At 53.1% G+C, this 285,316-nt stretch overlaps 4 protein-coding genes and 2 pseudogenes across 4 annotated transcripts; 2 read left to right on the forward strand and 4 right to left on the reverse strand.

Moving 5' to 3' along the window:
* Positions 1-7,646: 7,646 nt before the first annotated feature.
* Positions 7,647-10,113, forward strand: LOC128945529 (class II histocompatibility antigen, B-L beta chain-like; the record flags this gene model as incomplete). Its single annotated transcript, XM_054289288.1, has 5 exons — positions 7,647-7,746; positions 8,101-8,370; positions 8,978-9,262; positions 9,866-9,972; positions 10,075-10,113. Coding segments are annotated over exons 1-5 (786 nt in total), but the record flags the coding sequence as incomplete, so codon positions are not given.
* Positions 10,114-14,657: 4,544 nt separating this feature from the next.
* LOC128945552 (zinc finger protein ZFP2-like) lies at positions 14,658-66,377 on the reverse strand (the record flags this gene model as incomplete). The annotated part of the gene is made up of 7 exons (XM_054289299.1): positions 66,345-66,377; positions 48,891-49,048; positions 48,744-48,806; positions 48,544-48,668; positions 42,929-42,936; positions 14,872-15,158; positions 14,658-14,787 (listed from the first exon to the last, which is right to left on the reverse strand). Coding segments are annotated over exons 1-7 (804 nt in total), but the record flags the coding sequence as incomplete, so codon positions are not given.
* LOC128945503 (class I histocompatibility antigen, F10 alpha chain-like) lies at positions 32,964-37,733 on the forward strand (annotated as a pseudogene).
* A 3,811-nt stretch (positions 66,378-70,188) lies between the features above and the next one.
* Positions 70,189-222,227, reverse strand: LOC128945473 (zinc finger protein 208-like; the record flags this gene model as incomplete). Its single annotated transcript, XM_054289244.1, is given in 5 exon segments — positions 70,189-70,898; positions 70,901-71,283; positions 80,953-81,802; positions 129,750-130,423; positions 221,620-222,227. Coding segments are annotated over 5 exon segments (3,066 nt in total), but the record flags the coding sequence as incomplete, so codon positions are not given.
* Positions 222,228-237,229: 15,002 nt separating this feature from the next.
* LOC128945553 (class II histocompatibility antigen, B-L beta chain-like) lies at positions 237,230-241,248 on the reverse strand. Its single transcript, XM_054289300.1, has 5 exons — positions 241,164-241,248; positions 240,439-240,708; positions 239,451-239,735; positions 238,745-238,845; positions 237,230-237,313 (listed from the first exon to the last, which is right to left on the reverse strand). The coding sequence occupies exons 1-5, from the start codon at positions 241,246-241,248 to the stop codon at positions 237,230-237,232; spliced, it is 825 nt and encodes a 274-aa protein (XP_054145275.1).
* Positions 241,249-279,929: 38,681 nt separating this feature from the next.
* LOC128945554 (uncharacterized) overlaps positions 279,930-285,316 on the reverse strand; it is a 25,581-nt pseudogene continuing 20,194 nt past the window's right edge.

Here is a 285,316-nt window from a genome sequence, read left to right on the forward strand (position 1 = left end):
CCGCCGCGTCGCCGCTTTCGCCGCGAGCAGGCCCCCCCCCCGATCCCTTATCTTCCTGCTCCCCCCCTTCTGCTCCTGACTCCTCCACACTCTCTGGAGTTTCAGGACGCCCTTGGGGTTTGTTGCATTTTTTGATCGGGGGTTTTAATATTTTTTCCTGCTCTCTTTTTTCGAGAGCCCTTTCCCCCTGGCCTTTTAAAGCCAGAGCTAATTTTTTCCCGGAGCTCTGCCGCTCCGCCCCCTGCTCTGAGGGTGCCGCAGCTTCTCGCTGCTTTTCCAGCCTTTTAGACTGCACTAAAATACCTTGTAACATGATTCTTGCCGGCGAAAGTAGCTTTAACGCTGTCTCATCTTTTTTTGTTGCTAAAATATATAAATGCCTATTAATCTCTTGCCAAAACCCGACTTCGAACAACAGACAAGTCTCTGCAAGTGGGTAATTGAGCCTTGCCCATAATAACAGTTGTTTTAATTCTTTCTTTGGGATCCCTTCTGTATATAATTCTGCTACACTTTGTAAGGTGGATAAGATTTCCCGTTGTTCTTGGGAGAGTGTTGCCCCCATAATATTATTTTGGCCTTCTTACCGAATCTGTCGCCAGCGTGGTCTGGAGGCCCTTGTTCTCCGTCCAGCAGATTACGAGGGATGGATCAGAGGCGCCTTTCTGGTCCCAGTCCAGGCCGCTCTGCTACGAGCTGTCTTCAGCAGAAGCTGAGAGATGGGATTTCTCAGTGACTGCTGATTTTTGCAGCTTCTCCCGGCCGGTTTTTTCTTTTTCTTCTTTCTTTCTTCAGGCTTCCCTCCTCTGGAGTTATCAGTGCTGTTCTCTTGGCTCTTCAGCTCTTCAGGGCTTTCCCCCCCCCGAAAGGTTTGGTGGGAGATTGCCCACCCAGGGACGCCAGTTGTGGGATTTCTGGGCTGTTCAGATGGTCTGGGGAAAAGCCCAAAGATGGCCTTGGGCCCCCGGGTTCGAAAGGACGATAGGAAGCTTCAGATTTGTTCTTGGTCTTGGTGTTTATTAATTGCTTATCTAAAAGATTTTCTCTTGGCCTGACAGAGTTCTGCTCAGCAGTCAGCCATGGGCACACACTGAAAGCCCCTGGGGCGGTCACCTATCTTTATACCCGGAGTTACGTATACCATATTTATCATTTTTCTCCAATACCCTCTACCCTTCTTAACCAGTGTTCCCCTAGTAAGGTCCAATCCCGGAGTGCCAACATCACCACAGAAGATGGAGGTCTAGAGGAAGAAGAAGAAGGAGAAGGGCACGCCCCAATTCCTCCATCTTACTTCTCTAGACCCCCCTGTACAGAAATCTTAAGCCCTGTATCTCACACTCCAATTAACTTGTCCCTTCACCATTCACCCCAGTGAAATCCTCCCGTCCTCATACTGATGTCATCTCCCATGTGGGATCAAAGTCCAGCCACCAGACATTTCTGGCAGCATTCCAGGACTCCCGAGCCCCCCAGGGGGGGTCTTGTTCACCCTGCACCCCAGTTCTGAGAGACTGAGATCCCACACCTACAGTCTTCTCAAACGGCCTCAACCCTCTTATTATTAGTCAAACATATTTTGCAAGCAGGAGGTAATTCTGGTTCTGTGAAAGCAGAGCAAAACAGCCAGGAACCCTTTAGCAATTCTATGGGATTTCAGATCCAACTGGTGATTGGATGATTTCATGATTTCAGATCCAACTGCTCTGTTTGGGATTGCACAACAAAGCAAACACACACACACCCATTACTCAGGTGATCCCTGTCACAGGCTGTCACTGACACCAGACCCAAACACAACTGCAGGATTTAGGAGAGAGCTTTGCTCTGGACATCCATCTTCTCATTTCTCTCCCTGTGTGAACAGCTGAAGTTGGACTAAAACCCCAAACTGAGCCCAAGCAGGATTTCTCCCTAATTAGGGCTTGAGGTTCCCTTTGAAGATGAAAGGCGGGATGGAAAAACTGCTAAATAATGTTCCTGTCTGAGGCTGGGATGAAGATTAATGGGGCCTCAGTCTCCAGCAGCTGATGCATTCACACTTTTAGATATGAAGACCAAGCCAGGGCGTCCTGCACTGACAGACACCGCTGCCCTCCTTGCATTCCTTTGGCACTTGAGAAGGACCAAGTCTGTCCCCGCTGTGCTCTGCAGGCTGACACTGCTCTGCCTTCAGAGGAGCAGCCTGGACAGGAAAGCTCTGCTGGCCCCCAGAGCTGCAGCCACAGCTCCCAGCAGAGGGGAAAGCCCTGCAGAGCTGCCAGCCGTGCTGGGCGTGTTGGCACTGACCTCTCCTCCAGTGGCCCTGTCGAGTCCTTTAGAAACGGCTCCGAAAACAAAACAGCAGAGAAGAAAGAAGCAGCGCTTTAGGCCCTGGCAGTGAAAGCCAGCCCAGACAGGAGATCTCTGCTGCCTGCAGCGTTCACAAACACCTGGGTGCATTGACCCTTCCATCACCAGCACAGCAGCCACCAGCCCTCTGCCATGCGAGGTGTGCAAGAGAAAACTGAGACCCAACACGAAGGAATTGGGCTGGAGCAAATCCCAAATGTCCACCCTGAATTGCTTTAGTTCAAAACCTGAGGTGAGAAATGGGTGTCTAAAGAACTGGAAAAGAATGCATTTCATCCTTTTCCATTTCCTGCCTAAGACCTGCAGGATCCACAAGGGCCCTGCCATCAGGCAGGTGATGCATTTTCCCCCAGAGTGCATCAGCTCTGTGTCTGTTACTGAATGTATGGGGTCTGCTACCTGTGCTAGAGTAGAGCACTTATTGGTTCATCTCTGGTTTCTGTTTCTAAACCATTAGGTTGATAATCCTGACCAGTGGATATTTTTTGAAGGAAAATATTTGAAAGAAATCTTCTTGAGAACTGTTGTCTGACAGTCACCAGATGGTGAGTTGCTCTTTTAGTCACTCCAGTTCCAGGGACAGAAGATCTTCCAGGTCCTGCTCCTTGCTGCAGGCAGGACACTGCCAGCCTCAGGGGCCTTTGATGGCACCTTCTGACCACAGTTATCAATTCTGATCAGGACTGAGACAGCAGGATGGTAGCCCAGTGTCTGAAGGTGCTTTGGGCTCTACTGACCTCTCACTTGATCCTGCACGCGCACAACCCCCAGCCCTGCTTGTGCAGAAGCAGCTGCCATGCACTTACCCTTGGCCAATCTGCTCCACTTCCAGGTATTTCTGGGCAGGCTCCGCCTCGCTCACGGTGTTCCCTGAAAGAAAAAACGTGGAAGACGCTCCCTCCCAGAGTGAGAGCGCACCTTGCAGCAGAGCCAGAACCAGCCCCACTCCCTGGGGCCGTGAGCCCCTTGGTGTCAGCTGGGGAAGGACAATAAATGGCTCTGTGACATTCAGCTGCAGAGCAACCCTGGGTGCAGCTGATGCCCAGACACACACACAGCACCTGCTCGGGCACCCAGGAACAGAGCAGACGTACTCAGCTGCATCAGGCACCACTCCCCTCTCCCCTCTGGCTGCAGGGCTGTGCTGCTGTCAGAATGTTCAGCCCAGGATCCCGCAGTGGAGGGAGCTTCATTGTCCTCTTCCCAAGCAGAGGGAGCTTCTCCATCCTCTTCCCAAAATGCTGCAGTTTCTCCATCCTCTTCCCAAAATGCTGCAGGTTCGCCATCATCTTTCCAATTCAGGGGATGTTCCCTGTCCATTTCCCATGCTGGGAGATGTTCACTCTCCTCTTCCCAAGACACAGGATGTCCTCCATCCTGTGCAAGGAGGATGGGAGATGTCCTCCATCCTCATCCCACACTGGGTGATGTCCTCCATCCTCATCCCACTCCATGGGAGCTTGGCCATTCTGGTCCCACACCAGGGCACATCCACCGTCCTCGTCCCATGCCGGGAGATGTCCCCTGTCCTTGTCCCACCCCGTGGGAGCCTTGCTGTTGCATTCCCACACCGCGGGATGTTCGCCCTCGTCTCCCAGAGCAGCGGGAAATTCACTGTCATCTCCCAGCACTGAGGGAAGTTCACCATCAGCCCCCAGCGCAGCGGGAAGCTCACTGCTGTCTTCCTCCTCTTTGGCCTCCTCTTTGGAAGCAGAGGGAGCCCCAGGAGGTGCTGGTGCTGCTTTTGTGCCCTGTGGACAGACGGCAGCGTGAGGGACGGGAAGTTCTATCTCAGTTATCGCCTTATTTATCCTCAGCTGCACATCCAGCTGCACTAAGCAGAAATTGGGTTCAGAGCTGTTCCAATTAACAATGGGCTAAAGTCGACATTGCCACTTATTGTTGGGAATTCGATATTCCACCATGGCTAAAGCCAGCAAGCAATCCTCTGCCTGCAAAACCAGACCCGCAGCTCTTCAAAAGCTCTTCGGCAGAAAAGGAAAAAACTGCCGGGGATCCATTTGCTGCTGCTGCTGCTGCTGCAGGCACTGACAGGAACTTTCCTTCAGCCTCCCAGGCTGGCACTGGGCTGCCACATGCCGAGCTCACAACTTGCTGCACAATTCCAAACACCAAAGGTTCCTTTCCCACTCACCGAAGGAGGAGCTGCTCGGAATCCAGACATGAGGTGCCCTGAAACGGGAGAGGGAACATGAACCAGATGCTGTTAGGAATAAAACTGCCTGTGGTGGGAAATGCCACGGAGCAAGGTAACCCCGAGAGAGCATTTTGCTTTCACAGCATCCCTCCAAGAGCCACAGTCCCTTCCCACAGCAAGCAAGAGAAAAGCACAAAATACTGGGCTGGGTCAGTTCTTGGCTGGAGCAGCAAAGGGAGGGAGTTCCAGGCTCTGCTGGCACAGACTCCCTGCTTGAGGGAACAGAACCCCCCAGGGCTCATTGCAGATGCTGTGTACCCCCCGTTGGCTGCAGACACCCCCTTTTTCAGCTGCAGCTGCTGGCAGGAGCTCTCCCAAAGCAATGGTATCTTCATGGCAATTTGGTTCCAAAGTCAACTCAGCTCCAGAAGAAGAACAGAAAGCACACAGCAAGCCCAAAGCCACAGATGCTGCACCGAGGGAAAACGTCGACTTACGTGCCAAGTGGGTTAAAAAATACCCTGAATAAGCCACAGAGTACAGAGTGCAAACTGCAGCAGCCACGTGCTGGAGCATTTTGGCTGCGCTGCACACGTCTGCAGCCTGTAGCCCTGCAAGCACAGAAGGACACCCGTCAGGGCTGGGCTGGCTGCTGAGAATGCCTCGGGCAGGAGGATCCTCCAGCAACGAGCCCAGAGCCACTCTGGGCACTGAGGCCTCCGTGTCCCACAGCAACGGGAACACCACAGGGACGTGGCGCTGTTCCTGTGACATCCCAGCAGCAGCTCACGCAGAAACTGCCTGGAAGGTTCTCCCGTGTCACAAAGGAGCACAAAGAACCCTCCCAGAGCACAGCCCATGGCCCAAAGGGTGCAAGAGGAACTCGGAAAATGCATCAAACAAGAACACCCCACAGCCCAGCCTGAACACTGAGGAGGAACAAGGACGGCACCAAACCAAAGGAAACATGACCTTTAGTCACTGATGCTTCTGACTAAAAGCAGCAAGCCTTGTTCCATCTGGGATCTTTGTTCTAGTTCTAAATGCAAGCAAGTTTCTCCACTCTAAATACACAGAAGGCAGGAACTGGGGAGGAGGTGGGATTAGGAAGGAGAAGGAGGAGGAGGAGGAGGAGGAGGAGGGAGAGAGGAAAAGGAGGAGGAGGAAGAGGAGGAGCAGGAGCAGGAACAGGAGGAACAGGAGGTTCCAGTGCCCCCTGTGGCCGCAGCCGCGGGACCTTCGCCCCCAGCTCGTCCTGCAGGTGAGCAGGGAGGGGGAGCTCGTCCCAAATCCATCGGGGGGTCCCTGAGAGGGTTTTTTATTGGGGTGTGTTTGGAGCTTGCAGGTTGTGGATTTGAGCCCCAAATATCATCTGGTGTCTCTGGGAGGTTTTTTTCTCTGTGTGTGTAGGTTTGGATCTCGCAGGACCCCAAAGCTGAGCCCCTTGGGGGATCTTTGGGGGCCCACGTGGCCATTGCCCAGTATGGGCAGGGGAGGATATTGGTCCTGGGGACCCCCGGGAGAGCAGAGGAGGGGAACCCCTGGGACCCCCAGAGTGGGGAGAGCAGAGAGGGGTGATCCCAGAGCTGGGGGACCCTGGCAGACTGGAAAGGGGGGGAGCCTGGAGAGGAGGGACCCCTGGGATCCCTGGGATCTCAAAGCAGAGCATCAGGGGTGAAGGGCCCCCATGGACTCCCAAAAGCCCCTGGATCATCCCTAAGCAGGACGCTGGGGAATGGAGAACCCCTGGAACCATTGGACCCCCGTGGTCCCAAGGAAAGGAAACCTGTGGAACCCCAAAAGTGGAGAGATGAGCAATAGGGAACTCCTGGGAGAGTTTTTTTGGGCTAAATCCTGATGTGTGGAGATTTTCATGGACACAAGAATCCTGCTGAGTTCCAGAGACGGACCTGGCCAGGAGGAGCCTCTACTCCAAGGCTCTCCCACCTTGGTTTCCCCCAAACCAGGGTTTGTCATTCCCAAGCTGTGGCCAGATGGAGGAGGAGGAAAAGCCCCAGAGATCCCTCACAAGGAGGGGCTGCAAACCCAGCCCAGGGAGCTGAGAGGGTGAAAGAGCCGCCCTGAGCCAGGAAGGTGGCTGGAGATGCAGCCAGAGCTCAGAGCTGGTGGAGAAGCCTCATGGCAGGGAGAAGCCCCACAAGTGCTTGGAATGTGGGAAGGATTTCAGCTCCAGCTCCACCCTGATGGAACACCTGAACATCCACATTGGGGAGAGGCCCTGGGAGTGGGGGGAATGTGGGAAGAGCTTCAGTGGGACCTCTGACCTCAGCAAGCACCACAAGATCCACACTGGGGAATAGCCCTAGGAGTGCTTGGAATGTCAGAAGAGCTTCAGGTGGGATTCAGAGGTCTTCACTCACCAGCACTTCCACACCAGGGAGAGGCCCTGCAAGTGTCCCGAATGTGGGAAGAGCTTCGTGCGCTGCTCCAGCTCCATCCCCCATGGGAGGATCCGCGCTGGATGATCCCCAGTGACCCCCGTTGGGCAGAGCCCTGGTGACCCCTGTTCTGGCTGATCCGTGTTGGGCAGGGGGAAGGTGTTGGAGAGATTTCCTTCCCTTCTCCTTCTGCTGCTGTGATTTGGTTGGTAATAAATTCCCGCCGGGAGCCCAGGCCGGGTCCGTTGTGCCCGTGCGGGATTTGCTGAGGGATCTCTCCCGGTCCTTGTCCCCACGCAGGAACCCTCGGTTCCATTTTCTGTCCCTGTGCGGCTGCGGGGGGCAGGGACAGAGCGGCTCTGGGGGTGCCCGGCATCGGGCCAGCGTCACCGCTCACAACGGGCAGCCCTGAGATGCCGCGCACCTGGGCACGCATTGCTCGGCTGACCTGAGCTCCCACCTGCCCAGCGCCCCAAGGTTCCCCCTCCCCAAAAAACCCCCAGCCGGGGGCTGCAGCGTCCCGGAAAGGCCTCAGCCAATGGCAGCGCAGGCAGGAGGCGTCTTAGCCAATGAGCAGTCGGGGCGCTGGATTTCCTCATCGGTTGCCGGGCAGAGCCCGTGGCCGATCGCTGCCCAGAAGCGGCGGCAGCCAATGAGAACGCGCGGCGCTGCCGAGCCCGCCCTGCTCCGGACTGGCGCTCCCAGCGCAGCGCGGCTGCTTTGGGGCTGCTGCTCCCTGCCCGGCCCCGGCCATGGGGCGAGGGGCGGCAGCTGGGGCCCTGCTGGTGGCACTGGTGGTGCTGGGAGCCCACCCGGCTGCGGGCGCGAAGCTCTCGGGTGAGCGGGGCGGAGGGAGGCGCTGGGACGGGGGGGTGGGAGGGGGAAAAGTGGAGGGGAGACCCCAAAATTGAGCGGGAGAATGCTGGGGATTGGGGGATTTTTGGGAAAATGGGGAAATGGGGACCCCAAAAGTGATTTGGGGGGCGGCCGGAGGTGGGGGGGGAGAGGATGTGGAAGGGGAAATGGGGGAACGGTGGCAAGGAGGAAGCGGCAGCGCGGGCAGGAGGGTCCCATGGCGGCCGTGCGGCACAGGTGGGGCGGAGTGGGGATCCGGTGTGGCTCCCGGAGCTCTGGGGGTGCTGCTGGGAGGTGCTGGGTGGGCACCCCCTGAGCTGTGTCCTGCTCTCACAGGCGTGTTCCAGTTCTGGGCAGTGTCAGAGTGTCACTTCATTAATGGCACGCAGAAGATGAGGTTCGTGCAGAGGTACATCTACAATCGGGAGCAGTTCGTGATGTTCGACAGCGACGTGGGGCACTACGTGGGGTTCACCCCCTATGGAGAGGGGTGGGCCAGTGACTGGAACAGCAACCCGGCCACACTGGCGTACGCACGGTCTGTGGTGAACATGGTCTGTCCGTACAACTACGAGGGGGTTCGCCCGTTCAGCGCCGAGCGCCGAGGTGAGCGCGGAGCAGAGCGTGTCCCCTCGGGCCCTGCCCGGCCAAATCCCTGGAGCCCCTCAAAACCTCCCTGGGAATCAGCCCAGAGCCCTCAGCCTTCCTTGTGCCCATCCCCGGGGCCTCCTGTCCCTGCCACTGACCACCATGGCTCCCCCAGTCCATCCCAGTCCCTCTCAGTGACCCCCGCGCGTCCATTTCAGCGACGCGTAAAGGTGACGCTGCTCATCCAATCAGAACGCGTCGCTCTGATTAGTCATCTGTTGCCAGGCAGACCTGCAGTGCCGAGTGCACCGCGCTGGACTCGGCTTCCCAGTGCCGCGCACTTCATTCCCAGTTCATCCCAGCGCCACCGGGTTCCCTCCAAGCCCGTGTCCAATTCCTGCCCAGTCCCTCCCAGTCCATTTCCATTCTTTTCCCAGTTCATTCCCACTTCACTCCCAGACCTCCACCCTCTCTCCCAGTGCCCCCCAGCGTGTCCATCTCGCTGGTGCCCCCGTCGAGCTCCCAGCCCAGTCCTTCCCAGTCCCTCTCCAGCCCAACCCAGCCCTCCCCTATCTCTCCCAGTGCCCCCCAGCTGATCCCAGTGTGTCCCCGCTCTCTCTCCCAGCGCCCCCCAGCGTGTCCACCTCGCTGGTGCCCCCCTCGAGCTCCCAGCCCGGCCCCGGCCGCCTGCTCTGCTCCGTGATGGATTTCTACCCTGCTGCCATCCAGGTGAGGTGGTTCCAGGGCCAGCAGGAGCTCTCGGAGCACGTGGTGGCCACCGACGTGGTCCCCAACGGGGACTGGACCCACCAGCTGCTGGTGCTGCTGGAAACGCCCCCCCGGCGCGGGCTCAGCTACAGCTGCCAGGTGGAGCACGTCAGCCTGGAGCAGCCCCTGAGGCGGCACTGGGGTACGGGGGAGCCCCTGGGGGCGCTGGCAGAGCCACTGGGCTGTGCTGGGAGCCACTGGGAGGGAGCTGGAGAGAGCCGGGCTGGAAGTGGGAGAGGGGCTGGGGGCTGGGCAAGGGCTGGGCAGGGGTTTGGGGAATGCTGGGAAGGGTGGGATGGGGATGGGGGGTCCTGGTGGGCACTGGGATGGAGTTTGGGGGCTCTGGGTCTGACTGGGAGGGAGTTTAGGGGTGCTGGGTGTGACTGGGAGGGATCGCAGTGAGCCCCGAGGGGCTGGAAGGAGATCGGCGATGGCAAAGAGGGGCTCGCCATGAGCTCGGTTGTGCTGGGCACAGTCTGGGAGGGCTCTGGCTGAGTCCTACTGGGGCTGCCAAGGGACTGCGAGAGGCTTTGGGGGTCCTGGGGCGCTGGGGGCAACTGGGAGGGGGCTGTGGGATGCTGAAAGGGACGGGAGGGGCTTTGGTGGCTCCTGGCGAGGACAAAAATGGATCGGAGGGAGGTTTCAGGGGCCCCTGGCTGGGCTGGGGGCCACAGGGAGGGCGCTGGGAGGGGCTCGGGGTGTCGGTGAGAGGTTTTGGGGGTGCTGAGCCCTGCGGATCCCCCAGAGATGCCGCCGGACGCCGCCCGCAGCAAGATGCTGACGGGCATCGGGGGCTTCGTCTTGGGCTTGGTCTTCCTGGCGCTGGGGCTCGGCTTCTCCCTGCGCAAGAAGGTCAGGGCGGGTGCCGGGGGTGGCGTCCCCGCCGTGGCGGAGCGTGTGCGCTCCCGCCGGGGCCCCCAGCCCGGTGTCACCCCCTTTTCTCTGCCCACAGAGCTCCTGAGCCGGCGGCGGCCGCAGCCCCTCCCCGTGGGCTCGGGCCCGGCCGGGACCCCCCGCTCCGTCCCCGCTCCGCTGATTTTGGGGGGTCCCGTGTCCCCCCCAGCCCCGCTGGCGCTCTGCCCCCGCCCAGTGCCTGCTCCCAGTGCTCCTAGTAAAGCTTCCCAGTTGGGCCCGGGGCCGTTTATTGGGGGGCGATGGGGAGGGGTTTGGGGGGGGGGCGATGGGGAGGGATCTGGAAAGAGGGAGAGGGACAAAGGGTGGGGGCTGGGCCCGGGGGGAGCGGGAAGAGGAGGTGGAGGAGGAGGAGGAGGAAGAGGAAGAGGAAGAGGAAGAGGAAGAGGAAGAGGAAGAGGAAGAGGAAGGATCAGGAGAAAGGCCGGAGAGAGGAGGAGAAAAGGGCAGGATAAGAAATGAGGAGGAGGTGAGGGAAGGAGGAACTGGAAAGAAGAAGAAGAGGAGGAAGAAGAGCAGCAGCACCAGAACCTCGCCGTTTTTCCACGCCCCCAGAGCTGCAGCCCCCCCGGCCCCGTCAGCATCGCCCCCTCCCCACATCCTGCACTGAGCAGGGAGGGAGAGCTCAACCCTTGTTAAGAATATCTAATTAATTTAAAATAACTAATACTTTTTAATTTCAATAAAATGTTATTTTAATTTATGAAAACACCATACCACTTAAATTTATATGATTTAAAAAATGATTTTATATTGGTGTAAGAGTTGGTCCTGAATTTTCCCTCGTCTGCCTCAGGATCGTCATTTGGGGACCACTAAGAAAAGACCGCCCCTGTCTTAAATCTCTGGCTCCAAAGGAGAAAGTCACATGCCAACAACGCCCTAGATCTGAGAGCGGTGCTAAGCCATTGTTCTCACAGGTGTTGTTTGCTGTATGCTACACTGAGCCCAAGGAGAAGAAGAAGGGGCACCGTGCCCTTTGTGCAACAACAGCCTTGGAAGCTGTCCCACCTCTTGGCCTGGCTGGACTTCTCCTGAGTTTCAGGTGGTCTCCCACAGAAGACCCTCACCTGTTTTACAACCACCGTGACAGACAGACTGAGATGTAAGGAGCCTCTCCATCAAGGACTGAGACATGGAACCCCCATGTGAAAAGGCCCCTCTGCTCCTTCCAAGGACTGGGACTGAAACCCCCAGCCCGGGGCAGGTGTGTGGGGGAGGCAAGCTGACCAAAGCGAGATGTTTGCCTGCAGGTTGTGACCGCTGGACCAAGAAGACAATGGCTCTCGTTTACTGCTGAGAGCATGGACTACCTGTTACTTCTATTCCTTATTGTATCTGTTTCCCCTCCCTCACAATTTCCAATAGAGTTATCATAATAAAAACCTCTGAGTTAGCGAGAGACTTTGAGATCTCCCCGACGTAACAGGCAGATCCTTGACTGGACTGGACCAAAGGACTTTGTCTCTACGTTTGGCAGCCCTATTCCCTCTCTCTTCCTTTATCTTTTCTCTCCCTTAATCCCTCTATCGCATTTTGCTGTGGTCATTCAATAAAGGTGCATTTGTTTCCATTATCATTGCAAAACCCCACTGTACCGTGTCGGTTCTTTTTGCACCCTGAGATCAAATCCATGAACCATCACGAAACCCGTCCGTGAGGACGGATCGTGACACCCCCCGAGGACCCCTCCCCAAATCCCCCCCCCAGCACCCCCAGACCCTGCTAAAACCCCCTTAAGTTCCCCCCAGACCCTCCCCAAATCCCCCCCCCAAACATCCTCAAGACCCCTCCCCAAATTCCCCTCACGACCCCTCCAGGACCCCTCACCTGTCCCTGCGCCTCCTCAGCAGCTCCCAGAGCCCCCCGTCCTCTCCCAGCGCCTCCCCCGCTCTCTCTAGCGCCTCCCGCAGGACCCGCCCGAGCCCGGGGCGGCTCCCGGGGGTCCTTAAGGGGGTCCCGGGGTGGGGGGGAATAGGGGGCGCCCGCTCCATGCCCGGCCCGTGGTCAGGGGGCGCTGCTTTGGGCTCGGCACCGATTGGTTGAGGAGGCGCGGGGAGGGCGGGAGTTGCTGAGGGGAGACGTCCGGTGAGTGGTTGGTTTGATAGAAAACGCGGTGATTGACAGGAGAGGGGCGAGGGAAGCGGGCTTTGCCGAGAGGAGGCGCGCGGTGATTGGTTGGTTCAGCTCGAGAGAGGCGGGAGTAGCTTAGGGGAGACCTGCGGTGATTGGTTGATTCGGCGCGCGAGAGGCGGGCGGTGGGGAGGCATTGGTCGGATCCGCGCACGGTAAGACCGGTGTTCCTGAGGGAATACCCGCGGTGATTGGTTGGTTTGGGGTGGGGTGCGCTGCTATTGGCTGGGAAAAGTCTGGGATTTTTTTAAAGGACTTTCCCGGGTTTTTGGGGAAAAACTCTCAGATTTTTCACGAAAAATTCCCATTTTTTTACAGGAGAAACATTCCCGGGTTTTTTGACCCCATATGACCCCAAATAACCTAAATAACCCCAAAACACTCGAAATAAACCCCAAAGAACACCCAAAAAACCCCAAATACCTGAAACTGCCCCAAATAACCCCAAAAAATTCCAAATAACCCCCCAAAAAACCAAAAAAAAAAAAACAAATTAAACTCAAAGACCCCCAAATGATTTCCAGTACACCTAAAAAAACCCCATGTACACCAACATAACTTCCAAGAACCCCAAATAATTCCAAATAAGCCCAAATAAACCCAAACAAACCAAAATACTTCCGAATAAACTCAAATGATTCCAAATAACATCAAATAAACAGAAATAAATCAAGTAAAACCCAAGAGAAACCCCAATTTGTCCATAAATAGCCCCAAATAAACCCCAAACAAACCCTAAATTAACCCAAAGAAACCCCAAGAAACCCCAGTTCGCCCGGTCCCCACCCATAAACAGATCCGGAACAATCAGAACGCGCGACACTGATGACGTTCCACTTGCTGGGCACAAACTCAGAGCACTGGCCCCGCTCAGCGATTTTCAGCCAATCAGCGCCCGGCCCGGCTCTGACTCATCACTTGCCCGGCACAGACCAAGGCCTCTCACTGCGGTAAATACTCAGAAATCGCGGGGGGGGGGGGGGGGGGGGGAAGGGGAAGGGTGTAATTTCCAGCCAATCAGAGCGTGTCTCGCTGATGACTCATCAGTTGCCAGGAGCGGAATTTAGTGGCGGGGGAAGGTGATCCTGGGGATGGGCTGGGGACCCCAAATTAATCCAAAATGGGGTCGGGACCCTAAAACGGAGCATGAAGGGCCTGGAGCCCCCAAAATCAAACACGGGGGAGGGGATTGCGGGAACGATCGGAAAGGGGAGGGAGAGCAGGGAAAAGAGGGGGGTGGGACCCCAAAATTGAGCTGGGAGGGGGATGGGTCCCCCAAACAGGATGAAGCCAATTTTGTTCCTGGAATATGTAAAGTAGTTCATGGATACGCGAAAAGCCTATTAATATGTAACAGGCTGATGTAACGGGAGAAAAGGACCATAAAGCAAAGGTTGTTATGGCCACCAAGACCCCCCAGTTATTTTCAGGGACACCCCTTAATTAATCTGGTTTAACTACATCAGCCTGTTGCATATTCATAGACCCTCATGCATATCCATAAACTAATCTACATATTTCAGGAACTATTTTACATGGCCCAGCCTTGGGGGTGTCTCCCTATTTCAGGAGTCTCCACTGAAATACAAAATGTAAACCCCCTCCCTTTGATGATAATGATGATAATGATTACATTAATTATTTTGAAATTAAGGGGTTCTCAGGCAAAGATATGGGAGTAGAAATAACAGTTCTTTATTAGGAAAAATTAAAAATACAAATGCAGTAGTACAAACAAAAAAAGTGACAGAGTCAGAATCCTCTGGGAATCCAGTGAAAAAGGCTGATCCTCCGGGAATCCAGTGGGCAAATATTTATCCTCAGAGAATCCAGAGGGAAAAGCTGAAATTTTTGGAATCTGGTCAGAAAAAGGCTAATCCTCTAAGAATCCAGTGGGGAAAGGGCTGATCCTCTGGGAATCCACTGGGAAAAGCTTTGTCCTCTAGGAATCCAGTGGAGAATGAGGCTGATCCTTTGGAATCCAGTAGGAATAGGGCTGATTCTTTGGGAATCCATTTCTTAACCCCCAAAGACAGGGCACAGGAAGGGCCATGGAGTTTTTATAGGGTATCCCAAGGGTGGAGTTGGGGTTGGGGTCAGGGGAGGAGTTCTTAGCAACACAAGAAGGGTGAGATCAAATTCCTGCCTCTTAGCAACAGCAGCACTCCACACAAAACGTGTCCCCAAATCCTAAATTCCCTCTAAAACAACTGAGAAATTATGCAACATCAGATACATTCAATGAATTTCCTTCATTTAACCCAGTTTTCGGTGTTCTTAAAGGATGAAGGTGAAGCAGAGGCCAAACCAAAAGGCGAAGCAGCCAGGTGTGTTCCCAACACGGATCACAGGGAATGTGGTTCACCTGGGCTGTGCCCAAAGTGCCTCCTCCAGTGGGGGATGGAGTTGGAGCAGTGCACGAAGCTCTGCCCGCACTCGGGGCACTCACAGGGCTTCCCTTAGTGGTGCCTCCGTTGGTGTTGGGTCAAGTTAGAGCTCTGTGAGAAGCTCTTCCCACACTGGGGACACTCGTAGGGCCTCTCCCCTGTGTGGATGCGCCGGTGGGTGACGAGGGTGGAGTTGCGCTTGAATCCCTTCCCACAGTCGGGGCATTGGAAGGGCCTCTCCTCCCTGTGACTCAGATAGTGCCGGAGGAGATCAGAGCTGGTCAGAAACCCCTTCCCACACTTGGAACACTCATGGGGCCTCTCCCCAGTGTGGGTCCTGTGGTGTGTGATCAGGCTGGAGCTCTCTCTGAAGCACATCCCACACTCGGAACACTTGTACGGCCTTTCTCCAGTGTGGATCCTCTGGTGGCTGGTAAGGTGGGAGCTCAGGTTGAAGCTCTTCCCACACTCCCCACACTCGTAGGGCTTCTCCCCAGTGTGGATCCTCTGGTGCACAATCAGGTCGCAGTTCCACCTGAAGCTCTTCCCACACTCCACGCATGTGTGCGGCTTCTCCCCATCATGGAGCTGCTCATGGAGCACCAGCTCTGACCTCTGGCTCCGTCTCCGGCCGCCTTCCCAGCCCAGGCTGGCTCTTTCCCCCTCAGATCCCCGCCAGCTGTGTTTGCAGCCCCTCCTCGTGTGGCATCTCCGGGGCTTTTCCTCCCCGTTGGCTTCCTGCGCCGTGGAGCCGCTCAAAACGGCCTCTGCCACCAGGTTCTGCCACGGGCATTTGTCCTCCCTGCTCTCCATGCTCAGCTCCTGCTCTGGGGAAGGAAGGACAAGGACAGGATGGGATTTGCCTCCGTGCCATAGGCAAGGGCAAGGAGATCCCCCCAGGGCTGAGCTGCAGCCGGGGCCGTGCTGGGCTGGGAGATGGAGCAGCACAGAGGGGAAAGGGGCACTCATCGTCAGTTTGGGGCTGTGCACAAATCACAAACAGGACTGGACTGCTGGGAATGCATCCCGAGCTGTGTGATTTTCCAACCATCTGTCTCATTACTTGGTTATGACAATGGGAAGATGCCAGTAGCTCACTTTATAGGTAGCAGACAAAGGAGTTCATGTTAAAACTTACTTTAAAAGGTTTTTGGCCAATCACGCAAAGCAAAAGCATATTGACTGTAGTTCCATCCAAGCACTATAAGCACATTGATGGTTAAAACAACGCTTGCTTATTTCAAGTACAATACCTGCTTGTAAGCCTTAAAAAACAATGCACAGAGCTCCAGTATTAAGCTTGAAACTTCTAATATCTTGCTAGATACACTTTTCCGCAGCTTAGGGAGTTATTCTAGATAAGTGTTAATGCACAGACCATTGTTCTATTTCTCCTTACTTTCTACTTCTTATACAATTTTTCTGCTGATCAATCTATTGGCTGCTGCCAAGCCCAAATCAGTTCTAATGTCTCTGAGGCTTGTCTTTTGCAGCTTTCCCAAAACCATCTGATTTTAAGCATTCCAGAGACACTGACTTCCTCCTCACCTGCCTCATTGTCCTGGGGCATGTCCTACTTCCTCGCAGCCTCCCAGGAGCTGGCAATGGGAAATCCTGGTTTGGGGAAAACAAGGGATGAGCACGGTGAGTTTGAAGGTCCCTCTGCCCAAGTCCATCTCTACAAGTCACTGGCACTCTGGGCTCCAGAAAAACGTCCCAAACACCCAGATTCAGCCCTGAAAAAGCCTCCCAGGGGTTCCCCATCCCTGGTCCCTCCCCTCTGGTGTTCGGGGGTTCCCCCTGTCCCAGCTGCGGGGGTCACGCTTGGATTGGGGGTCCCCCTTCTCCTCGGTGCCCGCCCTGCCCAGGCAGCTGGCAGTCCCAGCAATTCCAAAAGCTCCCCTCGCTTCGCTCTCCCCATTTCGGGATGCCGGGGCTTTTTGGGCTCCCGGGCTCCCTTCTCCCCTCATTCTCTGCTCTGGGCTCCAGCGGCTCCAAGGAGTCCCCCCTGCCCCTCTCCAGGCTCTTGAGGCTCCCGCAATGGCGCCGCTCCCCCCTCTCTGGGCTCCCCACTTTGGGCTCCTGGGGGACACCGGGCTCTGCTCCTCCAGGCTGCCTCTGCCAGCAGCCACCACCACCACCCCCCGATGTCCCACCAAGGGGCCTTTTCCGCTCAGCCTTGGACTTCTTCATTCTCCAAACATCCCCCAAAAACCCCAACCCAGGGACCCCCCAGGATATCTGGGCCGAGCTCCCCCTCCCCGCTCATACATGTGATGGGGGGGCGATGATCCCACAGGTGGGGGCTGCGAATTCAGGCAGGGATCGACTGCATGGTTCCCTACCTCGGCTCAGCCTCGATCTGCCTTTGTCCCTCCTCTTCCTCTTCCTCCCACTCCTCCCCTTCCATCCCCGGCACTCCTCCTTCCCCTCTGCCTTATTCCCACCTCCTTTGCCTCTTTCATCACTGCTCTCTCTCCGCCTTCATCCCTTCTCTTCCATCCCTCCCCCTGCTCCTCCTCCCAAACCCCACCTCCTCCTCCCCCTCCATCCCGGCCCTTCCCTCCCTTCTCCTCCTCCCCCAGCAGCAGCCACACCCTCGCTGCCCCATTCCCGCAGCCCTCGCAGCCGCGGCAGGAGCGGGGATGGAGCCGGGACATGTCGGGATGGGCAGCGCGGGGCTCTCGGCTGCTCCAGCCGCTGCGGGCGGGGGGAACCCGGCCTGGGCCAAAGGAGACACAAACTGGGCAAACTGGGGGCTGCACATCCAAACTGGGCCTTGCTGGGGACCCTGCCTGGGCACTGCCAGCCCTTGGGGCTCGTCTCGGCACATCCGCCAGGGGGGAACGCACACAGGGCTGGGGGATCCCAGCAGTGGCAGCACTGCCAGGAACTGGGCTGGACTGGGATCCTACTGGGAGTGACTGGGAAGGTACTGGGCTTGTACAGATATCATACTGGGATTGTACTGGGAGTGACTGGGACTGTACTGGGTTGATACTGACATCATACTGGGATTGTACTGGGATCATGTTGGGACTGTACTGGGTTTGTACTGACATTATTCCGGGATCATATTGCCATGCCAGGGCAGACTGTGATCGCACTGATGGACAGTGGGATCATTCTGGGATCATACTGGGAGTGACTGGGACTGGCTTTCTATTGACATCCTATTGGCATCATACTGGGATTGTACTGAGTTTGTACTGACTCCATGCTGCCATCATACTGGGATCATGCTGAGATCAAACTGGGAGTGAGTAGGAGCCTGGAGGGGGCAATTGAGACCATGTTAGGGGTAAATGGGACATACTGGGATGAACTGGGATGGTGCTGAGGATGGCTAGGATCATACTGGCAGTGAGTGCCACTACTCTGAGGCTGACTGGGAGTGCTTGGGAGCAAATGGGATCATACTGGAAGGAACGGGAAAGATGGTGGAGGGAACTGGGGTACCCTGGGATATACTGGGAGTGACTGGAAGGAAAGTGAGGGTGAAAGAGAGGAACTGGAACCATGTGGAGCAAAACTGGTTTATTCTGGCAGAGACTGGGAGCACACTGGGGCCAAATCTGAGACTGGGATCATACTGGGACAGACTGGAATAATACTGGGAGGAACTGAGTGTCACAGTGAGCACACCCTGCACATCATCCCCCATACTGGGCCTGACTGGGAGCAACTGGGAGCAAATGGCATCATACTGGGACTCACTGAAGTGATTGAGGAAGCAACTGGAACCATGCTGGAGACAGCTGGGACCATACTGGGAGAGACTGGAAGTAAGTGGGAATATACTTTTGAAAAGTGCATATTTTGTGATTGGGTTTTCACAATTATTAATATGAATATTATATGTCTTGTGTTAGAAAGTAACGCTGTATTAATTCTCTTAAGTAGTGGGTTAAATATAGTTTTAGGTTATTAAAAAAATGTTAAAATAGAAACTATGCTTGGTATGAGACTTTTTTAAAGAAAGGACTTGCAGCGAGAGAGCAGCCACAGGACACCTAAATCTTTCAAGGAAAAAGAATTTATTGGTCTCTTGTCAGAAGAAATAACTTCTTCCTGCCTCGAAGCTGCTGTTAGGTTTCAGAGGAAGAAGTTGACAATGACCAGACAGAATCCTGTGTTTGAATGGAATTTATGCATCATGTATGAAGTGTATGAATATGCAACAGGCTATTGTTTTAAATGGTTAATCCTGTGTTAACCGGTGTCCTTTCTCAGGCTTGTGCTGCCCAGAAAAAGGTACCCAGACATGCGTAACTTTGTAATTGTTGTCTCATATTGTCCTAATTCGATTTGTCGCAATTGTTATTACTCTAATATTATTACTATTTTTTATAACCATTTTATTACCATTAAACTTTGCAAATTTTAAAAGCAAGTGATTGGCATTTTTCACGATTTGGTAGCAGAGGATGGTTACTAACACCTCGCTGCCGGTGCTTTAGGAGAGTCAGAGTGGGGAAGGCGCACCCTGCCCCGTTGGCAGCCTCGCTCTGTCTCCCCTGGGGTGACCGACAGACGCAGGTTATGGTGGACAAAAGGAGACAATAAAACAAAGAGAAGGGAAAAAGGCTCCCTACAACCGTGGTAACTCGTCCCCTAAGAGTAGTAATGTGCACGAAGAACCCGGGAAGGAAAAGGGATTGGTAAGTATTTCTCAGGGGGGCAGGTACAGGGGGATGAATGTGTGTGAATGAGAGGAGGGCTGGTTGTCCCAGACCTGCCAAGTGAGTGCTCGAGTCTCCCACGCTGCGTTTCGGACTTTCCGTGGTAAGTGGCCAGGAGAGAGACGAAGTGAATGTTAACAGGAGTGAGAGAATCCCCCGGGGTAACTGGGACTGGGTCCCAGAGAGGGGCTGGACCCCTCGGAGAAAGGGAGCAGAGGAGTTTCCGAACCCAATCCACTAGGAAACGGGACAAACGAGGCCCCTAAAAACCTGCTGGATTGAGGGATAAGAGTGCCCAAGAGCATCCAGAATTAAAACCTGCTGGGTTGAGGGACTAACATTCCAAGAGCATTCAGGGTTAAGCAAAATTCTGCCAGAGTGAAGATATCCTCAAGAGCATCTGGGATTGGAGCACACAGCTGGGCTGAGGGATAAAAAAATGCCAAAGTGTTGGGGAAGATGAAACAGGAAAGCCTTATAAATATGATTGTCTGGCAAAAGATTTTGACAATATAGAAACTATGAGCGAGATTGAAATGAAAGCAAGATTTGAGATATCTCAGTTTCTGAACAACTGGAAAACAATGGTATGGCTGACTGAAGGTAATCCCCTTTTGATGAAAAAATTCCCTCTGCTTACAGACAGGTCCAAGGGTCAGAGCAGACTCTACTAGCTCAGCAGAAGGGGTCCAAAAAGGAGTTTTAAGGGTTTAAAATGTAACACATATGGTAATGTAATGATTCTTATAGGCTGTATGTAAATGCTCTAGGATTTGTATCTTGTACTAGATTGGTTAGTGAGAAATAGAATATTCAACAGAGAAGAAAATTTATTGTATTGTAACGGGAACCTCGCTCTCTTACGCTTTTACTCTCTCACTCTCTCACCCTCTCTACCCCTCTCTTCTCTTGGGCCTGCTCCGAGCTGTGCCTGGCAGCTCCAAGCAGGGCCCTGCACCCAGACCCTTTGCAATAAACCGCAAGTTCCACGACCTGGCTGCAGAGATCTCTCGTCTCCGTCCGTCCCGACCGTCCTACCCCCGACTCTCCGACACCCAAGAGCATCTGGGGTTGCACAACACAGCTGGGTTGAGGGATATCCAAGAGCACCAGGACTGGCCAGAAACACCTAAAGTTTTAATAGGTGATGTGAAAGTAAAAGGTACCTTATTGTTGCCTTGCTGTGTGTGAGAGTGAGTCACACACAAAATCAGCCTCAGCTTCCCGGGCAGGTGGGAAGGGGGGCTGTGGAAAGAGGAGTGTGTGACCCACAAATAAGCCATTGTTCTCCTGGGTGTGGGGGCTGTGGCATAAGGTACAGGTGACCTGCAAACGAGCCATTGTCCCCAGAGTGTGTGAGGGGGCCATGGCTAAAGAGTGTGAGTGACACACAAATCAGCCTCACAGGTGAACGGCACCGGAGGCAGCAGAGTCAGGGCCCTCCCAGGAGGCCCGGAGATACTGAGACCCAGAGGCCACCCCAAGGTGAGGGGGGGCCACAGGGACCCGCGATTCTCTGTCAACAGGGATCCACTCTGTGTCCTGAGGGTGGGAAAGAATGGGTGGAAGAGAATGGGAAATAAAAGTGAGTGAATGTAGATGAATGAAAGTATAGGTAATGTGGATTGTGTATTTTAAGCTTCAATATATTTCCTTGGAGGGAGGTGTATTGTATTGAAAGTAGTGTGAGAAAAACATTTTTTATTTTCATGACTGTATTTGAAAGAAAAGTGGTATTTAGGTTGTTAGTGAATGTGAAAAACAGAGGAAGACGATGAATAGATAAGATCTTGAAAAATGAGACAGAAAACCCGTAAGTTGGACACAGGGGGAAAAAAAATGAAAAAAAAAATTCCTTTGGGAGTTATGTTAGCTAACAGAGATACAACTCCGTGCAAAAGGAGAAAATATAGGGTATGTAGTAGTTGATGGGAAAAACATGCAAACTATGGAAAAAGGGAAATTACTGTTAAACTAGTAAGCTCAAACTTGTGAATTATATAATTTAAAAAGAGCACTAGAATATTTAAATAAAGGAACTATATATACTGATTCAAGGTATGCCTTTAGAGTAGTACATATCTGTAAAAAATTTGGAAAGGAAGAAGATTACTTAATTCAAGAAGAAAAGGACTGGTACATGAGGAACTTATTTTAGAGGCATTACAATCAACTGAAAGAGATAGCTATAGTACATATTAGGGAACTCCAAAAGGGAAAGACCCCAGAAAGAGGAGGAAATAATTTGGCAGATCACGAAGCTAAGGATGCAGCAGAAAATGGAGCTGAAATAGTTATGTTAATATTAACTCCAAACGAGGAAAAACTGGAAATTCTAAAGTTTAGGAAAGTCAAGAAAAAAGAATTAAACAAGACAGGAATTGAACAAGATAAATCAGGGAAATGGAAACTTCTTGATGGAAGACAATTACTTAATAAATTACTTTACTTCTAGGAAAATATTAAAAGACAGGCATCAGAAAACGCACTGGGGTACTCAAGCTTTGTGTGATCATTTTTTAAGGAACGATACGTGCACTGGGATTTTTGGATTTAGGATGTATCCTTAATTTGCCAAAGGATAAATAAAAAGGTGATGAGAAAAACAACATTAGGAGGTCCTGAGTCAGCTCGTTGGCCATTTCAAAGTATCCAAGCAGAAGTTTAGATTTGTTAGGTTGTGGGTTTATTTGTAAAAAAACCCCATTTAATATAGAAGAAAGAGAATATGCCATATGTTAGACAGGAGATTTCAGGAGAATAAAAATCTTTGAAGTATCAGAATGCCCCGAGAAAAAACAAGAAAAGAAAAAGGGAAATGAAAGGGAAGGGAACAAGAGGAAAAATCAGAAAGAGAGTGGGATCCTCTGCAGGTCTTGCCCCCTCTGTTCGCGGCCCAGGCGCCTGTCCCGGGTCCCGGCTCGCTGCCCGCCTCAGCTCCACCTGCCCCGGTTTCTATCCCAGGTGCGGCCTCACTGCCCAGGGCAGCTCCACCTGCCCCGCCGCTGTCACTGAATTTGTGTGCCCTGCTCCCACTGCCTGGCCCGCGGCCGCTCTGCCGCCCATGCTGGGGAAGATGGGGGTTGCTCTGTCCTGCCGCCTGCTCCGAGGTCACCGCGCCCACCGCACCCAGGGCGGGTCCCAGCCATCCCATCCCCGGCTGCCCTGCCCGTGCCACCTGCGCTGGGCACCGCCGCTGCTGCCGGGCTCTCCCACCTGCCTTTGCTCTGCCGGCAGCTGCCGGATCAGCCGCCATCAGCCATGTGGGGGCTGCCCACGCTCCGCCTCGGGCTCCATGGGAAGATCCCCCTCTGCCGATTCCGGCAGCAGACCCTGCCCACACTCCGACCCAGCCTCGGCGGGATATCCTCCCCTGACCCGGTCCTGCTCTGAGTTATGGCCCCTTGGTAACCACAGCTCCGGCTGTTCAGGGAAACTCTCTCTCTCTACAGGAAGTACCTTATGGAAACACTAAGAGCTCAGTTAAAAGGCAGCCCTCTCCAAATTCTTTCCCAAAACACGGGAGAAAAGCTAGAGAAGGTAAAAAAGTGAAAGAGTTAGATGAAGGGATTGCTCTATTTCCGTTCCGAGAGGCTCCCATGGGAGGGATGCGCTGCCCCGCCCCAAGGGAGCCACCAGCGCCCCTGCCGGCCGTGCCCGGAACTGCACCCAAGGGCAAAGCGCCGCAGCCCAAAGGCCGGGACTGGGTCCGGGCTCTGTTTGCTGTCAGTGCCGCAGCTGTTGGTGGTTGTTTGCTTTATTATACACACTAGTAAAGACCTGGTATTCCTATTTCCATATCTTTGCCTCAGAGTCCTTTGATTTCACTAGTCTAAACATTAAGAGGGAGGGGGTTTGCATTCTCCATTCCAAGAGAGGCTTTTTCTGCCTTCCCGGGCAGACACCTCTCTTGTAAAGCAAGACAAGCACCCACAGGCACTGAGGGGGGCTGCTGAAGGGGCAGAAGAAGGCCCTGCAGCACTTGGGCACAAAGGCACAGCAGGTGAATGCAAGAAGGGAGCAGCAAAAGGCCAAGCTGAAGGCAAAGGCCAGGGCACAGTTCCTACAGCCCCTGAGGGATCAAGCCCAGGGCCCAAGGGGGCCCCAGCACCCAGGGCACAGCTTGGCCACAAGCACCTGGCAGAGGCATTGCCCTCCTCACCAGGGGAGAGCCCACCCAAACAGCCCCTGGCAAGGAACCAGGCCTCCAGCTGCAGGGCACAAGGACACTGCAAGCACAGACAGCAGCACCCTCAGGACCAGCAAGTCCACCCCTTGATGGACATGGATTGGCAGGGCTGTCACAGCTCCCATCACACCAGGGACCCTCCACACTGCAGCCCTTGAGAACATTCAGGGTGGGTGTGCATTGAGAGGAGGCATTTTCTGATGGACACAGGGGCCTCTCAATCCACTCTGAATCTTAGACCTAATGGGGGGGGAAATGCCAAAAATGTCTCTGATTATTCAGGGGATAAGTGGGAAGGATGTGTGGTTTTATTCAACCACTGTTGGCAGAAGTGGGAGATGGGTCTGAAATGCATGAATTTTTACTTGGTCCTAAATGTTATCATGATTTACTGGGAAGGCATTTGATCGCTAAACTCATAATGCAAATTAATATTATAAAAAGTGATACAGAGGCCAGTTCTGTTGTACCTCTGTGCCAAATGTCAGGCAAGGCCTATGCTGAAGTGAACCCAGAAGTGTGGGCAGCCCCAGGGAAAGAGGGAAAATTAGATATGGAGCCTCTACAAATTACTTTAAAGCAACCAGGACAAGCAATACCCTGTTCCAAGAGAGGGAAGGAAGGGCTCACAGCCTGGGATTGAGTCCCTGTTAAAGGCAGGGCTTTTGGAGCCAGGGATGTCTCCCTACAACACTCCTATCCTGCCAGTCAACAAACTGGATAGATGGACAGGAGGAGGAAACAGAATTTTCAAGTGTTAAAATGAAGATTAACTGAGGCGGCTGGCCTGGGCCTTCCAGACACGGAAAAAGAATTTGAATTATAGGTGTATATTAAAGAGGGTCTAGTCAAAGGAATTCTTGTGCTAAAATGTTCAACCCAGTGGCCAGAGAGTGGCCTCGCCTGAAAAGTGATGACAACAGGAGGATCTCCTATAGTTCAAGTCTGGCATCAAGGTAAAGCTTTGACAACCTAAACAGCCTCTAAATAGATGAGCAGGGCTTGGTTATTACAGTATGAAACTTGTTCAATGGCACAGGAGGATTTAGAATTGAGGACAGGGCAAGGGTTTAACCCAGCCTCCTGTTTGAACAGCCTGGAGAGGGGCTGGCAAGGAACCCAGGACTGCACTCAAGGGACAGAGCTCCACACCCAGGCTGGGACAGATTGATGGGACATTCCATGGCCTGAGGGAGAAAATGTGTTTGTGGCTGGCTCTGCAAGGGCAGCAGAAGGGAAAAGAGCTACAAGACAGGCTGTTACTAAGGAAGGGCAATCAGACACAGCGCAGGTCACCGCCCCATGCTCAGCTCAACCCGCCCAGCTGTGGGTGCTTGTGAGAGCCTGGCACTGAAATGCCCTGAGCAGGAAGGCTTCAATATCTTCTGCTGACACCATGGCACCTAACAGGGGGGCAAAAGCAATTCTCACTGCTTCAGCAACCACTGGAGCAGATATCAAGGCACATTCTCCCACAGCAAGCTGGGCTGGCACAGAGCCTGCCCTGGCACTTTGCTGCTGCCAACACCCAGCCAGGACATCGGCTCCTGCCTAAGGAGTGCAAAGCAGCACCACTGGTGGCCAAGGGGCCCATGCCAAGTGTCCCTGAGGCCACAAACAGCCGCCAGCACAGCTCAACACGGGGGACCCCTCAGCCTGGCCTCAAGGGCTCTGAAGCCCCGCAGATTTGCACTTCCCGCCTGCAGCAGGAGGATGGGAGGCCGCCCCTGAGCCTGCCCTGAAGGCAACGCAGCAGCAGCCAGGGCTCCACAGCGGGCCAAGCCCCTGCGCCTGCCCACAGATCCTCGCCTGGAATCCTCTGCAATCCTGGCCACCCTCCTCTGCCATCTCCAGCCACTGGGGCCAAGCCTTGCTGCCACTGCTGCAGCTTCAGCGCTGCCTGGGCCTGCACTGCCACAGCTGCTGGGGAACACCACGGCACAATTCCACTCTGGGCCTCACGGACACCCACACTCTGGGCTGCCGGCCATTGCACTGCTGTAAATGTACCGATTTTGGTTCTTTTAAATCTTATTTCTCTACTCAGGCTTGGTTTGTCTTTGCCTTGGGGAAAGGAATTTTAAAGGTTTTATTTAAGGGGTGTTACCCTGCTCAATGGAGATGAGTTTAACATCTGAACACACTGGGAACAGCACAAAAGATACCCACAGAGATTATGACCATCAGCAAAACATCAACATTGCCCAGCAGCAGGAAGGAAAGCTTCATTCCAGGCAGCCTGCAGAGGAGCTTTAGAAATGCACATTAACACTGCTGGGCAAAGTGTGGACAATGCACCTGGGTCTCTTGCCTGGGGCAGGAATTGGGCTGATTCCCTCTGCCCCTCACCCCAAGCTCTGCCTGCTGGCACTGATGGAATTTGCACAGCTCAAGGCAGAGCCCAGGGGGAGGATATCTGACCCTGCAACACAAACGGGTGAAGCTGCAAAGGGAAACAGCAAATGAAGAATGTTGGGAAAACTTCACTAAAATAAATGGGGGAAAGAATCATCCCTCTGCCCACTCCAACATGTGCTGTAAATGTCTGTGTTATATAGGGTGCATTAGAGCACTGAGATATTCTTGCTGCCACAAGTTCAGGGAAATCAGTTGGGAATCCAAGTATTTCATGATTCAGTTAGAGAAAAGTGGTGAATTGATGAAGTCTTGGCTGAAGAGAGCGCCCAAAATGGGGAAAAGATGAACGGCCACCAGAACAAATCCTACAACACCATGGACCAGCCTCTGGGAACCCAAACCAATTCATATCAGGAGCCACAGAACCCATTTCTCATTTCAATGGCATCATTAGATTACAAACTGCCCTCACAATAACCAACCAGACAGCTCCAGCTCCTGACCTTCCTGCTGACCAATCCACTGAAATGAGGAACACAACCCTTAACCATGGGATGGGATCAGATCATCTGTTAGCAGAAAAAGGAAGAGTTTGTGGAAAATTAAATTACTCAAACTTGTCTTGGCAAATAGATGACAAAGGAAAAGGGGAGAAAAAAAAAAAAAAACAACGGAAAAAACCCCCAGACCATGTACCAGTCCAAACGTGAAAAGGATGGGAATGGCACACGGTTTTGTGGCTCCCTGGCAGACCATGGGTTAAACGAATGCTGTTTCTCCTCTGATGTGCTACAGCAACTCTCTTCCTTTTACCAGGCTCCACACCTTGAGAGTGCAGCTCATTCAGCAGCTGAGTGAGGGGTCAGGGACTCATAGATAAGGAAGTAACGGATGAAACCACCAGCTTCAATAAACCTTACTAATTAACATGGATTGCTGCTCACAGAAAGTCCCGCTAAATTCCTGAACTTCCAGAAGAACAAACCCTTTACAGAGCCGTGAATATCGGCTGTTATACAAAAGTGGGGATGCACATTAACGACGACATGCGGTTGCCGGATCGGGAGGTCTGAACCTTCCAAGTACCTCAGCCAGTGGGCAAAGGGAGAGGGAGATGAGGCCGGGAAAATGAGGATAAAAAGGCGGCTGCGAACTACAACAATGGCAGAGAGCGCACGCCAAATGCCCCACGGCCTCTCCCTCTGCTCAGCAATAAAGTCACTTTTACAGGACTCCTCTGTCTCCTCTGCGCACAGAAACCTCCGGCCACGGAATTTCCCCGCGCAGCCCCGGGCACGGGGCAGCCCCCTCTGTCCCAGCCACAGCAACCGGCCCGAGCCAGCGCTGCTCCGGCAGCGGCTCCTGCCGAGGCAGCGGCCGCAAGGAGACCGCGGGCAGCCGCTCCCGCAGCGCCCTCACGCCAGCGACAACACGGGCCGGACACGGCACAACGAACCCGCCCGAGCCCCCTGCCGCCCCCGAGGCCCGCAGCCAGCCCTGAGCCCCCGCACAACCCAGCGCGGCTCCCACCTGCGCTGCGGCCGCCTCCGAGCTCCGCCGCCGCCTCACCGCGCTCCGGCCGCTGCCGCCGCTCACGGGACCGCACACACGCTCCCACAAGGGCGCCGCTGCCCAGCCACGGCCGCCCTCAGCCCGCCACCGGGGCCCTGCTCCGCCCCGCTCCCACCAATCAGCGCGCCACAGCCACGACTGACGCCACCATCGCCCAATCCCAGACAGGGGTGGGCTCTGCGCACGGCACAGCCCCGCCCCGCGCGCTCAGGGCCCCCCGGGCTGCGTGAGGGCAGAGCCGGAGCTGAGCAACAGCCCTGGAACGGGTCCGGGCCCGAGGGGGATTGAGCTGAAAACACAAACAAACTTCTCCGCACCTCCCGCCACGGCTTTCCCGGCACTGCGGCTCCGGTGGCTCCGGCTCAGCGGGAAGCCGTCAGTTTTCCTACCCCTAATTAGGAGCATTAGTGCACCGCTTTAATTTACCGCAAGAATAGGAAAACTGCCCAAGCTCTGTGGATGAGTGGGGGAAGGGAGAGATTTCTGACAGAAAACTCCAAAATCGCAGAGCAGGCTAATGAGAACTAAGTGAAGACCCTTAAATCCACTTTTCCTCCCATGCCTCCATTGTGAAAAACGCCCATCACTTTAAAAAAAAAAAAAAGTTTAATAGTAATAAAATTGTCATAGAAATAGTAATATAATTAGCGTAATAATAATTTGAACAATTAAAGTAGGACAATACGAGACAATAAGAAGTAAGTTAGGGAGGACCGGGTACCTTTTCTGGGCAAAATAAGCCCGAAAAAGGACACCGGTTAACAGAGGATTAACCTTTAAAAACAACAGCCTGTTGCATATTCATACACTTCATACATGATGCATAAATTCCTTTCAAACAAAGGATTCTGTCTGGTCAGTGTCAACTTCTGCCTCCTAATCCTCAGCGGCGTCTTCGTGGCTGAGCAAGGCGGGAAGAAGTTCGTTCCTTCTAATAACAGAGCAGTAAATTCTCTTTCTCTGAAAGATTTAGGTGTCCTGTGGCTGCTATCTGGTGCAAGTACTTCATCCATTTCTTAAAAAAGTATCCCACATACATAGTTCCTACTTTAACTACAAAACTACATTTACCATACTCTTAAAATGTTGATACTGCCCTCATAATCACTACCACAAAATACATTATAGTATTTTATATCTGCATGGAGGCATATAATAGGTACTTTTCACACTGGCAAGGGAAAGGGATTCCTTTAATCTGTCTAACCACAAATAAAATAAATAAAAAGGCTGTCCCTCTTACAGCAAAAAATCTGATATGCCCACAAACACCACAAATGGGGGCGGGGGGGGGGATTTCCTGGAATTCTTTTAATTTGCTTTAATGCACATAAATCACCACACAAGTTTTTCCACATAAAATGCTGCACTTGTTGCAAACAAAATCTTAAAATCTCACATACAGAACTATACAGTCCCAAGAATCAAATTACCACAATGCAGGGGAAAAAACCCACACAGCTCTCCTGTACCTCAAGTCTTGGGAATCAACTTATAACAAGCTGTCTCTATTTCAGCTCTGACAGCCCACAAACACCAGTTTAAGTTAAAACCCTTCTAAAAGGGTGGCTTAACCCTTTTGACTCAGGCTCAAGCTTAATACATAGCTTAACCTAGATGACACACAACAAAAATTACCAGCTTGTTACAATTATTACTTTTGCACAATAGTCAGCAAAATCGCACACTACACCAGATGAATCCAAAGTCGCAACTTTGCAAACTCCACAAGGAGAGGGACCACAAAGGCACCGTGTTACAGCATTTGATCCTCGCCTCCCAGGTCCCACAGGCAAAGGATTGGTTAACACCTGAACACAAAGCCTTATAAAGACTGGTTATACTCAAACACCAGGTGTCACAGCGAATGCTGCTCCCCAAAACTAGAAAGTTCACACACACAGACTCACTGTGAAAGGGGTATTTCTTTCCACACACACAAACTCACTGTGAAAGGGGTATTTCTTTCCACACACACCAACTCAGTTATAACAACCTTAGACCAGCATTTGCCCTTACGACTGCTAGCCCCAGTTGGTGGCAAACTGAGCTCTCTATGCTGAAACAAATGGCAGCACCAAAAGCCCGAGCTCAGTACAACAGTTCAACAACTCTTTCTGCTGGCAACCAGATTTCAACTGCAACTTCAGCCTGCAAGCACACTACAGAGGCACAAATTGCACGTGGGACATCTCCCACGACTTACCAAAGGGCCTCTCCTGACCACGCCTTACCGGTCACTGTTTAAAACTGTTTCAATTTTTAAACATACCGTTTTATCTGGAGTTTTAGTAGTCAGGGGTCCTTGTCTGCTGCTGGATGAACAGTCTGTGCAGCAGAGCCCACTCCTCCAGGAATATCCTGGGGGTGCTGTTGCAGAATGCGGCCTTTGTCGGGGATGAGCCATTTGTCAGGTGCAGGGAAAACTCGGGGCTCAATATGAGTCAACAGCAAGTTCCGTTTATTGAAGAGAGCATCAGACACTTATACAGCAAGTAATAAGCTTATGAATATTCTGTAAGCCAAGCAATCTATTGGTTAAACGATACCATCAACTCTTCCTCATTCCTTTGGGCCTACATTCTCTATTTCCCACGTCTCTCTGTCCACTTGTTATCATACCCAGCTAGGCCCAAGGACACGCTATCTTGCAGGTGCAAAAACTCCAACTAGCTGTGTTCGGTACTTTCCCAGCTCCTGGTCGGCTAACAAGCGAATGTCTACGTGACCTCTGTCATGTAGCCATTTCTCCACAGGGTGCACCAAGGGAGTCCATGACCTGAGCTGGTCTCACAGCCCAGCAGAGCCTCCTCCTGGCTGGCTTGCTAACTGAATCATTAAAACTGAAGATCATGGACAAAGTCTCTCTAACTAGTCAAAAGTTAGAAAGTTGTATGTTTATTACACTGGTTGGCAGCACAGGGGAGTCATTCTCAAAATGCATGACCGCACTGCATAAGGATTTTTGCCTTCTGTTTATTTCCCAAAATAATACATATACATAACCCCAGCACCTCCCATCCCCGCGTTGTATTAAAATGAGATTATTAGTCTTTCACGCGTGTGCAATTCTTCTCTTGAATTAGGTCGGTGGTCTCAAATTGGGCCAGTGGTCCCAGGGATGAAGTCAGGAAGGTCTTCATCAGGTGCTGGGCATTGTTCTACTGGTTTCAATATGTTCCTATAATGGTTCACTTGCTCCACTTCTTTCTACAAATGAGCTCATAATATAACAATTAGCTTTAGCTTAAGCATCCAATAATCATTAACCTAACATTGGTGTATCTAACTTCAATATGAATTGGTTCTAACACTCAGCTAAAATCCTAACCCTTTAAAATCATGATTCAGTAGGACTTAGCTGTCGTAGGAAGGGGACCAGGACACCAGGTGGTTCATCACAGGTCCAGTTTATTAAAGAAAGCATCAAACACTTATACAGCAAATAAGAAGCTCATGAATATTCTGTAAGCCAAGCAATCTATTGGTTAAACTATACCATGAACTCTTCTTCATTCCTCAGGGGTTACATCTCTCTTTTCTCATGTCTCTTTCACTATTAGTCATCATACTGCAGCTAGGCCCAAGGACACACCATCTAGCAGGTGCAGAACTTGGAATTAGCCACGGCTTTGTACTTTTCCAGTCTGTAGTCAGGTAAATTTCCCAACACTTAGCAAAACATAAGATGTGAAAAAGGCTTTTGTGTAACTAAAAACAGTGTAAGGCCATCCACTGACCAGTCTGTCCAAGTAATAAGATAACCGTGACACAAAGCAGAGCACCAGAGGACAATTAGACAATACCATGTTAAAATTAGGGAGGCCATACTGAATCCTTATCAGAGGATGTGAAACAGCAGGATGGAGACACAAAAAGAAATAAAATATATTGACATGACACACAGGATGTTGTGCAGATAAGCTGGAGTGTGAAGAAGTCAAAGAAAGAACTTCCCAAAACATCAGAAAGTTCACAAGATTTTTTGAATAATGCATGAAACACATGAATGTGCATATATCTCAGCAATGTAACAGTATAAAGATAACATTGTCTGTGTACACCCCTGTGTTCTTTGGCTGTTGGCCAAGAGCACTCCAGCGCATGGGAGGGGGGGGAAATATCGTCCTTTTCTGGATTATTATTATTATTGTTATTGTTATTATTATTATTATTATTACTACTATTACTATTACTCTTACTTTTACTCTTACTATTATTATTAAACTTTTAAAAACTCTAAGCAGTGAATTTTGTTTTTCACACCCTGAACAGGATCAGGACCCCCCTGAGTCCCCCATTCCAGTGAACGAGGACCCCCTGCACTGGATCCCAGCCAGGCCCTTATCTAGCACTGGGACTCCCCCAAACCCTGATTCCCAGGAAGGGACTCCCCCTGAACCCCCATTCCAGGGTACCAGGACCCCATTGCATGCCCTTATTCAACACCAGGACCCCTGTTCACCCCCACATCCGGGACTGGAACCCTCCCAAAGCCTCCATTCTCAGGCACAGGGACCCCCCTGCACCCCCTTATCTGTGGATATATCTTATCTGTGAATATATGTATTGTTATAACAGCAATAAGAATACAACAACTGAAATGTAGTGAGAGTCCTATGTGTCAGATAAGTGGGTCCTAGCTATTCTAAATGAGTCACAGCTGCGAAGTCCTTAGTTGGGCAGCAGCTGTGGCTCGTAAAGACAGCTGGGATAAAAGGGGTGAGTCCAGAGCCCAGGAGGAGCCCCTGAGAAGACACATGAAGAGCTGTGCTGCAGAGAAAACAGCTTGCTACAGTATGGGACTTGAGAAATATGAATAACAACAAGAATGAAACACTTATCCAGCAGAGGGCCCTCCTGCACCCCCTTATCCATCACCGGGATCCCCCTGCTTCCCCTCATCCAGCCCGGGGATCCCCCTGCACCCCCTTATCCAGCCCCAATGCCCCCCCGCACCCCCTTTTCCTGGACCCCCCCTCCTGCCTTCCCCAGCCCCCACCCATCACCTTCCTCAACACCGGGGGCCCTGCACCCCCTTTCCTGGGCACAGGGACGCCCTGGAACCCCCATTGCCCTCACTCCCCATTCCTGGGCACAAGGACCCCCCGAACCTCCGTTCCTGGGCAGGGGGACGCCCCTGCACCCCCTTATCCGGGACTGGGACCCCTCCTGGATCCCCTTCACGTGTTCTGGGACCCCCTACACCCCTGCCCGGCCCTCCCGCCCTTCCCAGACCCCAGACCCGCCCTTTTCCTTCACCTTTGCACCCCCAGATCTCCCAAATTTCCGAATCCCCCCAGTTCTCCATTCCCGGCACTTTCTTAAAGGGGTCCCAGGGGTTCCCAGGTGGTTCTCAGAGGGCTCCAGGGCGGTCGCAGCGGGATCCAGAGGGATTCTCTGCAATTCCCCCGTCCCCGCCCCGCCCCGCCCTCCTCGGTCCCTTTCGCTTCCGCGTCCCAACCTGCGAGACCGTGATCAGCCCAGCGACCGGTGACGTCACTGACAGATCGGACTGCCATTGGGGGGTACTAACTAGCGGGGCCAATGGCGGGGCCGGAGGCGCCTGTGGGGGCGGGGCCAAGACTGGGGTGGGGCCAGGGCTGTGGGCGGGGCCATAGCAGAGCAGCGCCATGGCTGCAGCGCTGGGTCTGGGGCTGCTCTGGGGGCTCCTGGGGGACCTGGGGGGCGCGACCAAAGGTGAGTGGGAACCCCGAAACCGGGAACCCTCCGAACGTCCATTTCCGGGCACCGAGACCCTCCTGAACTTCTGTTACCGGGCACAGGAATCCCCATAGCCCCATTTTGGGTCCTGTGACCCCCTCCATCCCCTCCTTCAGCACCGGGACCCCCTGTTCCCCTTATCTGGTACCGGGACCCCCCTGAACCCCATTCCTGGGCTCGGGGATCCCCGTGAACGTTCACTTCTTGGCAGCGGGACCCCCTGCGCCCCCTTATCTGCCCCAAGACCCACCGGATCTCCCATTCCTGGGGATCAGGATTCCTTTGAACCCCAAATCGCGGCACGGGAACTCCCCTGAACCCCCATTCCTGGGCACTGGGTCAGCCCTGAATCTCCGTTTCTGGGCACCAGGACCCCCCTTCACCCCCTTATCCGGGACTAGGATCCCCCCCACACCCCCGTCAGTGCTCTGGGATCCCCCTGCCCCCCTTTTCGGGCATCCCGCCCTTCCCAGACCCCAGACCCTTTGGACCATTTCCTTGACCTTTGGATTCCCCCGATCTCTCAACTTTCCGTGTCCCCCCCGTTTTCCACTCCCACCGCTTCCCGAAAGGGGGTCCCAGAGGATCCCAGGGGTCCCAGGGCGTCGCAGGGGGCATCCAGAGGAATCCAGATGAACTCCCTGGAATTCCCCGTTTCCCCCGTCCCCTCCCCCGGCGTTCCCTCCGTCTTTTCTCTTTCCCGTCTCCCAAGCTGCGTCCCCGGGATCCGCCCGCCTCTCCCAGCCCCAGACCCCCCTTTCCGTGACCAGGGACCCCCTGAACCCCCATTCCTGCCTTTCCCAGCTCCCAGACCCCATTTCCCTCAACACCGGGGACCCCTGGACCCCCTTTGGTGGGCACAGGGACCCCCTGGATCCCCCATCCCGCCTCTCCCAGTCCCTTCATTGGACCTTGGACCCTTCCAGGCTCTCCTGGTTCCTCTTCCTGATCCTTGGACGTCCCCACGGGGTCCAGGAAGGTCCCTGGGTGGTTGTGGAGGTTCCAGGGGGCATTCTGGGCTCTGGGACACCTCCTGAATTTTCAGTCCTGGGCACTGCCCCCACCCTGCACCCCCTCATCCAGTACCAACAACCCCCTGCACCCCCTTTCTCCTTTGTCCTGCTTTCCCCAGTCCCCCCCTTTTCCTTGTCCCTGAGACCCCCTGGACCCCCATTCCTGCTTTTCTCACGCCCCAGCCCCCCCTTTCCTCTCCATCAAGGACCCCTGAGCCTCCCATTCCCAGCTCTCGCCACCTTGTGGCCCTTTTCCTTGGCACTGGGGACCCCTGGACCCCCTTTCCTGGGCACAGGAATCCCCTGGAACCCCCATCCCACTTTTCCCAGTCCCTGCACCTCCCCTCCCATAACCCTGGAACCCCCTGAGCCCCCATTCCTGGACACCAGGACCCCCTGTAGGCCCTTTCCTGTCCATCCCACCTCTCCCACCCTGCATACCCTTTCCTTGGCCCCAGGATCCCCAAACCCCTTTCCAGCTCTCCCAGTTCCCCTTTCATTGATCCGTGATCCCCTCAACCCCCCAAATCTCCGTGTCCCCCCAGTTCTCCACTCCCTGCGTTTCCTGCACGTGGCAGTGTCAGAGCCCAGCCCAGGGATCCCCCAGTACATGATCACTGGGTTCATGGATGGGATGCCCTTCGTGTGCTACGACAACGAGCGGGGCCGGCTGGAGCCACTGACACAGTGGATAAAGGATGGAGCCGAGCCGGGATATTGGGAGTGGGGGACCTGGCGCGGTGTGAGGTCCCAGCATGAGACTGTCAGGGACCTGGAGACACTGCAGGAGCGATACAACCAGAGCGGGGGTGAGTGGGAGGAGCTGTGGGGCTGGGATGGGATCTGTGGGGCTGGGACAGGATCTGTAGGTCTCAGGTGTGGATTCACAGGGTTCCAAGGGGCTGAAAATGGAGATCCATTAGGTTGGGGTGAGATATTTTGTGATCCACGGGTTGGGATATGGATCCATAGGGTTGAGATGGGATTTGTGGGGCTAGGATAAGAACTGTAGGGCTGAGATGGGGATCCAGGGAATTGGGATGGGATCCATGGGGCTGGAATGGGATCTCTAAAGCTGGAATGAGATCTGTGGGGCTGGGATGGGATCCCTTCAGCTGGGATGGGAACTGTGGGGCTGGGATAGGAACTGTAGGGCTAAGATGGGGATCCATGGGCTTAGAATGGGGATCTGTGGGGCTGGAATGGGATTTGTGGGGTTGGGAGGGGATCTGTGGAGCTGGAGTGAGGATCCATAGGGCTAGGATGGGATCTGTAAGTTTCAGGTGTGCATTCACAGGGCTCCAAGGGGCTGAAACAGGGATCCATTAGACTGGAATAGGATAGCTTGTGATCCATAGGGCTGGAATGGGATCTGTGGGGACTGGTTGGGATATGGATCCATGAGGCTCCAAGGAGCTGGAATGGGGCCCTGTGGGGCTGGGACACAATTCCATGGGTCTCTATGGGTACAATCCCCCCAGGTGTCCACACACTGCTGTGGGTTTGCGGCTGTGACCTCCTGTCCGATGGGAGTGTCCGTGGATTTAGTCGGTACAGCTACGATGGGCGGGATTTAATCTCCTTTGACCTGGGATCCGGGAGATTCGTGCCAGCTGACACCGCTGCTGAGATCATCAGGAGGCGCTGGGAACAGGAGGAGGTGGCTGAGAGGCGGACGAATTACCTGCAGCACGAATGCTAAGGATGGCTCCGGAAATACATCGTATATGGGCAGAAGGAGCTGGAGCGCAAAGGTGGGAGCAGAATTCCTGTGAGGATTTGGGATCTGGGAATGGAGGACTTAGGAACACAGTAATTCCTGTGGGAATTCTATGGGTAGATCTCATCTCCAGTGAGAATTCTATGGTGAGATCTCAACCCAGTCCCATTCCTGTGGGAATTCTGTGGGTAGATCTCACTCTCACCCCATTCCTGTGGGAATTCCATAGGTAGAACTCACCCCAGTCCCATTCCCCTGGGATTCTGTGGATGTCCCTCATCATTATCCCATTCCAGAGCCCCCTGATGTCCACGTGTCCGGAAGAGAGGAACACGGGATGCTGATCCTGTCCTGCCACGCGTACGGATTCTACCCCAACACCATCGCAGTCAGCTGGATGAAGGGGGGTGAAACCTTGGATCAGGAGACGGAGTGGGGCGGGGTCGTTCCCAACAGCGACGGCACCTTCCACACCTGGGCCAGGATCGAGGCGCTGCCGGAGGAGCGGGAGCAGTACCGGTGCAGGGTGGAGCATCCCGGAATGCCGGAGCCCGGGATCTTCGCTTGGGGTGAGGCTGGGAATGTGGGGATTGGGAATTTGGAATTCCCAAATGGGGATTCCCCTTCCCCTTCTCACTATCCCGCGTTTCCCAGAGCCGACATCTGGCGGGAATCTCACCGTGGTGGTCGCTGTATCCATCATCACTGCCATCCTCATCCTCATTGTCCTCATCGGATTCGGCGTCTGGAAGCTCCAATCTGGTAACACACGGGATGGGGGTCAGGAAGGGACATGGATCCACCCGGCACTGTTCTGGGAATCCTGTGCCACCAATGCTGTTCCCACTTTGTTTCCACAGGAAGGAGAGACAGGAATGGATACAACCCGGCAGCTGGTGAGTTCCAATGGTGGATCCAGCTCTGGATCCCCTCTGTGCAGATCCCAGGATGGATCCTGGGGCTAATCCCAGTGGGTGATCCGTGCTGGAATCTCATGGATCTTCTCTTTCTGCAGGAAGGGACACGGGAACCAACAGCTCGAGCACAGGTACAGAGCAGGATCAGGGTGGGATTCCAGAGGGGGATTGGGGCAGGATGGATGGACTGGGATCAGGGAGGGGTTAAGGAACGGGGCAGGGGTCCGTCCAGAGTGGGATCAAGTGGAACTTGAACTGTAGAGTGGGATTGGGGCTGGATTCTGGAGCAGGATTAGGTGGGATGGATGGAGCAGGATTGGTCCAGGATGGATAGAGTGGGATCAGGGAAGGATTCCAATTCTGCATCGGGTGGGATAGATGGAGCAGGACTGGGGCAAGATTGGGGTGGGATCACGTGGGATTCTGCAGCAGGTCCTGCTCTCCATGGGCTCCAGCCAGGCCAGCCTGTGGAATGGGGACAGGGACAGGGTGACACCATGACTCTCTCTTATCCTGGCAGGAATCACTGCCTGAGTGATCCATGGAGCTGGATCCGGCCCCTTCCCTCTTCCCAGGAAAGCTGAGAGCTGCCACCAGAGCTGATCCTGCTGCTCCCACCCACCCCACAGGTCTTTCTAATGGATCAATTTCCAGTTTTCCATTTCCCAGTGTTGTAAAGCCAAGAACCACAAATACTCACAATGCTTTAGTTCTGGTGTGAAATTGTCCTGCTTGGGGCAATAAATCTACTTGAGGCAATATCCTGCATTGTCAAGCAATTTGTATTCTATTTGCTGTCTGTATGGAAGTTGTTTTCTGTTAAGTAGGCAGTTTTCCTTATCTCTTCCACAACCTGGGAGATATCTGCTGATAACAGACTATTGAATGTGACTGCCTGACTGATAAGAACTACAGCATCCCAGTGTGAGATGCTCCGCCCAGAGGGGAGAGCCAAGCATTCCTACCTGGATATAATCTTGAGGTTCTGGAACACCAGCACAGTGAGACAGAGTGAATCCAGAAACAGAGTAATCCATTTTGAATTAGGTGAAATGTCTAAAAAGGGTGAAAAGTCTGTAAGGCCAAAGCTGAAGGGAAAACTGCAGAACTGAGATAATGAGGAGACAGGGGGAGACAGATAAAGAAAAACAGAAACTACTGCAAGTGTTGCCCGATTGATAAATGACACAGAACTCGGATAAGTTTTGTGGGTGCTTTATTACGGGCCCAGGGTGCTGGGGGACTCACGTCCCAAAAACCCAAGCCCCCGATTTCACATATGGGTGCTTCCCTCTTATACATGCGATTCACAACAAAGTCTCCAAGAAACAGTTCCCTTGTGATACATTCCTTAGTTCACAGGCAAGATCATAAATCTTCTGCTTATCTTATTTTAAGAGCATTGTATGCTGCCTCTAGACAGGTTAGCATTCTTACTCTCCTGCACTAGTTTAATTATTTACTAAATTCCTAAGACTACCTGCTAGGTTACACACAAACCCAACACACACACTATCAACGGCTGCAAAACTGCTTTTAACAAACCAATTCACACACAACTCATAACTAAACTATAATTACACATTTTGCTAAATTTCATTTCTTTTCCAACATTTCCCCCCTTTTGAGCATCCTTCAGTCCTGCTGCAAGGATGCTCAATCAACAGTATTGACATTAACATCTTCATAACGAGGTGGGGAGTGTTCTCCATTCTGCCGCCCGCAGGTCATCGCCTTCAGCAACCAGAGAGATCGCTTCTTTTCCTTTTCGATCACACCTGGTGGGGTCCGCTCCATGATTCCCGTAGCGGATCCGTGATCCACTTCTTGACGTACACCTGGTCCCCAGGCTGGATGTCGTGGACAGAATTCTCCAGCGTGAGCGGTCTATTCCACTGTAAGGTATTTCTTAAAGAATTCAAGATCTTATTAAGTGACATAACATACTCTGCAATCGCCTGGTCCCCACTCACATGTACCTCCCCTTTTAATACAGTTGCATGATATGGTTTGCCATATAGTATCTCATATGGACTTACGCCTACCTTTTCCCTTGGCTTAATTCGAATCCTGAGTAGGGCCAAAGGCAAAGCTTGAGGCCAGTGCAGTTTAGCTTCCTGGCAAATCTTTTTGATTTGTACTTTCAGGGTTTGATTCATCCTTTCCACCTGCCCACTAGACTGAGGTCTCCAGGGGGTATGCAAATTCCAGGTTATATCTAACAGTCGTGCTAATTCCTGCACTACCCCAGCTATAAAATGTGGACCCCTATCTGATGACAATCCTAAAGGTACTCCAAATCTTGGTATTATTTCTTTTAACAAGGTTTTTACCACCTCCTTAGCCTGATTAGTTCTACATGGAAAAGCTTCCGGCCACCCTGAGAACGTACATACGTACACTAACAAGTATCTGTATCCCTGTGCCCTAGGCAATTCAGAAAAATCAACCTGCCAGTAATCTCCCGGTTGTGGCCCGACTTGCAGCTTTCCCATTTGTATTTGTCTCCTAACTACTAGATTATTTTTCAAACATACTGGGCACATTGCATTAACTCTTTTTGCCATTGTTAACATCTGATTAGAGATTATCTCATTTTTCAAAAATTTTACCAATACTTCTGCCCCCCAATGACATTTGTTATGTTCTGATTCCAAAATAAATTTCATTATGCGAGTGGGTACTACTATTTGTCCCATTGGTGTAACATACCACCCAAGTTGATTTCTCTGTGCCCCTAGCAAGTTTATTAGTTTTCCATCTTCTATTGAATATTTGGGCTCCTGATTCAGGTAAGGGGTAGCCGGATTCGTTCTTACCGGTACCAATGCCATTTGAGTCCATATTTCCCGTGCCACTTGCCGTGCTGTAGCATCAGCAAATCGGTTTCCTCTGTAAACGTCTCCTTCCGCAGTCTGATGTCCTCTAACATGCATTACTGCAACTGCTTTGGGACTATGTACCGCATCCAGGAGCTGTAGCACTTCTTCCCGGTGCTTGATGTTGGTTCCCTGTGAATTCAAAAGCCCCCTTTCCTTCCATAATGCCCCATGTACATGAACCACACCAAAGGCATATTTAGAATCCGTCCAGATATTAACCCTTTTGTCCTTGCTCAAATACAGGGCTCTGGTGAGTCCAACACCTCTGCCTTCTGGGCCGAAGTTCCAGGTAACAAAGCCTTTGCCTCTATTACCTGATCCAATGTTACCACTGCATACCCGGCATAACGAGTCCCATTCTCGACAAAACTGGATCCATCAGTGTATAGTTCCCATTCAGGGTCTTCCAATGGTTCATCCTTTAGGTCAGGTCTGCTGGCATATACTTGTTCAATTACCTCTACGCAATCGTGCACCAGTCCCCCAGCCTCCTGGTCACTGCGTAAAAACTCTGCTGGATTAACATGATTAGTAGTCCTTATTTCAATATCATCCTGTTCTCTCAGGATGGCCTGGTATTGCAACATTCGACTGGATGATAGCCAGTGACTCCCCTTTTGCTCCAAAACGGCCATGACCATATGGGGAACAAACACTTTCATTTTTTTGCCCCCAAAGTCAATTTCCGGGCCTCTTGAATAAGAATTATTGTTGCTGCCACGGCTCATAAACACGAGGGCCACCCGGCACTTACCGAATCCAGTTGTTTAGAGAAGTATCCCACTGGCCTCTTCTAGGATCCCACCTTCTGGGTGAGGACCCCCAATGCCAGTTTTTGCCTCTCATTCACGTACAACTGGAATTCTTTGGTCAGGTCAGGGAGTCCTAGGGCTGGGGCCTCCTTTAGTGCCTGCTTCAATTCCTGGAAAGCCTTCTTTTGCTGTGTTGTCCACTCCAGCCGATGCTGCTTCAAGGCCTCATACAGTGGCTTGGCTAGGAGACCGAAATTCATGATCCACAGTCGACACCATCCCACCATTCCTAGAAAAGATCTCAATTCCTGATGGTTACGAGGCAAAGGAATAGCACATATTGCCTCTATTCGGTTTACTCCCAAATGTCTCTGCCCTTGTGTGATCTCACAACCGAGATAAATAACGCTATTTTTGACCAATTGAGCTTTTTCCTTAGAAACCCGATACTCTGCTTGGCCCAGCATGTTGAGTAATTTAATTGTTAATTCCACACACATTTCCCTTTCCTTAGTAGCCAGAAAAATGTCGTCCACGTACTGCAGGACTACATACAAGGATGGGGATATTGTTACCTGGGTTATCTTCCATTCCTCCAGCTCCTTGGCCAGTTGATTTCCAAGAATAGTAGGGGAGCATTTAAATCCTTGTGGGAGTCTCGTCCACGTAAGCTGCTTCTTTCTCCCAAAATCAGGACTCTCCCACTCGAAGGCAAAATATTTCCTACTCTCTACTGCCAGTGGGATGCAGAAGAAGGCATCTTTAAGGTCAATCACTGAGAACCATTTAAACTCCTCCGATACAGATGTTAACAAGGTATAAGGATTAGCAACAACTGGATGTATGTCTTTCACTATTTCATTAATAGCCCTTAAGTCCTGTACCAAACGGTACTTACCATTAGGTTTCTTTACTGGAAAAATTGGAGTATTATACTCCGATTCACATTCCTGTAATATTCCTTGAGCCAAAAATTGTTTAATTAACGGGGCTACTCCCCTCCTTGCCTCAAGCTTCAAGGGGTATTGCTTTACCCTCACTGGTTGGGCCCCTTCCTTTAGTTCCACCTTTACTGGCTGTGCAGCTTTAGATTTTCCGGGGACCCCTGACTCCCATACCCAGGGTACTACAGCCTGCTCAATTTCTTCTGGAATAGGAGAGGCATCCACTTCCTTGATCACAAAAATGCCTGCTATTTGTTCCTCAGGTATTTCCAATTTCACCCTTCCCCCTTCAAATATTATTTTCACATTAAGTCGGGACAACAGGTCTCTGCCAAGAAGGGGTGTGGGGCAATTTGGCATATACAAAAATTGGTGATCTAATTCCTTCCCCCCAATACTAAGATTTAAAGGTTGTAAAAATGCTTGTTCCTCTAGCTTCCCTGTTGCCCCCACCACCTGTACCGTTGTGTCACTCAAAGGTCCCAATCGTCTATTAAGTACAGAATATGTTGCTCCAGTGTCTACCATAAATTCTTGATCCTTTCCATCTATCTCTAAAACTACCCTAAGATCCTTTTCTAGTCAGCTTTGATTCTGATAGTTTCCCAAAACTAGTGCTTGAGCGACTTCTGCTGGTCCTCCCATGAATCCTCCCACAGGAGCATTCCCCATTGGACCTGTCCTTAATCCTATGTTTCCCATGCCCATACCTCCTCTAACCGGGCATTCATTTTTCCAGTGTCCCAACGGTCGGCAAAACGCACACTGGTTTGGATCCAACCTCCCCATGTTAGGTGCAAACCCAAATCCTCCCCGACCTCTCGCCATCCCCCTCTGTCCGCGATTAGCTCCTCCCCGACCTCGACCCCTAATGGGTCTTCCTCCTGCCCCTGTCTGTTGCATTACAGCCAGAATACTAGCTTGTTGTCTTTTTGCAGTTTCTTTTTCCCTGTTGTTGTATACCTTCCACGCTACCTCCAACATTTTATCCAAACTCCGGGTGTCCTCTCCTTCCAGCTTTTGTAACTTTTTCCTAATATCCTCTTGTGATTGCCCCATAAACAACAATGCCAATTGAAGTTTTCCTGATTGATCCTCTACATCTAAATTAGTAAACTTCCGAGCCATGTCTTTTAATCGTTCTAAAAAGGCAGACGGTGACTCATTCTTGTCCTGCTTGACCGAATACAGCTTAGACCAATTCATAGTCTTAGGTATTCCTGTCCTAATTCCTTCCACCAACAATTCCTGATATCGTTTTACAGCCCTTATTCCCCCGTAGAATTTGGGTCCCACCTTGGTTCCTCACTAGGTACCAATTCATCAACTGTCTCATTTAGTTGTCTCAACCGAATTTCCTCACGAGCCTTTTCTCTAGTGGCTTTAATAACCATTTCCTTTTCCGTGGAATCCATTATAGTATCTAATAATACCTGTAAATCATTCCAGTCTGGATTCTGAGTCTTTATTACCATTTTAACCACCCTTGCCACCCTTTCAGGATCCTCCCGATAACTCCCCGCTGATTGCTTCCATATTACCAAATCCCCTGGGGAGAAAGGCACCTTTATAAGTATCCTTTCTCCCTGTGGTCCCACAGCTTCCCTTAACGGCGCAATTAACTGTGGCCCCTTCTGCCCCTTCCTCCCCTTGCGAGTCCACCCTGCTAACGGAGTTCTTTTAACACTCTCATTCTTTTCACCATCATCACCATCACTATCACTCTCACTAGATCCCATTTTTATAGCTATATCTGCAGGGGGAGCAGGGGGCACATTAGGAGCAACCGGAGCCCTCGGAAGTGCTATACAGTAAGACAAATCTTCCTCAACTGAAGGATACAAATTACGCTCCTTTCTTTTTTTACATCCCACACACTCCCTTTCATCATTCACTTCTAAAACCAAAATACCACACTCCTTTTGCCATTCATCTTTGCGGTACAAAATGAAAAACAAATCCAAATATGGTATTTCATCCCATTTCTCATTTCTCCTTAAAAATTGCATCAAAGACTCCATTATCCCCAATTCCAGTGTACCGTTCACCGGCCATCCCGCTTGCCCAATCTCATATTCAGGCCACCAATGATTACAATAATCTATCATTTTACTTTTATCCAATTCTTGATAATACCCCTCACTTTTCCACCGTTTCAATATACAACCTAATGGTGTATTTCCAGGTATTTTACCATTGGCTTGCACTAAAGTTTTGAAAGTTTTAAAAGACATCATATTACAGCCTTTAATTCCACCTTTAGTCCCAGTAAACCAATACACCTTAAACCAATATACCTTCTCGCCGTCCTTCCCCAAAAAAAAACCAGGAGGCGAGTTCCAGTCCCGCGTCCTTAGACGTCTTATGGCCGGAGCCTAGGCTTTTTACCAACCACCAAATCCAAATCCAATTATCACCTTTTTCCAATATAAAGCACCTTCGGGCTTACCTTGGCAGTTGTCCAACAGGCACAGGGTCGGGCACGAACGATGTCTCCCCGAGAAGTGCTTGGTGCCGCCTTGGAGTGGATCGGGATGCGGAACCGCCCCAGCTGCCTTTGGAGTCCTGCCGCGGTCGCCAGAAAAACTGTTGCCCGATTGATAAATGACACAAAACTCGGATAAGTTTTGTGGGTGCTTTATTACGGGCCCAGGGTGCTGGGGGACTCACGTCCCAAAAACCCAAGCCCCCGATTTCACATATGGGTGCTTCCCTCTTATACATGCGATTCACAACAAAGTCTCCAAGAAACAGTTCCCTTGTGATACATTCCTTAGTTCACAGGCAAGATCATAAATCTTCTGCTTATCTTATTCTAAGAGCATTGTATGCTGCCTCCAGACAGGTTAGCATTCTTACTCTCTTGCACTAGTTTAATTATTTACTAAATTCCTAAGACTACCTGCTAGGTTACACACAAACCCAACACACACACTATCAACGGCTACAAAACTGCAAAACTGCTTTTAACAAACCAATTCACACACAACTCATAACTAAACTATAATTACACATTTTGCTAAATTTCATTTCTTTTCCAACAGCCTTGTGTGCTTCTGGCTCCTTTTCTTCCTCTCTGGATAAAAACATCAGCCCAGCGTCTGATGGCCAATGCTGCGGGTGCTGCCCGTCTGGCTGTGGCCAGCAGCGCGTGCCCAAACACAAGCGGGTGCCTTCTGGACAAGGGGATGGACTGGCACGAGCAGCCATTTTCCCTGGTGAACCTGGGAGGAACCTGGGCAAGTGCAGAAGATTGGGATGACCCTGGCATGAGAGAATGTGTGGTGTGTCTCTGATGATGCTGCCAGCACTGCAAAGGAACAGCCAAGACAAGCACTGGAAGCAGACACATCCTGCCAGTTTCTGCTTGTGAGTGTCTGTCCGAATTTTCCGTCATCTCCCTCATGATCGTCATTGGGGGACCACTGAAGAGAAGACGCCCCTGTCTTGAATCTCTGGCTCCAAGGGAGAAAGTCATATGCCTGAGACCTGAGAGCGTTGCTAAGCCATTGTTTTCACAGGTGTTGTTTGCTGTGTGCTACACTGAGACCAATGAGAAGAAGAACAGGGCACTGCGCCCTTTGTGCAACAACAGCCTTGGGAGCTCTCTCACCTCTCGGCCTGGCTGGACTTCTCCTGAGTTTCAGGTGGTCTCCCACAGAAGACCCTCACCTGTTTTACAACCACCGTGACAGACAGACTGGGATGTAAGGAGCCTCTCCATCAAGGACTGAGACATGGAACCCCCATGTGAAAAGGCCCCTCTGCTCCTTCCAAGGACTGGGACTGAAACCCCCAGCCCGGGGCAGGTGTGTGGGGGAGGCAAGCTGACCAAAGCGAGATGTTTGCCTGCAGGATGTGACCGCTGGACCAAGAAGACAATGGCTCTCGCTTACTGCTGAGAGCATGGACTACCTGTTACATCTATTCCTTATTGTATCTGTTTCCCCCCCTCACAATTTCCAATAGAGTTATCATAATAAAAACCTATGAGTTAGCGAGAGACTTCGAGATCTCCCCGATGTAACAGGCGGATCCTTGACTGGACTGGACCAAAGGACTTCGTCTCTACGTTTGGTAGCTCTATCCCCCTCTTTCTCTCTCTCTCTCTCTCTTTTGTCTCTCTCTTCCCCCATCTTTTTCTCTCCCTTAATCCCTCTATCACATTTTGCTGTGGTCATTCAATAAAAGTGCATTTGTTTTGATTATCATTGCAAATCCCCTTGTACCGTGTCAGTTATTTTTGCACCCTGAGATCAAATCCATGAACCATCACAAAACCCATCCGTGAGGATGGATCGTGACAGCCCCGAGGACCCCTCCCCAAATTCCCCCCCAGCACCCCCAGACCCTGCTAAAACCCCCTCAAGTTCCCCCCAGACCCTCCCCAAATCCCCCCCCCAAACATCCTCAAGACCCCTCCCCAAATTCCCCTCACGACCCCTCCAGGACCCCTCACCTGTCCCTGCGCCTCCTCAGCAGCTCCCGGAGCCCCCCGTCCTCTCCCAGCGCCTCCCCCGCTCTCTCCAGCGCCTCCCGCAGGACCCGCCCGAGCCCGGGGCGGCTCCCGGGGGTCCCTGAGGGGGTCCCGGGGGGCGAGGGGGGGAGGGGGCGCCCGCTCCATGCCCGGCCCCGGGGTCAGGGGGCGCCACTTTGGGCTCGGTTCTGATTGGCTGGAGTGGCGCGGGGAGGGTGGGAGTTGCTGCGGGGAGACGCCCGGTGATTGGTTGATTTCGTAGAGGGCACAGCGATTGACAGAAGAGGGGCGGGGGAGGTGGGCTTTGCCGAAGGAAGGTGCCCAGTGATTGGTTAGATTGACAAAAGAGAGGCAGGCGCTGCTGAGCGCAGATCACCGGTGATTGGTTGGTTCAGCTCGAGAGAGGCAGGAGTAGCTGATGGGACACCTGCGGTGATTGGTTGGATCGGGTGCACGGAGAGGCCGGTGTTCATGAGGGGAGACCCGCGGTGATTGGATGGTTTGGAGCAGGGCGCGCCGCTATTGGCTGGGAATAGTCCGGGATTTTTAAGGGACCTTTCCTGGTTTTTTGGGAAAAACTCTCGGATTTTTAACGGAAAAATTCTCATGTTTTGCAGGAGAAACATTCCTGCATTTTTTGACCCCACATGACCCCAAATAACTTCAAAACACTCGAAATAAACCCCAAATAACCCCCAAAACCCCCAAACAATACCTAACAGTCCCCCAAATAACCCCAAACAAACCCAAATAACCCCAAAAATCCAAAAAACACCCCAAATTAAACCAAAAAATCACAAGATGATTTCAAGCACAGCTAAAAAAAACCCATATGCACTAACATTAACTGCAAGAACCTAAATAAACAAATAAGCCCCAAAAAACCCAAATAAGCCTAAACAAACCCAAATACTTCCAAATAAACCAAAATAATTCCAAATAACCACAAAAAAACAGAAATAAACCAAGTAAAACCCAAGATAAACCCAAAATAGTCCATAAATAACCCCAAACAAACCTTAAATAAACCCAAGTAAACCCCAAGTAACCTCAGTTCTTCCCGTTCCCCCCCAAAACAGATCGCGACCAATCACAACGCGCAGCACTGACGAAGACCCTCTTGCTGGGCGCAAACCCAGAGCACTGGCCCCGCCCAGCGATCTTCAGCCAATCAGCGCCCGGCCAACCTCCGACTCATCACTTGCCGGGCACACACCAAGGCCTCTCACTGCGGTAAATAATCAGAGACTGTGCGGGGTAATTTCCAGCCAATCAGAGCGTGTCTCGCTGATGACTCATCAGTTGCGAGGAGCGGAATTTGGGGAGGGGTGGAAGGTGACGCTGGGGATGGGCTGGAACCCCAAATTAATCCAAAACGGGGTCGGGAGCCCAAAACGGAGCAGGAGGGGCCTGGAGCCCCCAAAACCAAACACGGGGGAGGGAATTGGGGGAATGATTGGAAAGGGGAGGGAGAGCGGGGAAAAGAGGGTCGGGACCCCAAAATTCAGCTGGGAGGGAGATGGGACCCCCAAACAGGATGAAGCCAATTTTGTTCCTGGAATATGTAAAGTACTTTATGGATATGCAAAAAGTCTATGAATATGCAACAGGCTGATGTCATGGGAGACAAGGACCGTCGAGCACAGGTTGTTATGGCCAGCAAGACTCCCCAGTTATTTTTGGGGACAACCCTTAATTTATCTGGCTTTAATTACATCACCCTGTTGAATATTCATTGATCCTCATGCATGTCAAAAAACTAATTTACATATTTCAGGAATTATTTTACAGGGCCCAGCCTTGGCGGTGTCTCCTCATTTCAGGAGCCTCCACTGAAATGGAAAATGTAAACCCCCTCCTCTTGATTAGTAGTAGTAATAGAAATAGTAATAGTAATAATAATTATAATTTAAAAATAATAATTAATTTTGAAATTAAGGGGCTCTCAGGCAAAGATATGGGAGTAGAAATAACAGTTCTTTATTAGGAAAAATTAAAAATACAAATACAGTAGTACAAACAAAATACAACACTGACAGAGTCAGAATCCTCTGGGAATCCAGTGAAAAAGGTTGATTCTCTCAGAATCCAATGGGAAAAGGGCTGATCCTTTGGGAATCTAGTGGGAAAAGATTTACCCTCTGGAAATCCAGGGGAAAAAAGCTGAAATTATGGGAATCCAGTGGGAAAACGTCTGATCCTCTGGGAATCCAGCGGGAAAAGCTGAAATTTTGGGAATTCAGTGGGAAAAGGGCTGATCCTTTGCGAATCCATTTCTTATGCCCCAAAGACAGGGCACAGGAAGGGACATGGAGTTTTTACAGGATATCCCAGGGGTGGAGTTGCGGTTGGGGTCAGGGGAGGAGTTCTTAGCAACACAAGAAGGGTGAGATCAAATTCCTGCCTCTTAGCAACAGCAGAACTCCACACAGAACGTGTCCCCAAATCCTAAATTCCCTCTAAAACTGAGAAATTACGGAACTGCAGATATATTCGATCAATTTCCTTCATTTAACCCAGTTTTGGTGTCCTTAAAGGATGAAGGTGAAGCAGAGGAAAATTAAGGCCAAACAAAAAGTAGAAGCAGCCAGGTGTGTTTCCAACATGGATGACAGGGAATGGGAGTGACCAGGGCTGTGCCCAAAGTGCCTCCTCCAGTGGGGGATGGAGCTGGAGCAGCGCACGAAGCTCTGCCCGCACTCGGGGCACTCGCAGGGCTTCCCTTACCAGTGCCTCCGTAGGTGTTTGGTCAAGTGAGAGCTCTGTGAGAAGCTCTTGCCACACTGGGGACACTCGTAGGGCCTCTCCCCAGTGTGGATGCGCTGGTGAGTGATGAGATGGGAGTTCTGCTTGAATCCCTTCCCACAGTCGGGGCAGCGGAAGGGCCTCTCCTCTCTGTGAATCCAATAGTGCCGGAGGAGAATGGAGCTGGTCTTAAACCCCTTCCTGCATTTATCACACTCGTAGGGCCTCTCCCCAGTGTGGATGCGCCGGTGGGTGATGAGGTGGGAGTTGTGCCTGAATCTCTTCCCGCAGTCGGGGCACTGGAAGGGCCTCTCCTCCCTGTGACTCTGATAGTGCTGGAGGAGACGGGACCTGCTCGTAAACCTCTTCCCACACTTGGAACACTCGTAGGGCCTCTCCCCAGTGTGGCTCCTCTGGTGCACAATCAGGCTGGAGCTCCGGCTGAAGCACATCCCACACTCGGAGCACTTGTACGGCCTCTGCCCAGTGTGGATTCTCCGGTGCACGATCAGGCTGGAGTTCTGTGTGAACCTCTTCCCACACTCCCCACACTCGTAGGGCCGTTCCCCAGTGTGGATCTTCTGGTGCCTGATCAGGAGGCAGCTCAACCTGAAGCTCTTCCCACACTCCTCGCACGTGTGAGGCTTCTCCCCATCATGGAGCTGCTCATGGAGCACCAGCTCCAAGCTCTGGCTCCGTCTCCGGCCGCCTTCCCGGCCCAGGCTGGCTCTTTCCCCCTCAGATCCCCGCCAGTTGCGTTTGCAGCCCCTCCTCGTGCGGCATCTCCGGGCCTTTTCCTCCCCGTTGGCTTCCTGCGCCGTGGAGCCACTCAAAACGGCCTCTTCCACCAGGTTCTGCCGCGGGCATTTGTCCTCCCTGCTCTCCATGCTCACCTCCTGCTCTGGGGGAGGAAGGACAAGGACAGGATGGGATTTGCCTCCGTGCCACAGGCAAGGAAAAGGAGATCACCCCAGGGCGTCCCCAGGAGGATGGCACCGGCACCCACTGATGACCACCCAAGGGGCCTTTTCTGATGTGCCTTGGACTTCTTCATTCTCCAAACATCCCCAAAATCCCCAACCCAGGGACCCCCTGGGATATCCAGGCCAAGCTCCCCCTCCCGCTCACCGGCGCAATGGGGGGCCGATGATCCCACAGGTGGGGACTGCGAATTCAGGCAGGGATCAACCGCGTGGTTCCCTCAGCTCAGCCTCGATCTGCCTTTGTCCCTCCTCTTGCTCTTCCTCCCACTCCTCCCCTTCCTTCCCCCCTCCTCCTCCCCCTCTGTCTTATCCCCACCTCCTTCTCCTCATCCATCCCTCCCCTTCCATCCCTTCTCGTCCTCCTCCATAACACCACCTCCTTCTCCTCCTTCCATTGCTGCTCTCTCTCCGCCTTCATCCCTCCTCTTCAATCTGCCCGTCCCCCTGCTCCTCCTCCCAAACCCCACCTCCTCCTCCCCCTTCATCCCTGCCCTTCCCTCCCTCCTCCTCCTCCCCCAGCAGCAGCCACACCCTCGGTGCCCCATTCCGCGGCAGGAGCGTGGATGGAGCCAGGACAGGTCGGGATGGGCAGCGCGGGGCTCTCGGCTGCTCCAGCCGCTGCGGGCGGGGGGAACCCGGCCTGGGCCAAAGGAGAGGCAAACTGGGCAAACTGGGGGCTGCACATCCAAACTGGGCCTTGCTGGGGACCTTGCCTGGGCACTGCCAGCCCTTGGGGCTCCTCCTGGCACATCCGCCAGGGGGGAACGCACACAGGGCTGGGGGATCCCAGCAGTGGCAGCACTGCCAGGGACTGGGCTGCACTGGGATCGTACTGGGGGTGACTGGGACTGTACTGGGCTTGTACAGATATCATACTGGGATCGTACTGGGATCGTACTGGCTTTGTATTCACATCATACTGGGATTGTACTAGGATCATGATGGGACTGTACTGGGTTTGTACTGACATTATTCTGGGATCATATTGCCATGCCAGGGCAGACTGTGATCTCACTGACACTGGGATCATTCTGGGATCATTCTGGGATCATACTGGGAGCAACTGGGACTTTACTGGCTTTCTATTGACATCCTATTGGCATCATACTGGGATTGTACTGAGTTTGTACTGACTCCATGCTGCCATCATACTGGGATCATGCTGAGATCACACTGGGAGTGAGTAGGAGCCTGGGGGGGGGCAATTGAGACCATGTTAGGGGTAAATGGGATATACTGGGATGAACTGGGATGGTGCTGAGGATGGCTAGGATCATACTGGCAGTGAGTGCGACTACACTGAGGCTGACTGGGAGTGCTTGGGAGCAAATGGGATCATACTGGAAGGAACGGGAAAGATGGTGGAGGGAACTGGGGTACCCTGGGATACACTGGGAGTGACTAGAAGGAAAATGAGGGTGAAAGAGAGCAACTGGAATCACGTGCAGCACAACTGGTTTATTCTGGCAGAGACTGGGAGCACACTGGGCTCATATTTGGATCATACTGGGAGTGACTGGACTAATACTGGGAGGAACTGAGTGTCACAGTGAGCCCTCCCTGCACATCATCCCCCATATTGGGCCTGACTGGGAGCAACTGGGAGCAAATGGCATCATACTGGGACTCACTGAGTTGATTGAGGAACCATGAACCACTGAGGAACCATGAACCAGTTCCATTGAACTGGAACCATGCCGGCGGCAGCTGGGACCAAACTGGGAGAGATTTGAAGTAAGTGGGACTATACTTGTAAAAAATGCATATTTTCTGATTGGATTTTCGCAAATATAAAAATGAATATTATATGTCTTGTGTTAGAAAGTACTGCTGTATTAATTCTCTTAAGTAGTGGGTTAAATATAGTTTTAGGTTATTAAAAAAATGTTAAAATAGAAACTATGCTTAGTAAGAGGCTTTTTTTAAAGAAATGACTTGCAGCGAGATAGCAGCCACAGGACACCTAAATCTTTCAGAGAAAAAGAATTTATTGCTCTCTTATCAGAAGAAATAAACTTCTTCCCGCCTCAAAGGCGCTGTTAGGATTCAGAGGAAGAAGTTGGCACGGACCAGACAGAATCCTGTGTTTGAATGGAATTTATGCATCATGTATGAAGTGCATGAATATGCAACAGGCTATTGTTTTTAATGGTTAATCCTGTGTTAACCGGTGTCCTTTTTCAGGCTCGGGTGTCCTTTTTCAGGCTCGTGCTGCCCAGAAAAAGGTACCCAGACATCCCTAACTCTTGGTATTTATTGTCTCATATTGTCCTAATTGGATTTGTCGCAATTGTTATTACTCTAACATTATTGCTATTTTTTATAACCATTTTATTACTATTAAACATGTAAAATTTTAAAAGCAAGTGATTGGCATTTTTCACAATTTCGTAGCAGAGGACGGTTATTAACACCTCGCATGCCGGTGCTTTAGGAGAGTCAGAGTGGGGAAGGCGCACCCTGCCCCGTTGGCAGCCTCGCTCTGTCTCCCCTGGGGTGGCCGACAGACGCAGGTTATGGTGGACAAAAGGAGACAATAAAACAAAGAGAAGGGAAAAAGGCTCCCTAGAACCGCAGTAATTGGCCCCCTAAGAGTAGTAATGTGCACGAAGAACGCGGGAAGGAAAAGGGATTGGTAAGTATTTCTCGGGGGGCAGGTACAGGGGGATGAATGTGTGTGAATGAGAGGAGGGCTGGTTGTCCCAGACCTGCCAAGTGAGTGCTGGAGTCTCCCACGCTGCGTTTCCGACTTCCCGCGGTAAGTGGCCAGGAAAGAGATGTAGTGAATGTTAACAGGAGTGAGAGAATCCCCCGGGGTAACTGGGACTGGGTCCCAGAGAGGGGCTGGACCCATCGGAGGAAGGGAGCAGAGGAGTTTTCGAGCCCAACCCACTAGGAAACAGGACAAAAGGGGCCCCTAAAAACCTGCTGGGTTGAGGGATAAGAGTTCCCAAGAGCATCCAGAATTAAAACCTGCTGGGTGGAGGGAATACTTTTCCAAAAGCATTCAGGCTTAAGCAAAATTCTGCCGGATTGAGGATATGCTCAAGAGCATCTGGGATTGGAGCACACAGCTGGACTGAGGGATAAAAAAAATGCCCAGGTGTTGGGGAAGATGAAATGGGAAAGCCTTATAAATATGATTGTCTGGCAAAAGATTTTTTGACAATATAGAAACTATAAGCGAGACTGAAATGAAAGCAAGCTTTGAGATACCTTAGTTTCTGAACAACTGGAAAACAATGGTATGGCTGACTGAAGGTAATCCCCCTTTGATGAAACAATTCCCTCTGCTTGCAGACAGACCCAAGGGTAAGAGCAGACCCTACTAGCTCAGCAGAACGGGTCCAAAGAGGAGTTTTAAGGGTTTAAAATGTAACACAGTATGGTGATGTAATGATTCTTATAGGCTGTATGTAAATTCTGTAGGATTTGTATCTTGTACTAGATTGGTTAGTGAGAAATAGAATATTCAACACAGAAGAAGATTGATTGTATTGTAACAGGACCCTTACACTCTTATGCTCTTCCCCTCTTACTCTGTTACCCTCTCTCCCTCTCTACCCCTCTCTTCTCTCGGGCCTGCTCCGAGCTGTGCCTGGCAGCTCCAAGCAGGGCCCTGCACCCAGGCCCTTTGCAATAAACCGCAAGTTCCACGACCTGGCTGCAGAGATCTCTCGTCTCCGTCCGTCCCCGACAGCCAAGGGCATCTGAGGTTGGACAACACAGCTGGGTTGAGGGATATACAAGAGCACCAGGACTGGCCAGAAACACCTAAAATTGTAAGAGGTGATGTGAAAGTAAAAGGTACCTTATTGTTGTCTTGTTGTGTGTGAGAGTGAGTCACACACAAAATCTGCCTCAGCTTCCCGGGCGGGTGGGAAGGGGGGACTGTGGAAAGAGGAGTGTGTGACCCACAAATAAGCCATTGTTCTCCTGGGCGTGTGGGGGCTGTGGCATAAGGTACAGGTGACCTGGAAACGGGCCATTGTCCCCCCAGGGCGTGTGAGGGGGCCTGGCTAAAGAGTGTGAGTGACACACAAATCAGCCTCACAGGTGAACGGCACCGGAGGCAGCAGAGTCAGGGCCCTCCCAGGAGGCCCGGAGATACTGAGACCCAGAGGCCACCCCAAGGTGAGGGGGGGCCACAGGGACCCGCGATTCTCTGTCAACAGGGATCCACTCTGTGTCCTGAGGGTGGGAAAGAATGTGTGGAAGTGAGTGAGAAATAAAAGTGAGTGAATGTAGAGGAATGGAAGTATAGGCACTGTATATTGTGTATTTTAAGCTTCACTATATCTCCTTGGAGGGAGGTGTATTGTACTGAAAGTAGTGTGAGCAAAATGATTTTTATTTTTTGGTGTGTAGTTGAAAGAAAAGTAGTATTTAGGTTGTTAGTGAATGTGAAAAACAGAGGCAGAAGATGAATAGATAAGATCTTGAAAAATGAGACAGAAAACCTGTAAGTTGGATACAGGGAAAAAAAAGAAAAAAAATAGTCCTTTGGGAGTTATGTTTGCTAACAGAGATACAACTCCTTGCTAAAGGAGAAAATACAGGGTATGTAGTAGTCGATGGGAAAAACATGCAAACTGTGGAAAAAGGGAAATTAACCCTAAACTAGTAAGCTCAAACTTCTGAATTATATACTTTGAAAAGAGCACTAGAATATTTACCACAAAATAAAGGAACTATATATACTGATACAAGGTATGCCTTTAGGCAAGTACATGCCTTTAAAAGTTTTTGAAAGAAAAATATTACTTAATACAAGAAGAAAAGGATTAGTACAAGAGTAACTTATTTTAGAGGTTTTGGAGGCATTAAAATACCTAAAACAGATAGCAATAGAACACATTAAGGAACCCCAAAAGGGAAAGACCCCAGAAAGAAGAGGAAATAATTTGGCAGATCACAAAGCTAAGGATGCAGCAGAAAACAGAGCTGAAAGAGTTATGTTAATATGAAACCCAAACAAGGAAAAATCAGAAATTCCAAGTTTAGGGAAGCCGAGAAAAAAAAATTAAACAAGACAGGAAGTGAACAAGATAAATCAGGGAAATGGAAACTTCTTGATGGAAGACAATTACCTAATGAAATGTGCTTCTAGGAAAATATTAGAATACATGCATCAGAAAACGCACCGGGGTACTCAAGCTTTGTGTGATCATTTTTTAAGGAACCATGGGTGCACTGGGATTTTTGGAGTGCAAAGCAAGTAACTGAAAGATGCTTAATTTGCCGAAGGATAAATAAAAACCTGATGAGAAAAACAACATTAGGTGGTTGTGAGTTAACTCGTAGACCATTTCAAAGTATCCAAGCAGAAGTTTGGATTTGTTAGGTTCTGGATTTATTCGTTAAAAAACCCCATTTAATCTAGAAGAAAGAGAATATGCCATACGTTAGACAGGAGAATTTAGGAGAATAAAAATCTTTGAAGTATCAGAAACACCCGAGGAAAAACAAGAAATAAAAAGAGAAAGGAAAGGGACAGGAACAAGAGGGAAAATCAGAAGGAGAGTGGGATCCTCTGCAGGTCTTGCCCCCTCCGTTCGCGGCCCAGGCGCCTGTCCCGGGTCGCGGCTTGCTGCCCGCCTCAGCTCCGCCTGCCCCGGTTTCCATCCCAGGTGCGGCCTCACTGCCCAGGGCAGCTCCACCTGCCCCGGCGCTGTCGCTCAATTTGTGTGCCCTGCTCCCACTGCCTGGCCCGCGGCCGCTCTGCCGCCCATGCTGGGCAAGATGGGGGTTGCTCTGTCCTGCCGCCTGCTCCGAGGTCACCGCGCCCACCGCACCCAGGGGGGGTCCCAGCCATCCCATCCCCGGCTGCCCTGCCCGTGCCACCTGCGCTGGGCACCGCCGCTGCTGCCGGGCTCTCCCACCTGCCTTTGCTCTGCCGGCAGCGGCCGGATCAGCCACCATCAGCCATGTGGGGGCTACCCACGCTCCGCCTCGGGCCCCACGGGAAGATCCCCCTCTGCCGATTCCAGCAGCAGACCCTGCCCACACTCCCACCGAGCCTGGCCGGGATATCCTCCCCTGACCCCGTCCTGCTCTGAGTTACGTCCCCTTGGTAACCACAGCTCCGGCTGTTCAGGGAAACTCTCTCTCTCTACAGGAAGCACCTTATCAAAACACTAGGAGCTCAGTTAAAAGGCAGCCGTCTCCAAATTCTTTCTCAAAACACTGGACAAAGGCTATAGAAGGTAAAAAAGTGAAAGAGTTAGATGAAGGGATTGCTCTATTTCCGTTCAGAGAGGTTCCCATGGGAGGCATGCGCTGCCCCGCCCCGCGGGAGCCACCAGCGCCCCTGCCGGCCGTGCCCGGAACTGCACCCAAGGGGAAAGTGCCGCAGCCCAAAGGCCGGGACTGGGTCCGGGCTCTGTTTGCTGTCAGTGCCGCAGCTGTTGGTGTTTCTTTGCTTTATTATACACACTAGTAAAAAACTGGTATTCCTATTCCCATATCTTTGCCTGAGAGCCCCTCGATTTCACTACTCTAAAAATTGAGAGGGATGGGGGTTGCATTCTCCATTCCAAGAGAGGCTTTTTCTGCCTTCCCAAGAAGACACCTCTCTTGTAAAGCAAGACAAGCACCCACAGGCACTGAGGGGGCTGCAGGAGGGGCACAAGAAGGCCCTGCAGCACTTGGGCACAAAGGCACAGCAGGTGAGTGCAAGAAGGGAGCAGCAAAAGGCCAAGCTGAAGGCAAAGGCCAGGGCACAGTTCCTACAGCCCCTGAGGGATCAACCCCAGGGCCCAAGGGGGCCCCAGCACCCAGGGCATGGGCTCGGCCACAAGCACCTGGCAGAGGCATTGCCCTCCTCACCAGGGGAGAGCCCACCCAAACAGCCCCTGGCAAGGAACCAGGCCTCCAGCTGCAGGGCACAAGGACACTGCAAGCACAGACAGCAGCACCCTCAGGACCAGCAAGTCCACCCCTTGATGGACATGGATTGCCAGGGCTGTCACAGCTCCCATCACACCAGGGACCCTTCACACTGCAGCCCTTGAGAACATTCAGGGTGGGTCTGCATTAAGAGGAGGCATTTTCTGATTGACACAGGGGCCTCTCAATCCACTCTGAATCTTAGACTGAAGGGGGAAAATAGTAAAGGAATGTTTTAATTTTTAGGGAATGAGTGGGAAAGATGAGCAGGTATGATATGTTCAACCACTATTAAAAGATGTGGGGGATAGGTTTGAAATAAATCAATTGCTTTTTCTTCCTCCTGTGATTGTAATTAACCAGGAAGGAATTTGAGAGCTCTATTTTAATACTGTAAAAGGGGATACAGAGGCCAGTTCTGCTCTACCTTTGTGCCAAAATCTGAAAAGGCCCATGCTGAAAAGAACCCAGAAGTGTGGGCAGCCCCAGGGAAATACGGAAAATTAGATATGGAGCCTCTACAAATTACTTTAAAGCAACCAGGACAAGCAATATCCTGTTCCAAGACAGGGAATGAAGGGCTCACAGCCTGGGATTGAGTCCCTGTTAAAGGCAGGGCTTTTGGAGCCAGAGATGTCTCCCTACAACACTCCTATCCTGCCAGTCAACAAACTGGATGGATGGACAGCAGGAGGAAACACAGACTTTTCAAGTGCTAAAATGAAGATTAACTGAGGCTGCTTGCCCGGCACTTCCAGACAGGTTAAAAGAATTTGAATTATAGGTGGATAACAAACAGGGTCTTGCCAAAGGAATTCTTGCGCTAAAATATTTAACCCTATATAGGATCTCCTACAGTTCAAGTCTGGCATCAAGTTAAAGGTCTGACAACCAAACGAGCCTCTAAATGGATGAGCAGGGCTCGGTTATTACAGTGAGAAACTTGTTCAATGGCACAGGAGGATTTAGAACTGAGGACAGGGCAAGGGTTTAACCCAGCCTCCTGTTTGAACAGCCTGGAGAGGGGCTGGCAAGGAACCCAGGACTGCACTCAAGGGACAGAGCTCCAGACCCAGGCTGGGAGAGACTGATGGGACATTCCATGGCCTGAGGGAGAAAATGTGTTTGTGGATGGCTCTGCAAGGGCAGCAGAAGGGAAAAGAGCTACAAGACAGGCTGTTATTAAGGAAGGGGAATCCATCACTGCAGTGCTTCAAAATGTACCGATTTCGGTTCTTTTAAATCTTATTTCTCTGCTCAGGCTTGGTTTTCTTTGCCTTGGGGAAATGAATTTTAAAGCTTTTATTTAAGGGGTGTTACACCACTCAATGGAGATGAGTTTAACATCTCAACAGACTGGGAACAGCCCAAAAGACACCCACAGAGATAACGACCAGCAACAAAACATCAACATTGCCCAGCAGCAAGCAGCAACCAACAGCTACCCCAGGCACTGCCCCTGGCAGAGCTGGAGACACCTGGGCTGGAAAAGGCTGAGAAGGAAATCCAGGAGTGTGGACTGAATGCACATCAGAGGGGAAGAAATCCGGGTCCAACAGGAAACCAAGTACTAAAACCTTACACAACTTGGAAGCAATGAACATTAAAGCAGTGGATTTAGATTGGTTCAGACTACATAAAGTTTAGGAAAATCTAGGAAAACTCGCATGGCATGGAATGATTTTCTCTGCACAGCCGGGCTATTTGTGAAAGAATTGGCTTCTGTTGCACATCCAGGCCAGAACCAAGGAATGCCTTAACTCTGTAACACTAAAGAGATTCTTGCAGAGTTTTTGTTTTCCCTGAAGTTTCAGTGATAACTGTTATGAACAAAAATTCAGTTGATTTTTTTCTGTGAGAAAAAGTTACAAAAAGGCAGCCAGATCACTGTCCCTGCCCAAGTTTTATGGGTTTTGTTATTGTAATCACGGGTCGTTGAGGCTAATCGCTCCTTTTGTATTAGCAGAGCCTCGCCCGTGGCTAAGTTGTACCTTTCCAGAATAGTGAAGACACCTGAGAAGGTAAGGGGGGTTATGCAAAGTGACTCCAAGACCAGCATTCTTTGTGGGACTCCAAACCACGGAGAAAACCCCAAAAACGATGAGCCAAATAAGAGTTGAGAGACTGGAGTGATGTCTGGATGTGAGGAGCGGAGTGCTGGGCCTGCAGAGATGCTGGAAACCTGAATTGTTCCTCACCCTGCCTTCGAGAGCCCCCGGGCCAGGTCTGGGAGGAAGCAAGATGATCTGACGGGGATCACCACGCCCTAAAGGCTCCCAAGAGGACTGGATCCCCCAGCTCTGACCCTAGTGGACAAAGCTGTGCATATCCTCCTCCTCTGAGTCGCCATGGGAGACACGACGGGGACTGCAGCCCTGCCGAGCCGCCCAATCCTGAGCTGATCACTTTTAATAAAGGCATTAAAAAGGAGAAGAAGACACCTCTTCTGAACCTGTTTATTTCAATAACAACAAGATAATAATTTTTTATAATAATTCCCACTTTATATTGTCAGGTAGGTTTGGGACAGAAGTGTGAGAATCAATTTTTGGTCTGAGTTTTTCAATGTCTGCCTTTATGGTGCATTTGTAGAACTGAAGAGCTTTAACCGTAATATTTTAAACTTGTATACAGTTAATACTTTTTTTTAAAAAACAGCAGATTCTGGCGGGGCCACATGTTACTCACCAGATGGCTGCCCTGGAAGAGAAGCTCCATTCCAGGCAGCCTGCAGAGGAGCTTTAGAAATGCAAATGAACACTGCTGGGCAAAGGGTGGACAATGCACCTGGGTCTCTTGCCTGGGGCAGGAATTGGGCTGATTCCCTCTGCCCCTCACCCCAAGCTCTGCCGGCTTGCACTGATGGAATTTGCACAGCTTAAGGCAGAGCCCAGGGGGAGGATATCTGACCCTGCAACACAAACGGTGAAGCTGCAAAGGGAAACAGCAAATGGAAAATGCTGGGAAAACTTCATTATAAATAAATGGGGGGCGAATCATCCCTCTACTCCAACATGTGCTGTCACTGTCTGTGTTATACAGGGTGGATTAGAGCACCGAGGAATTCTTGCTGCCACAAGTTCAGGGAAATCAGTTGGGAATCCAAGTATTTCATGATTCAATTAGAGAAAAGTGGTAAATTGATGAAGTCTTGCCTGAAGAGAGCGCCCAAAATGGGGAAAAGATGAACAAATCTGGGGCCAGCAGAACAAATCCTACAACACCATGGACCAGCCCCTGGGAACCCGAACCAGTTCATATCAGGAGCCACAGAACCCATTTCTCATTTCAATGGCATCAATAGATTACAAGCTGTCCTCGCAATAATAACCAACCAGACAGCTGCAGCTCCTGACCTTCCTGCTGATCAACCCACTGAAATGAGGAACACAACACTTAACCATGGGATGGGATCGGATCATCTGTTAGCAGAAGGAGGACGAGTTTGTGGAAAATTAAATGACACAAACTGCTGTTGGCAAAAAGATGACAGAGGAAAAGTGATTAAACAGATAACAAAAGGAAAGAAGAAAGCAGCTCATGTACCAGTCCAAACGTGGAAAGGACGGGAATGGGACACGGTAATTGGCTCCCTGGCAGACCATGGGTTAAACGAATGCTCTTTCTCCTCTGATGTGCTGCAGCAACTCTCATCTTTTTACCATGCTCCACACCTTTGAGAGTGCAGCTCATTCAGCAGCTGAGCAAGGGGATTCAGGCGGCAGCCAGGCCTCCAGATCCAGAAACGGCTACAGAAGGACAGGGAATGAGGGCACTGAGAATAATCCCAAAACCAAAGAAGACTCACTAAGGAAAAAAAAAAAAAAACCGAAAAGAAAAAAAAAATCACTGAGTGAATCTGCCTAGAGATTGGGTCAGGGATTCGTACATAAGGAAGGGAAAAAACATCAGTTTCAAAAACTGTTACTAATTTACATGGACCGCTGCTCAGACAAAGTCCCGCTGAATTCCTGAACTTTCAGAAGAACAAAGACTTAACAGAGCCATGAATTTTGGCTGTTCTACAAAAGTGGGGGTGCACATTAACGAGGACATGCAGTTACCGGATCGGGAGGTCTGAACCTTCCAAGCACCTCAGCCAGTGGGCAAAGGGAGAGGGAGATGAGGCCGGGAAAATGAGGATAAAAAGGAGGCTGCGAACTACAACAATGGCAGAGAGCGCACGGCAAATGCCCCACGGCCTCTCCCTCTGCTCAGCAATAAAGTCACTTTTACAGGACTCCTCTGTCTCCTCTGGGCACACAAACCTCCGGCCACGGCAATTTCCCCGCACAGCCCCGGGCACGGGGCAGCCCCCTCTGTCCCAGCCACAGCAACCGGCCCGAGCCAGCGCTGCTCCGCCAGCGGCTCCTGCCGAGGCAGCGGCCGCAAGGAGACCGCGGGCAGCCGCTCCCGCAGCGCCCTCACGCCAGCGGCAACACGGGCCGGACACGGCACAACGAACCCGCCCGAGTCCCCTGCCGCCCCGAGGCCCGCAGCCAGCCCCGAGCCCCCGCACAACCCAGCGCGGCTCCCACCTGCGCTGCGGCCGCCTCCGAGCTCCGCCGCGACCTCACCGCGCTCCGGCCGCTGCCGCCGCTCACGGGACCACACACACGCTCCGACAATGGCGCCGCGGCCCAGCCACGGCCGCCCTCAGCCCGCCACCGGGGCCCTGCTCCGCCCCGCTCCCACCAATCAGCGCGCCACAACCACGACTGACGGCATCGTCGCCCAATCCCAGACAGGGGCGGGCTCTGCACGCGGCACAGCCCCGCCCCGCGCTCTCAGGGCTCCCCGGGCTGCGTGAGGGCAGAGCCGGAGCTGAGGAACAGCCCTGGAACGGGCCCGGGCCCGAGGGGGATTGAGCTGAAAACACAAACAAACTTCTCCGCACCTCCCGCCACGGCTTTCCCGGCACTGCGGCTTCGGTGGCTCAGGCACAGCGGGAAGCCCTGGAGCCTCACTTCTCCTCCCCCTAATTAGGAGCATCAGTGCATCGCTTTGATTTCCCCCAAAAAGGAAAAACCGCCCCAAACCCCTGTGGATGTGTGGGGGAGGGGAGAGATTTCGGACAGAAAACTCCAAAAACTCAGAGCAGGATAATGGGAATTAAGTGAAGAGCCTTAAACCCAGCTTTCCCCCACGCCTCTCTCCTTCCAGCTGCGCCTCCTACCCCGGCAGTGCCGCAGACAGGGAATGGGGCCGGGCTCAGTTCATGCCCCGGGGCTTCTCCCTCTGCTCAGGGACAGGAGTCGTTCCCCTGCTGCACCCTGGGCTCTCTCCCACCGGAGACTTCTTCCAGGAACTTCTCCGAGCTGAGTCCATCCCACGGGGCACAGCCCCCTCCAAGTGCTGCAGCGTGGGTCACTGTGCCCCGGGGTCTGTCCTGCCAGGACAGGCTTCTCCAGTGCTGGGCACGGAGGTTCAGGGACATGACACCATGAGCAACATGATCCAGTGAAGCCAAAATTATTATCCCTAGAAATACTATATTTATAGAAATTTCTACTGTCCATACATCTCTAGCTAATACATGACTGATTAACCCTGACTCTTCACACCTCTAAAATAGAATGCTGATTGAATCGCTTAATTTTTCATGCATATTGCTGTGGTCGTCTGGCCCAGTCCTGACTCACTTTTTTCTTACTTTCCCAAACTTGCTGACAAACTTGCTGAGTCCTGATGACTCTTCTTCCTGTATGTTTTTCAAGGGTATACCAACCCCGTTTCTGAATATGTCCATTATTCATTGTTTGTGAATGTGTCCATAGTCCATTATTACAAGCAGGCTGGATTGTGCTTTGGCTGAATATGTCAAGAACTCCTCAATCTGCAAAAAACTCTCAACAGTTCCCCAGTTTTTTGGGGGTTTTTTTTGCACAAGCCAGACTGATTTAAAAGCAGGTCAATTATTTTCTGCACACAGCATAGTAAGCAAGGCACTATAAGCAGAATTGAGAAAGGAATACAAAGTATCATAATGCCAAAGCCTAAGTCATTGAGCCAGCCTGTTATTTCCCAGGATTTTACCCACTCATCAAAAGAGTTCTCAACAACTGTGAGCTTTTTCATATTCTCCTTAAGCAATGACAGTTTCTTGTGAATAGATTCAGTGCTCAGAGAGATTCATGCAACACATCCCTTCAAAATCTTCACATCCATGTCCTTGTGCTAGCAACAAAAAATCTATAGCAGCCCTATCCTGTAACACAGCGTGGCATATGCTACCTACATCAGTGGTAAGCTCATTCACTACTTACCATGTAATGTTAATTTGTTTTCCTGTCCAACAAGCCAATTGTTTTAATTGTGTAAGGGCCTTTGATGAAGCTACTCCTGGTGAAAAAAGTGATGCCAATTTAACTGAAGGCCAATTCCACAATTCTACATTATCCTTACAGTCTGAGCCTAATAGATGCACACTACGTTTTGGACATTGGAATTTGTGCCTGATGTCAAGCATCTGTTGAGTGCTAGGGGCAAACAGTGTCAATTTCCCAAAATAGCACAGTCCTCCTAATGCTTTCTGAGGAATTGCAGGCCAAGCTCTATCTCCACAAATGAGAAAAATTCCATGAGGTAACATGCTTGCTGGTTTTTCTTTTAGGGACACAGACCATGTCCAATTGGCACAGTATGCCGTGGTATTGTAATACCACGAAGAATTAGGAGATATCCAAGTGCTACTACCTCTGGGTTTTTCTTACTTCTCCCTAATCAGTTCTTTACTCTTGTAGTACTCAAAGAATAAACAATAATTTCCTGGCACTGATCCCAAAATATCCAATTCCTGTGGTTCCTGACTTGTAGTATTTAAACCTTCAGTGATTGTAAATGCCTGAACTCCTACAGGATTTCTAGGGACTTTTTGTTTTTCACACCAAATTTCTGTGATCATCCCATTTTGATTAGTACACCAATTTGACCAGGCCTTACTTAAGTTGCCATAAATTTCAGCTCTGGTCCAATTTCCAAATTCTTCCACTGAGTCTAAGGGAATTCCAATTAAACAGGTGCAAAATGGATCCGAAGGTGTAGGTGGTGACAAGCAGAAAGGTTCTTGCCCTGTTCTGTTAGCCCATGTAACCCACATGTTAGCTCGCTGCTCTATATTGTATACACCCTGTGTTTCCCTAATCACTGCACCGAGCAACATTGTCAACATTTGCCAGACTGCTGCCATTGTTGCCGCTGTTGTCCATCACGCCTGCGCTTTGCCCAAATTGCTTTAGCCCGTTCCCACTCAGAATCTCTAAAGTGATGTCTTTGTGGTATTGCTATTCCTACTCTACATTCAGTAGCTAATATCTTGCTTTCTAGTACAATTTGGTTTACTATAGCAATTAAAGCAAGGTTAAACTGCACCCATAGTAACGATCTTTGCTCATATACTTCTATCAAAGATACATCCTGGAGAAAACTCTGATATCCTCCTGAGCTACGCCCTAAAAATTTAGTGAATGCCATTCTTGGAGTAATAGAGTTAAGTGTGTAAGAGCAGTTATTGCATATTAGGTTAATAGGCCTAAATTTTTGCTTTTTCCCCTCAAACCACTGCTAAATTACGTTCTTGATGAACTTGTCGCCAAGTTTTTAAGCTACACTTTATACAATGAACCTTAAGCCACGGCTTACATGCACAACCATGCAGATAACAAGAATTTTCTATCTGATTTACAACTTGTGATGAAAGTGAAGGTAAAAGAAGTCTGTGTATATCTAACCCGTGTGTATTAAGCCTATGTGGAATTGCTGGTACTCTCTTAGCATACTCCAGCAAACTTGGCAGATATTCCCACCGTTGTGGGAATATCCATTGTTCAGCTGCCAGGTGCTGAAGAATTGGATTCAGGGCTGTCTGGAATCGGTGCTTTTGCCGATTCTCCGCCTCTGGGCACAGCATGGGCTGGCGATGATGGTTTCAGATAGGGCTTCACCCACTTGGCTGGAATCCAACGAATGCCTTTGTCTGTAAGTAAGCACATATAACTTCTTCCTATTAATTTTACTGTAGCTGGTCCTTCCCATACCCCTGTTTCTGGACTTTTGAACATGGCCTGAATGCCGTCAGGCAATTTCTTGCTTGGATTTTGTGTGAGGGCATGATGCACAAGAATAGGTGGATCTTCCCTAGCTCCTGTTGTTCTAAGGTAATTAAGCACAAAAATGGCATTAGCTTTTTTTTCCTCGGGATAGCCCTGTAGTTCCCCCCTTTTGTTTTTGCAGCATGCCCTTGAGTGTCTGATGGGCACGCTCAATAGTTGCCTGACCAGTAGGATTGTGAGGAATACCAGTGTCATGTCAAATACCCCATAAATTACAGAAATATTTGAATCTTAAGGAACAGTAAGCAGGACCATTGCCAGTCCTAATTGCTAAGGGGATACCTAATATGGCAAAGCAATTGTACAAATGTTTCTCTACATGACGTGCTGTCTCACCTGTTAAGGGAGTAACCCACATAACACAAGAATAGGTATCAATGCAATCATGTACAAACATTTTCTGACTAAATTCTGCTACAGGAGTTACATCCATTTGCTACAATTGCAAGGGTTGAATACCTCTAGGGTTAACACCAGTGAATAAACCAATGCCATCTCGTTGACAATCAGGACAGGATCACACAATACCTGAAGCCTCAGTAAGGGGAATACCAAATTATTTAATTAAAGTTTTTGCAGATTGATGAAGAAATGCATGGGAAGTTTTAGCTTGCTTAATTTATCAGAGTTTGGCATTGGCCGGACAGTGGCTACCAACTGATCAGCTCGAGCATTACCTTCAGACAGACCAGGGAGAGCTTGATGACTACAAACATAAATAATAAAGTATTCCTGCCATCGCTGATTTAGGTTTTTAAGCAATCAGCTTAAAAGGGAATACAAATGCTCATTACTCACCTTATTAAGTACTGCTCTTTCTAGGCGTTGGACACAGCTAACTACATAAAGCGAATCAGAACCAATGTTAATGGCCTCATTATTCCAATTTTCAAAAGCCCAAATCACAGCTTTCAATTCTATTGTCTGCAACATATCTTTTACATCTCCAAAAATGACATGCTTTTTCCACACTTTGTCTTACTGCCAAGTGCAGACAGCCCTTTTTGACCTTTTATCTGCATCTGTAAATGCTGTCTGCCCAGACACCGACAGTCAGATCTCCAGGGTCTGTCCTCCAGATGCTGATGCTCCAATAAAGATGATAATACCCGGTGCCGTGGATAAATATCGTGAACTTTACCGTCATATCCAGCCAAAGCTATCTGTAAAGAAACAGAATGCCTAATTCCCCATTCATGATACCAGTTAGCCAATGGTACTACAATTGCATGTGGTTCGTGTCCCCAGATTTCCAATATTCTCCCTCTGTCCTTCATAATCAAATGAGCAAAAAGTTCCAGTTGAGTGGGAATAGTTCTAGATTGTTTTACAGGTAAAAATACCCATTCCAAAAAAACTTAAGGATTAGCTTGAGTTTTAACCCATTGACAAATCAAGGCGAAAGGATGCTTGGCATAATTGTCACCCTCTTTGCTCTGATTGATGATCATCAACTGAACTGGATCATCCTCGATCAGACGATGTGCATGCCATGTAGCAACCTTTGTGGCAATGTGATCCCAAAAAGGCTGTCTAGCAATGGTAGCTTTTAACTGGCTTAACAGGTCCCAACCAAGGAAACCTAGTAAAGTACCAGGAGTTTGCATGACATAAGGCCTTGTAGACACATTCACTCCATCTGGGAAAGTAAAAGTAATTACTTCCCTGCTCATCTGAGTTGCCTGAGTCCCTCCAATACCTGCAATGCCTAAAGCAGGATCAACCAATGCCCAGTTTTTTGGCCATATTGTGTTTGAAATGATGGTTACATCTGCTCCAGTGTCAATTATGAGTTTCTTAGTAATAGAATCACCATTAGGATGTGTCAAGGTTACCTGTTTGTCTGGTTTACCTCTTGTGATGTCCATGGCCCAATATACTTCTGGTTTACCTGTGGAACCAAAGCTTCCTGTTCCCCGTTTCTTGTAGTCTGTACAGGGGACACACGACTTAAAAGGAACAAGCTGAGCAATTCACAAACCTTTTGGAATAGATACAGGAGGGAAAAATGTTCTAATCATAATTTTAACAACCCCTTGATAGTCTGCATCAATAACCCCAGGAATTACATCCAAACCCTTTTTACTGGCAGATGATCTCCCTAAGACACAAGCACTCAGCCCATCCCCCAAGGGTCCTTTTACATTGGTATCTATCAGGTGCACAGCAGAGTCCGTGATGGTCACGTCTACTGTGGTTTCCACGTCCGCTCCGGCGTTTCCAGCAGTTGATGATCTGAGTGAGCAAAGCCCTCCTCCTCCTCCATGGGAGGCTGAGCTATCCAGACAGCTCTCCGTACTTGTTTTGTGATGCCTGGAGAGAAGGCACTCCGAGACCCGTTTCCCTGGAACCAACATTCTTTAGTATCGTGGTTATCTTTTTTGCAGATAGAACAAAATTTTTTCACAGTTGTAGAGCAACACTGACTCCCAACATGTCCGATTTTACCACATCCAAAGCACTTAATGTTCTTTCCTTCAGCTCTCTTTTGCAGTTTAGAAAGCAATGGTTTTACCACATCCTGTACTGCAGCAGCTACATGGGCTGCTTTTTGTGTCTCTGTAGCTCTAGCCATAAGTTCCAGCATTTCTGTAACATCAGCTCCCTTCCTTAATGTTCCCAAAATCTGCTGAGTTTTATCATTAGCATTGTCAAAAGCAAACATATTAAACAATTTTATTTTGTGTCTGTATACAAATCAGGATGATCATAGATAGCTTCATGCAATCTGTTTACAAATATATCAAAGCACTCATTCCCTCCTTGGCGAATCTGTGTCAAAGACTTAATGCATAACCCATCTGGAAGTGCAAGGATAGCATTATATGCTGGTTGTTGGCTCGTCCGTAAGACTTGATCAATGCTCCCAGCCTGGGCAGTGGCAGCAGCCCAGGGCCCTTTGCCAAGGAACTGTTGTGCTGTTGAACCACACAGAGGATCACCCTGCACTCTAGGTCTTGCTGCTTCCTGAGCACACTTTTCCTCCCAGCTTTTATGACACATCACCTGCTGACAGGGTGGCATTATAAGTCTTAGGGTATGCACATCAGCTGGAATTAATGTGTTAGATGTAAAAATATACTGCAGAAGTGACTGTGCAAGTTGGGATTCTAAACCAAATTGTGAAATTGCAGGTCTTAACCTTTCTAAAATCTTCCAATAGAAACGTTCCCAAACTCTACCTGCAGCATTAGTCACTACAGGAAAAGCCTCTGTATCATTTGAGAGCAAAGTCCCTTCTACAATAGCTTCTGTAATAACTCCCTTCCATTTTGTTTCTGAGCTGCTTCTGTTTCAGGATCACATTCCAACTCTAATTCCACATTTTTTACAGCATGAGAGGGAGGAATTTGTTTAACCGGCTCGAATGCTGGCTCAGAGACAAACTGGGAGGGTGGTAACCACTTTCCTGGTTGTCTGTCTATCATTGGCAAGTCCATTTTCTCAAAAGAATAGTCTCTTTTGGGGAAAACTGAATCATTCTGAATTACCAATTTTTGCAAATTGTCCACTAAAGATTTTAAATCCTCTTCAATAGAAGTATTATTCATAATAACATCTCCTTCCTTATCCTTTTCACATACAGCATGTTTAGTTTCTAAGTTACTGTTACCAACAGTTTCCTCACTCCGAGTACAACTGTCCTTTGTTCTGCAGGCTTATCCCCCTGAAGAGGTTTTTTCACTCTGAGTACAACTGACCTTTGTCTGACAGCCCAACCCCCCCGAAGAGGCAGCAGCTTCCTCTTTCTCGCTCTGAGCTGGAGGAGCAGTCAGTGCAATGCTCGATTCTGAGCTGAGGGGTTGTGGGCTGAGTGAGGGAATATCTAAGGTGGTAGAAAACAGTTGCTGGACTGAAGTGACTGGAAATGCCTGAGGCTGTTCTGACACAGAGGCAAGGGCTGCAGCAGCTTTCCTCTCTGCCTCTGAGGCTTGCAACACCTCTATGATAATTTTCTACAAAGTAGAATATTTAGACGCCTCTTTTGCCTCACTCCCGCCAGATGCAATACAGTCCCACAACATCCACCCCACAGCTTCTCATGTCGAAATCTCAAAAGCAACCTGTGCTCCTGCTACGAGATTATGGTCCCAAGCCCATTGCAATAGTCCCTTCAAATTGGAAGCATCATACTTTTGTTCTCTCTTAGAGAGGGTATTTTGGAGGAGTTTCTGAACACCTTCCCTTTCATGCTCAGACCCCATCTCCTCCCCAGCCGCTCACCTTGATCAGGGTGAGATTCAAGTCATCTACGATTGGAGCTCCAGTGACCTTTCCCTCTCCCCGGGGCAGTGAGGATACTTTACCCTGGCTGCTCCGCTCCTCGAGGGTTGGCTCCGATCCCTGCACAGCAGCCAAATTGCCGACCTCGAGTCCCTTTAGTGCTACCACATTGGGCCTGCCCACGTTCTCCACCAGAAATGCGGGGTGTGGAGGTTCAGGGACAACACACCATGACCAACATGATCCAGTGAGCCAAATTTATTATCCTTAAAAAGACTATATTTATAATAAATCTCTACTGTCCACGCGTCTCTAGCTAATACATGATTGGTTAATCCTAGCTGTTCACACGTCTAAATTAGAATGCTGATTGGATCACCTAATTTTTTACGCATCTTGCTGTGCTCGTCTGGCCCACCCATGGCTCACTTTTTTCTGACTTTCCCAAACTTGCTGACAAACTTGCTGAGTCCTGAAGATTCCTCTTCTTGTATCGCTTTCAAGGATATACCGCCCCCATTTGTGAATACATCCATTATTCATTGTTTGTGAACACGTCCATTGTCCATTATTACAAGCAGGCTGGATTGTACATCGGCTGAATATGGCCATTGTCTAACAAAAACTCCTCAATCTGCAAAAAACTCTCAACAGTCGCCGTCACCAGAAGTGTTCTGTCCCAAGCCAATAAACAGGATACTCGTTCCCACGTGGAGAAGAGCGCTTCTCGTCTTTTATCTCCGTCTCTGCAAGTCCGTGTGGGCTAGAGTCCAGAGCTAGCCAGATTTGGACTCATATAAAGCCCAGAGACCAAGGGATTACTGTATCCCCCCATGTCCCCATTCCCATCCATGACCATATGTCCCCATGCTGCTCTCCAGGACTGTGTCCTACCATAACCACATGCATATCTTAATTTAATGTCTTTGTTTTTACTCCAATATCAGATATTTTAAAGGGATGAAGAGAAATTAAAATAAAATCAAGGCCAAAAGAAAAGGAATTCCGTGTCCATGCTGGCAGAGAACCTATGTGGCTTGGTGGGAGGGAAGAACATTTTTTGGTGAAGTTCCCACCCCACTGTCTCAAAAATCTTGGTTTTTTCCCCACTTTTTCACCATTTGGCTGCCAAAGACACCTTTGGGAAATAGGAAATCAAAATCGTGGCATCCCTGAAATTGGAAAAGATCTCCAAGACCATTCAGTATTCCTTGATGCCACCAGAAGATAGGATTGAATGCAAAAGATTTTACTGGTTTGAAAGTCAACAAATCCGCTCTCCCCAAGGAATTCCCATTGTTGGTCTGCGTCCCAATGGATGTTCCTGCCCCTGTATACATCCACGTGCCCACGGGGAGCCAGGAAGATGTGGAGCCACCCAGCCAGGTGTCTTCCCAACACAGATCAGCAGGACCATGGATCACCAGGTCTCTGCCCAATGAGGGTCACTGGGGATCATCCGACACAGATTCTCCCATGGGGGAAGGAGTTGGAGGAGTGCATGAAGCTCTTCCTGAACTCGGGGTATTCACAGGGCTTCCCTCAGTGGTGCCTCCGTTGGTGTTTAGTCAAAATTGAGCTCTGTGAGAAGCTCTTCCCACACTCCCCACACTTTTAGGGCCTCTCCCTGGTGTGCATGCGGTGGTGGATGGTGAGTTTGGAGTTTTGCTGGAATCCCTTCCCGCAGTCAGGGCACTGGAAGGGCCTCTCCTCTGTATGACTCCGCTGATGTATGAGGAGACTGGAGCTGGTCTGAAACCTCTTCCCACACTGGGGACACTTGTAGGGCTTCTCCCCACTGTGGATGCCCTGGTGGTGTTTTCTCAGGTCAGTGTGCCACCCATAGCTCTTCCCACATTCCAAGCAGGTGTAGGGCCATTCCCCCGCGTGGATCACCTGGTGCCGAATCAGGGCCGAGCTTCCTCTGAAGCTCCTCCCACATTCCCCACACTTGTAGGGCTTTTCCCCAGTGTGGATCTTCTGGTGTTCCGTCAGCTGGCATTTCATGCTGAAGCTCTTCCCACACTCCCCACACTCATAGGGCTTTTCTGCAGTGTGGATCCTCTCATGTCTCCTCAGGCCAGAGCTCTGGCTGAAGCTCTTCCCACATTCCACACACTCATAGGGCTTCCCTCCTGTGTGGATCCTCTGGTGTTGCATCAGGTGGCCCTTCTGAAGCTCATCCCACATTCCCCACACTGGTAAGGCAGGTCTTCAGTGTGGATCATCTGGTGTTGCATCAGGTGCCCCCACTGGCTGAAGCTCTTCCCACATTCCCCGCACTCAAAGGGCTTTTCCTCAGTGTGGATCCTCTGGTGTTGGATCAGGACCGAGTTGTGGCTGAAGCTCTTCCCACACTCCTCACACTCAAAGGGCCTCTCCCCAGTGTGGATCACCTGGTGCTGCCTCAGGCTGGAGCTCCAGCTGAAGCTCTTCCCACACTCCTCACACTCATAGGGTTGTTCCCCAGTGTGGATCACCTGGTGCTGGATCAGGTGCAAGCTCCGACTAAAACCCTTCCCACATTCCAAGCACTTGTGGGGCTTCTCTCTGCCATGGGGCTTCTCCACCAGCTTGGAGCTCTGGCTGGATCTCTGGCCGCCTTCCTGGCTCAGGGGGGCTCTTTCCTCCCCACAGCTCCCTGGGCTGGGTTTGCTGCCCCTCCTCGTGCAGAATCTCCAGGGCTTTTCCTCCTGCTCCATTCACACACGCCCTAGGAATGAAAAATCCTGGTTTGGGGAAAAGAACAAAATGAGAGTGCCTTGGACTGGGAGCTCCTCCTTTCCAGAGTTCATCTCATTAAGTCATTGGGCATCTTGTGTCTCTAAGAACCTCCAAAACACCAAGATTCAGCACAAAAGTCCTCCAAACATCAACACACAGATCAAAAACTTCCCAAACATCAAGATTCAACAAAAGCACCTTCCAAATATAAAGATTCAGCCCCCACAAAAAAACAAAGCACCAACAATTAGCCCAATAAAGCTCAGAAACACCAAGATTCACCCCCGGGAAAATCGTGGATCCCAATCCCCTGTCACCTGCTGCATGGTAGGGGGGGGAATGCTACTGGGGCTGGCAGGGAAGCTGCAGATACAGGGAGAAGTGGAACCTTGTGGTGCCTCCTGTTTCTGCTCCTCCTCCACATCCAGCGTCCTTGCTCTTTCTCCCACTCCTCTTCCTCCTTCTGCACAATCCCACCTTCTCCTCCCTCATGCATCGTTTGACCCTTTTGTTCCTCAACTCTGCTTCTCCTTCCCTTCTCCTCCTGCCCCGGGCCCAGCACCCACTGCCGGCTCCCTCTTCCCCCCAAACCCACAGCATCCCATGGCAGGGGCAGGGATGGAGCTGGGGCAGGCCGGGCTGGGGCAGCGCTGGGCTCTCGGCCGCTCCCGCCCGCACTCGGTCCCCACTGCAGCCACTCCCGCCGGGACAGCGCGGGGGGGCCCGGCCTTGGCGCCGCCCCACTCCCACCTCCCCAAATTCCCCTCGCATTTGGACAACAGGGCATGGATGGTGTTGGTGTGCTGCAAAGGGATTGCGTGAAGGGGAGTGTGCAGCAATATGGTTAAGGCAAGAAGCTGCAGGAGGAATCTATGTGGGAAGGAAAAGGATGATGGAAAAGCGGAGGAAGAGAAAAATACTGAGGATTGGGATGTTTGTCAGCAGGGTCTTAGCCTCAAAACTTGTCAGCTGATCCAGATCTTTTGTATCCCCGGTTTCCAGGAGAGGAAAACAAGGAGGTCAGGGTTTCAGGGGGTTTCTCTGTGGGGGGCAGCGGCAGCACCGGGCGCAGAGCTGCGGCACCGGGAGCACGGGCTGGGGGCCTGCGGGGAGCTGCGGGGCCGGGCCGGGGCTGTGGGGCAGCCGGGGCTCAGCGCCGGGCGCTGCCTGACCCCACCAGCCCCGGGCAGGGCCGGCAGCGGCCCCCGGCCCCCAGGAGGCTGCGGGACGCCCCGGCCGCTGCCCGGCCCCGCGGAGCTGCCGGCCCTGCCCGCCGGGGGCGCCTTTGGACACTGCGGCAGGACAGGGAGCGGCTCTGGGATACGGGCTGGGGAGGGCACCCTGAGCACCGGGAGGAGGAGCAAGGAACACCTGGGAAATGTGGAATGTACATTTTAGCACGGAGATTATCTTTTAAGGATTTTATTAGGGTTACTGGAGATACAAATGGTTTTGCAGAAAGCTCAGCAGCTGTCAGAGGATGAGCACCCACAGGCACTGAGGGGGCTGCAGGAGGGGCACAAGAAGGCCCTGCAGCACTTGGGCACAAAGGCACAGCAGGTGAGTGCAAGAAGGGAGCAGCAAAAGGCCAAGCTGAAGGCAAAGGCCAGGGCACAGTTCCTACAGCCCCTGAGGGATCAACCCCAGGGCCCAAGGGGGCCCCAGCACCCAGGGCATGGGCTCAGCCACAAGCACCTGGCAGAGGCATTGCCCTCCTCACCAGGGGAGAGCCCACCCAAACAGCCCCTGGCAAGGAACCAGGGCTCCAGCTGCAGGGCACAAGGACACTGCAAGCACAGACAGCAGCACCCTCAGGACCAGCAAGTCCACCCCTTGATGGACATGGATTGCCAGGGCTGTCACAGCTCCCATCACACCAGGGACCCTCCACACTGGAGCCCTTGAGAACATTCAGGGTGGGTCTGCATTGAGAGGAGGCATTTCCTGATGGACACAGGGGCCTCTCAATGCACTCTGAATCTTAGACCTTGTCCTGGGTTTACTCTATGATGCCTTTATCCCAAATCGTCTCATTCTGCTTATGTTGAATAGTAAGTTTTGTAACTTTAAGAGTGTTCCAGAGAGTGAAGGGGGGAAGAGAAGACGCGCGCAGTTTTGTTTTCAGACACTGCACTCCTCCTCCACATTCCTGCTCCTGGACTGTGTTGTCTGTGGATGAACAGACAGCGGGACAGAGCTCTTCTTTTGCTTTTTAGTTAGTTTTAGCTAGCTGAGGCAAAGAAGTTCCCTGGACTGTTTTTTTTCCTTTTTTCTTTGGACCTCTTGAAACTGCTCTGGCCTGAACACCCAGGAGAGCACCGGCAGCTGCAGCTGTGGCCCACCGGGCCAGGCCTGGCCTGCGACAATTCCAGCACTGGAGGGACTGATCAGAGACTGAGTGAGCTGAGCTTCAACCCGGGGTTTTCTCAGTTTGTCATCTCTTTTAGAGTGGCAAGGGGTCTCATTGTTTGATATTGTTTTGCTTTTATTGTTTAATAAACAGTTTTTTTCCACCTTTCTCCAAGGAGGTATTTTTTCCTCCCAGACCAGTTGGGGGGAGGGGCCGATTGGATCTGCTTTTTCCCACCGGAGATCCTTTGGGGGATTCTTCCCCAAATTTGCTCTAAACCTGGACAAATACATGAATTTGCGCCCAACGTGGGGCTGGAAAAGTTGAAAAAAAGCTCCATTAATTGTGTTTGTTGTTGTTAAAGCAGTTAGTAGCCATGCTGCTTGAACCCCTGATGTCTCTGGGTGTGAAAGCCTTCGTGTGGCTCTGGGCTCTACACCTTTTTGAGGTTTCAATACCTTTTTGGTCACTAGGATTATTGTCCTTAACAAGTAATTTTTACAGTAGAGGGGTACGGATTGGAATAGCTGTTGTGCTGGCCTTGGTGATAATGATTTATAAAGCGTTTACAAAGATACTGGCGTCTGTTTACGGTATGTATGGTTTATGGTTTCTTCATCCTACCCTGCATCCCAATTCCAGTAGTACGTTTTGGGAATTTATTAGTAATTGCACTCAGTCTGTTAGAGGAGGAGCTGAGAATAAGACTTTCCAGCCTTCCCTTTCCTTCTTCTCCTTTGGATCGGTTATGTCACTTTTTGAGAATGTTCAGTTTCCCCTGAATGTTAAAGAGACCATCTTTCTGGTATTTAATCTGGTAAGCTTTCTCTATATGGTCTGCAGCTTCTCTAGAATGAGGGCTGAGATATCCAGAGGAGCTGGTGAGACCCCTGACCCAGAAGCAGATGCAGGCGTGAAAAATCCTGAGTGGTGTGGACAATGGGAAAATATAGGCCAAACCCTGAAGGAATTTTCTGATCCTGTAGACTGGGATTTTCTATGGGAACAAATTCAGAATGCAGCAGAAGTGGGGAAATACCTAAAAGAGAAGTGCCATGACGATTCTAAGGAGAAAAGGCTAATTGCAATAAGCTGGGCCCTGGCCTATGCTTATTGCACTTTGTTAGATAGTGTAGGGCAGCAGACAGAGGCAGGGGGGCAGGGAGATAAATCAGCCATCCCAGTCACTCAAGCTGTAGCCAACCCAGGCTTGAAGCCAGCAGCCAGACCAGACAGTGAGCCTAAGCCAGGCTAAACCCATGGCCATTGCTACCAGTACTAGAAGTGGGAAATGCACGGAAAAAACTAATCAACCAGTGGATGATGATGATGATGGTGATACAGAAGAAGGAACCTCAATGCCTCCTGACATAAAATCAGGAGTCAAAGCAGCAGGTACAAGATCAGACGCAAATATTGAGTCTTATTCCCCGAAGGACCTTCATGGCCTAAGGAAGGATTACACCCGACAACCTGATGAATCCATAATTAGTTGGCTGGTCCGTCTCTGGGATGCTGCAGGCGAGGCTACAATTCTGGACGGCACTGAAGCCAGGCATTTGGGATTCCTGTCATAGGATCCTGTCATAGACCAAGGAATGATGAGCGGGGCTAACTCTCACAGCCTCTGGGAACGGCTCCTAAGAAGTGTAGTACAAAATACCTGTGCGCAGACGATCTCTGTATGCAGCAACCCCAGTGGAAAACCATAGAACAAGGGATTCAACACTTGAGGGAAATGGCAGTGGCTGAGATTGTCTTCTCAGATGATGGAAACTGTAAATCCAGACTTGGTACCATGCACATCTGTGATGTGGAGAAAACTTGTACGACTTGGGCCACGAGAATACGCTTCTCCTTTAGCAATAATGAAGCAGGATGATGGTGAGGAGACTGTGCTGGATATGGCAAGGAAGCTTCGAGCATATGCAGATCTGTGCATGGCCCAACACATGCCAGAATCGCAGCGGTGGAAACATGTCTGCAAAAATTAGAAGACAAGATAGAGGAGGGTAACAAGAAACTGAGGGAGGAGATTAAAGAGGGCTTTCTCCAAATCTTGGCAGTACAGATCAGAGGTTCTGGTACCCAACACAGACGTTCCCCAAATGGTGAGAGAAGGTACATCCCACGAGCTGAGCTGTGGTTCTACCTGCGTGATTGTGGAGAAGACATGGGGAGATGGCATAGAAAACCTACTGCTGCTCTGGCACAACGGGTGCGACAACTGAAGACTCAGAGAGGAAGTTCCAAAAGGGAAGCAGCTCCACTGGCCAGTAACCGAACTGTCACATATGATGATAATGACAATATCTTTGATCCCCTTGAAGGAAACTCCAAGACATATGCCCAAGGAAAGAAGGATAACCAGGCTTAGAGAGGCCCTGCCTCTAGCCAGGTAGAGGCCAGGGAAAATCGTGTTTTTTGGACTGTGTGGATTCGTTGGCCTGGCACATCTGAACCACAAAAGTACAAAGCTTTGGTTGACACTGGTGCACAATGTACACTAATCCCATCGAGACATGTGGGGACAGAGTCTGTTTCTATTGCTGGTGTGACAGGGGATCACAGGATTTTACTTTGGTGGAAGCTGAGGTGAGCCTGACTGGAAATGAGTGGAAGAAGCATCCTATTGTGACTGGCCCAGAGGCCCCATGTATTTTGGGCATAGACTACCTTCGAAGTGGGTACTTCAAAGACCCAAAGGGACTCAGATGGGCATTTGGAATAGCTTCTGTAGAGACAGAGGGCATCAAGCAGTTGAACAGCTTGCCTGGACTGTCAGAAAGCCCATCTGCAGTAGGACTTCTGAAGGGAGAAGAGCAACGAGTGCCAATTGCCACCTCAACAGTGCACCGCCGACAGTACCGAACGAATCGAGATGCTGTGATCCCCATCCACAAAATGGTCCATGAGCTGGAGAGCCAAGGGGTGGTCAGCAAGACCCACTCACCCTTCAACAGCCCCATTTGGCCTGTGCATAAATCTGAGGGAGAATGGAGATTGACTGTGGACTATCGTACATTGAATGAAGTGACTCCACCACTGAGCGCTGCTGTGCCAGACATATTAGAGCTCCAGTATGAGCTTGAGTCCAAGGCAGCAAAGTGCTTTGCCACTACAGACATTGCCAATGCATTTTTCTCCATTCCTCTGGCAGCAGAAAGCAGCCCTCAGTTTGCTTTCACATGGAGGGGAGTGCAGTACACCTGGAACCGACTCCCCCAGGGGTGGAAGCACAGCCCCATCATCTACCAGGGACTGATCCAGGCTGCACTGGAAAAGGGTAAGGCTCCAGAACATCTGCAGTATATTGATGACATCATTGTGGGGCGGAAGACAGCAGCAGAGGTGTTCGAGAAAGGGGAGAAAATCATCCAGATCCTCCTGAAAGCCAGCTTTGCCATCAAGAAGAGCAAAGTCAATGGACCTGCTCAAGAGATCCAGTTTCTGGGAGTGAAGTGGCAAGACGGATGGCATCAGATTCCCACCAATGTCATCAACAAGATCACAGCAACGTCTCCACCCACCAATAAGAAGGAGACACAAGCTTTCCTAGGCGCCATAGGTTTTTGGAGGATGCATATTCCTGAATACAGTCAGATCATGAGCCCTCTCTACCTAGTCACCGGTAAGAAGAACACTTTCCACTGGGGCCCTGAGCAGCAACAAGCCTTTGCACAGATCAAGCGGGAGATTGCTCGTGCAGTTGCTCTTGGCCCAGTCAGGACAGGACCAGAGGTGAAGAACGTGCTCTACTCTGCAGCCGGGAACCATGGCTTGTCCTGGAGCCTTTGGCAGAAGGTGCCTGGGAAGACTCGAGGCCGACCACTGGGATTTTGGAGTCGAAGCTACAGAGGGTGAGAAGCCAACTATACTCCCACAGAGAAGGAAATCTTGGCTGCCTATGAAGGAGTCCAGGCTGCCTCAGAGGTGATTGGCACGGAAGCACAACTCCTCCTGGCACCCCGACTACCAGTGCTGGGGTGGATGTTCAAAGGAAAGGTTCCCACCCCCCACCACACCACTGACGCTACATGGAGTAAACGGATTGCTCTTATCCCACAGTGCGCCTGTATTGGAAACCTGAATCGCCCTGGGATTTTGGAGATAATTACAAACTGGCTGGAAGGTGAGAACTTTGGTCTTACTGATGAAGAGCAACAAGAAGCAGTGACATGGGCTGAAGAGGCTCCTCCCTATAACCAACTGCCCCCAGAGGAAACGCGCTACGCTCTTTTCACTGACGGTTCCTGTCACATCGCAGGGATGGACCAGAAGTGGAAAGCAGCCATATGGAGCCCCAGATGACAGGTGGCAGAGGCCACTGAAGGAGAAGGTGGATCAAGTCAACTTACAGAACTCAAAGCTGTTCAGGTGGCTCTGGACAATGCTAAGGGAGAGAAATGGTCAAAGCTCTACCTCTACACTGATTCATGGATAGTAGCCAATGCTCTGTGGGGATGGCTGGAGAGGTGGAAAAAGGCCAACTGGCAGCGTAGGTGTCATGGTTTGACGCTGGCACAATGCCAGTGTCCCCATGAAAATATATGCTCCCTGGTGTCTGCTGTGAGCAGTGACCAGGAATAAGCAAAGCAGGCCCCCACTTGGAAATAAAGAAAAGAAACCTTTATTAACTAAACTACAACTCTAAGTAACACGAAACACACAGGGAAAATGAAAACTTTCCAAAAACATTTCCTCCCCCTCCCACCAAATTTCCAATACATCTATTCCCCAAATCTCCAACTCTCGGTCCATCACCACCCTTTAGGTAATCAATTCTCAGTTCATCAAGGGGAGAGGAAACCTTCTTGTGCCATAGCCTTCCCCAGGAAACACCGCTGAAACCTCGTGTGTTTCCACGTCACTCGTGGCACCGCCTGGAGAACATCTGCCATCGTGACCTCTTCCTTCCATGTCCAGTGCTCTCACCACTGCACATGGACCAGAGCTGCTTCTAGGGTTGTCCTTTTAAGGATGCTTTGTCCCGTTCCAAAAAGGGCACAGTCTCACCTTTGGGACACCTATCCCCCCCAAATTTCACCCCCTGGGGCCGAGGGGTACCAACACTGAACCCTCTTGGCTCTGAGCCATTGCCTCCCCCTGGATGCAGTCTCTGTGTCACAGGAAACATGGTTCTGTCCATGGCCATACAGGAAAAGTCCAGCTAAGGCCACTCCATCATCTCTTCCCACCTAACATTCTTCTCTACTCTCCTGACATCTTTCACTTGCCCAGACCTTCACACTTGCACATTTCCTTTTTCCATTTCATCTCTTATCTCTCTTCTAGGAAAGGTTAATGTTCTGCTAAGTTTTCCTTGTCTGAAAAAGGGTTAAAAGCTCAGGCTCTGCCCATCCAGAGCTCCCACAGTGGCCAGACCCCTTCTCGCTGCATCCCCCTGCCCTTCTCCGCCAGCCGGGCTGTGCTGCCAGCACAGGATATCAAATTTCACGGTGGCACAGGCGCTCTCTGTCTCTCTCTCTCTCCTGAGGGGGAGGTGTGGCTGCCCGATGCCTCTCTGGGCTCTTCCACCCTTCCATCCTCGGGCCAGGCCTACCTAACCCAGCCCCAAACCAGCCAGGAGCTGGGCAGGGGAGGTCCGACCTGCTTCCCTCGCTGGAACCCAAGAGAGCTTCCCCCGGGAGTGCTCTGCTTTTTAACCCCTGAGTTCTCAGAGGCGTATCCAATGTCCCCAGTGGCCAAACCAGCTGCCAGTATTCAAATGTGAGCACCTATTGGCCTGACCACTTCATGTCCCAGAAAACTAACTTCCTCTCAAACCACCACTTCTATATAATCTCAGTCCAGTTTATCCCAGTCTGTAGAACCAAGTCCATTTGATCCCAATCCATATTTGATCCCAGTCCATATTTGATCCCTGTCCATAGCTTATCCTAGTCCATATTTGATCCCAGTCCATAAAATCTGTCATATTTGATCCAGGCCATATTTGATCCCAGTCCAAAGTTGATCCATGTCCTGATTTGATCCCAGTCCAATTTATCCCAGTCCATAGTTGATTTTAGTCCATATTTGATCCGAGTCCATTTCTTATCCCAATTAATATTTGATCCCAGCCCGTATTTGATCCCAGTCTATATAACCTCAGTCCAGTTTATCCTACATTGTAGGATTCCAATCAATAATTGATCCCAGTCCATATTTGATCCCAGTCCATATTTGATCCAAGTCCCTGTTTGATCCCAGTCCCTATTTGATCCCAACCCCTATCTGATCCTAGTCCATGTTTGATCCCAGTCCGTGTTGCCCGGCACACATTCCAAAAGTCTGGAATTCCAGCTCCCATCCAGGAAAAGATGTTCCCGCCCTTGAAGGGAAATGGAGCAAAATCCGACAGAGACATTTCCCTGCCATTCTTCAGGACTTCAGCTCCTGGGACTGGGAATTGAAATAGTAATTAGGAAATAAAATAATAAATAATCAGGGGAGGGTCTGTGGGGACAGAGGGGTCATCTAAATCAGGGCAGGGGTCAATTAAATCAGGGGAAGGGGAATTAAAACAGGGAAAGGGTAAATTAAATCAGGGGAGGGTCTTTGGTGGCAGGGGTCCATTAAATCAGGGGAGGGGTCAAATAAATCAGGGGAGGGTCTCTGGTGGTCCGTGGGTCCAGGGAGGCACTGAGAGAGAAACAGAGCAGGCAAAGAGAGGCAGGAGAGAAAAGGGGACACAAAGACAATGAGCTGAGAAGGCGGCACTCTGCAAACAGAACTGCAACAGACTGAACATGAACAGGAGAGAAATCAGTAAGTCTCAGAGTTTTATTTGCTGTCAAATACATCCCACACACCCAGCCCCAAACAATCTCCATCCCACCACTCTAATTGAGACCCCACGACTCTAAATCACCTCCCAACCTCATCTCAGCCTGATGGCTGCAGAATCGAGTGAGTTTGGCGTGGGGCTGAGTTTTTTGAGGTGGGTTTGAGCTCTTTTTGGGGTAAGATTGAGCTGTTTTCCCTGGGATTTCAGTGGTTTGGAGGTGACAGATCCATTCCTCTTGGCTTCTGCAGTGCAAAGAGATGGAGAATAGAAAAAACTTCAGGTGAAATTAAAAGTAGAAGCAGCCAGCTGTGTTCTCAACATGGATCACAGGGAATGTGGCTCACCAGGGCTGTGCCAAAAGTGCCTCCTCCAGTGGGGGATGGAGCTGGAGCAGCGCACGAAGCTCTGCCTGCACTCGGGGCACTCGCAGGGCTTCCCTTACCGGTGCCTCCGTTGGTGTCGGGTCAAGTGAGAGCTCCTGGAGAAGCTCTTCCCACACTGGGGACACTCGTAGGGCCTCTCCCCAGTGTGGATGCGCCGGTGGGTGATGAGGTTGCAGTTGTGCTTGAATCCCTTCCAGCAGTCGGGACAGCGGAAGGGCCTCTCCTCTGTGTGAATCCGATAGTGCCGGAGGAGAATGGAGCTGGTCGGAAACCTCTTCCTGCATTTATCACACTCGTAGGGCCTCTCCCCAGTGTGGATGCGCCGGTGCTTGACAAGGGTGGAGTTGTCCTTGAATCCCTTCCCACAGTCGGGGCATTGGAAGGGCCTCTCCTCTCTGTGAATCCGATAGTGCTGGAGGAGATGGGAGCTGTTCTGAAACCCCTTCCCACACTTGGAACACTCGTAGGGCCTCTCCCTAGTGTGGGTCCTCTGGTGGCTGACCAGTTTGGAGCTCTGGCTGAAGCACATCCCACACTCGGAACACTTGTACGGCCTTTCTCCAGTGTGGGCCCTCTGGTGCACAGTCAGGCTGGAGCCCTGGCTGAAGCTCTTCCCACACTCCCCACACTCGTAGGGCTTCTCCCCAGTGTGGGTCCTCTGGTGCACAATCAGGCTGGAGCTCTGCCTGAAGCTCTTCCCACACTCCCCACACTCATAGGGCCGTTCCCCAGTGTGGATCCTCTGGTGCACAATCAGGTTGGAGTTCCGCCTGAAGCTCTTCCCACACTCCACGCACGTGTGGGGCTTCTCCCCATCATGGAGCTGCTCATGGAGCACCAGCTCCGAGCTCTGCCTCGATCTCCGGCCGCCTTCCTGGCCCAGGCTGGCTCTTTCCCCCTCAGATCCACGCCGGCTGCGTTTGCAGCCCCTCCTCGTGTGGCATCTCCGGGGCTTTTCCTCCCCGTTGGCCTCCTGCGCTGTGGAGCCGCTCAAAACGGCCTCTGCCACCAGGTTCTGCCACGGGCATTTGTCCTCCCTGCTCTCCATGCTCAGCTCCTGCTCTGGGGGAGGAAGGACAAGGACAGGATGGGATATGCCTCTGTGCCACAGGCAAGGGCAAGGAGATCCCCCAGGGCTGAGCTGCAGCCGGGGCCGTGCTGGGCTGGGAGATGGAGCAGCACAGAGGGGAAAGGGGCACTCATCGCCAGCTCGGGGCTGTGCACAAATCACAAACAGGACTGGACTGCTGGGAATGCGTCCTGAGCTGTGTGATTTTCCAACATCTGTCTCATTACTTGGTTATGACAATGGGAAGATGTCAGCAGCTCACATCACAGGTAGCAGAAAAAGAATTTCACGTTAAAACTTACTTTAAAAGGTTTTTGACCAATCACACAAAGCAAAAGCATCTTGACAGTAGTTCTATCCAAGCACTATAAGCACATTGAAGGTTAAAACAATGCTTGCTTCTTTCAAATACAATACCTGCTTGTAAGCCTTAAAAAACAATGCACAGAGCTCCATTATTAAGCTTGGAATTTTCCAATATCTTGCTAGATACACTTTCCCACAGGTTAGGGAGTTAGTTATTCTAGATAAGTCTTACTGCACACAGACCATTGCTCTATTTCTCCTTAATTTCTACTTCTTATATAATTATTCTGCTGACCAATCTATTGGCTGCTGCAAAGCTCAAATCAGTTCTAATGTCTCTGAGGCTTGTCTTTTGCAGCTTTCCCAAAAGCCTCTGATTTTAAGAATCCAGAGACACTGATTTCCTCCTCACCTGCCTCATTGTCCTGGGGCATCTTCCTCTTCCTCGCAGCCTCCCAGAAGTTGGCAAAGGGAAATCCTGGTTTGGAGAAAAAAAGGGATGAGAATGTTGAGTTTGAAGTTCCCTCTGCCCAAGTCCATCTCTACAAGTAACTGGCCATCTGGTGTCCAGAAAAACCTCCCAAACACCCAGATTCAGCCCTGAAAAAGCCTCCCAGGAGTTCCCTGTCCCTGGTCCCTCCCCTCTGGTGTTCGGGTGTTCCCCCCTGTTCCAGCTGCAGGGGTCACGCTTGGATTGGGGGTCCCCCTTCTCCTCGGTGCCCGCCCTGCCCAGGCTGCTGGCAGTCCCAGCAATGCCAAAAGCTCCCCTCGCTTCGCTCTCCCCATTTCGGGATGCCGGGGCTTTTTGGGCTCCCGGGCTCCCTTCTCCCCTCATTCTCTGCTCTGGGCTGCAGCGGCTCCAAGGAGTCCCCCCTGCCCCTCTCCAGGCTCTTGAGGCTCCCGCCAATGGCGGCGCTCCCCCCTCTCTGGGCTCCCCACTTTGGGCTCCTGGGGGACACAGGGCTCTGCTCCTCCAGGCTGCCTCTGCCGGCAGCCGCCACCGCCACCCCCCGATGTCCCCCCAAGGGGCCTTTCCTGCTCAGCCTTGGACTCCTTCATTCTACAAACATCCCCCAAAAACCCCAACGCAGGGACACCCTGGGATATCCGGGCCGAACTCCCCCTCCCCGCTCGCCGGCGCAATGGGGGGCGATGATCCCACAGGTGAGGGCTGCGAATTCAGGCAGGGATCGACCGCGTGGTTCACTCAGCTCAGCCTCGATCTGCCTTTGTCCCTCCTCTTCCTCTTCCTCCCATTCCTCCCCTTCCATCCCCACTCCTCCTCCTCCCCCTCTTATTCCCACCTCCTTCTCCTCTTCGATCGCTGCTCTCTCTCTGCCTTCATCCCTTCTCTTCCATCCCTCCCCCCCTGCTCCTCCCCTCTAACTCCACCTTCTCCTCCCCCTTCATACCTGCCCTTCCCTGCCTCCTCCTCCTCCCCCAGCAGCAGCCACACCCTCGGTGCCCCGTTCCCGCAGCCCTCGCAGCCCGCGGCAGGAGCGGGGATGGAGCCGGGACAGGTCGGGATGGGCAGCGCGGGGCTCTCGGCTGCTCCAGCCGCTGCGGGCGGGGGGAACCCGGCCCGGGCCAAAGGACAGGCAAACTGGGCAAACTGGGGGCAGAGCACAAAGCTAAGGATGCAGCAGAAAGACTTAAGTTAATATTAACTTCAAACGAGGAAAAATTGGAAATTCCAAAGTTTAGGGAAGCCGAGAAAAAAGATTTAAACACGACAGGAAATGAACAAGATAAATCAGGGAAATGGAAACTTTTTGATGGAAGACAATTATTTAATAAAATGTGCTTCTAAGAAAATATTAGAAGACATGCATCAGAAAACCCACTGGGGTACTCAAGCTTTGTGTGACCATTTTTTAAGGAACTATAGGTGCACGGGGATTCTTGGAGTAGCAAATCAAATAACTGAAGATGCTTAATTTGCCAAAGGATAAATAAAAAGGTGATGAGAAAAACAACATTAGGAGGTCGTGAGTTAGCTCGTTAACCATTTCAAGTATCCAAGCAGAAGTTTAGACTTGTTAGGCTCTGGAATTATTTGTAAAAAAACCGCATTTAATCTAGAAGAAAGGGAATATGCCATATGTTCCACAGGAGATTTCAAGAGAATAAAAATCTTTGAAGTATCAGAAAAACGCAAGACAAAACAAGAAAAGACAAAGGGAAATGAAAGGGAAGGGAACAAGAGGAAAAATCAGAGAGTGGGATCCTCGGCAGGTCTTGCCCCCTCCGTTCGCGGCCCAGGCGCCTGTCCCGGGTCCCGGCTCGCTGCCCGCCTCAGCTCCGCCTGCCCCGGTTTCCATCCCAGGTGCGGCCTCACTGCCCAGGGCAGCTCCACCTGCCCCGGCGCTGTCGCTCAATTTGTGTGCCCTGCTCCCACTGCCTGGCCCGCGGCCGCTCTGCCGCCCATGCTGGGCAAGATGGGGGTTGCTCTGTCCTGCCGCCTGCTCCGAGGTCACCGCGCCCACCGCACCCAGGGGGGGTCCCAGCCATCCCATCCCCGGCTGCCCTGCCCGTGCCACCGGCGCTGGGCACCGCCGCTGCTGCCGGGCTCTCCCACCTGCCTTTGCTCTGCCGGGAGCTGCCGGATCAGCCGCCATCAGCCATGTGGGGGCTACCCACGCTCCGCCTCGGGCTCCACGGGAAGATCCCCCTCTGGCGATTCCAGCAGCAGACCCTGCCCACATTCCCACCGAGCCTGGCCGGGATATCCTCCCCTGACCCCGTCCTGCTCTGAGTTACGGCCCCTTGGTAACCACAGCTCCGGCTGTTCAGGGAAACTCTCTCTCTCTACAGGAAGCACCTTATCAAAACACTAGAAGCTCAGTTAAAAGACAGCCCTCTCCAAATTCTTTCTCAAAAAACGGGAGAAAGGCTAGAGAAGGTAAAAAAGTGAAAGAGTTAGATGAAGGGATTGCTCTATTTCCGTTCAGAGAGGTTCCCATGGGAGGGATGAGCTGCCCAGCCCCGCGGGAGCCACCAGCGCCCCTGCCGGCCGTGCCCGGAACTGCACCCAAGGGAAAAGTGCCGCAGCCCAAAGGCCGGGACTGGGTCCGGGCTCTGTTTGCTGTCAGTGCCGCAGCTGTTGGTGTTTCTTTGCTTTATTATACACACTAGTAAAGAACTGGTATTCCTATTCCCATATCTTTGCCTGAGAGCCCCTCGATTTCACTAGTCTAAAAATGAAGAGGGAGGGGGTTTGCATTCTCCATTCCAAGAGAGGCTTTTTCTGCCTTCCTGAGCAGACACCTCTCTTGTAAAGCAAGACAAGCACCCACAGGCACTGAGGGGGCTGCAGGAGGGGGAAAGAAGGCCCTGCAGCACTTGGGCACAAAGGCACAGCAGGTGAATGCAAGAAGGGAGCAGCAAAAGGCCAAGCTGAAGGCAAAGGCCAGGGCACAGTTCCTACAGCCCCTGAGGGATCAACCCCGGGGCCCAAGGGGGCCCCAGCACCCAGGGCATGGACTCGGCCACAAGCACCTGGAAGAGGCATTGCCCTCCTCACCAGGGGAGAGCCCACCCAAACAGCCCCTGGCAAGGAACCAGGCCTCCAGCTGCAGGGCACAAGGACACTGCAAGCACAGACAGCAGCACCCTCAGGACCAGCAAGTCCACCCCTTGATGGACATGGATTGCCAGGGCTGTCACAGCTCCCATCACACCAGGGACCCTCCACACTGCAGCCCTTGAGAACATTCAGGGTGGGTCTGCACTGAGAGGAGGCATTTCCTGATGGACACAGGGGCCTCTCAATCCACTCTGAATCTTAGACTGAAGGGGGAAAAGAGTAAAGGAATGTTTTAATTTTTAAGGGAATGAGTGGGAAAGATGAGCAGGTATGACTTGTTCAACTAGTATTAGAAGCTGTGGGGGATAGGTTTGAATAAAATGAATTTCTCTTTCTTCCTCCTGTGATTGTAATTACCTAGGAAGGAATTTGAGAGCTGGATTTTTATACTGTAAAAGGGGTTGCAGAGGCTAGTTCTGCTCTACCTTTGTGTGAAAAGATTGAAAAGGCCCATGCTGAAGTGAACACAGAAGTGCGGGCAGACACAGGGAAAAAGGGAAAATTAGATATGGAGCCGCTACAAATTACTTTAAAGCAACCAGGACAAGCAATACCTTGTTCCAAGAGAGAGAAGGAAGGGCTCACAGCCTGGTACTGAGTCCCTGTTAAAGGCAGGGCTTTTGGAGCCAGGAATGTCTCCCTACAACACTCCTATCCTGCCAGTCAACAAAATGGATGGATGGAATGCAGGAGGAAACACAGAATTTTCACGTGTTAAAATGAAGATTAACTGAGGCAGCTGGCCTGGGCCTTGCAAAAAGGGAAAAAGAATTTGAATTATAGGTGGATTTTAAACAGGGTCAGGAATTAAAGGAATTCTTGTGCTAAAATGTTTAACCCAGTGGCCACAGAGTGGCCTCGCCTGAAAACTGATGACAACAGCAGGATCTCCTATAGTTCAAGTCTGGCATCAAGTTAAAGCTCTGACAACCAAAAGAGCCTCTAAATGGATGAGCAGGGCTCGGTTATTACAGTATGAAACTCGTTCGATGGCACAGGAGGATTTAGAACTGAGGACAGGGCAAGGGTTTAACCCAGCCTCCTGTTTGAACAGCCTGGAGAGGGGCTGGCAAGGAACCCAGGACTGCACTCAAGGGACAGAGCTCCAGACCCAGGCTGGGACAGATTGATGATGGGACATTCCCTGGCCTGAGGGAGAAAATGTGTTTGTGGATGGCTCTGCAAGGGCAGCAGAAGGGAAAAGAGCTACAAGACAGGCTGTTATTAAGGAAGGGGAATCGGACAAAGCGCAGGTCACCGCCCCATGCTCAGCTCAACCCGCGCAGCTGTGGGTGCTTGTGAGAGCCTGGCACTGAAATGCCCTGAGCAGGAAGGCTTCAATATCTTCTGCTGACACCATGGCACCTAACAGGGGGGGCAAAAGCGATTCTCACTGCTTCAGCAACCACTGGGGCAGATATCAAGGCACATTCTCCCACAGGAAGCTGGGCTGGCACAGAGCCTGCCCTGGCACTTTGCTGCTGCCAACACCCAGCCAGGACATCGGCTCCTGCCTAAGGAGTGCAAAGCAGCACCACTGGTGGCCAAGGGGCCCATGCCAAGTGTCCCTGAGGCCACAAACAGCCGCCAGCACAGCTCAACATGGGGGACCCCTCAGCCTGGCCTCAAGGGCTCTGAAGCCCCGCAGATTTGCACTTCCCGCCCGCAGCAGGAGGATGCGAGGCCGCCCCTGAGCCTGCCCTGAAGGCAACGCAGCAGCAGCCAGGGCTCCACAGAGGGCCAAGCCCCTGCGCCTGCCCACAGATCCTCGCCTGGAATCCTCTGCAATCCTGGCCACCCTCCTCTGCCATCTCCAGCCACTGGGGCCAAGCCTTGCTGCCACTGCTGCAGCTTCAGCGCTGGCTGGGCCTGCACTGCCACAGCTGCTGGGGAACACCACGGCACAATTCCACTCTGGGGCTCACTGACACCCACACTCTGGGCTGCCTGCCACTGCACTGCTGCAAAATGCACCGATTTTGTTCCTTTTAAATCTGATTTCTCTGCTCAGGCTTGGTTTGTCTTTGACTTTGGGAAATGAATTTTCAAGGTTTTATTTAAGGGGTGTTATACCAATCAATGGAGATGAGTTTAACATCCGAACAGAGTGGGAATACCCAGCAGCAAACACAACCAACAGCTACCCCAGGCACTGCCCATGGCAGAGCTGGAGACACCTGGGCTGGAAAAGGCTGAGAAGGAAATCCAGGAGTGTGGAGACCGAATTCACACATCAGAGTCGAAGAAATCCGGGTCCAACAGGAAACCAAATACTAAGAATTTACTCAACTTGGAAACAAGGAACATTAAAGCATTGGATTTAGACTGGTTCAGACTACATAAAGTTTTGGAAAATCCAGTAAAACTCACATGGCATGGAATGATTTTCTCTGCACAGCCGGGCTATTTGTGAAAGAAATTATTTCTGTTGCACATCCAGGCCAGAACCAAGGAATGCCTTGACTCTCTAACACTAAAGAGATTCTTGCAGAGTTTTTGTTTTCCCTGCAGTTTCAGTGATAAGATAAGAACATGATAATAACTTTTTATAATAATTCCCACTTTATATTGTCAGGTGGGTTTGGGACAGAAGTGTGAGAATCAATTTTTGGTCTGGGTTTTTCCAAGTTCTCCTTTATGGTGCATTTGTAGAACTGAAGAGCTTTAACCGTAATACTTTGAACTCGTAAATAGTTAATACTTTTTTTTAAAACACAGCAGATTCTTGGGGGGCCACATGTGACTCACCAGATGGCTGCCTTGGAACAGAAGCTCCATTCCAGGCAGCCTGCAGAGGAGCTTTAGAAATGCAAATGAACACTGCTGGGCAAAGTGTGGACAATGCACCTGGGTCTCTTGCCGGGGGCAGGAATTGGGCTGATTCCCTCTGCCCCTCACCCCAAGCTCTGCCTGCTTGCACTGATGGAATTTGCACAGCTCAAGGCAGAACCCAGGGGCAGGATATCTGACCCTGCAACAGAAACGGGTGAAGCTGCAAAGGGAAACAGCAAATGGAGAATGTTGGGAAAACTTCACTATTCATAAGTGGGGGGGAATCATACCTCAGCCCACTCCAACATGTGCTGTCACTGTCTGTCTTATGTAGGGTATATTAGAGCACCGAGAAATTCTTGCTGCCACAAGTTCAGGGAAATCAGTTGGGAATCTAGTATTTCATGATTTAATTAGAGAAAAGTGGTAAATTGATGAAGTCTTGGCTGAAGAGAGTGCCCAAAATGGGGAAAAGATGAACGGCCACCAGAACAAATCCTACAACACCATGGACCAGCCCCTGCGAACCCGAACCAATTCATATCAGGAGCCACAGAACCCATTTCTCATTTCAATGGCATCATTAGATTACAAGCTGTCCTAGCAATAACCAACCAGACAGCTCCAGCTCCTGACATTCCTGCTGGCCAATCCACTGAAATGAAGAACACAACACTTAAACATGGGATGGGATCAGATCATCTGATAGCAGAAAAAAGAGGAATTTGTGGAAAATTAAATGTCTCAAACTGCTGTTGGCAAATAGATGACAAAGGAAAAGTGGTGGGAAAAAAAAAAAAACCGGAAACAAGAAAGCAGCTCATGTACTGGTCCAAACGTGGAAAGGATGGGAATGGGACACGGTTTTGGCGCTCCATAGCAGACCATGGGTTAAACGAATGCTGTTTCTCCTCTGATGTGCTATAGCAACTCTCATCTTTTTACCATGCTCCACACCTTGAGAGTGGAGCTCATTCAGCAGGTGAGCAAGGGGATGCAGGCGGCAGCCAGGCCTCCTGATCCAGAAACGGCTACAGAAGGACAGGGAATGAGAGCACTGAGAATAATCCCAAAACCAAGGAAGACTCAGCAAGGAAAAAAGAGAAAAAAAAAAAATAAAAAGAAAATAAAATTAAAAAAAAAAAAACATTCACTGAGTGAACCTGCCTGGAGATTGGCTCAGGGACTCATAGATAAGGAAGGGAGAAACCATCAGTTTCAACAAATGTTGCTATTTAACAGGGACTGCTGCTCAGAGAAAGGCCCGCTAAAATTCCTAAACTTCAGGAATTTTGTTCTTCAGGAGAAGAACAAAGACTTAACAGAGCCATGAATACCGGCTGTTATACAAAAGTGGGGGTGCACATTAACGAGGACATGCAGTTGGCGGATCGGGAGATCTGAGCCTTCCAAGCACCTCAGCCAGGGGGCAAAGGGAGAGGGAGATGAGGCCGCGAAAATGAGGATAAAAAGGAGGCTGCGAACTACAACAATGGCAGAGAGCGCACGGCAAATGCCCCACGGCCTCTCCCTCTGCTCAGCAATAAAGTCACTTTTACAGGACTCCCCTGTCTCGTCTGGGCACAGAAACCTCCGGCCACGGCAATTTCCCCGCACAGCCCCGGGCACGGGGCAGCCCCCTCTGTCCCAGCCACAGCAACCGGGCCGAGCCAGCGCTGCTCCGGCAGCGGCTCCTGCCGAGGCAGCGGCCGCAAGGAGACCGCGGGCAGCCGCTCCCGCAGCGCCCTCACGCCAGCGGCAACACGGGCCGGACACGGCACAACGAACCCGCCCGAGCCCCCTGCCGCCCCCGAGGCCCGCAGCCAGCCCCGAGCCCCCGCACAACCCAGCGCGGCTCCCACCTGCGCTGCGGCCGCCTCCGAGCTCCGCCGCCGCCTCACCGCGCTCCGGCCGCTGCCGCCGCTCACGGGACCGCACACACGCTCCGACAATGGCGCCGCTGCCCAGCCACGGCCGCCCTCAGCCCGCCACCGGGGCCCTGCTCCGCCCCGCTCCCACCAATCAGCGCGCCACAAACACGACTGACGCCACCATCGCCCAATCCCTGCCAGGGGCGGGCTCTGCACACGGCACAGCCCCGCCCCGCGCTCTCAGGGCGCCCCGGGCTGCGTGAGGGCAGAGCCGGAGCTGAGGAACAGCCCTGGAACGGGCCCGGGCCCGAGGGGATTGAGCTGAAAACACAAACAAACTTCTCCACACCTCCCGCCACGGCTTTCCCGGCACTGCGGCTCCGGTGGCTCCGGCTCAGCGGGAAGCCCTGGAGCCTCACTTCTCCTACCCCTAATTAGGAGCACCAGGGCATCGCTTTGGTTTGCCCCAAAAAGGGAAAACCGCCCCAAAGCCCTGTGGATGAGTGGGGGAGGGGAGAGATTTCGGACAGAAAACTCCAAAAACTCAGAGCAGGATAATGAGAAGTATGGTAAATAAGTATGATTCGTGCTGACAAAATTGAAACAGTAATCAATGTTGATACAGTAACTAATATTTGGAAATAATAAAATAGTTAAAAGGTGTAATGCCAAGAAAGAAAGGGAGAGGAGGGGTTCCATCCCCCCCCCCCCATTCCTGCAGATGTTCAAGGATAGAAGGAAAAGCAAGAGATAAGAGTTACTAAAAATTAACAGAAAAAAAGGAAAATCTGGTGGGGTCCCAGGAAAATCCTAGTTATAAGAGATTTATTGCTTTGATGCCTAAATATAATATTATGTTAGTATTGGATTACATTATACTGGCTTGGTGCACATGTGTAACCCAAGGGTGAATTAAAAGACATCGAGGAAGAGGAGAGGCCTTCATCAGTGACGACCCCCAAAGACGGGTGTGACCACCAAACCGAGTGGTGGAGCATGCACGGTAAAGGTGGTGATGAGGGCAGAGGTAGAAGTGCGATGATTCAAAAATGGGAGGAAATGGCATTGACACATGGCACAAAAGGGGGAATTTTCGCTTGGCAAGCTCGCATGAGAGGGTGCAGGGGTCCAAGGGCCCTGCACTCCGTACCCCTCACCGTTTGTTGTTTTTTTTTTTGCTTATGTGCTATTATTGGAACAAAATTATCCCTTATTTTAACCAAATTACATTGTCAATATTTCAAGTGTATCCGATTTTATATATTCTAAGGTATTCAATGAAAATTGCTGCCACCTTTATTAGTGTTTGGCTTTGTTGATGATGGGATAATTGGGCAAATACAACACCACTCTTCTCCCTCTCTCAGGCCTGCTCCAGCTGTGGCTGGCAGCTCCAAGCAGGGCCCTGCACCCAGGCCCTTTGCAATAAACCCCAAGTTCCATGACCTGGCTTCAGAGATCTCTTGTCTCTCTCCATCCCGACCATCCTTCCCTTGTTGTCCTACAAAAATACCCCAAAAAAACCCCAAACTCTAGTGAGAGATCACAAAATTACCCCAAAATAACCAAAAAAAATCCCCAAACTCTGGTCAGGGACCATGAAATTACCCCAAAATGGCCAAAATCTGGTGAGGAACCCCAAAATGACCCAAAAATACACCAAAATCCAGTCAGGTATGCCAAAATATCCCAAAATCAGGACACGGACCCCAATATCTTGTCAGATAGCCAAATTTACCCCAAAAACACCTGAAAATACCCCAAAGTCCCCTCAGGGACTCCTAAATTACACCAAATCCTCCCAGAATCCAGTCAGGGACACCAGAATTACCTGAAAATACCCCAAAATTCAGCCAGGGATCTCAAAATTCCCCAAATGCCCCCAAATCCAGTCAGGGACCCCAAAATAACCCCAAATCACCCCCAATCCAGTCAGGGACCCACAAAATCCACTCGGGGATCTCCAAAATTCCCTCAGGATGCCCCAAATCTAGTCGGAAACTCCCCAAATCCTCCCAAACCCACTCAGAATGCCCCCAAATGCCCTCACAACCTCCAAACTACCCTCAGTACCCCATGTCCCCCACAGGGCTCCCATATCCTCCTTAGGACCCTCGAAAATCTCCTCAGAATCCCCCCAGATTCCCTCATGAGTTCCCCATATCCCCTCAATACCCCCCCAGATCTCCTCAGAACCCCACAAACCCCCTCAGGACACCTAATTCTCCCCGAGGACCCTCCACATCCCCTCATCATGTCCCAAACCCCCTCACAACCCCTCAGCCCCCTCACAATCCCCCCAAACCCCCTCAGGACCCCCCAAATACCCTCAGGATCCCCAGTTCTCCCTCTCACCCCCTCACATCCCCTCACAACCCCTCCAATCCCCTCAAGAGCCCCCAGACCTCCTCACGACCCCCAGTTCTCCCTCTCGATCTCCCCAAACGCCCTCTGAAACCCCCACATCCCCTCAGGACCCCCAGTTCTCCCTCAGTCCCTCCCAATCCTTTCATAACCCCTCCAAACCCCCCCTCATCGCCCCTCCCCCTCTCCCCGCTCCCGGTGCTGACCGCGGTCGCTGTCGCCCATCCCGCGCTGCCGGGGGGGTCCCGGGTCTCCCTCGGCGCCTCCAAATTCCCGCCCCGCCCCCTCCCCCCCCCGCGGCCTCAGCCCCGCTCCGCCGCCGCTGGGCCCCACCGGGACCACAATGCCCACAATGCACCGCGGATTCGCCGGAAGCAGCTGCCGACGCCAATGCAACGGGAACTTCTGCCAGTACTTCTGGCCGTTGCGGCTTCTGATTGGTCCGCGCCGCCTCTGGGGCTTCTTGGTAGAGGTCTCGCGAGAGAAGCAGCGCGGCCCTGTTTGTTGAGGGCAACTCTGCGGGCTCCTCAGAGCGCTCCGCGTTCCCTCGTAAATCCAGCCGGGAACGGTGGAATGAATCCGCCTAGAAATGGTGGGATGGAGCCTAAATCCCCTGGGGATGGAGCCTAAGTACCCTCCTACAGAGCCTAAATCCCCTGGGATTCAACCAAAACGGCCAAATCCAGGCGCTTTCCATGGATAGGGGCGGTACTGGAAAGGGCGGGCGGTGACGTCACCTCGCCCAACCCCTTTTCCGGCCCCTCCTGAGGGGGCTCCGCCTTTTCCCGGCGCCGATCCCGGGGCCTGTTCTGGGCCGGGGCCGGAGCTGGTGCCGGGGCTCCTTCGGCAGCGGAGCGTCCCCAAGGTGTCCCCAGTGAGCATGGAGTCCCAAGAGGTGCGACGGTGGGGGAGGGGGCAGTGGGGAATGGCGAGCACACGCGAGCGACAGTGCCGGGTAGCAGAGGGGTCGGGGAGTTGACAGAGGGACAGAGGGGACAGCAGAGCCCTCCAGGGAGGGGACAAAGGGGAGCCCGGGAGGGCACAGGGGTCATCGCAGGAGGCCGTAAGTGCCACTAGGTCCCTGACACTTCCTCTGTCCCCTCCCCAGCTGTCCCCGGCCCTGCTGCAGCCACAGGTCACTGTGGTGGCCATCCTGGGCGCGCTGCTGGCCACCCTGCCCTGGCGGGATGAGGAGATGCTGCCCGTGTCCCCAGGGTGCCTGTACTGGAAACTGGAGAAATTCACCGAGGAGCTCCAGTACACCCTGAACCGCATTGATGATGCCTGGTGGCGCCGCAGTGTCATCTCCGATGATGATGAGCCTCTCACCTCCCTGAGCCACGCCCTGGCCACCTACAAGGGCATGCCATGGATCACCTGGGACGATGTGACAATGGTGGCCAGCAAGTGGCAGGAGTCGGTGATGAGCTTGTGAACAGCTGGGCCAAGCTGGCCATGAAGGCCACCAAGCTCCACAACATCTGCATGGAAGTGGCCGCTGAAGTGGCCGACATGGTGGCCTTCCAAACTGCCCGGGCCAGGGAGCTGCAGGATGAGGTTGCCCGTTATGGGACAGCTCAGGAAAACATGGTGGAGCTGGGTCTGGCCCTGGGCAGGGAGGAGGGGGCCGAGGTGGTGGCCGGGCATGGAGCCCAGGTGAGGAGAGAGGCCAGGGTGGCTGCCAGCAAGGCAACAAGGGCCACCATGGAGAGACAGCGGCTGGAGGTGGCCCTGGGGCTGCTGGAGCGCTTGGTGGCCGCGTGTGACGAAGCCTCTGCGTTCCCCTGGGAGCTGCGGCACCTGCTCAGGGACATCGATGCCACCCTGGAAGGGACAAATGAGGCACCCCCCACTGTCCCTGAGAACTTGGTGGCCAAGGTGGCTGTGGCTGAGCAGCTGTGGGAGGCCGACGCCTGCCTGGCCAAGGATCACCTGGGGAAGACTCTTCCAGACACAATCGAATTCTTGTTTACTGATCGTCCCAACAGCCCCAGTGCTTGTGAGGTGGCCAAGCAGTGCCAAAGAGCCATCGAGGATCCCAAGGTTCGTTCGATCCCCAGAGTGTCCCCAAGGTGTCCCCAGTGCCTCCCCAGTGAGCATGGAGCTCCAAGAGGTGTGATGGGGTTGGGGGAGTGGTGGGGGGAGAGAGGAGCCAATGGGGGATGGAGGGGACATGGGGGCTGGCGGGAGGGGACAGGGGTCACAAAAGGGATAGGAGGGAGTGGCAGGAAGGAGGGAGGTGACAGGTAGAGGGGAAAGGCGGGGGAAGGTGGCAGTGGGGGATGGGGATGACTGGGGGAGTTGGGGACACATGGTCTAGCGGGCAGTGGCTGAAGGAACAGCAGAGGGTGGCAGGGGCTACAAGTGTGGTGGTAGGGGGTGGCAGAGAGGACGAGGAGGTGACAAATGGACAGCGGGGGAAGCAGAGCCCTCAAGGGAGGGGACAAAGGGGACCCCAGGAAAGGACCGGGGGCTCGAGGAGGCCATAAGTGCCACCAGGTCCCTGACTCCTCTCCTGTCCCCTCTCCAGCTGTCCCCAGCCCTGCTGCAGCCAGAGGTCACTGTAGTGGCCATCCTGGGTGAGCTGCTAGCCACCCTGCCCAGGCAGGACGAGGAGATGAATCTGCTCGTGTTCCCAGGGTGCCTGTACTGGGACCTGGAGGTTTTCACCAGCAACCTCTGGGACACCCTCTACAGCACTGATGACACCTGGAGGCGCCACAATGTCACATCAGATGACGATGACCCTGTCACCTCCCTGCTCCAGGCCCTGGCTGCCTACAAGAGCACCCCAGGGATCCCCTGGAACCGCGTGACAATGGCAGCCAGCGAGTGGCAGTGGTTGGTGTCTGTGCTGATGAATAGCTGGGCTGAGCTGGTCACAGCTATTCGCACTGAGCTGGACAGCCACTGAGCTCCACAACACCTGCAGGGATTTGGCCACTAAGGCGGCCAAAAGGGCGGCCACAGCCACCACCTGGGCCAGGGAGCTGCAGGACGAGGCTGCCCGGGATGGGACAGCTCAGGAAAACATGGTGGAGCTGGGTCAGGCCCTGGGCAGGGAGGAGGGGTCCGAGGTGGTGGCCGGGCATGAAGCCCAGGTGAGGAGAGAGGCCAGGGTGGCTGCCAGCGAGGCAACAAGGGCCACCATGGTGAGACAGTGGGTGGAGGCGGCCCTGGGGCTGCTGGAGCGCTTGGTGGCCGCGTGTGACGAAGCCACCGCGTTCCCCTGGGAGCTGCGGCGCCTGCTCAGGGACATGGATGCCACCCTGGAGCGGACACATAAGGTGTCCCCTGATGTCCCTGAGGACTTGGTGGCCAAGGTGGTCGTGGCCGAGCAGCTGTGGGAGGCCAAGATGCACCTGGTCAAGGATCACCTGCTGGGGGCAGTTGATGACATCATCAAGGTCTATTTCACTGGTGGTCCTGTCTGCGCCAGTCCCTGTGAGGTGGCCGAGCACTGCCAAAGAGCCATCGAGGGCATCCCAAGGCTCCTTCAACCCCCAGAGTGTCCCCAGAGCATCCCCAGTGTGTCCCCAGTGGGCGTGGAGCCCCAAGAGGTGCGATGGGGTGGGGGAGAGGGGGACAGAGGGGACACTGGGGATGAGGGGCAGTGGAGGATGGGGGGAGATGGGGGATGTGGTGGGAGGTGACAGGGGGTCGCAAAGTGGACAGGAGGCAGTGGCAGGAAGGGGAGAGGGGAAATGGTGTGGGGGCAGGGGGGATGGGGGTGACACAGGGGGATGGGGACATGAGGGTTGGCAGAAGGGACAGCAGAGGGTGGCAGAGGCTATGAGTGTGGTGGCAGGGCCTGGCAGCAGGGACAGCAGGGAGGGTGGCAGGTGCTGGCTGAGGTGATGAGGGGGTGACAAAGGACAGAGGGGACAGCAGAGCCCTCCAGGGAAGGGACAAATGGGATCCCAGGAGGGCACAGGGGCCACACAAGAGGCCACATGTGCCACCAGGTCCCTGACACTTGCCCTGTCCCCTCCTCAGCTGTCCCCTCCCCAGCTGCTGGCGGCTCTGGTGTCCGTGGTGGCCACTCTGGGCGAGGTGACGGCCACCGTGACCGGGCCATGCGGCGGTGCGTATTTGGCCACTAGGGCGAAGTCCGGCTAGCTGGTGGTCTGTGGCCGACACCCCAACCGCATGGAGGGCCAACCCCCTTTGGCGTCCTGGCCTCAGGCTGGGTTGGATTGCGGATTGGATCACACGGCGCTGAAAGGACGAGTAAAGGAGTCGCACACCTTGCTGGGGGTGAAGGTCGGTTTATTAGATGACACGGAGGCACCAACCAGGGAGGACACCAACCAGCAAAATGGCCCCGAGGGGCGGGAGAAGCAAGGTTTTAAAGCCAGGGGTGGATAAGGGAGGGATCCCCAGCAGACCAATAGGGAAGGGTATAGGGAGGAACTTAACATAACAGGCATACAGAAACATCCAATGAATACAAGGTAAGGGAGGAGCCCCGGGACCATAGCCAATCACAACCCCCAGAGAGTAGAAGATTCTGGAAAGTGGGGAGGAGTGGGGGGTGATTGACTGGGCCCAGGGAGGAGAGAAAGTCCCCAAATAAGGGCATACATGGGAGGAGAAATTACATAACTTAGCTAACTGACAGAACCAGGGACAGGGGGTACCATAGCAACAAAACTGTCAGGAGGGCTATGGCGGGAAAACTGGGGAGGGCAGAACCATTTCACATTACAAGAGGGGGAAACTATACATAAAATAGGAGAACAAAACAAGAAATTTATGAACACACTACAACAGGGCCACACTGGGGCGTGCAGTGCTGTGTGCCCCCAAAGTTGCTGCACGCGGCCCTGAGGATCTTCACCTGGAGCCTCCATAAGGCCCTGGAACACCCCGGTGTCACCTCCCTGGGCCAGGCCCTGGCCACCCTCGGAGCCACCCCTGGGGCCACCTGGGCCGATGTGAGAGCCGCGGGCAGCGCCTGGCGGGAGTTGGTGTCTGCATGTGAGGAGAGATGGAAACAGCTGGTCGAGGAGATCACCAAGCTCCGTGATGCCTGCGAGGACGCGACCCTCGCCTGGGCCAGGGACCAGCAGGACAAGGCCACCCGCAGGGGGACAGCTGGGGACAACCTGGCAGCCACAGCCCAGCAGCTCATGGTGGCCCTGGACAGGGATGAGGAGGCCTCAGTGGGGGCCACACGTGATGCCCAGGTGACAATGGCCACCAATGAGGCCATGGGAGAGGCTGTGGTGGCCTCCAGGCGGGCGAGGGCGGCCATCAGGAGGAGACATTGGGCAGAGGTGGCCCTGGAGCCGCTGCAGCGCTTGGTGGATGGGTGTGACAGAGCCACTGAGTTTATCAGTTACATGGAGTGCCAGCTCAGGGACATTGAGGCTGCCCTGGAGGGGACAAAGGAGGCGTCCCCCAATGTCCCTGAGGACTTGGTGGCAAAAGTGGCCAAGTTTGAGCGCCTGTGGGAGGCCAGCGCCCGCCTGTTCAAGCATCACTTTTGGGGACACTTGGGAACATCCACGACCTCCTCTTGAGTCCCTATAGTGGCCATGGTGGCCCCAGTGGCCCTGGCAGCCGTGCAGTGGCTGAGCGGTGCCAAAAAGCCATCAAGGACATCCCAAGGCTGCTGCGGGGACAGTGATGTCACCACTGTGATGTCATTGGTGTAGTGATGTCACTGGAGAGACTTGTGGGCAGTCAAGTGCCACCAGCTCCTTGAGTGCCACAGCGCTGCGTGTCACCAAGAGCCTCTCGAGTGCCACCAGTTCCTCAAGTGCCACCAGCTTCTCGTGTCACCAAGAGCACTTCAGGTGCCACCAGCTCCTTATGTCACCACGAGCCTCCGGATTGCCACCAGTTCCTCAAGTGCCACCAAGAGACCCCCGAGTGTCACCAGGACTGGCCCAGTCGCTGTGTGGGGGTCCCTGGTGCCACCGGGGTCTCTCTCTGTGTCACACGCCGCCCTTGAGCACCCACTGGGACCCCCCTGAGCACCGGGACCCCCGAATTTCACCGTCCTCATGAACCGGGACGCCCCCCTCAGGACCCCCCCTCAGGCATCAGGACCATCAGGTTTCCCTCCCTCTCCTCCTGCACCGGCACCACCGGACCCCCCCTGAGGAACCGGGACCCTCCCCTGGTGCACCGGGACCACCGGAGACCCCCCCATCAATCAGTGCTGTCATCGTTCATTGGGACCCCCCCTCAGGCACTGGGACCACCAGAAACCCCCCCAAATCACCGAGCACCGAGACCCCCCCTCGTGCACTGGGGCCGCTGGAGACTCCCCCGAATCACTCAGCACCCCCTGTGCACCAGCACCGGGACTGGACCCTCCTCGTGCCCTGATCACCCCTCACCGAGCACCGGGACAGGGACTGGACCCCCCCTCGTGTACCGACCCCCCCGAGCACCGGGCCGGGACCCCCCTTTGTGCCCCCCACCCATCACGGGGGTTTCTCCCCCCTCCCCTTTGAGCCCCCAGAGCCGCGGGACCCCCGGGAGCAGCACCGGGACTGGGGGGAGCCGGGAGTGGGACCAGGGGGCTCCGAGCGCTGGGGGGGCACAGGGGGGTCCCCAGCACTGGGGGGGTCTCTTGAGGCTCAGTCCTGTCGCCCCCTCCCCCATTATCAGCCGGGACCCCCTGTGAGAAACACGGGTCAGAATTGAAATATTTATAAAAGTTCGTTAAAGGTTAAAATTCTGGTCCTAATTGCCAAAAGCTCGCCGTTAATTAAGGCATGTTCTTTAGGTCCTGTTACATCAAAGAGGTTTTCATGCATATTCATTAGGGTTTATGAATATTCATAACATAATGTTAATCAAAATATATATTAGTATTATATAGAGAGAGTGATACAATAGAAATATATTTGATTAAAATATTTTACATTAATGTATTTTATACTAACAGAATTTATATTATACTTATGTATTATTAATATATTAACTAAAAATTTGCTCCTTTTTATATAAAATTATGCATATATTTTTCTATATTCTATATAAATTATTTTCAAACATTCCTGTGAGTTCAGATGTTCTTTTGTTTGGTTTTAACCCTTGACTTGCCTCCACGCTATCTTGTGCATTAAACCAATTTATTTTATTTCTCCTTGCAGTTAAATCGTGTCGTGTTTTCACTCTCTGGTGACGAGAGAAGAATTCATAAATTCTTCTTTTTTGCTGTTTTTCCACTGGGGTGGAACTGGGGACACTGGGACAGAAATGGGAGCACTGGGACAGGGACGCTGGGACAGGATGGGGACACTGGGATGGTGACATTGCTATGGGGACAATGGGGCGGTGGCACTGGGCTGGCACTGGGAGCACTGGGCTGGTGGCACTGGGACAGGACTGGGTACACTGGGCTGGCACTCGGTTGCTGATGCCAGCATTAATTAATTAATTAACCCCCCAAGCCCCGATTGTTTGCGAAGGCAAATCTCTTTTTGCATCCATCGCTCAGGGGAACCCTTCCCATCGTTCCTTTGATCTCTCGGTGCCGGTTCGATCTCCCCGTAGAGCCAGAGCCGATGTCCAAGGAATGGCACCCGCCGGAAAGGGGCGGGGCGATGTGACGTCACAACACCAGGCCCCGCCCCCGCATGGCCACGGCCCGCTGGCGGCCCCGCTGGTGGCCAGGTGACACCGCGATGTCCCCTCCCCTGCTGGGCCACCTGGCAGGACACGGCCACCGCGGGCAGGGCCAGCAGCAGGTGACCGTCCTCAGCCACCCCAGGGACACTGTGGGGACACGGGGACACCGCACAGGTGTGGCACCAGGGACGCAGCAGTGCCACCCATCCAGTGCCACCTGTTCAATCCCAGTGGCACCAGTTCAATCCCAGTGTCCCTGTGCCACTGCCACCAGCCCTGTCCCCATGTCCCCAGTTCCATCCCAGTGCCACCAGTCCAGTGCCACCAGGCCAGTGTCCCCAGGGCTGCCCCACTGTCACACCCCAGTGTCCCCAGTTCAATCCCAGTGCCACCAGGTTCATCCCAGTGGCACCAGCCCAGTTCTATCCCAGTGCTCTCAGTGCCAGCCCAGTGCCACCACCCCACTCTCCCCATACCAATGTCACCATCCCAGTCTTCCCAGTCCCCTCTCATTGTCCCCAGCTCCAGCCCAGTGTCCTCAGTCCTGCTCCAGTGCCACCAGCCCAGTTCCATCCCTGTGCTCCCAGTGCCACCACCCCATTGTCCCCATACCAATGTCTCCATCCCATTGCCACCAGTTTCACCCCAGTGTCCACCTTCCTGTCCCACTATCCCTGTCCATTTTCCTGCCAGGATTTTTATTTGAAATTGGTTTTTGTGGATTGTTTTTGGAGATCCAGTAGGGGTCTGGGCTTTGGGATTGGTTTGGATCCAAGATTTGTGACCTTTTAGGATTGGATTTGGGGTATCCAGGGGCATTTGGGATCTGGGAAGTTTTAGATCAGGGATTTGGGATTTGAGACCATTTGGGGTTATTCCTTGGGATCCAGTAGGATTTGGGATCGCTTGGGAGCCTTGGTGTCCCCAACAACCCCCCAATGTCCCCAAGGGGTCTCTTTATCTCCCCTTCCCAGGCTCCGCTTGGAACCTCGCCCCTTTCCCACGCCCCATTCCTTCCTCGCCAGGCCCCGCCCAGTTCCGTTTCCCTCCAGGCCCCGCCCCTTTCCCACACCCCCATTCCTTGCCCACTTTTTCCCGCGCTCCCCAATTTTCGCATACCAGGCCACGCCCTCTCCCTTCCCCATTGGCCGCCGCTTATGGGGCTCCGCCCCTTTTCTTCGCTCCCATTCCTCGCCTTTCCGATCCCCGCCCCCTCCCCGCTCTGCCAGTCTCCATTGGCCGTCCCGCGGGGCCCCGCCTCTCCGTGGGCGTGACTACAGGCCCGGTCGGCGTTGATTGACAGGCTCCGCTCAGCGGCGGCCCCACCGGGGCCCAACGCGGGCCGGGGGCTCGGGGGGGCCGGGGAGGGGCTCGGGGCGTTACGGGGGAGTTCAATCAATGGGGGTTGCCGAGGGGGTCCTGGTGAGTGCGGGGGGGGGGTCCCATGGATTGGGAGTCCTGGTGAGTGGGAGGGCAGTGAGGGGTGGGGGGTGGGGGTCGGGTCCCATGGATGGTGGTGTCGGTGTCCTGGCGCACTGGGGGGAGCTCATGGATCGGGGGGGTCCCAGCGCTTTGGGGGAATCGGTGAAGGGGGGGAGCAGTGAATGGGGGGGCCCTGGTAAATTGCGGGGGGTCCTTGATGATAACGGGGCTGGGGGCAGAGGCAGCGACTCAAGGCACCATTAGGCAAACAATAAATCGGTAACACAGTGCACACATCAACGTATAGATTATATTGTACCAGCAAGCAGCTGCAAGGGATTATCAGTCATCAGTATCAATATCAAGCACCATAGCAAAATACTTGTGATCAATAACAACATGCAAAAGCCAATACAGGAATTGCAAAAGCCAATTATTATATTGTCATTTATAACCCGGCTCCACTGCAGCCACGGCGGAAAGCTGCCTCTGCTGCAAGGCACCGAGGGGGCTCATTCACCCCCTGACCTGCTACCATGTCCCTGCATGTCCCCAAAGTGTCCCTGCGTGTCCCTGAGCATCCCAAGTGACAGTACCCCAGGAATTCCCATCAGGATTTGGGACAATTTCAAAGAAAATTCCCAGAAAATTCCCTAAATTTGTCTCAAATCCCATGTGGGGAGTAGGGAGGGGACAGTGACACCAGTGATGTCTCCGATTAAGTCACTGTCCCCAGTGACATCACAGTGGGGACATCACTGTTCCCACAGCAGACTTGGGATGTCCTCGATGGCTCTTTGGCATTTCTCGGCCACCTCACGGTGGCTATGGTTATCAAGCCAAGGGTCATAGCAGGAAGCCCAGTAGATGCACTCCATGTCCCCGAGTGTGTGCAGCAGGTGATCGTTGGCCAGGCGGGCGCTGGCATCCCACAGCCGCTCGGCCTCGGCCACCTTGGCCGCCAAGGTCACACGGAAGTCGCGGGACGGCTCATTTGTCCCCTTCAGGGCAGCTTCGATGTCCCAAACCCTGCGCTGCAGCTCCCGGGGGAATGCAGTGGCTTTGTCACATGCGGCCACCAATTGCTCCAGCATCTCCAAGGCCGCCTCTGCCTGCTCTCTCATTGTGGTGGCCTCCTCCTCCTCCTCACTGCTGTCCACCTCGGCCTCTCCCATAGCATCTTCTATGGCCGCAGTGGTGCCCTCACCGGCGACCACATCCCTGCAGGCGTCCTGGAGCTCGGTGGCCTTCCCCAGCAGCTGGAACCAGCTGTCCACGAGTGTGGCCACCGACTTCCGCCAGGCCCTGGCCACCCTCGTCATCTGGGCCCAGGTGGTCCATGGGGTGCTCTCATAGGCGGCCAGGGCCTGGCCCAGGGAGGTGAGAGTGTACTTGCGCTCGAAGGTGACACCACGGTGCCACCAGGTGACGCCACCGTGGTCCAGGGTGTTCCGGAGCCGATTGGCGAAGCCCTCCAGGTCTGCGTGCAGGCACTCTGGGGGCACATCCAGCACCTCATCGATTTTTTCCAGTGGGGCCGTGGTGTCTGCCACCTTGTTCAGGGTGGCCACCACAGTGACCAGCGACTCCAGCAGGGATGGGAACAGCTGAGGAGGGGACAGGGGAGGTGTCAGGGACCTGGTGGCTCTTGTGGCCTCCTGCGGTGGTGCCTTTGTGCCCTCTCAGGGTCCCATTCGTCCCCTCCCTGGAGGGCTCTGCTGTCCCCTCTGTCCCTTTGTTACCCCCCTTGTCCCCTCTGCCACACCCTGCCCCCCACTGTCCCCCCAACCCCACCACCCTCAGTCCCCTCCACCCCTCTGTCACGTCCCCCCTTCCTGCCACACCCTCCTGTCCCCCTTGTGAACCCCTCTCCCCTCCTGCCCCCCCACCACCATGGTCACCCTTGGCCCCCCCGGCCCCTCCCGCCACCTCCTGTGTCCCCTGTGTCCCCTCCCGCCCCCGCGCCGGGATTGTCGCACCTCGCGGGGCTCCATGGCTGCTGGGGGACACGCCGGGGACGCCTTGGAGACACTCTGGTGACACTTTGGTGACGCTCCGGGGCGTGAACACACCCGAGCGACAGTCAGAGACTCGCCCGAATGGGGCGGCCGGGGGGGTGGGGAGGGGCGAGGGAAAGGTGAGGTCACCCCCCAGCACCGCCCCCCCGCCGGCAGGGCCAGGGCGGGGTCCCCAATGTCCCGCCGATGTCCCCAACGAGACCCCAATGTCCCCTGAGTGTCCCCACACGGCCCTGATGTCTCCTCAGGGTCCTGAACAAGGCCCAAGTGTCCCCCGATGTCCTGTTGGGGACACTGCGGGGACATCAGGGACATTGTGGTGACCCAAAATGGGACAGGGGATGTCAAATTGGCCCTGGTGTCTCCAAGGGAAGGACACGGGGGTGTCCCCAAGGTCCCCAATGTCCCTCAGGATGTCCCCGTGCCCCAGCGGTGACAGTGCCACCCATGTGTCCCCACCCTGTCCCTAACCCTGCCCCGCCAGTGCCCCCATGGCCACCTCCAGCCTCCGTGTCACCTCCTTGTGCCCTTCCCCCAGTGTCCCCAAGGCCACCACAATGCCCCCGAGCACCCAGGCAGCACTGGGGAAGCCCTGTCCCCTTGTCCCCCATGCAGTCACCTCCCTGTCCCGGGTGACAGCGGCCACCAACGTCCCCAGCGCCCACGTCACCTCCTCCAGCTGCCCCAGCACATCCGCGGTGACCGCGTTGGTGGCCGCGGTGGCCTCAGCGCTGGCCCTGGTGGCCGCCACCCGCCGGGCGCGGTCATGCAGGCGCAGGGCCATGTCCCGTTGGTGGCCCCGCTGGTGGCCAGGTGATGCTGCAATGTCCCCAGATCCCGCCAGGCCACCTTGCAGGACACGGCCACCATGGCCAGGGCCAGCAGCAGGTGACCATCCTCGGCCACCCCCAGGGACACTGCAGGGACATGGGGACACTGCACAGGTGGCACCAGGGACACGGCAGTGCCACCAGCTCAGTGCCACCAGTTCAATCCCCGTATCCCTGTGCCACTGCCACCAGTCCTGTCCCAGTGTCCCCAGTTCCATCCCAGTGCCACCAGCCCAGTGCCACCAATTCCACCCCAGTGCCACCAGTTCTATCCCACTGTCACCACCCCAGTGTCCCTAAGGCAGTCCCAGTGCCACCACCCCTGTGTCATCATTGCAGTGCCACCAACCCGGTGTCCCCTGTTCCATTCCAGTGTCAGCAACCCAAAGCCCCAGTTCTGTCCCACTGTCACCAGTGTTTTGGGGGGTTTGGGGGATCCAAGGTGGAGTTTGGGGGCTCCCAGGGGAGTTTGGGGAAATCCCAGATAAAGTTTGGAGGGTCTTGGGGGGGTTGGGGGGATCCTGGAAGGTTTGGAGCTCCCAGGGGAGGTTTTGGGGGTCCCACGTGAGGTTTCCAGGGAATTGGGTAATCCCAGTTGAGAATTCCCAAAGATTTGGGATTTCCCAGGTGAGAACACGGGCCGGGGGCTCAGGGGGGCCGAGGGGCTCGGGCCTGGGAGCATTTTGGGGGCTTCAATCAATGGGGAGGGCCTGGGGGGTGCCGAGGGGGAGGCGTGGTGAGTGTGTGGGGGGCTCTCATGGATTTGATGCCTCAGGTTTTGGCTTTTCTGGTTTTCAGATTCTGTGCTGCTTTACTCTTTGGGTCTGGGCTTCATATTAAGGGATGCTGAGCTCTGTTCACAGAGGAGGGAGACAAAACAATTCCTTTCTAGCTGTGAACCCAAGGACAAATAATCCAAACTTCAGGCCCAAGAGCATAAACAACGGGCACTGAAGAGAGAAAAACAAGAAGGATGGAACTTCATAATCTAAAGACATAATTGGACAATTAACTCCAATATGCAAATGGAGCAGAACTTATAAAAGTGACAGACCTCGTGACCAGCCATCCATTTTGTGGCCATTTTGGTCCATCTTGGGCGTAGCCCTGGCTGGGCTCTTGTTCTGCCCAAGGTGTATCCACGGAGGCCTTTTAACAAATGCCTGCTTTATTGTGTAACCATGTCTGGCCTCTGTTCTAGGTCAGCCTTGTGAAGTTTGTGGCGAGCACGAAGGGAGCCGAGGCACCTGGGCAGGGCTGGAGCAGAGGCAGAGGAAGGTGCAGCTGCTGCCCCCAGCCCGCGGCACTGGCGGGGCCCCGGTGCGGGGCAGAGGGTGCGGGAGGCCGAGAAGCTCGGGAGGAGCGAGAGAGGCGTGAGCGGCTGCAGGGGGGCTGTGTTTATCGGGTGAGCGCGGTGGGAAGGGGCGTTTTGTGCTCGGGAGCGCAGCGGGTGCGGCGCTCGCTGTGCCCCGGGCCGGGGAGGGCGGGCGCTGTGAGCAGCGGGGTTGGATTGCGGAGCTGGGCTTGGCCTGGGGCTGGCGGTGCTGGCGCAGGGATCGTTCCCGCACCCCCGCTCCGGAGCGCCGCGATCGGAATCTCGCTTTCTCTCTCTCGTTGGTTCTTTTAATTTCTGCTCAGAACTGTTAAAATTCCGTGTGTATATTCTGCTGCGAGTGCTGTAGTGGTAATATCCCGAGAGAGAGTCCCCTGAGATTACTACTGAGAAACTGGGGCAGAGTAACCCACGCTGCAGCACTTGGAAGGGGCTGTGCCCCATGGGATGGACTCAGCTTGGAGAAGTTCCTGGAGAAGTCTCCGGTGGGAGAGAGCCCAGGGTGCAGCAGGGGAATGACTCCTGTCCCTGAGCAGAGGGAGAAGCCCCAGGGCATGAACTGAGCCCGGCTCGATTCCCTGTCTGCGGCACTGCCGGGGTAGGAGGTGCATCTGGAAGGAGGGAGGCGTGGGGGAAAGCTGCATTTAAGGGTCTTCACTTACTTCTCATTATCCTGCTCTGAGTTTTTGGAGTTTTCTGTCCGAAATCTCTCCCCTCCCCCACTCATCCACAGGGCTTTGGGGCGGTTTTCCCTTTTTGGGGCAAACCAAAGCGATGCCCTGATGCTCCTAATTAGGGGTAGGAGAAGTGAGGCTCCAGGGCTTCCCGCTGAGCCGGAGCCACCGGAGCCGCAGTGCCGGGAAAGCCGTGGCGGGAGGTGCGGAGAGTTTGTTTGTGTTTTCAGCTCAATCCCCCTCAGGCCCGGGCCCGTTCCAGGGCTGTTCCTCAGCTCCGGCTCTGCCCTCACGCAGCCCGGGGGGCCCGGAGAGCGCGGGGCGGGGCTGTGCCGTGTGCAGAGCCCGCCCCTGGCAGGGATTGGGCGATGGTGGCGTCAGTCGTGTTTGTGGCGCGCTGATTGGTGGGAGCGGGGCGGAGCAGGGCCCCGGTGGCGGGCTGAGGGCGGCCGTGGCTGGGCAGCGGCGCCATTGTCGGAGCGTGTGTGCGGTCCCGTGAGGGGCGGCAGCGGCCGGAGCGCGGTGAGGCGGCGGCGGCGGAGCTCGGAGGCGGCCGCAGCGCAGGTGGGAGCCGCGCTGGGTTGTGCGGGGTCTCGGGGCTGGCTGCGGGCCTCGGGGGCGGCAGGGGGCTCGGGCGGGTTCGTTGTGCCGTGTTCGGCCCGTGTTGCCGCTGGCGTGAGGGCGCTGCGGGAGCGGCTGCCCGCGGTCTCCTTGCGGCCGCTGCCTCGGCAGGAGCCGCTGGCGGAGCAGCGCTGGCTCGGCCCGGTTGCTGTGGCTGGGACAGAGGGGGCTGCCCCGTGCCCGGGGCTGTGCGGAGAAATTGCCGTGGCCGGAGGTTTCTGTGCCCAGAGGAGACAGAGGAGTCCTGTAAAAGTGACTTTATTGCTGAGCAGAGGGAGAGGCCCGTGGGGCATTTGCCGTGCGCTCTCTGCCATTGTTGTAGTTCGCAGCCTCCTTTTTATCCTCATTTTCGCGGCCACATCTCCCTCTCCCTTTGCCAACTGGCTGAGGTGCTTGGAAGGTTCAGACCTCCCGATCCGGTAACTGCATGTCCTCGTTAATGTGAATCCCCAGTTTTCTATAACAGCCGATATTTACGGCTCTGGTAAGTCTTTACTCTTCTGGAAGTTCAGGAATTTAGCGGGACTTTCTGTGAGCAGCAATCCATGTTAATTAGTAACATTTATCGAAGCTGGTGGTTTCGGCCGTTGCTTCCTTATCTGCAAGTCCCTGGCCCCTCGCTCAGCTGCTGAATGAGCTGCACTCTCAAGGTGTTGAGCATGGTAAAAAGATGAGAGTTGCTGTGGTACGTCAGAGGAGAAAGAGCATTCGTTTAACCCATGGTCTGCCAGGGAGCCACAAAACCGTGTCCCATTCCCATCCTTTCCACGTTTGGACAAATACATAAGCTGCTTTCTTGTTTCCTTCGTTACCTGTTTCTCCACTTTTCTTTTGTCATCTGTTTGCATCCAGCAGTTTGAGACATTTAATTTTCCATAAATTCCTCTTTTTTATGCTAAAAGGTAATCTGATCCCATCCCATGTTTAAGTGTTGTGTTCCTCATTTCAGTGGGTTGGTCAGCAGGAAGGTCAGGAGCTGGAGCTGTCTGGTTGGTTATTATTCTGAGCAGAGCTTGTAATCTAATGATGCCATTGAAATGAGAAATGGGTTCTGTGGCTCCTGATATGAATTGGTTTGGGTTCGCAGGGGCTGGTCCATGGTCTTGTAGGATTTGTTCTGCTGGCTGTTCATCTTTTCCCCAATTTTGGCCGCTCTCTCCAGCCAGGGCTGCATCAATTGACTGCTCTTCTCTAAATAAATCATCAAATCCTTGGATTCCCAACTGATTTCCCTGAATTTTTGGTGGCAAAAAATCCCCAGTGCTCTAATCCACCCTATATAACACAGACAGTGACAGCACATGGAGTGGGCAGAGGGATGATTCTTCCCCCCCCATTTATTTACAGTGAAGTTTTCCCAACATTCTCCGTTTGCTGTTTCCCTTTGCAGCTTCACCCGTTTGTGTTGCAGGGTCAGATATCCTCCCCCTGGGCTCTGCCTTGAGCTCTGCAAATTCCATCAGTGCAAGCAGGCAGAGCTTGGGGTGAGGGGCAGAGGGAATCAGCCCAATTCCTGCCCCAGGCAAGTGGCCCAGGTGCATTGTCCACACTTTGCCCAGCAGTGTTCATTTGCATTTCTGAAGCTCCTCTGGAGGCTGCCTGGAATGAAGCTTCTCTTCCAGGGCAGCCATCTGGTGAGTCACTCGTGGCCCCCTCAGAATCTGCTGTTTTCAGAAAAGTATAAACTATTTATGAGTTCAAAGTGTTACGGTTAAAGCTCTTCAGTTTTGCAAAATGCAACATGAAGGCGAACATGGAAAATCCCAGACCCAAACTTGATTCTCACACTTCTGTCCCAAACCTACCTGACAATATAAAGTGGGAATATTACATAAAATTTTTCTCATGTTGTAATTTTGTCACTGAAAGAATCTCTTTAGTGTTAGAGAATCAAGGCATTCATTGGTTCTGGCCAGGATGTGCAACAGAAATAATTTCTTTCTCAAATAGCCCAGCTGTGCAGAGAAAATCATTCCATGCCATGCGAGTTTTACTGGATTTTTCCTATACTTTATGTAGTCTGGACCAATCTAAATCCACTGCTTTAATGTTCCTTGTGGCCAAGTTGTGCAAGTTTTTCGTGGTTGGTTTCCTGTTGGACCCGGATTTCTTCCCCTCTGATGTGAATTCGGTCTCCACACTCCTGGATTTCCTTCTCAGCCTTTTCCAGCCCAGGTGTCTCCAGCTCTGCCATGGGCAGTGCCTGGGGTAGCTGTTGGTTGTGTTTGCTGCTGGGCAATGTTGATGTTTTGTTGCTGGTCGTTATCTCTGTGGGTGTCTTTTGGGCTATTCCCAGTCTGTTGGGATGTTAAACTCATCTCCATTGAGTGGTGTAAAACCCCTTAAATAAAACCTTTAAAATTCCTTTCCCCAAAGGCAAGCCTTTGAGAAGAGAAAGCTTTCTGAGCTGAGAAGTAAGATTGAAAAGAACCAAACTCGGTACATTTTGCAGCAGTGCAATGGCAGGCAGCCCAGAGTGTGGGTGTCCGTGAGCCCCAGAGTGGAATTGTGCCGTGGTGTTCCCCAGCAGCTGTGGCAGTGCCGGCCCAGGCAGCGCTGAAGCTGCAGCAGTGGCAGCAAGGCTTGGCCCCAGTGGCTGGAGATGGCAGAGGAGGGTGGCCAGGATTGCAGAGGATTCCAGGCGAGGATCTGTGGGCAGGCGCAGGGGCTTGGCCCGCTGTGGAGCCCTGGCTGCTGCTGCGTTGCCTTCAGGGCAGGCTCAGGGGCGGCCTCCCATCCTCCTGCTGCAGGCGGGAAGTGCAAATCTGCGGGGCTTCAGAGCCCTTGAGGCCAGGCTGAGGGGTCCCCCCGTGTTGAGCTGTGCTGGCGGCTGTTTGTGGCCTCAGGGACACTTGGCATGGGCCCCTTGGCCACCAGTGGTGCTGCTTTGCACTCCTTAGGCAGGAGCCGATGTCCTGGCTGGGTGTTGGCAGGGGCAAAGTGCCAGGGCAGGCTGTGTGCCAGCCCAGCTTCCTGTGGGAGAATGTGCCTTGATATCTGCTCCAGTGGTTGCTGAAGCAGTCAGCATTGCTTTTGCCCCCCTGTTAGGTGCCGTGGTGTCAGCAGAAGATATTGAAGCCTTCCTGCTCAGGGCATTTCAGTGCCAGGCTCTCACAAGCACCCACAGCTGTGCAGGTTGAGCTGAGCATGGGGCGGTGACCTGCGCTGTGTCTGATTCCCCTTCCTTAATAACAGCCTGTCTTGTAGCTCTTTTCCCTTCTGCTGCCCTTGCAGAGCCATCCACAAACACATTTTCTCCCTCAGGCCAGGGAATGTCCCATCACTCTGTTCCAGCCTGGGTCTGGAGCTCTGTCCCTTGAGTGCAGTCCTGGGTTCCTTGCCAGCCCCTCTCCAGGCTGTTCAAACAGGAGGCTGGGTTAGACTCTTGCCCTGTCCTCAGTTCTAAATCCTCCTGTGCCGTTGAACAAATTTCATACACTAATAAACAAGCTTTGCTTTTCCGTATAGATACTCTTTTGGTTGTCAGAGCTTTAATTTGATGCCAGACTTGAACTATAGGAGGTCCTATGTAGGGTTAAACAATTTAGCACAAGAATTCCTTTGGCAAGACCCTGTTTAACATCCACCTGTAATTGAAATTCTTTTTCCCTGTCTGGAAGGCCCAGGCCACCCACCTCAGTTAATCTTCATTTTAACACTTGAAAAGTCTGTGTTTCTTCCTGCTGTGTATCCATCCAGTTTGTTGACTGGCAGGATAGGAGTGTTGTAGGGAGACATCCCTGGCTCCAAAGGCCCTGCCTTTAACAGGGACTCAATACCAGGCTGTGAGCCCTTCCTTCCCTCTCTTGGAACAGGGTATTGCTTGTCCTGGTTGCTTTAAAATAATTTGTAGAGGCTCCATATCTAATTTTCCCCATTTCCGCGAAGCTGCCCACGCTTCTGGGTTCACTTCAGCCGGGGCCTTTTCCATCTTTTCACACAAAGGTAGATCAGAACCAGCCTCTGTATCCCCTTTTACAGTATAAAAATCCAACTCTCAAATTCCTTCCTAGGTAATTACAATCACAGGAGGAAGAAAAATAAATTCATTTTATTCAAACCTATCCCCCACAGCTTCTAATAGTAGTTGAACAAATCGTACCTGCTCATCTTTCCCACTCATTCCCTTAAAAATCAAAATATTCTTTTCCTATATTCCCACTTCGGTCTAAGATTCAGAGTGGATTGAGAGGCCCCTGTGTCCGTCAGGAATTCCTCCTCTCAATGCAGACCCACCTGAATGTTCTCAAGGGCTCCAGTGTGGAGGGTCCGGGTCCCTGGTGTGATGGGAGCTGTGACAGCCCTGCCAATCCATGTCCATCAAGGGGTGGACTTGCTGGTCCTGAGGGTGCTGCTGTCTGTGCTTGCAGTGTCCTTGTGCCCTGCAGCTGGAGCCCTGGTTCCTTGCCAGGGGCTGTTTGGGTGGGCTCTCCCCAGGTGAGGAGGGCAATGCCTCTTCCAGGTGCTTGTGGCCGAGCCCATGCCCTGGGTGCTGGGGCCCCCTTGGGCCCTGGGGTTGATCCCTCAGGGGCTGTAGGAACTGTGCCCTGGCCTTTGCCTTCAGCTTGGCCTTTTGCTGCTCCCTTCTTGCATTCACCTGCTGTGCCTTTGTGCCCAAGTGCTGCAGGGCCTTCTTCTGCCCCTCCTGCAGCCCCCTCAGTGCCTGTGGGTGCTTGTCTTGCTTTACAAGAGAGGTGTCTGCTCAGGAAGGCAGAAAAAGCCTCTCTTGGAATGGAGAATGCAAACCAAATCCCTCTTAATTTCTAGACTAGTGAAATCAAAGGGCTCTCCGGCAAAGATATGGGAATAGGAATACCAGTTCTTTACTAGTGTGTATAATAAAGCAAACAAACACCAACAGCTGCGGCACTGACAGCAAACAGAGCCCGGACCCAGTCCCGGCCTTTGGGCTGCGGCGCTTTGCCCTTGGGTGCAGTTCCGGGCACGGCCGGCAGGGGCGCTGGTGGCTCCTGCGGGGCGGGGCAGCGCATCCCTCCCATGGGAACCTCTCTGAACGGAAATAGAGCAATGCCTTCATCTAACTCTTTCACTTTTTTACCTTCTCTAGCCTTTCTCCCGTGTTTTGGGAAAGAATTTGGAGAGGGCTGCCTTTTAACTGAGCTCCTAGTGTTTTGATAAGGTGCTTCCTGTAGAGAGAGAGAGTTTCCCTGAACAGCCGGAGCTGTGGTTACCAAGGGGACGTAACTCAGAGCAGGACAGGGTCAGGGGAGGATATCCCGCCGAGGCTCGGTGGGAGTGTGGGCAGGGTCTGCTGCCGGAATCGGCAGAGGGGGATCTTCCTGTGGAGCCCGAGGCGGAGCGTGGGTAGCACCCACATGGCTGATGGCGGCTGATCCGGTAGCTGCCGGCAGAGCAAAGGCAGGTGGGAGAGCCCGGCAGCAGCGGCGGTGCCCAGCGCAGGTGGCACGGGCAGGGCAGGCGGGGATGGGATGGCTGGGACCCCCCCTGGGTGCGGTGGGCGCGGTGACCTCGGAGCAGGCGGCAGGACAGAGCAACCCCCATCTTGCCCAGCACGGGCGGCAGAGCGGCCGCGGGCCAGGCAGTGGGAGCAGGGCACACAAATTGAGCGACAGCGCCGGGGCAGGTGGAGCTGCCCTGGGCAGTGAGGCCGCACCTGGGATGGAAACCGGGGCAGGCGGAGCTGAGGCGGGCAGCGAGCCGGGACCCGGGACAGGCGCCTGGGCCGCGAACGGAGGGGGCAAGACCTGCAGAGGATCCCACTCTCTTTCTGATTTTCCTCTTTTTCCCTTCCCTTTCCTTTCCCCTTTTTCTTTTCTTGTTTTTTCTCGGGGCATTCTGATACTTCAAAGATTTTTATTTTCCTAAAATCTCCTGTCTAACATATGGCATATTCTCTTTCTTGTAGATTAAATGGGGTTTTTTTACAAATAAACCCAGAACCTAACAAATCCAGACATCTGCTTGGATAGTTTGAAATGGCCAACCAGCGAAGTCACGACCTCCTAATGTTTTTTTTTCTCATCATCTTTTTATTTGTCCTTTGGCAAATTACGGATACATCCTAAATCAAAAAATGCCAGTGCACCCATAGTTCCTTAAAAAATGATCACACAAAGCTTGAGTACCCCAGTGGGTTTTCTGATGCCTGTCTTCTAATATTTTCCTAGAAGTACATTTTATTAGGTAATTGTCTTCCATCAAGAAGTTTCCATTTCCCTGATTTGTTTGCTCATTTTCTGTCTTCTTTAATTCTTTTTTCTTAACTTCGCAAAACTTTGGAATTTCCAGTTTTTCCTCGTTTGGAGTTAATATTAACATAACTCTTTCAGCTCCATTTTCTGCTGCATCCTTAGCTTTGTGATCTGCCAAATTATTTCCTCCTCTTTCTGGGGTCTTTCCCTTTTGGAGTTCCCTGATATGTACTATAGCTATCTCTTTTAGTTGATTTTAATGCCTCTAAAACTTTTAAAATAAGTTCTCCATATACTGGTCCTTTTCTTCTTGAATTAAGTAATCTTTTTCCTTTCCAAATTTTTTCAAGGTATGTACTACTCTAAAGGCATACCTTGAATCAGTATATATAGTTCCTTTATTTTGTGTTAAATATTCTAGTGCTCTTTTTAAAGTATATGATTCACAAGTTTGAGCTTATTAGTTTAAGGTTAATTTCCCTTTTTCCATAGTTTGCATGTTTTTCCCATCAACTTCTACATACCCTGTATTTTCTCCTTTTGCAAGGAGTTGTATCTCTGCTAGCTAACATAACTCCCAAAGGACTATTTTTTTTCTTTTTTTTCCCTGTATGCAGCTTACTGGTTTTTGATCTCATTTTTCAAGATTTTATCTTTCATCTTCTGTTTCTGATTTTTACTTTTGCTAACAACCTAAATACAACTTTTCTTTCATCTACACACAAAAAAATAAAAAATTTTTTTCTCCACTACTTTCAGTGCAGTACACCTCCCTCCCAGGAGATATAGTGAAGCTTAAAATACACAATCTACATTACCTATACTTTCATTCATCTACATTCACTCACTTTTATTTCCCATTCACTTCCACACATTCTTTCCCACCCTCAGGACACAGAGTGGATCCCTGTTGACAGAGAATCGCGGGTCCCTGTGGCCCCCCCTCGCCTTGGGGTGGCCTCTGGGTCTCAGTATCTCCGGGCCTCCTGGGAGGGCCCTGACTCTGCTGCCTCCGGTGCCCCGTTCACCTGTGAGGCTGATTTGTGTGTCACTCACACTCTTTAGCCTCGGCCCCCTCACACGCCCTGGGGACAATGGCCCCTTTGCAGGTCACCTGTACCTTATGCCACAGCCCCCACACGCCCAGGAGAACAATGGCTTATTTGTGGGTCACACACTCCTCTTTCCACAGCCCCCCTTCCCACCCGCCCGGGAAGCTGAGGCTGATTTTGTGTGTGACTCACTCTCACACACAACAAGACCACAATAAGGTACCTTCTGTTATAAATGATCAAATCGAGAGCCAAACTTATAAGAAAATTTAGCAAAGATTTATTAATTTGTCTGTGCGACTGAAGTTCGGTTGTCAAAACCAGCACAGCCAAGGGTCATCGTCAAGCCCGGGTTCGGTGCTGGGTGAACACGGATCTGAGCTCCGAATGTCAGAGTCTCCCCCTGTTCACAAATGCTGCCTGACGCAGCGAGTTCTTTTACAGTTTATTCTGCTCGAGGCAGAGATGACCCAATGTTCTTTGTGTCTCTTCCCATGCATAACCGTGTCTTTACCTGTACAGAGGTGGACAAAGACTCAGTCCAGGTGTCTGATGTTGTCAGTAGACTCTGGGGAAGTCAGCATTCACATGCATCAGGGTGGGGCTGTGGATCATTGCGGTAGATGTAATCATCGAGGCAATAATCACTCTTGGGTGGACCTGGTGCCCCGGGGAAGCCAGCGATTGTCGCCCTGGAAGCTTCTATGCTTTCATTAAAAACCCCGATGTTTATCTCAGCCAAGTCCAGGAACTAGATGTATATGAGTAAGACACTGCTCCTGGCCAGGATGCTCAAAAGACATAATGTGGATTTTACAATATTTTATACATTAGTAGCAGAAATTATCTCTTCCATATACTAGACTTTCACATCACCTATTACAAGTTTAGGTGTTTCTTGCCAGTCCCCGTGCTCTTGGATATCCCTCAATCCAGCTGTGTTGTCCAACCCCAGATGCTCTTGAGCATATCCTCAATCCGGCAGAATTTTGCTCAACCGTGGAAGCTCTTGGAATATTAATTCCTCAACCCAGCGGGTTTTAATTCTGGATGCTCTTGGGCTCTCTTATCCCTCAAACCAACAGCATTTTTAGGGTTCCCTTTTGTCCCATTTCCTAGTGGATTTGGCTCAGAAACTCCTCTGCTCCCTTCCTCCGAGGGGTCCAGCCCCTCTCTGGGACCCAGTCCCAGTTACCCCGGGGGATTCTCTCACTCCTCTTATCACTCGCTGTGTCTCTTTACTGGCTGCTTCCCGCGAGGAAAGTTGGAAATGCAGCGTGGGAGACTCCAGCACTCACTTGGCAGGTCTGGGACAACCAGCCCTCGTCTCATTCACAGCCCAAAGCAGAGAATGAGGGGAGAAGGGAGCTCGGGAGCCCAAAAAGCCCCGGCATCCCGAAATGGGGAGAGCGAAGCAGGGGGAGCTTTTGGGATTGCTGGGACTGCCAGCAGCCTGGGCAGGGCGGGTAGCGGGCACAAGGGGGACCCCCAATCCAAGCGTCACCCCGAGCAGCTGGGACAGGGGGGAACCCCCGAACACCAGAGGGGAGGAACCAGGGACGGGGAACTCCTGGGAGGCTTTTTCAGGGCTGAATCTTGGATGTTTGGGAGGTTTTTCTGGAGCCCAGATGGCCAGTGACTTGTAGAGATGGACTTGGGCAGAGGGACCTTCAAACTCAATGTGTTTTGGGGAAGATGAAACAGGAAAGCCTTATAAATACGATTGTCTGGAAAAAGATTTTGTGAACATAAAAAGTATAAGGAAGATTGAAATGAAAGCAAGATCTGAGATACCTCAGTGAACAACTGGAAAACAATGGTGTGGCCCAACTGAAGGTAATCCCCTTTTGATGAAACAATTCCCTCTGCTTGCAGACAGATCCAAGGGTCAGAGCAGACCCCACTAGCTCAATGGAAGGGTCCAAAGAGGAGGTTTTAGGGTTGAAAATGTAATACAGTATGGTGATGTAATGATTTTTACAGGCTGTATGTAAATGCTGTAGGATTTGTATCTTGTACTAGATTGGTTAGTGAGAAATAAAATATTCAACACAGAAGAAGATTGATTGCATTGTAATAGGAACCTTACTCTCATACGCTCTTCCCCTCTTACTCTCTTACCCTCTCACCCTCTCTACCCCTCTCTTCTCTCGGGCCTGCTCCGAGCTGTGCCTGGCAGCTCCAAGCAGGGCCCTGCACCCAGGCCCTTTGCAATAAACCGCAAGTTCCATGCCCTGGCTGCAGAGCTCTCTCGTCTCCGTCTGTCCCGACTGTCCTACCCCCCGACGCTCCTACAAACGCTCTCATCCCTTGTTTTCCCCAAACCAGGATTTCCCATTGCCAACCCCAGAGAGGCTGCGAGGAAGGGGAAGATGCCCCGGGACACTGAGGCAGGTGAGGAGGAAGTCAGTGCCCCTTTCCCCTCTGTGCTGCTCCATCTCCCAGCCCAGCATGGCCCCGGCTGCAGCTCAGCCCTGGGGGGATCTCCTTGCCCTTGCCTGTGGCACGGAGGCAAATCCCATCCTGTCCTTGTCCTTCCTCCCCCAGAGCAGGAGCTGAGCATGCAGGGCAGGGAGGACAAATGCCCGAAGCAGAACCTGGTGGCAGAGGCCGTTTTGAGCGGCTCCACGGCGCAGGAAGCCAACGGGGAGGAAAAGCCCCGGAGAAGCCGCACGAGGAGGGGCTGCAAACGCAGCTGGCGGGGATCTGAGGGGGAAAGAGCCAGCCTGGGCTGGGAAGGCGGCCGGAGACGGAGCCAGAGCTCGGAGCTGGTGCTCCATGAGCAGCTCCATGGTGGGGAGAAGCCCCACACGTGCGTGGAGTGTGGGAAGAGCTTCAGGCGGAGCTCCCACCTGATCAGGCACCAGAGGATCCACACTGGGGAGAAGCCCTACGAGTGTGGGGAGTGTGGGAAGAGCTTCAGCCAGAGCTCCAGCCTGATCAGGCACCAGAGGAGCCACAGTGGGGAGAGGCCCTACGAGTGTTCCAAGTGTGGGAAGAGGTTTACGACCAGCTCCATTCTCCTCCAGCACTATCGGATTCACAGAGAGGAGAGGCCCTTCCAATGCCGCGACTGCGGGAAGGGATTCAAGGACAACTTCACTCTTGTCATCCACCAGCGCATCCACACTGGGGAGAAGCCCTACGAGTGTGATAAATGCAGGAAGAGGTTTCAAACCAGCTCCCATCTCCTCCGGCACTATTGGATTCACAGAGAGGAGAGGCCCTTCCGCTGTCCCGACTGCGGGAAGGGATTCAAGCGCAACTTCACCCTCATCATCCACCAGCGCATCCACACAGGGGCGAGGCCCTACGAGTGTCCCCAGTGTGGGAAGAGCTTCTCACAGAGCTCTCACTTGACCCAACACCAATGGAGGCGCCACTAAGGGAAGCCCTGTGAGTGCCCCGAGTGCGGGCAGAGCTTCGTGTGCTGCTCCAGCTCCATCCCCCACTGGAGGAGGCACTTTGGGCACAGCCCTGGTCACTCCCATTCCCTGTGATCCATGTTGGGAACACACCTGGCTGCTTCGCCTTTTGGTTTGGCCTTAATTTTCCTCTGCTTTGCCTTCATCCTTTAAAAACACCCAAATGGGTTAAATGAAGGAAATTGTTCGAATATATCTGAAGTTCCATAATTTCTCACTTGTTTTGGACGGAATTTAGGATTTGGGGATGCGTTCTGTGTGGCGTGCTGCTGTTGCTAAGAGGAAGGAATTTGATCTCACCCTTCTTGTGTTGCTAAGAACTCCTCCCCTGACCCAAACCCGAACTCTACCTGTGGGATACCCTTTAAATATCCCACGGCCCTGCCTTTCACCTGCCTTTCGGGGTTAAGAAATGGATTCCCAAAGGATCAGCCCTATTCCCACTGTATTCCAAGAGGATGAACCTGTTTCACTGGATTCCCAGAGGATACTGACTCTATCACTTGTTTTTTTTTGTTTGTAGTACTGCATTTGTATTTTTATTTCTTCCTAATAAAGAACTGTTATTCCTTCTCCCATATCTTTGCCTGAGAGCTCCTTAATTTCAAAAGTATTTAATATTTTTAAATAATAGTAATAATAATAATAATAATAATAATAGTAATAATAGTAATAATAGTATTAATAGTAATAATAGTAATCAAAGGGAGGGTGTTTACATTTTCTATTTCAGTGGAGAATCCTGAAATAGGGAGACACCCCCATGGCTGGACCATGTAAAATAGTTCCTGAAATATGTAAATTAGTTTATGGATATGGATAAGGGTCTATGAATATGCAACAGGCTGATGTAATTAAAACCAGATTAATTAAGAGGTGTCCCCGAAAATAACTGGGGGGGTTCTTGGTGGCCATAACAACCTTTGCTCGAAGGTCCTTGTCTCCCATTACATCAGTCTGTTGCATATTCATGGCCTTGTTGTATATCCATAAACTACTTTACATATTCTGGCATCAAAAGTGGATTCATCCTGTTTCGGGGTCCAACCCCCTCCCAGCTCAATTTGGCAGATCCCATCCTCCTCCCAGCTCAGTTTTTGGATCCCATACCCATCCCAGCTTAATTTGGGGGTCCCATTCCCCTTCCACCTCAATTTGGGGGTCCCATCCCCCTCCCACCTCAACTTTGGGGTCCCATGCCCCTCTTTTTCCCACTCTCCCTCCCCTTTTCAATCATTCCCCCAATCCTCTCCCCCGTGTTTGGTTTAAGGGGCTTCAGGGTCCTCCTGGGGTCTCCAGGCCCCTCCTGCTCCGTTTTGGGGTCCCGACCCCGTTGTGGATTAATTTGGGGTCTCCAATCCATCCCCAGGGTCACCTCCCCCCCCCTCCCCGCCAATTCCGCTCCTGGCAACTGATGAGTCACCAGCGAGGCCCGCTCTGATTGGCTGGAAATTACCCCGCGCGGTCTCTGAGTATTTACCGCAGTGAGAAGCCTTGCTCTGTGGCTGGCAAGCGCTGAGTCAGAGTCGGACCGGGCGCTGATTGGCTGAAAATCGCTGAGCGGGGCCAGTGCTCTGAGTTTGTGCCCAGCAAGGGGATCGTCATCGGTGCCGTGCGTTCTGATTGGTCGGGATCTGTTTTGGGGTGGAGATGGGAGGAACTGGGGTTACTTGGTGTTTACTTGGGTTTATTTAGGGTTTGTTTGGGGTTTATTTGGGGTATTGATGGACTATATTGGGTTTATCTTGGGTTTTACTTGGTTTATTTCTGTTTATTTGGGGTTATTTGGAATTATTTGGGTTTATTTGGAAGTATTTGGGTTTCTTTGGGCTTGTTTGTGTTTATTTGGGCTTATTTGGTATTATTTGGGGTTCTTGGGGTTAATGTTGGTGTATATGGGGTTTTTTAGATGTACTTGAAGTCAATTGGTGTTTTTTGGGTTTAATTTTGGGGTTTATTTTGTTATTTTGGGGTTGTTTGGAATTGTTTTGGGTTATTTGGGGGACTTTTAGCTATTGTTTGGGTTTTTTTCGAGGTATTTGGCGTTTATTTTGAGTGTTTTAGGGTTATTTGGGTTATTTGTGGTCATGTGGGGTCAATAAATCTAGCAATGTTTCTCCTGCAAAAAACGGGAATTTTTCCTTAAAAATCTGAGAGTTTTTCCCCCAAAAAACTGGAATGTCCCTTAAAAATCCCGGACTTTTCCCAGCCAATAGCAGCGTTCCCTGCCCCAAACCATCCAATCACCGCGCTTCATCTCCCAAATTAACGAATCACGGCACGTACTGCCTCAAACCAACCAATCACTTCGTGTCTCCTCTCAGGAACACCGGCCTCCCTGTGTCCCGATCCAACCAATCACCGCACGCCTCCCCTCAGACATGCCCGCCTGTCACGCGCCCGAGCCAACCAATCAATCACCGCACGTCTCCCCTCAGCAACCCCCGCCTTCTTTGCCTCTATCCAACAAATCACCGCTCGCCTTCCCCGCCCATCTCCTGTCAATCACCACGCCCTCTACAAAACCAACCAATCACCGGGCATCTCCCCTCAGCAACTCCCGCCCTCCCCGCGCCGCTCCAGCCAATCAGAGCCGACCCTGAAGCAGCGCCCCCTCACCTCGGGGCCAGGCATGGAGCGGGCGCCCCCTTCCCCGCCCCGCCCCTGCCCCCGGGACCCCCTCAGGGACCCCCGGGAGCCGCCCCGGGCTCGGGCGGGTCCTGCGGGAGGCGCTGGAGAGAGTGGGGGAGGCGCTGGGAGAGGACGAGGGGGCTCCGGGAGCTGCTGAGGAGGCGCAGGGACAGGTGAGGGGTCCTGGAGGGGTCGTGAGGGGAATTTGGGGAGGGATCTTGAGGATGTTTGGGAGGGATTTGGGGAGAGTCTGGGGGGAACTTGAGGGGGTTTTTGCGGGGTCTGGGGGTGCTGGGGGGGCTTTGGGGGGGAATTTGAGGAGGGGTCCTCGGGGGGTGTCACGATCCATCCTCACGGACGGGTTTTGTGATGGTTCGTGGATTTGATCTCAGGGTGCAAAAAGAACCGACACGGTACAAGGGGGTTTGCAATGATAATCTAAACAAATGCACCTTTATTGAATGACCACAGCAAAATGCGACAGAGGGATTAAGGGAGAGAAAAAGATAGAGGAAGAGAGAAAAGAGAGAGAGAGACAAAGAGAGAGGGGATAGAGCTACCAAACGTAGAGACAAGGTCCTTTGGTCCAGTCCAGTCGAGGATCCACCTGTTACGTCAGTGAGATGTTGAAGTCTCTCGCTAACTCAGAGGTTTTTATTATGATAACTCCATTGGAAATTGCGAGGCAGGAGGATACAGATACAATAAGGAACAGATGTAACAGGTAGTCCATGCTCTCAGCAGTAAGCGAGAGCCATTGTCTTCTTGGTCCAGCGGTCACAACCTGCAGGCAAACATCTCGCTTTGGTCAGCTTGCCTCCCCCACACACCTGCCCCGGGCTGGGGGTTTCAGTCCCGGTCCTTGGAAGGAGCAGAGGGGCCTTTTCACATGGGGGTTCCATGTCTCAGTCCTTGATGGAGAGGCTCCTTACATCTCAGTCTGTCTGTCACGGTGGTTGTAAAACAGGTGAGGGTCTTCTGTGGGGGACCACCTGAAACTCAGGAGAAGTCCAGCCAGGCCGAGAGGTGGGACAGCTCCCAAGGCTGTTGTTGCAAAAAGGGCACGGTGCCCACTTTTTCTTGTCATTGGGCTCAGTGTAGTATACAGCAAACAACACCTGTGAGAACAATGGCTTAGCAACGCTCTCAGGTCTCAGGCACATGACTTTCTCCTTTGGAGACAGAGATTTCAGACAGGGGGGTCTTCTCTTCAGTGGTCCCCCAATGACAATCATGAGGCAGATGAGGGAAAATCCGTACAGACTCGTACATGACCCTATGACTCACGATTGCCTTGAGGGATCTTCATCAGCAGAACTCTAGAGCATCATTGATGAGTCTGTAGAACTCGCCGTACATTGGTAGTATAACCTGGAAAAATAGGGTTGTCAGAAAGAGAGGAAAAAGAGAGTGAGAGAGGGAAAAGAAAGGATAGGAGAAGGAGGGGGAAAGGGAAACAATAAACAAACATAATATTGATTATCATAACAATTTTCACAAATGGTTGATTAATTAAAACAATATTACTTTTAAAACAATATTTAAATGGTTAAAACCAGTCACAAATAATCAAAAGCAAAAGCAATCAACCCATATTAATACAAGCATTAACTTTAAAAAATTATTTTCTAAAACAATTCACTAAAAATCGAACGTAATTTCCACAAAATCATAAATGGAAATCAAGGATTATTCCAAAACACATAGGCTTCATTCATAATTGCCTTGTGTCAAATGTCATGGGGATGTCCACAGTGCAGAGTACATCAGCCAAGTTGTGTGCATTAACTATAGACATCAGTCTTGTCAGCTGTTTCATGCTCTAATTAATAATGAATAGGACTACTGATAAAATAAAACCAAACAGAATTAGTATCAAAAGGATAACAATGGGATGACAGTGTTAAGGACACCCGTGTGTCCTAGGGTGACGTTATGATGCTTGTATCCCCATTCACATGTTCTGTGCCTTTAAGACTGTCTCTGTAGTGTGAAAGTTTTGTTTGGGTTTTTCTTATCAAGGACACAGAGACTGGGCAGTGCACAGTTCTGCTTTCGCCTTTTTGCTTTGCTCTGTCTCTCTCTCTGGCTCTTACTTCTGCTTCACTTCTGCTTGCTTTTGCTCCTGCTCATTAACTAGTTTAGCTAAACAGTCCAAATTCCTTCCTGGACTCTTTCCTTTTTTCAACCTTCTCGAACCTGCTCCAGACTGGGACCTGGGAACACCGAGAGTTTGCACCTTGTGGCTGCAGCAGCTGCCCCAGCGCCGGAGGGACTGAGAACAGAGCGACCACCCCCGAGAGAAACTTTCTGAATTTGTCACCTTTTTCAGGGCGGTGTCATCTGGTTTTGTTCATTCTGTGTGCTGGGGGTGCTGTGCCTGTTAAATAAACAGGTTCTTTCCACTTCTCTCTGAGGAATCCTTCCCAAACCGGTTGGGGGGATGGGCCGTGTGGGTTTGCTTTCTGGAGGGGCCCCCTTTGGAGATTCTCTACCAAATTTACCCTAAACCAGGACAAAATTTGGCGCCCAACATGTGGGGCTCGAGAGAGAGTGGAAGAATCCTGTTTTGAGTGCATTTTGGTTGTCATTACTCTGTGTTTGTATAAAGCAGTTAATAGCCAGGCTTTTTGAATTCATAATGTCTGTTGGGGTGAAGGCTTGCATGCATTTCTGGTCCCTAGGGTTTTTTGAGATCTTAACACCTCCGTGGTCCCTAGGTTTATTTTCTGATCCAGAAATAGCTCTAGTATTGTCCCTAATATGTAGTTTTTATAGCAGAGGGGCAGTGACCAGAGTAGCTATCCTGCTGGGCTTGGTGGTAATGACGTGTAAAAAGTTTGTAAACATGCTGGGGTCTGCTCCAGGTATGAATGGTTCACGGCTATGGTTATGCATCCAGTTTGTTAGAGGAGGAGCAGCAGGGGATGAGGCTTTTCAGCCTTTGCTTTCCTTCTTCTCCTATGAATCAGTTGCATCACTATTGAAGGATGTTGAGTTTCCCCTGAACGTTAAAGAGACCATCTTTCTGGTATTCAATCTGGTAACCTTCCTCTATACAGCCTGCTGCTTCTCTAGGATGAGGGCTGAGATTTCTAGACGGGCTGATGAGACCCCTGACTCAGGAGTAGACCCCGGTGTGGAAAATCCTAAGTGGTGTGGAAAATGGGAGGATATGGGCCAAATCCTGAAGGAATTCTCTGACCCTATAGTGTGGGATTTTCCCCATGAGCAAATTCACAACCCAGCTGAGGTGGGGAAATATCTGAAAGAGAAGTACCAGGATGAGCCTAAGGAGAGGAAGGTCATTGCAGTGAGCTGGGCCCTGGCTTGTGCTCATCGCTCACTGCTGGATACTGTCGGGCAGCAGACAGAGGCAGGGGGGCAGGGAGATAAATCAGCAACTATCCCAGTGACTCAGGCTGCAGCCAACAGCCCAGGCTCGAAGCCAGCAGCTAAACCAGATAGTGAGCCTAAGCCAGCAGCTAAACCAGAAAATAAGCCTCAACCAATGGCTGTTGCTGCCAGTACTAGAAGTGGGAAATGCACGGACAAGACCAATCGACCAGTGGATGATGAGGATGATGATGATGAAGGAGAAGGAACCTCAATGCCTCCTGACATAAAATCAGGAGTCAAAGCAGCAGGTGCAAGATCAGATGCAAATATTGGGTCTTTTTCCCTGAAGGACATTTGTGGCTTACGGAAGGATTACATGTGGGGACGGGATCTGTTTCTATTGCTGGTGTGACAGGGGGATCACAGGATTTTACTTTGGGGGAAGCTGAGGTGAGCCTGACTGGAAATGAGTAAAAGAAACACCCTATTGTGACTGGCCCAGAGGCCCTATGCATTTTAGGTATAGACTTCCTCTGAAGTGGGTATTTCAAAGACCCAAAGGGACTCAGATGGACATTTGGAATAGCTGCTGTAGAGACAGAGGGTATCAAGCAGTTGAACAGCTTGCCTGGACTGTCAGAAAACCCATGTGCAGTAGGACTTCTGAAGGGAGAAGAGCAACAGGTGCCAATTGCCGCTTCCATAGTGCATCGACGACAGTATAGAACCACTCGAGATGCTGTGATCCCCATCCAAAAGATGATCCAAGAGCTGGAGAGCCAAGGGGTGGTCAGCAAGACCCACTCACCCTTCAACAGCCCCATTTGGCCTGTGCGAAAATCTGAAGGAGAATGGAGACTGACTGTGGACTACCGTGCATTGAATGAAGTGACTCCACCACTGAGCGCTGCCATGCCAGACATATTAGAGCTCCAGTACGAGCTGGAGTCCAAGGTAGTAAAGTGCTTTGCCACTATAGACATTGCCAATGCATTTTTCTCCATTGCTCTGGCAGCAGAATGCTGGCCTCAGTTTGCTTTCACATGGAGGGGAGTGCAGTACACCTGGAACCAACTGCCCCAGGGATGGAAGCACAGCCCCACCATCTGCCATGGACTGATCCAGGCTGCACTAGAAAGGGGAGAGGCTCCAGAACATCTGCAGTATATTGATGACATCATTGTGTGGGGGGAACACAGCTGGGGAAGTGTTTGAGAAAGGGAAGGAAATCATCCAAATCCTCCTGGGAGCTGGTTTTGCCATTAAAAAGTCAAGGTAAAGGGACCAGGTAGTGAGATTCAGTTCCTGGCAGTGAAGTGGCAAGATGGACTGTAGTAAACCCCATACATTTAGCAAAAGCACCATGGAGAATCTAACAAAAGGAATGCTGGCACAGCAGCAAGGAAGCTTCCTGACTCCATGGACATCTGCCCTATAACCTGTCTCTATAACCATGTAAGGCAATGCTGTGGTAGCCTTTACCTATCGGTCATTTTATGGTCCCCCTAATCCCTTGCCATTGGTCAAGTTTGGATACTTGCCAAGCCTATAAAAGTAGCATGCTGTACCCTACTAGCTCAGAAGAAGAAGAGCTGAGACCATTCATGGACCCCCAAATAAAGCCTTCTCTGTGGAACAGCTTCTGCCTTCTCCTTCTCCTCTCTCCGTCTGCTGCTGCCTCAAGCCCGGGGCTCCACTACCCAGCAAGCAAAGAGCTGAGGTCCTAAGAGCTGCTAATCACTATAGAGCTGAATATCACCAGGCTTGCTAGAAAGGCAGCCCTGCGGCATTGGCCTGAGCTGGCTTCAGGACTCGGTCCCTCCTCAGGGACTGAGATCCTGAGCACCAAGGCTCTGCTTCATGATAAGGCTGATCAGAGGCCTTATTAATGGATGGCATCAGATTCCTACAGACGTAATCAACAAGATCACAGCAATGTCTCCACCCACCAATAGGAAAGAAACACAAGCTTTCCTAGGTGCCATAGGCTTTTGGAGAATGCACATTCCTGAGTACAGTCAGATCGTGAGCCCTCTTTACCCGGTCACCTGCAAGAAGAACGAGTTCCACTGGGGCCCTGAGCAGCAACAAGCCTTTGCCCAGATCAAGCAGGAGATTGCTCATGCAGTTGCCCTTGGCCCAGTCAGGACAGGACCAGAGGTGAAGAACGTGCTCTACTCTGCAGCCGGGAACCATGGCTTGTCCTGGAGCCTTTGGCAGAAGGTGCCTGGGGAGACTCGAGGCTGACCACTGGGATTTTGGAGTCGAAGCTACAGAGGGTGAGAAGCCAACTACACTCCCACAGAGAAGGAAATCTTGGCTGCCTATGAAGGAGTCCAAGCTGCCTCAGAGGTGATTGGCACGGAAGCACAACTCCTCCTGGCACCCCGACTACCGGTGCTGGGGTGGATGTTCAAAGGAAAGGTTCCCACCCCCCACCACACCACTGACGCTACATGGAGTAAACGGATTGCTCTTATCCCACACTGCGCCCGTATTGGAAACCTGAATCGCCCTGGGATTTTGGAGATAATTACAAACTGGCTGCAAGGTGAGAACTTTGGTCTTACTGATGAAGAGCAACAAGAACCAGTGACACGGGCTGAAGAGGCTCCTCCCTATAACCAACTGCCCCCAGAGGAAACGCGCTACGCTCTTTTCACTGACGGTTCCTGTCGCATTGTAGGGATGGACCAGAAGTGGAAAGCAGCCGTATGGAGCCCCAGACGACAGGTGGCAGAGGCTGCTGAAGGAGGTGGATCAAGTCAACTTACAGAACTCAAAGCTGTTCAGCTGGCCCTGGACATTGCTAAGGGAGAGAAATGGCCAAAGCTCTACCTCTACACTGATTCATGGATGGTAGCCAATGCTCTGTGGGGATGGCTGGAGAGGTGGGAAAAGGCCAACTGGCAGTGTAGGTGTCACGGTTTGATGCTGGCACAATGCCAGTGTCCCCATGAAAATATGTGCTCCCTGGTGTCTGCTGTGAGATGTGACCAGGAATAAGCAAAGCAGGCCCCCACTTAGAAATAAAGAAAAGAAACCTTTATTAACTAAACTACAACTCTAAGTAACAAGAAACACACAGGGAAAATGAAAACTTTCCAAAAACAAAAACATTTCCTCCCCTCCCCCACCAAATTTCCAATACATCTATTCCCCAAATCACCAACTCTCGGTCCATCACCACCCTTTAGGTAATGAATTCTCAGTTCATCAAGGGGAGAGGAATCCTTCTTGTGCCATAGGCTTCCCCAGGAAACACTGCTGAAACCTCGTGTGTTTCCACGTCACTTGTGGCACCGCCTGGAGAACATCTGCAAACGTGACCTCTTCCTTCCATGTCCAGTGCTCTCACCACTGCACATGGACCAGAGCTGCTTCTAGGGTTGTCCTTTTAAGGATGATTTGTCCCGTTCCAAAAAGGGCACAGTCTCACCTTTGGGACACCTGTGCCCCCCAAATTTCACCCCCTGCGGCCGAGGGGTACCAACACTGAACCCTCTTGGCTCTGAGCCATTGCCTCCCCCTGGATGCAGTCTCTGTGTCACAGGAAACATGGTTCTGTCCATGGCCATACAGGAAAAGTCCAGCTAAGGCCACTCCATCATCTCTTCCCACCTAAGATTCTTCTCTACTCTCCCGACATCTTTCACTTGCCCAGACCTTCACACTTGCACATTTCCTTTTTCCATTTCATCTCTTACCTCTCTTCTAGGAAAGGTTAATGTTCTGCAAAGTTTTCCTTGTCCGAAAAAGGGTTAAAAGCTCGGGCTCTGCCCATCCAAAGCTCCCACAGCGGCAGCCGGGCTGTGCTGCCAGCACAGAATATCAAATTTCACGGTGGCACAGGCGCTCTGTCTCTGTCTGTCTCCTGGGGGGGAGTTGTGGCTGCCCGATGCCTCTCGGGGCTCTTCCACCCTTCCATCCTCGGGCCAGGCCTACCTAACCCAGCCCCAAACCAGCCAGGAGCTGGGCAGGGGAGGCCCGACCTGCTTCCCTCGCTGGAACCCAAGAGAGCTTCCCCCGGGAGTGCTCTGCGTTTTAACCCCTGAGTTCTCAGAGGCGTATCCAATGTCCCCAGTGGCCAAACCAGGTGCCAGTATTCAAATGTGAGCACCTACTGGCCTGACCACTTCATATCCCAGAAAACTAACTTCCTCTTAAACCACAACATCTATATAATCTCAGTCCAGTTTATCCCAGTCTGTAGGAACCCAGTCCATTTGATACCAATCCATATTTGATCCCAGTCCATATTTGATCCCTGTCCATAGCTTATCCTAGTCCATATTTGATCCCAGCCCATAAAATCTGTCATATTTGATCCCAGTCCAAAGTTGATCCCAGTCCAAAGTTGATCCCAGTTCTGATTTGATCCCAGTCCATTTTTTATCCCAATTCATATTTGATACCAGCCCGTATTTGATCCCAGTCTATATAAGCTCAGTCCAGTTTATCTCACACTGCAGGATTCCAATCAATAATTGATCCCAGTCCATATTTGATCCCACTCCATATTTGATCCAAGTCCCTGTTTGATCCCAGTCCCTATTTGATCCCAGTCCCTATTTGATCTCAGTCCATGTTTGATGCCAGTCCGTACTGCCCTGCACACATTCCAAAAGTCTGCAATTCCAGCTCCCAGCCAGGAAAAGATGTTCCTGCCCTTGAAGGAAAATGCAGCAAAATCCTACAGAGACATTTCCCTGCCAGCCTTCAGGACTTCAGCTCCTGGGACTGGGAATTAAAATAATAATTGGGAAATAAAATAATAAATAATCAGGGGAGGGTCTGTGGGGACAGAGGGGTCATCTATATCAGGGCAGGGGTCAATTAAATCAGGGCAGAGGTCAATTAAATCAGGGAAGGAGACAGCTAAATCAGGTCAGGGGTCAATTAAATCAGGGGAAGGGGAATTAAAACAGGGAAAGGTCAGTTGAATCAGGGGAGGGTCTTTGGTGGAAGGAGTCAATTAAATCAGGGGAGGGGTCAATTTAATCAGGGGAGGGTCTTTGGTGGTCACTGGGGCAATTAAATATAGGGAGGGTCTCTGGTGGTGCCTGGGTCAATTAAACCAGGGCAGGGTCTCTGGTGGTCCGTGGGTCCACCATGGAGACACTGAGAGAGAAACAGAGCAGGCACAGAGACGCAGGAGAGAAAAGGGGACACCAAGAAAATGAGCTGAGAAGGCGGCACTCTGCAAACAGAACTGCAACAGACTGAACAGGAACGGGAGAGAAATCAGTAAGTCTCAGAGTTTTCTTTGCTGTCAAATACATCCCACACACCCAGCCCCACACAATCTCCATCCCACCACTCTAAATCATTTCCCAACTTCATCTCAGCCTGATGGCTGCGGAATCGAGTGAGTTTGGCATGGGACTGAGTTTTTTGAGGTGGGTTTGAGCTCTTTTTGGGGTAAGATTGAGCTGTTTTCACTGGGATTTGAGTGGTTTGGAGGCGACAGATCCATTCCTCTTGGCTTTTGCAGTGCAGAGATGGAGAATAGAAAAAAATTAAGGTGAAAATACAAGGCGAAGCAGCCAGGTGTGTTCTCAACATGGATCACAGGGAATGTGGCTCACCTGGGCTGTGCCCAAAGTGCCTCCTCCAGTGGGGGATGGAGCTGGAGCAGCGCACGAAGCTCTGCCTGCACTCGGGGCACTCGCAGGGCTTCCCTTAGTGGTGCCTCCGTTGGTGTTTGGTCAAGCTAGAGCTGCTAGAGAAGCTCTTCCCACACTGGGGACACTCGTAGGGCCTCTCCCCAGTGTGGATGCGCCGGTGGGTGATGAGGTGGGAGTTGTGCTTGAATCCCTTCCCGCAGTCGGGGCACCGGAAGGGCCTCTCCTCTGTGTGAATCCGATAGTGCCGGAGGACATGGGAGCTGGTCGGAAACCTCTTCCTGCATTTATCACACTCGTAGGGCCTCTCCCCAGTGTGGATGCGCCGGTGCTTGAAGAGGGTGGAGTTGTGCTTGAATCCCTTCCCACAGTCGGGGCATTGGAAGGGCCTCTCCTCTCTGTGAATCCGATAGTGCTGGAGGAGAATGGAGCTGGTCTGAAACCCCTTCCCACACTTGGAACACTCATGGGGCCTCTCCCCAGTGTGGGTCCTCTGGTGGCTGATCAGGTTGGAGCTCCGGCTGAAGCTCTTCCCACACTCCCCACACTCGTAGGGCTTCTCCCCAGTGTGGATCCTCTGGTGGCTGATCAGGCTGGACCTCACGCTGAAGCTCTTCCCACACTCCCCACACTCGTAGGGCCGTTCCCCAGTGTGGATCCTCTGGTGCCTGATCAGTTCGGAGTTCCCCCTGAAGCTCTTCCCACACTCCCCACACTCGTAGGGCTTCTCCCCAGTGTGGATCCTCTGGTGCACAATCAGGTCACAGTTCCGCCTGAAACTCTTCCCACACTCCACGCACGTGTGGGGCTTCTCCCCATTATGGAGCTGCTCATGGAGCACCAGCTCCGAGCTCTGGCTCCATCTCCGGCCGCCTTCCCGGCCCAGGCTGGCTCTTTCCCCCTCAGATCCCCGCTGGCTGCGTTTGCAGCCCCTCCTCGTGTGGCATCTCCGGGGCTTTTCCTCCCCGTTGGCTTCCTGCGCCATGGAGCCGCTCAAAACGGCCTCTTCCACCAGGTTCTGCCGCGGGCATTTGTCCTCCCTGCTCTCCATGCTCAGCTCCTGCTCTGGGGGAGGAAGGACAAGGACAGGATGGGATTTGCCTCCGTGCCACAGCCAAGGGCAAGGAGATCCCCCCAGGGCTGAGCTGCAGCCGGGGCCGTGCTGGGCTGGGAGATGGAGCAGCACAGAGGGGAAAGGGGCACTGACTTCCTCCTCACCTGCCTCAGTGTCCCGGGGCATCTTCCTCTTCCTCGCAGCCTCCCTGGGGTTGGCAATGGGAAATCCTGGTTTGGGGAAAACAAGGGATGAGAGCGTTTGTAGGAGCACTGGGGGATAAGACAGTCGGGACAGACAGAGATGAGAGAGCTCTGCAGCCAGGTCGTGGAACTTGCGGTTTATTGCAAAGGGCCTGGGTGCAGGGCCCTGCTTGGAGCTGCCAGGCACAGCTCGGAGCAGGCCCGAGAGAAGAGAGGGGTAGAGAGGTTAAGAAGGTAAAAGACTAAGACAGGCAAGAGCATAAGAGAGTAACGTTCCCATTATAACACAATAAATTTTCTTCTGTGTTGAATATTCTATTTCTCACCAACCAATCTAGTACAAGATACAAATCCTACAGAATTTACATACAGTGTGTAAGAATCATTACATCACCATACTCTGTTACATTTTACACCCTAAAAACTCCTCTTTGGACCCCTTCTATTGAGCTAGTGGGGTCTGCTCTGACCCTTGGACCTGTCATCAAGCAGAGGGAATTGTTTCATCAGAAGGGGGTTACCTTCAGTCGGGCCACACCATTGTTTTCCAGTTGTTCACTAACTGAGGTATCTCTTTCATTTCAATCTTCCTTACACTTTCTATATTCTCAAAATCTTTTTCCAGACAATCATATTTATAAGGCTTTCCTGTTTCACGTCCCCCAACACACATTGAGTTTGAAAGTCCCTTTTGCCCAAGACCATCTCTACAAGTCACTGGCCATCTGGGCTCCAGAAAAACCTCAGAAACACCAAGATTCAGGCCTGAAAAAGCTTCCCAGGAGTTCCCCGTCCCTGGTCCCTCCCCTCTGGTGTTTGGAGGCTCCCCCCTGTCCCACCAGCTGGGGATCACGCTTGGATTGGGGGACCCCCTTGTGCCCGGTGCCCGCCCTGCCCAGGCTGCTGGCAGTCCCAGCAATCCCAAAAGCTCCCCCCGCTTCGCTCTCCCCATTTCGGGATGCCGGGGCTCTTTGGGCTCCCGGGCTCCCTTCTCCCCAGGCTCTTGAGGCTCCCGCCAATGGCAGCGCTCCCCCCTCTCTGGGCTCCCCACTTTGGGCTCCTGGGGGACACAGGGCTCTGCTCCTCCAGGCTGCCTCTGCCAGCAGCCGCCACCGCCACCCCCGATGTCCCCCCAAGGGGCCTTTTCCGCTCAGCCTTGGACTGCTTCATTCTCCAAACATCCCCAAAAACCCTAACCCAGGGACCCCTCGGGATATCCGGGCCGAGCTCCCCCTCCCCGCTCACCAGCGCGATGTGGGGGCGATGATCCCACAGGTGGGGGCTGCGAATTCAGGCAGGGATCGACGGCGTGGTTCCCTCAGCTCAGCCTCGATCTGTCTTTGTCCCTCCTCTTCCTCCCACTCCTCCCCTTCCATCCCCCATCCTCCTCCCTCTCTGTCTTATCCTCAACTCCTTTTCCTCTTCCATCCCTCCCCTTCCATCCCATTTCCTCCTCCCTCCCTAACCCCACCTCCTTCTCCTCCTTCCATTGCTGCTCTCTGCCTTCATCCCTCCTCTTACATCCCTCCCCCTGCTCCTCCTCCCTAACCCCACCTCCTCCTCCCCCTTTGTAATGAGTTAATGTCTTAGTTTGTTCATCAAGTTGCTAAAGACTATGAAATGGGGAAAAGCCAATAATAGAAAAACCGCAAAGAAAGATGTAATAAGCTAGTATGTTGCAAGATGAATATAACGGGCTAATATACTGCAAAATAAATGTCATAAGGCTTAAACTGCAAAATGTTAGAAGCTAATATGTTGAAAGGCTAAAAAAGCAAGGTGTAACTGTACGTAGCTATGTGCCTATTGTTATCCGAGGAGTAAGGGTCGAGGCCGTTGATACAGGTAGCGGGCCTGCTATGATTGATAGCACAATATTTGCTTATCTGCTCAGTAAGCTTAAAGTTCCAGGAACCAGACCAACCATACCAACTAAGGAAAGGTTGACCGTGGGGCAAGAAGTGAAAGACTACCAGCCTTCATCCTCGGACCACCGGGAGGCAGACTACGACCGCCTAGCAACAGGAGGAGAATGCACAGAGTGCTACCCTGACAGACACGCCAACCCGGAAGCAGGACTGTATATAAACCCCACGAAATACCAGAAGCGGGCGGCAGTTGGCGGAGCAGAGACTCCCCTGTCGCCCAGCGCTGATTTGCTTTTTGCCTTGCTTGCTGTAATCAATAAAAATTGTTAATCTGATTATACTCACTCGGCAGATGGTCCACTGCAATTTATAACACCCTTCATCCCTGCCCTTCCCTCCCTCCTCCTCCTCCCCCAGCAGCAGCCACACCCTCGCTGCCCCGTTCCCTCAGCCCTCGCAGCCGCGGCAGGAGCGGGGATGGAGCCAGGACAGGTCGGGATGGGCAGCGCGGGGCTCTCGGCTGCTCCAGCTGCTGCGGGCGGGGGGAACCCGGCCCGGGCCAGAGGAGAGAGAAACTGGGCAAACTGGGGGCTGCACATCCAAACTGGGCCTTGCTGGGGACCCTGCCTGGCCACTGCCAGCCCTTGGGGCTCCTCTCGGCACATCCGCCAGGGGGGAACGCACACAGGGCTGGGGGATCCCAGCAGTGGCAGCACTGCCAGGGACTGGGCTGGACTGGGATCATACTGGGAGTGACTGGGAGTGCACTGGGCTTGTACTGACATCATACTGGGATCATACTGGGAGTGACTGGGACTGTACTGGGCTTGTACAGTTATCATACTGGGATCATACTGGGACTGTACTGGCTTTGTACTGACACCATACTGGGATTGTACTGGGATCGTGATGGGACTGTACTGGGTTTGTATTGACATTATTCTGGGATCATACTGCCATGCCAGGGCAGACTGTGATCGCACTGATGGACACTGGGATCATACGGGGAGTGAGCAGGAGCCTGCAGGAGGCAACCGAGACCATGTTAGGGGCAAATGGGATATACTGGGAGTGACTGGGAATGTGCTGAGGATGACTGGGAGCAGCTGTGAGTAACTGGGATCATGGTGGGAGCAACTGGGAAGAACAGGGAGTGACTGGGTGCATGCTGGCGGCGACTGGAAACTGCTGGGCTTGTGCTGGGATGAACTGGGATCATACTGGTGGTGACTGGGATCATACTGGCAGTGAGTGCCACTACACTGAGGCTGACTGGGAGTGCTTGGGAGCAAATGGGATCATACTGGAAGGAACTGGAAAGATGGTGGAGGGAACTGGGGTACCCTGGGAGATACTGGGAGTGACTGGAAGGAAAGTGAGGGTGAAAGAGAGGAACTGGAACCATGCAGAGCAAAACTGGTTTATTCTGGCAGAGACTGGGAGCACACTGGGCTCATATTTGGATCATACTGGGAGGGAATGGACTAATACTGGGAGGAACTGAGTGTCACAGTGAGCACTCCCTGCACATCATCCCCCATACTGGGCCTGACTGGGAGCAACTGGGAGCAAATGGCATCATACTGGGACTCACTGAGTTGATTGAGGAAGCAACTGGAACCATGCTGGAGACAGCTGGGACCAAATTGGGAGAGACTGGAAGTAAGTGGGATTATACTTGTAAAAAATGCATATTTTGTGATTGGGTTATCCCAAATATTAAAATGAATATTATATGTCTTGTGTTAGAAAGTACTGCTGTATTAATTCTCTTAATTAGTGAGTTGAATATGGTTTTAGGTTATTAAAAAATGTTAAAATAAAAACTATGCTTGGTAAGAGGCTTTTTTCCAAGAAATGACTTGCAGCGAGATAGCAGCCACAAGATACCTAAATCTTTCAGAGAAAAAGAATTTATTGCCCTCTTATCAGAAGAAATGAACTTCTTCCTGCCTCAAAGGCGCTGTTAGGATTCAGAGGAAGAAGCTGGCACTGACCAGACAGAATCCTGTGTTTGAATGGAATTTATGCATCATGTATGAAGTGTATGAATATGCAACAGGCTATTGTTTTTAATGGTTAACCCTGTGTTAACGGGTGTCCTTTTTCAGGCTTGTGCTGCCCAGAAAAAGGTACCCGGACATCCATAACTCTTTGTATTTGTTGTCTCATATTGTCCTAATTCGATTTCTCCAAACTGTGATTACTCTAATTGTATTACTATTTTTCATACCCATTTTATTACTATTATGGTTTTAAAATTTTAAAAGCAAGTGATTGGCGTTTTTCACAATTTTGGTAGCAGAGGATGGTTACAAACACCTCGCTGCCGGTGCTTTAGGAGAGTCAGAGTGGGGAAGGCGCGCCCTGCCCCGTTGGCAGCCTCGCTCTGTTCCCCCTGGGGTGACCGACAGACGCAGGTTATGGTGGACAAAAGGAGACAATAAAACAAAGAGAACGGAAAAAGGCTCCCTACCCGTGGTAATTGGCCCCCTAAGAGTAGTAATGTGCATGAAGAATCCAGGAAGGAAAAGGGATTGGTAAGTATTTCTCCGGGGGGCAGGTACAGGGGGATGAATGTGTGTGAATGAGAGGAGGGCTGGTTGTCCCAGACCTTCCAAGTGAGTGCTGGAGTCTCCCACGCTGCGTTTCCGACTTTCCGCGGTAAGTGGCCAGGAGAGAGAGGAAGTGAATGTTAACAGGAGTGAGAGAATCCCCCGGGGTAACTGGGACGGGGTCTCAGAGAGGGGCTGGACCCCTCGGGGGAAGGGAGCAGAGGAGTTTCCGAGCCCAACCCACTAGGAAATGGGACAAAAGGGAACCCTAAAAATTCTGCTGGTTTGAGGGACAAGAGTGCCCAAGAGCATCCAGAATTAAAACCTGCTGGGTTGAGGAATTAACATTGCAAGAGCATCCTGGGTTATGCAAAATTCTGCCGGATCGAGGATATGCTCAAGAGCATCTGGGGTTGGACAGCACAGCTGGGTTGAGGGATATCCAAGAGCACCAGGACTGGCCAGAAACACCTAAACTTGTAATAGGTGATGTGAAAGTGTATGGTAGAGATAATTAAAGCTATTAATGTATAAAATATTGTAAACTGCACACTAAGTCTCTTGACCATCCTGGCAGGAGCAGTGTCTTACTCATATACATCTAGTTCCTGGACTTGGCTGAGATAAACATCGGGGATTTTAATGAAAGAATAGAAGCTTCCAGGGCGATAATCGCTGGCTTCCCCGGGTCACCAGGTCCACCCAAGAGTGATTAATGCCTCATCGATTACAGCTACCAAGATGATCCATAGCGCCACCCTGATGCATGTGAATGCTGACTTCCCTGGAGTCTACTGACAACATCAGACACCTGGACTGAGTCTTTGTCCACCTCTGCACAGGTAAAGACACGGTTATGCATGGGAAGAGACACAAAGAACATTGGGTCATCTCTGCCTCGAGCAGAATAAACTGTAAAGGAACTCGCTGAGTCACGCAGCATTTGTGAACAGGGGGAGACTCTGACATTCGGAGCTCAGATCCGTGTTCACCCAGCACCGAACCCGGGCTTGACGCTGACCCTTGGCTGTGCTGGTTTTGACGACCGAACTTCAGTTGCACAGACAAATTACTAAAACTTTGCTAAATTTTCTTATAAGTTTAGCTCTCGATTTCATCATTTATAACAGAAGGTACCTTATTGTGGTCTTGTTGTGTGTGAGAGTGAGTCACACACAAAATCAGCCTCAGCTTCCCGGGCGGGTGGGAAGGGGGGGCTGTGGAAAGAGGAGTGTGTGACCCACAAATAAGCCATTGTTCTCCTGGGTGTGGGGGCTGTGGCATAAGGTACAGGTGACCTGCAAACGGGCCATTGTCCCCAGGGCGTGTGAGGGGGCCGTGGCTAAAGAGTGTGAGTGACACACAAATCAGCCTCACAGGTGAACGGCACCGGAGGCAGCAGAGTCAGGGCCCTCCCAGGAGGCCCGGAGATACTGAGACCCAGAGGCCACCCCAGGGTGAGGGGGGGCCACAGGGACCCGCGATTCTCTGTCAACAGGGATCCACTCTGTGTCCTGAGGGTGGGAAAGAATGTGTGGAACTGAGTGAGAAATGAAAGTGAGTGAATGTAAATGAATGAAAATAAAGGTAATGTGGATTGTCCATTTTAAGCTTCACTATATCTCCTTGGAGGGAAGTGTATTGTACTGAAAGTGTGAGAAAAAAGTTTTTTATTTTTGTGTGTGTAGTTGAAAGAAAAGTGGTATTTAGGTTGTTAGTGAAAGGGAAAAACAGAGACAGAAGATGAATAGATAAGATCTTGAAAAAATGAGATCAAAAACCAGTAAGTTGGATACAGGGGAAAAAAAAGAAAAAAAATAGTCCTTTGGGAGTTATGTCAGCTAACAGAGATACAACTCCTTGCAAAAGGAGAAAATACAGGGTATGTAGAAGTTGATGGGAAAAATGTGCAAACTATGGAAAAAGGGAAATTAACCTTAAACTAGTAAGCTCAAACTTGTGAATTATATATTTTAAAAAGAGCACTAGAATATTTAACACAAAATAAAGGAACTATATATACTGATTCAAGGTATGCCTTTAGAGTAGTACATACCTTTAAAAAATTTGGAAAGGAAAAAGATTACTTAATGCAAGAAGAAAAGGCGTAGTACATGAGGAACTTATTTTAGAGGCATTACAATCAACTAAAAGAGATAGCTATAGTACATGTTATGGAACTCCAAAACGGAAAGACCCCAGAAAGATGAGGAAATAATTTGGCAGCTCACAAAGCTAAGGATGCAGCAGAAAATGGAGCTGAAAGAGTTATGTTAACATTAACTCCAAATGAGGAAAAACTGGAAATTCCAAGGTTTAGGGAAGCCAAGAAAAAAGAATTAAACAAGACAGGAAGTGACCAAGATAAATCAGGAAAATGGAAACTTCTTGATGGAAGACAATTACTTAATAAAATGTGCTTATTAGAAAAATATTAGAAGATATGCATCAGAAAACGCACACGGGTACTCGAGCTTTGTGTGATCATTTTTTAAGGAACTACAGGTGTACTGCGATTTTGGAGCAGCAAAGCAAATAATTGAAAGATGCTTAATTTGCAAAGGATAAATAAAAAGGTGATGAGAAAAACAACATTAGGAGGTCCTGAGTTAGCTCATCAACCATTTCAAAGTATCAAAGCAGAAGTTTAGATTCGCTAGGCTCTGGATTTATTTGTAAAAAAAACCCCATTTAATCTAGAAGAAAGAGAATATGCCATATGTTAGACAGGAGATTTTAGGAGAATACAAATCTCTAAATTATCAGAAACATCCGAGAAAAAACAAGAAAAGGAAAAGAGGAAGTGAGAGGGAGGGAAGCAGGAGGAAAAATCAGAAAAAGAGTGGGATCCTCTGCAGGTCTTGCCCCCTCCGTTCGCGGCCCAGGCGCCTGTCCCGGGTCCCGGCTCGCTGCCCGCCTCAGCTCCGCCTGCCCCGGTTTCCATCCCAGGTGCGGCCTCACTGCCCAGGGCAGCTCCACCTGCCCCGGCGCTGTCGCTCAATTTGTGTGCCCTGCTCCCACTGCCTGGCCCGCGGCCGCTCTGCCGCCCGTGCTGGGCAAGATGGGGGTTGCTCTGTCCTGCCGCCTGCTCCGAGGTCACCGCGCCCACCGCACCCAGGGGGGGTCCCAGCCATCCCATCCCCGGCTGCCCTGCCCGTGCCACCTGCGCTGGGCACCGCCGCTGCTGCCGGGCTCTCCCACCTGCCTTTGCTCTGCCGGCAGCTGCCGGATCAGCCGCCATCAGCCATGTGGGGGCTGCCCACGCTCCGCCTCGGGCTCCACAGGAAGATCCCCCTCTGCCGATTCCGGCAGCAGACCCTGCCCACACTCCCACCGAGCCTCGGCGGGATATCCTCCCCTGACCCTGTCCTGCTCTGAGTTACGTCCCCTTGGTAACCACAGCTCCGGCTGTTCAGGGAAACTCTCTCTCTCTACAGGAAGCACCTTATCAAAACACTAGGAGCTCAGTTAAAAGGCAGCCCTCTCTAAATTCTGTCTCAAAACATGGGAGAAAGGCTAGAGAAGGTAAAAAAGTGAAAGAGTTAGATGAAGGCATTGCTCTATTTCCGTTCAGAGAGGTTCCCATGGGAGGGATGCGCTGCCCCGCCCCGCGGGAGCCACCAGCGCCCCTGCCGGCCGTGCCCGGAACTGCACCCAAGGGCAAAGCGCCGCAGCCCAAAGGCCGGGACTGGGTCCGGGCTCTGTTTGCTGTCAGTGCCGCAGCTGTTGGTGTTTGTTTGCTTTATTATACACACTAGTAAAGAACTGGTATTCCTATTCCCATATCTTTGCCTGAGAGCCCTTTGATTTCACTATTCTAAAAATTAAGAGGGAGGTGGTTTGCATTCTCCATTTCAAGAGAGGCTTTTTCTGCCTTCCCGAGCAGACACCTCTCTTGTAAAGCAAGACAAGCACCCACAGGCACTGAGGGGGCTGCAGGAGGGGCACAAGAAGGCCCTGCAGCACTTGGGCACAAGGGCACAGCAGGTGAATGCAAGAAGGGAGCAGCAAAAGGCCAAGCTGAAGGCAAAGGCCAGGGCACAGTTCCTACAGCCCCTGAGGGATCAACCCCAGGGCCCAAGGGGGCCCCAGCACCCAGGCCACGGCTCGGCCACAAGCACCTGGCAGAGGCATTGCCCTCCTCGGCAGGGGAGAGCCCACCCAAACAGCCCCTGGCAAGGAACCAGGGCTCCAGCTGCAGGGCACAAGGACTCTGCAAGCACAGACAGCAGCACCCTCAGGACCAGCAAGTCCACTCCTTGATGGACATGGATTGGCAGGGCTGTCACAGCTCCCATCACACCAGGGACCCTCCACACTGCAGCCCTTGAGAACATTCAGGGTGGGTCTGCATTGAGAGCAGGCATTTCCTGATGGACACAGGGGCCTCTCAATCCACTCTGAATCTTAGACTGAAGGGGGAAAATAGTAAAGGAATATTTTAATTTTTAAGGGAATGAGTGGGAAAGATGAGCAGGTATGATTTGTTCAACTACTATTAGAAGCTGTGGGGCATAGGTTTGAATAAAATGAATTCCTTTTTCTTCCTCCTGTGATTGTAATTACCTAGGAAGGAATTTGAGAGCTGGATTTTAATACTGTAAAAGGGGATACAGAGGCCAGTTCTGTTCTACGTTTGTGTGAAAAGATTGAAAAGGCCTATGCTGAAGTGAACCCAGAAGTGTGGGCAGCTTCGCGGAAATGGGGAAAATTAGATATGGAGCCTCTACAAATTACTTTAAAGCAACCAGGACAAGCAATACCCTGTTCCATGAGAGGGAAGGAAGGGCTCACAGCCTGGGATTGAGTCCCTGTTAAAGGCAGGGCTTTTGGAGCCAGGCATGTCTCCCTACAACACTCCTATCCCGCCAGTCAACAAACTGGATAGATGGACAGCAGGAGGAAACACAGAATTTTCAAGTGTTAAAATGAAGATTAACTGAGGCGGCAGGCCTGGGCCTTTCAGACAGGGAAAAAGAATTTCAATTACAGGTGGATGTTAAAGAGGGTCTTGCCAAAGGAATTCTTGTGCTAAAATGTTTAACCCTATATAGGACCTCCTATACTTCAAGTCTGGCATCAAGTTAAAGCTCTGACAACCAAAAGAGCATCTATATGGATAAGCAGAGCTTGGTTATTAGTGTATGAAATTTGTTCAATGGCACAGGAGGATTTAGAACTGAGGACAGGGCAAGGGTTTAACCCAGCCTCCTGTTTGAACAGCCTGGAGAGGGGCTGGCAAGGAACCCAGGACTGCACTCAAGGGACAGAGCTCCAGACCCAGGCTGGGACAGACTGATGATGGGACATTGCCTGGCCTGAGGGAGAAAATGTGTTTGTGGATGGCTCTGCAAGGGCAGCAGAAGGGAAAAGAGCTACAAGACAGGCTGTTATTAAGGAAGGGCAATCAGACACAGCACAGGTCACCGCCCCATGCTCAACTCAACCCGCCCAGCTGTGGGTGCCTGTGAGAGCCTGGCACTGAAATGCCCTGAGCAGGAAGGCTTCAATATCTTCTGCTGACACCATGGCACCTAACAGGGGGGCAAAAGCAATTCTCACTGCTTCAGCAACCACTGCAGCAGATATCAAGGCACATTCTCCCACAGGAAGCTGGGCTGGCACACAGCCTGCCCTGGCACTTTGCTGCTGCCAACACCCAGCCAGGACATCGGCTCCTGCCTAAGGAGTGCAAAGCAGCACCACTGGTGGCCAAGGGGCCCATGCCAAGTGTCCCTGAGGCCAGAAACAGCCGCCAGCACAGCTCAACACGGGGGGGACCCCTCAGCCTGGCCTCAAGGGCTCTGAAGCCCCGGAGATTTGCACTTCCCGCCCCCAGCAGGAGGATGGGAGGCCGCCCCTGAGCCTGCCCTGAAGGCAACGCAGCAGCAGCCAGGGCTCCACAGCGGGCCAAGCCCCTGCGCCTGCCCACAGATCCTCGCCTGGAATCCTCTGCAATCCTGGCCACCCTCCTCTGCCATCTCCAGCCACTGGGGCCAAGCCTTGCTGCCACTGCTGCAGCTTCAGCGCTGGCTGGGCCTGCACTGCCACAGCTGCTGGGGAACACCACGGCACAATTCCACTCTGGGGCTCACTGACACCCACACTCTGGGCTGCCTGCCATTGCACTGCTGTAAATGTACCGAGTTTGGTTTCTTTTAAACCTTATTTCTCTACTCAGGCTTGGTTTTCTTTGCGTGGGGAGATGAATTTTAAAGGTTTTATTTAAGGGGTGTTACAGTGCTCAATGGAGATGAGTTTAACACCTGAACAGACTGGGAATAGCCCAAAAGATACCCACAGAGATAGCGACCAGCAAAAAAACATCAAGATTGCCCAGCAGCAGGAAGAGAAGCTCCATTCCAGGAAGCCTGCAGAGGAGCTTTAGAAATGCAAATGAACACTGCTGGGCAAAGTGTGGACAATGCACCTGGGTCTCTTGCCTGGGGCAGGAATTGGGCTGATTCCCTCTGCCCCTCACCCCAAGCTCTGCCTGCTGGCACTGATGGAATTTGCACAGCTCAAGGCAGAGCCCAGGGGGAGGATATCTGACCCTGCAACAGAAACGGGTGAAGCTGCAAAGGGAAACAGCACATGGAGAACGTTGGGAAAACTTCACTATAAATAAATGGGGGGGGAATCATCCCTCTGCCCACTCCAACATGTGCTGTCATTGTCTGTGTTATATAGGGTGGATTAGAACACTGGGGTTTTTTTGCTACCAAATATTCAGGGAAATAAGCTGGGAATCCAAGGATTTGATGATTTAATTAGAGAAAAGCAGTCAATTGATGCAGCCCTGGCTGGAGAGAGCGGCCAAAAATGGGGAAAAGATGAACGGCCAGCAGAACAAATCCTACAACACCATGGACCAGCCCCTGGGAACCCGAACCAATTCATATCAGGACCCACAGAACCCATTTCTCATATCAATGAGATGATTAGATTACAAGCTCTGCTCGGAATAATAACCAACCAGACAGCTCCAGCTCCTGACCTTCCTGCCGACCAATCCACTGAAATGAGGAACACAACACTTAACCATGGGATGGGATCAGATCATCTGTTAGCAGAAAAAGGAGGAGTTTGTGGAAAATTAAATGACACAAACTGCTGTTGGCAAAAAGACGACAAAGGAAAAGTGGTGAAACAGATAACAAAGGAAAGAAGAAAGCAGCTCATGTACCAGTGCAAACGTGGAAAGGATGGCAATGGCACACGGTTTTGTGGCTCCGTGGCAGATCACGGGTTAAACGAATGCTGTTTTGCTCCACACCTTGAGAGTGCAGCTCATTCAGCAGCTGAGCGAGGGGCCAGGGACTTGCAGATAAGGAAGTAACGGGCGAAACCACCAGCTTCAATAAATGTTACTAATTAACATGGACTGCTGCTCACAGAAAGTCCCGCTAAATTCCTGAACTTCCAGAAGAACAAGGATTTAACAGAGCCCTGAAAATCGGCTGTTCTACAAAAGTGGGGGTGCACATTAACACGGACATGTAGTTGGCGGATCGGGAAGTCTGAACCTTCCAAGCACCTCAGCCAGGGGGCAAAGGGAGAGGGAGATGAGGCCGGGAAAATGAGGATAAAAAGGAGGCTGCGAACTACAACAATGGCAGAGAGCGCACGCCAAATGCCCCACGGCCTCTCCCTCTGCTCACCAATAAAGTCACTTTTACAGGACTCCTCTGTCTCCCCTGGGCACAGAAACCTCCGGCCACGGGAATTTCCCCGCACAGCCCCGGGCACGGGGCAGCCCCCTCTGTCCCAGCCACAGCAACCGGGCCGAGCCAGCGCTGCTCCGGCAGCGGCTCCTGCCGAGGCAGCGGCCGCAAGGAGACCGCGGGCAGCCGCTCCCGCAGCGCCCTCACGCCAGCGGCAACACGGGCCGGACGCGGCACAACGAACCCGCCCGAGCCCCCTGCCGCCCCCGAGGCCCGCAGCCAGCCCCGAGACCCCGCACAACCCAGCGCGGCTCCCACCTGCGCTGCGGCCGCCTCCGAGCTCCGCCGCCGCCTCACCGCGCTCCGGCCGCTGCCGCCGCTCACGGGGCCGCACAAACGCTCCGACAATGGCGCCGCGGCCCAGCCACGGCCGCCCTCAGCCCGCCACCGGGGCCCTGCTCCGCCCCGCTCCCACCAATCAGCACGCCACAAACACGACTGACGGCACCATCGCCCAATCGCAGCCAGGGGTGGGCTCTGCACACGGCACAGCCCCGCCCCGCGCTCTCCGGGCCCCCCGGGCTGCGTGAGGGCAGAGCCGGAGCTGAGGAACAGCACTGGAACGGGCCCGGGCCCGAGGGGATTGAGCTGAAGACACAAACAAACTTCTCCGCACCTCCCGCCACGGCTTTCCCGGCACTGCGGCTCCGGTGGCTCCGGCTCAGCCGGAAGCCCTGGAGCCTCATTTCTCCTACCTCTAATTAGGAGCATCAGTGCATCGCTTTGATTTCCCACAAAAAGGGAAAACTGCCCAAATCCGTATGGATGAGTGGGTGAAGGGAGAGATTTCTGACAGAAAACTCCAAAAACTCAGGGCAGGATAATGAGAAGTAAGTGAAGACCCTTAAATCCAGCTTTCCCCCATGCCTCCCTGCTTCCAGCTGCACCTCCTACCCCGGCAGTGCCGCAGACAGGGAATGGGGCCGGGCTCAGTTCATGCCCCGGGGCTTCTCCCTCTGCTCAGGGACAGGAGTCGTTCCCCTGCTGCACCCTGGGCTCTCTCCCACCGGAGACTTCTCCAGGAACTTCTCCAAGCTGAGTCCATCCCACGGGGCACAACCCCCTCCAAGTGCTGCAGCGTGGGTTACTCTGCCCCAGTTTCTCAGTGCTAAACTTAGGGGACTGTCTCTCGGGATAGTATCACTACAGCACTCGCAGCAGAATATACACACGGAATTTTAACAGTTCTGAGCAGAAATTAAAAGAACCAACGAGAGAGAGAAAGAGCGAGATTCCGATCGCGGCGCTCCGGAGCGGCGGTGCGGGAACGATCCCTGCGCCAGCACTGCCGGCCCCAGGCCAAGCCCAGCCCCGCGATCCAACCCCGCTGCTCACAGCGCCCGCCCTCCCCGGCCCGGGGCACAGCGAGCGCCGCACCCGCTGCGCTCCCGAGCACAAAACGCCCCTTCCCACCGCGCTCACCCGATAAACACAGCGCCCCTGCAGCCGCTCACGCCTCTCTCGCTCCTCCCGAGCTTCTCGGCCTCCCGCACCCTCTGCCCCGCACCGGGGCCCCGCCAGTGCCGCGGGCTGGGGGCAGCAGCTGCACCTTCCTCTGCCTCTGCTCCAGCCCTGCCCAGGTGCCTCGGCTCCCTTCGTGCTTGCCACAAACTGAGGCTTTCACAAGGCTGACCTAGAACAGGGGCCAGACACGGTTACACAATAAAGCAGGCATTTGTTAAAAGGCCTCCATGGATACACCTTGGGCAGAACAAGAGCCCAGCCAGGGCTACGCCCAAGATGGACGAAAATGGCCACAAAATGGACGGCCGGTCACGAGGTCTGTCACTTTTATAAGTTCTGCTCCATTTGCATATTGGAGTTAATTGTCCAATTATGTCTTTAGATGATGAAGTCCCATCCTTCTTGTTTTTCTCTCTTCAGTGCCTGTTGTTTATGCTCTCGGGCCTGAAGTTTGGATTATTTGTCCTTGGGTTCACAGCTGGAAAGGAATTGTTTTGTCTCCCTGCTCTGTGAACAGAGCTCAGGATCCCTTAATATGAAGCCCAGACCCACAGAGTAAAGCAGCACAGAATCTGAAAAATAGAAAAGCCAAAACCTGCGGCATCAAATCCATGAGAGCTCCCCACACACTCACCACGCCTCCCCCTCAGCACCCCCCACGCCCTCCCCATTGATTGAAGCCCCCAAAATGCTCCCAGGCCCGAGCCCCTTGGCCCCCCTGAACCCTCGGCCCGTGTTCTCACCTGGGAAACCCCAAATCTTTGGGAATTCTCAACTGGGATTACCCAATTCCCTGGAAACCTCACCTGGGACCCCCAAAACCTCACCTGGAAGCTCCAAACCTTCCAGGATCCCCCCAACCCCCCAGGACCCTCCAAACTTTATCTGGGATTCCCCCACACTCCCCCGGGAGCCCCCAAACTCCACCTGGGATCCCCCAAACCCCCCAAAATACTGGTGACAGTGGGACAGAACTGGGGCGTTGGGTTGGTGACACTGGAATGGAACAGGGGACACTGGGTTGGTGGCACTGGAATGATGACACAGGGGTGGTGGCACTGGGACTGCCTTAGGGACACTGGGGTGGTGACAGTGGGATAGAACTGGTGGCACTGGGGTGGAAGTGGTGGCACTGGGCTGGTGGCACTGGGATGGAACTGGGGACACTGGGACAGGACTGGTGGCAGTGGCACAGGGACACGGGGATTGAACAGGTGGCACTGGGCTGGTGGCACTGCCGTGTCCCTGGTGCCACCTGTCCAGTGTCCCCATGTCCCTGCAGTGTCCCTGGGAGTGGCCGAGGATGGTCACCTGCTGCTGGCCCTGGCCATGGTGGCCGTGTCCTGCAAGGTGGCCTGGCGGGATCTGGGGACATTGCAGCATCACCTGGCCACCAGCGGGGCCACGAGCGGGACATGGCCCTGCGCCTGCATGACCGCGCCTGGCGGGTGGCGGCCACCAGGGCCAGCGCCGAGGCCACCGCAGACACCAACGAGGTCACCGCAGATGTGCTGGGGCAGCTGGAGGAGGTGACGCTGGCGGTGGGGACGTTGGTGGCCGCTGTCACCCGGGACAGGGAGGTGACGCCATGGGGGACAAGGGGACAGGGCTTCCCCAGCACTGCCTGGGTGCTCAGGGGCATCGTGGTGGCCTTGGGGACACCGGGGGAAGGGCACAAGGAGGTGACACGGAGGCTGGAGGTGGCCCAGGGGGCACTGGCGGGGCAGAGATAGGGACAGGGTGGGGACACGTGGGTGGCCCTGTCACCACCGGGGCACGGGGACACCCTGAGGGACATTGGGGACCTTGGGGACACCCCCGTGTCCTTCCCTTGGAGACACCACGGCCAATTTGACGTCCCCTGTCCCATTTTGGGTCACCACAATGTCCCTGATGTCCCCGCAGTGTCCCCAACAGGATATGGGGGGACACTTGGGCCTTGTTCAGGACCCTGAGGAGACATCAGGGCCACGTGGGGACACTCAGGGGACATTGGGGTCTCGTTGGGGACATCGGCGGGACATTGGGGACCCCGCCCTGGCCCTGCCGGCGGGGGGGTGGTGCTGGGGGGTGACCTCACCTTTCCCTCGCCCCTTCCCACCCCCCCCCGGCCGCCCCATTCGGGCGAGTCTCTGACTGTCGCTCGGGTGTGTTCACTCCCCGGAGTGTCACCAAAGTGTCACCAGAGTGTCTCCAAGGCGTTCCCGGCATGTCCCCCAGCAGCCATGGAGGCCCGCGAGGTGCGACAATCCCGGCGCGGGGGTGGGAGGGGACACAGGGGACGCAGGGGACACAGGAGGTGGTGGGAGGGGCCGGGGGGGCCAGAGGGGACCAAGGTGGTAGGGGGGCAGGAGGGGAGAGGGGTTCACAAGGGGGACAGGAGGGTGTGGCAGGAAGGAGGGACGTGGCAGAGGGGTGGAGGGGACTGAGGGTGGTGGGGTTGGGGGGACAGTGGGGGGCAGGGTGTGGCAGAGGGGACGAGGGGGTAACAAAGGGACAGAGGGGACAGCAGAGCCCTCCACGGAGGGGACGAATGGGACCCTGGGAGGGCACAAAGGCACCACCGCAGGAGGCCACAAGAGCCACCAGGTCCCTGACACCTCCTCTGTCCCCTCCTCAGCTGTTCCCATCCCTGCTGGAGTCGCTGGTCACCGTGGTGGCCACCCTGAACAAGGTGGCAGGCACCACGGCCCCGTTGGAAAAAATCGATGAGGTGCTGGATGTGCCCCCAGAGTGCCTGCACGCAGACCTGGAGGGCTTCGCCAATCGCCTCCGGAACACCCTGGACCACGGTGGCGTCACCTGGTGGCACCGTGGTGTCACCTTCGAGCGCAAGTACACTCTCACCTCCCTGGGCCAGGCCCTGGCCGCCTATGAGAGCACCCCATGCACCACCTGGGCCCAGGTGACGAGGGTGGCCAGGGCCTGGCGGAAGTCGGTGGCCACACTCGTGGACAGCTGGTTCCAGCTGCTGGGGAAGGCCACCGAGCTCCGGGACGCCTGCAGGGACGCGGTCGCCGGTGAGGGCACCACTGCGGCCATAGAAGATGCTATGGGAGAGGCCGAGGTGGACAGCAGTGAGGAGGAGGAGGAGGCCACCACAATGAGAGAGCAGGCAGAGGCGGCCTTGGAGATGCTGGAGCAATTGGTGGCCGCATGTGACGAAGCCACTGCATTCCCCCGGGAGCTGCGGCGCAGGGTTTGGGACATCGAAGCTGCCCTGAAGGGGACAAATGAGCCGTCCCGCGACTTCCGTGTGACCTTGGCGGCCAAGGTGGCCGAGGCCGAGCGGCTGTGGGATGCCAGCGCCCGCCTGGCCAACGATCACCTGCTGCACACACTTAGGGACATGGAGGGCATCTACTGGGCTTCCTATTATGACCCTTGGCTTGATAACCATAGCCACCGTGAGGTGGCCGAGAAATGCCAAAGAGCCATCGAGGACATCCCAAGTCTGCTGTGGGAACAGTGATGTCACCACTGTGATGTCACTGGGGACAGTGACATCATCGGGGACATCACTGGTGTCACTTGTCCCCTCCCTACTCCCCACATGGGATTTGAGACAAATTTAGGGAATTTTCTGGGAATTTTCTTTGAAATTGTCCCAAATCCTGATGGGAATTCCTGGGGTACTGTCACTTGGGATGCTCAGGGACACGCAGGGACACTTTGGGGACATGCAGGGACATGGTAGCAGGTCAGGGGCTGAATGAGCCCCCTCGGTGCCTTGCAGCAGAGGCAGCTTTCCGCCGTGGCTGCAGTGGAGCCGGGTTATAAATGACAATATGATAATTGGCTTTTGCAATTCCTGTATTGGCTTTTGCAATTGTTGTTATTGATCACAAGTATTTTGCTATGGTGCTTGACATTGATACTGATGACTGATAATCCCTTGCAGCTGCTTGCTGGCACAATACAATCTATCCGTTGATGTGTGCACTGTGTTACCGATTTATTGTTCGCCTAATGGTGCCTTGAGTCCCTGCCTCTGCCCCCAGCCCCGTTGTCATCAAGAAACCCCCCCCCAATTTACCAGGGCCCCCCCATTCACTGCTCCCCCCCTTCACCGATTCCCCCAAAGCGCTGGGACCTCCCGATCCATGAGCTCCCCCCAGTGCGCCAGAACACCGACACCACCATCCATGGGACCCGACCCCCACCCCCCCACCCCTCACTGCCCTCCCACTCACCAGGACTCACAATCCATGGGATCCCTCCCGCACTCACCAGGACCCCCCTGGCACCCCCCCATTGATTGAACCCCCCCGAAATGCCCCCAGCCCCTCCCCGGCTCCCCCGAGCCCCCGGCCCGCATTGGGCCCCGTTGGGGCCGCCGCTGAGCGGAGCCTGTCAATCAACGCCGACCTGGCTTGTAGTCACGCCCACGGGGAGGCGGGGCCCCGCGGGACGGCCAATGGAGACTGGCAGAGCAGGGAGGGGGCGGGGATTGGAAAGGCGAGGAATGGGAGCATAGAAAAGGGGCGGAGCCTCATAAGCGGCGGCCAATGGGGAGGGGAGAGGGCGTGGCCTGGGACGCGAAAAAAGGGGAGCGCGGGAAAAAGTGGGCAAGGAATGGGGGTGTGGGAAAGGGGCGGGGCCTGGAGGGAAACAAAAGTGGGCGTGGCTTGAAGGATAAGGAATGGGGCTGGGGAAAGGGGCGGGGCCTAAAAGGAAACGAAACTGGGCAGGGCCTTGCGAGCAAGGAATGGGGCGTGGGAAAGGGGCGGGGTTCCAAGGGGAGCCTGGGAAGGGGAGAAAAAGAGACCCCTTGGGGACATTGGGGGGTTGTTGGGGACACCAAGTCTCCCAAGCGATCCCAAATCCTTCTGGATCCCAAGGAATAACCCCAAAGGGTCTCAAATCCCAAATCCTGGATCTAAAACTTCCCAGATTCCAAATGCCGCTGGATACCCCAAATCCAATCCTACAAGGTCACAAATCCTGGATCCAAACCAATCCCAAAGCCCAGACCCCTACTGGATCTCCTGTATATGACCTCCTGAAAGGAAAGCACCCCTGGGAACCCAAGGAGTTGACACCGCAAGCAACGAGCTCCCTCAACTTCATCGGAAGCCAGATGTCCACTGGCACACTTGCCAGGTGGAACCCAGCCGTGCCACTGGACCTGTACATCCACTTTACACCGAAGGGGGGAGTGGGAGCACTGGCCCAAGGACCTTCCGAAAAGTCCCGACCAATCCAATGGGTGGTCCTCGGAAGACCTGCTCGTGCATTTTCCCCGGGAATCGAATGCATCGCCAGCCTCATCATGAAAGGCAGGAAGCTCGCCTTGAAACACCTAGGAACCGAGCTAACAAGCATCCACCTTCCTTTCCGCAAGCAAGCGACCACGGAGTCAGCCACAATATCGGAGCACCTAGCCCTTGCTCTCTCTGGCTTCAGAGGAGAAATCTCCTACACCTCCAGACCACCCTGGACTCAGCTGCTGACCATTGTCAACATGGACATGCTGCCAAAGGTCAAGGACCAACCACAGCCAGGACCAACGGGCTTCACAGACGCTTCCTCCACGACTTCAACTGCAACGGCAGTGTGGCAGGCAGGAGAACAATGGCATTGCGTCAAAGCATGTGACCCCACACTGTCAGTGCAACAACTGGAGGCAGCAGCAGTGGTCTTGGCGTGCGGACTCTTCCAAGATGAACACCTCAACATTGTAACGGACTCTATATTCGTGGCAAGGCTCTGCCTAGCCATGGCAGGACCAGGAGTGTCAACATCAGCAGCAGCCCTAATGCTGGAAGAAGCACTCTCCTCGCGACAGGGCACTGTGTCAGTCATTCATATCAACAGCCACAACCCAGCCAAAGGTTACTTCCTGATCGGCAACGACAAAGTGGACGCCGCAGCAAAAGGCGTACAGACGTTGCAGGAAGCTCGTCAACTGCACAAGTCGCTCCACATCAGAGCCAAAGCACTGGCGAAGAGATGCGAAATCTTGACAGCAGACGCGAAACATGTGGTAGCCACCTGCCCTCATTGCCAGAAGTCACCCCTATGGACCTGTGGGGTCAACCCGAGAGGTCTCAAGCCTTCAGAGATCTGGCAGTCGGACTTCACCTTGTGTCAACTGCTGAAGCCCCGAGCATGGCTTGCAGTGACAGTGGACACTTATAGCGGAACAATCATAGCCACACAGCACCCCAAAACCAACTCCAAGGCCACAATTCAGCACTGGCTGACAGCCATGGCTTGGCTTGGTATCCCCAAGCAGATCAAAACTGACAACGGTTCCAATTTCACCTCCAAACCAGTGCAAGAATTCGCCTCAAAATGGGGCATCACATTAGTGCAAGGTATCCCGTATAACAGTACCGGGCAGGCCATAGTTGAGAGAGAAAATCAGACCCTGAAAACCAAGCTAGAAGTGTTGGCGAAAGCAGAGGGCTTTGCCAATTCCATTCCCCCAGGAGATGAGGCGCGTATACTGCCAACCGCTTTGCTAGCACTGAATCAATTCCCTAGGGGAGATGAAACAAACAGTCCCATTCAAAAACACTGGGCCACCCGAGCGCTAGAGGAGGGCCCGCAGGTTGTAATTAGAAATGAGCTAGGCGAATGGGAACGGGGCTGGAGGCTGATGCTCACGGGGCGAGGGTACGCAGCGGTCAAAAAGGACGGCAAAATCAGGTGGTGTCCACTTAAGTCAATCAAGCCCGACCTTCACAATGAGCAGAACGAGACTGACGAGAGTTGCGAGTTTCTGTTTACAAGACATGCTTGTGGGACGTCCTCGTGACATGTACATTCTCATTCCAGAGGAAAGTGACAGACCACCAAGCCGCCAGGCAGCGCCCGAGAGGCCTGCACGGGTGAGACCCAAGCATCAACGGTGTTTCTGTGTGATTTTGCTGTTGGGGCTTGTTGCCAGAGGGCAAGCCAGCCCAGATCACTACCCCCATTGGCTATTCAGGTGGGTCATGCGACACCTTAGTAGCAACAAGGTGCTCAAAGGAATCACCACACCAAACACCCCATCCTTCGAGCTCCGCATTACCGACCTGTTTCCAGGACACCTAAAGGTAGACCCCTATTCCCCACACGCCATACACATGTACCTATCCTACTGGTGCCCAGCTTCAAACCCAGGAAAAAGCTACTGCAATCACCCAGGGTGGGGATATTGTGGGCACTGAGGCTGCGAAACCATAGTTACAGATGCCAGACCATTAGGGCCTGGGTGGGATCCACAAGAGCCCGACAAATTCTTACGGTTCACCTGGACACCCACTGGCTGCAAAACACCCGTCTTCCTCCAGGGAAGTTTCCATCGAAACCACCATAAAATCCCTAAAATTCGGAAATGCAATGGCTACAACATGATGGTTTGCAGCCAGATCACCCTAGCTGGGCGATAGGCAGAACGTGGACAGTAGTCCTTCAAGGGCCGAAAGAGAGGGTGAATGTGCGAATTATCAGGCTCCAACCGTCGGCACCCTGAGCGGTCGGACCCAACAAAGTGATTAAAAGCGCACAGAAAGGGAGAAACGCGACCTACCCCAAAGCCTTGCCCACAAAGGTCACCAATATCCCGACCGGCCATGCGGAAGCCTTTCAGATAGGCAGTTCAGCCGGGTCGGACTCAGACCCAATCCTTCGTATGTTAGAAGCTACCTTTCTATCCCTGAACGAATCCAACCCTAACCTAACCGAATCCTGTTGGCTTTGTTACGATGTTAAACCCCCCTTTTACGAAGGAGTCGCTTTAAACACTCCCTTCAGTTACTCCACAGCCAATGCCCCTCACCAGTGCAGATGGGATACCCCCCGCAAAGGAATCACCCTGAGTCAAGTCACAGGCCAGGGCAGATGCTTTGGCAATGCAACCCTAGCTAGGCGGAAAGGCAACGTCTGCACCAAAGTAGTTAAGCCTGACAGGAAAAACAATAAGTGGGTAGTCCCATCCGCATCTGGGATGTGGGTCTGCCAGCAATCTGGAGTGAGTCCCTGTGTGTTCCTTGCCAAATTCAATGACTCTAATGACTTCTGTGTCCAAGTTCTGATTGTTCCTAGGGTCTTGTACCATTCAGATGAAGAAGTGTACCACCTTTTTGAGGAACCCAGCCGGCTCCACAAAAGAGAAGTAATAACAGGTATAACTATCGCAATGCTGCTCAGCCTAGGAGCAGCTGGAACGGCCACGGGTGTCTCATCCCTAGCGACCCAATACCAAGGACTGTCCCAGCTGCAAATGACCATCGATGAGGACCTGCAAAGGATCGAGAAATCCATTTCCTTTCTAGAGAAGTCAGTCTCCTCACTCTCAGAAGTGGTCTTGCAGAACAGGTGAGGACTGGACCTCCTGTTCATGCAGCAAGAAGGCCTGTGTGCCGCCTTGAAAGAGGAGTGCTGCTTCTACGCGGATCACACGGGAGTCGTAAGAGACTCCATGGCAGAACTCCGAAACAGACTGGCTCAGAGACAGAAAGACAGGGAAGCCCAACAGGGTTGGTTCAAGTCCTGGTTCAATCAATCACCATGGCTAACCACCCTAATTTCTACCCTAATAGGTCCATTGGCAATGCTGCTTCTAGCAGTTACCTTCGGACCATGCCTGCTGAACAAGCTGGTCTCATTCGTTCAGACCCGCCTAGAACGGGCCAACATCCTGTTCATAGGCCGGCAACAAATGCTGTGAACTCAACCAGGGAACACTGCCAGTCACAAGATTTTCTAAACTTGCCTGGCAAAAACTTACTCAGGTTTACCAAACCCCTTTCCTTGTCGAACTACAACCTTATACCTCATTTCAGTGCCTATGTATATGACTACCTCATTCATTTGTGAAAAAAGGGGGGGGAGATGTGGTAGATAGGGACAGGTGATCGGAAGATCACGCGATGTGACGGAAAGCGGCTGGACTCCTTTTCCCCTAATCCCTTAAGATAAGAGATCACTCTAGGAATGTGACTAGGAATGTAGCCCCCCTAACGATAGTAGTGCTAGTAACTTTCCACTCCTGGTAACTTTCCGCTCCTTACTAACCATAGATGGTAATGCAGACCTCCTCTGACGTAGAGAGACCCCTTAGACTATAAAACCCTACGAGATGAGATAATAAAGGCCTTTGACCGTCCACCTCATTGGTGTCTGCATGCTTCTCTGGTACGAGCGACCCTGGAGAGTTTGGTTCGCCGTGCTGTTCCGCGAAACCAGGTCGCCTTGCCTTATATCAGAAGGCAACACCAGTGTTTCCTGGGGTATAGGCCTCTAACATAGTAGGGAGGGCAGAGAATGCACGTTCTGTGCAAGTTAAGGAAAACAACAAGCTAGGGTCAGGCAGTACACCTTGTGGCAAACCCATACACCCTACTAACATGTTTGGCACCTGAGCTACCCTAGTTTACTGTTTTAGATCTGAAAGAGGCCTTCTTTTGCCTCCCTATCCATGAGGCCAACCAGAAAATTTTTGCATTCAAATGAGAAAATCCTAAAAGCGGGCACAAAACCCAGCTCACAAAGATTGTGTTGCCTCAAGGCCTTCAAGGCTTCAAAATTCCCCTACTCTGTTTGGAGAACTGTTGCAGTGTGTTGCAATTTTCTGTTTTAAACTTCCCAGTCTCTTCCCCAGGTGTGGCAATACCTCTCTTCCCCTTCTCCCCTCACTCCCTGCTGGGCTGTCAATCGGGCTTAACATTCCAGCAAGGCCATCGTGTGGTTGGTCAGGTTCAAAGGATGCAAGCCAGGCCTGGGGTCATTGGCCTGTCTAGGTGTCCCTCGTCCCTTGAGACCCTCCTCTTCCTACTTGGTTGGTGCCTCACCTGTCCCTTCCCCTCCCCCTGTCCCTGGGCTTAAATTGACCAAGGACCATGTGCTCGCGATTTTGTTGGAGCTGTTACCTGAGATTCAGACCTCTGTGACCATGGAATAAACTCTGGATATTAACCCTCCAACAGAATCCGTCTCCTTTCTCTTCACCATCGCCTGAAGCCTTCCCACCTGAGGTAAACTGAGTTTCTACAAGCCTGGACTTGTTTCAGCTCCCAGCTGCAACCTCCAGCCAGCCAAAGGTGTCTCTGAGGTGAAATACCACAGTTGCTGCCTTTGGCCTAGCAGCAAGGGTCAGACAAGCCCAGGCACAATCTACCTGGCAATATTGGGATTCATATTCCAATATTTCGGCACCCAACGTGGAGCAAAGCGACTCTGCAGCCCCAAGAAGGAATCTCAGTACCTTGGAAAGACTTCGGCAGCCGTGCACCCAGCTGCAGAGCCTTGGTTGCAACGCTCTCAGCAGAGACTTTGGGATTAATCTCAGAAAAAGTTTTGTGGACTCCTTGGTGCCTCTGGCAAGTGAGCTCCTTTCTGGTGAGCAGATTTTCCAGAGGAAGAACAGGGTAGTCTCTCCTACCTATAGAGGGGTCCTGTTCCGGTGAAGAACACCCTGCCTGACCTGGCCAACAACAGCTTCCATTTCATTAAGTATTCTCTGCTCCTTGGTGGAGCATAAGCTCAAAAACAGACTCTGCCGTGAGTTCTGTTCCTTTTTTGCCTTTGCTTTCAGGCTGCGCAGCCCCATAGACGGGATACCATTGCGTTTTAGGCTTTAGCTTTTGCGGCGTGTTTCGCTGTCTTTTGGAATTCGCGCTGGTGCCAGAGCGGGGGGGCACTCTCCCTGCCCTTCCCCCCGGCTCAGTAGCGCAGTGTGCTCGGCTCTCTCTGCGGGGGGGAGCTCTCTTGGTGCGGGGGAACTCTGCCCTCTCTCTGTGCAGGGGAGGGGAGCCCTTTACACGTGGCCGGGGGGTCTCTCTTGCTGTGAGGCGGGGGGTGCTCTGTACATACGGCGCGGGCCGGCCCTGGTTTCGGCTTGCCACGTGGTGTGGGCAGAGGCTGCTCTCTCAGCTCCGCGGGGAGGCTGCATTCTCGGGCGGGAGAGGCTTTGTCTCCTCCTCGGCTTGGCAGGGCGTGTCCTGCTGCTGCTGCCCGGGAATTTTAAAAGAAGTAAATACAGCTGCACTTGAAAGCTTTTGTCTGGTCTGCTCGTTAACGCTTTCCTATCTGTGTGGTTTTTTTTTTTTATTAGAAATCAGTAGCTGATTTTGGCTTAGTCTTTTGTCAGGCGGGATTTTGCACTTTGCCTTTTACACCTAACATGGGCTTGAATCTCAGCACAGTACAAAAAGGAGTGTATTATCATATTGTTAGTATTTTAGTCAGTGGTAATGTGAAGTCCTCTGAAGGTAAATTGAAACAGTTTATAAGATGGCTTTTTCTACACTTCCCACAAGTCTGCCCTAAAGAAATCCACAATATTCAATTTTGGGATAAAGTAGGAAATTAATTGATAACCTTAGGACAGTCTGGGAACACATCCTCAGCTAAATTTGTGTTCTGGAATTTACGAATTCGAACAGCCTTGCTCAAACAAAAGGAATTGGAGAAAAAGCCAAATGTAAAGCCATCTACCTCTGCTCTCCCTGTCTCTCTCTCTCCTAGCGCTAAAACCCCTAAACCTTTTACCCCAAACTTGGTATTTTAAAGAGAGCACTCTCATTGGGAAGTTGACTCCCTGAGTTTGTTAAAATGCCTGAGAAGCCCTGTCCACAAGGCCCTGGCCAGGCTGCATGGAACCTTTCCCAATCCCGTGCCCCCTCCTCTGAAACCCAGAGCACGTGTCAGCTTTCCAGAGAGCAGTGATGCCCAAAATGGCCCCCAGTCCCTAGGGGGTCCACAAGATGGAGGATGCCACATCATCCCAAACTTGGTCTTCTTCTTCCCAAGATCCTCTTAAGCATGCTAAAATTCCATCCCCATCCCCCTCGCCTCCTGTTCCTCGTGATACCTTCCCCCCTCCCCCTCCCTTTCCTGCAGTACCCTCAGCTCCACCCCTCTACTCCTCCCAGGGGGCGTTTGCTGACGTGATGTCGCCAGGTGTCCCTGCCCCCTGCCTGTCCCCTGACCCCGCCCCCTGTCCCCACAGTGTCCCCGCCCCTTGCCAGCCCCCTGTCTCCGCCCCCTGTGCCCATTGCATCCCCGCCCCCTCCCCGGGTTCCCACGGTGGGGACACACCCACTGCCTGTCCCCAAACCTGTATCTGTGATCCCAATGCTTCCAATTCAAAGGATACAGAGCAGGGAACTTCCGACCCAACACAGGGTCCCACCTTGTCATTGGCTCCTGTTACGTTTCAGCCTGCAGCACAAGGAGGGGCAGCCCCAACTGCTAATTGGAACTCTTTTGGACAACAATTGATTAAAGAGATCTGTAAATCTCATAAAGAATATGGTCCACACAGTCCATATTTCCGTGGCCTTTTAAATTCTGAACTGAGTAGGACTGTAGTAGTCCCACATGATTTAAAACAGCTTTTTTCCTGTCTCATGACCTCCACGGAATTCAAATTATGAGAATTAGCATGGAAACAACTGCTAAAAGACACTCTTCCAGGCTTGCATGCTGATCCAAACACAGTGAAGGACAATAATGGTGTGCCTATTACAACGGACCACCTCTCTGGCGAGGGCCAATGGTCTTTACCCTCAATCCAAGCTATGGCAATTCCTGTAGAAACACTCAAGAAAGTAAAAGAAGCAGCTGAAAAAGCATTCTTTTCCCTCTAACCTGAGGGGCCTTTCGAGCCCTATAGCAAAATTAAACAGCTACCATCAGAGCCCTTTTTGAAATTTGTAGAAAGGTTTACTAGAGACATTGAAATACAAGTTAAAAAAGAGAATGCTAGGGAAGAGGTTTTAGAGGAAATGGCATTTACGAATGCAAATGAACAGTGTTGAGCAGCAATCCTGAGCCTTCCTATAGAACCTCCCCCTACAGTAAAAGATATGCTTCTCTTCCTGTAACAGGAAAGTGCCTCTGATGAGTGTAGCTGAAGACACCAGATCAAGACTGCTGCCAAGACTACTTCAGCGTGTCGCCATTGCCAGCCCTGTGGCCATTCCCTCAGCACAGCAGTACCCTGGGCAGCAGCGGAGACCAGCAATGGTTGAGCCCACAAAGCCATGCCTGCTTTGCAATAACCTTGGGCACTGGAGTAACCAGTGCCCCCTGAAAAGGCAATTCGATGAATTCAGACATGGCAGGGGAGAAGAACTACAAGCACTCCCTGAGGGTGAACAACAACAAAAAAACTGAAGAGGGAGCGCCGGCCTGCCAGGCATGCAGACACAAAAAGAGCAGGCCAAGGGAATAAGGGTCGCAAAACAAATCAAGCGCGCGGTAATATTTCTGTAAGTGAAGCAGGTGCTTGAAAGACTACGTCTGCTGGTCCACTGTTAAAAGTAAAACAAAATAACCTTTGTTATGATTTGGGTGATCCTATGTTAATCACGTCTTCTGTCAATGAGCCTTACAGGTTGCAGCTGACAGAATCACTCCACCTGAAAGACACTGACTGGCATTTTGTCTCTGTCAGTCCAGAACAGAAGGGTACTTGGAATTTGTTGAAGAATTTGTTGTAAGTACATCGTCATTGGGGACACCAAACACACACCACAAGAGATCGAAATTGCTCCAGGAATGACAACATCAGATCCTGAGCAATTCGTTCTCGGGCTGCACTGTTTCCACCCACCCCTGTTTCTTCCCAAGGGACAAATTGTTGCACAAGCCATCCCTGTGCTGTCTTTACCTGAAAGTACTGAAAAACAAGGGCCCACAGTCGCCCGGGTCCAAGTTATTGGGAAAGACAAACCCAAATTATGGTGTAATGTCAGTGGGGGTGGGGAGTCAAAATGCATTGAGATGCTTGTAGACACTGGTGCAGACTGCACAGTGATTCCAGTACAAGACTGGCCAGCACACTGGCCTTTGCAAAATGATGCCGGTCACATTCAAGGTGTAGGAAGCCTGCAATTGGCAAGACAATCCAAAAGCATCATTCAAATTGAGGGACCAAATGGACAATTGGCAAATATTCATCCATTTGTGTCCATTCGTCCATTAGATTATTCAGAACCTTTGTTAGGGAGAGATGTAATGGCCCAGTGGGGTGTCACAATTGATATTCCAGACTCTCCACAGCATTTTTGTACAGCAGTCATTGAAAAACAGCGCCCCACCCAAAAACTGAAGTGGAAAACAGACAAACCAGTTCAGGTGAAACAGTGGCCGCTCAGTAAACAAAAAATAAAGGCGCTTGAGGAACTAGTGGAAGAGCAACTAAAAAAGGGTCACATTGTGGAGGCCATGTCCCCATGGAACTCTCCAGTGTTTGTCATCCAAAAAGCTGACAAAAAGAGATGGCGGCTCCTCCATGACCTTTGACAAATTAATAATGTAATTGAAGATATGAGTTCTCCCCAACCTGGTATGCCATCCCCAACAATGCTTCCCCAAGACTGGAAATCAGCTGTTATTGATATCAAAGATTGTTTTTTCCAAATCCCCTTGCACCCTGACGATGCACTGCGTTTTGCATTCTCGGTCCCTTCCATCAACATGGAAGCCCCTATGTAAAGGTACCATTGGACAGTTCTTCCTCAGGGCCTGAAGGTCTCACCAGCTATCTGCCAGTGGTATGTCTCTTCCCTGCTGTCCCCAGTGCGTGCAGCCGCAGAGAAGGCCATCATCTATCATTATATGGATGATATCCTCGTGTGTGCCCCCAATGATGATTTACTCGCACATGCGCTTGACCTAACGATCTATGCATTGATTGTTGCAGGGTTTGAGCTCCAAGAAAAGAAAATTCAAAAGATGCCACCTTGGAAGTATTTGGGCTTAGAAATTGGAAATAGGACCATTGTTCCTCAAAAACTAGAAATCAATCCAAGGATCAAGACCCTTGCGGATGTCCACAAGTTGTGTGGGTCTTTGAATTGGGTAAGGCCATGGCTCAGTCTGACTAACGAAGACCTTGCCCCTCTTTTTGATTTTTTGAAAGGGGGAGAGGACCCAGGTGCTCCTAGGTCTGTTACCCCAGAGGCACGGAAAGGGGGTGCTCTAGAAAAGGTTCAGGTTGCAATGTCCACAAGACAGGCCAACCGATGCCGGCCTGACCTGCCATTTAAATTTATCATCCTAGGTAAGTTGCCACACCTCGATGGAATTATTTTACAGTGGGAGGAAAAGCAAACACCAAAGGCAAAGGAAACACCTAAAAAGGGCCAGGACCAGAGGGACCCTCTCTTGATCATAGAATGGGTTTTCCTCAGTCACAAATGGTCTAAGAGACTGACAAAGCCTCAGGAGCTGGTAGCAGAACTGATCCAGAAAGCAAGGACCCGGATCAGGGAGTTAGCAGGATGTGATTTTAAGTGCACTCACATTCCAGTTGAGTTAAAATCGGGTCAAAATACTATGAAAATACTGGAACAATTGTTTCAAGAAAATGTAGTGTTGCAGTTTGCTCTAGATTCCTACTCAGGACAAATTTCTGTAGCGTGGCCCACTCACAAATTGTTTGAACAAGATGTTCAATTCACTCTGAAATTGAGAAGTGCTCTAAGTAGGAGACCTTTAAAAAGGGCTCTGACTGTCTTTACAGATGCGTCCGGGAGGTCCCACAAGTCCGTTATGACTTGGAAGGATCCTCAAACCCAGCAGTGGGAGACGGACATTGCTGAGGTGGAAGGTTCACCTCAGGTTGCTGAATTGCCTGCGGTTGTTAGGGCTTTTGAAAGGTTCTCAGAACCATTCAATCTGATTACAGATTCTGCATATGTGGCAGGAGTAGTATCCAGGGCAGATCAAGCAATACTGCAAGAGGTGTCTAACATCACACTTTTCGAATTGCTCTCAAAACTGGTAAAGTTAGTCACTCACCGAGAGCAACCATTTTATGTGATGCATGTCAGGTCACACACTGACTTGCCAGGGTTTATCGCTAAAGGCAACAGAAGGGCAGATGCTCTCGCTGCACCTGCAGTGATGGCCACTCTCCCAAATGTTTTTGAACAGGCAAAAATCAGCCACCAGCTTTTCCACCAAAATGCACCTGGCCTGGTTTGTCAGTTTAACATCACTCGAGAACAGGCCAAAGCAATTGTGGCCACATGCCCAAATTGCCAACAACATGCACTCCCTACAGTGAGTACGAGAGCAAACCCAAGGGTACTGAACAGTTGTGAACTGTGGCAAACAGATGTTACACACATACAGTCTTTTGGATGGCAGAAATATGTTCACATTAGTGTAGATACCTTTTCTGGAGCGGTCTATGCTTCTGCCCACACAGGAGAATCATTTATCGATGCCATTAAGCACCTCTTACAGGCTTTTTCTGTCATGGGCATCCCCAAGGAGTTGAAAACTGATAATGGGCCTGTTTATAAATCCAAGGAATTGGGGAGCTTCCTGCAGCAATGGGGAGTAGAGCACAAAACTGGCATCCCCTACTCCCCTACAGGTCAAGCCATTGTAGAAAGAACTCACTGTGATACTAAAAGAGTCCTGGACCAGCAACAACAGGTTCTGAAGGTAGAACCTCCCCACATCCAGTTATCCAGGGCACTGTTCACAATCAGTTTTCTGAATTGTTCCTTTGACAGCCTGAACCCGCCCATCCTACACCACTTTGGGGGGAGCAGTCATAGGTTGATGAAAGAAAAGCCTCTGGTTTTAGTAAAAGACCCCAAGACTTGGAAAATGGTGGGACCTTACAAATTGGTTACTTGGGGACGTGGATACGCTTGTGTGTCCACCCCCTCTGGTTTAAGGTGGGTTCCTTCCAAATGGGTAAAGCCTTATATTCCCAAGGTCTCAGAAATCTACGGAAGTACCCCAGGTTGCTCATGCTGCCTGGAGAAGGAAACGCCGCATGCGTTCTCTGGATGAAATTCCATTTAAGCCTCCTATCTGGAATAGTTTGTAATATATGTTTCTCTCAAGTTCCTTGTACCAGTTTAGATCCCACTGTTCGTGTGTATTCAGTCTCAAGACACCATAGTAAAGCCGCAAAACAGATAGCCTTCAAGAAATAATGAGTTAAAACATGGAATGTGAAACATTCGAAGAAAGCATAGCACTTAGGAAACATATAGAGCAATAAATCGGCTAAGGCATGGGACACAATGACAGGAAAGAAAGATAGGGATAGGGGAATTGATGGGCTAAGCATGTTCAGAGCCAACGATGTCAAACTGACCCTAAGAACCTTGCCAAGCCATGGGACCAAGCCAAGTACACCGGGAATTGGCCATATTAGGATAGGAGTTCAAAAGTTTAAGGAGGAAGACTCAACAAGTGACCCCTGCCCACGATGAAGGCAACCGGAACGACCACCAAAATGATCCTCAAAAGAGATGTCTCCGCCCACGCTCCGCCTACACCACGCCTCTTATGAATATGCATGCAAAAACATGATTATGCATGTGATATGATGTAACTTTATATTCAAAACTGTATAAAAGGCTTGCTTTTGTTATAAGATAGGGAGAAATCCCTTTTGTGATTTCTCCGACGCGTCGTAATAAAATACCTCCTGTCTATGCTGACTTAAATTGAGTCTCTTAGGCAGTTATTCTCGCCCTTTGGGGCAAAATTCGGCATCAATAGACCGAGCCTGCTTCTCGTCCTACTCGTGATCATCCCACCTGCGATCTCCTGCATAGTCCCTCAGCCCAAAGCACGTATGGACTACCTTGGCAAAAGCTCTCAGACATCAACAGAGAAACTGACGACGGGCTGAATGGACTGTTCAAAGGCTGGGGACTCTTGGGCTGGTTGGGATCTATGCTGAAAACTGTGTTTTAGTGCTGTTTATTTTAGTTATTGTTATTGTAGTTGTTAGCATTGTTTTTGGACTAATCAAATGCATGGTTTTCAAGTTAGTTTCAAGCCCATCTCCCCCTCCTGTAGAGGAGGAACCAATTTCATCACAAACCCAGTCCCTTTCTTTTTAAACAACACTAGGGGGAGATGTGGCACTGTGTTACAATTTCCTGTTTTACCTATCCTAGTCCTTCAGGTGTGCCATCTTCCCCCGCCCCCCTTTTCCCCTGCTAGGCTGTCAGTCAGTCTTGTCATTCCAGCAGAGCCATCGTGTGGTTGGTCAGCTTCAAAAGATGCCCCTATGCCCAGAGGTCATTGGCCTGTCTGGGTGTCATCCTCCCCCGAGACCCTGCCCCTCCCACATGGTTGGTGGCTCACCTGTCCCTTCCCTCCCCCTCCCCCCGGAGCCTAAAAGGTCAATCAGGCCATGCGGTTGGCATTCTGTTGGAGCTGTTACCTGTGATTCAGACCTCTGTGACCATGGAATAAAACTCTGGATATTAACCCTCCGGCACAATACGTCTCCTTTCCTCCTCACCATCGCCTGAAGCCTTCCCACCTGAGATAAAGTGGGTTTCTACAAGCCTGGACTTGTTCACTGCCCGCTGCAGCATCCAGCCAGCTAAAGGTGTCTCTGGGGTGAAACACCACAGTTGCTGCCTTTGGCCCAGCAGCAGGGGTCAGACGGGCCCAGGCACAATCTACCTGGTGATATTGGGATTCATATTCCAATAGAGGGCAGAGGTAAAAATGTAATGAATCGAAAATGGGAGGAGATGACATTGGCACATGACATATAAGGGGGCGATCTTCACTCAGCAAGCTTGTATGTGAGGTGGCAGGGGTCCAAGAGCCCTGCACTCTGTACCCCGTGGTTATCTTTTGCTTTTGCGTTATTATTTGAACGAAATGGTCCCTTATTTTTAATCAAATTGTATTGTCGATATATATTTTCTAAAGTATTTTTTCTATATATATTTTCTAAAGTATATTTTCTAAAGTATTCAATTAAAATTGCTGCTATCTCAAATATTGTTTGGGCTTTTTTATGATGGGATCATTGGGCAAACATTACAACAAGAAACACAAGGGCAAAACCAATGGCCAGAATATATCACACAAGAAAGGACAGTTCAGAATTCTGCCAGCAGCAGCTTTGCTGTGACAGGCCAGGAGTGCAGTGCACACAAGCTCCAGGCAAACGGTTCAAGGCAAAGCTGAGAACAGCAAATCAAATCCAAACCAGACAGAGAGTACCACAACAGCAGGAGAGAGAACAAGAACAGAGCAGAAGTGCAGTGATGCTGGCAGGCCGTTCATTGCAGAGGCTCTTTCTTCTCCAGCTCATAAAACAACATAGAAACAAAGCCCTGAGCATGGAGCCACTCCTGTTCTCACGCCCTGTTTGGAAGGACCATCGTGTCCCAGCCATGGAGTGACAAGCAGGATCCCTCACCTCCCGACTGACAGCTGCCATCTCTCCTTCAGCCATGCGTGTCTGTCTGACAACGTCCCGCAAAGTTCCTCCATCCATGTATTCCATCACCAGCCAGAGATCTCCATCAACAAGGAAGCTGGAAGAGGAAAGCAATGGCATGGAGATGAAAGTGCAGAGCTCAATTCCCCCATGGAAAGGCCTGGAGTGGAGTTTTGCTTCCAGGTCACTTGTCAGTGAGGACAGAATCAGATGGAGAGACATTCCTGCCAGGCTGCACAGCCCTTGGAATCTGCACAGTCTAAAGGAGAAGGAGACACCTGTGAGAAAGGAGAGGTCTTAGATGGCAAGCAGGTGAAAAATGCAGTTTAGCAACAGCCCAGATCAATGTGGAACCACAACCCTTGGCCCCAGCTGGTTCAGCTCCTGAACTCATCAGTTCCACCATTCCCTGCAGAACAAGGCAACACAACTGCCAGGGTTATCCAGGGGAGGCCGTGCAGCACTTGGGACAAAAGCAGTCAGAAAACCTTTCACAGAGTCCCATCAGAAACAGGCAAGGCCAGTGAAAACTGGGCAAATGAGGCATTTCTGGAAACAAGAACCTGATCTTCCTGGCATCTGTAGCAATGGAAAAGGGCTGGGAAGAAGAAGCCAAGGGAAATAATTTCTGCTGTTGTTTATCAGCACTTGTTGGGAGAGACATCAAAAGGGGACGAACTTGCAGGAAAAACCAAAGCAAAGCAACAAACGCACATGGAGGGAGTGAACTGCCCGGCTGTTGTTTTGGGAAGATGTGGCTGGGTCAGGCATTTTCCAAACAGGCTACAGACTCCGGATGCCAGGAAAGGTTAATGCAGGCCTGGGCACGGGATAAGAGCTGAAGCACTCACCTGTCCAAAGAGTTGACAATGTTGGAGTGCTTCTTGTCCCTCAGGAGCAGGATCTCATTCACAGCTCGTTCCCTGTTCTGCCCTCTGAGACTCATTTTCTTGATGGCCATCTGAAGGGACATTGCAGCCTTTAACTGCAGGAGTCTGTGGCAGGAGGCCACAGCAAACACGGAGCGAGTCTTTTTGGAGCGACGGAGCCGGGCTGTGCCCAACTGCCTTGGGATGGGACACCAGAGCTCAGCAAGGGCCATTCCCACAGCCCATTGCTCTCCCAGCTGGGGGCTGCTTGCAGGACACACGGCCAGAGACATTTGGCCTTGCAAGCTCTGCAGAAATGGTCCCTCAGCTGTCAGCCTCAAAGCTCTAACAACATTCTCTGCACCTACAGTCTTCTCTAATGGCCTCAACACTCTCATTATTATTATTATTATTCAAACACATTTTGCAAGCAGGAGGTAATTCTGGTTCTGTGAAAACACAGCAAAACAGCCGGGAACTCTTTGGCAATTCTATGGGATTTGGTCATGATTTCAGATCCAACTGCTCTGTTTGGGATTGCACAACAAAGCAAACACACACACCCATTGCTCAGGTGATCCCTGTCACAGGCTGTCACTGACACCAGACCCAAACACAACTGCAGGATTTAGGAGAGAGCTTTGCTCTGGACATCCATCTTCTCATTTCTCTCCCTCTCTCTCTGTGAACAGCTGAAGTAGGACTAAAACTCCAAACTGAGCCCAAGCAGGATCTCTCCCTAATTAGGCCTTGAGGTTCCCTTTGAAGATGAAAGGCAGGATGGAAATAAGAGTGTTATAGTTTAGCCAATAAGAGCTAAATAATGCTCCTGTCTGAGGCTGGGATGACGATTAATGGGGCCTCAGTCTCCAGCAGCTGATGCATACACACTTTTAGATATGAAGACCAAGCCAGCGTGTCCTGCTCTGACAGACACCGCTGCCCTCCTTGCATTCCTTTGGCTCTTGAGAAGGACCAAGTCTGTCCCAGCTGTGCTCTGCAGGCTGACACTGCTCTGCCTTCAGAGGAGCAGCCTGGGCAGGAAAGCTCTGCCGGCCCCCAGAGCTGCAGCCACAGCTCCCAGCAGAGGGGAAAGCCCTGCAGAGCTGCCAGCCATGCTGGGCGTGTTGGCACTGACCTCTCCTCCAGTGGTCCTGTCGAGTCCTTTGTAAACGGTTCCGAAAGCCCTGGAGACAAAACAGCAGAGAAGAAAGAAGCAGCGCTTTAGGCCCTGGCAGTGAAAGCCAGCCCAGACAGGAGATCTCTGCTGCCTGCAGCATTCACAAACACCTGGGTGCATTGACCCTTCCAACAGCAGCACAGCAGCCACCAGCCCTCTGCCATGCAAGGTGTGCAAGAGAAAACTGAGACCCAACATGAAGGAACTGGGCTGGAGCAAATCCCAAATGTCCACACTGAATTACTTTAGTTCCAAAGCTAGGAGGAGAAATGGGTGTCTAAAGAACTGGAAAAGAATGCATTTCATCCTTTTCCATTTCCTGCCTAAGACCTGCAGGATCCACAAGGGCCCTGCCATCAGGCAGGGGATGCATTTTCCCCCAGAGTGCATCAGCTCTGTGTCTGTTACTGAATGTATGGGGTCTGCTACCTGTGCTAGAATAGAGCACTTATTGGTTCATCTCTGGTTTCTGTTTCTAAAGCATTAGGTTGATAATCCTCACCAGTGGATATTTTTTGAAGGAAAATATTTGAAAGAAATCTTCTTGAGAACTGTTTTCTGACAGTCACCAGATGGTGAGTTGCTCTTTTAGGCAACCCAGTTCCAGGGACAGAAGATCTTCCAGGTCCTGCTCCTTGCTGCAGGCAGGACACTGCCAGCCTCAGGGGCCTTTGACGGCGCCTTCTGACCACAGTTATCGATTCTGATCAGGACTGAGAGACAGCAGGATGGTAGCCCAGTGTCTGAAGGTGCTTTGGGCTCTCCTGACCTCTCACTTGATCCTGCACCAGCACAACCCCCAGCCCTGCTTGTGCAGAAGCAGCTGCCGTGCACTTACCCTTGGCCAATCTGCTCCACTTCCAGGTATTTCTGGGCAGGCTCCGCCTCGCTCATGGTGTTCCCTGAAAGAAAAAACGTGGAAGACGGTCCCTCCCGGAGTGAGAGCCCACCTTGCAGCAGAGCCAGAACCAGCCCCACTCCCTGGGGCCATGAGCCCCTTGGTGTCAGCTGGGGAAGGACAATAAATGGCTCTGTGACATTCAGCTGCAGAGCAACTCTGGGTGCAGCTGATGCCCAGACACACACACAGCACCTGCTCGGGCACCCAGGAACAGAGCAGATGTACAGAGCTGCATCAGGCACCACTCCCCTCTCCCCTCTGGCTGCAGGGCTGTGCTGCTGTCAGAATGTTCAGCCCAGGATCCCACAGCGGAGGGAGCTTCATTGTCCTCTTCCCAAGCAGAGGGAGCTTCTCCATCCTCTTGCCAAAATGCTGCAGCTTCTCCATTCTCTTCCCAAATTGCTGCAGCTGCTCTATCATCTTTCCAAGCCCAGGGACGCTCGCTGTCCACTTGCCATGCTGGGAGATGTTCACTCTCCTCTTTCCATGACACAGGATGTCCTCCATCCTCATCCCACACCGGGAGATGTCCTCCATCCTCATCCCACACTGGGAGACGTCCGCTGTCCTCATCCCACTCCCACTCCGTGGGAGCTTGGCCATTCTGGTCCCACACCAGGGCACATCCACCGTCCTCATCCCACACCGGGAGATGTCCCCTGTCCTTGTCCCACCCCGCGGGAGCCTCGCCGTTGCATTCCCACACCGCGGGATGTTCGCCCTCGTCTCCCAGAGCAGCGGGAATTTCACTGTCATCTCCCGGCACTGAGGGAAGTTCACCATCGGCCCCCAGAGCAGCGGGAAGCTCACTGCTGTCTTCCTCCTCTTTGGAAGCAGAGGGAGCTCCAGGAGGTGCTGGTGCTGCTTTTGTGCCCTGAGGACAGACGGCAGCATGAGGGACGGGAAGTTCTATCTCAGTTATCACCTTATTTATCCTCAGCTGCACATCCAGCTGCACTAAGCAGAAATTGGGTTTGGAGTTGTTCCAACTAACAATGGGCTAAAGTCGACATTGCCAGTGATTGTTGGGAATTTGATATTCCACCATGGCTAAAGCCAGCAAGCAATCCTCTGCCTCCAAAACCAGACCTGCAGCCCTTCAAAAGCTCTTCAGCAGAAAAAGAAAAACCTGCCGGGGATCCCTTTGCTGCTGCTGCTGCTGCAGGCACTGACAGGAACTTTCCTTCAGCCTTCCAGGCTGGCACTCGGCTGCCACATGCCCAGCTCACAACCTGCTGCACAATTCCAAACACCAAAGGTTCCTTTCCCACTCACCGAAGGAGGAGCTGCTCGGAATCCAGACATGAGGTGCCCTGCAATGGGAGAGGGAACATGAACCAGATGCTGTTAGGAGAAAAACTGCCAGTGGTGGGAAATGCCATGTAGCAAGGCAACCCCGAGAGAGCATTTTGCTTTCACAGCATCCCTCCAGGAGCCACAGTCCCTTCCCACAGCAAGCAAGAGAACAGCACAAAATACTGGGCTGGGTCAGTTCTTGGCTGGAGCAGCAAAGGGAGGGAGTTCCAGGCTCTGCTGGCACAGACTCCCTGCTTGAGGGAACAGAACCCCCCAGGGCTCATTGCAGATGCTGTGCACGCCCCACTGGCTGCAGACACCCCCTTTTTCAGCTGCAGCTGCGGGCAGGAGCTCTCCCAAAGCAATGGTATCTTCATGGCAATTTGGTTACAAAGTCAACGCAGCTCCAGAGGAAGAACAGAAAGCACACAGCAAGCCCAAAGCCACAGATGCTGCAGCGAGGGAAAACCTTGACCTACGTGCCAAGTGGGTTAAAAAATACCCCAAATAAGCCACAGAGTACAGAGTGCAAACTGCAGCAGCTACGTGCTGGAGCATTTTGGCTGCGCTGCACACGTCTGCAGCCTGTAGCCCTGCAAGCACAGAAGGACACCCGTCAGGGCTGGGCTGGCTGCTGAGAATGCCTCGGGCAGGAGGATCCTCCGGCAATGAGCCCAGAGCCACTCTGGGCACTGAGGCCTCCGTGTCCCACAGCAATGGGAACACCACGGGGACGTGGCGCTGTTCCTGTGACATCCCAGCAGCAGCTCACGCAGAAACCGCCTGGAAGGTTCTCCTGTGTCACAAAGGAGCACAAAGAACCCTCTCAGGGCACAGCCTATGGCCCAAGGGGTGCAAGAGGAACTCGGAAAATGCATCAAACAAGGACACCCCATAGCCCAGCCTGAACACTGAGGAGGAACAAGGATGGCACCAAACCAAAGGAAACGTGGCCTTCAGTCACTGATGCTTCTGACTAAAAGCAGCAAGCCTTGTTCCATCTGGGATCTTTGTTCTAGTTCTAAATGCAAGCAAGGTTCTCCAGTCTAAATACACAGAAGGCAGGAAGTGGGGAGGAGGTGAGATTAGGAAGGAGGAGGAGGAGGAGGAGGGAGAGAGGGAAAGGAGGAGGAGGAAGAGGAGGAGCAGGAGCAGGAACAGGAGGAACAGGAGGTTCCAGTGCCCCCTGTGGCCGCAGCCGGGGGACCATCGCCCCCAGCTCGTCCTGCAGGTGAGCGGGGAGGGGGAGCTCGTCCCAAATCTATCAGGGGGTCCCTGAGAGGGTTTTTTATTGGGGTGTGTTTGGAGCTCACAGATTGTGAAATTGACCCCAGATATCATCTGGTGTCTCTGGGAGGTTTTTTTCTCTGTGTGTGTAGGTTTGGATCTTGCAGGACCCCAAAGCTGAGCCCCTTGGGGGATCTTTGGGGGCCCACGTGGCCATTGCCCAGTATGGGCAGGGGAGGACATTGGTCCTGGGGACCCCCGGGAGAGCAGAGGAGGGGAACCCCTGGGACCCCCAGAGTGGGGAGAGCAGAGAGGGGCAATCCCAGAGCTGGGGGACCCCGGCAGACTGGAAAGAGGGGGAGCCTGGAGAGGAGGGACCCCTGGGATCTCAAAGTAGAACATCAGGGTAGAAGGGACCCCATGGACCCCCCAAAAGCCCCTGGATAATCCCTAAGCAGGACGCCGGAGAATGAAGAACCCCTGGAACCATTGGACCCCTGTGATCCCAAGGAAAGGAAACCTGTGGAACCCCAAAAGTGGAGAGATCAGCATTAGGGAGCTCCTGGGAGAGTTTTTTCGGGCTAAATATTGATGTGTGGAGATTTTCATGGACACAAGACTCCTGCTGAGTTCCAGAGATGGACCTGGCCAGGAGGAGCCTCTACTCCAAGGCTCTCCCACCTTGGTTTCCCCCAAACCAGGGTCTGTCATTCCCAAGCTGTGGCCAGATGGAGGAGGAGGAAAAGCCCCAGAGATCCCTCACAAGGAGGGGCTGCAAACCCAGCCCAGGGAGGTGTGGGGAGGAAAGAGCCCCCCTGAGCCAGGAAGGCGGCCGGAGATGCAGCCAGAGCTCAGAGCTGGTGGAGAAGCCTCATGGCAGGGAGAAGCCCCACAAGTGCTTGGAATGTGGGAAGGGTTTCAGCTCCAGCTCCACCCTGATGGAACACCTGAACACCCACACTGGGGAGAGGCCCTGGGAGTGTGGGGAATGTGGGAAGAGCTTCAGTGGGACCTCTGACCTCAGCAAGCACCACAAGATCCACACTGGGGAATAGCCCTAGGAGTGCTTGGAATGTCAGAAGAGCTTCAGGTGGGATTGAGAGATCGTCACTCACCAGCACTTCCACACCAGGGAGAGGCCCTGCGAGTGTCCCGAGTGTGGGAAGAGCTTCGTGCGCTGCTCCAGCTCCATCCCCCATGGGAGGATCCGCGCTGGATGATCCACAGTGAGCCCCGTTGGGCAGAGCCCTGGTGACCCCTGTTCTGGGTGATCCGTGTTGGGCAGGGGGAAGCTGTTGGAGAGATTTCTTTCCCTTCTGCTTATGCTGCTATGATTTGGTTGGTAATAAATTCCCTTTGTGTGTCCAGGCTGGATCTTTTGTGCCCGTGTGGGATTTGCTTCGGGATCTCTCCCGGTCCTTGTCCCCACGCAGGAACCCTCGGTTCCATTTTCTGTCCCTGTGTGGCTGCGGGGGGCAGGGACAGAGCGGCTCTGGGGGTGCCTGGCATCGGGCCAGCGTCACCGCTCGCCACGGGCACCTCTGAGATGCCGCGCACCTGGGCACGCATTGCTGGGCTCACCTGAGCTCCCACCTGCCCAGCGCCCCAAGGTTCCCCCTGCCCAAAAAACCCCCAGCCCGGGGCTGCAGCGTCCCGGAAAGGCCTCAGCCAATGGCGGCGCAGGCAGGAGGAGGCTTAGCCAATGAGCGGTCGGGGCGTTGGATTGCCTCATCGGTTGCCGGGCAGAGCCCGTGGCCGGTCGCTGCCCAGAAGCGGCGGCAGCCAATGAGAGCGCGCGGCGCTGCCGAGCCCGCCCTGCTCCGGACTGGCGCTCCCAGCGCAGCGCGGCTGCTTTGGGGCTGCTGCTCCCTGCCCGGCCCCGGCCATGGGGCGAGGGGCGGCAGCCGGGGCCCTGCTGGTGGCACTGGTGGTGCTGGGAGCCCCCCCGGCTGCGGGCGCGGAGCTCTCGGGTGAGCGAGGGGCGGGAGGCGCTGGGACGGGGGGGAGAAGGGGGAAAAGGGGGAGAAGGTGGGAGCCCGGAATGGAGGGGGAGGAGGAGGGGACCCCCCAAAGGGAGAGCGGAAGGGGAGGGGTGGGACAGGGTGGGGAAGCGGGCAAAAGCGGAGGGGGGGACCTCAAAACTGATCGCAATGGGGACTGGGGATTGGGGAATTTGTGGGAAAATGGGGAAATGGGACCCCAAAAGTGATTTGGGGAGCGGCCGGAGGTGGGAGGGGAGAGGATGTGGAAGGGGAAATGGGAGAAGGGCGGCAAAGAGGAAGCGGCAGCGCGGGCAGGCGGGTCCCATGGCGGCCGAGGGGCACAGGGGGTGCGGAGTGGGGATCCGGGGTGGCCCCGGAGCTCTGCGGGTGCTGGGGGAGGGTGTTGGAGAGGCACCCCCCGATCTATGTTCTGCACACACAGGGGTGTTCCAGAGGATGACAAAGTCCGAGTGTTACTTCATTAACGGCACGGAGAAGGTGAGGTACGTCCAGAGATCCATCTACAAGAGGGATTAGTTCATAATGTTCGACAGCGACGTGGGGCACTTTGTGGGGTTCACCCCCTATGGGGAGAAGTTGGCCAAGCGCTGGAACAGCAACGCGGTATTCATGGAGGACAGACGGACTGCGGTGGACTGGTTCTGGCGGTGCTGGTACAAGAATTTTACCCCGTTCATCACGGAGCGCCGAGGTGAGCGCGAGGGAGAGCATGTCCCTTCGGGGCCTGCCCTGCCAGTGACCCTGGAGCCCCTCAAAATCTCCCTGGGCATCGGCCCAGAGCCCTCAGCCCTCCTTGTGCCGACCCCCGGGGTCTCCAGATCCTCCCAGTCCCTCCCAGTGCCCCCCCGCGCGTCCATTTCAGCGACCCGTAAAGTTGACGCTTGGCAACCAATGAGATCGCATCGTGTTCATGACTCATCTGTTGCCAGGCAGATCCGCAGCACGGCGTGCCTCGCGCCGGACTCGACCTCCCAGTGGCGCGCACTTCATTCCCAGTTCCTCCCAGTGCCACCAAGATCCCTCCCAGTGCCATTCCAGTCCCTCCAAGACCATGCCCAGTTCCTCCCCAGTCTCTCCCAGTCCATTCCCAGTCTCTTCCCAGTTCATTCACAGTTCACTCATAGACCTCCACCCTCTCTCCCAGTTCCCCCATTCCTTCCCATCTCTCTGTGTCACCCAAGTCCCTCCCAGTCTCTCCCACTCCCTCCCAGCAGATTCCAAATCCAACCGAGCCCATTCCCAGTCCCTCCCACCACATTCCCCAATCCATTCCCTGTCACTCCGAGTCCATTTCAGTCCATTCCCAGTCCCTCTCCAGCCCAGCCCAGCCCTCCCTTCTCTCTCCCAGTGCCCCCCAGCTGATCCCAGTGTGTCCCCGCTCTCTCGCTCTCTCTCCCAGTGTCCCCCAGCGTGTCCATCTCGCTAGTTCCCCCCTCGAGCTCCCAGCCCGGCCCCGGCCGCCTGCTCTGCTCCGTGATGGATTTCTACCCTGCTGCCATCCAGGTGAGGTGGTTCCAGGGCCAGCAGGAGCTCTCGGAGCACGTGGTGGCCACCGACGTGGTCCCCAACGGGGACTGGACCTACCAGCTGCTGGTGCTGCTGGAAACGCCGCCCCGGCGCGGGCTCAGCTACAGCTGCCAGGTGGAGCACGTCAGCCTGGAGCAGCCCCTGAGGCGGCACTGGGGTACGGGGGAGCCCCTGGGGGCGCTGGCACAGCCACTGGGCTGTGCTGGGAGGCACTGGGAGGGAGCTGGAGAGAGCCGGGCTGGAAGTGGGAGAGGGGCTGGGGGCTGGGAAGGGGTTTGGGGGATGCTGGGGAGGGTGGGATGGGGTTGGGGGGGGTCCTGGTGGGCACTGGGAGGGAGTTTGGGGGCGCTGGGTGCAAAGGGCAGGGGGTTTGGAAGATGCTGGATGCGACTGGGAGGGACTGGAACGAGCCTGGAGGGGGCGCCTGGAGAGGCTTGGGGTGTCGGTGAGAGGTTTTGGGGGTGCTGAGCCCTGCGGACCCCCCAGAGATGCCGCCGGACGCCGCCCGCATCAAGACATTGATGGAGACTGGGGGCTTCGTCTTGGGCTTGGTCTTCCTGGCGCTGGGGCTCGGCTTCTCCCTGCGCAAGAAGGTCAGGGCGGGTGCCGGGGGTGGCGTCCCCGCCGTGGCGGAGCGTGTGCGCTCCCACCGGGGCCCCCAGCCCGGTGTCACCCCCTTTTCTCTGCCCACAGAGCTCCTGAGCCGGCGGCGGCCGCAGCCCCTCCCCGTGGGCTCGGGCCCGGCCGGGACCCCCCGCTCCGTCCCCGCTCCGCTGATTTTGGGGGGATCCCGTGTCCCCCCCAGCCCCGCTGGCGCTCTGCCCCCGCCCAGTGCCTGCTCCCAGTGCTCCCAGTAAAGGTTCCCAGTTGGGCCCGGGGCCGTTTATTGGGGGGCGATGGGGAGGGATCTGGGGGGGTGATGGGACGGATTTGGGCAAAGGGAGGGGGACAAAGGGTGGGGGCTGGGCCCGGGGGGAGGGGTCGCTGCCCGCGGATCCCGCAGTGCCCGGTGCGGGACGAGCTCCGTGCGCCGCTCCAGCTCCATCCCCCGTGGGAGGATCCGCGCTGGATAATCCCGGGTGACCCCCAGGGTCAGAGCCCCCCGTGTTGGGAACACTCCTGGCTGCGGGTTCCACATCTTCCTGGCCCCCCCGTGGACACCTCGATGAAGGCCGGGTGTCCCTGCTACTTTTCTTGTTTCTGCTCCTCTCCTCATCTCCCCCTTCTCTTCCCCCGGTTCAATCGCTCCCCCCGCCCTGCTCCTCCTCCCGCCTTCTTCCCCTCTTCTCTCTCACATCCCCCGCCCCTTCCTCAATGGTTTCTTGAAGGGTCCAGTTCCATCTTTCCTTGGCTACAGCCCTGAGGGCTTTTCCAGCTGACTTCACGACTGCACTCTCAGACTGAGAGTGGGGAATCTTGGTGCTTGGTTTCCTCATTCCAGCTGCCTTTGACAGGGTTTGTTTCTGTCCTCAGCTGATTTTGGCCTCTGCGCTCAGCTCAGCCCTGAGCAGGACCAGCGCAGCTCCATGCTGGGCACTGCTCACTGGATGGCCCCAGAAGTTGTGACCAGATCTCCTTATGGCCCCAAGGTGGACATCTGAGCCTTTGACATTGTGACCATTGAGATGGTGGAAGGAGAACCTCCTTACTTCAGGGAAACAGCAGCCATGGTAAGAGGCAAATTCTGCAGTGGCTGCAGAGGCCTGTGAGCACAGGGGGACCCTGCACTGGGAGCAGCAGCTGGAGGTTTCTGCACATGGGAAGGGAATTCCCAGAGGACTCCAGCCTCACCACAGAAGAATATTCTTCAGTCTCCAGCAACAATTTGCTTTGCAATTTATGTTGTTGGAGCTCATCTGGCTGTCAGGATGACCTGGAAATGTGAAGCAAGTGCATCAGGTCTAATGTTACCTTGCAAGAAAACCCCAAACCAACCCCAAATCCCAGCCCCAAACACAACAAGGTTTCTGCAGGAGCTTCTAAAAGACATTTTGCAAGATGATCTCCCCCCTGATTCTTCTCACTGGGAAACATTTGAGAACATAAAGATGATTGTTTAACATTCTCATAGTCTAACATATTTCTTTCCTAGTCCAAGCTACTTTCTCCATGTAACCAAGCCTGAGCTTTCAGCATCACAAACCTCCTGTTTCTTGCCTGGCAGTTTCTGGGATGGGGCATCAGGAATGCATTTACTTGAGTGTCAGTGGCACTGCAGAGATGCACTTGATGTAAGAATGCTCTGAAATAACACAGGCAGACCACACTGACTCTGGAAAATGGCCTGTAAAGCTGGTGTCCCCATTTGGAGAAGCAAAATGTGCTATTTCTGATGGAGGTTCCTACTGACAGAGTCAGCCAATGGAGCTGTCTCTCAAGGCGAGATCATTTGGATGTTGCAGTGGCTGTGGCAGCCCCAGGGTTTGGTTTTTTTGGCTGGCATAGCAAAATGAGCTCTGAGCAGCATCTGTGGCAGGGAGGAAAGTGCCCCTGGAGCTGGGGCTGAGGCCCCGGGGTGGATGTGAGCCCGTGTGGGTGTGAAGGGAGCTGGCAGAGCGCTGAGTTTGCTTTCCCTGCAGGCTCGCACTCTGATCCGGCAGAACGGGACCCCGCAGCTGCAGGAGCCCCGGCGCCTGTCGGCTCTGCTGCGGGACTGCCTCGAGTGCAGCCTGGAGCCGGACGAGGAGCGGCGCTGGGCTGCCCAGGAGCTGCTGCAGCTGAGGGCCAGGGGCTGCAGGGGAAGCAGCAGCGCCAGGGAGGGGTTTTCTTGTGGGGCCCCCTCTGACAGTCTCCAGTCTGGCTGCGTTCCACACCCAGAGCGAGCAGAATCCTCGCCTGCTGTGGCTTGGCAGCTCCTTTGGAGCTCATCTGGGCCTGGTGCCCCACAGCGAGCAGGGACATCTTCAAGCAGCTCAGGGGGCCCAGAGCCCTGCCTGACCTGAGCTTGGATGTTTCCAGGGAGGAGGCACCTCCCACATCTCTGGGCACCTTCTGTCTGTGTTTCCCCACTCTGCTGGTTAAAAAATTCTTCCTTAGATCTAATCTGAGCCTGCTTCCCTCTCCTGAGTTTCAAAGCATTTCCCTTTGTCCTGTTGCAACAGAGCCTGTGAGGAACTTGACTCTGGAAAGTAACAGTTCATTTCTTTCCTCTTTATCCTTTGGGCAGCACCCATTTTTATCATCAGCCAAGCCTCTCTCCAGCCTGACCCCTCTGATCACTGCAGCGAAGCAACTGAGGGAGCAGCGGAGGAGATGAACCCCTTGAGGACAGCTTTGAGTTACAGTAGTCAGGACAACTAGTTAGTTGTGGTAGTTAGCACTGGTAGTTAGTTATGGGAGTTATGACAGCCTGTTTGTTATGGCAGTTTTTTGAATAAAAACTCACTTAACCCTGAACTGCCTTGCCGTGTCCCTTCCTTCTCCCGCTGTGCCTCAGCTGCCCGGAGCAATGTGAGGGGAGAGCGGGCCCAGCCTGGCCCAGAGCTGAGCCCCAGCAGAGCCCTGGCAGAGCCCAGAGCAGCCTCGGCACCTGCAGAGTCAGCCTGGAAGGAGGTGCTTGGAGCCTTCTGGGCTGCACCCGGCTCTTGGTTACAAACTGGGTGTGCTGGAAAATGCCACCGGCTCTGCATGAGGGCAGAAGGGGCCCGGGGAAGGCCCAAGTGCTCCATGCAAGGGAAAAACCTGCCCTGGGTTTGTTATAAATAACTGGGTAGTGCTGGCTTTTGCTATTAAGTATTGACTTCTGCAAAATATTCTTAATCACAACCATTTTGATATAGTACAGTTTGTAATCACTTTTAACTGCTTTTGCTATAGTATAATTTGTCAGATTTTTGTGGCCAATGCCATGGCCCTGTGTAGCTCGTATCCTCAGAACATCATTTGTGGATGATATTTTAGTCTGTGGACAGCATGAAAAACATACATTATAGTTTTGGCTTTTGCAAAATATTAACGTGGATGCCATGTGTTGTGCATCAGAATGTTAACGTTTGCAGAAGTAGCTGTAGTTGTGAAATAATACCTAATTCTTATATTTTTTGTAAATAAATGACAATAATGACTCAATAATAACAATAGAATAACAATAATACCAAAAATATAATAACAATAATAACAATAACAATAATAACAATAATAACACAGATATTTGTGAAATAGATAGTGTTCATTTAAATTACTTGTGGAAATAGCTAAAAGCATCTGCATGGTCAGATAACATTTAAGGAAGGGATGTGGTGAGGACCCCTGCCACTGACCCTTCCACTGTCAATAACTGTCACCTGCTGAAACCACAGAACAGGGGCCCTTGTGAGGGAGTGACACACAACCCTCAAAACAGCAATCCACGATTCCTGCACGTGCTCTAAAATGGCGAGTTGGGCGTCAAACAAACCTAAAGAATTCCTGGAACATGTAAACGAGTTCAGAGAAATGTTTGAATGTGGATAACCATTATGAATATGTATTTGAACAATACAATGGGAAACCTAGACAAGAAGAGTTGCTGTGGTTAACCGGTGTGCCTCTGGCCATCGCCAAGCACCCAGCGCTGTTACTGATTTGTCCCTTATTATTCCTTATTAAACTTTCAAAAATTCTAAAGAGTGAGGCTCATTTCTCACAAAACCCAAGGTGCTCACCCCTTGTTCTTCCCCCAAAGACAGGATTTGTCAATCCTAACCTTTGTCTGGATGGAGGAGAAGGAGGCTGCGAGGAAAAGGAAGATGCACTGGTGTGGAAGCCCATGGCAGTCTCAATCTCCCACCCGTGGGGGACTGGTCCCCAATAAGAAGAATACATTTCAAGGTTATGGTGAGAAGCTTGCTTCTCCCATAGATCTTTGCAGGCACATGCTGATTTCTAGGAAGTTATCTTACTCCAGTGGCCTAATTACCCTAGTTCAACCCCTGTTACCCATCTCTGGTTAGTCCCTAGAAAGTTCTCCCTCTCTGTCCCTCCATTGGCCCTAATTTACTGCATTCCTCTGCCCCTGTTTCCCTATTAGCTGACCCGACCCTTTACCCCTCCTTGGCACCATTTTCCCCCATATCCATTGGACCCTGGCCCTCAGCTCCACCCTCACTACCCCATATAAAAACCCCCTGTGCCCTCAGCTTGCACCCTGTCTTTGTCCCTGGACCCTGTTCAGCTCTGTGCCCTGTTCCTGTACCAATAAACCCAGTTTGCTGCCGATCATACCCAGACCCATCCTGCCGACTTTGTCAGCTTTATAAAGCAGCCGTAAGCTTCAGGCTCCAGAGTGCCGGACGCTCCAAGGGCCTCGGCAGCGCCAGGACACTCCAGACTGGGACAGCCAGGCAGGGCAGGAGGAATCACTGCCCCTTTCCCCTCTCTGCTGCTTCATCTCCCAGCCCAGCATCGCTGCAGGACAGCCTCACTGCCAATGCCATCCTGCCAGGGATGGACTGGGGGGATCTCCTTCCCCTTCCCTCTGGCATGGAGGCAAATCCCATCTTCTCCTAGTCTGCCCTCCTTCCTCTTCTCATTCTGTCCTTCATCCATCCATGTTCCTTTCCCATCTCCTTCCTCCCTTGCTCCTTCTTGTTCCTTCCTCTCCTCCTGCCTTTTCCTTTTCCCTTCTCCCTGTCTCTTCCTCTCCTTGTCCTTCTTCCCCCAGACACTGAGCTGCGGACAGAGACCAGGGAGAACAAATCCCTGCCACAGAACCTCGTGGAAGAGGCCATTTGGAACGGCTCCACGGCTCAGGAATCCAACGGGGAGGAAAAGCCCCAGAGATCCCACACGAGGAGGGGCTGCAAACCCAGCCCGGGGAGCTGTGAGGAGGTAAAAGGGTAAAAGTTTCCCTGTGCTGGGAAAGGCATGGGGAATGTGAGAAGAGCTTAAGGCAGAGCTCAGCCTATTCCTGGCGCCTCCAAAAACGGCGGTGCCAGATACAGAGATCCACGGTGCTGAAGAGATCCCCCTACAGATCCATGGGGCTTCAGAGATCCCCCTGCAGATCCGTGGGGATGCAGAGATCCCCCTGCAGCCCCCGGAGCAGCCACCATGCCGCACGGCGATGCCTGAGAGGAGGCTGTGACCCCGCGGCCAGAGGGCCCCGCTGGAGCAGCCTGTCCTGGCAGGACTGACCCCGGGACACAGTGACCCACGCTGCAGCACTTGGAGGGGGCTGTGCCCCGTGGGATGGACTCAGCTTGGAGAAGTTCCTGGAGAAGTCTCCGGTGGGAGAGAGCCCAGGGTGCAGCAGGGGAACGACTCCTGTCCCTGAGCAGAGGGAGAAGCCCCGGGGCATGAACTGAGCCCGGCCCCATTCCCTGTCTGCGGCACTGCCGGGGTAGGAAGTGCAGCTGGAAGGAGGGAGGCGTGGGGGAAAGCTGCATTTAAGGGTCTTCACTTACTTCTCATTATCCTGCCCTGAGTTTTTGGAGTTTTCTGTCAGAAATCTCTCCCCTCTCCCACTCATACACAGGGGTTTGGGGCGGTTTTCCCTTTTTGGGGGAAATCAATGTGATGCAATGATGCTCCCAGTTAGGGGTCCGAGAAGTGAGGGTCCAGGGCTTCCCGCTAAACCGGAGTCACCGGAGCCGCAGTGCCGGGAAAGCCGTGGCGGGAGCTGAGGAGAAGTTTGTTTGTGTTTTCAGCTCAATCCCCCTCAGGCCCGGGCCCGTTCCAGGGCTGTTCCTCAGCTCCGGCTCTGCCCTCACGCAGCCCGGGGGGCCCGCAGAGCGCGGGGCGGGGCTGTGCCGTGTGCAGAGCCCGCCCCTGTCTGGGATTGGGCGATGGTGCCGTCAGTCATAGCTGTGTTGCGCTCATTGGTGGGAGTGGGGCGGAGCGGGCTGAGGCTGTCCGTGGGTGGGCCCGTGAGCGGCGGCAGCGGCCGGAGCGCGGTGAGGCGGCGGCGGAGCTCGGAGGCGGCCGCAGCGCAGGTTGGAGCCGTGCTGGGTTGTGCGGGGTCTCGGGGCTGGCTGCGGGCCTCGGGGGCGGCAGGGGACTCGGGCGGGTTCGTTGTGCCGTGTCCGGCCCGTGTTGCCGCTGGCGTGAGGGCGCTGCGGGAGCGGCTGCCCGCGGTCTCCTTGCGGCCGCTGCCTCGGCAGGAGCCGCTGGCGGAGCAGCGCTGGCTCGGGCCGGTTGCTGTGGCTGGGACAGAGGGGGCTGCCCCGTGCCCGGGGCTGTGCGGGGAAATTGCCGTGGCCGGAGGTTTCTGTGCCCAGAGGAGACAGAGGAGTCCTGTAAAAGTGACTTTATTGGTGAGCAGAGGGAGAGGCCGTGGGGCATTTGCCGTGCGCTCTCTGCCATTGTTGTAGTTCGCAGCCTTCGCTTTATCCTCATTTTCCCGGCTCATCTCCCTCTCCCTTTGCCCACTGACTGAGGTATTTGCAAGGTTCAGACCTCCCGATCCGCCAACTGAATGTCTGTGTTAATGTGCATCCCCACTTTTGTATAACAGCCGGTATTCACGGCTCTGTTAAGCTTTTGTTGTACTGGAATTTCAGGAATTCAGCGGGACTTTGTGTGAGCAGCAGTCCATTTTAATTAGTAACATTTATTGAAGCTGGTGGTTTCTCCAGTTACTTCCTTATCTACAAATCCCTGGCCCCTCACTCAGCTGCTGAATGAGCTGCACTCTCAAGGTGTGGAGCATGGTAAAAAGATGAGAGTTGCTGTAGCACATCAGAGGAGAAACAGCATTCGTTTAACCCATGGTCTGCCAGGGAGCCACAAAACCGTGTCCCATTCCCATCCTTTCCACGTTTGGACCACTACATGAGCTGCTTAATTTTTCCGTTGGTTTTGTTTTTGTTTTTCACCACTTTTCCTTTGTCATCTTTTTGCCAACAGCACTTTAAATCATTTAATTTTCCAGAAACTCCTCTTTTTTCTACTAAGAGATGATCTGATCCCATCCCATGTGTGGTAGATAGGGAAAGGCGCTGCGGAAGATCTCTCGATGTCACGGAAAGCCAGAACCCTCTGATCCCCTTAGATAAGACCCTTCCCCATAGATAAGGAATTAACATAGGAATGTAACCCCCCCTAACCGAATTCCAGTAACTTTCCATCCCCTACCCAGTAACTGTCCATCCCTTACTAACCATAGATGGTAAAGACAGACCCACGCTGACGTAGAGACCCCTTAGACTATAAAAACCCAAGAGATGAGATAATAAACGCCTTTTGACCGTCCATCACATTGATGTCTAGGTGTGTCATTGGCCCGAGTGGCCCTGGTGAGTGGGCCGCCGTGCTGTTCCTCTGAACCAGGTCGCCTGCCTTGCTCCAGAAGGCAACACCCATGTTTAAGTGTTGTGTTCCTCATTTCAGTGGATTGGTCAGCAGGAAGGTCAGGAGCTGGAGCTGTCTGGTTGGTTATTGCGAGGTCAGCTTGTAATCTAATGATGCCATGGAAATGAGAAATGGGTTCTGTGGCTCCTGATATGAATTGGTTTCGGTTCCCAGAGGCTGGTCCATGGTGTTGTAGGATTTGTTCTGCTGGCCGTTCATCTTTGCCCCATTTTTGGCTGCTCTCTCCTGCCAGGGCTGCATCAATTGACAGTTTTTGTCTAATGATATTATCAAATCCTTGGATTCCCAACTGATTTCCCTGAATTTTTCGTAGCAAAACATCCCCAGTGCTCTAATACACCCTGTATAACACAGACGGTGACAGCACATGTTGGAGTGGGTAGAGGGCTGATTCCCCCCCATTTATTTATAGTGAAGTTTTCCCAACATTCTCCATGTGCTGTTTCCCTTTGCAGCTTCACCAGTTTGTGTTGCAGGGTCAGATATCCTCCCCCTGGGCTCTGTCTATAGCTGTGCAAATTCCATCAGTGCCAGCAGGCAGAGCTTGGGGTGAGGGGCAGAGGGAATCAGCCCAATTCCTGCCCCAGGCAAGAGACCCAGGTGCATTGTCCACACTTTGCCCAGCAGTGTTCATTTGCATTTCTAAAGCTCCTCTGCAGGCTGCCTGGAATGAAGCTTCTCTTCCTGCTGCCGGGCAACGTTGATGTTTTGTTGCTGGTCGTTATCTCTGTGGGTGTCTTTTGGGCTATTCCCAGTCTGTTGGGATGTTAAACTCATCTCCATTGAGTGGTGTAACACCCCTTAAATAAAACCTTTAAAATTCCTTTCCCCAAGGCAAAGAAAACCAAGCCTGAGTAGAGAAATAAGGTTTAAAATAACCGAAATCGGTACATTTTGCAGCAGTGCAATGGCAGGCAGCCCAGAGTGTGGGTGTCAGTGAGCCCCAGAGTGGAATTGTGCCGTGGTGTTCCCCAGCAGCTGTGGCAGTGCAGGCCCAGCCAGCGCTGAAGCTGCAGCAGTAGCAGCAAGGCTTGGCCCCAGTGGCTGGAGATGGCAGAGGAGGGTGGCCAGGATTGCAGAGGATTCCAGGCGAGGATCTGTGGGCAGGCGCAGGGGCTTGGCCCGCTGTGGAGCCCTGGCTGCTGCTGCGTTGCCTTCAGGGCAGGCTCAGGGGCGGCCTCCCATCCTCCTGCTGCGGGCGGGAAGTGCAAATCCCTGGGGCTTCAGAGCCCTTGAGGCCAGGCTGAGGGGTCCCCCCCGTGTTGAGCTGTGCTGGCGGCTGTTTGTGGCCTCAGGGACACTTGGCATGGGCCCCTTGGCCACCAGTGGTGCTGCTTTGCACTCCTTAGGCAGGAGCCGATGTCCTGGCTGGGTGTTGGCAGCAGCAAAGTGCCAGGGCGGGCTCAGTGACAGCCCAGCTTCCTGTGGGAGAATATGCCTTGATATCTGCTCCAGTGGTTGCTGAAGCAGTGAGAATTGCTTTTGCCCCCCTGTTAGGTGTCATGGTGTCAGCAGAAGATGTTGAAGCCTTCCTGCTCAGGGCATTTCAGTGCCAGGCTCTCACAGGCACCCACAGCTGGGCGGGTTGAGTTGAGCATGGGGCGGTGACCTGTGCTGTGTCTGATTGCCCTTCCTTAATAACAGCCTGTCTTGTAGCTCTTTTCCCTTCTGCTGCCCTTGCAGAGCCATCCACAAACACATTTTCTCCCTCAGTCCAGGGAATGTCCCATCAATCTGTCCCAGCCTGGGTCTGGAGCTCTGTCCCTTGAGTGCAGTCCTGGGTTCCTTGCCAGCCCCTCTCCAGTCTGTTCAAACAGGAGGCTGGGTTAAACCCTTGCCCTGTCCTCAGTTCTAAATCCTCCTGTGCCATTGAACAAGTTTCATACTGTAATAACTGAGCCCTGCTCATCCATTTAGAGGCTCTTTTGGTTGTCAGACCTTTAACTTGATGTCAGACTTGAACTATAGGATATCCTATGTAGGGTTAAACATTTTAGCACAAGAATTCCTTGGGTAAGACCCTGTTTAACATTCACCTGTAATTCAAATTCTTTTTCCCTCTCTGGAAGGCCCAGGCCTGCCGCCTTAGTTAATCTTCATTTTAACACCTTAAAATTCTGTGTTTCCTCCTGCTGTCCATCCATCCATTTTGTTGAGTGGCAGGACAGGAGTGTTGTAGGGAGACACCCCTGGCTCCAAAAGCCCTGCCTTTAACAGGGACACTATCCCAGGCTGTGAGCCCTTCCTTCCCTCTCTTGGAATAGCTTATTGCTTGTCCTGGTTGCTTTAAAGTAATTTTCCCTCTTTCCCTGGGGCTGCCCACACTTCTCTGTTCACTTCAGCATAGGCCTTGTCAGATTTTGGCACAAAGGCAGAACAGAACTAGCCTCAGTATCCCCTTTTACAGTATTAAAATCCAGCTCTCAAATTCCTTCCTAGGTAATTACAATCACAGGAGAAAGAAAAACAAATTCATTTATTTCAAACCTATCCCCCACAGCTTCTAATGGTGGTTGAACAAATCATACCTGCTTATATTTGCCTCTCATTCCCTTAAAAATTAAAATATTCCTTTACTATTTTCCCCTTTAGGTCTAAGATTCAGAGTGGATTGAGAGGCCCCTGTGTCCATCAGGAAATGCCTCCTCTCAATGCAGACCCACCCTGAATGTTCTCAAGGGCTGCAGTGTGGAGGGTCCCTGGTGTGATGGGAGCTGTGACAGCCCTGCCAGTCCATGTCCATCAAGGAGTGGACTTGCTGGTCCTGAGGGTGCTGCTGTCTGTGCTTGCAGTGTCCTTGTGCCCTGCAGCTGGAGCCCTGATTCCTTGCCAGGGGCTGTTTGGGTGGGCTCTCCCCTGCCGAGGAGGGCAATGCCTCTGCCAGGTGCTTGTGGCCGAGCCGTGGCCTGGGTGCTGGGGCCCCCTTGGGCCCTGGGGTTGATCCCTCAGGGGCTGTAGGAACTGTGCCCTGGCCTTTGCCTTCAGCTTGGCCTTTTGCTGCTCCCTTCTTGCATTCACCTGCTGTGCCTTTGTTCCCAAGTGCTGCAGGGCCTTCTTGTGCCCCTCCTGCAGCCCCCCTCAGTGCCTGTGGGTGCTTGTCTTGCTTTACAAGAGAGGTGTCTGCTCGGGAAGGCAGAAAAAGCGTCTCTTGGAATGGAGAATGCAAACCCCCTCCCTCTTAATTTTTATACTAGTGAAATCAAGTGGCTCTCAGGCAATTATGTGAGAATAGGAATACCAGTTCTTTACTAGTGTATATAATAAAGCAAACAAACACCAACAGCTGCGGCACTGACAGCAAACAGAGCCCGGACCCGGTCCCGGCCTTTGGGCTGCGGCGCTTTGCCCTTGGGTGCAGTTCCGGGCACGGCCGGCAGGGGCGCTGGTGGCTCCTGCGGGGCGGGGCAGCGCATCCCTCCCATGGGAACCTCTCTGAACGGAAATAGAGCAATGCCTTCATCTAACTCTTTCACTTTTTTCCCTTCTCTAGCCTTTCTCCCGTGTTTTGGGAAAGAATTTGGAGAGGGCTGCCTTTTAACTGTGCTCCTAGTGTTTCAATAAGGTGCTTCCTGTAGAGAGAGAGAGTTTCCCTGAAAAGCTGGAGCTGTGGTTACCAAGGGGACGTAACTCAGAGCAGGGCGGGGTCAGGGGAGGATATCCCGCCGAGGCTCGGTGGGAGTGTGGGCAGGGTCTGCTGCCGGAATCGCCAGAGGGGGATCTTCCCGTGGAGCCTGAGTCCGGTGCGTGGGTAGCCCCCACATGGCTGATGGCGGCTGATCCGGCAGCTGCCGGCAGAGCAAAGGCCGGTGGGAGAGCCCGGCAGCAGCGGCGGTGCCCAGCGCAGGTGGCACGGGCAGGGCAGCCGGGGATGGAATGGCTGGGACCCCCCCGGGTGCGGTGGGCGCATTGACCTCGGAGCAGGCGGCAGGACAGAGCAACCCCCATCTTGCCCAGCATGGGCGGCAGAGCGGCCGCGGGCCAGGCAGTGGGAGCAGGGCACACAAATTGAGCGACAGCGCCGGGGCAGGTGGAGCTGCCCTGGGCAGTGAGGCCGCACCTGGGATGGAAACCGGGGCAGGTGGAGCTGAGGCGGGCAGCGAGCCGGGACCCGGGACAGGCGCCTAGGCTGCGAACGGAGGGGGCAAGACCTGCAGAGGATCCCACTCTCTTTCTGATTTTTCCTCCTGTTCCCCCCATTTTCATTTCCCCCTTTTTTTTTTTTTTTCCCTCTGGTGTTTCTGATACGTCAAAGATTTTTATTCTCCTAAAATCTCCTGTCTAACATGTGGCATATTCTATTTCTTCTAGATTAAACGATTTTTTTTACAAATAAATCCAGAGCCTAACAAATCTAAACGTCTGCATGGATACTTTGAAATGGTCAACCAGCTAACTCATGACCTCCAAATGTTGTTTTTCTCTTTACCTTTTTACTTCTCCTTTGGCAAATTAAACATCTCTCAGTAACTGGCTTTGCTTCTCCAAAAGTCCCAGTGCACCCAAAGTTCCATAAAAAATGATCACACAAAGCTTCAGTACCCCAGTGGGTTTTCTGATGCAAGTCTTCTAATATTTTCCTAGTAAGCACATTTTATTATGAAATTATCTTCCATCAAGAAGTTTCCATTTCCCTGATTTATCTTTTTCACTTCCTATCTTGTTTAATTCTTTTTTCTGAGCTTCCCTTAACTTTGAAATTTCCAGTTTTTCCTCCTTTGGAGTTATTATTTACATAACTCTTTTATCTCCATCTTCTACTGCATCCTTTGCTTTGTGATGTGCCCCCAGTTTGCCCAGTTTGTCTCTCCTTTGGCCCGGGCCGGGTTCCCCCCGCCCGCAGCGGCTGGGAGCAGCCGAGAGCCCCGCGCTGCCCATCCTGACCTGTCCCAGCTCCATCCCCGCTCCTGCCGCGGCTGCGAGGGCTGCGGGAACGGGGCACCAAGGGTGTGGCTGCTGCTGCGGGAGGAGGAGGAGGAGGGAGGGAAGGACAGTGATGAAGGGGGAGGAGGAGGTGGGGTTAGAGGGGAGGAGCAGGGGGAGGGATGGAAGAGAAGGGATGAAGGCAGAGAGAGAGCAGCGATGGAAGAGGAGAAGGAGGTGGGAATAAGAGGACAGAGCGGGAGGAGGAGTGCAGGGGATGGAAGGGGAGGAGTGGGAGGAAGAGGAAGAGGAGGGACAAAGGCAGATGGAGGCTGAGCTGAGGGAACCACGCTGTCGATCCCTGCCTGAATTCGCAGCCCCCACCTGTGGGATCATCGCCCCCCCATCGCGCCGGTGAGCGGGGAGGGGGAGTTCGGCCCGGATATCCTGGGGGGTGCCTGGGTTGCGGTTTTTGGGGGATGTTTGGAGAATGAAGAAGTCCAAGGCTGAGCAGGAAAGGCCCCTTGGGGGGACATCGGGGGGTGGCAGTGGCGGCTGCTGGCAGAGGCAGCCTGGAGGAGCAGAGCCCTGTGTCCCCCAGGAGCCCAAAGTGGGGAGCCCAGAGAGGGGGGAGCGGCGCCATTGGCGGGAGCCTCAAGAGCCTGGAGAGGGGCAGGGGGGACTCCTTGGAGCCGCTGCAGCCCAGAGCAGAGAATGAGGGGAGAAGGGAGCCCGGGAGCCCAAACAGCCTTGACATCCCGAAATGGGGAGAGCGAAGCGGGGGGAGCTTTTGGCATTGCAGGTACTGCCAGCAGCCTGGGCAGGGCGGGCACCGGGCACAATGGAGTCCCCCAATCGAAGCGTGACCCCAGCAGCTGGGACAGGGGGGAACCCCCGAACACCAGAGGGGAGGGACCAGGGACGGGGAACTCCTGGGAGGCTTTTTCAGGGCTGAATCTGGGTGTTTGGGAGGTTTTTCTGGACACCAGATGGCCAGTGACTTGTAGAGATGGACTTGGGCAGAGGGAACTTCAAACTCAACATTCTCATCCCTTTTTTTCTCCAAACCAGGATTTCCCATTGCCAACTCCTGGGAGGCTGCGAGGAAGAGGAAGATGCCCCAGGACAATGAGGCAGGTGAGGAGGAAGTCAGTGTCCCTGGAATGCTTAAAATCAGAGGGTTTTGGGAAAGCTGCAAAAGACAAGCCTCAGAGACAGTAGAACTGATTTGAGCTTTGCAGCAGCCAGTAGATTGGTCAGCAGAAAAATTATATAAGAAGTAGAAATTAAGGAGAAATAGAACAATGGTCTGTGTGCATTATGACTTATCTAGAATAACTAACTCCCTAACCTGTGGAATAGTGTATCTAGTAAGATATTGGAAAGTTCCGAGCTTAATACTGGAGCTCTGTGCATTGTGTTTTAAGGCTTACAAGCAGGTATTGTATTTGAAATAAGCAAGCATTGTTTTAACTGTGAATGTGGTTATAGTGCTTGGATAGAACTACTGTCAATATGCTATTGCTTTGCATGATTTGTCAAAAACCTTTTAAAGTAAGTTTTAACATGAAGTCCTTTGTCTGCTTCCTGTGAAGTGAGCTACAGGCATCTTCCCATTGTCATAACCAAGTAATGAGACAGATGGTTGGAAAATCACACAGCTCAGGACGCATTCCCAGCAGTCCAGTCCTGTTTGTGATTTGTGCACAGCCCCGAGCTGGCGATGAGTGCCCCTTTCCCCTCTGTGCTGCTCCATCTCCCAGCCCAGCACGGCCCCGGCTGCAGCTCAGCCCTGGGGGGATCTCCTTGCCCTTGCCTGTGGCACGGAGGCAAATCCCATCCTGTCCTTGTCCTTCCTCGCCCAGAGCAGGAGCTGAGCATGGAGAGCAGGGAGGACAAATGCCCGCGGCAGAACCTGGTGGCAGAGGCTGTTTTGAGCGGCTCCACAGCGCAGGAAGCCAACGGGGAGGAAAAGCCCCGGAGATGTCGCACGAGGAGGGGCTGCAAACGCAGCCGGCGGGGATCTGAGGGGGAAAGAGCCAGCCTGGGCCGGGAAGGCGGCCGGAGACGGAGCCAGAGCTCGGAGCTGGTGCTCCATGAGCAGCTCCATGATGGGGAGAGGCCCCACACGTGTGTGGAGTGTGGGAAGAGCTTCAGGCGGAACTGCCACCTGATTGTGCACCAGAGGATCCACACTGGGGAATGGCCCTACAAGTGTGGGGAGTGTGGGAAGAGCTTCAGAGAGAGCTCCCACCTGACTGTGCACCAGAGGACTCACACTGGGGAGAAGCCCTACGAGTGTGGTGAGTGTGGGAAGAGCTTCAGCGTGAGCTCCAGCCTGATTGTGCACCAGAGGACCCACACTGGGGAGAGGCCCTATGAGTGTTCCAAGTGTGGGAAGAGGTTTACGAGTAGCTCCGATCTCTTCCTGCACTATCGGATTCACAGAGAGGAGAGGCCCTTCCAATGCCCTGACTGTGGGAAGGGATTCAAGCGCAACTGCAGCCTCGTCACCCACCGGCGCATCCACACTGGGGAGAGGCTCTATGAGTGTGATAAATGCAGGAAGAGGTTTCAGACCAGCTCCATTCTCCTCCGGCACTATTGGATTCACACAGAGGAGAGGCCCTTCCGGTGCCCCGACTGCAGGAAGGGATTCAAGCAGAACTCCCACCTCATCACCCACCGGCGCATCCACACTGGGGAGAGGCCCTACGAGTGTCCCTAGTGTGGGAAGAGCTTCTCCAGGAGCTCTCACTTGACCCAACACCAGCGGAGGCACCACTAAGGGAAGCCCTGCGAGTGCCCCGAGTGTGGGCAGAGCTTCGTGCGCTGCTCCAGCTCCATCCCCCACTGGAGGAGGCACTTTGGGCACAGCCCTGGTCACTCACATTCCCTGTGATCCATGTTGAGAACACACCTGGCTGCTTCGCCTTTTGGTTTGGCCTTAATTTTCCTCTGCTTCACCTTCATCCTTTGAAAACACCCAAAACTGGATTAAATGAAGGAAATTGATCGAATATATCTGACGTTGCATAATTTCTCAGTTGTTTTAGAGGGAATTTAGGTTTTGGGGACAGGTTCTGTGTGGAGTGCTGCTGTTGCTAAGAGGCAGGAATTTGATCTCACCTTTCTTGTGTTACCAAGAACTCCTCCCCTGACCCCAACCCCAGCTCCACCCTTTGGATACCCTATAAAAACTCGATGGCCCTGCCTTTGCCATGTCTTTGGGGGGTAAGAAATGGATTCCCAAAGGATCAGCCGTTTTCCAACTGGATACCCAGAGGATCCGCCCTTTTCCCACTGGATTCCAAGAGGATCAGCCATTTTCACTGAATTCCCAGAGGATTCTGACTCTGTCACTGTTTCTTTTTGTTTGTATTACTGCATTTGTATTTTTAATTTTTTCTAATAAAGTACTGATTTTCTGCTCCCATATCTTTGCCTGAGAGCCCCTAAATTTCAAAATAAGTTACTACTACTACTACTATTATTATTATTATTATTATTATTATTACTACTAGTAATAATAATAATAATAGTAATCAAAGAGAGGGGGTTTACATTTTCCATTTCAGTGGCGGCTCCTGAAATGGGGAGACACCCCCAAGGCTGGGCCATGTCAAATAGTTCCTGAAAGATGTAAATTAGTTTATGTATATGCATGAGGGTCTATGAATATGCAACAGGCTGATGTGATTAAAACCAGAATAATTAAGGGGTGTCCCCGAACATAACTGGGGGGTCTTGGTGGCCATAACAACCTTTGCTCGATGGTCCTTGTCTCCCATTACATTAATCTGTTCCATATGCATGGCCTTGTTGCATATCCATGAAGTACTTTACATATTCCAGGAACAAAATTGGCTTAATCCTGTGTGGGGGTCCAACCCCCCTCCCAGCTCAATTTGGGGCGTCCCCTCCTCCTCCCAGCTCAGTTTTGGGATCCCATCCCCATCTCAGCTTAATTTGGGGGTTCCTTTCCCCTCCCACCTCAATTTGGGGGTCCCATTCCTCTCCCAGCTCAATTTTGGGGTCCTGACCCTCTTTTCCCTCCTCTCTCCTTTCCGATCATTATCCCAATCCCCTCCCCCGTGTTTGGTGTTAGGGGCTGCAGTACCCTCCTGCTCCATTTTGGGCTCCCGACCCCGTTTTGGATTAATTTGGGGTCCCCAGCCCATCCCCAGCGTCACCTGCCGCCCCCCCACCAAGTCCGCTCCTGGCAACTGATGAGTCATCAGCGAGACACGCTCTGATTGGCTGGAAATTACCCCGCTGATCTCTGAGTATTTACCGCAGTGAGAGGCCTTGGTCTGTGGCTGGCAAGTGATGAGTCAGAGTCGGGCCGGGCGCTGATTGGCTGAAAATCGCTGTGCGGGGCCAGTGCCCTGAGTTTGTGCCCAGCAAGTGGATCGTCATCAGTGCTGCGCGTTCTGATTGGTCGGGATCAGATCTGGGGTGGGGACTGGAGGAACTGGGGTTACTTGGTGTTTATTTGGGTTTATTTAGGGTTTGTTTGGGGTTTATTTGGGGTTATTGATGGACTATTTGGTGTTTATCTTGGTTTTTACTTGATTTATTTCTGTTTATTTGGGGTTATTTGGAAATATTTGGATTTATTTGGAAGTATTAGTGTTTGTTTGGGCTTGTTTGAGTTTATGTGGGTTTATTTGGAATTATTTGGGGTTCTTGGGGTTTATGTTGGTGTATATTGGCTTTTTTTCGCTGTGCTTGATATCATTTGGGGTTTTTTGGCTTTTACTTTGGGGAGGGTTTTTTCCGTTTTTTGGGGTTATTAGGATTTGTTTGGGGTTATTTGGGGGATTTCTAGGTATTGTTTGGGGTGGTTTGGGGTTATTTGGGTATTTTTTTCAAGTGTTATGGAGTTATTTGAGTTATTTGGGGTCACGTAGGGTCAAAAGCTCCGCGAATGTTTCTCCCCCAAAAAACCGGGAATGTTCCCTTAAAAAACCCGGACTTTTCCCAACCAATAGCAGTGCGCCCTGCTCCAAACCATCCAATCACCGCGGGTCTCCCCACAGGAACACCAGCCTCTCTCTGCACCGATCCAACCAATCACTGCATGCCTCTCTTCAGACACGCCTGCCTCTCACCCCGAACGAACCAATCACCGCGTTCCTCCTCTCAGCTACTCTCGCCTCTCTCGACCTGAACCGACCAATCACCGGGCGTCTTCCCTCAGCAACTCCCGTCTTTTTGCCCCTATCCAACCAATCTCCGCGCGCCTCCCATTGGCAAAGCCCACCTCCCCAGCACATCTCCTGTCAATCACCGCGCCCTCCATGAAACCACCTAATCACCGGGCATCTCCCCTCAGCAACTCCCGCCCTCCCCGCGCCGCTCCAGCCAATCAGAGCCGAGCTGGAAGCAGCGCCTCTTGACTCCGGGGCCGGCCATGGAGCGGGGCCCCCCCCCCCGCCCCCCGATACCCCCTCAGGGACCCCCGAGAGCCGCCCTGGGCTCGGGCGGGTCCTGCGGGAGGCACTGGAGAGAGCGGGGGAGGCGCTGGGAGAGGACGCGGGGCTCCGGGAGCTGCTGAGGAGGCGCAGGGACAGGTGAGGGGTCCTGGAGGGGTTGTGAGGAGAATTTGGGGAGGGGTCTTGAGGACGTTGGGGGCCGATTTGGGGAGGGTGTGGGGGGAACTTGAGGGGGTTTTAGCGGGGTCTAGGGTCTAGGGGTGCTGGGGGGGCTTTGGGGAGGAATTTGGGGAGGGGTCCTCCTGGGGTGTCACGATCCGTCCTCATGGACGGGTTTCGTGATGTTTCCTGGATTTGATCTCAGGGTGCAAAAAGAACCGACACGGTACAAGGGGATGTGCAATGATAATCGAAACAAATGCACCTTTATTGAATGGGCACAGCAAAACGCGATAGAGGGATTAAGGGAGAGAAAAAGATGGGGGAAGAGAGAGACAAAAGAGAGAGAGAGAGAAAGGGGGGGATAGAGCTATCAAACGTAGAGACGAAGTCCTTTGGTCCAGTCCAGTCGAGGACCCCCCTGTTCCGTCGGGGAGGTCTCAGAGGCCCAGTTCATCTGGACCCCAATTATACTCTTTTTCATTGGGGCAAGGGGGATGGATTTTGCAGCCGAAACAAAGGTAGTTTATTGTATCTTCGGGGGGGGGGGTGGGAAAAAAGGATACACACAGTCCAAGTTTGGCAGCAGGCGAGAGTCATTGTTTTTCTTGTCCACTACCTACACCTGCAACATCCATCTTGCTTTGGGCAGCTTTCCTTCCTCGCCCTGTACACCTCCCCCGAGTTGGGGCTTTTGGTCCCAGTCTCTGGAAGAAGGTGAGAGGGGCCTTCTCACATAGGGATTTCATGTCTCAGTCCTTTGATGAAGAGGTTTCTTACATCTCTACTTGTCTGTCACAGTGGTTATGAACGGTCTTCTCTTGGGGGAGGGGACCACCCTAAAGCTCAAACCAGCCAGGCTGAGAGGTAGGGAGGATTCCAGAGCTATTGTGCAAAAGGGCAGGATGCCCTGTGAGCTCAGTGTAGTGTATAACAAACAACATGTGTGAAAACAGCAACTTAGCAACACTTTCAGTCCTCAGGCACATGACTTTCCCGGCCACCAGATCAGCAAACGGGGGTTTTAATTTTTTGGTGGTCTCTCTCCATGACAATCGTAAGGCAGATGAGGGATATTTCAGACAGACTCTCACAACACGGAACACACTTGTTCCCCCAGCTCCAGAAAACTTGATGCAGGAACAAAAACATTCCTGCAGAAACCACCAAAGGCCAAGGGGTGTTTGGCCACTTTCCCTTCCACACCGCACGCTTGGGCAAATTGCGCAGACCAAGCAGCCTTTCCCCTCTTCCCCATTGGCCTGAAGACACTCTGCACCAAGAGAAAGCTCCTGGACACCTGGCTATCCAACAGAGCAATTTAATGTTCCTCGAGTGGGTGAAGGGAAAGGAAGTGCTGGCAGAGGAGAGGTGTTCCCTGCGGGCTCAGGCGGCCCCAGCAGACGCAGCGTCCCGGATCAGTTCTCCACAGCACCACGGCAGGACACTCAGCCACGGGCACACAGGAAAGGCCGTGACTTCCAGAGGCGGTGGAGTTGGTCTCGCATCCTCTGGAGCCGGGAGGAGGGAATGCTCTGTACAGCTAAAAGGATGTACAGAGCTTGAAGCGCCAGGCATGAGATGGCAGGGCTGCTGTCATCCGTCATGTCCTGAAGGGCTGCAGAGAGAGAAACAGAGGCACAATCAGAGGCTGGATCTGCGGGGAGCTGGGCAGAGCCTCCAGCCTCGTCCGTGCCATGCAGCTGCTGGCACGGCCTGGAGGAAGCAGGAGCCAAGAAGGACGAGCTGGCAGCTGCTGGCCAGGAATGTCCCGCAGGCCCCTGCAAGGTGTCTGCGCTGTGGCCCCGCTGGCCTTGGGGCGCGCAGGGAGCGGAGCCGTCGGCGGGCGGGCCAGGGAACGCAGCTGCCAGCGGCAGCCCCCGCCGAGAGCCCGCGGGCCTCACTCACCGCTGCAGATGATGCGGAACTGCGGCTGCTGCCCTGTCAGGTAGCGCCCGGCCGTCCCTGGGGAGCACAGAGCGTGTCCTGCCTTCAGAGGCACAGCTGCCGCCCACGGGCGCTGCCAGCCCTGAGGCCACACGCCCTGCTGGCCCGGCAGGGCTCAGCCCGGGCCCCTGGCGCACGCTGCCGCCCCAGGGCACGGCTGCCAGAGGGCGGCAGCAGCAATGCCCAGGCCAGCGGGGGCTGCACATGCCCGCGCCCAGATCCTGCTGCCGGCACAGCAGGCGGGGCCGGGGCTGAGCTGCGGCAATGGGGCGGGCCGGGGAGGGAGCCGGGCTTGGCGCTCACCCATGAACCTGACGGCCGCCTCTCGCAGGGGCTCCTGTGCGCTCTGCAGGTAGGGCAGGGCCAGGCGCAGGTGCTCGGCCGCTCGGCTCCTGTCCTCTGCCAGCTGCAGAGAGCGGCAGGGCACGGAGGGAAAGAGTTGATGCGGGCCCTGTCCCTGGGCCGGGCGCTCCCTGCGGCCGGCGCTGCTCCCCCTGCCCACAGAGCCCCGAGGCCCGGCCAGCAGCCGCAGGCGCTGGGCTCGGCACGGGGCACAGGGCCCGGCGAGCCGCGGTGCCGCCCCGCAGCAGAGCCCGGCTGGCTCGGGGCTCCGTCGGCACCGGCCTTGGGGCCAGAGGAGCCTGGAGCAGAGCCCGCACGGCCCAGGGAAGGGAGCGGCATGTGGGGCGCAGGCCGGTGTCCCTGCGTGCGGCACTGGGCAGGGGCCACAGCTGCCAGCCCCACAGACTGGGCGCCGTGGGCAGGCGGCTGCTCCGGGGATTGGGCTGGGCATTCCAGGCTGTCCTTACCAGGCACTCGGCAAATCTCCACATCTGATCCGTCTGCAGCAGCTGCTTGAGATCCTTCCTTTTCAGGAAGCTCACTGCAGAAAGCAGCGTTTCCCGAGAGGCCTGCAGAGCAGCAGAGACCCAGAGGTGGCAGCGCAGCCCAGGGCACAGGACCCGCATCTCTGTGCCAGGGCTGGGAGGAGGCTGTAGCCTGTCAGGTGCCAGGGGGTGGGGAGACAGCTGAGCCCCCTTCCATGGGGACACCCAGGAGGCCTCACCTGTGCCACACACTGGTTCTCATCGTGGCAGTGGAAGAAGAGTGGGAGCAGGCTCTGGCTCACAGGCTTCTTCAGGGGCTTTTCTCCCTTTGCCACTACAAAGGCAATCACATCTTGGAAGAGGTGAATGGAGAGCAGCTGCACAAGGCTGTTGTCCTGTTGGAAAAGAAGCCAAAGCCCTCCACATCCGCTGCTCCAGGCCCCCCTGTGCCCAGGCCCAAGGCAGCACCCAAGTGCCCGTGGCTGGGGGCACAGAGCCTCACATTGTCAAAGAGGTGCCAGAGCGCCTCAGCCAGCTGCAGGGCGATGGGGCTGGCTATTGCCAGGTCTTTCTGCAGCATCAGGAGGATGAGCACAATGAGGGTCTTCTCCACGATGTCTTCATCCCTATCCCACAGTAGCTTCACAAGGTTTTCAGTAAGGCTGTACATGCTTGGATCCTGTGTGCAAAACAAGGCTGGGCAACCCCACGCTGCTGCTGCTGCTGCTGCAGGGCTCAGAGGCCAAAGGCTTTCCCAAAGCACTCAGGCAGCTGAACAGCGAGCCTGGAGAGCTGGGAGCAGCTGCCACAGCTGCCAAAGCCCAGCTAAGCCCAAGGGGCTGCTTGCCGCAGCCCCACGCTGCCAGCACAGCTTCAGCTGCTGCCTCCTTCTCACCATCAAGGTGAGCACCACGAGGCCTCGGAGCGCCACGCGACGCATCTCCCTGGACTGGCTCTGCAGGTGCCTTGTCAAGATCTCCAGGACTTGTTCAGCGCATTCGCTCAAGTCCAGGCAATCCAGGAGCTGCAAGGCACAGAGCAGGCACAGAGGTGCCCAGCTGGCAGGAGCTCAGAAGTGCACAGGGCCGAACCAAGGCAGCAGCACAGGGCACAGGCAGCGTCCCAGGCAGCTGCGGCTATGAGAGGGCAGAGGGCTGGGAGGCAGCTCAGCCAGGCAGCGCTGGCCATGGGGCTCACCTCCACCAGGAAGGCCAGGGCGGGCAGTTCCCAGTCTGAAATGCCTTCGCTGAGCAGCTCAAAGAGGCAGGATGCCATGCTGCAGCACCAGATGATGGAGACTCGGCGCATCTCCCTGGCACAGATAAAAAGGCACCATTGCTCCTGGGCCAGGCGGGTAGACATCTCCCAGGGCTGACTGGCAGAGCTCTGGTCTGCTCCCAAGCTCCCCGGGGGCGCTTTGGGAGGCGGCTGTTCCCGGGCACCCTCCTCTGCCGGCCTTTTCCAGTCTGCTCATCCCTCCCTTGGTGACAAGGCCCTGCCGTCTGTGGGATCTCAACGCCTCAGGAATGAGGTGCAGAGTCACCGAGACCACCCTTGGGTGGCTTGGAGGTCCTGGAATGTTGCCAGAAGTTTCTGGTAGCTGGACTTTGATCCTGCACGGGAAACGACACCTGTATGAGGACGGGAGGATTTCACTGGGATAAATGGTGAAGGGATAAGTTAATTAGAGTATGAGACATAGGGTTTAGAATTTCTGTACAGGGGGGTCTGGAGAAGTAAGATGGAGGAATTGGGGCGTGTCCTGTCCTTCTTCTTCTTCTTGGCCTCCATCTTCTGTGGTGATGGTGGCACTTTGGGATTGGTTCTTACTAAAAGTGCACTGGTCAATAAGGATGAGAGGTATTGGGGAAAATAGGTAAATATTGTGTACGTAGTTTAGGGTATAAAGATAAGTGACCACCCCGAAGGCAGTCAGTGTGCTCATGGCTGGCTTGCTGTGCAGACCTCTGTCGGGCAGAGAGAAAACCTTGTAGATAAGAAACTAATAAACACTGAAGACCGAGAAAAAATATGAAGCCTCTTTTCGTCCTTTGGAGCGCGGGCTGTCCAAGGCCTCCCCGAGCCTTTCCAGGCAATTAAAACAGCCGAGACAGCGACAAGTGGCGTCCGCTGCGTAGGCTACTCCCCACCAGGAGGGGAGGTGTCAGCCCTGAAGAGCTGAAGAGCCGAGAGGGCAGCTCCGAACTTGGGCGAATTCCCAGGAGAGCACTGATAACTCCTGAGGAGAGAAGCCAGAAGAAAAAAAAAAAGAAAAAAACGGCCAGGAGAGTCTGCAAAAGACAGCAGTCACTGAGAATTACATCTCTCAGCTTCTGCCGAAGAAAGTTCGTAGCAGAGCAGCCCGGAACAGAACCAGAAAGGCGCCTCTGGATCCATCTCCTGTGACCTGCTGGACGGAGATCGGGAGCCTTCGGACCGCTCTGACGACAGATTCGGTGAGAAGGTCAAAAACTAAGAACATGGGGGGCACACTCTCCCAGGAACAGCTGGGAATTTTGTCCGCCTTACAAGGCGTGGCTGAATCATACACGGAAGGGATCCCAAAGAAGGAGCTGAAACAGCTTTTATTGCGGGTGAGGCTCAATTATCCATTTTCAGAGACACGTCTGCTATTCGAAGTAGGTTTTTGGCAGGAAATCAATAGGCATTTATATCTCTTAGCCACAAAAAAAGTTGAGACAGCGTTAAAGCTGCTGTCGCCAGCAAGAATAATGTTAGAAGGCATTTCTGTGCAGTTAAAAAGACTGGAGAAGCAACAAGAAGTTGCGGGACCCTTAGAAGACGGGGGAGGAGAGCAAGGCTCTTGGCAGAGGTTAGCTCTGGCCTCAGGTAGCCAGGGGGAAAAGGCTCTCGAAGAACGGGAGCAGGAAACAATATCAAAGCCTCCGATTCCAAGACCCAGAAACCCCAGGAAATCCCTAAAACGTCCTGAAACCCCAGAGAGTATAGGGGATTCAGGATCCGACTCAGACGTGAGATCAGAAAGGGGGGACCTAGGGGGAGAAAAGGGGTCAGGAGAAGCGCTTTATCGCAGCGGGCACGGCGACGCGGCAGCGGCAGAACAGGACGGCCAGGCTGCGGTGGTGCAGGTGCAGGCAGGGGGCGCAGTTAAGGAGGTAACGGGAGACGTGAGTTCCAGTGCAGCTTTTGTCAGCACAATGCCGGGAGCGGCAGCCGCTCCGGCCGGCACGGTGCCAGAGACGCGCGCGGAGGGCAGAACTCGCAAAGACCCGGGGGGGGGAGTCACAAACCAGCGCAGGGGCGTTAGACACGGGAGAGACGGGGAGTGGCTCGGAAAGCACGCATGCGCGGAGAGCAGAGCGCAGGCGGAGGCAGGCCCGGTCCCCTGTGACGTCTCGGGCGAGGAGGGACCATGCTCCGGGTTCCACATCCCGGGGCTCCACCCCCTCTCCAGACTCGGTGCCTTTAATCAAAACCCTCGGAGTCCAAGTCTCTTCCCTTCAAGGGAGACGTTCTGGTGTTCGAGCTCCATTTTCAGCTGAGTTAAAAGCCATGCAGACTCGGTCTCAAACGAGATCGCAGGCACGGCAGTCGGCCGGAAGAGGAGCAGTCGAGTTCATTCCGTCATCCTTGCCACGGAGTCCGGTGACAGCGCCACCTTGTGGGGGGATGACAGAAATGCATGACATGCCGGATCTGTTCGGTTGAGCCACAGCGCCATCTCGTGGCGAGACTGCAACAATGCAGCAATTTTTTCCAACATTATACAAAAAGGAGTACTTCTAAGAAGACAATGATAACACAACAAATGGATTATCCTTCAACTTCGAGATTTTGCGAAGACGATGAAAGCTCAGATGAAGCACAGCAACAAGGAGAAGATGTCATACAGATCACAGCATCGGAAGGTGTTCCGGCATGGATGCTGTCAGCAGCAGAAGCAGCAAAAAGCTTCTTGCATTCATTTGATACAGCAAAAAAGAAATATCAACAGGATCCTCGAGTTTCCTTTTCGGATTTAGGAGCGAGGTCAAAAACCTCAAGGCGAAAAATGAGGTACGATGAATCACCGATGACATCCACAACCCCGTTATTCATGCAAATCCCAATGGAATCTCAAGAGGAGGAATTTCAAGAGCCGGTGAAGACGATGGATTGGAAGCGCATCAGAAAAGCATTGGCAAAAGACAAGCATTTATTTCCGGGTTCAGGAGATTTGACAATGCCGGTGACATATGATGCCCAGGGACAGAATCCAAGATGGGAAAGGATGGGTCATGAGACACTCAAAGACTTAGGGAAGGCAGCTCAAACTTTTGGGCTGGACTCACAATATTTCAAACAACTATTAAGAGGGACATTCACCATGTATGACCTCATGCCATATGATATTTGAAGTATTGTGGCAATGATTCTCACTGACACACAGAGTCTCGTCTGGGAAAAAAGGTGGAGAAAGTATCTTTTTGAATTGCGGAATAGATATCAAGGTGGGCCAAACGCAAACCTCACAGAAGCACAGTTAGCAGGGGATCCTCCAGATGACAACCCAGGGGAACAAGCAGTGCGGCTTACACGAAGAGTGTTAAGTGACATCAAAGAAGCAGCACGAATGGCAATCATGCAGATTACACCAACAGGAGCTCCGGATGTTCCGTTCTCTTGCATCAGGCAAGGTCCCGCAGAACCATTCATGTCGTTCATCGATCGACTCATGCAAGCCGTGGATCGACAGGTGACGATTGAAGAAGTGAAGAGGCCTCTCTTGGAGAGCTTGGCTTTTGGCAATGCCAACCCGGATTGTCAAAGGGTCATTAGTGCCATGCCAGGATGGCCATCCTTGGCAGAGATGGTGGAGGCATGCAACAAGGTGGGGACACCTCAGCATGTCGCATCGATTGTGAAGAACGAATTAAGAGAGGAATGGGAAGAACAGATAAAGGGACACTCTGAGAGACAATCAGAAGACAAGACATTAGAAAAGATGCTGGAAAAAATACTCCATCAACAGGAAGAGAACATCAACAAAGTTCTTGCAACGATGCAGAAGAAGGGCAATCCCCCAGGAGGACAGTGCTACAAATGTGGAGAGTTTGGGCACATGAGAAAGAATTGTCCACGAACACATACACCAGCGCCAACACAAAAAGCGGAAAGGCCAATTTGTGCACGGTGCGGAAAAGAAAGACACTCTGTGAAAGAATATTATTCCCAGACAGATGTGGATGGAAATCCGTTACCGTATCCGGGAAATGGGAAAAGGAGCGCGGCCATAAATCGCCAGTGCGCTCAGACACAAGTACTGGCGGTGACACAAGAGCAGACAGGGCAATCATCAGTGAGCAACAAGCAGATGCCCTCAGCAAAACCCTCAGTCAATTCCATAGTGACCCAGACCTCCTCCCACCAGGGGCACAGTGTGCGTTGGCAGCTTCAAAACTAGTATGCTTTCTAGATGAAAATCATACGGAGATACCAACGGGTATCCGCGGAGATTAATACAAAAAACAAGATTTCTTGATAGTTGGGCAAGACAAATGCAGTATTCTTGGACTCACTGTTTATCCTATGGTTGTCGCAGCCGACAAAAATACAGAATTAACAGTTTTGGCAAGAGCGCTTTGTCCACCATTGACTGTACCGGAAAATACTGTGGTTGCGAGAGCTTTCGCCTTGCCGCCACACGCAGTTGGAGAAGTCATGTCAATCTTCGACGAAGAAGGTTTCCCTATGAAGGAACATGTTGAAGTACACACAATATGGGTGAAGCACATAGGTCGAGATCGACCCACGCTCACGTGCCAATTGACATGTGGAGACAGGACGATAGCAATCAGAGCTATGCTCGACACAGGGGCGGATGTAATGGTAATATCGTACATCTTTTGGCCACGCAATTGGAGCTTGGTCGCACCCTTGGGTTCTCTCTCAGGCATAGGGGGAGCATCTCTGTGTCTGCAAAGTGAGAATTCTGTCGTCACGGGACCAGGAGACAAGACGGCGATCATTCGTCCTTTTGTCGTCCAAAAGCTGATCACAGTCTGGGGTCGAGACCTTTTGGCACAATGGGGTGCGAAGATCGAAGTGGATTTTTAATAGGGATCACTGCGGCACTCGCCACATTGAGGTTGACATGGAAAACAGATGATCCAGTTTGGGTGGATCAGTGGCCCCTTGAGCGGAAGAAGTTGAGTGCTTTGAAAGACCTGGTCCAAAAACAATTGCAGAAGGGACACATCAAGCCAACAGACAGCCCTTGGAACTCTCCAGTGTTTGTCATCAAGAAAAAGCTATCGGGCAAATGGAGGTTGTTACATGATCTCAGGAAGATCAACGAAGTCATAGAAGACATGGGACTACTTCAGCTGGGACTTCCATCTGTCTCAATGATTCCCAGAGATTGGCCGCTTGTGGTCATTGACCTCAAGGACTGTTTTTTCAGTATTCCACTCCATCCAGATGATGCTCCGAGATTTGCCTTTTCAGTTCCGAGTATCAACAAGGAAACGCCTCTGCAGCGGTACCATTGGGTCGTCCTTCCACAAGGCCTAAAAAATTCTCCGACGATCTGTCAATGGTACGTGGCACGAGCTTTGGCACCATCGCGGAAGAAATTTCCGAAGGTGAAGATCATTCATTACATGGATGATTTGCTCATTGCAGCGTCAACACAACAGAAGCTGCAAGAAGCTCATGACTGCGTGATTGCAGAGGTGCAAAAGGCAGGTCTGGAAATCAGCATTTCGAAGATTCAGGAGGTTGCGCCTTGGAAATATCTAGGGTGGAAAATTTCAGAGAGAACAATAAAACCTCAGAAAATGGAGATCAGCACTAAGATCAACAATTTGCATGATTTGCAACAGCTTTTGGGAGAAATCAACTGGATGAGGCCAGTTTTGGGAATCACAAATAGCGACATTCCAGCGTTGCTCGATCTTTTGAGAGGAGACACAGACATTCGGTCTCCCAGGACACTCACGCCAGAAGTGAAGAAAGAGTTAGAGAAAGTCACAGACGCGATACAGAAAAGGCAGGCACATCAATTTGTTCCAATGTTGCCTTTTCAGTTGGCAGTGCTGGGGAAGAAAACACAGTTCCATGGTTTGATCTTCCAATGGGATGAGTCACAAAAGGACTCTTTGATAATCAGAGTGGGTTTTCCTACCACACAGGCCCTCAAAAACAATTCTCACAGATTTAGAGATGGCAGCACAAATCATCATAAAGGCGAGAACAAGGTTGCTGACAATGGCAGGACGAGAATTCTCAGTCATCAGATTACCTCTGAAGCAAGACTATTTCGATTGGGCAATGCAACAATCGAAAGACTTATTAATCGCGTTGTTAGCTTTTCCAGGAACTTGCACAGTCCATTTTCCACAGCATAGAATATTACAATCACAAATGTGTTACAGAACAAAACCAAGAATAAGTGAAGAACCTTTGGAAGGGATCACAGTGTTCACTGATGGCTCAGGGAAGACACACAAGTCGGTGATCACGTGGAGAAACTCAATGACAGGGGATTGGGAATCAGACGTGAAGATGGTTCAGGGCTCTCCACAAATTGTGGAGTTGGCAGCCGTTGTCCGAGTATTTCAGTTGTTCAAACAACCCCTCAATCTGGTCACAGATTCCGCATATGTTGCGGGTGTGGTCAAGAGATTGGAGGGTTCGCTCTTGAAAGAAGTCAGTAATGAGGTTTTATACTCATATCTGACGAGCTTGAAAATATTGCTAGAGAGCAGGGAAAGAGAATATTTTATCACGCACATTCAGAGCGCACACAACACTTCCGGGGTTTTTAGCGGAAGGGAATGCTCGGGCGGACAGGTTGACAATGCCCATTTCGCAAACACTGCCAGACATTTTTGAGCAGGCAAGATTAAGTCATGCGTTCTTTCATCAGAATGCACAAGCGCTGATGGAGTCCTTTCGTCTCACAAAGAGTCAGGCGAGGGAGATCATTAGTGCTTGTCCAGACTGTCAGCTTGTGCAGCCACCTTCTTCTACAGGAGCAATCAATCCGCGGGGACTGCAAAGTCTTCAATTGTGGCAAGCTGATGTCACGAAATATCCATCCTTTGGGAGGCTCAAAAATGTTCATGTTTCTGTAGATACATTCTCAGGTGCAGTCTTTGCTTCAGCACATGCTGGGGAAACAGCAGACCATGCTTGTCGACATTTTCTGCAAGCATTCGCATCATTAGGTGTGCCTCAGGAGATAAAAACAGACAATGGCCCAACGTATACAGGCAGGGTGCTTGACAAATTCCTAAAAAGATGGGGTGTCAAACATACGTTTGGTATTCCACATTCGCCCACAGGTCAGGCAATCATTGAAAGAACACATCACACCCTGAAATCCCTTCTGGACAGACAAAGAAGGGGTGAGCCAGAGGCAACACCTCACATGAAATTAAATAAGGCACTGTATGTGTTGAATTTCCTAAATAGTTCATCCTCAGAACCTAATCCACCAATCGTGAGGCATTTTCTAAACAGCACACAAGCAAAGCTAAGGGAAAATCCTTTAGTTTTGATCAGAAACCCAGAGACAGGACAAATAGAGGGTCCTTTCAAACTAATCACTTGGGGCAAGGGTTTCGCTTGTGTTTCCACAGATCGAGGTCTGAAGTGGGTGTCAGCGCGACACGTGAAGCCATTTTGAACGTGAGAACAGGAGAACGTTGATCCGAGAAACAGAGATGAGTACTCAGACAGAAGTCGAGACTCAGACTGCAAAAGATGATTCAGAAGAGATATAAAAAGAAACTGAGGACTTTAGGAATTTTTCCTTTAGGGTGTTGAATGAAAAACATAACAATGATTTCACACAAAAGCAAAGTCATGAACGTCATGATGCTCATGTGCATCATTCTTTCATTCATTGCAATAAGCAATGGGGAAAATTTACCTATTAACCAACCAAAGCAAAATGTATGGGAGGCTTTAGCTCAAGCAGCGAATTTGGATAGTATTTGTCTGACGCACTCGAGGCCAGGGAAACCATTTTCAGCATGCATGGTTGGATTGCCAGTGGACGAATGGCCAATTCCAGGGCACTCCACAATTAACATCTCGCAGGTCATTAAAGATCCTGTGAAAGAGTGGTGTGCTTGGACACATCTACTTTCTGTGGCTTCTACAGAACCTCAGGAATTGGAGATTTTCGGGTCCATGACAATGGAACTCTGCATGCAATTTGAAACTCCTAAGGTCACAAAGGCAAAAACTATCGATTTGACTCCCAATCATGAATTCTATAAGAATGCATCAGCATGGTGCAAATATACAGAGAAAACTGCCAGAGGATCGATCCAAGTCCCAGTGCAATTGCCACAGGGTTTGTTTCTAATTTGTGGGGACAGAATTTGGCACGGCATTCCTGCTAATGCCACGGGAGGTCCATGCAGCATTTGGGAAATTTCAATGTTATCGCCTGATTTGAACTCGCTAAGAAAGAAAAAGCGCAAAGAAAAAAGATCAGTACAACACTATGCGGCAGATTGCAATGATGAAATATTTTCTTGGGACAAGGCCGCGAGAGTTGCTACAGCAATCTTCTCACCTCAAGCAGCATCAGGGGTGACCTTGACTCAAATCGACCGCATGGGTTGTTGGTTGAGCAAACATGCTCGGTCTGTGTCTGTCGCATTGAGTGACATGTTAAAAGACATCAGTGGTGTAAGACAGGCGACTCTTCAAAACAGAGCGGCGATCGATTATCTATTGCTCGCTCATGGACATGGATGTGAAGAGTTTGAAGGGATGTGCTGCATGAATCTCTCAGATCATTCAAGATCAATTCATGAAAGTATTCAAAACATAAAGGACAGCATAAATAAACTTGGTGAGATCACAGGATCATGGATCGATGATCTGGTAGAATTCTTTGACATCTCTCCCATATGGAGAGGAATTTTAAAGATAGGATTCTATATCTTAATAATTCTCTTAGTCCTCATACTTGTTGTCCCATGCATCTTTGCATGTCTGAGACGTGTCATGAGTCAGGTAGCAAAAGAGGTCTTTTTAGTGCAAACAGAAGGGGGAGATGTGGGATCTCAGCACATCAGGACTGACGTGCAGAGTCACCGAGACCACCCTTGGGGGGCTCGGAGGTCCTGGAATGTGGCCAGAAGCGTCTGGTGGCTGTACTTTGATCCTGCACGGGAGAAGACACCTGTATGAGGATGGGAGGACTTCACTGGGATAAATGGTGAAGGGATAGGTTAATTAGAGTGTGAAACACAGGTTTTAGAATTTCTGTACAGGGGGGTCTAGAGAAGTAAGATGGAGGAATTGGGGCGTGTCCTGTCCTTCTTCTTCTTCTTCTTGGCCTCCATCTTCTGTGGTGATGGTGGCACTTTGGGATTGGTTCTTACTAAAAGTGCACCTGTCAATAAGAGTGAAAGGTATTGGGGAAAATAGGTAAATATCGTATATGTAGTTTTGAGTATAAAGATAAGTGACCGCCCCGGGGGCTCTCAGTGTGCTCATGGCTGGCTTGCTGTGCAGACCTCTGTCGGGCCGAGAGAAAATCTTGTAGATAAAAAACTAATAAACACTGAAGACCAAGAAAACCTGAAGACTCTTTTCGTCCTTTGGAGCGCGGGCTGTCCAAGGCCATCCCGAGCCTTTCCGGGCCATAAAAACAGTCGAGAAAGAGACAGGCAACAGAAGGGCAGATGCTCTCACTGCACCTGCAGTGATGGCCACTCTCCCAAATGTTTTTGAACAGGCAAAAATCAGCCACCAGCTTTTCCACCAAAATGCACCTGGCCTGGTTCGTCAGTTTCACATCACTTGAGAACAGGCCAAAGCGATTGCGGGCACATGCCCAAATTGCCAACAACATGCACTCCCTACAGTGAGTACGGGAGCAAACCCAAGGGGACTGAACAGTTGTGAACTGTGGCAAACAGATGTAACACACATACAGTCTTTTGGACAGCAGAAATATGTTCACGTTAGTGTAGATACCTTTTCTGGAGCGGTCTATGCTTCTGCCCACACAGGAGAATCATCTATCGATGCCATTAAGCACCTCTTACAGGCTTTATCTTTCATGGGCATCCCCAAGGAGCTGAAAGCTGATAATGGGCCTGTTTTTAAATCCAAGGAATTTGGGAGCTTCCTGCAGCAATGGGGAGTAGAGCACAAAATTGGCATCCCCTACTCCCCTACAGGTCAAGCCATTGTAGAAAGAACTCACCGTGATATTAAAAGAGTCCTGGACCAGCAACAACAGGTTCTGAAGGTGGAACCTCCCCACATACGGTTATCCAGGGCGCTATTCACAGTTTTCTGAATTGTTCCTTTGACAGCCTGAACCCACCCATCCTATGCCACTTTGGGGGGAACAGCCATAGGTTGATGAAAGAAAAACCCCTGGTTTTAGTAAAGAACCCTGAGACTTGGAAAACGGTGGGACCTTACAAATTGGTTACTTGGGGACGTGGATACACCTGTGTGTCCACCCCCTCTGGTTTAAAGTGGGTTCTTTCCAAATGGGTAAAGCCCTATGTTCCCAAGGTCTCAGAGAAATCTACAGAAGCGCCCCAGGTTGCTCATGCTGCCTGGAGAAGGAAACGCTGCACGCGTTCTCTGGAGGAAATTCCATTTAAGCCTCCTATCTGGAATAGTTTGTAATATATGTTTGTCTCAAGTTCCTTGTAACAGTTTAGATCCCACTGTTCGTGTGTAGTCTCGAGACGCCATGAGACCGAGCCTGCTTCTCGTCCGACTCGTGATCATCCCACCTGCGATCTCCTGCATAGTCCTTCAGCCCAAAGCACGTATGGACTACCTTGGCAAAAGCTCTCAGACATCAACAGAGAAACTGATGACGGGCTGAATGGATTGTTCAAAGGCTGGGGACTCTCGGGCTGGTTGGGATCTATGCTGAAAACTGTGTTTTAGTACTGTTTATTTTAGTTATTGTTATTGTAGTTGTTAGCATTGTTTTTGGACTAATCAAACGCATGGTTCTCAAGTTAATTTCAAGCCCATCTCCCCCTCCTGTAGAGGAGGAACCAATTTCATCACAAACCCAGTCCCTTTCTTTTTAAACAAAACTAGGGGGAGATGTTGCAGTGTATTACAATTTCCTGTTTTACCTATCCTAGTCCTTCAGGTGTGCCATCTTCCCCCGCCCCCCTTTCCCCCTGCTGGGCTGTCAGTCAGTCTTGGCATTCCAGCAGAGCCGTCGTGTGGTTGGTCAGGTTCAAAAGATGCCCCTATGCCCAGAGATCATTGGCCTGTCTGGGTGTCATCCTCCCCTGAGACCCTGCCCCTCCCACCTGGTTGGTGGCTCACCTGTCCCTTCCCTCCCCCCGGAGCCTAAAAGGTCAATCAGGCCATGCGGTTGGCATTCTGTTGGAGCTGTTACCTGTGATTCAGACCTCTGTGACCATGGAATAAAACTCTGGATATTAACCCTCCGGCACAATACGTCTCCTTTCCTCCTCACCATCGCCTGAAGCCTTCCCACGTGAGATAAACTGGGTTTCTACAAGCCTGGACTTGTTCACTGCCCGCTGCCGCATCCAGCCAGCTAAAGGTGTCTCTGGAGTGAAACACCACAGTTGCCGCCTTTGGCTTGGCAGCAGGGGTCAGACGGGCCCAGGCACAATCTACCTGGTGATATTGGGATTCATATTCCAATAGAGGGCAGAGGTAAAAATGTAATGAATCAAAAATGGGAGGAGATGGCATTGACACGTGATATATAAGGGGGGAATCTTCACTTAGCAAGCTTGTACGTGAGGTGGCAAGGGTCCAAGAGCCCTGCACTCCGTACCCTGTGGTTATCTTTTGCTTTTGCACTATTATTTGAACTGAATTATCCGTTATTTTTAATCAAATTATATTGTCGATATATATTTTCTAAACTATTCAATTAAAATTGCTGCTGTCTCAAATATTGTTTGGGTTTTTTTATGATGGGATAATTGGGCAAACATAACAACAAGAAACACAAGGGCAAAACCAATGGCCGGAATATATCACACAAGAAAGGACAGCTCAGAATTCTGCCAGCAACAGCTTTGCTGTGACAGGCCACGAGTGCAGTGCATACAAGCTCCAGGCAAATGTTTCAAGGCAAAGCTGAGAACAGCAAATCAAATCCAAACCAGACAGAGAGTACCACAACAGCAGGAGAGAGAACAAGAAGAGAGCAGAAGTGCAGTGATGCTGGCAGGCCGTTCATTGCAGAGGCTCTTTCTTCCCCAGCTCACAAAAACAACACAGAAACAAAGCCCTGAGCATGGAGCCACTGCCGCTCTCACGCCCTGTTTGGAAGGACCGTCGTGTCCCAGCCATGGAGTGACAAGCAGGATCCCTCACCTCCCGACTGACAGCTGCCATCTCTCCTTCAGCCATGCGTGTCTGTCTGACAACGTCCTGCAAAGTTCCTCCATCCATGTATTCCATCACCAGCCAGAGATCTCCATCAACAAGCAAGCTGAAGAGGGAAACAATGGCATGGAGATGAAGGTGCAGAGCTCAATTGCCCCATGGAAAAGCCTGGAGTGGAGTTTTGTTTCCAGGTCACATGTCAGTGAGGACAGAATCAGATGGAGAGACATTCCTGCAGGCTGCACAGCCCTTGGAATCTGCACAGTCTAAAGGAGAAGGAGACACCTGTGAGAAAGGAGAGGCCTTAGATGGCAAGCAGGTGAAAAATGCAGTTTAGCAACAGCCCAGATCAATGTGGAACCACAGCCCTTGGCCCCAGCTGGTTCAGCTCCTGAACTCATCAGTTCCACTATTCCCTGCAAAACAAGGCAACACAACTGCCAGGGTTATCCAGGGGAGGAGGCCGTGCAGCACTTGGGACAAAAGCAGTCAGAAAACCTTGCAGGAAGTCCCTTCAGAAACAGGCAAGGCCAGTGAAAAATGGGCAAATGAGGCATTTCTGGAAACAAGAACCTGATCTTCCTGGCATCTGTAGCAATGGAAAAGGGCTGGGAAGAAGAAGCCAAGGGAAATAATTTCTGCTGTGGTTTATCAGCACTTCTTGGGAGACACAGCAAACAGGGAGGAACTTGAAGGAAAAACCAAAGCAAAGCAACAAAAGCACATGGAGGGAGTGAACTGCCAGGCTTTTGTTTTGGGAAGATGTGGCTGGGTCAGGCATTTTCAAAACAGGCTACAGACTCTGGATGCCAGGAAAGGTTAATGCAGGGCCCGGGCACGGGATAAGAGCTGAAGCACTCACCTGTCCAAAGAGTTGACAGTGTTGGGGTTCTTCTTGTCCCTCAGGAGCAGGATCTCATTCACAGCTCGTTCCCTGTTCTGCCCTCTGAGACTCATTTTCTTGATGAAGGGACATTGCAGCCTTTAACTGCAGGAGTCTGTGGCAGGAGGCCACAGCAAACACGGAGCGAGTCTTTTTGGAGTGACGGAGCCGGGCTGTGCCCTACTGCCTTGGGATGGGACACCAGAGCTCAGCAAGGGCCATTCCCACAGCCCAGTGCTCTGCCAGCCAGGGGCTGCTTACAGGACACATGGCCAGAGACATTTGGCCTTGCAAGCTCTGCAGAAATGGTCCCTCAGCTGTCAGCCTCAAAGCTCTAACAACATTCTCTGCACCTACAGTCTTCTCAAATGGCCTCAACACTCTCATTATTATTATTATACAAACACATTTTGCAAGCAGGAGGTAATTCTGGTTCTGTGAAAACAGAGCAAAACAGCCAGGAACTCTTTAGCAATTCTATGGGATTTGGTCATGATTTCAGATCCAACTGCTCTGTCTGGGATTGCACAACAAAGCAAACACACACACCCATTGCTCAGGTGATCCCTGTCACAGGCTGTCACTGACACCAGACCCAAACACAACTGCAGGATTTAGGAGAGAGCTTTGCTCTGGACATCCATCTTCTCATTTCTCTCCCTCTGTCTTTGAACAGCTGAACTTGGACTAAAATCCCGAACTGAGCCCAAGCAGGATCTTTCCCTAATTAGGGCTTGAGGTTCCCTTTGAAGATGAAAGGCAGGATGGGAAAACTGCTAAATAATGTTCCTGTCTGAGGCTGGGATGAAGATTAATGGGGCCTCAGTCTCCAGCAGCTGATGCATTCACACTTTTAGATATGAAGACCAAGCCAGCGTGTCCTGCTCTGACAGACACCGCTGCCCTCCTTGCATTCCTTGGGCACTTGAGAAGGACCAAGTCTGTCCCCGCTGTGCTCTGCAGGCTGACACTGCTCTGCCTTCAGAGGAGCAGCCTGGACAGGAAAGCTCTGCTGGTCCCCAGAGCTGCAGCCACAGCTCCCAGCAGAGGGGAAAGCCCTGCAGAGCTGCCGGCCGTGCTGGGCGTGTTGGCACTGACCTCTCCTCCAGTGGCCCTGTCGAGTCCTTTAGAAACGGCTCCAAAAGCCCTGGAGACAAAACAGCAGAGAAGAAAGAAGCAGCGCTTTAGGCCCTGGCAGTGAAAGCCAGCCCAGACAGATCTCTGCTGCCTGCAGCGTTCACAAACACCTGGGTGCATCGACCCTTCCATCACCAGCAAAGCAGCCACCAGCCCTCTGCCATGCAAGGTGTGCAAGAGAAAACTGAGACCCAACACGAAGGAACTGGGCTGGAGCAAATCCCAAATGTCCACCCTGAATTACTTTAGTTCCAAAGCTAGGAGGAGAAATGGGTGTCTAAAGAACTGGAAAAGAATGCATTTCATCCTTTTCCATTTCCAGGCTAAGTCCTGCCTGTTCTACAAGGGCCCTGCCATCAGGCAGGTGATGCATTTCCCCCCAGAGTGCATCAGCTCTGTGTCTGTTACTGAATGTATGGGGTCTGCTACCTGTACTAGAGTACAGCACTTATTGGTTCATCTCTGGTTTCTGTTTCTAAACCATTAGGTTGATAATCCTGACTGGTGGATATTATTTGAAGGAAAATATTTGAAAGAAATCTTCTTGAGAACTGTTTTCTGACAGTCACCAGATGGTGAGTTGCTCTTTTAGGCAAGCCAGTTCCAGGGACAGAAGATCTTCCAGGTCCTGCTCCTTGCTGCAGGCAGGACACTGCCAGCCTCAGGGGCCTTTGATGGCACCGTCTGACCACAGTTATCAATTCTGATCAGGACTGAGAGACAGTAGGATGGTAGCCCAGTGTCTGAAGGTGCTTTGGGCTCTCCTGACCTCTCACTTGATCCTGCACCAGCACAACCCCCAGCCCTGCTTGTGCAGAAGTAGCTGCCATGCACTTACCCTTGGCCAATCTGCTCCACTTCCAGGTATTTCTGGGCAGGCTCCGCCTCGCTCACGGTGTTCCCTGAAAGAAAAAACGTGGAAGACGCTCCCTGCCAGAGTGAGAGCCCGCCTTGCGGCAGAGCCAGAACCAGCCCCACTCCCTGGGGCCGTGAGCCCCTTGGTGTCAGCTGGGGAAGGACAATAAATGGCTCTGTGACATTCAGCTGCAGAGCAACCCTGGGTGCAGCTGATGCCCAGACACACACACAGCACCTGCTCGGGCACCCAGGAACAGAGCAGACGTACTCAGCTGCATCAGGCACCACTCCCCTCTCCCCTCTGGCTGCAGGGCTGTGCTGCTGTCAGAATGTTCAGCCCAGGATCCCACAGCGGAGGGAGCTTCATTGTCCTCTTCCCAAGCAGAGGGAGCTTCTCCATCCTCTTCCCAAAATGCTGCAGCTTCTCCATCCTCTTCCCAAAATGCTGCAGGTTTGCGATCATCTTTCCAAGCCAGGGGATGTTCACTGACCACTTCCCATGCTGGGAGATGTTCACTCTCCTCTTCCCAAGACACAGGATGTCCTCCGTCCTCATCCCACACTGGGAGATGTCCTCCATCCTCATCCCACTCCATGGGAGCTTGGCCATTCTGGCCCCACACCAGGGCACATCCACTGTCCTCGTCCCACGCCAGGAGATGTCCCCTGTCCTTGTCCCACCCCGCGGGAGCCTCGCCGTTGCATTCCCACACCGCGGGATGTTCGCCCTCGTCTCCCAGAGCAGCTGGAAGTTCACTGTCATCTCCCGGCACTGAGGGAAGTTCACCATCGGCCCCCAGAGCAGCGGGAAGCTCACTGCTGTCTTCCTCCTCTTTGGAAGCAGAAGGAGCCCCAGGAGGTGCTGGTGCTGCTTTTGTGCCCTGTGGACAGACGGCAGCGTGAGGGACGGGAATTTCTATCTCAGTTATCACCTTATTTATCCTCAGCTGCACATCCAGCTGCACTGAGCAGAAATTGGGTTTGGAGCTGTTCCAACTAACAATGGGCTAAAGTCAACATTGCCACTTATTGTTGGGAATTCGATATTCCACCATGGCTAAAGCCAGCAAGCAATCCTCTGCCTCCAAAGCCAGACCTGCAGCTCTTCAAAAGCTCTTCAGCAGAAAAGGAGAAAACTGCCGGGGATCCCTTTGCTGCTGCTGCTGCTGTAGGCACTGACAGGAACTTTCCTTCAGCCTCCCAGGCTGGCACTCGGCTGCCACATGCCGAGCTCACAACTTGCTGCACAATTCCAAACACCAAAGGTTCCTTTCCCACTCACCAAAGGAGGAGCTGCTCAGAATCCAGACATGAGGTGCCCTGCGATGGGAGAAGGAACATGAACCAGATGCTGTTAGGAGAAAAACTGCCTGTGGTGGGAAATGCCACGGAGCAAGGCAACCCTGAGAGAGCATTTTGCTTTCACAGCATCCCTCCAGGAGCCACAGTCCCATCCCACAGCAAGCAAGAGAACAGCACAAAATACTGGGCTGGGTCAGTTCTTGGCTGGAGCAGCAAAGGGAGGGAGTTCCAGGCTCTGCTGGCACAGACTCCCTGCTTGAGGGAACAGAACCCCCCAGGGTTCATTGCAGATGCTGTGCACGCCCCGCTGGCTGCAGACACCCCCTTTTCCAGCTGCAGCTGCAGGCAGGAGCTCTCCCAAAGCAATGGTGTCTTCATGGCAATTTGGTTCCAAAGTCAACTCAGCTCCAGAGGAAGAACAGAAAGCACACAGCAAGCCCAAAGGCACAGATGCAGCACCGAGGGAAAACCTCGACTTACGTGCCAAGTGGGTCAAAAAATACCCCGAATAAGCCACACAGTACAAAGTGTAAACTGCAGCAGCCACCTGCTGGAGCACTTTGGCTGCGCTGCACACGTCTGCAGCCTGTAGCCCTGCAAGCACAGAAGGACACTCGTCAGGGCTGGGCTGGCTGCTGAAAATGCCTCGGGCAGGAGGATCCTCCGGCAATGAGCCCAGAGCCACTCTGGGCACTGAGGCCTCCGTGTCCCACAGCAACGGGAACACCACGGGGACGTGGCGCTGTTCCTGTGACATCCCAGCAGCAGCTCATGCAGAAACTGCCTGGAAGGTTCTCCTGTGTCACAAAGGAGCACAAAGAACCCTCCCAGGGCACAGCCCATGGCCCAAAGGGTGCAAGAGGAACTCGGAAAATGCAGCAAACAAGGACACCCCATAGCCCAGCCTGAACACTGAGGACGAACAAAGACCGCACCAAACCAAAGGAAACGTGACCTTTAGTCACTGATGCTTCTGACTAAAAGCAGCGAGCCTTGTTCCATCTGGGATCTTTGTTCTAGTTCTAAAAACAAGCAAGGTTCTCCAGTCTAAATACACAGAAGGCAGGAACTGGGGAGGAGGTGGGATTAGGAAGGAGGAGGAGGAGGAGGAGGGAGAGAGGAAAAGGAGGAGCAGGAAGAGGAGGAGCAGGAGCAGGAACAGGAGGAACAGGAGGTTCCAGTGCCCCCTGTGGCCGCAGCCGCGGGACCATTGCCCCCAGCTCGTCCTGCAGGTGAGCGGGGAGGGGGAGCTTGTCCCAAATCTCTCGGGGTGTCGCCGAGAGGGTTTTTTATTGGGGTGTGTTTGGAGCTCGCAGATTGTGGATTTGAGCCCCAAATATCATCTGGTGTCCCTGGGAGGTTTTTTCCTCTGTGTGTGTAGGTTTGGATCTTGCAGGAGCCCACAGCTGAGCCCCTTGGGGGATCTTTGGGGGCCCACGTGGCCATTGCCCCGTATGGGCAGGGGAGGCCATTGGTCCTGGGGACCCCCGGGAGAGCAGAGGAGGGGAACCCCTGGGACCCCCAGAGTGGGGAGAGCAGAGAGGGGCGATCCCAGAGCAGGGGGACCCCAGCAGCCTGGAAAGGGGGGGAGCCTGGAGAGGGACCCCTGGGATCCCTGGGATCTCAAAGTAGAGCATCAGGGTAGAAAGGACCCCATGGACCCCCAAAAGCCCCTGGATCATCCCTAAGCAGGACGCCGGAGAATGGAGAACCCCTGGAACCATTGGACCCCTGTGATCCCAAGAAAAGGAAACTTCTGGAACCCCAAAAGTGGAGAGATCAGCAATAGGGAACTCCTGGGACAGTTTTTTTGGGCTAAATCTTGATGTGTGGAGATTTTCATGGACACAAGACTCCTGCTGAGTTCCAGAGATGGACCTGGCCAGGAGGAGCCTCTACTCCATGGCGCTCCCACCTTGGTTTCCCCCAAACCAGGGTCTGTCATTCCCAAGCTGTGGCCAGATGGAGGAGGAGGAAAAGCCCCAGAGATCCCTCACAAGGAGGGTCTGCAAACCCAGCCCAGGGAGGGGTGAGGAGGAAAGAGCCCCCCTGAGCCAGGAAGGCGGCCGGAGATGCAGCCAGTGCTCAGAGCTGGTGGAGAAGCCTCATGGCAGGGAGAAGCCCCACAAGTGCTTGGAATGTGGGAAGGCTTTCAGCTCCAGCTCCACCCTGATGGAACACCTGAACACCCACACTGGGGAGAGGCCCTGGGAGTGTGGGGAATGTGGGAAGAGCTTCAGTGGGACCTCCGACCTCAGCAAGCACCACAAGATCCACACTGGGGAATGGCCCTAGGAGTGCTTGGAATGTCAGAAGAGCTTCAGGTGGGATTGAGAGATTGTCACTCACCAGCACTTCCACACCAGGGAGAGGCCCTGCGAGTGTCCCGAGTGTGGGAAGAGCTTCGTGCGCTGCTCCAGCTCCATCCCCCATGGGAGAATCTCCCCTGGATGATCCCCAGTGACCCCCGTTGGGCAGAGCCCTGGTGACCCCTGTTCTGGGTGATCCGTGTTGGGCAGGGGGAAGGTGTTGGAGAGATTTCTTTCCCTTCTCCTTGTGCTGCTGTGATTTGGTTGGTAATAAATTCCCTCCGTGTGTCCAGGCCATGTCTGTTGTGCCCGTGCGGGATTTGCTGAGGGATCTCTCCCGGTCCTTGTCCCCACGCAGGAACCCTCAGTTCCATTTTCTGTCCCTGTGTGGCTGCGGGGGGCAGGGACAGAGCGGCTCTGGGGGTGCCTGGCATCGGGCCAGCGTCACCGCTCGCCACGGGCAGCCCTGAGATGCCGCGCACCTGGGCACGCATTGCTGGGCTCACCTGAGCTCCCACCTGCCCAGCGCCCCAAGGTTCCCCCTCCCCAAAAAACCCCCAGCCCGGGGCTGCAGCGTCCCGGAAAGGCCTCAGCCAATGGCGGCGCAGGCAGGAGGCGGCACAGCCAATGAGAGCTCGGGGCGTTGGATTGCCTCATCGGTTGCTGGGCAGAGCCCGTGGCCGGTCGCTGCCCAGAAGCGGCGGCAGCCAATGAGAGCGCGCGGCGCTGCCGAGCCCGCCCTGCTCCGGACTGGCGCTCCCAGCGCAGCGCGGCTGCTTTGGGGCTGCTGCTCCCTGCCCGGCCCCGGCCATGGGGCGAGGGGCGAGGGGCGGCAGCTGGGGCCCTCCTGGTGGCACTGGTGGTGCTGGGAGCCCCCCCGGCTGCGGGCGCGGAGCTCTCGGGTGAGCGGGGGAAGGGAGGCGCTGGGACAGCGGGGAGAAGGGGGAAAAGGGGCGAAGGGGGAAGCTCGGAATGGAGGGGGAGGAGGAGGGGACCCCCCAAAGGGAGAGCGGGAGGGGAGGGGTGGGAGAGGGTGGGGAAGAGGGCAAAAGCGGAGGGGGGGACCTCAAAACTGATCGCAATGGGGACTGGGGATTGGGGAATTTGTGGGAAAATGGAGAAGTGGCACCCCAAAGTGATTTGGGGAGCGGCCGGAGGTGGGAGGGGAGAGGATGTGGAAGGGTAAATGGGAGAAGGGCGGCAAACAGGAAGCGGCAGCTCGGGCAGGAGGGTCCCGTGGCGGCCGAGGGACACAGGGGGTGCGGAGTGGGGATCCGGGGTGGCCCCGGAGCTCTGGGGGTGCTGGGGGAGGGTGTTGGAGAGGCACCCCCCGATCTATGTTCCGCACACACAGGGGTGTCCCAAAGGATGACGAAGTCCGAGTGTTACTTCATTAACGGCACGGAGAAGGTGAGGTACGTCCAGAGATCCATCTACAACCGGGATCAGTTCATAATGTTCGACAGCGACGTGGGGCACTTTGTGGGGTTCACCCGCTATGGGGAGAAGTTGGCCAAGCGCTGGAACAGCAACGCGGTATTCATGGAGGACAGACGGACTGCGGTGGACTGGTTCTGGCGGTGCTGGTACAAGAATTTTACCCCGTTCATCACGGAGCGCCGAGGTGAGCGCGAGGCAGAGCGTGTACCCTCGGGGCCTGCCCTGCCAGTGACCCTGGAGCCCCTCAAAATCTCCCTGGGCATCGGCCCAGAGCCCTCAGCCCTCCTTGTGCCGACCCCCGGGGTCTCCAGATCCTCCCAGTCCCTCCCAGTGCCCCCCCGCGCGTCCATTTCAGCAACCCGTAAAGTTGACGCTTGGCAACCAATGAGATCGCATCGTGTTCATGACTCATCTGTTGCCAGGCAGACCCGCAGCACGGGGTGCCTCGCGCCGGACTCGGCCTCCCAGTGCCGCGCACTTCATTCCCAGTTCCTCCCAGTGCCACCAAGATCCCTCCCAGTGCCATTCCAGTCCCTCCAAGACCATGCCCAGTTCCTCCCCAGTCTCTTCCAGTCCATTCCCAGTCTCTTCCCAGTTCATTCACAGTTCACTCATAGACCTCCACCCTCTCTCCCAGTTCCCCCATTCCTTCCCATCTCTCTGTGTCACCCAACTCCCTCCCAGTCTCTCCCACTCCCTTCCAGCACATTCCCAATCCATCCGAGCCCATTCCCAGTCCCTCCCACCACATTCCCCAATCCATTCCCTGTCACTCCGAGTCCATTTCAGTGCGTTCCCAGTCCCTCTCCAGCCCAGCCCAGCCCTCCCCTCTCTGTCCCAGTGCCCCTCAGCTGATCCCAGTGTGTCCCCGCTCTCTCTCCCAGTGTCCCCCAGCGTGTCCATCTCGCTGGTTCCCCCCTCGAGCTCCCAGCCCGGCCCCGGCCGCCTGCTCTGCTCCGTGATGGATTTCTACCCTGCTGCCATCCAGGTGAGGTGGTTCCAGGGCCAGCAGGAGCTCTCGGAGCACGTGGTGGCCAGCGACGTGGTCCCCAACGGGGACTGGACCTACCAGCTGCTGCTGCTGCTGGAAACGCCGCCCCGACGCAGGCTCAGCTACAGCTGCCAGGTGGAGCACGTCAGCCTGGAGCAGCCCCCGAGGCGGCACTGGGGTACGGCGGAGCCCCTGGGGGCGCTGGCAGAGCCACTGGGCTGTGCTGGGAGGCACTGGGAGGGAGCTGGAGAGAGCCGGGCTGGAAGTGGGAGAGGAGCTGGGGGCTGGGCAAGGGCTGGGAAGGGGTTTGGGGGATGCTGAGGAGGGTGGGATGGGTTTGGGGGGTCCTGGTGGGCACTGGGAGGGAGTTTGGGAGTGCTGGGTGTCACTGGGAGGGAGTTTGGGGGCGCTGGGTGTGACTGGGAGGGATCGCAGGGAGCCCAGAGGGGCTGGAAGGAGATCGGTGATGGCAAAGAGGGGCTCGCCATGAGCTCGGTTGTGCTGGGCACAGCCTGGGAGGGCTCTGGCTGAGTCCTGCCGGGGCTGCCAAGGGACTGCGAGAGGCTTTGGGGGTCCTGGGGCGCTGGGGGCAACTGGGAGGGGGCTGTGGGATGCTGAGAGGGACGGGAGGGGCTTTGGTGGCTCCTGGCCAGGCCAAAAAGGGATCGTAGGGAGGTTTCAGTGGTTCCTGGCTGGGCTGGGGGCCACAGGGAGGGCGCTGGGAGGGGCTCGGGGTGTCCCTGAGAGGTTTTGGGGGTGCTGAGCCCTGCGGACCCCCCAGAGATGCCGCCAGACGCCGCCCGCAGGAAGATGCTGACGGGCATCGGGGGTTCGTCTTGGGCTTGGTCTTCCTGGCGCTGGGGCTCGGCTTCTCCCTGCGCAAGGTCAGGGCGGCTGCCGGGGGTGGCATCCCCGCCGTGGCGGAGCGTGTGCGCTCCCGCCGGGGCCCCCAGCCCGGTGTCACCCCCTTTTCTCTGCCCACAGAGCTCCTGAGCCGGCGGCGGCCGCAGCCCCTCCCCGTGGGCTCGGGCCCGGCCGGGACCCCCCGCTCCGTCCCCGCTCCGCTGACTTTGGGGGGGTCCCGTGTCCCCCCCAGCCCCGCTGGCGCTCTGCCCCCGCCCAGTGCCTGCTCCCAGTGCTCCCAATAAAGCTTCCCAATTGGGCCCGGGGGGCGATGGGGACGGATCTGGAAAAAGGGAGGGGAGCAAAGGGTGGAGGATTGTGAGAGTTTGTCCAAATTTTCCCTCATCTGCCTCACAATCGTCATTGCGGACCAGTGAAGAGAAGACCCTCCCTGCCTTCTCTGTAGGAGAAAGTCACATGCCACAAGGCCCCAAGACCAGAACTCAGTGCTAAGCCATTGTTTTCACAGCTGTTGTTTGCTGTATGCTAAGAAGGGGACACTGTGCTCTTTGTGCAACAACAGCCTTGGGAGCTGTCCCACCTCTCGGCCTGGCTGGACTTCTCCTGAGTTACAGGTGGTCCCCCCACAGAAGACCCTCACCTGTTTTACAACCACCGTGACAGACGGACTGAGATGGAAGGAGCCTCTCCATCAAGGACTGAGACATGGAACCCCCATGTGAAAAGGCCCCTCTGCTCCTTCCAAGGACTGGGACTGAAACCCCCAGCCCGGGGCAGGTGTGTGGGGGAAGCAAGCTGACCAAAGCCAGATGTTTGCCTGCAGGTTGTGACTGCTGGACCAAGAAGACAATGGCTCTCGCTTACTGCTGAGAGCATGGACTACCTGTTACATCTATTCCTTATTGTGTCTGTTTCCCTCCCTTGCAATTTCCAATAGAGTTATCATAATAAAAACCTCTGAGTTAGCAAGAGACTTTGAGATCTCCCCGACGTAACAGCGGATCCTCAACTGGACTGGACCAAAGGACTTTGTCTCTACGTTTGGTAGCTCTATCCCCCTCTTTCTCTCTCTCTCTTTTGTCTCTCTCTTCCTCTATCTTTTTCTCTCCCTTAATCTCTTTATTGCATTTTGCTGTGGTCATTCAATAAAGGTGCATTTGTTTCGATTATCATTGCAAACCCCCTTGTACCGTGTCGTTTCTTTTTGCACCCTGAGATCAAATCCACGAACCATCATGAAACCCGTCCATGAGGACGGATAGTGACACCCCCCAAGGACCCCTCCCCAAATTCCTCCCCAAAGCATCCCCAACACCCCCAGACCCTGCTAAAACCCCCTTAAGTTCCCCCCAGACCCTCTCCAAATCTCCTCAAGACCCCTCCCCAAATTCCCCTCACGACCCCTCCAGGACCCCTCACCTGTCCCTGCGCCTCCTCAGCAGCTCCCGGAGCCCCCCGTCCTCTCCCAGCGCCTCCCCCGGTCTCTCCAGCGCCTCCCGCAGGACCCGCCCGAGCCCGGGGCGGCTCCCGGGGGTCCCTGAGGGGGTCCCGGGGTGCGGGGCAGAGGGAGGGGGCGCCCGCTCCATGCCCGGCCCCAGGGTCAGGGGGTGCTGCTTCGCGCTCGGTTCTGATTGGCTGGTACGCGTGGGGAGGCCGGGAGTTGCTATGGGGAATTGGCCAGTGATTGGTTGGTTTTGTAGAGGGTGCGGTGATTGACAGGAGATGGGCGGGGGAGGCGGGCTTTGCCGAGGGGAGGCGCACGGTGATTGGTTGGATGAAGGCAAAAAAGATGGGAGCTGCTGAGGGAAGACGCCCGGTGATTGGTCGGTTCAGGATGAGAGAGGCAAGAGTAGCTGAGAGGAGAAACGCGGTGATTGGATTGTTCGGTGTGAGAGGTGGGCGTGTCTGAGGGGAGGCATGCAGTGATTGGGTGGATCGGTGCACAAGGAGGCTGGTGTTCCTGAGGGGTGACCTGCGGCGATTGGATGGTTTGGAGCAGGGCGCGCAACTACTGGTTGGGAAAAGTCCGGGATTTTTAAGGGAACATTCCCGGACTTTTGGGGGGAAACTCTCAGATTTTTAAGGAAAAATTCCCGATTTTTGCAGGAGAAACATTCCTGGAGCTTTTGACCCTACGTGACCCCAAATAACTCAAATAGCCCCAAAACACTTGGAAAAAAACCCCAATAACCACAAAGAACCCCAAACAATACCTAGAAATCCCCCAAATAACCCCAAAAAACGAAAAAAACCCCTCCACCAAGTTAAAGCCAAAAAACCCCTAATGATATCAAGCACACCGAAAAAAACCCCATATACACACACATTAACCCCAAGAACCCCAAATACTTCCAAATAAACCCACATAAACCCAAATAAGCCCAAACAAACACTAATACTTCCAAATAAACTCAAATAATTCCAAATAACCCCAAATAAACAAGAAATAAACCCAGTAAAACCCAAGATAAACCCCAAATAGTCCATCAATAACCCCAAAGAAACCCCAAACAAACCCTAAATAAACGCAAATAAACCCCAAGAATCCCCAGTTCCTCACGTCCCCACCCCAAAACAGATCCCGACCAATCAGAACGCGCGGCACTGACGACTTTCCAACTGCTGGGCTCAAACTCAGAGCACGAGCCCCGCCCAGCGATTTTCAGCCAATCAGCGCCCGGCTCGACTCTGACTCATCACTTGCCAGGCACAGACCAAGGCCTCTCATTGCGGTAAATACTGAGAGACCGAGCGGGGTAATTTCCAGCCAATCAGAGCGTGTCTTGCTGATGACTCATCAGATGCCAGGAGCGCATTTGGTGGGGGGGGGGGGAAGGTGACCCTGGGGATGGGCTGGGGACCCCAAATTAATCCAAAACGGGGTCGGGACCCCAAAACGGAGCAGGAGGGCCCCGGAGCCCCCAAAACCAAACACGGGGGAGGGGACTGGGGGAACGATCGGAAAGGGGAGGGAGAGTGGGGAAAAGAGGGTTGGGACCGCAAAATTGAGCTGGGAGGGGATGGGACCCCCAAATTGAGGTGGGAGGGGAATGGGACCGCCAAATTAAGCTGGGAGGGGAATGGGATCCCAGAACTGAGCTGGGAGAGGGATGGGACACCCCAAATTGAGCTGGGATGGGGGTGGGACCCCAAACAGGAGGAAGCCAATTTTGTTCCTAGAATATGTAAATGAGTTTATGGATATGCAAAGAGTCTCTGAATATGCAACAGGCTGATGTCATGCGAGACAAGGACCATCGAGCAAAGGTTGTTATGGCCACCAAGACGCCCCAGTTATTTTCGGGGACATCCCTCAATTATTCTGGCTTGATTACATCAGCCTGTTGCAGATTCATAGACCCTCATGCATAACCATAAACTCATTTACATATTTCATGAACTATTTTATATGGCCCATCCTTTGATTACTACTACTACTACTACTACTAATATCAATAATAATAATAAAAATAATTTGAAATTAAAGGGCTCTCAGGAAAAGATATGGGAGTAGAAATAACAGTTCTTTCTTAGGAAAAACTAAAAATACAAATGCAGTAGTACAAACAAAAAAACAACAGTGACAGAGTCAGAATCCTCTTGGAATCCAGTGAAAAAGGTTGATCCCTTGGAATCCAGTGGGAAAAGGGCTGATCCCCTGGGAATCCAGTGGAAAAGAGCTGATCCTCTTAGAATCCAGTGGGAAAAGCTTGATCCTCGAGGAATTCAGTGAAAAATGATGGTGATCCTTTGGAATCCAGTAGGAATAGGGCTGATCCTTTGGGAATCCATTTCTTACCACCCAAAGACAGGGCACAGGAAGTGGAGTTTTTATTGGGTATCCCAAGGGTGGAGTTGGGGTTGGGGTCAGGGGAGGAGTTCTTAGCAACACAAGAAGGGTGACATTAAATTCCTGCCTCATAGCAACAGCAGCACTCCACACAGAACCTGTCCCCAAATCCTAAATTCCCTCTAAAACAACTGAGAAATTATGGAACTCAGATATATTCAATCAATTTCCTTCATTTAACCCAGTTTTGGGTGTTTTTAAAGGATGAAGGTGAAGTAGAGGAAAATTAAGGCCAAACAAAAAGTAGAAGCAGCCAGGTGTGTTCCCAACATGGATCACAGGGAATGTGAGTGACCAGGGCTGTGCCCAAAGTGCCTCCTCCAGTGGGGGACGGAGCTGGAGCAGCGCACGAAGCTCTGCCCACACTCGGGGCACTCGCAGGGCTTCCCTTAGTGGTGCCTCCGTTGGTGTTGGGTCAAGTGAGAGCTCTGTGAGAAGCTCTTCCCACACTGGGGACACTCGAAGGGCCTCTCCCCTGTGTGGATGCGCCGGTGGGTGATGAGGGTGCAGTTCTGCTTGAATCCCTTCCTGCAGTCGGGGCACTGGAAGGGCCTCTCCTCTCTGTGAATCCAATAGTGCCGGAGGAGATTGGAGCTGTTCTGAAACCTCTTCCTGCATTTATCACACTCGTAGGGCCTCTCCCCAGTGTGGATGCGCCGGTGGGTGACGAGGGTGCAGTTGCGCTTGAATCCCTTCCCGCAGTCGGGGCATTGGAAGGGCCTCTCCTCTCTGTGAATACGATAGTGCTGGAGCAGATGGGAGCTGGTCGTAAACCTCTTCCCACACTTGGAACACTCGTAGGGCCTCTCCCGAGTGTGGATCCTCTGGTGCTTCATCAGGCTGGACCTCACGCTGAAGCTCTTCCCACACTCCCCACACTCGTAGGGCCGTTCCCCAGTGTGGATCCTCTGGTGCACAATCAAGCGGCAGTTCCACCTGAAGCTCTTCCCACACTCCACGCACGTGTGGGACTTCTCCCCGTCATGGAGCTGCTCATGGAGCACCAGCTCCGAGCTCTGCCTCGATCTCCGGCCGCCTTCCCGGCCCAGGCTGGCTCTTTCCCCCTCAGATCCCCGCCGGCTGCGTTTGCAGCCCCTCCTCGTGCGGCATCTCAGGGCTTTTCCTCCCCATTGGCTTCCTGTGCCGTGGAGCCGCTCAAAACAGCCTCTGCCACCAGGTTCTGCCGCGGGCATTTGTCCTTCCTGCTCTCCATGCTCAGCTCCTGCTCTGGGGGAGGAAGGACAAGGACAGGATGGGATTTGCCTCCGTGCCACAGGCAAGGGCAAGGAGATCCCCCCAGGGCTGAGCTGCAGCCGGGGGCTGTGCTGGGCTGGGAGATGGAGCAGCACAGAGGGGAAAGGGGCACGCATCGTCAGTTCCGGGCTGTGCACAAATCACAAACAGGACTAGACTGCTGGGAATGCGTCCTGAGCTGTGTGATTTTCCAACCATCTGTCTCATTACTTGGTTATGACAATGGGAAGATGCCTGTAGCTCACTTCACAGGTAGCAGACAAAGGACTTCATGTTAAAACTTACTTTAAAAGGTTTTTGACCAATCACACAAAACAAAAGAATATTGACAGTAGTTCTATCCAAGCACTATAAGCTCATTGAGGGTTAAAAAAATGCTTGCTTATTTCAAGTACAATACCTGCTTGTAAGCCTTAAAAAACAATGCACAGAGCTCCACTATTAAGCTTGGAACTTCCTAATATCTTGCTAGATACACTTTTCCGCAGGTTAGGGAGTTATTCTAGATAAGTTAATGCACACAGACCATTGCTCTATTCCTCCTTACTTTCTACTTCTTATATAATTTTTCTGCTGATCAATCTATTGCCTGCTACAAAGCTCAAATCAGTTCTACTGTCTCTGAGGTTTGTCTTTTGCAGCTTTCTCAAAACCATCTGATTTTAAGCATTCCAGACACACTGACTTCCTCCTCACCTGCCTCATTGTCCTGGGGCATCTTCCTCTTCCTCGCAGCCTCCCAAGAGTTGGCAATGGGAAATCCTGGTTTGGGGAAAAGAAGGGATGAGCACATTGAGTTTGAAGGTGCCTCTGCCCAAGTCCATCTCTACAAGTGTCCTGGTTTAGGGCAAATTTGTTAGAGAATCTGCAAAGGAGGGCCCCTCCAGAAAGCAAAACCCACACGGCCCCTCCCCCCAACCGGTTCGGGAAAAAATTGCTCGGAGAGAGGTGGAAAGAACCTGTTTATTTGACTGGCACAGCACCCCCCGCACACAAAATGAACAATACCAGCTGACACCGCTCTGAGAAAGATGACAAAATCAGAAAGTCTCTTTCGGGGGTGGTTGCTCTGTTCTCAGTCCCTCCGGCGCTGGGCCAGCTGCTGCAGCCAAACCTTCGGTGTTCCCGGGTCCCAGTCCGGAGCAGGTTCGAGATGGTCACAGGAACAGGAGAGGAGAAACAGTCCGGGAAGGAATTTGGACTGTTTAGCTAAACTAGCTAATAAGCAGAAGCAAAAGCGAGAGCAGAAGCAAGAGCAGAAAAGCAAGCAAGCAAAAGCAGCGAGCTGCGAGCTAGAAGTGAAAACAGCCCTAAGTACTGCCTTGTCTCTGTGTCCTGATAAGGGAAACCCAAACAAAACTTCCACTTTTCAGAGCCAGTCTTAAAGGCACAGAACAGATGAATGGGGATACAAGCATCATAACGTCACCCCAGGACATTCCACCCCTTATCCCCATATCATCAACATATTACAACACATCATGCATTATTCACACAAAGTTTCCATCTGTTTCCCCAAAATTACAAGCAATACCCATCATGCCTTCATCATATCCCCACACTGGACCACTGAATCCAGGCCCTATATTACAGAGCTGCAGGATCCCCCCTTTTCACTATAGTAACTTAAAGCTCCATCTATCACTTGCTCAGACCTTCGACACTTTCACATTTCCTTCTCCATCTTCCACTTGCCCAGACCTTCAACTCTTACACATTTCCTTCTATCTCAGTGACAACAAGTCACTGGCCATCTGGGCTCCAGAAAAACCTCCCAAACACCAAGATTCAGCCCTGAAAAAGCCTCCCAGGATTTCCCCGTCCCTTCCCCCTCTTCTCTGGTGTTCAGGAGGTTCCTCCCTGTCCCAGCTGCTGGGGGTCACACTTGGATTGGGGGTCCCCCTTGTGCCCGGTGCCGACCCTACCCAGGCTGCTGGCAGTCCCAGCAATCCCAAAAGCTCCCCCCGCTTTGCTCTCCCCATTTTGGGATGCCGGGGCTGTTTGGGCTCCCGGGCTCCCTTCTCCCCTCATTCTCTGCTCTGGGCTGCAGCGGCTCCAAGGAGTCCCCCCTGCCCCTCTCCAGGCTCTTGAGGCTCCCGCCAATGGCGGCGCTCCCCCCTCTCTGGGCTCCCCACTTTGGGCTCCTGGGGGACACAGGGCTCTGCTCCTCCAGGCTGCCTCCGCCGGCAGCTGCCACCGCCACCCCCCGATGTCCCCCCAAGGGGCCTTTTCCGCTCAGCCTTGGACTTCTTCATTCTCCAAACATCCCCCAAAAACCCCAACCCAGGGACACCCCGGGATATCCGGCCGAGCTCCCCCTCTCTGCTCACCGGCGCAATTGGGGGGACAATGATCCCACAGGTGGGGGCTGCAAATTCAGGCAGGGATCGACCGCGTGGTTCCCTACCTCGGCTCAGCCTCGATCTGCCTTTGTCCCTCAGCTTCCTCCCGATCCTCCTCTTCCTTCCCCCCTCCTCCTCCCCCTCTGTCTTACCCCCACCTCCTTCTCCTCTTCCATCTCTCCCATTCCATCCCATCTCCTCCTCCTCCTTGCTAACCCCCCCTCCTTCCCCTCCTTCCATCGCTGCTCTCTCTCCGCCTTCATCGCTCCTCTTCCATCCCTACCCCTGCTCCTCCCCTCTAACCCCACCTCCTCCTCCCCCTTCATCCCTGCCCTTCCCTCCCTCCTCCTCCTCCCCCAGCAGCAGCCACACCCTCGCTGCCCCGTTCCCGCAGCCCTCGCAGCCGCGGCAGGAGCGGGGATGGAGCTGGGACAGGTCGGGATGGGCAGCGCGGGGCTCTCGGCTGCTCCCAGCCGCTGCAGGCAGGGAGAACCCGGCCCGGGCCAACGGAGAGGCAAACTGGGCAAACTGGGGGCAGAGCACAAAGCTAAGGATGCAGCAGAAAATGGAGATGAACGAGTTATGTTAACATTAACTCCAAACGAGGAAAAACTGGAAATTCCAAAGTTTAGGGAAGCCGAGAAAAAAGATTTAAACACGACAGGAAGTGAAAAAGATAAATCAGGAAAATGGAAACTTCTTGATGGAAGAAAATTACTTAATAAATGTGCTTCTAAGAAAATATTAGAAAACATGCATCAGAAAACCCACTGGGATACTCAAGTTTTGTGCGATTATTTTTTAAGGAACTATGGGCGCACTGCGATTTTTGGAGTTGCAAAGCAAGTAACTGAAAGATGCTTAATTTGCCAAAGGATAAATAAAAAGGTCAAGAGAAAAAAAACATTAGGAGGTCGTGAGTTAGCTCATCGATCATTTCAATGTATCCAAGCAGAAGTTTAGATTTCTTAGGCTCTGGATTTATTTGTAAAAAAAACCATTTACCTAGAAGACAATATGAAATATGTTAGACAGAGGATTATAGAAGAATAAAAATCTTAAAAGTATGAGTAACCTCCGAGAAAAATAAAAGGGGAAATGAAAGGGAAGGGAAAAAGAGGAAAATCAGAAAGAGAGTGGGATCCTCTGCAGGTCTTGCCCCCTCCATTCGCGGCCGAGGCGCCTGTCCCGGGTCCCGGCTCGCTGCCCGCCTCAGCTCCGCCTGCCCCGGTTTCCATCCCAGGTGCGGCCTCACTGCCCAGGGCAGCTCCACCTGCCCCGGCGCTGTCGCTCAATTTGTGTGCCCTGCTCCCACTGCCTGGCCCGCGGCCGCTCTGCCGGCCATGCTGGGGAAGATGGGGGTTGCTCTGTCCTGCCGCCTCCTCCAAGGTCACTGCGCCCACCGCACCCAGGGGGGGTCCCAGCCATCCCATCCCCGGCTGCCCTGCCCGTGCCACCTGCGCTGGGCACCACTGCTGCTGCCAGGCTCTCCCACCTGCCTTTGCTCTGCCGGCAGCTCTGCTGGATCAGCCGCCATCAGCCATGTGGGGGCTACCCACGCTCCGCCTCGGGCTCCACGGGAAGATCCCCCTCTGCCGATTCTGGCAGCAGACCCTGCCCACACTCCCACCAAGCCTTGGCGGGATATCCTCCCCTGACCCCGTCCTGCTCTGAGTTACGTACCCTCGGTAACCACAGCTCCAGGCGTTCAAGGAAACTCTCTAGAGGAAGCACCTTATCGAAACACTAGGAGCTCAGTTAAAAGGCAGCCCTCTCCAAATTCTTTCCCAAAACACAGGAGAAAGGCTAGAGAAGGTAAAAAAGTGAAAGAGTTAGAAGGCACTGCTCTATTTCCGTTCAGAGAGGTTCCCATGGGAGGGATGCGCTGCCCCGCCCCGCGGGAGCCACCAGCGCCCCTGCCGGCCGTGCCCCGAACTGCACCCAAGGGGAAAGCGCCGCAGCCCAAAGGCCGGGACTGGGTCCGGGCTCTGTTTGCTGTCAGTGCCGCAGGTGTTGGTGTTTGTTTGCTTTATTATACACACTAGTAAAGAACTGGTATTCCTACTCCCATATCTTTGCCTGAGAGCCCCTTGATTTCACTACTCTAAAAACGAAAAGGGAGGGGGTTTGCATTCTCCATTCCAAGAGAGGCTTTTTCTGCCTTACCGAGCAGACACCTCTCTTGTAAAACAAGACAAGCACCCACAGGCAGTGAGGGGGGCTGCAGGAGGGGCACAAAAAGGCCCTGCAGCACTTGGGCACAAAGGCACAGCAGGTGAGTGCAAGAAGGGAGCAGCAAAAGGCCAAGCTGAAGGCAAAGGCCAGGGCACAGTTCCTACAGCCCCTGAGGGATCAAACCCAGGGCCCAAGGGGGTCCCAGCACCCAGGGCTCGGCTCGGCCACAAGCACCTGGCAGAGGCATTGCCCTCCTCGGCAGGGGAGAGCCCACCCAAACAGCCCCTGGCAAGGAACCAGGGCTCCAGCTGCAGGGCACAAGGACACTGCAAGCACAGACAGCAGCACCCTCAGGACCAGCAAGTCCACCCCTTGATGGACATGGATTGGCAGGGCTGTCACAGCTCCCATCACACCAAGGACCCTCCACACTGCAGCCCTTGAGAACATTCAGGGTGGGTCTGCATTGAGAGCAGGCATTTCCTGATGGACGCAGGGGCCTCTCAATCCACTCTGAATCTTAGACCTAAGGGGGAAAAAAGTAAAGGAATATTTTATTTTTAAGGGAATGAGTGGGAAAGATGAGCAGGTATGACTTGTTCAACTACTATTAGAAGCTGCGGGGGATAGGTTTGAATAAAATGAATTTCTTTTTCTTTCTCCTGTGATTGTAATTACCTAGGAAGGAATTTGAGAGCTGGATTTTAATACTGTAAAAGGGGTTGCAGAGGCCAGTTCTGTTCTACCTTTGTGTGACAAGATTGAAAAGGCCTATGCTGAAGTGAACACAGAAGTGCGGGCAGAGACAGGGAAAGAGGGAAAATTAGATATGGAGCCGCTACAAATTACTTTAAAGCAACTAGGACAAGCAATACCTTGTTCCAAGAGAGGGAAGGAAGGGCTCACATTCTGGTATTGAGTTCCTGTTAAAGGCAGGGCTTTTGGAGCCAGGGATGTCTCCCAACAACACTCCTATCCAGCCAGTCAACAAACTCGATAGATGGACAGCAGGAGGAAACACAGAATTTTCAAGTGTTAAAATGAAGATTAACTGAGGCAGTTTTCCTGACCTTCCAAAAAGGAAAAAGAATTTGAATTAAAGGTGGATTTCAAACAGGGTCTAGTCAAAGGAATTCTTGTGCTAAAATGTTTAACCCAGTGGCCAGAGAGTGGCCTCGCCTGAAAAGTGATGACAACAGGAGGATCTCCTATAGTTCAAGTCTGGCATCAAGGTAAAGCTTTGACAACGTAAACAGCCTCTAAATGGATGAGCAGGGCTCGGTTATTACAGTATGAAACTTGTTCAATGGCACAGGAGGACTTAGAACTGAGGACAGGGCAAGGGTTTAACCCAGCCTCCTGTTTGAACAGCCTGAAGAGGGGCTGGCAAGGAACCCAGGACTGCACTCAAGGGACAGAGCTCCACACCCAGGCTGGGAGAGATTGATGATGGGACATTGCCTGGCCTGAGGGAGAAAATGTGTTTGTGGATGGCTCTGCAAGGGCAGCAGAAGGGAAAAGAGCTACAAGACAGGCTGTTATTAAGGAAGGGGAATCAGACACAGCGCAGGTCACCACCCCATGCTCAGCTCAACCACGGAGCTGTGGGTGCTTGTGAGAGCCTGGCACTGAAATGCCCTGAGCAGGAAGGCTTCAATATCTTCTGCTGACACCATGGCACCTAACACGGGGGCAAAAGCAATTCTCACTGCTTCAGCAACCACTGGGGCAGATATCAAGGCATATTCTCCCACAGCAAGCTGGGCTGGCACACAGCCTGCCCTGGCACTTTGCTGCTGCCAACACCCAGCCAGGACATCGGCTCCTGCCTAAGGAGTGCAAAGCAGCACCACTGGTGGCCAAGGGGCCCATGCCAAGTGTCCCTGAGGCCAGAAACAGCCGCCAGCACAGCTCAACACGGGGGGACCCCTCAGCCTGGCTTCAAGGGCTCTGAAGCCCCGCAGATTTGCACTTCCCGCCTGCAGCAGGAGGATGCGAGGCCGCCCCTGAGCCTGCCCTGAAGGCAACGCAGCAGCAGCCAGGGCTCCACAGCGGGCCAAGCCCCTGCGCCTGCCCACAGATCCTCGCCTGGAATCCTCTGCAATCCTGGCCACCCTCCTCTGCCATCTCCAGCCACTGGGGCCAAGCCTTGCTGCCACTGCTGCAGCTTCAGCGCTGCCTGGGCCTGCGCTGCCACAGCTGCTGGGGAACACCACGGCACAATTCCACTCTGGGGCTCACTGACACCCACACTCTGGGCTGCCTGCCATTGCACTGCTGCAAAATGTACCGAGTTTGATTCTTTTAAATCTTATTTCTCTTCTCAGAAAGGTTTCTCTACTCAAAAGTTTGCCTTTGGGAAAGGAATTTTAAAGGTTTTATTTAAGGGATGTTACACCACTCAATGGAGATGAGTTTAACATCCCAACAGACTGGGAATAGCCCAAAAGATACTCACAGAGATAACGACCAGCAACAAAACATCAACATTGCCCAGCAGCAAACAGCAACCAACAGCTACCCCAGACACTGCCCCCCCGGCAGAGCTGGAGACACCTGGGCTGGAAAAGGCTGAGAAGGAAATCCAGGAGTGTGGACCGAATTCACATTAGAGGGGAAGAAATCCGGGTCCAACAGGAAACCAAATACTAAAAACTTACACAACTTGGAAGCAATGAACATTAAAGCAGTGGATTTAGACTGGTTCTGACGACATAAAGTTTAGGAAAAATCCAGTAAAACTCACATGGCATGGAATGATTTTCTCTGCACAGCTGGGCTATTTGTGAAAAAAATTATTTCTGTTGCACATCCTGGCCAGAACCAAGCAATACCTTGACTCTCTAACACTAAAGAGATTCTTGCAGAGTTTTTGTTTTCCCTGCAGTTTCAGTGACAAAATTACAACATGAGAAAAAATTTTCATAATATTCCCACTTTATATGGTCAGGTAGGTTGGGACAGAAGTGTGAAAATCAAGTTTTGTTCTGCATTTTTCCATGTTTGCCTTTATGTTGCATTTTGCAAAACTGAACAGCTTTAACCATAATACTTTGAACTCATAAAGAGTTAATAATTTTTTTAAAAAAAACAGATTCTGGGGGACCACATGTGACTCACCAGATGGCTGCCCTGGAAGAGAAGCTCCATTCCAGGCAGCCTCCACAGGAGCTTCAGAAATGCAAATGAACACTGCTGGGCAAAGTGTGGACAATGCACCTGGGTCTCTTGCCTGGGGCAGGAATTGGGCTGATTCCCTCTGCCCCTCACCCCAAGCTCTGCCTGCTGGCACTGATGGAATTTGCACAGCTCAAGGCAGAGCCCAGGAGGAGGATATCTGACCCTGCAACAGAAACGGGTGAAGCTGCAAAGGGAAACAGCAAATGGAGAACGTTGGGAAAACTTCACTATAAATAAATGGGAAGGGAATCATCCCTCTGCCCACTCCAACATGTGCTGGCACTGTCTGTGTTATATAGGGTATATTAGAGCACTGGGGATTTTTTGCTATCTAAAATTCAGGGAAATCAGTTGGAAATCCAAGTATTTCATTATTTAATTAGACAAAAGCAGTCAATTGATGCAGCCCTGGCTGGAGAGAGCGCCCAAAATTGGGGAAAATATGAACGGCCAGCAGAACAAATTCTACAACACCAGGGACCAGCCTCTGGGAACCCGAACCAATTCATTTCAGGAGCCACAGAACCCATTTCTCATTTCAATGGCATCATTAGATTACAAGCTCTGCTCAGAACAATAACCAACCAGACAGCTCCAGCTCCTGACCTTCCTGCTGACCAATCCACTGAAATGAGGAACACAACACTTAACAATGGGATGGGATCATATTGCCTTTTAGCAGAAAAAAGGGGAGTTTGTGGAAAATTACATTACTCAAACTACTGTTGGCAAAGAGATGACAGGAAAAGTGGTGAAACAGATAACAAAGGAAGTAAGAAAGCACCTCATGTTCCAGCCCAAACGTGGAAAGATGGGAATGGGACACGGTTTTGTGGCTCCCTGGCAGACCATGGGTTAAACGAATGCTGTTTCTCCTCTGATGTGCTACAGCAACTCTCATCTTTTTACCGTGCTCCACACCTTGAGAGTGCAGCTCATTCAGCAGCTGAGCGAGGGGCCAGGGACTTGTAGATAAGGAAGCAACGGGCGAAACCATCAGTTTCAATAAATGTTCCTAATTAACATGGACTGCTGCTCACAGAAAGTCCCGCTAAATTCCTGAACTTCCAGAAGAACAAACCCTTTACAGAGCCGTGAATATCGGCTGTTATACAAAAGTGGGGGTGCACATTACGAGGACATGCAGTTGGCAGATGGGGAGATCTGAACCTTTCAAGTACCTCAGCCAGTGGGCAAAGGGAGAGGGAGATGAGGCCGGGAAAATGAGGATAAAAAGGAGGCTGCGAACTACAACAATGGCAGAGAGCGCACGGCAAATGCCCCACGGCCTCTCCCTCTGCTCAGCAATAAAGTCACTTTTACAGGACTCCTCTGTCTCCTCTGGGCACAGAAACCTCCAGCCACGGGAATTTCCCCGCACAGCGCCGGGCACAGGGCAGCCCCCTCTGTCCCAGCCACAGCAACCGGGCCGAGCCAGCGCTGCTCCGCCAGCGGCTCCTGCCGAGGCAGCGGCCGCAAGGAGACCGCGGGCAGCCGCTCCCGCAGCGCCCTCACGCCAGCGGCAACACGGGCCGGACACGGCACAACGAACCCGCCCGAGCCCCCTGCCGCCCCCGAGGCCCGCAGCCAGCCCCGAGCCCCCGCACAACCCAGCGCGGCTCCCACCTGCGCTGCGGCCGCCTCCGAGCTCCGCCGCCGCCTCACCGCGCTCCGGCCGCCGCCGCCGCTCACGGCACCGCACACACGCTCCGACAATGGCGCCGCTGCCCAGCCACGGCCGCCCTCAGCCCGCCACCGGGGCCCTGCTCCGCCCCGCTCCCACCAATCAGCGCGCCACAGCCACGACTGACGGCACCATCGCCCAATCCCAGCCAGGGGCGGGCTCTGCACACGGCACAGCCCCGCCCTGCGCTCTCAGGGCGTCCCGGGCTGCGTGAGGGCAGAGCCGGAGCTGAGGAACGGCCCTGGAACGGGCCCGGGCCCGAGGGGGATTGAGCTGAAAACACAAACAAACTTCTCCGCACCTCCCGCCACGGCTTTCCCGGCACTGCGGCTCCGGTGGCTCCGGCTCAGCGGGAAGCCCTGGAGCCTCACTTCTCCTATCCTAATTAGGTGCATCAGTGCATCGCTTTGATTTCCCCCAAAAAGGGAAAACCGGCCCAAACCCCTATGTATAAGTCGGGGTGGGGAGAGTTTTCTGACAGAAAACCCCAAAAACTCAGAGCAGGATAATAAGAAGTAAGTGAAGACCCTTAAATCCAGCTTTCCCCCACGCCTCCCTCCTTCCAGCTGCACCTCCTGCCCCGGCAGTGCCGCAGACAGGGAATGGGGCCGGGCTCAGTTCATGCCCCGGGGCTTCTCCCTCTGCTCAGGGACAGGAGTCGTTCCCCTGCTGCACCCTGGGCTCTCCCCAACCGGAGACTTCTCCAGGAACTTCTCCAAGCTGAGTCCATCCCACGGGGCACAGCCCCCTCCAAGTGCTGCAGCGTGGGTCACTGTGCCCCGGGGTCAGTCCTGCCAGGACAGGCTGCTCCAGCGGGGCCCTCTGGCTGCGGGGTCGCAGCCTCCTCTCAGGCATCGCCGTGCGGCATCGTGGCTGCTCCGGGGGCTGCAGGGGGATCTCTGCAGCCCCATGGATCTGCAGGGGGATCTCTGCTGCCCCGTGGATCTCTGTATCTGGCACCGCTGGTTTTGGAGGCGCCAGGAATAGGCTGAGCTCTGCCTGAAGCTCTTCTCACATTCCCCACACCCTTCCCAGCACAGGGAGGCTTTTACCTCCTCCCAGCTCCCCAGGCTGGGTTTGCAGCCCCTCCTCATGTGGGATCTCTTGGCCTTGTCCTCTCCGGTGGAGATGGGAAAGGAACGTGGATGGATGAAGGACAGAATGAGAAGAGGAAGGAGGGCAGACAAGGAGAAGATGGGATTTGCCTCCATGCCAGAGGGAAGGGGAAGGAGATCTCCCCAGTCCATCCCTGGCAGGATGGCGTTGGCAGTGAGGCTGTCCTGCAGCGATGCTGGGCTGGGAGATGAAGCAGCAGAGAGGGCAAAGGGGCAGTGATTCCTCCTGCCCTGCCTGGCTGTCCCAGTCTGGAGCGTCCTGGCGCTGCCGAGGCCCTTGGAGCGTCCGGCACTCTGGAGCCCAAAGCTCACGGCTGCTTTATAAAGCTGACAAAGTCGGCAGGATGGGTCTGGGTATGATCGGCAGCAAACTGGGTTTATTGGTACAGGAACAGGGCACAGAGCTGAATAGGGCCCAGGGACAAAGACAGGGTGCAAGCTGAGGGCACAGGGGGTTTTTATATGGGGTAGTGAGGGTGGAGCTGAGGGTCAGGGTCCAATGGATATGGGGGGAAATGGTGCAAAGGAGGGGTTAAGGGTCGGGTCTGCTAATAGGGAAACAGGGGCAGAGGAATGCAGTAAATTAGGGCCAATGGAGGGACAGAGAGAGAGAACATTCTAGGGACTAACCAGGGATGGGTAATGGGGGGTGAACTGGGGTAATTAGGCCAACGGGCCAATGGGGCAACATAACTTTCCATAAATCAGCATGTGCCTGCAGAGATCAATGGGAGAAGCAAGCTTCTCATCATAACCTTGAAATGTATTCTTCTTATTGGGGACCAGTCCTCCACGGGTGGGAGATTGAGACTCCCATGGGCCTCCACACCAGTGCATCTTCCTTTTCCTTGCAGCCTCCTTCTCCTCCATCCAGACAAAGGTTAGGATTGACAAATCCTGGCTTTGGGGGAAGAACAAGGGGTGAGCACCTTGGGTTTTGTGAGAAAGGAGCCTCACTCTTTAGAATTTTTGAAAGTTTAATAAGGAAAAATAAGGGATAAATCAGTAACAGCGCTGGGTGCTTGGCGATGGCCAGAGGCACACCGGTTAACCACAGCAACTCTTCTTGTCTAGTTTCTCCATTGTATTGTTCAAATACATATTCATAATGGTTATACACATTCAAACATTTCTTTGAACTCGTTTACATGCTCCAGGAATTCTTTAGGTTGGTTTAACCCCCAACTCGCCGTTTTAGAGTACGTGCATGTTTTGAGGGTTGTGTGTCACTCCCTCACAAGGGCCCCTGTTCTGTGGTTTAAGCAGGTGACAGTTATTGACAGTGGAAGGGTCACTGGCAGGGCTCCTCATCACATCTCTTCCTTAAATGTTATCTGACCATGCAGACAGTTTTAGCTATTTCCAGAAGTACTTTAAATGAACATTAGCTATTTCACAAATATCTGTGTTATTATTGTTATTATTATTATTGTTATTATATTTTTTGTTATTATTGTTATTCTATTGTTATTATTGAGTTATTATTGTCATCTATTTACAAAAATATAAGAATTAGTTATTATTTCACAACTACAGCTACTTCTGCAAATGTTAACATTCTAATGCACAACACATGGCATTCACTTTAATATTTTTCAAAAGCCAAAACTATAATCTATGTTTTTCACACTGTCCACAGACTAAAATATCATCTATAAATGATGTGCTGAGGATACGAGATACACAGGGGCCAGGGCATTGGCCACAAAAAGCTGACAAATTATACTACAGCAAAAGCAGTTAAAAGTGATTACAAACTGTACTATATCAAAATGGTTGTGATTAAGGATATTTTGCAGAAGTCAATACCTAATAGTAAAAACCAACACTACCCAGTTATTTATAACAGACCCAGGGCAGGTTTTTCCCTTGCATGGAGCACTTGGGCCTTCCCCGGGCCCCTTCTGCCCTAGTGCAGAGCCGGTGGCATTTTCCAGCACACCCAGTTTGTAACCAAGAGCCGGGTGCAGCCCAGAAGGCTCCAAGCGCCTCCTTCCAGGCTGACTCTGCAGGTGCCGAGGCTGCTCTGGGCTCTGCCAGGGCTCTGCTGGGGCTCAGCTCTGGGCCAGGCTGCGCCCGCTCTCCCCTCACATTGCTCCGGGCAGCTGAGGCACAGCGGGAGAAGGAAGGCACACAGCAAGGCAGTTGAGGATTAAGAGAGTTTTTATTCAAACAACTGCCATAACAAACAGGCTGTCATAAGAACCATAACAAACATGCAATCCTAACTACCCTAACCAACTAGTAGTGCTAACTATCATAACTAACTAGTTGTTTTAACTACTAGAACTGAAAGCTGTCCTCAAGGGCTTCATCTCCTCCGCTGCTCCCTCAGTTGCTTCGCTGCAGTGATCAGAGGGGTCAGGCTGGAGAGAGGCTTGGCTGATGATAAAAATGGGTGCTGTCCAAAGGATAAAGAGGAAAGAAATGAACTGTTAGTTTCCAGAGTCAAGTTCCTCACAGGCTCTGTTGCAACAGGACAAAGGGAAATGGTTTGAAACTCAGGAGAGGGAAGCAGGCTCAGATTAGATCTAAGGAAGAATTTTTTAACCAGCAGAGTGGGGAAACACTGACAGAAGGTGCCCAGAGATGTGGGAGGTGCCTCCTCCCTGGAACCATCCAAGCTCAGGTCAGGCAGGGCTCTGGGCCCCCTGAGCTGCTTGAAGATGTCCCTGCTCGCTGTGGGGCACCAGGCCCAGATGAGCTCCAAAGGAGCCTGCCAAGCCACAGCAGGCGAGGATTCTGCTTGCTCTGCGTGTGGAACGCAGCCAGACTGGTGACTGTCGGAGGGGGCCCCACAAGAAAACCCCTCCCTGGCGCTGCTGCTTCCCCTGCAGCCCCTGGCCCTCAGCTGCAGCAGCTCCTGGGCAGCCCAGCGCCGCTCCTCGTCCAGCTCCAGGCTGCACTCGAGGCAGTCCCGCAGCAGAGCCGACAGGCGCCGGGGCTCCTGCAGCTGCGGGGTCCCGTTCTGCCGGATCAGAGCGCGAGCCTGCAGGGAAAGCAAACTCAGCGCTCTGCCAGCTCCCTTCACACCCACACGGGCTCACATCCACCCCAGGCCTCAGCCCCAGCTCCAGGGGCACTTTCCTCCCTGCCACAGACGCTGCTCAGAGCTCATTTTGCTATGCCAACCAAAAAACCCAAACCCTGGGGCTGCCACAGCCACTGCAACATCGAAATGATCTCGCCTTGAGAGCCAGTTCCATTGGCTGACTCTGTTAGTAGGAACCTCCATCAGAACGAGCACATTTTGCTTCTCCAAATCTGGACACCAGCTTTACAGGCCATTTTCCAGAGTCAGTGTGGTCTGCCTGTGTTATTTCAGAGGATTCTTACATCAAGTGCATCTCTGCAGTGCCACTGACACTCAAGTAAATGCATTCCTGATGCCCCATCCCAGAAACTGCCAGGCAAGAAACAGGAGGTTTGTGTTGCTGAAAGCTCAGGCTTGGTGACACGGAGAAAGTAGCTTGGACTAGGAAAGAAATACGTTAGACTATGAGGATGTTAAACAATCATCTTCATGTTCTCGACAAGTTTCCCAGTGAGAAAAATCAGGGGGAAGATCATCTTGCAAAATGTCTTTTAGAAGCTCCTGCAGAAATCTTGTTTTGTTTGGGGCTGGGATGTGGGGTTGGTGTGGGTTTTTCTTGCAAGGTAACATTAGAGCTGATGCACTTCCTTCACATTTCCAGCTCATCCTCACAGCCAGATGAGCTGCAAAAACATAAATCCCAAAGCAAATTATCACTGGAGATTGCAGAATTTTCATCTGTGGTGAGGCTGGAGTCCTCTGGGAATTCCCTTCCCATGTGCAGAAACCTCCAGCTGCCTCTCCCAGTGCAGGGTCCCCCTGTGCTCACAGGCCTCTGCAGCCACTGGAGAATTTGCCTCTTACCATGGCCGCTGTTTCCCTGAAGTAAGGAGGTTCTCCTTCCACCATCTCGATGGTCACAATGCCAAAGGCCCAGATGTCCACCTTGGGGCCATAAGGAGATCTGGTCACAACTTCTGGGGCCATCCAGTGAGCAGTGCCCACCATGGAGCTGCGCTGGTCCTTCTCAGGGCTGAGCTGAGCACAGAGGCCAAAATCACTGAGGACAGAAACAAATCCTGTCAAAGGCAGCTGGAATGAGGAAACCAAACACCAAGATTCCCCACGCTCAGTCTGAGAGTGCAGTAGTGAAGTCAGCTGGAAAATCCCTCAGGGCTGTAGCCAAGGAAAGATGGAACTGGACCCTTCAAGAAACCCTCAGCTTTCATGCAGTGGCTTTTACTGAGTCCCTGACAGAGCCGTCCATGCCCAGGTGCATGTTGGAGTTCTTCAGATCCCTGTGGATCACCTGCTTGGAATGGAGGAAATCCAGGCCCTGCAGACACTGAGAGAGAACAAGAAACACCAGGGCAATAACCAATGGCCGGAATATATCACACAAGAAAGGACAGTTCAGAATTCTGCCAGCAGCAGCTTTGCTGTGACAGGCCAGGAGTGCAGTGCACACAAGCTCCAGTCAAACGGTTCAAGGCAAAGCTGAGAACAGCAAATCAAATCCAAAGCAGACAGAGAGTACCACAACAGCAGGAGAGAGAACAAGAAGAGAGCAGAAGTGCAGTGATGCTGGCAGGCCGTTCATTGCAGAGGCTCTTTCTTCCCCAGCTCACAAAAACAACACAGAAACAAAGCCCTGAGCATGGAGCCACTCCCGTTCTCACGCCCTGTTTGGAAGGACCATCGTGTCCCAGGCATGGGAATGACAAGCAGGATCCCTCACCTCCCGACTGACAGCTGCCATCTCCCCTTCAGCCATGCGTGTCTGTCTGACAACGTCCTGCAAAGTTCCTCCATCCATGTATTCCATCACCAGCCAGAGATCTCCATCAACAAGGAAGTTGGAAGAGGAAAGCAATGGCATGGAGATGAAAGTGCAGAGCTCAATTCCCCCATGGAAAAGCCTGGAATGGAGTTTTGTTTCCAAGTCACTTGTCAGTGAGGACAGAATCAGAATCATCCCCTTCCACCATTCCCTCCAGAACAAGGACATGCACTTGTCCGGTGTAGCTCCGTGCACCACTCCAGCTCCACCTCCCGTGGGAGGATCCACGCTGGATAACCCCGGGCGGCCCCCAGGGTGAAAGCCCCCCGGCTTGAGAACAATTGGCTGGGGGCTCCGCATCTTCCTCGCTCCCCCTGTAGACACCATGATGAAGGCCGGAGCATCCCCGCTACTTTTTTTGTTTCTGGTCCTCTCCTTATGTCCCCCCCTCCTCTTCCTCCCGCCTCTCCTTCGCCGGTTCAATCGCTCCTCCCGCTCCTCGTTCCTCATCCGCCTCCTTCCCCTCTTCTCTCTCACGTCCCCCGCCCCTTCCTCCTCCTCCTCCTCCCGCTGCCCCCGGGCCCAGCCCCCAAGCTTTGTCCCCCTCCCTTTGCCCAAATCCGTCCCATCGCCCCTCCAAACCCCTCCCCATCGCCCCCCAATAAACGGCCTCGGGGCCAACTGGGAAGCTTTACTGGGAGCACTGGGAGCAGGCACTGGGCGGGGGCAGAGCGCCAGCGGGGCTGGGGGGGACACGGGACCCCCCAGAATCAGCGGAGCGGGGACGGAGCGGGGGGTCCCGGCCGGGCCCGAGCCCACGGGGAGGGGCTGCGGCCGCCGCCGGCTCAGGAGCTCTGTGGGCACAGAAAAGGGGGTGACAGCGGGCTGGGGGCCCCGGCGGGAGCGCACACGCTCCGCCACGGGGGGGACGCCGCCCCCGGCACCCGCCCTGACCTTCTTGAGCAGGGAGAAGCCGAGCCCCAGCGCCAGGAAGACGAAGCCCAAGACGAAGCCCCCGATGCCCGTCAGCATCTTGCTGCGGGTGGCGTCCGGCGGCATCTCTGGGGGGTCCGCAGGGCTCAGCACCCCCAAAACCTCTCAGGGACACCCCGAGCCCCTCCCAGCGCCCTCCCTGTGGCCCCCAGCCCAGCCAGGAACCACTGAAACCTCCCCCCGATCCCTTTTTGGCCTGGCCAGGAGCCACCAAAGCCCCTCCCGTCCCTCTCAGCATCCCACAGCCCCCTCCCAGTTGCCCCCAGCGCCCCAGGACCCCCAAAGCCTCTCGCAGTCCCTTGGCAGCCCCAGCAGGACTCAGCCAGAGCCCTCCCAGGCTGTGCCCAACACAACCGAGCTCATGGCGAGCCCCGCTTTGCCATCGCCGATCTCCTTCCAGCCCCTCGGGGCTCCCTGCGATCCCTCCCAGTCACACCCAGCTCCCCCAAACTCCCTCCCAGTGACACCCAGCACTCCCAAACCCCCTCCCTGTGCCCACCAGGACCCTCCCAAGCCCATCCCACCCTCCCCAGCATCCCCCAAACCCCTGCCCAGCCCTTGCCCAGCCCCCCAGCTCCTCTCCCAGCTCCAGCCCGGCTCTCTCCAGCTCCCTCCCAGTGCCTCCCAGCACAGCCCAGCGGCTCTGCCAGCGCCCCCAGGGGCTCCGCCGTACCCCAGTGCCGCCTCAGGGGCTGCTCCAGGCTGACGTGCTCCACCTGGCAGCTGTAGCTGAGCCCGCGCCGGGGAGGGGTTTCCAGCAGCATCAGCAGCTGGTAGGTCCAGTCCCCGTTGGGGACCACGTCGGTGGCCACCACATGCTCCGAGAGCTCCTGCTGGCCCTGGAACCACCTCACCTGGATGGCAGCAGGGTAGAAATCCATCACGGAGCAGAGCAGGTGGCCGGGGCCGGGCTGGGAGCTCGAGGGGGGCACCAGCGAGATGGACACGCTGGGGGGCACTGGGAGAGACCGAGAAAGAGAGAGCGGGGACAGACTGGGATCAGCTGGGGGGCACTGGGAGAGACAGGGGAGGGCTGGGCTGGGCTGGAGAGGGACTGGGAACGGACTGAAATGGACTCGGAGTGACAGGGAATGGATTGGGGAATGTGGTGGGAGGGACTGGGAATGGGCTCGGATGGATTGGGAATGTGCTGGGAGGGAGTTGGGTGACACAGAGAGATGGGAAGGAATGGGGGAACTGGGAGAGAGGGTGAAGGTCTGAGAGTGAACTGTGAGTGAACTGTGAATGAACTGGGAAGAGACTGGGAATGGACTGGAAGAGACTGGGGAGGAACTGGGCATGGTCTTGGAGGGACTGGAATGGCACTGGGAGGGATCTTGGATGAACTGGGAGGAACTGGGAATGAAGTGCACGCCACTGGGAGGCCGAGTCCGGCGCGAGGCACCCCGTGCTGCGGGTCTGCCTGGCAACAGATGAGTCATGAACAGAATGCGATCTCATTGGTTGCCAAGCGTCAACTTTACGGGTTGCTGAAATGGACGCGCGGGGGGGCTCTGGGAGGGACTGGGAGGATCTGGAGACCCCGGGGGTCGGCACAAGGAGGGCTGAGGGCTCTGGGCCGATGCCCAGGGAGATTTTGAGGGGCTCCAGGGTCACTGGCAGGGCAGGCCCCGAAGGTACACGCTCTGCCTCGCGCTCACCTCGGCGCTCCGTGATGAACGGGGTAAAATTCTTGTACCAGCACCGCCAGAACCAGTCCACCGCAGTCCGTCTGTCCTCCATGAATACCGCGTTGCTGTTCCAGCGCTTGGCCAACTTCTCCCCATAGCGGGTGAACCCCACAAAGTGCCCCACGTCGCTGTCGAACATTATGAACTGATCCCGGTTGTAGATGGATCTCTGGACGTACCTCACCTTCTCCGTGCCGTTAATGAAGTAACACTCGGACTTTGTCATCCTCTGGAACACCCCTGTGTGTGCAGAACATAGATCGGGGGGTGCCTCTCCAACACCCTCCCCCAGCACCCGCAGAGCTCCGGGGCCACCCCGGATCCCCACTCCGCACCCCCTGTGCCCCTCGGCCGCCATGGGACCCTCCTGCCCGCGCTGCCGCTTCCTCTTTGCCGCCCTTCCCCCATTTCCCCTTCCACATCCTCTCCCCTCCCACCTCTGGCCGCTCCCCAAATCACTTTTGGGGTCCCATTTCCCCATTTTCCCACAAATCCCCCAATCCTCAGCACCCTCGGGCTCAGTTTGGGGTCCCCCTCCCCCTTTTCCCCTTCCCCACCCTCTCCCCCCACCCCTCAGCCCCTCCCGCTCTCCCTTTGGCGGTCCCCTCCTCCTCGCCCTCCATTCCGGGCTCCCCCCTTCGCCCCCTTTTCCCCCTTCTCCCCCCCTGTCCCAGCGCCTCCCGCCCCCCGCTCACCCGAGAGCTCCGCGCCCGCAGCCGGGTGGGCTCCCAGCACCACCAGTTCCACAAGTAGGGCCCCAGCTGCCGCCCCTCGCCCCATGGCCGGGGCCGGGCAGGGAGCAGCAGCCCCAAAGCAGCCGCGCTGCGCTGGGAGCGCCGGTCCGGAGCAGGGCGGGCTCGGCAGCGCCGCGCGCTCTCATTGGCTGCCGCCGCTTCTGGGCAGCGATCGGCCGTGGGCTCTGCCCGGCAACTGATGAGGAAATCCAACGCCCCGACCTCTCATTGGCTGCGCTGCCTCCTGCCTGCGCTGCCATTGGCTGAGGCCTTTCCGGGACGCTGCAGCCCCGGGTTGGGTGTTTTTTGGGCGAGGGGGAACCTTGGGGCGCTGGGCAGGTGGGGGCGGGGATGGAGAGGCGCGGGCTGTGCTGGACCAGCCAATCAAAGCCGCTCATTTCGCATTTAACCCCATTTTTTGGGTTACTGAGCTCGTTCAGGATTTTCTGTTCAGGACCCTTGGTCCCACTGTCCTGGTTTTAAAAGGAAGTGAGATTTTTGGGATGTTGTTGTCAAACCAATCAGTGTTCAGATTTGCATATTGGCGACTTGTGTGGCCCCTGAGGACATGGATTCACCTCTGAGCACACAGGGGTTTAAAAGCAGAGAACTCCCAGGGGAAGCTCTTTTGGTTCCGGTGGGTGAAAGGTTCAGAGCTGCCCTGCCCGGCTGCGGGCTGGGTGCGGGAGGGGAAGCCATGCGGCCGGGTGAGGGGATCCGGGCCTTGGACAGAGAAGGGAGCTGAAGGCCCCTGCAGGATGGAAGGGTGTAGGAGCACTGAGAGGCATCGGGCAGCGGCCACAGAGAGAGAGAGAGAGCGGGTGTCTGTGCCTGTGCCACCTTGAAATTTGCCATCTTGTGCTGGCAGCACAGCCGAGAAGGAGAAGGGTTGCAGAGAGAAGGTGCCCGGCAGGGCCAGCGTGGGAGTTCTGGGCAGGCAGAGCCCGAGATTTTAACCCTTTTCTTGGATGATGGAAACCTTACAAATGCTGATCCTCCTGGAGCTGAATGAGAAGAGAGATAGAGATAAGAGGAGATGGGCCACAAGAGAAGTTGAGAAGAATCTTAGGCGGGAGGAAATGATGGAGTGGCCTTTGGCTGGACTTTTCTTGCATAGTCATGGACAGAACCATTTTTCCTGTGACACAGAGACTGCATTTAGGGGGAGGCGATGGCTCGGAGCCAAGAGAGTGCAGGGATGTGATGTGAAGGAGTGGCATGAACAGAGATGGATGAGGAGGGTGGTGGTGCCCTCTGCCTTCAGTGAGGAAGAAGATCTTTGTTCTTGAGACCCCTCGGCCCCAGGCGGTGAATTTGGGAGGGACAGGTGTCCCAAAAGTGAGAGACTGTGCTCATTTTTGGAACTGGGCAAAGCATCCTTAAAAGGGGAACCCCAGAAGCAGCTCTGGTCCATGTGCAGTGGTGAGACCACTGGGCATGGAAGGAAGATGTCACGATGGCAAATGATCTCCGGGCGGTGCCACGTGAGACATGGAAACACAAGAGGTTTCAACTGTGCTTCCTGGGGAAGCCTGTGGCACAAGAGGGACTCCTCTCTCCTTGATGAACTGAGAGTTGATTATCTGAGGGGTGGTGATGGACTGACAGTTGGTGACCTGAGGGGTGGCAACTGAATTGCGAGTCCAAGGTTTTGCCTTACTGTGATGTATTGGGAATTTGGTTGGGGGGAGGAGGAATGTTTGGAAGGTTTTCATTCTTTCTGTTTCTTTTATATATTGTAAGTTAATAAATTTTTTTTCTTTGTATTCCGAAGCTGGAGCCTGCTTCGCTCTGTTCCTGGTCACATCTCAGAGCAGACACCAGGGAGAATGTATTTTCATGGGGGCACTGGCAGTGTGCCAGCATCAAACTGTGACACCAGGAAAAATGGCTGCTCATGCCAGTCCATCCCCTTGCCCAGAAGGCACCCGCTTGTGTTTGGGCACGAGCTGCTGGCCACAGCCAGACGGGCAGCACCCGCAGCTTTGGCCATCAGATGCTGGGCTGATGTTTTCATCCAGAGAGAAAGAAAAACAGCCAGAAGCACACAAGGCAACTTGACAGCATCTCTGTAAGAATGTCATTGTCCTGTGAAAGTCAATAGTGGATGGTGGTTTTGTGCTGCAGATAATCACTTCCGAGCAAAAATCATTGCAGGAAGGGACAACAGCTTCTGCCTTCTGACAGATACCAAGTGTGGCCACCAATTGCTCCAGGTGCTCCTGCCAACAGCCACCTGCAGAAAAGATCACACAGACACCAAGGCACGCTGGCTTTGGCTGTCCTCTGGCAGAGATATCCCCTGGGGCCACAGGTCTCTGTGGCAGGAGAGAGGCACCAGCAGTGGCAGGCCTTGGGGATGGCAAATCTGCTTTGGCAGGGACTCTTCCACAGCTGCTGCTGCTGTCAGCACTGCCCAGGGGACAGAGCAGCATTGGAGCTCTGGGCCACAGGTCCCGTGTCTGTGTCACGCCCCTGCAAGTGTGCCGGCCACCCAGCACCGGGACTGGTCCCAAAGAGGCCGTGGCAGGGCCTGTGGAAGGCCCCGGTGCCCTTCCTGCTCTGCTGCGTTGGCAGCCGTGGGGGCTCATTCTGCTGCCCTGAGCAGGCAGAGCGGAGGAGCAGCTGCTTCTTGTTTGGGCCCTTGCTAAAGTTCCTGCTGGGCTGTGTCTTCAACACTTGGGGCAAGGTCTTGTCTGCAAGCTGGGGCAGTTTGGGTGGGGTGGGGGTGTCCCCAGGGCACGTGGAGGTGTGTCCTGGGGCTCTCTGTGACACAGTGCACTGTGGTCACCGTGGGACGGAAAGGGACAGAGTGTGCCAGGGTGACCCTTTGTGACACGGCATGACGTAGGTGCTGGTGGCGCCATGGCCACGCCACAGTGCTGGGTGCACGCGACGGGACAGGACGGGACAGAGCAGTGCTGTGAGGAGCCCCCACACAGCCAGCTCGTTCCTTGCTGACCCGGAGCTTTTCCGAGGCGTTCCCTGTGCAGGTGACCTCGAGGCCAGGCTGCGGGACTCGGGGACGTGGAGCATTTCCCAAGCGTCTGCCATCCTTGCAGCCCATGCCCTCGAGGACAGACTGCGAGACTTGCAGTCCTATTTCCTTCCTGAGACTTCTCTCTTGCTGCTGCCCTCGAGGACAGACTGCAGGACTTCCTGTCCTGTAGCCTTCCCGAGGCTCCTCTGTTGCAGGTGCCTACAAGGCACAACTGCAGCACTTGCTCATCTTCAGCCCTTCCAAGGCCTCTCTGCTTCAGCAAGCACTCCTAACTGCAAAGAGTGACATGGAGCAGAGACCCCCCAGCGTGCCCAAGCTGGCCTGGCTGGAGGAGGAAGAGGCTGGAGCAACCTCAGCACAGCAGCCTGAAGAACTGGAGCAGTTCCAGCTGCTGCAGGAGCATGAGTGTCAGAGCTGGGCCACAGGGCTGGTGCCTGCAGCCAGCTTGGCCCCATCGCATCGCATCCCATCCCATCCCTGTGGACATATCCATAGGGTATGATAGGAGAGAAGCTGGGCTGGAGCACCTGGCAGCCGTGCTCCATCCCCCGGGGCATCCCGAGGCTCTCCCTGCCTGGGCAGCTCAGGGCTGGGCTGTGTTCTCTGGCCTCTCCCGCAGCCCCTCAGCTCTGGCTGCGCTCGCTCTTTGCCAGATGCAGCCAAGGATGGGACACAAGAACAGGAAGCCGCCCGTGGCCGCTTGGGCAGAACGGCGCAGGTACCTGCAGCCACCCCCACCTGGGCTGGGCCTGCTGGCACTGCTCAGCCAAGCACCAGGCTTGGAGTGCTCATGGATTCTCCCACCCTTGCTGCCCTTCTCCTGCAGACCCTCTGTGAATTCATCACGTGCCTTTGGCAGGAAGAGACCACCAGTGTGGGCACGGGCGTCTTGGCCAACCTTCCGTTCCTCGATGCCGAGACCGGTGCTGCCATGCTGGATTTGCTTGTTGAGAAGGGTGTCTCCAATCTGATGCCGAATTTTGCCCCAAAAGGCAACAATAAGCTGCCCAGAGACTAGATTTGAGGTCTATAGGCAGGAGGTATTTATTGACAACGCGTTGGAGAAATCACCAAGTGGATTTCTAAATCCGGTACAGCAAAAGCAGGTTTTTATACAATTTTGAACAAGAATTACATCATTTATTATATGCATATTAATAAGCAGGCAGGAGTATAGGCGGGGTTTTCCAGGAACTCTTGGTCTTCCTTAGTTAAATTTTAAGCTTCTCCTAATTTGGGCATCTTCCTGTCATCCTTGGCGTGTTTTTCCATGACTTGGCAGAAATCACTGTTGCACTTGGCTTGATTCCGACGGCTTGGCCGGTCACCTTAACTTTTTGGCTTCTACTTTCGCTTCTTCAAATATTCTAATTCCAAAGTTTCTTTTGTGAGTGTACTTTAGATTATTTATTAACTTATCTAATCAAAGTTTTCCCAAACAATGTATTTTAGGTTATTTATTAACTTCTGTGTTTCCCTTGATAGAGTGTCTTTTAATTTTTTTATTCCTCAGGTCTTTTAATTTTTTTCTTTCTCAGAAACTACTATTCATTGTAATGAATGGCTTCAAATCCAACGCAAGTAAGCAGCCTGGGCAAGGGCTCGATGGCCCCAGCAGTGGTGTGGCGCCTCCAGCCGGCTCTGCCGGGCTCCCTCGGCCTCTGAAACCCGGCCCAGTGCGGTTGGAAGGGAAGCACTTCTCAGGGGAAGTTGCTGCTCTGGCAGCTCTGCGAGTCTCCCCGTGCCCTCTGCAGGTGCCCGCCATGGTGAGGTACATCCACCATTGGCTCATGGCCAATGAGTCTGCTGGGCACAGGCTGGACAAGGCCCTTCTGGAGCTGGCCCAGGAACACCCCTGTGACACGCTGATCACCCTCTTGCACTGGGCCCCATCGTGTGACAGGTAGGGCAGCCCCACGTGCCTTGAGGGCTTAGGCTTCACTGGCCCGTCACCCTGTAGAGCCTGTCCCTGCTGGCTGCCAGACAGGCGGGCAGTTCCAGGATCCTCTGGCTCCTCTGTTTTCCGGTGCTGCCATGTCAGCTCCTGAGCCTGGTGCCACGCTCCCTCCCTGCCCCTCGGGGCCTGTACCCACGTGGGCTGGCTGGCCGCTGCCGGCCAGGGGCAGTGGGCAGAGGCAGGGCTGAGGGCCAGCGCGGGGCCCTGCAGCTGCCCAGGCCACGGCGCTGTGGCCGAGCCCGCCCTGACACAGAGCTCTGACCCCACAGAGCTGCCGCCACCATGTGGGGAACCATCATGTCCTCGAGCAGGACTGCGGAGCCGGCGCTGCAGCTGCTCCTCCGTGTGCTGAGCGCCTGGCCAGTGCACAGCGTGTGCACCTCCAATGGGGACGATGCAGGAGTCTTTGCCCTGGCTGTGAGTTTCTGGTGCTGGCCTTTGCCAGCCCCCAGGCTGCCTCTCCAGCAGCCAGCTCTCTGTGCTCCCCCCAGCTGCATCTCCCTGCCTCAGGCACTGGGCTGAATCCTGCCTTAGGGGCAGGGTTCAGGGGCACCAGGCCGGCTGCTCCCCCCGTGTCTCCCTCGACCTCTCCCTTGCACACTCAGGCCCTGCCATGTGGATGTCTTGGCCACTGAGCGTTGTCTCTGGCTGTTTTATTTCTTTCAGGGAACCGTGGCACTTTGGAAAATCTTCAATCTGGCCTGGTGCTCGCCTGTTGTGCTGGAGTATTTCCCCAGTCTCTTTCTGCATCTGCTCTTCCAATCTTACATCAGCACGCAGGATATGCCAGAAGAGGTTGAGACCTTCTGGCAGGGATGCCAGGAGCAACACGGCCTCTCCGCCAACCCCAACAGGTGCTCCGTGCCAGTCCTCCCAGTCTCCCTGTCCCTCCCATGCCCCAGGGCAGGAGCCGGGGCTCCCAGCGTGACCTGACCTTTGCTCTGCACACAGCTTTGCGCTGCAGACCCTGAAGGCCCTGCTCTGCCAAATGCGCTATGAGCACGTGGTGCTGTCCATGGAACGCAAGCGTGCCTGGGACACGCTGCTCCGTGCCGACACCCACCACTGTGCAGTGGGTCTGCTGGCCAGGTGAGACCTCGTTCTCCCCACCGCCCCTCTCCTTTGTGCCCGCAACGCCCCACACAGTCCCCGTGCTCATGGGCGGCAGGGCCTTGTCACCAAGGGAGGGATGAGCAGAGTGGAAAAGGCCGTCAGAGGAGGGTGCCCGGGAACAGCCACCTCCCAAAGCGCCCCCGGGGAGCTCGGGAGCAGAGCAGAGCTCTGCCAGTCAGCCCTGGGAGAGGTTTGCCCGCCCGGCCCAGGAGCAATGGTGCCTTTTCCTCCCTGCCAGGGAGATGCGCCGTGTCTCCATCATCTGGTGCTGCAGCATGGCATCCTGCCTCTTTGAGTTGCTCAGCGAAGTCATTTCAGACTGGGAACTGCCTGCCCTGGCCTTCCTGGTGGAGGTGAGCCCCATGGCCAGCGCTGCCTGGCTGAGCTGCCTCCCAGCCCTCTGCCCTCTCGTAGCTGCAGCTGCCTGGGACGCTGCCTGTGCCCTGTGCTGCTGCCTTGGCTCGGCCCTGTGCACTTCTGAGCTCCTGCCAGCTGGGCACCTCTGTGCCTGCTCTGTGCCTTGCAGCTCCTGGATTGCCTGGACTTGAACGAATGCGGTGAACAAGTCCTGGAGATCCTGACAAGGCACCTGCAGAGCCAGTCCAGGGAGATGCGTCGCGTGGCGCTCCGAGGCCTCGTGGTGCTCACCTCGATGGTGAGAAGGAGGCAGCAGCTGAAGCTGTGCTGACAGCGTGGGGCTGGGGCAAGCAGCCCCTTGGGCTTAGCTGGGCTTTGGTAGCTGTGGCAGCTGCTCCCAGCTCTCCAGGCTCGCTGTTCAGCTGCCTGAGTGCTTTGGGACAGGCCTTCGGCCTCTGAGCCCTGCAGCAGCAGCAGCAGCAGCAGCGTGGGGTTGCCCAGCCTTGTTTTGCACACAGGATCCAAGCATGTACAGCCTGACCAAAAGCCTCGTGAAGCTACTGTGGGATAGGGATGAAGACATCATGGAGAAGACCCTCATTGTGCTCAGCCTCCTGATGCTGCAGGAAGACCTGGCAATAGCCAGCCCCATCGCCCTGCAGCTGGCTGAGGCGCTCTGGCACCTCTTTGACAATGTGAGGCTCTGTGTCCCCAGCCACGGGCACTTGGGTGCTGCCTTGGGCCTGGGCACAGGGGGGCCTGGAGCAGCGGATGTGGAGGGCTTTGGCTTCCTTTCCAGCAGGACAACAGCCTTGTGCAGCTGCTCTCCATTCGCCTCTTCCAAGACGTGATTGCCTTTGTAGTGGCAAAGGGAGAAAAGCCCCTGAAGAAGCCTGTGAGCCAGAGTCTGCTCCCACTCTTCCACTGCCACGATGAGAACCACTGTGTGGCAGAGGTGAGGCCTCCTGGGTGTCCCCATGGAAGGGGCTCAGCTGTCTCCCCACCCCCTGGCACCTGACAGGCTCCAGCCTCCTCCCAGCCCTGGCACAGAGATGCGGCTCCTGTGCCCTGGGCTGCGGTGCCATCTCTGGGTCTCTGCTGCTCTGCAGGCCTCTCGGGAAACGCTGCTTTCTGCAGTGAGCTTCCTGAAGAGGAAGGATCTCAAGCAGCCGCTGCAGACGGATCAATGTGGAGATTTGCCGAGTGCTTGGTAAGGACAGCCTGGAATGCCCAGCCCAATCCCCGGAGCAGCCGCCTGCCCACGGTGCCCAGTCTGTGGGGCTGGCAGCTGTGGCCCCTGCCCAGTGCCGCACGCAGGGGCACCGGCCTGCGCCCCACACGCCGCTCCCTTCCCTGGGCCGTGCGGGCTCTGCTCCAGGCTCCTCTGGCCCCAAGGCCGGTGCCGACGGAGCCCCGAGCCAGCCGGGCTCTGCTGCGGGGCGGCACCGCGGCTCGCCGGGCCCTGTGCCCCATGCCGAGCCCGGCGCCTGCGGCTGCTGGCCAGGCCTCGGGGCTCTGTGGGCAGGGCGAGCAGCGCCGGCCGCAGGGAGCGCCCGGCCCAGGGGCAGGGCCCGCATCAACCCTTTCCCTCCGTGCCCTGCCGCTCTCTGCAGCTGGCAGAGGACAGGAGCCGAGCGGCCGAGCACCTGCGCCTGGCCCTGCCCTACCTGCGGAGCGCACAGGAGCCCCTGCGAGAGGCAGCCATCAGGTTCATGGGTGAGCGCCAAGCCCGGCTCCCTCCCTGGCCCGCCCCATTGCCGCAGCTCGGCCCCGGCCCCGCCTGCTGTGCCGGCAGCAGGATCCAGGCGCGGGCATGTGCAGCCCCCGCTGGCCTGGGCATTGCTGCTGCCGCCCTCTGGCAGCCGTGCCCTGGGGCGGCAGCGTGCGCCAGGGGCCCGGGCTGAGCCCTGCCGGGCCAGCAGGGCGTGTGGCCTCAGGGCTGGCAGCGCCCGTGGGCGGCAGCTGTGCCTCTGAAGGCAGGACACGCTCTGTGCTCCCCAGGGATGGCCGGGCGCTACCTGACAGGGCAGCAGCCGCAGTTCCGCATCATCTGCAGCGGTGAGTGAGGCCCGCGGGCTCCCGGCGGGGGCTGCCGCTGGCAGCTGCGTTCCCTGGCCCGCCCGCCGACGGCTCCGCTCCCTGCGCGCCCCAAGGGCAGAGGGGCCACAGCACAGACACCTTGCAGGGGCCTGCAGGACATTCCTGGCCAGCAGCTGCCAGCTCGTCCTTCTTGGCTCCTGCTTCCTCCAGGCCGTGCCAAGAGCTGCGTGGCATGGACGAGGCTGGAGGCTCTGCCCAGCTCCCGGCAGATCCAGCCTCTGACTGTGCCTCTGTTTCTCTCTCTGCAGCCCTTCAGGACATGACGGATGACAGCAGCCCTGCCATCTCATGCCTGGCCCTTCAAGCTCTGCACATCCTTTCAGCTGTACAGAGCGTTCCCTCCTCCCGGCTCCAGAGCATGCGAGGCCAACTCCACCGCCTCTGGAAGTCGCGGCCTTTCCTGTGTGCCCGTGGCTGAGTGTCCTGCCGCGGCGCTGTGGAGAACTGATCCGGGAGGCTGCGTCTGCTGGGGCCGCCTGAGCCTGCGGGGAACACCTCTCCTCTGCCAGCACTTCCTTTCCCTTCACCCACTCGAGGAACATTAAATTGCTGTGTTGGATAGCCGGGTGTCCAGGAGCTTTCTCTTGGTGCACAGTGTCTTCAGGCCAATGGGGAAGAGGGGAAAGGCTGCTTGGTCTGCGCAATTTGCCCGAGCGTGCGATGTGGAAGGGAAAGTGGCCAAACGCCCCTCGGCCTTTGGTGGTTCCTGAAGGAATGTTTTTGTTCCTGCATCGTCTTCTGGAGCTGGGGGAACAAGTATGTTCCATGTTGTGAGAGTCTGTCTGAAATATCCCTCATCTGCTGTGGTAGATAGGGAAAGGCGCTGCGGAAGATCTCGCGATGTCACGGAAAGCCAGGACCCTCTGTTCCCCTTAGATAAGACCATCTGTTTCCCGTAGATAAGAAACTAACATAGGAATGTAGCCTCCCTTAACCGAAATACCAGTAAATTTCCATCCCCTACCCAGTAACTGTCCACTCCTTACTAACCATAGATGGTAAAGACAGACCCACGCTGACGTAGAGACCCCTTAGACGATAAAAACCCAAGAGATGAGATAATAAAGGCCTTTTGACCGTCCATCATATTGATGTCTGCCTGTGTCATTGGCCCGAGCAGCCCTGGACAGTTTGGGCCGCCGTGCTGTTCCTCTGAACCAAGTCGCCTGCCTTGCTCCAGAAGGCAACATACTGGTGCCGATACCCGGGAAAGCTGCAGTGCCCGGGGAACGGGAATTCTCCTGGACAGAGGGCGGCGGCTGTAGCGGCGGGTCCGACTACAGCGGGAGGGACGCCTCCGGACCAGCGTGGACCATGGAATCCACAGCGAAGGTCGTAAGTCAGGCTCATGAGCAATGGGGTATTAAAGGTGAGCTCAGGAACTCTAATCTTGCTATTGCAAGGCTCCTAGAGCTGGGGACAATCGGACGTCCGGTAAATATATTATATTCGGAAGCGCGGGAGAAGTGCACTGCCGCCTCAGCAGAGGACTCTAAGTCCGCAGGCAGTGGTAAAAACCTCAGAGCGTGGGGGAAAGTAGAAGAGGCCCTACGCGAGACGTCAGAAGAACAGGAGACGCGGAAAGCCACGCGTATACATTTATTAGCTACACCAAAGCTGGGGGTGGGGGCCGCGACACAAACCGCCTCTGAGAGCGATTGGATTGACGGCGGGAATATGCAGGGCCGGGCGCGTTCCACCCCTTCCCGAGCCCGAGCCCAGACCCCCCGGAGCCCCCAGGGGACCCCCCGGAACCCCCAGGGGACCCCCCGACCCTCCCACGGAGCCCGCCGAATCCTAGCCCCCCCGGGAAACCATCCGAGAAAACCGCGGTTTCTCTATCCGTCCCTTCCCCGCCGGTCGCCGATCCAGCAGAAGAAGCAGAGCAGCGCGCGCGATGCTTCAGGCAAGGACCCGCGGAGAAGGCGCGGAACGCGGCCGGATTGTCGGACCCCATAGGGATCGGTAAAAACTCGCCCCCGCCATGTGGCTTTAAAAATGGCGCCGAACCACATGGCGAGGGCGGAAGGGAGGAGGAGAAGGGCGGAAATGCCGTCAGGCTGCTTAACAACGCATGCGCGGGCGAGCGGGGAGGGGGGGCAGTCCCCGCCGTAGAGTGCAAAACCAACCAGAGTGCTCTATTCAAATTAGGTCCTTATAGGGCAAGGACCTCCCCCGGCAGGAGGTGGGGGGAGCCCAGGGGGAGGGAGCGGCACCACCCCCAAAGGGAGGAGCGGGTTCGGAGCCGCACAAAACGGCACAGAGCGCCGGAAGGGTACCGGCATTCAGCTTCCGGCTCAGAGTCAAGTAACAGCTGCTCAGACAGTTCGGAAGAGCCGACCGAGCCCGGCTGGGACTCGGAAACCGAGAGAGCAGAATTAATGCGGTTTCGAGCGAAACCGAATAAAGCTTCAAACAATATCGGGAAACAATCGCAACACAAACTCACCGATGGGGGAAAAATAAAAGTAGCCTGTAGGGACCGGGCACCAGCAGCCTCCATGCACGCTTTCCAGGAGGGGGTTGCCGGAGCGCGGGGGAACCAACAAAGGGCATATACCCCAGTTAACCCAAAAGAAGCCAAAGGGATTTCAGAAATAGGGATCAACTCAGCTGTAGTACCCACTCCTGAGGACGACCTTTCTAGCAATAATGATCTGCTCACTTTTGATATTACGCAAATAAGCCGCACGCTTTTTGACGGGGCGGGGCGGATCGTATTTAGGCAGGAATGGCAGGACGACCGCGTTAGCCCAGGCCTCCCGGGAAGGGCAGCAACTCAGCGAGCTGTCCCCAGCTGGCACAGCTTTCCCTGGCAGCACTCTCACTCCGAGCATGCCCGAGAGGGACCTGTCGGAGCTGCGGGAAGACGCCTCGCTAGGGACTGTAGATCCTGGCCCCAGGGAAACGGGAGAGGGAGGGGGCGCGCGGGCCACACTCAGCCTCCTCCCACTGCGAATGCGAGACGGCCCAGCTACAGCAACCCCCAGTGGGGCAGAGGACCCTGCGTGACCTTCCTGGGAGTGGGGACCACAAGCTCCTACGAGACACACCCTGAGATGAAGGTCAACCGAGACATCAAGACGCTCCACGACGTGCAACGCCTGGTGGGATCGCTGCAGTGGCTTTGCAACATGGTCCAGATTCCTCCCGAGGTCCCGGACCCTCTGTACGATCTCCTGAAAGGAAAGCATCCCTGGGAACCCAAGGAACTGACACTGCAAGCAACGAGCTCCCTCGACTTCATCGAAAACCAAATGGCCACTGGCACGCTTGCCAGGTGGAACCCAGCCATGCCACTGGACCTGTACGTCCACTTTACACCGAAGGGGGGGAGTGGGAGCACTGGCCCAAAGACTTGCAGAAAAGGCCCGACCGATCCAGTGGGTGGTCCTCGGAAGACCCGCTCGTGCATTTTCCCTGGGAATGGAATGCATCGCCAGCCTCATCATGAAAGGCAGGAGACTCGCCTTGAGACACCTGGGAACAGAGCCGACAAGCATCCACCTTCCGTTTCGCAAGCAGCCCACCACGGAGTCAACCACAATATCAGAGTACCTGGCCCTTGCTCTCTCCGGCTTCGGAGGAGAAATCACCTACTCCTCCAAGCCACCCTGGACTAAGCTGCTGACCATAGTCGACATGGACATGCCGCCGAAGGTCAAGGACAGACCGCAGCCAGGACCAACGGTCTTCACAGATGCTTCCTCCACGACTTCAACCGCAACAGCAGTGTGGCAGGCAGGAGAGCAATGGCATTGCGTCAAAGCGTGTGACCCCACAATGTCAGTGCAACAGCTGGAGGCAGCAGCAGTGGCTTTGGCGTGCGGACTCTTCCAAGACAGACAACTCAACATCGTAACGGACTCTATATTCATGGCAAGGCTCAGCCTAGCCATGGCAGGACCAGGAGTGTCAACATCAGCAGCAGCCCTAATGCTGGAAGAAGCACTCTCCTCGCGACAGGGCACCGTGTCAGTCATCCACATCAACAGCCATGACCCAGTCAAAGGTTACTTCCAGATCGGCAATGACAAAGCGGACGCCACAGCAAAAGGCGTTGGGACCTTGCAAAGAGCTCGTCAACTGCACGAGTCGCTCCACATCGGAGCCAAAGCACTGGTGAAGAGATGCGGAATCTCGACAGCGGACGCAAAACATGTGGTAGCCACCTGCCCTCATTGCCAGAAGTCACCCCTTTGGTCCTACGGAGTCAACCCGAGAGGTCTCAAGCCCTCAGAGATCTGGCAGTCGGACTTCACCTGGAGTCAACTGCTGAAGCCCCGAGCATGGCTTGCAGTGACAGTGGACACTTATAGTGGGACGATCATAGCCACACAGCACCCCAAAACCAACTCCAAAGCCACAATTCAGCACTGGCTGACAGCCATGTCTTGGCTTGGTATCCCCAAGCAGATCAAAACAGACAACGGCTCCAATTTCACCTCCAAACAAGTACAGGAATTCACCTCGAAATGGGGCATCACGTTAGTGCAAGGCATCCCATATAACAGTACCGGACAGGCCATAGTAGAGCGAGCAAACCAGACCCTGAAAACCAAGATAGAAGTGTTGGCAAAAGCAGAGGGCTTTGCCAATGCCATTCCCCCAGGAGATCAGGCACGTATGCTGGTAACCGCCTTGCTGGCACCGAATCAATCCCCTAGGGGAGGTGAAACAAACAGTCCCGTCCAAAAACACTGGGCCACTCGAACGCTAGAAGAGGGCCCACAGGTGGTAATCAGAAACGAGCTAGGCGAGTGGGAACGGGGCTGGAGGCTGATGCTCATGGGGCGAGGGTACGCAGCGGTCAAAAAGGACGGCAAAATCAGGTGGTGTCCACTTAAGTCAATTAAACTGGACCTTCAGGGCGAGCAGAATGAGACTGACGAGAATTGCGAGCATTTGTTTACAGGACCTGCTCGCGGAACGTCCTCGTGATGCGTACTTCCCGGTTCCAGACGAAAGCGACAGACCACCAAGCCGCCAGGCAGCGCCCCAGAGACCCGCACAGGTGAGACCCAAGCACCAAGGGAGTTTCTGTGTGATTTTGCTGTTGGGGCTTGTTGCCAGGGGGCAAGCCAGCCCAGACCACTACCCCCATCAGCCCTTCAGGTGGGTCATGCGACACCTTAGTAGGGGCAAAGCGCTCAGACAAATCACCACACCGAACACCCCATCCTTCGTGCTCCGCATCACCGACAGGTTTCCAGGACAGCCAAGGGTGCACCCGTATTCCCCACATGTCACACACTCGTACCTATCCTACCGGTGCCCAGCTTCAAACCCTGGGAAAAGCTACTGCAATCACCCAGGGTGGAGACATTGTGGGCACTGGGGCTGCGAAACCATAGTTACAGATGCCAGACCATCGGGGCCTGGGTGGGATCCACAAGAGCCCAACAAATTCTTACAGTTCATCTGGGCACCCATTGGTTGCAGAATACCCCTCTTCTTTCATGGGAACTTCGATCAAAACCAACATAAAATCCCTAGATTTCGGGCATGCACAGATTACAATGGGACGGTCTTACAGCCAGATCACCCTAGCTGGGCCACAGGCAGAACGTGGACAGGGGTCCTTCAAGGGTCAAAAGAGAGGGGGAACGTGCAAATTATCAGGCTCCAACCGTCAGCACCCCGAGCAGTCGGACCCAACAAAGCGATTAAAAGCGTGCCAAAAGGGAGAAATGTAACCTACCCCAAAACCTTACCCACAGGGGTCAGCAATGTCCCAACAGGTCAAGCGGAAACCTTTCAGAGGAGCCGCTTAACCGGGTCAGACCCAGACCCAATCCTTCCCATGTTAGAAGCAACCTTTGTATCCCCGAACGAATCCAACCCTAACCTAACCAACTCCTGCTGGCTTTGTTACGATGTCAAAACCCCCTTTTTTGAAGGAGTCGCTTTAAACACTCCCTTCAGTTATTCCACAGCTGACGCCCCTCACCAGTGCAGATGGGACACCCCTCGCAAAGGAATCACCCTGAGTCAAGTCACAGGCCGAGGCAGATGCTTTGGCAGTGCAACCATAGCTAGGCGGAAAGGCAACGTCTGCACCAAAATTGTCAAGCCTAACAGGAAAAACAATAAATGGGCAGTCCCATCCGCATCTGGGAGGTGGGTTTGCCAGCGATCCGGAGTGAGTCCTTGTGTGTTCCTTCCCAAATTCAATTACTCTAATGACTTCTGTGTCCAAGTTCAGATTGTTCCTAGGGTCCTGTACCACTCAGAAGAAGAAGTGCACCATCTTCTTGAGGGACCCAGCCGGATCCACAAAAGAGAAATATAGACAGGTTTCTAACAGTCACCTTCGGACCATGCCTGCTGAACAAGCTGGTCTCGTTCGTTCAGACCCGCCTGGAACAGGCCAACATCCTGTACCTAGGCCGACGACAATTGCTGTGAATTCAACCGGAGAATTCAACCAGAGAATTCAACCAGGGAACACTGCCAGTCACAAGATTTTCCGAGCTTGTCTGGCAAAAGCTTACTCAGGACTCCCAAGGCCCTTTTCCCTTGTCAAGTTACAACCTCATACCTCATTTAAGTACCTATGTACATGACCACCTCATTCATTTGTGAAAAAGGGGGGGGAGATGTGGTAGACAGGGACAGGCGCTGCGGAAGATCTCGCGATGTCACGGAAAGCCAGGACCCTCTGTTCCCCTTAGATAAGACCATCTGCTTCCCGTAGATAAGAAACTAACATAGGAATGTAGCCCCCCTAACCGAATTCCAGTAACTTTCCATCCCCTACCCAGTAACAGTCCACCCCTTACTAACCATAGAAGGTAAAGACAGACCCATGCTGACGTAGAGACCCCTTAGACTATAAAAACCCAAGAGACGAGATAATAAACGCCTTTTGACCGTCCATCACATTGATGTCTGCGTGTGTCATTGGCCCGAGTGGCCCTGGTGAGAGGGCCGCCGTGCTGTTCGTCTGAACCAGGTCGCCTGCCTTGCATCAGAAGGCAACAGTCTTTTTACCAAATTGAGGAGAGAAACTTCTGGGTTTTTCCTTTTTAAGGACATAAAGGATAATTTGGTCACTCTTTTAATAGGGAGAACATTCCTACAAAATACTTTTGCACAGGCCAAGCTATGTCACAACTTTTTTACACCAGAATGCTTATTCTCTTCACAAGCAATTTCAAATAACTTCCTCACTAGCCCATGATATCCTATTGTCTTGTCCCTCCTGTCATGAGGTTGATCCTGCTCCTTTAGCAGAAGGCACTGAGCCCTGAGGTTTAACTCCTAACTCCATTTGCAAATTGATGTCACCCCTATCCCAGAGTTTGGTTGCTTAAAATATGTTCACGTTTCCATTGACACCTATTCTCATTTTCTAAAAGCAACTTCTTACACCAGAGAGAAGGCCTGTGATGCTCCCCTGTTTTGCCACTCTGGGCCTTCCTGACACTGTCAAACTGGACCATGGACCTGCCTACACCTCAGAGAGATGTCGGAGGAAGGAGACCCAGACACCAATTGGTTCATCCAAGTCCAATTTATTGATCGAATACGGCGGGTTAAATACAGTTCTTAATAAGCTTCATACATATTGCAAAAGTTGAGCTCAGGATTGGTTAGTTACATATCAGCAACTACACCTACTTCTACATTCTTGTGCTTATTCTTTTGTTACATTCTGCAGATATTCAGGACTAATCTCACCTCCCTTTCCTCATGTTGCAGCAAGGTCATCCGGCATTCTTGCCTGTCAGCAGTCACTGAATCAGAGACTGCTGTCCTCCCTTTCGAGCTTAACCAGCGGCATTATGTCAGGATGGCCTTTCTCACTTAACCATTTATTAACAATATTCTCCACATTTCCCCCGTTTTCTTCTTGAGCAAGGAGATCAGTGTGCCAAGTTTTTGCTATCATACGGCCAACCATGTTTTGAATACAAGTAAAAATACAAGGCAAAATAAGCAAAAACAGTAAAACTACACCCAGTAGTCCTATAGCATAGATCACAAGGTTTCTCAGCCATGGGCCAAGTCCTAAGTTTTTAAGCCACTCGTCAATTCCTAAACCTTCTTCTTCATTGAGATTGTGAAGTCCTTGTTGTAATTCTTTTATCTTAATGTGAATAGACACCAAATGATCAGACAAATTCATGCAACACATTCCCTCAAACTCTTCACATCCATGTCCTTGTGCTAAGAGCAAAAAATCTACAGCAGCTCTATTTTGCAAAACTGCATGGTTAACACTTTGTACATCTGCAGTTAACATGTCCAGAATTTGGGATGTCTTGTTTAGCTCATTTCTTGCCCAGCACCCTAATTGCTTTGCTAAATTCATAGCCTTATTGGCAGATCCTCCTGGCAATATAGTGGAAACTACTACTTGCCTGAATGTACACCAGAACTGTGGATCTCCTATCTGGCTGCAGTCTAAGTCATGTATGCTACGCCTATTTCTGTTTGAATTTTGACTCAACCGCATTAGCAAGGATACATTAGGATGAAACAATGATAATTTTCCCAAATAACAGGGTCCACCTTGTGGTTTAGCTGGTACACCATTCCATGCTCTATCTCCACAGATCAAAAATATTCCTGTGGGTAATTTCATTGGTGCCGTGATGTTTGTGCCGTTACATTGACTGTAATGCTGTGGAGAAAATTCACTCCAATTCAGGGATGAATCTAAGGTGGCCCATGTGTCTTTAGGTTGATTTAAATTTTGAGCATCTAAGGGTTTGAAACTGAACCATCCTCCAGCTGTAGTGTTAGGCATACTGGCATTTGCACTTCCAAAAAGATCCAATTCTTCAGGAGGAGAATGCAAAGAAGTGTTAAGTGATTGGATTAGTAAGCATTGGCGATAGCCATCACTCTGACCTGCAGTATACCCTTGTTGCACTGGCAATGTGATGTTTGACATGTTAGACATACATAAGGTTTGATTATTTATCAAACCGCAAAATTCTCCAGGAGACCACACTGGAAGTCCCACCAGGCATGTTCGAAATGGATTAGTAACTCCTCCAAGACTAAGACAAAGTGATGATTGATTAATTCGATTAGCAAATGTTACCCATAGATTTTCTCTTGGCTGACTGAAACGTGTTATCCCTATTGCTTCACTTGCTACAGCATTGAGCAGTACAATAAGAACAAGCTTCATTTTTCTCCCTTTCTTTTCTGTCTATTATCTGGCTTGTTAGAACGGTTAATGTAGACCTAAGTTAGTTTTTGAATACACTGGTCTAATTCCAAATCAGCATCCTTGCTTACAGGTATAACGTGTGGTAGATTTAAAGGCAAATCAGCTTTACAGCGAGCTGCTATGATGCGTGAGGCACTAGTAATTTCAAACTCTCTAAGTACTTGCTGCAACTTCCATCTAATATATGCTATAGCCACTTGTTCTGCACTCTCAAAAAGCTCTAATCCTGCCCTTCCTGGCAGGCCAGTACTTTGCTCAAGAGCTCTAACCCAGACGAAATCTTGAATCCACTTCCCAAAACAAGGTCTACACCATAAAATTGCTATTGTCTTTTGTGAGTACCAATAAACCTTATTACAACCCGCACAATGCAAAGCTATCCATGCATAGCACTTATCAGCATCCCTTTTGCAAACATAACAAGGAAGTGAATGTAAGTAAGGACCAGTATAAAAGTCTGTCTCTTCGATCCAAAGCAACCAGTTTAATGGTGGTGTTTGCAAAGCCTCTTCACCTTTCTTACTATATAAGGCTAATAGTTCAAGCTCTTTCTTTAGCGCAAGGCGTATTTTATTTGGTAATCGTTGTTTGTATCGTTGTCTTCATCAACTATACCCTCCTGAGGGTTCCATAAATATAAAAGTGTTCTATTCATAGAAACTAATTAGCCTTATTTAGAAGAGGTCGTTCCCTTTCTAGCCTTCTTTTTCTTATCAGTTTTCAGTTTTGCCGCTCCTAATTTCACTGGTCCTGTCACTTGCAAACTCAATTTTTGCAATTTTTCAATGCAATGATCTAATGCTCTTTCAGGATTCCCCCTGGAGGGCCCTACAATAGAATGTTGTGTTAAAGGTACTAATTTTCTACACCTTACAGAAACTATACGTGATTTACTTTGAACCTTAATTCTACTCACAACACATTGTACTTCCCATCGATAATAAGCAAGAATTTTTTGTTCAGGAGACTCGTAAAGATTCAAAGCTACATATGCATTTTGCCCCGTCTGCCTCCTTAATTCATCTTGCCAGTTTTTACCCCACGTGTGCTCGTGTTCACAAGTGTGACACCATAAATCCCATAATAATGATTGTTCTATCCAAAAAGTATTATCACAACCCCCGCAGCGTAGGGCTATCCAGGCAGCACAATGTGGATCATAACAGTCAAGGCAAGGTGCTTTTGCTGGATTTGTTAAACGAAAAGTTGATAATGAGTCAATAAAACCAATCAACTCCTGGGCCATCCGATAGTGACGTGTCAGTGCTCTGTCCAACACTTCTGAGTGTCCCTTCAACTGTAGCAGTAGCGGTTGTAGAACTAGAGGCAGTTTCTTCCTCAGTCGCTCCTTGTCCTCCTCCGTGAGGCGGTCCACCAGAGGCTGCATCAAAAACAGGTTTAGTCCACTTAGCAGGCACCCACAAAGGTCCTGTAGGTGAGGAAACACAAAGATACCCCCGACCCCAATATAATACTTTTGCAGGTTTTTCCCATAATCCTGTACTCAGGTTCTTATACTAACCCAGACCTCTGTCTCCTCAGTATTTTTCTGACCTGACCTCGGATGATGTTTAATCGCAGGAGGGGTATCATCTTCCCCAAAAATACATAAATGGTTGATCACATACAGAACCTTAGCCAAGCATGATTGTGGGTCTGTTAAATCTTGATGCTTCTCAATATACCGCTTAAGGGTGCCGTTTGCTCTTTCTACTATTGCCTGTCCAGTAGAAGAGTGTGGAATACCTGTCACATGCTTAATGGACCACCGATTTAAGAATTTCTGGACCCTAGCACATACATAAGCTCGACCATTATCCGTTTTGATACTCTTTGGAACTCCCATAACAGCAAAGCAACTTAACAGGTGCCTAATAACATGTGTAGCTTTCTGTCCTGCCTGAGCCGTAGCCCATATGTAGTGACTATATGTATCGATAGTGACATGCACGTACTTAACTTTACCAAATCTAGGTACCTGTGTAACATCCATTTGCCATTTCTCATTTATTTCTAAACCTCGAGGATTAACTCCCATGCCTAAACCTATTCCCCCATTATGATAACTACATGTTGGACATGCTCTAACAATGGCCTTAGCTTCTGACAAACTCAGCTCAAAGTGTTTTGCTAATCCTTTTGCATTTTGATGATATCTGCTATGTGCTTCTCTGGCCAATGTATGCTTATCAATAGGACAAGAGTTATCAATGGGTAAGGTAACCAATTTGTCTGCATGTTCATTTCCTTCTCCTAAACCTTCAGACCATTTATGACTCCTAATATGAATCACAGAATACGCTGCATTTCTCTCTCGTAAATCTTTCCTCAATTGTATCAATAACTCATACAATCGTTTATTATTCACTTCCTTAATTGCTGCTTCCTCTATTCGTCTGGCTACTCCTGCAACATACATAGAGTCTGTGACCACATTTAAAGGCTCCTGTAAATTAGACACTGCCCATACTACTGCTAACAATTCCAAGGTTTGTAAGCTATCTGCAGGGTCTGCTGTGAGAAGTTGATGCTTCCATTGTCCTTTTTCTTGCCAGGTGACAGCAGCATGCCTTGATTTCTTTCCTGCATCTGTAAAGGCTGTAATAGCTCCTTCTATAGGGCGTTCTTCTCTCAATGGCCGAGTAATCCAGTTCCATTCTGTCATCCACTGCAAAACTTTAGGCACTAATTTACTGGTTTCTACTTTAGCAGATGATGCTAATAATGCTTCCTGCAAATTCTTTGAATTAATCAAGTACCAGTCCAAAGTTTCTTTCTCCATAGGTAATCTAATGGTAGCAGGTTCTCGACCATCCACTTCAATAATTCTGAGACACCCTTTTTTGACTAACACAGCCAATTGTTCAATTTTCGAGAATATTGTTTTCTTATGTTGTAATGGTGGTGATAACCATTCTAAAACTCGTATCTCCCCCGTTTTCTCCTGTTGTTGAGAGAGAGCACCAAGCAAATGGCAAGGACTATTCCAGATACTAAGGTCAATAGGGCAGTCGAGTTGTCGACATACCCTTGTTGTACACAGTTACTAATTTGCTGCAAGGTAAGATGGTGCTCCTTTGTCAGATGTACAGGAGTAGTAGGGTCAATACCCTTTCACAAAGGTCGTAGGGTTTCTAACAAATGATTTGGTATTCCCACAATAGGTTTTAACCACTGTAAGTCTCCCAACAATTTCTGTGCATCATGCAAAGTCTTAATATCCAATTGTAATTCCAATTTCTGTGGTATTACTTTTTGATCTGTTAAGGTCCACCCCAAGTATTTCCATGGCTTTGTAGTTTGAATTTTTTCTGTAGCAATAACAAGTGAATATGCTGCAAGAGTGTCCCTAATGGTGTTAATCTGCAAAGAGGAAAATGGTTGTTGCTGTGCAAACAAAATATCATCCATGTAATGATATATTATAGTTGCTGGCCATTTGCACCGTAATGGCTGTAATGCAGCATCAACATAAAGCTGACATAATGTAGGCGAGTTGCGTATCCCTTGCGGAAGTACCGTCCATTCAAATCTTTTATCCGGTTCTCCCCGATTTATTGCTGGTAAAGTAAAAGCAAATCTTTTCATATCATCAGGGTGTAACCCAATAGTGAAAAAACAATCCTTTAGATCAATAATTAAAAGCGGCCAATTTTCTGGGATCATAGCTGGATTTGGAAGACCAGGCTGTAAAGCTCCCATAGGTTCCATTTGTTTGTTTACAGCTCGTAAATCACGTAACAAACGATATTTCCCTGATTTCTTCTTGATAACAAAAATAGGTGTATTCCAAGGGCTCGTAGAAAGTCATAAGTGTCCCTGTGAATATTGTTCCTTTACCAATTCATGGGCATGCATAAGACTCTCCCCTTTTAATGGCCATTGCTTAACCATCACTGGTGTATCTGTTTTCCAGGTGAGTGGAATGGGGAAAGTCCAAGCAATGGCAATTACCCCAAAGGGTGATGATTAGTTAACACCACTCCCAATTGTGTTAAAATGTCCCTTCCAATTAAACAAGAAACTGTAGGAGGTAATTGAACAACTGAAAACACAGCAGATACTCGTTGATCATCAATACACACTAAAAAAAGTGGTGATCTACTTGCTAATGTAAATCCTCCTACTCCGGTGAGCATATTTGATGATGGGAATAGAGGCCAATGTTGTGGCCATGCTTCTGGAGAAATAATGCTGGTATCTGCTCCTGTATCCAATAATCCATAAAGGGTTATGCTTTGATGTCCATGGGTAATTTCCACCTTTTGTTTTGGTCTATTTTGTAAATCCACAGTCAAAAGTGTAACACCAGTACAGCCAAAACCCTTTTCATCCCGCGTTTGTCCAGTAAATGATGGTATACTAGATGTCATTTGTGATAATGGTATTAATTGTGCAATACGTTGCCCTTTTGTTATTTTAATAGGAGGATAAAGGGTGTAAACCATAATTTGTATTTCCCCTGTATAATCCGCATTGATAACACCAGGTAATACAAATAATCCAAGCATAGTTATTGAAAAACATCCTAATAACAATGCTCCATATTTTTGTCCATTTAAAATGAGAGGACCCTTTACTCCAGTTGGTATCCTCTCTGGCCGATTCGTCATTAATGTGACGTCTACTGCTGCTGATAAGTCCAAGCCGAGGCTCCCTGCTGTGGCTGGTTGCAGACAGGAGGTGGCAGTGATGTTGCATCGGCAACTGGTGTCTCCGATGTCACGGCGGCTACTTGTGTCTGGGCACGGCTCGCCTGCTGCGCGCTCCTGGGATAGTTTCCCGACCGGCGCTTACAAGCTGCAGAGTTGTGGGAACCGGATCGGCAGTTGTGACACCATATCCTGGTTGCTCGACATGTTCGTTGCGTATGTCCCTCACTGCCACATCTGTAGCACTTGAGGAATGGTCTCGAGCCCTGCGTAACCGCCAGTGAGCCACTTCGGAGAGGAGCAAGAGCAGCTAACACTTGACTTTGAGTAGACTCTGCTTGCTTTTGTAATCCTAACCCTAGCTCCTTTAGTGCATCTATTACAAATGCCTGTGAAGCTGTTGGCATTAATGCCATTCGCTCTAACGCTTCCTCAATGGTCCAATTTGCCCCTAAAGTAGCTAACACTCTTTGTGTTGCTGGATTACTATTTTGTAACGTACACTGCTTCAAGAGCGCCCCCTTCATGTAGTCTGCAACACCAGCCCTATCTATAGCAGCAGCTGCCCTATCTATAAAATTCCCAAATGATTCTTCTCTACCTTGTTTAATGCCCATATAAGCCGGTAACCCTCCTGGTTCTTTAACCATATCAATTGCAGCACACACTAATCGCATAGACTCTCTAAGCTTATCAGCTCCTGATATCATCTGCGCCTCTGTACGCAAATATGCTCCTAAGCCCATAAGCTCATCCATTGTCACTCCATGTAATGGATCTCCTTGAGCTCGCTGTACAGTAACTGACTCATTGACCAATGCCTGCCAATGTGCATTAAACAATAACTGCTGATGCTGAGTAAATATCAACCGAACTATTCCTCTTAAATCATTTGGACATAAAATCTGAGTATTAAAAAGATAATCTAGCATTTGCCTAACCGGTTCACTTTTTACTCCAAACTGACTAGCTGTAGAACGTAACTGAGCTAACAACTTCCAGTCTAAAGGCTCATATGCTGCCAAATTATGCATAAGGTTCCCCTGAGCATCATACTGTGGTGTATAGGTAACCGGACATGCAAGGCTAGAAGCTACTTCCATCGCCTCACCATCCCCCATTTGCATTACTTCTTTTGCCACAGCAGCCCAAGCTTCCATTCTCTGTTTAGCCATCACCCCCCATAGGTCACTGTGTGCCCTCGGGATAGGATCTGGCCCTTTAAGGGTGCTATGCTGCTGGCACTTTGATACAGACACTGAGGCTTCCTGCGGAGGAAGCGGCCCCCCCGCTGGAGCTGCCTCATTCTGGGGAAGTGGCAGAGGCAAGGCTGGTGAAACCGGAGCCGATGAAACCAGAGCCGGCTCGTGCGAGGGAAGCGACCCCCCCACCGAAGCCGACTCACGCGGGGGAAGCGGCGGAGGCAAAGCTGGAGGCGGAGGTGAAGCTGGCTTGCTCCCACCCCCACCGTCCAACCCGCCTGAAGCTGGCAGCGGAGGCGAGCTCTTTCCTCCACCATCCAGCCTGCCCTCCTCCCCCAACAGTAAGGGTGCAGACGGTTCCACACTATCTATAGGAAAATCCTGCACACCACTCTGCTGGGGACTCTTAGGCATAAGTATCTGAGTTACAGAAGGTGCCAGGGGATCATCCTCACGACCATACCCTATATTCTTCTTATAAGCTTCTGTCGCCCTTTCTGCTGCCTTTCTCTCAGAAACCTGCTGAAGCAACGTGTTATATACCACCCGCCATAACTTGCCAAATTTCTTTGCTGACTTATCATCATCTAACACTGTATCCCACAGGATATCCCCAAACTTTTTCCACTCTGCTATCTCATGAACTGTATGTGGGTTAGCAAAAATTCCTTTAGAATGACCATAAGCTAATAACCCTGGTAATTCCTTTTCTAAATCTATCCCTTTTACTCCTCGCCTTTCTAAATATGAGAAGAGATCGTATGCTGCTTGCCTATCCATACCTATATATCAGCGCGCGCTGTTGCAGCTCTCCAGGCTCTGGCGGCACGTAGAGACTTGAGTCACTGTTGTGATCCTCAAGGGTGCTTTTAAAATCCGGCACCGTCCTGGCTGCAAGGACTCTCACCCAACTTCCCCGACCGTGGCGAGTTTCTTTGTAATCCAAGAAAGCAAGCGTTCAGGGGTTTGCCCGCATTCTCCACCATTTGTCGGAGGAAGGAGACCCAGACACCAATTGGTTCATCCAAGTCCAATTTATTTATCGAATACGGCGGGTTAAACACAGTTCTTAATAAGCTTCATACATATTGCAAAAGTTGAGCTCAGGATTGGTTAGTTACATATCAGCAACTACACCTACTTCTACATTCTTGTGCTTATTCTTTTGTTACATTCTGCAGATATTCAGGACTAATCTCACCTCCCTTTCCTCATGTTGCAGCAAGGTCATCCGGCATTCTTGCCTGTCAGCAGTCACTGAATCAGAGACTGCTGTCCTCCCTTTCGAGCTTAACCAGCGGCATTATGTCAGGATGGCCTTTCTCACTTAACCATTTATTAACAATATTCTCCACAGAGAGAGTTTGTAACTTCTTGCAGTCATGGGGTGTGCCTCACAGTACTGGCATTCCCTGCTCTCTCACAGGATAAACTGTTGTCAAGTGTGCCCATAGGACCCTAAAAACCATGCTTGAAAAACAAAAAGAGGGGGAATTGGGGTACCCTCACAACAGAGTAGCTAAAGCCCTATATGTCTTCAGTTTTTTAAATCGGGACAAGATGGGACAGACTGCATGTGACAGAGAGCATTCCTTCAGCACAAAGGCTCATCTAAGACCTCCAGCGCTGGTGAAGGACTTACTGGCTGGACAATGGAAAGGAGCCCTGGACTTAGTGACATGGGGAAGGGGCTGGGCCGGTGTCTCCACAGTGTCTCCATGTGGAGTGGGATCCATCACAGTGTGCAGCCTTTTGTCTCACTGTCCTGATCCCATGTGTATATAGTTGCTATGTTATAGGTATATGTTACTATTTTTAAAAAGTTGTTAAAGTTATTATTGTTATCACTGTAATTAATGTTTTAGGAGTTGTTTAGGTTTTTCTTAGTATGTTTTCATTGCCTAAAAAAATGAAGGGTGTTATGTGGAATATGGGGCGATATTTCCTAAAGTTGTTAAGGCTCGTGCCTACAGAAGGCCCTGTGGGGAAGGCACATCTGCAGGCTGGATGGTTGGAAGTTGGTTGGATGATGAGAGGCAGTTATGAGGAGGAATGCATGGACAGCACATGAAAGGGAAACAGATTGGGTGATAGGACCTGTGGACAGCAGACTGCAGCTGAGCCAGCCAATGGGTGCCCTTCTTCTGTTGAGTTCTGGTTTTGTCAGGTTCAGAGTAAAGCTATAAAAGGAGGGTGATTTCTACAATAAAGTGATCTCCTTCAGATGCACAAGGGCATCTGTGTCTCTTTATTCCCCATTGCTACACCTTAGTATTGTGTGAAAGAGTGAATGGGAAATGAGGAGAGTGGGAAGTGAATGTTTATGTCCTGTGTCTTGTGTGGCTGATAGGTATAGCTGCTGAGTGAATGAGATGTACTGCAGCACAAAACAAACAAGGAGCTTCGAGCCGAGCTTCCTCTTTTCGGGTGACCGAGACAGCCAGAAAAAGCAAAGTGTTTGTTTTGCATATGAATAAAAATTTTAATAAAGATTTTGTGTTGTCTGTAAGAATGTAATTCTGTGTTTCAGTTGTGGACTGGGATGTGATCTTTGGGTAGGGTGTAAGTGTAAAATCTGTCATGAGAGGTGGCATTGCACAGGCACACTAAAGAGTGCCTGGGGCCGGGAGTGGGAAAAAGTGGAATAGAGAGCCAGGAATTGGGCATTAAATTTTTAAAAATTTCTGTAGGAAATAGTGTGTGGGAAAGCTGCATTTAGTTCCACGAGCCTGAACAGTACCTGAGAAAGACTGGGAAAATAGACGTGAAAGACGTAGAGTCAGATTTGTTTTGAAGTTAAGAAAGAAGGAAAAAAAAGGTGTGGGGACAGTGCCGGGATAAGCTGAGAAAATGGAACACAAAGCAAGCAAGGAGAAAATCCCCAGGGGAAAGGGGAGCCGGGAAACATTAATGGATACACCTTCAAACAGCCTCCTAGGCATAAAATTGGCACAGTGAGTACATAATCCTGAAACAAAGAATGCAAATAAAATCAAAATGATTGATTACTATATGATGAAATAGACTCATCAGGAGACAAGATCTGATCATTTATCATTGATCTGATCTGGCCAAAATAGAGTTCCTTTGAGGGGTGGATATGCCAAACTTTGAATATTCATGTGAATGCCAAAGAACCAGTCAGTCAAGAAAAAACTGATTCTGCTGCCAGTTGGAAGGGTGAGGCTTCCCTGAGGTAGGTGAACACATTTAAATTAAAAGAAACTGAAAATTGGGACCTTAGAGTATCTGCCCCCTCCATATCTACCAGCACCCGATGCACCCCCTGCAGCCCTTGATGGACCCAGCCAGAATTCCTGGAGCAGAGCGGTCCAGCGAGAGGAATGGGAAAATGAGAACCAAGCAGTGGCACTAAACCCCCTCCTAGAAGTGCCACTGGGAGTGGCACACGGAGAATTGGGTTGAATGAGGAAGTCAGGGGCTCTGTCTCCTGGGGTCAAAATATCAACAAGAGCCCTTGATAAATTTCAAATTAGGCCTTCAGGAGGAAGAATTTGAATGTTTAGTAGACACAGGGGCTAAGAGGACATGTTTATAGAATTCCAAGAGGATGCAAAAAAAAGCCAAAATACAGTTCAAGTAGTAGGGGCAAAGGGAGAAGGATATGAAGCACCTGTTATAAAAAATGCAATATTTGAAGGAACAAACAAATTAGGAATGAGGGATGTTTTATTTGTATGGGGGGAAGGATATAATCTGATGGGAAGGGATTTGCAAGTGCAGTTAGGTATCGGGGTGCTTCCAGAGGAAGAGAAAATGGCAGTCAAACTCTGTGGGGGGCCCCAGGGGGTAGAGCCAGCCAGGCCCCAGCAGAGCCCAATGTGGGCCAGGAGCTTGGGAGGACCGAGGGGGAAGTGGCTGGAGGCGTTCTGGGGGATGTTGTGAAGCAGGCAGGCAGCAAAGGGGGGGATCCTGGTGTGTTACTCCAGGAATTACCCCAGGATTTGGGGCAATTTTAATGCAAATTCTCAGAAAACTCCCCAAATGTGTCTAAAATCCCACACAGGGAGGGGAGACAAGACAAGTGACACCAGCGATGTCCCTGATGATGTCACAGCGCTGTCATCACTGTTCCCGCAGCAGCTTTTGGATGTCCTCAGTGGCTTTTTGGCACCACTCAGCCACTGCACGGCCACCAAGGCCACCGGGGTCACTGGGGGGATTCAGAAGGAGCCTGCAGATGTCCCCAGGTGTTCTCAGCAGGTGACGCGTGGCCAGGCGGCTGCTGGCCTCCCACAGCCACTTGGCCTTGGCCACTGCAGCAACCAAGGCCTCAGGGACATCAGGGGATGTCTGATTTGTCCCCTTCAGGGCCAGCCTTGATGTCCCCAAGCCAGTGCCGCAGCTCCTGGGGAAACACGGTGGCTTCGTCACAGGCAGCCGCCAAGCGCTCCAGCAGCCCCAGGGCTGCCTCCGCCCTCTGTCCCTCCTGGTGGCCACCTTTGCCTGGCTGCTGGCCTCCATGGCCTCTCCCACGGCCTTGGTGGCTGCCTCTTCCTCCATGGTGGAGGCTGCGACCCAGGCCTCAAGCGCAGCCACCGCTGAGGTCACCTCCTCCTTGGCCAGGGCCACCAGCGGCTGCTGTGCCGTGGCCACCAGGCTGTGGATTGATGTTCCCTAGCAGGTGGCCTTGTCTTGCAGGTCCCCAGCCAGGGCAGTGGCAGTGACCACAGTGGTGGCCTCATTAGTGGCCACGTCCCTGTGAGACATAAACTTTAAGAAATTTAGAGATTTTAAAGGAGCTGAGGTTTCAGTTAGAGATAAGCTTTATTAGAGTTAATCAAAAAATGGGAAGGCCTTGAGGAACTTAAGAGTTAGTAGTTAATTAATAATTGATTGCTTGTCAACACACTGTTTGGTTAGCTGGGTTTTTAATGAAGAATATAGAAACTGATAAATAGCTTTTAGGAACATAAGACAATTGTGGCTTCCTCTGTTCTGAAACCAATTGAAGATGGGGAATGGGAGTTCTACCAAGGGTTCATTTGTCATATTTGCATTGAAAAGTTAGAAAGGTCAGAAAGAGGAAGACTTCATTTTCTCCCTCATTTTGCTACCCCTCCCCATGAAAGGGACCACCGACCCATTTCGAGGAACAAACAATGCATGGTTAATAGCTTTTGAACTAATTACCATACGAAGTGGGGAATGGGATGTGCCAAAGTTATTAATATGCATTTGTATTTTGGGTATTCACTACTGGTATAGATAAAAGGACTCTGCAATCACCTGTAAATTGTGGTGTCTATTTGGGAGCTATCCCACATCACAATAAACATCCACTTTCTAACTTTAAACTGTTAGAGAGTCTTTGTCCATCACAGTTGGAATATCAGTACTAGATCAATATCCATAATTTTAGTAAATCACTTGCAGACATTGCAGAGATTGGTGGCCTCCTGGGCCAGGTGGGCCCAGCTATCCAAGAGCATGGCCACCAAGTCCCACCAGGCACTGACAGCGCTTGTCACATGGGCCCAGGTGGCCCCCGGGGTGGCCCCAAGGGCAGCCAGGGCCCTGGCCAGGCAGGTGACACTGGGGTGGCTCAGGGTGTCCCAGAGGCGATGAATGAAGGTCCCCAGGGCTGCGTGCAGGGATCCTGGGGACACAGCAAACAGCACGTCCCCGTATGGCCCGCTCATGGTAGCCACCAGCTCACCCAGGGTGGCCACCATGGCCAACAGTGCCTCCAGCAGCTGGGATGGGGATACAAAGAGAGGGGACAGGGGAGGTGTGAGAAACCTTGTGGCATTTGTGGCCTCCTGTGGCAGATCCTCTGCCCTCCTATGGTCCCCTTTGTCCCCTCCCTGGAGGGCTCTCATGTCTCCTCTGTCCCTTTCTCACCCCCTCATCCCCTCTGCCACCTCCTGCTACCCCCCACTGTTCCCCCTTGCCGCCCTCGGGGTCACCTCCTCCTTCCTACCATGCTGTGGCTCCCTTTGCCAGGCCCCTGTCCTCTACTGGAGCCCCCTATTTCCCCTCCACCACCCTGTTCCCCTCTGTCACCCCTGTCCCCTCCTGCCACCCCCATGTATCCCCTGTCTCCTGCCCCCTCCCTATGCCGGGATTGTTGCACCTCTTGGGGCTCCATGGCCGCTGGGGACACTGCGGGGACACCTTGGGGACACTGGGAACACTCCAGGAGTGCTGGCAGAGGGAGGTGACACTCCCAGGAGACATTCCGAACACAGGCAGGGTTGGGGGGGCAGGCAGGGAGAGGTGACGTCACCCCTGGCCCCCCCCACTGCCCCTCCCTTGAGGGGCCATCGTGGGTCCCAAATGTGTCCCCAATGTTCCCAAAAAGATCCCAATGTCCCCTGAGTGTCCCCAACAGTGCCCAAGTGTTCCCAAAATGTCCTCTTGGGGACAATGGGGGACACACTGGGCTCATGTGGGGACACTGTGGGGACATCCAGGTCACCACAGAGGTGGCACCAGGGACAGTGCAGTGGCACCAGTTCCATTCCAGTGCCACCAGCCCAGTGTCCCCACTTCCATCCCAGTGCTCCCACTGCCGGCCCTGTGCCACCATCTCTCATTGTCCCCATACCAATGTCTCCATTCCAGTGTCCCCAGTTCCATCCCAGTGTTCCCTCCACTGTGACAGTTCAATCCCAGTGTCCCTATCCCAGGCCATGGGAAGGTCTCTACTGGTCTGTAGAGCTCCATACTGGTCTGAACTCATCTCTACTGGTCTCTACTGGTCCAAACTGGTTTTCTGCATCCCCTGCTGCCCCTGCTCCTCTTTACTGGTCCATACTGTTTTATATTGGTCTGAACTGGTTCATACTGATCAGGGCAGAGGAAAGTCTCTGATGGTTGGTAGATATTCATACTGGTTCATACTGGTCTGAACTTGATTATTCTGGTTCATACCAATCTGAACTGGTCCCCACTGCTCTGAACAGGTCCATACTGCTCTATACTGGATCATACTGGTCTACACTGGGCAGGGCAGGGGAAAGTCCCTCCTGCTCTGTAGAAGCTCATACTGGTCTAAACGGGTCTGAACTGGTCCCCATTGCTCTATACTGGTCCATACTGATCCTTACTGCTCTATAGAGTCTCATACTGGTCAATACCGGTCTGAACTGGTCTGTACTGGTCTGTACTGGTCAGCATAGGGAGAAGTCTCTACTGGTCTGTAGATATTCATACTGGTTTATACTGGTCTGTATTGGTTTATACTGGTCTGAACTGGTCCATTCTGGTCGATACTGTTCAGGGCAGGGGTGTCGCAGTGCAACCAGTCTGAAGCTGCCCCCCAAATTCAACCAGCCTAGAAGTAAACAAGTCCCTGAGTGAACAAGGTTAGGTTGGATTCAGTTCTACACAGGAACCCTCAGCCAATGTCATTCAGCTCTAAATGCAGACCTACCACTGGCCAGGGAGCTGGATGGTGCTAAGACCCCAACCAATCACATGTGCAAGCGAGGGAAATTTGAAGCTCCTATAAAAGGAACTGTGAGAATAAACCCAAGGCTGTTTGTCACAAGGACCTTGGAGAGTTGGGCTGTTTGTATGTCGCCGATGAACGGCCCCCACTGTGATACGCAGTGATCCACGAAGTGATGTGACTCAGCCATTTTCTGTGTACAGAGCAGGGGAGACTGAACCGTGTAGGAGCCGGAAAAAGCTGGTAAGGCAAGAAACCCAGACAGTGATGGAGCTGAGAATTAACAATAAGGCTAAAAAACTGAGTGGTGTAGGAGTCAGAGAAATAAAAAAGCTGAAAAATAGAAGGAAAATCTCACCAAAGAAAGAGGCAGATTAACCTCCATAGAGGAACAACCAGTCATTAAGGTATGAACTTTTACTTCAACGAGGAGAAAAGTATGATCAACAAGCTCTGAAAGCCACTATGGATGTTATAAAATTTTGATGTTTATTTCAAACGCTCCTACTCTCATATTTATCTGATGTTTTCCAATAAAATCACAACATAACCTGGAAAGCCAACAGCACGTTGGAAGCAGAAGATTGTCAATGGTAAGACAATCTGCCCATCACCTTATTCCAAGACTCAAATATTTACAACCCGTGAGTAGTAGAATGTGTGGTTTTAATTGAAATAGTTTTGAGTTGAATTGTTTACTGTTTCTAGTGTTAAGTTGGAACTTTGTAACTTCTAAACATTAAGCCGGTGACATGCTAACCTAAAGAATTGTAATGCTTGTGGTTTTGCCTGACAGCTGGTGGATGTGAATGTCACAACCCCAGTGATACATGAGGTACATCACTAGCTGTGGGAGACTGGGCTTGCTGAGTTGAGTGGAAAAAGCCTTATTCAACTAGGCTCATAATTTAATTTTTTAGTCTAACCAAGAGGGTGAGTTGTCACATTGCAGCTCGTCTGAAGCTGCCCCCTAAACTCAACCAGCCCAGAAGAAAACAAGTCCCCGGATAAGGCAGGGATAGGTTGGAGTCAAACCCAAGCAAAGACTTCAGCCAACCCTGTTCAGGTTTAGATGCAGATACAGCAGTGGCCAGAGAGCAGGGCAGAGAGAGAACCCATCCCATCAGCTGTCTTAAGCCAGGAGATTCAAACCCCCCATATAAAGAGGGTCCGAACAATAAATGAGGCAGTTTGTCACAAGGACCTTTGAGAATTCGAGTTGTTTCTGTGCCTCCAATGAATGATTCCCATCACAACACATATGAGTGTAACTTTGTGTTTCAGTTGTGGAGTGGGATGTGATCCTTGGATATGGTGTGAGTGTAAAATCTGTCATGAGAGGTGGCACTGCACAGCAACACTAAAGAGTGCCTGAGGCCAGGAGTGGGAAAGAGTGGAATAGAGAGCCAGGAATTGGGCATTAATTTTTTTTAAATTACTGTAGGAAATAGTGTGTGGAAAAGTAGCATTTACTTCATGGAATCTGAACAGTACCTGAGAAGGACTGGGATAATACACGTGAAAGGCATAGAGTCAGATTTGCTTGGAAATTAAGAAAAAAGGAAAAAACAAAGGCGTGGGGACAGTGCTGGGATAAGCTGAGAAAATGGGACACAAAGCAAACAAGGAGAAAACCCCCAGGGGAAAGGGGAGCAGGGAAACATCCATGGATACACCTCCAAACAGCCTCCTAGAGATAAAAATGTCACGGTGGATACATAACCCTGACACAAAGAATGAAAATAGAATCAAAATGAAACATTATTATATGAGAAAATAGACTAAACAGGAGATAAGATCTGATCATTTATCATTGATCTGATCTGGCCAAAATAGAGTTCCTTTGAGGGGCGGATGTGCCAAACTTTGAATATTCATGCAAATGCCAAAGAACCAGTCAGTCAGGAAAAAACAGATTCTGCTGCCAGTTGGAAGGGCAAGGTTTTCCTGGGGGAGGCAAACACATTTAAGTTAAAAGACATTAAAACCTGGGACCCCTTAGAGCATCTGTCCCCTCCATATCAGCCAACACTTGATGCACCCCCTGATGGACCCAGCCAGGATACCTGGGGCAGAGCAGTCCAGCGAGAGGAATGGAAAAAATGAGAACCAAGCAGTGACACTAAACCCCCTCTGGGAAGTGCCATTGGGTGGGGCACACAGGCAATCGGGTTTGTCACTGCCCCACTTAATTCCTCCAAAGTGAGAGCACTTAAAAAGGAATTAAAAGTTCTACGTGAAGATCCAATTGGATCAGCAGAACAAGTAGACCAATTTTGGGACCCAATGTTTATAACTGGGACAGAGTGCAATCTAGAATTAACCTTTTGTTTACACCTGAGGAAAGACAAATGATCCAACTAGTGAGGATGTGGATTTGGGAAAGGCACCCTGCACAACACAGACCCCATGGGGAGCAGAAAATGCCCCTGCAATGCCCTAATTGGGACCACCATAACCCTGGAGGAAGGTAAAACATGGAAGATTATAGAGCATTAATTATCAGGGGAATTAGGGAGGCTGCTCCACCAACTCAGAACGACCATAGGGCATTTGCTGAACAACAAAAGAAGGATGAGACTCCAACTGAATGGCTGGAGAGGTTAAAAGAAATGCGAGACAATACTCAGGTACAGACTGATACAATAGCTGGACAAGCTTTATTGAAAATAACATTTGTCATGAATGCTTGGCTGGATATAAGGAAAAGCTGCAAGACTGGGGGAATGGCAGGATAAGGGATTGAATGACCTGTTAAAGGAAGCCCAGAAGGTCAATGTACGGAGGGAGGGATGATGAGAAAGCCAAGGGGAAAGCAAAGATAATGGAGCCACTATTGCTGAGGGGAACCCGCGTGCAAGGAGCCACCGCCAGAGGGAAGTGAGACCCTGTCAGGGCAAGGCAAACAGGAGCAGGGGGAGGAGAATGGGACAGAGCTCCCTGGGGCAGAGGCCCTAAAAGGGAAAAGGGCAATTGAACAGCTGAGGCCCAATCTGTCACCAGCACAGGGAAATTGGGCATTGGAGGTGAAACTGCCCAGGGAGGGAAAGGGACCTGAAGGTTTTTGAGGGGGCTTGATAAACAGTCTGCTGTACCTATGGTGGAAAGCTGCTTCATTCATCCCCCCAAGCTGCCACTCAGTGGCCCTGAGTGGCCCCAGAGTGTCCCAAGAGCAACCCCAGTGACATGACCCCAGGAATTCCCATCAGGATTTGGGGCAAATGTAATGAAAATTCCCAGAAAATTCCCCAATCTTGTCTCAAATCTCACATAGGGAGGAGGGAGTGGACAGGTGATACCAGTGATGTCCCCAATGATTTCACCGCCCTTGATGGCATCACAGTGGTGGCATCACTGTTTCTGCAGCAGCCTCGGGATGTCCTTGATGGCTTTTTGGCACTGCATGGCCACCGCAAGGCCACTGAGGCCACCAGGGCCACCAGGGGTACTCGAGAGAAGCCTGCGGATGTCCCTAAGTGTTCCCAGCAGGTGACGCTTGGCCAGGAGGCTGCTTGCCTTCCACAGCTGCTCAGCCTCGGCCACTTTGGCCATCAAGGCCTCGGGGACATCAGGGGATGCCTCATTTGTCCCCTTCAGGGCGGCCTCGATGACCCTGAGCCGGTGCTGCAGCTCCCGGGGGAATGCGGTGGCTTCGTCACACGCAGCCACCAAGCGCCCCAGCAGCCCCAGGGCCACCTCTGCTCTCTGTCCCCTCCTGGTGGCCGCCTCCCCCTCCCTTCTGGCCACCACAGCCTCTTCCATGGCCTTGGTGGTCGCCTCTGTCTCCTTGGCGGCAGCTGCCACCTGGGCCTCGTGCGCAGCCTCCGCCGAGGCCATCTTCTCCTTAGCCAGGGGCAGCAGCAGCTGCCAGGCTTTGGCCACCAGGTTGTCCAGAGCTCTCCCCCAGTGGGTGGCCTTGTCCTGCAGGTCTCCAGCCAGGGTGCTGCTGGTGCCCGCAGTGGTGGCCTCGGCAGTGGCTGCATCCCTGCAGGCGTCACGGAGCTCGGTGGCCTCTCGGGCCAGCCGGGCCCAGCTGTCCTCAAGTGTAGCCACCGCGTCCCACCAGGCACTGGCTGCGGCTGACACATGGGCCCAGGTGGCCCCCGGGGTGGCCCCAAAGGCAGACAGGGCCTCGGCCAGGGAGGCATCACCAGGGCACTTCAGGGTGTCCTGGAGGTGACCGATGAAGGTCTCCAGGGCCTTGTGCAGGGACCTTGGGGACACATGCAGCAGCACATCCCCGTATGGCCCAGCCACAGTGGCTGCCAGCTCACCAAGCGTGGCCACCACGTCCACCAACGCCTCCAACAGCTGTGGAGGGGACAGGGGAGGTGTTAGGGACTTTAGGGCACTTGTGGCCTCCTGTGGTGCCCCCTGTACCTTCCCTAGGTTCCCTTTGTCCCCTCCCTGGAGGGCTCTGCTCTCCCTTCTCTCCTTTTGTCAGCCCCTCGTTGCCTCTGCCACCTCCTGCCACCCTCCACTGTTCCCCCCTGCCACCCTCCGTCCCCTCCACCCCTCTGTCACCTTATCCTCGTCCTGCGACACCCCTGTTCCCTTTGCAATCCCCTGTCCCCTCTCCCTCCCACCCCCCACACCACACACGGGGCTCCATGGCCTCAGGGGACAGGATCGGGACACGCCCGGGGGGCACTTGGGTGGCACACAGGAACGTTGCACGGCGGCAGTAAACAGGAAGAGGTGACGTCACACCCCTGGCCCCGCCCCCCCACCTGCGGGGTGCCCGATGTCCCCTTGATGCACCTCCATGTCCCCTCAGGGTCCCCACATAGCCCTAGTGTCCCCTGAATGTCTCCAAGAGGCCTTGATGTCCCCCCATGTCCCCAACAGGGCCCAAATGTCGCCCGATGTCCTGCTGGGGACACAAGGGGACATTGTGGTGACCCAAAACAGGACAGGGGACGTCAGGGTGGCCTGGGGGTCCCCAAGGGAAGGACACAGGGGTGTGTCCAAGGGCCCCAATGTCCCTCAGGGTGTCCCTGTGCCCCAGTGGTGACAGTGCCACCCCCACGTCCCCAGCCTGTCCTTACCCCTGCCCTACCAGTGCTCTATATGCCACCTCCAGCCTCCGTGTCACCCCCTCGTGACCTCCCCACCATCTCGCCGAGCCCTCTATGATCTCCCTGAGTGCCTCGGCCACTCTCTGGAAGCCCTGTCCCCGTGTCCCACACAGTATCACCTCCCTGTCCCGGGTGACAGCGTCCACCAATGTCTCCAGCGCCTCCATCACCTCCTCCAGCTGCCCCAGCACATCCGCGGTGACCTCGTTGGTGGCCGCGGCAGCCTCAGCGCTGGCCCTGGCGGCCGCCACCCGCCGGGCATGGTCATGCAGGCGCAGGGCCATGTCCCGCTGGTGGCCCGCAGCAGTGGCCAGGTGACGCCGTGATGTCCCCAAGCCCCGCCAGGCCACCTCGCAGGACACGGCCACCACGGTCAGGGCCAGCAGCAGTTGACCGTCCTCGGTCACCCCCAGGGCAGTGCGGGCTGAGTCCAGGGACACTGCAGGGACATGGGGACACTGGACATGTGGCACCAGGGACGCGGCAGTGCCACCTGTCTAGTGGCACCAGGACTACCCCGGTGTCACCACCCCAGTGTCACCAGCTCCATCCCAGTGCCACCAGTTCTATCCCTCTGTCACCATCTGAGTGCCACCAGCCCAGCATCACCAACACAGTTGCAGGACCAGTGTCCTCAGTCCTGTCCCAGTGCTACCATCTCAGTGCCCCAGTTCCATCCCAGTGCTTCAAGTGTCAGGCCAGTGCCACCACCCCATTGTCCCCATACCATTGTCACCATCCCAGTGTCACCAGATCCATCCAAATGTCAACATCCCAGTGTCCCCAGTTCTCTCCCAGTGTCCTCCACCCTGTCCCAGTGTCCCTGTCCCAGTGTTCCCAGTTGTGTCCCAGTGTCACCAGTTCCATCATTGTGCCACCAGCCCAGTGTCTCCAGTCCTGTCCCAGTGTCACCAGTCACCTCCCACTGTCCCCAGTTCCAGCCCAGTGTCCCAGTCCTGGTGTCAGCAGCCCAGTGCCGACAGGGTTGATCTGGTGTCACCACCCCAGTGTCCCCAGGGCTGTCCCGCTGCGGCCAACCCAGTGTCACCAGTCCTCTCCCAGTGCTACCAGCCCAGCACCACCATCCCAGTGCTCCCAGTTCCATCCCAGTGCTCCCAGTGCCAGTCCAGTGCTCCCGGTTCCAGCGCAGTGCCACCGCCCCATTGTCCCCATACCAATGTCACCATCCCAGTGTCCACAGTTGTGCGCCCAGTCCCATCCCAGTATCCCCAGTCCCTTCCTGATGTCGCCATCCCAGTGTCCCTTCCCAGTGTCCCCAGTCCCATCCCAATGCCACCATCCCAATGTCCCCAGTTCCATCCCAGCGTCCCCAGTTGTGTCCCTGTGTCCCCAGTCCCTTCCCAATGTTCCCAGTTCCATCCCAGTGCCACCAACCCAGGGAGTCATCCCAGTGTCACCAGTCCCATCTCAGTGTCACCAGTGCCACACATGGCACCAGCCCAGTGTCACCAGTTCAATCCTAGTGTCCCCAGTTTCACCCCAGTGTCCCCCATTCTGCCCCAGTGTCCCCATCCCAGTGTCACCAGTACCACCCCAGCTTCCCCAGTCCTGACCCAGTGTCCCCTATCCCGTCTCATGTCCCTGTCCCAGTATTCCCAGTCATGTCCCAGTGTCACCAGTTCCATCCCAGTGCCACTAGTTCTATCCCACTGTTAGCACCCAATTGTCCCCAGGGCTGCCTCAGTGCCACCACACCCATGTCATCATTCCAGTGTCACCAACCCAGTGTCCCCTGTTCCCATCCCAGTGCCACCACACCCATGTCATCATTCCAGTGTCTCCAACCCAGTGTCCCCTGTTCCCATCCCAGTGCCACCACACCCGTGTCATCATTCCAGTGTCACCAACCCAGTGTCCCCTGTTCCATCCCCATGCTCCCACTGTCAGCCCAGTGCCACCGCCCCATTGTCCCCATACCAATGTCACCATCCCAGTGCCACCGCCCCATTGTCTCCATACCGATGTCACCATCCCAGTGTCACCAGTCCTGTCCCAGTTTCCCCAGTCCTGTCCCAGTGTCCCCATCCCAGTGTAACCAGTTCCATCCCAGTGTCCCCATCCTGGGGCAGGGGAAGGTCTCTATTGGTCGGTAGGGCTCCAAACTGGTCTGAACTGGTCTGTACTGGTTCCCTGCATCCCCTGCTGCCCTATGATGCTCTACACTGGTCCAAACTTTTCTATACTGGTCTGAACTGGCCTATACTGGTCAGGGCAGGGGAAAGTCTCTCTTGGTCTGTAGATATTCATACTGTCCATTCTGGTCTGAACTGGTTTATACTGGTTCATACTGGTCTGAACCGGTCCCCACAGTTCTGTACTGGTCCATACTGGTCTATACTGGTAAGGACAGGAGAAAGTCCCTCCTGGTCTGTAGAATCTCACACTGGTCTGATCTGATCTGAACTGGTCTGAACTGCCTCCCACTGTTCTAAAAAGATGTATACTGGTCTGAACTGGTTTATACTGGCCTAAACTGGTTCATAATGGTCTCTACTGGTCTATAGCTGTCCACACCACCTCCCACTGCTCTAAACTGCTCCATACTGCTCTATACTGATCAATGCTGGCCTATAATGGTTTATACTGGTCCATACTGGTTTTTTACTCACACACGGTCCCACACAGCACCATCAGCCCCATGGTCAGCCCGTGCCCAGCCCACAGCCAGCGCTGCCACTGCCGTGCCCTTCGCTCCTCATGTTCCAGCGTCGCTGCCTCCTCCTCAGCCTTGGCCCCGTTCTGCCGCAGCCGCTGCTCGTCCTCGTCCCCCAGGGTCCCCAGGCCCCCGCTGGGGCCACCGCGGCCTCCCAGGCCCCCTGCAGCCCCTCCAGGGCCACCCGGGCCTGGCTCAGCGCGGCCTCGGCCTCAGCCAGTGCCGTGGGGACGCTGTCCGGTGTCCCCAAGGCCTCGGCCAGGGCCACCAAGGCCTGCAGGGCCCAGTGCCGTGCGGCTTCTGCTGGGGCCACCTCGGGAGGGAGGGCAGGGGGGGACACCTGGGGACAGGAAAGGGGGGTTAGGGGAGGGGGGAGGGGTTTGGGGGATTCGGGGAGGGGAGTTTGGGGGGTCGCCGGTGGGGTTGGGGGGTTCTGGGGGAGTTTTTGGATGGTCCAGAGGGGTATTCAGGGGGTGGCCCAGGGGGGTTGGGGTGCCTCAGGTGACATTTTTGGGGCATGGGGGGCCCCAGATGAAGTTTGGGGGATCCTGAGGGGGCTTTTGGGGGTCCTGGAAGAGCTTTGGGGGGGCTCCACGTGGGGTTTTGGGGGTCCCAGGTAAGGTTTTGGGGGTCCCAAGTGAACACGGGGCACAGCACAGGGTAGTCAGGGTGGACAGAGGGGTCAAGGGAGTCCCAGGTGAGGTTCGCAAGAGACTGAAGGGGTCCCAGGTGAGGTTTTGGGGGTCCCAGTTGAGGTCTTGGGGCTCTCAGTTGAGGTTTTGGGGCTCCCAGCTGATGTTTCCCAGGTATTTGTGGCTTCCCAGTTGAGAATTCTCAAAGATTTGGGGTTTCCCAGCTGCCCAGGTGAGGTTTTGGGGGAGTCCCAGGGGGTCAAGTGAGGATCTCAAGGGACTCTCAGATGAGATCTGGGTGTCCCAGATGAGAATTCACAAGAATTTTGGGTTTCCCAGGTGTCCCAGGTGAGGCTCCAGGGAGGTTTTGGGGTTCCCAGGTACCCAGGTGAGATTCTGGGGGGTTCCACCTGAATCCCCCCAGGAATTTGGGGAGTCCCACCCCCTTTTTCCCCCTCCCCAGCCCCTCTGAACTCCCAAGACTCCAGAACTTTCCAGTTCTCTTTTCCCTCCCAGCTGCAGCCCTGGCCCTGGGGATTCCCAAACTTCACCAAATCCCCCCCAAATCCCCCCAGATCCCCTCGGGTGCCCACTGGGGGTGACCCCGGGGTTTTGGGGTTCCCACCTTGAGCTCCATCCCGGTCTCCATCCGGAGGCTGCGGCCGGAGCTCTGAGGGCAGAGGGTGTCAAGGCTCGGAGGAGGGAGGGCCCCACGCCCTGATCCTCCCCCGAGGGGCAGAACTGGCCCTGCCAGGACCTCAGGGAACCTTTCGGGGCTGGCTTTAACCCCTCGGGGCCTGGATCCATCCATCAGGGCTCCATTTCCCTGCCAGGACCCCAGTGACCCCTCAGGGCCCTGATTTCCCCAGACAGGACCCTGATTTACCCCCATTCATCCTTTCAGGACCCCACTTACCCCTCAGGGTATTCATTTATCCCTTCAGGAACCATTTCCCCATCAGGACCCCATTTATCCTGCCAGAGACCCCATCGACCCCCTCAGGGCCCATTTACCCCACACAGGGCTCTGATTTCCCCTGCCAGAACCCGGATTTGGAATTGGTTTTGGGGATTGTTTATGAAGATCCAGCAGGATTTGGGGTGTGGGATTTGGGATTGTTTGAGGACCCAGGATTGGAGATCTTTTAGGACCAGATTTGGGGTATCTGGCAGCATTTGGGATCTGGGATTTTCTGGGATCCAGGGTTTGGGATTTGAGAGCATTTAGAATTGGTTTTGAGTGTCCAGTAGGATTTGAGATCTTTGAGTGCTTTGGGGTTGTTTGGGATCCAGGATTTGAGATCATTTGGGACTATTCCTATCAATGGAGGGCCCTGGGGGGTTCTGAGGGGGGACATGGTGAGTGTGGGGGGAGTCCCATGGACTGGGGGGTCCTCGTCAGTGGGGCTGCCTGGTGAGTGTGAGGGGATCCCACGGATGGGGAAGGGGCAGTGAGTGCGGGATCCTGGTGCACTGTGGGGGGTTCATGGACCAGGGGAGTCCAAGCACTTTTAGGGGTTGGTGAAGGGCGGGTCCTGGTGCGATGGGGGGCCCTGTAAATTTGGGGGGGTCCCTGGTGATAACGGGGGGTCCTGGCTGATAACAGAGGGAGGTCACAGGGTCAAGCCCCAAGGGACACCCCCAGTACTGGGGACCCCCCCTGTGCTCCCCCAGCGCTCAGAGCCCCCCCGGTCTCACTCCTGGGCCTGCCCTGGTCCCGGTGCTGTTCCCAGGGGATTCCGCAGCTCTGGGGGGTCAAAGGGGAGGGGGCAGAGGGGTGGGGAGGCACAGAGGGGGTTCCAGGCCCAGTGCTTGGGGGGGTTGGTACAGGAGAGGGGGGCTCAGCCCCAGTCCTGGAGCTCGATGATGGGGGGAGTGCTGTCAATGCACGGGGGCGTTCCAATGCCTGGTGGCACCTGAGTGTCCATAAGGCTCCCCAGCGACATCACTACCCCAATGACATCACAGTGGTGACATCACTGTCCCTGCAGCACCGTCAGGATGTCCTCGATGGCATTTTTGGCACTGCTCAGCTGCATGGGCTACTGGGGCCACCGTGGCCACCATAGCCACTGAAGAGGAGTTTGTGGATGTCCCCAAGTGTCCTCAGCAGGTGACGCATGGCCAGGTGGCTGCTGGCCTCTCACAGCCACTCGGCTTCTGCCACTTCGGCCACCAAGGCCTCAGGGACATCAGACAATGCCTCATTTGTCCCTTCCAGGGTGGCCTCAATGTCCCTGAGCTGGCGCTGCAGCTCCCGGGAGAACACGGTGGCTTCGTCACACGCAGCCACCAAGTGCTCCAGTGGCCCCAGGGTCACCTGTGCCTGCTGTCCCCTCCTGGCGGCCACTCTCAACCAGCTGGTGGCCACCATGGCCTCTCTCATGGCCTTGGTGGTCGCCTCCTCCTCACTGGTGACCGCCGCCAGCCCGGCCTCAAGCACGGCCACTGCCGAGGCCATCTCCTCCTTGTCCAGGGCCACCGACGGCCGCTGGGCCGTGGCCACCAGGTTGTGCAGAGACGTCCCCCAGCGGGTGGCCTTGTCCGGCAGGTTCCAGGCACGGTAGTGACGGTGGCTGCAGTGATGGCAGCAGTGGTGGCTGTGTCCCTGCAGGTGTCACAGAGCTCGGTGGCCTCCCTGGCCAGCCAGTCCCAGCTGTTCTCGAGACCTCCGACGATTCCCACCAGGCCACCAGGCGCTGCCCGTGGCTCTCACATCGGCCCAGGTGCTCCCAGGGTGGTGCCAGGGCCTGGCCCAGGGAGGGGACACTGGAGTGGCCCAGGAAGGTGACAGCTTGATAGTTGAGGGTCTTATGGAGGTACCAGGTAAATCTCCTCAGGTTTGCATTCAGGGACTTTGGGGACACGCGCTGCCACATGCCCCTCTGTGGCCTGGTCACAGTGGCTGCCACCTTGCCCACGGCCACCACAGCCTCCAGCCACTGGGAACAGGAGAGGTGTCAGGGACCTGGTGGCACTTGTGGCCTCCTGGGGTGGCCCCTTTGTCCCCTCCCTGGAGGCGTCTGCTGTCCCCTCTGTCCCTTCGTCAGCCCCTAATGCCATCTGCCACCCCCCTGCCACCCCCCGCTTTCTGCCCCACTGCCGCCCTCGGTCCCCTCCACTCCTCTGTCACTTTCCCCCTTCCTGCCACACCCTCCTGTCCCCTTTGAGAACCCCCGTCCCCTCCCATCACCCTCTGTGTCCCCTCCATTCCCCTGTGTCCCCTCTGTCACCCTCATGTCCCCCCTGTCCCCCCTGTCCCCTGTGTCACCAGTTGTGTCCCAGTGTCACCAGTTCCACCCCAGTGCAACCAGCCCGGTGTCCCCAGTCCCTTCCTAATGTCCCCATCCTAGTGTCCCCTCCCAGTGTCCCCAGTTCCAGCCCAGTACCCCTGTCCCTGTGCCACCAGTCCCCTCACACTGTCCATAGATCCATCCCAGCGGCACCTGCCCAGTGCCAACAGGGTAGCCCTGGTGTCACCACCTGTGTCCCCAGTTCCATCCCACCTTCACCACCCCAGTGTCCCCAGGGCTCTCCCAGTGCCACCAGCCCTGTGTCACCATTCCAGCGCCACCAACCCGGTGCCACCAGTTCCATTCTAGTGTCACCAACCCCGTGCCACCAGTTCTGTCCCACTGTCACCAGTGTTTTGGGGGGTTTGGGGGATCCCAGGTGGAGTTTGGGGGCTTCAGGGGGGGGGGGGTTGGAGGGGTCCCGGAAGCATTTTGGGAGGTCTCAGGTGAGGTTTGGAGTTCCCAGGTGAGGTTTTGGGGGTCCCAGGTGAGGTTTCCAGGGAATTGGGTAATCCCAGTTGAGAATTCCCGAAGATTTGGGGGTTCCCAGGTGAGAACATGGGCCAGGGGTTCAGGGGGGCCGAGGGGCTCAGGCCCAGGAGCATTTTGGGGGCTTCAGTCAATGGGGAGGGCCTGGGGGGTGCCGAGGGGGAGGCGTGGTGAGTGTGAGGGACTCTCATGGATTTGATGCCTTAGGTTTTGGCTTTTCTGTTTGTCAGATTCTGTGCTGCTTTACTCTCAGGGTCTGGGCTTCATATTAAGGGATGCTGAGCTCTGTTCACAGAGCAGGGAGACAAAACAATTCCTTTCTAGCTGTGAACCCAAGGACAAATTATCCAAACTTCAGGCCCAAGAGCATAAACAACGGGCACTGAAGAGAGAAAAACAAGAAGGATGGGCCTTAATAATCTAAAGACATAACTGGACAATTAACTCCAATATGCAAATGGAGCAGAATTTATAAAAGTGACAGACCTCGTGACCGGCCGTCCATTTTGTGGCCATTTTGGTTCATCTTGGGCGTAGCCCTGGCTGGGCTCTTGTTCTGCCCAAGGTGTATCCATGGAGGCCTTTTAACAAATGCCTGCTTTATTGTGTAACCGTGTCTGGCCTCTGTTCTAGGTCAGCCTTGGGAAGGCCTCAGTTTGTGGCGAGCACGAAGGGAGCCGAGGCACCTGGGCAGGGCTGGAGCAGAGGCAGAGGAAGGTGCAGCTGCTGCCCCGAGCCCGCGGCACTGGCGGGGCCCAGGTGCGGGGCAGAGGGTGCGGGAGGCCGAGAAGCTCGGGAGGAGCGAGAGAGGCGTGAGCGGCTGCAGGGGCGCTGTGTTTATCGGGTGAGCGCGGTGGGAAGGGGCGTTTTGTGCTCGGGAGCGCAGCGGGTGCGGGGCCCGCTGTGCCCCGGGCCGGGGAGGGCGGGCACTGTGAGCAGCGGGGTTGGATCGCGGGGCTGGG

The sequence above is a fragment of the Melozone crissalis genome, unplaced genomic scaffold (genome assembly GCF_028551555.1).
Source record: "Melozone crissalis strain CALT ecotype California unplaced genomic scaffold, PUWL_Pcris_2 ptg000066l_1, whole genome shotgun sequence".
Lineage (NCBI taxonomy): Eukaryota > Metazoa > Chordata > Aves > Passeriformes > Passerellidae > Melozone > Melozone crissalis.

Coding starts and splice junctions, on each gene's coding strand:
- LOC128945553 (XM_054289300.1), bottom strand. CDS start 241,248: ATGGGGCGAGGGGCGGCAGCTGGGGCCCTACTTGTGGAACTGGTGGTG. Junction 239,736..240,438: donor GTTCATCACGGAGCGCCGAG/GTGAGCGCGAGG, acceptor GGTCTCTCCCAG/TGCCCCCCAGCGTGTCCATC. Junction 237,314..238,744: donor GGCTCGGCTTCTCCCTGCTC/AAGAAGGTCAGG, acceptor CATTCCAAGCAG/GTGATCCACAGGGATCTGAA.